The sequence below is a fragment of the Puma concolor genome, chromosome A1 (assembly GCF_028749965.1).
Source record: "Puma concolor isolate L17-30 chromosome A1, mPumCon1.1.hap2, whole genome shotgun sequence".
Taxonomy (NCBI): Eukaryota; Metazoa; Chordata; class Mammalia; order Carnivora; family Felidae; genus Puma; species Puma concolor.
Window position 1 is genome coordinate 88,522,642 of NC_141667.1, and position 273,994 is coordinate 88,796,635.

Below are 273,994 nucleotides of genomic sequence, written 5' to 3' on the forward strand. Positions count from 1 at the left end.
CTGTTCTTAGCTTCTTCAATTTTAAGTATGAATATAATAGGTTTGAATTTATGTGCAATCCCTTAATTCTATTGAAAGAGGAGTGTTTCATATATTTGAAACAATGCTGTGATGTGCTTTCATATTTAAACACATGTATATATCCTTATTCATTAAAAATTTCATGACTACAAGATAATGTCTCTATAACAGGAAACATATTTAAAAGTTTGGAGTTAGGTTAAATTATGTCAAAATACTTATTCCTATCTTGATTAAAAAAAAAACTAAACAGGTCTAGACAAGCTATATGTAAACAACAAATAAATATAAACATTTTAGTAAATGGAATTGAAGGCATGACAGTTATAACCTTCATAATAAATTTAAGATGAGGCTCAGATGAGAGCTGGAAGCAGCCAACATCCAATATGGCATTCTCCATCAGTCAGATAAATCAGTTAGTTAAATAGTTCTCAGATTCTCTTTAATTTGGGGGAAGATCATGAATAAATATAATGGATAATTATGTAGCAAAAACTGTAATGTGAGGATGCAGAGCTTGGGTCCTGAAGTCAGACTGCAGATCGATTAACCTCTCAGTGTCTCAGTTTCCTCCTCTATAAATAAGAATAATAGTAACACCTACTTCATGTGATTCTTCTGGACATGAAATTGAGTAATTCCTATGAGGTGATCAGGATACTGCCTGTCATATAAAAAGCAATCATGAATGTAAGCTCGAACTTTTATAGTCTATGAAGCAATCTGAATAAATTTTAGAAAGATTGATATTTTCATTGGCTGTAACACAGAAACTGGTTGTTATAATTTTAAAATTTTTAATATATATTGATTTACTCATTTAGCAAATATTAATCTACATAGCTGATGACAAGTACTTGATTGGATACTGGTAACAGAAAAGGTGGTCGCTGCATTCAAGGGGTCTGAGGACTGATGTTGGGAAGCGATTTTCTAACAAAACATTCAGTACAATATTGTAACTGGAATGATAGAATTAGGCATGGTATGAAATTGGAATACATGGGAAACAGTGATACCTTAGATCTCTCTAGCATGTGAATACCAGAAAGAATTCAGAGAGTAGTGGCCATGAACTGAGTCATTAAATCTTGCAGTGTGTTCACCCAGAAAAAAATGGCTGAGAAAGTGGCAGTCTACATGGTCAAACAGCACAGGCAAGAGATACTGTGGTGTTGAGGAATGAAAATAGTTTCTTTTTTTTTTTTACTTTATTTTTTTTTTTTGGTGTATTACAGTTTTATTTATTTTTTTGTTTTTGTTTTTTAATTTAATTTTTTATTTTTTTAAAATTTACATCCAAATTAGTTAGCATAAGGTAAGGGAAACAAAAATAATATAAAAACAGGGAGGGGGACAAAACAGAAGAGACTCATAAATACGGAGAACAAACTGAGGGAAAATAGTTTCTTAAAAATGAAACTTAACATGTCAAAAGATAAGGGATAAAGCTTGATATCTGAATAGGGAGTCAGTTCATCTGTAATCTTAAGTGCCATGCTATGAAATCTGAGCTTGGAGACAGTAGGTACCTGATATAATGATATTTATTTTAGAAAGTTAAATCCAGTAAAGGGGCAAGTGATAGATGAAAATTACAGGACCAGATAGCATTTTTCATCTCTTTACATGTATACAGTTTACTTCTTTATTATATTTATTTTTGTTTTCTCATTTTTCTTACCAATTGTAAACTCAAAAAAGACACAGATTTTCATCGGTATCTCTAGCATCAAGAGCAGTTCTGACACATGATAGGTATTTAATAAATATTCACTGAAAAAACTGAAACTTCAATAGTTTAGGTAAAAGAAAATTGAGAGTCTAAATGAAAGTAGTTTTATTAAAGTTGAAAAAAAGTTTAGGAGTACAACTCTCTGAATTTATTACTGATTAGATAATGGTGAGTGAACCAGAGATATTTAGCAAATATCCAGTATCTAAATTAAATGGTAAATCAGTTGCTGCAAATGTTGTATAATAGAAGAGTTTGGTGTGAGGAGGTAGGTGGTCAGGGTATATATAGTAATCTAGTTTTTGGCTTGTTGTTCTGAAGGGACATACTTGTGATGCCTACAGATGTCCAGGAAGTGTTTAGATATATGGTCCTGAAGTTCAGAGAATGGACACAAAATTAAAATGAATATATTTTAAAATATTTAACATATTATTGTGGTTATATTTAATTAATTTGTAAATATATTTAAATCCAACATCTGAATGTATATTCAGTGTCTCCCACCAGATATTAGTAATTGCTAGATGTTCAGTATCATGTTTTTTTGTTGTTGTTTTTTTCCCTATTTCTCTCACCCCTTTCATACTCCAAAACTTGCTCCACTCACTCTATTTGTGCTTTTTAAATACATACTCTGTCTTCTAATAGCATATTGCACTAGAGTACATGTATGTATACTGTTGGGAGACAGAGTGCCATGTTTAAGAGAATGAATATCAGGATCAGGAAGAACTTAGCTCAAATCTACTCAGATAGTATCTTGGAAGAAAACTTATTTAATCTCTCTAAATGTCAGATTTGTCATCCATAATATATGAATGACTGATTTCATAGGTAATTGTATCACTGTGTTCTGCACAGTGCTTGGACACAGCTTACTAGTTAATTAGCTCTAAACATAACTTTAATTATTGCTATACCAGGTATAATAACTGCATTGCATCCATCAGTAAATCAAAGATGTTAAAATTAAAGACTTTTAGACAAGTGACTATCATTCATTAACTTTTTCTGATGCAAATTTGAGGTGTTCTTTAAAATATTTTGTACTTTAAAGCATTCTGGTAGAGTATTCTTTCTATGAGTATTTTTTATTTGGCTCTGGCAGATTCTGAAAGATCAGTTTCATGGGACGTAGTTGAATTATCGCTTTCTGAATCTACATGTCTGCTATGATAAACACTATACTCTGTAAGAGAAGAGCTTGAATTTATATAGGAATTTTATTTTTTTTAATTTTTTAACTTTTTATTTATTTAGAGAGAGCAAGCAAGCAAGCATGAGTTGGGGAGGGGCAGGGAGAGAGAATCCCAAGTAGGTGCTCTCCTGTCAGCCTGGAACCCAATGTAAGGCTTGATCTCAGGAACTGTGAGATCCTGACTTGAACCAAAATCAAGAGTCAGATGCTCAACAGACTGAGCCACCCAGGCGCTCATACATAGGAATTTTAAATGCATGAGCATGACTCCTTGATCCTCCTAATCACCCTGTGAAACTTTGGACATCAGAGTTTATCATCTCTATGCCTATAACAGGAGGAATTTAGGCTCAGAGTGGTAGTAGCAGATTCACCCAGCAAACAATGGAAAAGCAGGTGTCTAAGCCAAGGACTATTGAATACGAACCTGCTGTCATTTCCTCTGTCCTTACTACCTTTTCATCCATCTCTGACCCAGAAGCACTGCCTAGGTGGTCATTAGGAATGAACTGTAACAGAGAGATTGCATCTGGACAATATTAGCATTGTTTGTAGATGTTGATAAACAATCACTAAAATTGGAGAAAAAAAAACAAAGCAGGACAAGATTAAATCTATGCTTTTATATTGTAAAATGCATCCCAGGATGATTTTCTCACATTCTATTCAGGAATTATTTCACAACATTAAGCTTACCGCATGATTAGCCTGACTTCAGAGATCAAATGGAAGCCGGAAGGTGCCCCCAACCAGGTTATCTGTACCCACATACATGTCATTCCTCCCCTAACATCTCACAGAAAACATTGTCTCTCTTCTAGTGGTGCTAATAACATCCCTTGTGGCCTGGATCCCATTGACTTACACCTACTCAGAGACTCTGTTCTTTTAGTTATTATTTTTTAAATATTTATTTATTTATTTTGAGAGAGAGTCAGCCTCAAACCTGACGTGGGGCTCGAACCCACAAAATGTGAGATCACGACCTGAGCCAAAAGCAAAAGTCAGACACTTAACCAACTGAGCCACCCAGGCGTCCCTGTTCTTTTAATTATAATCTCTTAACGCTATCCAATATTGAAAGAAACAAATAAGTAAACAAATAATCATGGCTAAAACTGGAAAACTGCTCTGTAAATCTTCTGTGCCTTATAAGCTTCTGAATTTCTTTCAAGCTCTAGCCAGGTCTATAAAAAGGAGTCTGTCCTTCACTTCCTAACCTCTCTATTTTCCAGGCCACTGACCACACGATTTTGTTTCAGTGCGGTTGACCAATAACCACCTAATTGCCAAGTCTCATAGACTTTTATTTTCAATACCTTTTTTTTTCTGTCCTCATCTTACCTGATTTTAATGTCACTTTTGACAGCAGCTGTATTCCCCTTAAAGTTCCCTTTTTTCACTTCTTTTTAAAAATGTTCTCTTTTCTTACATTTTTGATAATTCTTTAGATTGCTGCTTTTTCTTGGTCCTATCCTCCGCTCTCTTCTCATGGTTTCATCTTCTCTTATGACCTCACTTCATGTATATGATGAGGACTTCTGAGTCCCATCTGTCAGCTGGCACCACTGTTCTCAGTACCACACACACATTTCTCAATTTCTACTGGGCACTTCCACTTCTCTGTGACCCTGCACCTCAAATGTGACACACTTTAAATTAATTTTATGATTCCCAAGCACCCACCTCCTGTATACTTCTCCTGCATTCTCTGTCTTGTTGCATGGCACCACCATCAATTCCGTCTTCTAAGTCATGTGCTAGGTATTACCCTTAGCTCTACCAACACTTTCATCCCCTCTCTAGATGTACAAGTGTCTCAATTCTTTCTCTCCTGTTTCTTAAATATCTCTCAAATCCACTTAAGTCTCTCCAACTCACAAGCCATTGCTCTATTTTACATCTGCATTATCCCTCAAGTGAATTATTTTCAGTGATTCTTCCAACCCATTCTCCATACTGTAGTTAACAATCTTTCTAAAACTCAACTCTTTCATGCTATGTACCCAAGATAACCTTTGAGTGATTTTGTTCCCTTCAAATTATGGTTCTTAACTTTTTTTTTAAATTGAGTTCATATAACCTTTAGTTGCCCACATACTCCTCCAGCCATCAGTCTGTTGCTCCTTCATTGGCATTCTTAAAAATCTTAGGGGGTCTCTCATTTGGGCTGTCATACCTCCCTACACTTACATCTAACACTGTTTATCCCATATTGCAATCACTTCTTTATCTCTTTACTGGATTGTCAGCTCCTTTAAAAGCTTTTATTTTGCATGGCGACCCCAGAACCTGCCACGGCATTTGTGAGGTGAATGTGATAACCACTGTACTATGGAAGCAAGACAGGTTGCCATGGCATTTGAATACGTTGTGCACATAGAAAAGCTTGTGGAATGTCTTAATGTAATGCATATTTGGTGGGGGTATGATGTAGTATAAGCACTACTCTAGACATTGAGCATTGAGAATACAACTATGAAAAGCATAGCCAAAGCCCCTGCCCTTAGAGAGCTTACATTACCATGGGTGGAATAAATAAGTACTTGAATTCTAAATGGTTAAAAAAAAAAAGGATAGCTGTTTAGAAATTTGTAATCAGTTATTGTTTTATAAAGTCATAAAGATCGCTTTTCTTCAAATTGCAGATTTTACCAAAACTTCTGCATAAGTTGTAAGAATTATAGTAAACTAGAAGTGTTATCTGTAAATCTCGTATCAAACCTCAGAATGTCTCCACATGTGTATGATTTAATATAAGTGTGACGATCATCTGATAAAAGTCCCAGAAATGTTGCAAACAATTCCCATCACACTGACTTAAAACATTTCAAATCAAACATTGCATATAAGATGTATTTCAGAAATTTCAAACCATAAAGTATGCAAAGAAAATGGGCTATGAATGGATGAGAGTCTAAAAAAGTGTCTAATTTCTAATTCCAGCTGCAACGAAAGGAATGTCAACTATGTTAGACTGTGGCTGTGTCTGCATCCACAAACTGATTTTTAAAATGATTGAATTCATTTAAATGACCAGTTATTTTGAAAAACCCAACAACCAAATGTGGCCAAATCTAGTAAATACCTGGTTGTTTGCATTCAGCCTTCCTGCCCCCTCAAGTTGGCACTTATGTGTAGATAGTCTGTGTATCAAGAATTCAGGGTGGGCCACTAATGTCATTTTGTGAAAACATGTTACCAAATAAGAGTGTTTTCTGGCCATTTGCTCTTGGCCACCCACGTGTCTGAGAATGTAGTACACCAGTCTGAGTACCTTAGGGCCTCACATTCTTTCTCATCTTCTAAAGGTGTGGGGGGAAAATAGTTTGTTGGAAAATAGTCTACCTAGTGGTTGTGGAGACATAGTTACCATATGGCTTATTATCAACTCAAGGATCAACCAACAGGGGCTGCTACCTAAGAACCCAGCAACCGTCCCCTCATTAACCTGACTGGTGTGTTAGACAGCAATGTTTGCTCAAAAGCAGAGACTTGCATAACATTTTTTTTTTCAAGTGAAGCAACTTTGCTTTTGAATTGCGTTTGTTTCTGTAACAATTCCCCCGCTTTAGTTTCTGTCAAATAAAAGACCAACTAGTATTTTTCTAAATACAAACACCAACAAATATGCTTACTGCAATTACTATAGCTGCCTTTTTACTATTGTTAGGAGATATTGAAAGGCTTAATTGCTTGTATTTCTTGTAATGCTGATTAAAAATAAGTAAAATGCACACATACAATTCAGTGAGGTCTGTTAGAAAAACAATGTACGGCTGAAAATATACTCTGTTCCTGCTGATCCTTAGCCAGGATTATTACAATATTAGTGTTTAAAAGTACCATATTTATATTGAGGACACCAGATACTACCGTGTTAGTTTATTTTTAACAATGCTTATTCTTTACATTAGATTTATGTATCTTACTGATTTACTATGTCTAAAAGTAAGAATGTATGCTTGGAGCCTACTACACATTTGATCCTATCCTACCATCCTATCCTATCCTATCATTGTAAATTTAAGTTGCCCTGACTAGTAATTTCTTGTAGTTTAGAGATAGAGATAATAGAGATGGCAAAACTGGAAGAGGTGGTGCTAATTCACTCGCTCCTACTTAGCCATCTATGTTGGGAAAAAATGATTGGAGAACCAAACATTGATTACTTGTCAGGACACCTGAGTCAGCAAAATCACCTGCATATGGTCAAAAAAGGGGTCCCGCATAGAGTATATTTTGTGTTTGATTTTACAGAAAACTCGAAAGCCAGAATACAGTAGCTGTAGATGGCATTTATATTTAGTAAGAGTGCAATATACTCGTTTGAAGTTGGGAGATGAGTATTTATTGAAACAGCTGGCAAATCAGCAGGAAAATGCTGATTTTGAAAAAACTATTCTTCTTCTGTGGAATCAGACCTACTGTATTTAGCAACACTATTATAATTGAACACAAAAACTGCATTAAAATACCATTAAGAAGGAGACAGAAATCCAGAAAAATAAGAGAATTCTAAGTTAAAAGCTGTCACAGCATTACTGAGTCAGCTCTTTTAAGCATAAATGCACAAATGCACAAATGATCTTTCAAGTATGACATGAGATGAACCAACTGGACTCTGTTTCCCCATCATTCATGGCCACTTCGTGTCAACTGCACCCAAGATATTTTTCCATGCTGACCTCAACAGCTCATCTATTTATATACACCGGAGCACCAATTCCATCCTTTCATGGAACTAAAACAACTAGAACTTGGATGAGACTTTAATTTCAGCATGACACAAATACAGCCTAACATTTTTTTTTTTTTTTGAAAATAACCTATGTATCCGTAAAGGACACTCTGTAACTCCTACTGACCCTTGCGCCACCACTTAAAAACCCAGAACCATACTTCTGTACAGACATGAGGAAATCAGAGGATCCTCAGGGCATTTTTCTTTCAAATGAGCATACTGGGAATGACTTAACTTATGTGACTTGCTAAAGGTCACAAAACTGGTTTGTGGCTAAAACCAAATCTTGCAACTTTCAATCCAGTGTCCTTTGGACCATACTTCTTGCCCTCTCTAGTTTGTCAGTTATGGTTGCTGCTGTGTATAAAATAAAGATAGACTTTGTCCCAACCCTGACCCTTAAAAGCAGCTAGGAGGGCAGAAGTAGGTATAAACAGTAGGGCATTTTGTGAAGCACTTAACTGTTACTATTTTCTCCTTCTGCATTTAATAATGACGACAGTCAAGTCCTCCCCACATAGGCCAGGAAAGTACTGTGGCAGGCCACTTTGCAGTTTCCAGGGCAACAGGCCATTTATATGCCTTCTGCTACCCTGGAAAAATCAAGGAAATGTAGGCCATGCAGAAGGGCAAGGTGTAGATGTCTGAGAGCTCTTCTGCTATAGCTCAGCTCTGATCCCAGGTCCAGCTTAAAGGTAGAAGTCCATCTCACCCTTTCTAAGAAATATACTAAAGGTTTTTCTGATGAAAAACAGAGTCAGAAAGTCTGTGGAGATTAATTTGATCTTCACTTCTACTCACAGAGTATAAGATGAATGTAGTGTTGTCTTCAGTGGAACCAAGCATAAGTGTGGTGCAAAGTGTACCTGAGTCTAGCTTTTGATAACTTGCTGTAGAATCTCAACTATTGAGGACAGAGTTAGCTTTCCAGAATTCACCACTGTAAGTTCATGTGGCTTGGGAATGCATCTGAGCCTAGACCTTAATATCTGTCAGAACTCAGGAGATGTACAGGTGGTTATCACCGGGTTCCAAGAGACTATCTTTTTGTGTCCTGGTGTCTTCCTCAAGTGCAATCCTGTCCCTTCTTGTAGCCCCAAGATTAGAGATGGATTTGCCTAGAATATAGCTTCCCAGTCTTCACAAAATTCAGTCATTTCTCACCTTCACAGTGTCTTGAATTTATTGGTTAAGATTCTTGTCATGACCATGGGAAGTTTAGCAGGTGAGAAGCATAAAATTTGAGAACTTATTTCTCTGAGTTGAAAGCTCAGTGGATGTTCTTGTGGTTGAAATGTGAAACCTAACTTAAACCTTGGATTATTCGAGTTCATACCTTCTTGGCAAAGCATGGCCTCCCTTTCTTCATGGGGAGTGATTCTAAAAATGTCAAAAGGTAACTTTTTGAATCATTTTAGTTGCAAATGAATAAGAAACATAAGGATGAAATATCTCTGAAATTGCACATAGTTGCTAATACTAAAAGGGAAAAGAGTAAAACAGTTCCTTTTAGACTTAATTGAACCATAAATATCCAAAATATTATTTTGGAAATTTGGGGTGTAGGGGTGCATAAATATTGTATGATGCCTTATTTTTTAATTATGAAATAGAATCAAGAAGAAACTTGAATATTTGTCTTGAATATTTATAGTGACAACCTCGAATTTCACTTATTCTATTTCCAGAGGGGTTTTGCTTTGCTTTTCTATTTTGCTTCATGTTAACACGTTTTTATTCTTCTAACCAAATGTATTATCAAGTGAACCATTAATAGATCCTTATGGGAAACATGGCTTTGGTCTTAGAAAATCCTAGGGATGAGTCTGTGGTTTTTAACATGGATTATCTACAATCTTTGCTGGATCAAGTTTGTTACAAGTCTCAACAATCCTAAACAATTGCTATGTTACTTTTAATAGCTCCATATCAATGATATTGAACATTTCCACACTTTGATTTCAGGTAGATTGATTTACATGACAGGTTTGGTAAGATCTTCCCATCTGTCTTCCAGTAATTTTTGCCTACCTTTATTTGGTTGGATTTATTTTGGCGTTTCACTTTTCTCTAACAGTTTCTTTGTAGATTTGTTTAAAGGAACATTTTTAGCATGCTCTTGGCATTGGATGTAATGTTGCTTTTGCTAATTTTGTTGAGGAACAATAGACACTTTTTGAGTGCTTACTCTCCATACAAATATGCAAAAGCCTTATATCTTGAGCTCTTGCATGCAAGAACTTTTCACACAATTTTATTTTATTTTATTTTATTAATGTTTATTTATTTTGAGAGAGAGAGAGATAGCAGGAGTGAGGGGTGGGGGGGCAGAGGGGGAGCAGAAAGAGAGGGAGACATGGAATCTGAAACAGGCTCCAGGCTCTGTCTGAGCTGTTAGAACAGAGCCCGATGCAGGGTTCAAACTCTGAGAAGATCAGAGTTCAGGCGAGATCATGACCTGAACCAAAGTCAGATGCTTAATTGACTGAGACACCCAAGGTGCTCCTACACAATTTTAAATTCAATAATAATTTCTGTCCAAAGTCAAATGTTCTATACCTTTGCTTACATTATCCCTTTTCCCTAACATGCTCCACAAAATTAACTGCAAGTTATGCATTGCAGTTAAACACAACATGGGAGGCCAGGAATCGATGACTATATGAAACAGTACTATACTTCACCTGCTTATAAACTCAAACATTGTTACAGGTAAGGACATCCAGGACATAATTATTGATCCATATACCAGCTTGCTCTGTTCCTCTTGTATATGAGAGAATCATGAGACAAATTCTTATAAATGTATCCTAAAATCAGTATCTGAAAGATACACACTTGAAGGTTAAAGAAAGATCTACATATACTGCATATATGTGCATGCAATTATTTATTTTCATGAAATGATTTACTAGACAACTTTGGGGTGGGGCTCTGAGAAAGCCTGATTCCTCTGATTTTTTGGGCTAAAAAAAGTAGGTTAGGCATAAATTGTTGGTGTACCTCACTGATACAGAGTAAGTATTCACTGTCCCATCGCAAGTCTGTATTGCCCAACAGCCAGACCAAACCCATGAATGGGCAATGAAAAAATAAACAGATAAACAAATACATTTTGGATAAAAAATTGATACTGAAGAACTAACAGTCACCTGTGCCAGGAGCTAAGCTAAGCATGCTCCTGATTCTACACAGGATGGGTTTCCTCATTGCTGTCTGAGGGAGAACAGGGGCCAGCCCCAGAACATGACTTCCGATGTCACCCATGTCACTGCAGTTCTTTTCAGAAACATTGGATGATAAGCTGGAAAAGTCTGTGAAGATTATGGGTGTAGGGTAGTAGAAGAGTAGAAGGCCTACATCCTGGCATGATGCCCGTCTGGCATTTGTGAAAGGAGAAATGGAAGAAAGGAGAATTGGACAGGAAACACTTGAGATTCATTGCAATTATGAGAAATTTTCAGCCAGGCTGATTAAGAGTCCCCTAGCAATGGCTTCTCGCTAGAGTCTATCACTATGCATGGCTAACCCCATATGTGTAGTCATCAGCTGGGGTAGCATGGACTCAGCACCAATAACACACTGGATCTAGAGGTGCTATAGTTGAAGGCTGTCAGCTAAGTGTGCCTACAACCAGGTTCTGTCGGTCAGAGCTCAGTGGCATAATGTCCTTGCCACATACTCTGGAATATTGGTAAGGTCTGAGTCTTTTTCTTGGGGCTTGAAATTCACTAATGTGTCTTAAAATGAATCTTCATTGGAAAACTAGTTGTTTGGGAGTAAGTCAGCTCACAGAATTATATTAAACTAGATTCAGTCCCCTTCTCTGTGCAACTACCTTAGAGGTTTGGCTTCCCAAACTTACCTTGCCCTTAAACTTACTTCTCCTTCATAAAAATTTCTTGTTTTTATCTTCAATCCTTCTCCAAATCTCTTTTAAGAAAATTAAATTAACAGTAGCTGCAAAACATGTTCCTTTGTAACACCCTCCCCACAATAATGCTATTGCAGGATATCAGTTCTTCTTATGCTATATCTTTTTGTGGAATAATATCTCTAAGCCCCATCTCCTATTGCCTTTTCTCTTATGCTGCTGTGGTCGTTAAGAGCTATACAACTTTTGTTTGGGGCTAGGATACTATGGCCTCTGGAAGAAATGAAGTTAATTCCAAATAAAAGAACTTTGGGAAGGAATTTTCAATTATCTTTTTGCTCTCTGTATGTTGTTAGTCAAGGTAATTAATACTAGTTGCCACAACAGACAAAGTCCAAAATCTTTGTATCTTAACACAAAGAAGCATCCAACATTGCTTAGCAGAGAGTTCTTTTCCATTTGGTAACTCAAGGATTGCAGTTTCTTCCATTTTGTCATCTCCCCTTAATCATCATATAACTTCCAAGTTGGTTGTAGAAGGGGAAGAGAGTAGGAGACAAACTTGATCTTGAATGCTTTGTTGGAGGAGTGGCACATCACTTTCACTCATGTTCTCATTTGCCAGAACACACTTCTGTGTCCCCAACCCAAGTGCAAAGGAGGCTGGGAAATGTGAATGAGCACAGTGACTCTGGCTGAGCACTATTTGTTTTCTTATGCCATGCCAAATTTGCTCTGTCCTCACTCCAGGCTGGGGTAACTGATCTTGTGTCCTTTTATTTTTTTTTTCTGTCTCATAGCCTCTAAAGTATCTCCATATGCATATATTCTGTCTCTTGCCAAGAAAGGAAGATCCAACACCATCATACAAGCAAATAAGTGGAGTAATTACAAAGAAATAATTATATTCTGTCTCTTATAAAAGTTGAACATAATGGGTTAATTTTTGTCTCATCTTTAGAACAAAGTTTTTAACAAATTACCACAAATTGAATGGTTTAAAACAACAGAAATATATTCTCTTACAGTTCTGGAGGTTAATAGTCCAAAATGAGCCTTAAAGGGCTAAAGTCAAGGTATTGGCAGGGCTGGTTCTGTCTGGAGTCTCCAAGAAAAATAAAAATCACTTTTTTGCCTGTTCCAACTTGTAAAGACTTCCAGCGTTCTGTGGGTCATGGTATCATCTCACCAATCTTTGCTTCTACCTATACGTTACTTTTCCTGTCTTTGACCTTCCTACCTCCCTCTCATAAGGACCCTCACAATTACACAGGTCCACCCTCATAGTTGAGGATAATCTTCCTAGTTCCAACATCCTTATTGTTTTAAATTTATTTCTGAGAGAGCACATGCATGTGCATGCCAGTGGGGGAGTGACAGAGAGAGAGGAAGAATGAGGATCCTAAGTGGGCTTTGCTGAGAATGGAGGCCTGATGCAGAGCTCAGACTCACAAACCATGAGATCTTGACCTGACCTGAGGTTGGACACTTAGCCAGCTGAGCCACCCTGGTGCCCCTCAGCATCCTTAACTTAACCACATCTGCAAAGACCCTTTTACCATGTAACATAAAACATACTCATAGGTTCTAGGGATTAGGATGTGTACATCTTTGGGGGACCATTATTCAGTGTACTAAGTCATTTTTATTTTCCTTACATACTCTATATTCTTGTCAATAGCACATGCTTATCAATCAGCTAAAGATAGGGATAGAATCCATAGTCATATAATAGATTCATTTTCACGAAACTAAATATGACTGATGTGGTAGCAAAATCTTAAACATTGGCCAACTATGAATTGGTTTTTGAATATCCACTTAAAAGGCAGAATTGATCAGGGAGGAGTTGAGAAAATTTGCATTAGGTAAAGGAACCTTCTGGGAACAAAGAGATTAAGACCCCCCCCCCCACCCCTTCCCTCTTGGGGCTCAAAGTTCAATCTTCTTTAATGGATTGTGGCAACTAGACAACAGAGGTCCACAGGTAGGATTAAGTTCCCCAGGGGCACCATATTCTAGGTGGTAAAATGTTAGGAGCAATAAAAATAAATTACATCATAGGAGAGAGATTGAATTTTTAATTTAAATCATAATACCTCCATCCCTGAAGACAGATGGGATAAACTAGGGGTGAAGTTTTCATAAAATTACACAAACTCAGTAAGGTTAAGACTTTAATAGACCTGATTCTTTTCTGAACACTAATCTGATCTTTCCAAACATAGACCTGGTTTTTCCTTGTAAGTGTCATCTACTATGATATTTTCTATGACCTAATTGTTACCATTGTAGTAGTGTTGCTGTAGAACTACTCTGAAATCTTTTAACCAATGTAATGGAATTATAATGGCATTATAATGGGCTCCCCATAATTTCTTTTTACTATTGTAATGCTGTCATAATGGCATTGTAAGGGGTTCTCCGTAAACATACCCTGAAATCATTTTGCCACCATCATGACAGTGAAATGAGTCCCCATAGAGTTTATTTGAAATTGTTTTGCTCTTCTAATGGCATTATTAATGCAGCCTTCATAGACTTACAGGGAAATTGTTTGACCATTATAATGTGGTCTTTGTAGACTTACAATAAAATCGCTTACCAGTATAATGTGGTTTCCATTAACTTGCCCTGAAATCATTTTCCTACCATAATGGCATTATAATAGGGTATCCATGAACTTGGACTACCAAAGTTTGGTTCTCTTGATGGCATCATAGCAGCATTGCTACAAAGAGAGTTAAAGTAATGTTCATGTTCTGTTGTATCATAAGCAAAGACTGTAAGTAATGCACATCTACTTTTCACACTTAAGTATCATGTGGTTTTTCCTTTAAAAGTAATGTTCTGACCGCAGTATACTTTATAAACCAACAACAATCACTTCTCAAATAACTAGATGAGAGAACCCTAGATTCTTAGGGCATAATACCTCATCCCAGTCACTCATTTATAAATTCTAATGTTTTTTGTTAATTTGATGATTTTTTAATGTGATAAATCCTTCCTGGTCTTCAAAAAATAAAAATATTATTTTTATAAATTCTCTTTTATACTATAATTTATTTTTATAAGATTGGTACAAAGTACAATAATTACTTCCTAGTTTTTAGTATGAGTATTCTGAAGTGTACAATGTTTATATCAAGCTTTTCATTACCTTGGTCCCTTTTATGTAAAAGAAATAATACAGGGGCGCCTGGGTGGCTCAGTCCATTAAACATCTGATGTCAGCTCAGGTCATGATCTCATGGTTCATGGGTTCAAGTCCCGCGTAGGGCTCTGTGCTGACAGCTCAGACCCTGGGGCCTACTTTGGATTCTGTGTCTCTCTTTTTCTCTGCCCCTCCCCTGCTCACACTCTGTCTCTTAAAAATGAATAAAAACATTTAAAAAATTAAAAAAAAAAAGAAACAATACAAACATAGAGTACTTACTGGCAAAGAATGCATATAGTATCCTATAGTAAAGATAGATAAAAACATGTAATAGAGTGGATTAAATATTTACTGGAGGCACAGACCCAGTTTTAGGTACATTATTAGTATATGCAGGCATAGGAAAAGGTGTGATGTTGAGGGAGTTTTATGTTTGCATAGGGTGTGATTAGATTACCAGCTATGCAACTTCATAAGCAGCTTTTGGGGACCTATCTACTACAGACAGTTTTCCAGAGTGGAGAATTTTAATCACTCCTTCTCTGAATTAGCAGTAGCATAGTGAATACATGTATGATTTCAAAAGGCACAGTGTGTTATGCTTGGATTATTATGGATTTTACTTCTGTTGTCCTTAAAATTCTGTGCTTTCAGTCTCAGATCCTTCAGATATACACACAAGTTTTCCTATCAAAAAGCAAACTTTGTAATTAGGTATGAAATAAATGGAGACCACAGCTCATGATTTAGCTAGAACATTAATTATTTAAAAAAAAAAAAAACGAAAACAAGTAACTCTTCTAGAAGCGACAGGTCATGTCTTTATCTTGGTGTAAAGAGAAAATTGCCTTAGACAAATTCCTTCTTTGGCTTTAGAATGTTTCCTCTAAGGTTTACTCTGCAAGTATAAATATAAGGCAAGTATATATTATTGCCCTGGTAAAAGAGTATAGCAAGATATTCTTTTTGAGTGAGCAGTGTTCCTCTGATACCCAGTTAATTAGTAGTGTTGGTAACTGAGAAGGAAGTGGAAAATTTGTATAGGGGTCAGGGAACCTTTTGGGAACAAAGGGATCAAGACCTATACCACTTCTTTTTAAGATTCAATCCTACCATATTGTCTGTGATGAATTGAGATAGATAACAGAAGTCTACAGGTAACAGAGATTCCCCAGGGCACCTCAGTGCATTTATACCACGTAGGATGACTGGAGTGGTGACTGAGTTCACTGCCAAGACCTATATGGTCATGGGTTGGTGCACAAAGGTGGTGATGAGTTTGTCTCAAGCTGGTAGTCTCTCCCAATGCCGTGCTTTCAGATAGTGACTATTTAATAACAATAAAATAATATTACTGTAGCAAGGATATTTTCATGTGCCTCATATAAATCAACTCAAAACAACCTTATGATACACATTTTGCCCATAGGAAAGCTGGAAGGATAAATGACTTGACCAAGATCACACAGTTGATCCAGGGATGATCTTAGGCAGTTTGACTCTGTTTAATTTTGGTACTACAACATTTTGGGATCCCAAACATGGGGCACCCTTGTCCCTAGCACACTCACACAGTCGGATCATACTTTCAGGGTTGAAATCCAAGATGGTAGGAATAATTTCAGAACTGGGACTTAGGCTTATAGTGGTTAAAGAAACATTTGGAAATAAACTTCCTGCCCTTTAGACCCTAAGAAAGGATTGCCAGAATACCAGTGATATCAGAGAAGCAGATAAATTTAACATCCCAGTAAATGGGGATGTGTCCACATGTGTTCTACAATGACAAATATGGCTAAGAATAAAGTTATTGCAGCAGAAACAAGGAACTTTCTTCCATTGAATGGATCAGATTTTCTAGTTCTTTTCCCAAAATGTGAAGCCGAACTGATCCTTTTGAATGAGAAAGTCTCTAGAGTTCCTGAAATATGTAGGGAGTTGGACATGTCCCAAGAGAGATACTTGAGTTTCTGCTAATGGGCATGTAAAGGCTCTAGAGATTAATTTGAATACTAAAAATAGAAATGACCTCATTTATATCACAAGCTCATGAAACGGGTTATTTTGCATATTCTGTAACGACCTCTGGATTAACATATACCAGTCAGATTTCATAAAATAAAAATGCAACCAATGATTATCTCAGAATTACTTAATGAAAGCCACTGGCTTTTACTGCCAGAGTTCAGTTACAGACTTATGAATAAAATAGAAAAAATAAATCACAATGGTCAGAGTATGATAGCACAGTAATATTGGGATAAAGTTAAGAAAATAACCATGTCTAAATTACAATATGGATATCACATAACTAACGTTAGAAATGGCAAAAAAAACCCGCTTAGCATTCTTTCATTTGACTTTTGTTGAAAGATTAATATCAACACTAAGCATATAATCATTCGTCAAACATTAACAAGAGGTCTTGCAGGTCAGTGAAAAGGACATTCAAACAGGCTATCAGAGAATAGAATAGAACTTACCTCATAGATTTGTTGTCAGTATTTGTTGAGATAATTCACCTACAGCATTTAACATAGCATTTGACACATGGTGGGCATACAACAGATGTTAGCTCTTAGTTTTTACTGCTATGTTATTGTCATCATCTGCCAATGAAGCATATGGTTTCAGACAAGTCACTTAATTTTTCTAGGTCTTACGTGGCCTATCTTTAAGAGGAAAGAATGAAATTAGATAACTTGGATGTTGTCCTTAATATTCAACTTGTTTAAATATATAAATATACGCTGCTGGAATTTTGATTGGGTATTTTCTGGAAACTTTGTTAAGATGGTGCAAAGTTACTTAGTTACATGTAGTAAAGTATGAAATTTTGATGAACGTATAACTTTGAGTTATTTAGGCCAATTGCAAGAAAGGTACTTAAAGTAACCGCTGCACAGAGTCAAAGATGAGAACTCTGTGTTTAAAGGTTGTTAGAGACCTTAAAAAGAAAAAAACCTGGTGGTTAAATAGCAAGAATTACTGCTAAACACTGGGTAATCATGGAACAGGTTGCCTGGTAACCTCTCTAAGACCCTGGAGTAGCAGCATTATCAGTGGAATCCCCTTCAAATAAAAATATTTTTATGGTTAGTAATACCAGTTATATGATGAGCTGTGGGATGTCAGAAGTCTTTAAGAGGAAGTCTTTTGAGATATTTTGATATGAAGAGGAAATACTTTGTCAGTCAGTCAACATGATTTACTGAGTTTATTTGACCATAGAGCTGTCAAAGTGGTATAAAACAGCAAAATTTAATTCATTGGAAGAAGAAACATAGGGCCAACTACTTTTATGGCTCTTAAGAGCAGAACATGAGATAAAATAACATGTAGGAATAGTTAGTTCTTGGCCTTGAAACTGCCAAAACTTTCGGGCTTATTATTTTACAATTTTGGTGTAATCATATTCTGATAGGTAGAGCAAATGTTTGATGAAAGTAGGATGAAAAAAATTGACGTTTGGATTTTTGACAAAATTGAAACCTTAAGCTCTGTTCATAAACTGTATGAAGTGACCCTAAACCTGTGGAGATGTTCTTCTCCATGTAGAGGTCCCTAAGAAAATTAGGAAAAATGGCAAGGGGCATTAGTGAAAAAAAGTCTCCCATCTTAGCCCCTAAAATCCTTAGAGTTGTTCTGTCCTGTGTTTCCTTTTATTCTTTGAGCCATCTCACAGATGGCTTAAACTGTGACTCAAAACAGAAATGTACTGACAATACATCACCTGCCCATGCTGTCTTTCTTCTTAGTTCTTTGAGTCATCTGATCTTTTCCTTAATCACCTCTTCTTATTCATCTCAGTTGGTATTAGTCAAGTCAAAATTCACATTTTCTGAACAAAAGGAGCAATGATGAAAAAAATACAAAATGTTTTGAGGAATTACTTTATGGCCCTTTGATGGGTTATTATAACTCACAGTTTTAGTACTATGGACATCTTTTGCTTCTGTAGTATAAATAAATAACTATCCATTTAATATGTAATTAAGTAGCCCTAATTTTGTATTGTATTGAAAAGATTACTGTACCTTTATGTTCATTGAGAATATATACAATTAATATTTTTAGCTTGTTTTCAAGATAAGTATTTTAGACACAGACTTTTTAATGTTTGTTTATTTTTGAGAGAGTGAGAGCGCATGAGAGGGGGAGGGTCAGAGAAAGAGAGTGAGACACAGAATCCAAAGAAGGCTCCAGGCTCTTAGCTGTCTGCACATAGCCAGACACGGGGTTTGAGATCATGACCTGAGCTGAAGTCGGACACTTACCTGACTGAGCCACCCAAGCACCCCTAGATGCAGACTTTTAATTGAGGTTTAAATGTATACAATGAGGGGGGCGCCTGGGTGGCGCAGTCGGTTGAGCGTCCGACTTCAGCCAGGTCACGATCTCGCGGTCCGTGAGTTCGAGCCCCGCGTCGGGCTCTGGGCTGATAGCTCAGAGCCTGGAGCCTGTTTCCGATTCTGTGTCTCCCTCTCTCTCTGCCCCTCCCTCATTCATGCTCTGTCTCTCTCTGTCCCAAAAATAAATAAACGTTGAAAAAAAAAAAATTTAAAAAAAAAAAAAAAAAATAAATGTATACAATGAGGGAAAAATTATGTAAGCCTGAAGTATACAGCTCAATTGATAGCCACAGTATTGTATATATGTGTAAATATATGTAAATATATGTATATGTGTATATATGTGTATATATGTGTGTGTGTATATATACACGTGGGAGTGGTTAAATGGACACATACACATATGCCACGTAGGTAGGGGGTAGATAGGTAGATAGACACATGCATACATACCTACATGTAGTTAAATACTACCCAGATCAAGACATAAAACATTTCTATTACCCTGAAAGATTCCCTGTGTCTCTTCACAGCCAATACCAGCATTGAGCCACATCTCACCTCTCTGCCAAGAAATAACCATTGTTTTTATTTGTGTCATTGTTGATTATTTTTGCCTATTTTTGAACATCACATAAATGAAATCATATAGTAGTTGTTTCTTGTGTCTGTCTTTATTCATTCAATATTATTTCTGTAATAGCCACCCAAATTGTTGTATGAAGCAGCAATTTAGTTTTGTCATGGCTGTATAGTATTTCACTGGACGAATATAACAAAACATGTTGATTCAGTGCACTATTAATGGACATTTGGCTGTTTTGAGTTTCTTATCCTTATAAATAAAGTGGCTTAAGTATTCATGTGTAGATCTTTGTGCAAAGATGTTTTCATTTATCTTAGGTTTATGCCTTAAAGTGGAATTTCTGGGATTACAGAGTACTATATGTATAGCTTTAGTGGATACTGGCAAATACTCTTAGAAAGTGGTTGTGGCAGTTTACATTCCCACCAGTGTATAAGAATTCCAGTTACTGAAAGTCCTTCCCAACACTAGCTGTTGTATTTTTAATTTTAGCTATTCGGATAGATGTGTAGTGTTATATATTCTTAAGTGTGTTTGATGTGAATTTCCATGATTTATGATGGTGAATTCAAAAATTATAATTAAAATTTTGTGTTTATAGAACAGTTTACTAGCTTCTTTGGCAAATGTAATTATTTATAAAATGATACTAAATCTTTACCCCTTGAATTAATTGGGAGTTAAGAACTGGGTTTAAATTTTAGGTCTGCCAAACCATAAGAGACTCTTAAATACAGATAACAAACTGAGGGTTGCTGGAGAGGGGTTTGGGTGGTGGGATGGGTTAAATGGGTGATTAACATAAAGTAGGGCACAGTTTGGGATGAGCACTGGGTGTCATAAGTAAGAGATGAATCACTGGGTTCTACTCCCAAAGCCAAGACTACCCTGTATATTAACATGTTAACTAACTTGAATAAAAAGAAATTTTTTTAGGCCTGCCAGTAAGCAATAGAGTGATTTGGACATTTAATTTTTCCTATCTGGCACTTGAGTTCATTTGTATTGTTGTCTGTTTGCTTTTATTTCTAACATACATGGCTTAATAAATATTTTATTCTCTGTTGTAATCTGAGTCTTTGCCGGGCAAGTCCCGTAACTCTATATTCAATGGAGAAAAGATATACATAGTCAAAATCAGCATTGTGTTCTAGGTCATTTTTCATCCAGTTTTCAGATTTCTTTGGATTCATTTAGATTTTCAATGCTTTTCCTTAGCAGAATCTGAAAGGGCCTAGTGGTTGAAGTTACTGCTTATCCCTTGAAGGATTTCTTCCTGTATGATTCCCAGAGAAATTCCTTCTTAGTCCTCTTGGCAGAAGGATTTTGCTCTGGGGCCACTAGCTTTCTCTCCTTTGTGCTGACACAGCTCTCCTGTCAGATCTAAAACTTAAAAAGCATTATGCCCTCCCCAAAGTAAATGGCTTCCCATCTGCTTCAGGGAAGTTCCATAAACTCAGGAGTGTTGGATGGAGCACATCATGTGGTCACAATAACCAAAACAAATTCGTGTTACATGTAATGAGGGCAGTTGTGATCCAAATCAGTGTCTTTACTCTTAGCCATATTTGAACCAGACCTAAACAGCGAAACATTGTTTTTCTTCTTGGTCTAAACTCCACCCAGTGGTAATTGATAGCCTAAGCCATACATTTTGTTTTTATTTTAAGATTTCCTTAATTTTACATAAATAAATTATTCTATTGGAGACTGAACTTTGTAGTGCCAAAATTTTGCCAAATATAATGTTAGCCTCTTTTAAAAACAGGATTAACTCTTCAAAGCCATTAGATTTCTAGTAACTATAGCGAAGTCTTTATTTAAACGGAAATGAACCCAGTGCATCATTGATTTATAAACTTTGCAAACATTAAATTGTGCCAGGGACTATGGTATTCTTAAGAACACAGTAGTAAAACAAAGAAAAGTTCTCATTCTCTGCTCAGATGGGCTTAAAATCTTGTAGTGTCATTGGGCAAAGTTCTTAAATTTCTAGTCTTATGTATCTAAGAATCTGAACTAAGTGGATTCTGAACGTATCAAATTTTTAAAATTACTATACATTCAAAAGGACATTTTACCTACAGTTAGAAGAGTTAGTTCAAGCATTCCTTTACAAATATATGTATTTTTTTACTTCTTCTGATTTAACTGGCATTGTTCTAAGCCTTGAGATGTCAGGAGTGAATGAGATGGATGTGCCTATTGTCTGCTAGAGTTTCTGACCTGTTTGTTATCTTAGATTCTGCTAGAAAATTCTATACTTCATGGTTAAGAGCCTGTCACTACTAAATTATTGAAAATAGAGTTTTAATCTTCATATAAGTGCTCATGCTCTTATGTAGCCTCCTCTTAGGGAACACAGGACATGGTTGTTCTTTCCCTCCTCACACTACAAACATGGAGTATGTGTGTACATGCACACACACATGTATGTGTGTACTTGAGAATGTCTGGTTTGTTAAGAATGTACACAGCTTGGAGGGAAAAGAAATGAGAGAATAATTCAGACATCTTTAAATCTGCTTATCCAGTTTGCTCATTAGTTACAACCTGCTTTCCTTTATCCCATGCAAACCAGTAAAGGTTATGTTTAGACTATTAGATTTAGAATCTCGATCAAAGAAGACTCTGAATTTGGATTCCAGCTCTGCCATTCAATTCCTAAGTGACTTTGGTCAACTTATATCTTACCTCTGGGTTTCAATAATCTCATCTGTAAAATGGGAATAGTAATCCCATTGTCTGCTTAATCCCGTTATTTAAAAAATGGGTTACACAGAAGATTCAGGACAGTTCTTCAAATTATGTAACATGAGCCATTTTCTATATAATAAAAGGAGCTGGTACTAGAGTTACATCTCTCTGTCATGGCCATTGACAACTGGGAGGAGTGAGAAAGAAGGAGTGCTGCTTGCTCACAGCCCCTTGTATACCATAACCTTCTCTGTTCTTTGCCCATCATATTATGTTCAGAACACCATTTGCCAGGGATCAAATCATGATTTGAATAAAGGTATATCTGGATGGCTAGGCACATAGGCATTCAGAATACACCTTCTTTCGTAGAGGGAAGACTTCCACAAAGTTCTCTCAACCCATGCTTCACTCCACCATGAAATATTTTCTTTCCCTATGGGTCAGTTACCCAATTTCACTAATGAGGCATGGATAAACTAAATGATATCACTTAGACACAAATGATAATTAGATGGCACAGCCAGAATTAGAACCCATTAGACAGTTTTACTTCCAGGTCTATTCTCATGTCATTGAACAAGTCTTGTGCTCCCTTTCAGCTCAGATTTCTTATTTACAGTGATGTTTTGTTGCCTGAAATTTCACAGATTAGCGCTTTGACCCCTTAAAAACAGGTTTAAGTGATTGGAGCACTCTTGCCTCCATGCACTTTTATTTTTATTTAATCAAATCATCAAAACTTTCTATCGTTAGCAGGAAAAGGCAGAGACCAAGAACTTTCACAACAGCTCTGACCACTCAATTATTCATCAGAATTGGTAGTGTTTTATGGAAGCAAAATATACACAGCCAGAATTATACATGATTTAACAAGGAGCTGCTCTATATATGAGCATGAGAATAATATAACTGTTATTACAAAAGCAAACAAAAATTGAATCTAACTTTATAATTCTGGTCTTCCCACAAGAAATTTTATTTTCCACATGCACTGAGTCTGTATACATCTATGTTAATCAGTACTAAATTCATCTGCATACAACAGAAAGTCCAAAAATAGTAGTGATTAAACACAACAAAATCCATCCCCTCGAATAAATGAAGTCCACAATTAGGCAGTCATGTGTGATCATTGGAACCATGGAGTCACTAGAAAACCTTCCTTTTCCTTTTTCTCCTCCATCATCGTCAGTGTGTGGCTTCCATCCTCAGACTCACCGCATGGGTAAAGTGGCTGCTAGAATTTCTGTCCTCATGTCATTATTCCAGGCAGCAGGAAGGAGCGTGATGGGAAAGGCAGAAGGGTATGGTCAAGCTTCCTCTTTTCCTTTTAAAGGAGTTCTGCAGCCCTACATAACTTCTGCTCATGTCACTTTGGCTAGATCTTATTCTCATGACCACCCTTAGTGGTGTAGAGATAAAATCTTCTATTTTGTTTGGGTTTTGTTTTGTTTCATTCTGCTCCATTTTATTTTGTTGTTCTATTTTATTTTTAAGCTGGCTGTGTTGACTCAGCAACTGTTAGAAGATTTCATATAGTAAGGAAGAAGGCAAATGGTTATTGGATAGACAGTTAACAGTGTCTGTCACAGTGTTTAAACCATGCACAGAGTAAATATCAAATGTGAGAATTACTTAGGGACCAACGATGAATGAGCTTCCAAATAATCCACATAAAAGATTAGTCCATATACATTAAAAGTCCTCCACAATAACTGTAAGAAAGTCTTTGAGTGCTTTTTTACATTATTATTTTCTAATAAAGCGATGCATGATTGTTATAACAAAGAATGTAGAAGTCTGAAGAAAAATTTAAAGGTTTCCCCTGTTCCTCTGTGCCATTCTGTTTCCCTCCCCACTTCTCAGAAAACCCAAATTAGCAGTTATATGTATTTCCCCACATTTCCCTAGAATTATACAAATAAATGATACATACATGTGTTGTTAGTAATCAAAAATGAATCATACTATATAAATTATTCTGCAGCTTAATTTTAACCTAACGTAAGTTTATTTGATATCAAATCTCTTTTTAATAGCTGCTTAAAATTGGTGAGTGTAGGTATATCATAACTGTTTCGCAAAGAAAGCAACTTTTACTGATTAAAATGTCCACAAGGGCAGCAAAATCAGCCTATTGAAGTACTGAAGATGGCTAAAAATGCAAAGGCCTGAGTGACTGAGAGAAACTTAGAGGTTTCGGGGTGAGCACATTTAAGTGGGTTAGCATGGCTAGCTAGAACACTGAGCATGCTCAGAATGTGACTGCAGCGTTTTCAGGACAGAGGGGGCATTTTTTAGCATAGCTTCTTATGCCACAAAATTCCTAAAGATGCCATTTATGCCATCTGGCTTTGTTGTTCCTCTCAATCAGCATCTTTAGACATCTCTACTATTCATTTTTTTTCCCTTTTCAAAACATCTCTCCAATCAAATCACCATCTAATTTCTAAATTCTGAAAAAAATTTTTAATTAAAAACTTTGCCCTTAAAGCACTTTTTCTAGTTATTAGTCCACCTGTTGATAACATTTCTTTTTGTTTCGAATTTGCATTTATTTTTATTCTTTCTGTCGTGTACATTTTTCTTGTCTTTATTCTGCCCTCTTGTCCTTTTATCTTCTTTTCCTGTGATCAGCTGTCTCATCCTCTTAGGCTTATCAGATAATTACTTATTGAAACACAAACCAACATATATACTTTAATCTTGAATCGGCATAACTATTCAAAATTTTACATGAAAGGAGCTATGTTAGAATCTGAATCTCCAAGTTTGCTCTTCCTCCTTCCAGAATTTGAGCCTTATGCCATGAACTTCTCTCCTTCCCAATGTTGCACTATCCAGCTTATGAGACCTGACTGTACATTATGAATGTGATGGATAAGTAAGGAAAGTAAGCTGAAAAAGTGAAGGCAACTTCACTCCACTTTTCCTGGAACACAAACATGTAGCTATCTTGGCACGTAGGGCAGATATGATCCAGAAACTCACACCAGGGTACTCATGTTCTTCTGACTGATCCAAGCTTGAGGGATTTTCTGTCCCCTTGTTTTGCGGGATAGAACTGAGTAAATAGGGTCGCAGTGTAGATGTTCACTGGGAAGGGCTCACATACTCATCCATTCCTTCATCAGTTTCCTCATATCCTCATTTTACAGTGAGGTTAATTGGAGATGCCAGGAAATTGGGAAGCTGGTTCTGAAAGCATCTGACATCCTAACTGCATATTTCCCTTGGTCTTTTGTGTCACTTTTACTAAGGAACATGATCTGTATTCACACAATATTCAATGACCATATTAATAAGAACATAGATCTCAGAGTTTCTCCTATGTGGAAATCATTTGCATGTGAGGAATTCAAAGCAATAAAGTGATTTGCCCCAAGTTATGTTATCGTTGTCAAAGCCAGAACTGAGTGTTTGTCTGTTATACAGGCTTCTTTTGCTCTGCCCTTGGCCCAAGGCTGCTTCAGATAATGAACTGTTGGGTATAGTTAACCTTCCATTATTTCCGAGAAAAAGAAGTCACCTAACATTTTATGGAATGCTGATCACATACCTGACACCACCGTACAAGTTGTTTCATGCTTTCATTTACTCCATGGATATTTTCCCAAAACCATTTTTTGTCGGCATCTTTGTCGGCACTGTGGACGAACCAAAAAAGACCTCTGTCCTCATGGGGCTTACCTCTGGATGTGTGTATGAATGTGTGTTTGTGTGTGTTGGCAAAGGAAAAAGGTGGGAAGTGAAAGGGGAACAGTAAGTCAACATAGAAAATTACGTATATGATAGTGTTTTATGTTAAATGTACATCAGAGGTGGGATGAACTGTGCAGAACATGAGGGAAGAAAGCTACTTTATGTTATCTCCATTTAATCCCAATACTATTCTGTGAGCTAGGCATTCATGTTAGCCCTAATACACACATAAAGAAATTAAGGCTCAGAGTAGTTCCACAGCTTCTCCAGGTTCAGGCATCTTGGGTGGGAAAGAGCCGCCATTAAACCCAGGTCTGCCTCACGATCGAGTTGTGCTCTAGTCACTGTGCCCAGTCACTTCTAAATGAGAATGTCACAGCAAAAAAAAAAAAAAAAAATTGCTTGAAATTATATTCAATGTAGACATTGTTAAATGAGAAAATACAGTGGATAAGTGCTGATGATTAAGTATCTAAACAGTTGAGCTGAGTCATTTAATGAGGTTAAGGCTCATGGCATCAGAACTGGAGTTATTTAATCTTGAGAATGGCAGAAAAGAGGCCAAATAAAAATGCATTATTGGATTCATCTGGTTCCTGTTTTCAAGGATCAAAGAATCAGCTAATAGGTACACAATTCTTGAAGCCATGCTGTTCAAAGCAAGGTCAGCAGCTAATAAAGACATCTACTGTTTAATCATGGATCAGACCACTTGACTTTGCTTGTATCACTGATACCAACCATTATTGGCTGTGAACCAGTGGAGTACTCAGTACAGCATGAAATAAGAGAGGTTTGGGGATCTGTTAATTGCATCTTGTCTCAGCTGTAGGAGGTATACTACTCCAAAATCAGTCCCTTCCAATTATTCCAGGTTGCAGCTGGCATGGTGAACCCTGTGTTGTTTTCGCCCAATGAAAGAGTCTAATTTTATCACAGAATCACAGGACTGGCAAGACCTTGAGAGGTCAGCAGAGGCTTTCAGGCAAGACTGCACTGAGTGAATATATCTAATCCTATTTTAAACCATCTCCAGAGGGGAGATTCCATGATTTCTCTTGAAAGCCAATGCCAGTGTTAAGCAGCCTTTTCTGTAGCCAGTCTAATATCCCTAGTAATTTATTTTAAATTCACCTTTCACTGCATTCATAATGCTAGTTTATACTGCGTTCATTTTCTTAAAAAGTTTTCTCTGTTCATTTTTTTTTAAAGTATTGTTGAAAGCTACAATAACCTATTTTTGGATAAAAGGATTAATAGTTTGTAATTGTTGTCTAATGGGATATTATATTAGTTATTTAGCTTACTATGCCTGAATTGCATACCTATTCCGTAGTAACTTTAAAATTCCAAAGAAATAAAAATGAGGTAGCGGTACTTCCCAGCTAGTTCTCATTTTCCCCCGCTGGTTCCCCTGTTCCAGGCACACTGGCCATTTTATATCCTCAAATGTGCTGACTTTATTTATTTATTACTCAGGGCTTTTAAACTTGCCATTTGATCCCTTGCCTGTAACAGTCTTTACTAAATCTTCCTGTGGAGGGGCCCTCCTGCTAAGAAGCACCATCCCTCATCAACCTATTTAAAGTTTCCTCAGATCACATATCCATCTCTAAAATTATCTTATTTATTCCCTAGTTGGCACGTTTGCTCTTTGTTTCCTTCCGTGGGAGAATGTAAGAACTATGTGACAGGGGACCTCCCCTGCCTTTTTTTTTTTTTTCTTTTTTTTTAAACCATTGCAATCCCAGTGTCTAAACATTTGTGTGTTAGGGAATCAGTTAGTATTTGCTCAACAAATGAATGAAAGGATACTTGAGTAGCCATAGACTAGAATGTTCAGTTCTCTGTTTCCTCAGAGAGCTCACAGAGTGGTATGTTCTGAGAGGATGTACAGCATGCCTAAATGAACTTTACAGGTGGACGTGTGGCTTCAAGTCCCAGATCCAGCATTTACCGACTGTGAAGCCTTGGTCAAGTTCCTTAAATTCTAAGCTTTAGTTTATAATTTGTGACATGGTGACAATAAAACTTACCTCATTTGTCAGTTATTAGGACAAATGGGTTATTTTATAAAAATGGGAAATTTTATATGGTACATATTTAATTTATTTTTTAAAACAATGTGTATCAAGTACTGATCTAGGAGCCAAGGATACAGCAGTGACCGACCAATAAAAATTCTCTACCCACAAAGTTTACCTTTTGGTGCACATAAATACATGTTTTCTAATTATTTTAAGAATAAGAACAGGCTTCTGAATTTAACCTTCAATGAGATTAAATTTGAACTCTGGTTAATGTCTAGTGCTGGTTCTTTGTTCAATAGTCAACCTGTATTTACTGTGTGCCTCTTATCTAGTGTAAGTATCCAGTGAATAATGGTTTATTAAGAGGGTTCTTAGAGATGTCTACTCCTAAGAGGATGTGGCCAGTCTTGCCTACAAATGGATTGCTTGTGTTTGAAACCTATAAAAATTTTTTTTTCGATGTTTATTTATTTTTGGGACAGAGAGAGACAGAGCATGAACGGGGGAGGGGCAGAGAGAGAGGGAGACACAGAATCGGAAACAGGCTCCAGGCTCTGAGCCATCAGCCCAGAGCCCGACGCGGGGCTCGAACTCACGGACCGCAAGATCGTGACCTGGCTGAAGTCGGACGCTTAACCGACTGCGCCACCCAGGCGCCCCGTGAAACCTATAATTCATAAAAAGATCTATGAAGAGGTGCAAAAATATCTTTGTTTAATAGCTCTTGTATATATTTCAGAAAGACTATGAACCCCCAAACAAGTGCATGTTTCTTTGGACTCTTGATAAGTAAAGACTTTTTTTTTTCCTGGAAATATGGGTGTTTATTGCTTTTAACCAGGGAGCCATGTGCGTTGGTGAAAGAGTCAGGACCTTGACTTTTCTGAAAAAGCTATTTTTTTCTACCAGTAATCCATTCTCATTTTAGGGTGTTTAAAAGAAGAGATAATCAGCCAAGAGAAATTGTTACTAATATAATAATAGGTTTAGGTAAAAATGTAATTCACATGTTTTTAAATATAGTTCGTATTTCCAAAATTTACCTTTATATTTACCAGTATGTCATGACCATATTCTGTCAGCAGATCTAGATTCCCCATTATTTTTAATGGCAGTGCTAGGTCTGTGTATTAATGTATCATAATATATTTGTTCAACTCTTAGTTGTTGAACGTTTAAGATGCTTCCAGTTGTTTTCCTCTTCTAAACAATATCATGATAAACATACCTACAAAGCACTTTGTATAGTTGTTTAATTTCCTTGGGATATATTTGTAAAAAATTGCTATACCTACTAAAGAAGGTATATATCAATGGATTTGATTATATGAAACCTAATTTTTAACATATGTAATAATAAAATCGAAAATGTGAAGTTTGGGGAATACTTATAACACATACAAAGTATAAGAGCATGATTCCTCGAACCAGCCTGCCAGAGTTTGACTTCCTTACTTAACTAGCTTGATGAGCTGGCGAAAATACTCTCTCTGTGTACTCAGATTTCCTCATCTCTACAAACAGGATAATAACTGGACTCATCTCTAAAGATAATTGTGAGGACCAAGTATAAAACACCCCAAACCGTGACACTGAGGAATGGATAAGTAAAAGTTTGTTCAAAAACGTGTCAGTCATGCATAACATCCTAAATGTCTCGAGAGTTTATCAGTAAGATTAACACTAATACCTAAGTGATAAGCTAAGCAGTGTAACAGAGCATTCACATAAGAAGTAACACAAATAGCTAGTTAATAAATTAAAAGATGGTTGTTATATCTAAAATAAAAACATGGACATTAAATCCATAAAATACATTTTGGCCTATCTATATAATAACTATTAAATAAATACTAAGATCCCCTGAATTCTGATAGCAATGTAAATTTGATTATAATACACATGGAAAATAATTTGGACAAACATATTAAAAGCTTCAAAAAGTGTTCATGCCTTTGACTCTCTAATTCTACTCCTGAGGATATAGTTAAGGCTATTTTCCAAAAGTGCACAAAGCCATACCACAAAGATATGTATCAAGATGGCACATCTAATGTGGGTCCAAAAAAGCAAAGTGGTTAACAGGTGAGCTTAGGAGTCAAATCAAACCTGTCATTAAATCCTGCCTCCTCCATAAAGTAGCATTACTGAAATCTTTGATCTGAAATTGAAGACAATTCACCTAACATTATAGATTTGTTATGAAAGGACATGGTAACTGACATAGCAAAGTCTCAAGAAATGATGGCAAATTGCAACTATAAATAAAGCCCCAAATTTTAGATAACCTAAATAATTGTAGTTTTTCAGATGTTTTCAAGACATATATAGGTAGTGTCATTGAACATTCTAATGGATATAATATTTAGTTAAAAGTGAGATTCAATAGTGAATCTATTAGATAACCTTCACACTGTAAAAGTATACAAGGTAAATGATGTCAAATAGTAGTTATTTCCGATAGAGTGAAAATTTTATTATTTTATTCTTTCTCTACATATATAGTGCAAATTTTTATTATTTCTAAGTTTTCAGTCGTATGTATATGGTACAGAAAATTATTTGTACTAATAATAAAAATTAATTGCTATCTGAAATGTTTTTTTATAGTATACAAATGAGAACATAGTAAGTATAATTTCTTTGGTTAAGAATCTGGTTTTTCCTCTTATTCTAACACCTTCCCATCAAATATTAATCATCAAATATTTATTATATGTTCCCAGGCACTTAGCACTTGCTAGAGGCAAGCCTGAAAAAGTCCCTATCCTCAAGGTATTGACACACAAGAGATCATCTCACCAATAACATCCCCTTAGGTATAAAAAAATGTACACATGTTCACAGTGACTTTTGAATAAATTCAAAATGATGGTAAATATTTCAGAGTAGACTTTTATGCCCATTGGTATACGTAGATGAAATTCATTAAAAGTTTGACATTTAAAAATGATAACAGACCAGAAGCATTTTTTGCAAGAAAACAAAAAACTCAAAGTTTGAAGTTACTATAAAGTTTTTGTCATCAAGTTCAGAAGTGTATACAATGGGCAAAGTGAGAGGTTTTGTTTTGTTTTTAATTTTTTTGATGTTTATTAAACAGAGACAGAGACAGGGAGACAGATTGTGAGCACGGGAGGGGCAGAGAGAGAGGAAGACACAGAATCTGAAGCAAGCTCCAGACTCTGAGCTGTCAGCACAGAGCCCAGCGCGGGGCTCAAACCCATGAACCATGAGATCGTGACCTAAGCTGAAGTCTGGCACTTAACTGACTGAGCCACCAAGGTGCCCCAGAGTGAGAGGTTTTACTAGTTATCAATATGTAAATAATTAGCTGTTCATATTTTCCACAAAATGAGAAGAATCATCAACTCCACCTATATCTAAAAACTTCCTTTCTGCACTTGGCTTTGCTTGTGAAGTCAGCTGTAGTGTGCTAAGTAAAGCTTAAATCAGTTGATTACTTGAATTCTTACTATTTATTAACTAATATCTTCCCAGAAAATCAGTTATGACATTAAATTTAATATAACATGAAATTTTACCATCTTTAAATAATAATAAAATGTCAAGTGATCTGAATGATATTCTGGAACAAAGTTGGGTCCTCCGCTCCTGCCTATACCTCAGTCAGGTTAGGACCATTTTGCTCTTGCTCAATGCTCTAGTCCCTGTGTGCCTGGCACACACACCCTGTGCGTATTGCTTCAGAAAATACTAACACAAAGAATGAGGATGGCATTATAATGAGGCCCTCCTATGTAAATTAGTAATATTAGCCACATTAACTTCCCAATTCAATATTCATAACTGTGAAAGCATGTGGGAGCATACGTGGCCTGACCTTCCCTGCCACATTCAGAATTTGATAAAGATGATTTTGGAGGATTCGTTCAGTCATCCCTCCTCACTGTGTATGTAGCACACACATAGCCCTATGATTGTACAGTGAAAGAAGTGAGTTACTCTTGGGAAGTAAGGGGACAAGGCACACTTGTTATAGTAGTAGATTTTTATGAAAATAGAATTTTAGCATTTAAAACTCCTCCATATTAATATTTCAAATACATAAGTAAGACATACTCATTATAGAAAACTGGAAAATACAGAAATTCAAAGAGAAAATATGACATTTTCCAGCACCCACGTACAGACACTGGACAATTTGGTAAATTCCCTGTTTTTCAGCTACCTTCCCCCCAACATACACATCTATAACTTTACTTCGTATTAAATATATCTAAAGAAAGACCCACCTGTTTCCTTGCATTTCTGTTTCTTTGTTTCTGAATTCCTTGCATTATATTCAGAAGAGTTTGATACACTTACATTAATGCTCTGTTTTTTCCCCCACCACTCCTAATGAACATATAGGCCATGCCTCTCATTTGATTAACAGGAAGAAATTATATTTGACTCCTAAAGTGAAAGCAATCATAACGTACAGTATTCTTTCAGTGGTTCTGTCCCATTCTAGGTAAGGGTCATCTCTCATCTTTAACATAGGGAAAATAATAGCCAAAATTTTGTTATGAGAATTAAATAAATTGACGTACATGAAGGAATTTAGAATGATGACAAGCGTATAGTATCAGTGCAACAAATATTGACTGTTATTGGTATCATTGTATTATCTTTCACATGGTTTATAGAAAGGAATGGAGCAAAGAATGGAGAAAATATGGGGGCCACATCAATATTATCTGAAGTAAAGAGAGCAAAGTGAAAGAGCTGTGTTTTTTTTTTCTTCACTGTTTTTTTTATCACTGTGTTCAGGAAAAATACGTACATACATGCATCAAGAGACAAACCCTGTTTGTGAGTATGCATGGCAAGATTGGGCTCTAAGACTATAAAATATTTTTAAATGTTATGTAAATGCAATATAACAAATTATCATAATGATATTGTGAAACCTCTCAAGATAATTATTTCTTATGATCATTGTGTAACCAAAGCTAATATTTGCTATTCAACAGAAGAGTAAAATAAATAACTTCATGCAATTTGTAGTATCTTAATTAATCTAATTTCATCTATAAAATATGAGTCAACTTGGCGAGTATCAAATGCATTTTTATTTATCAATTTAAAATTTAAAAATCCTGTTGACTATTTTTAAATTGTATAAAAGTAAAAAGAAACAAAAAAGGAATTATTGCTTTCAAAGGCATCCTTTCTGCTTTTCCTACTCAAAAATGGCTCTGATTAAAATTTTTAGCTTTGGCAAGCAGTTATCCAAAAATATGATCAAATGATAAATGGATGAGAGATTCATGACTAAAACCCAGCTTTATGCTATGCTTTCTAAGTAATATTTTTCAACCAAATTTGAGTAATTATTTTTACAATTCAGACTGATGTGACTAATATTTGAGCAGTCTGTTAAAAACATAAAGTGGGAGAAATGCCCATATTAAAGGGATCAAATGGACAAAGATAAATTCACAATTCCTTAAAATTCTTTCTGCTTATCATACTGTCACAGGTTGGGTTTCTCAGAAAATAGACTCTGAGACAGCGGTGCAGGATATTTACTGAGAAGGGCCCTTAGGATCAACACCTGTGAAAAAGGGAGCAGAGGGAGAACTTCCAGCTGTATCACAGGCTCCATGTCAACCTTGGTTGACCCCACTGGAAGCTCTGGAGCTAAACTGGCCCTTCATTGTTGCCTCATGTGGATTCCACAATGGCCAACTCTTTGCACCCAAACATCTTGGGATGTTAGCCTCTCAGACAAGGTGTGGCCTTGGATGAGGCAGCTCTGTCCAGATGAGGTATTTCTTGAAGGTCCCCCCCCACAGCTAACGTTTATCTTCCAGTAGCATGCTCAGCATCTGGACAACAAACTCCTCCTCCAAGGATGAACGGGGCAAAACCTCCACCACATGCTCTGTGAAGTTTATTTAGCCACATAGTATAAGTTCAGAATAAACATTCAAGGGAAGTTTTGTGAATATGTTTTCCCAGTTCTCTCACTTACTTGATTTCATCAAGCTAATTCATAATTGTCCTTGAGACAAAACTTCTGCATCACCTCCTTCAGGAATCCTTTACCACCCAAAAAGATGTATGCATATTACTACTCCTAAGTTTTGATGTAGAAATGTCTCTTAATATGTCACTTTTCCTTAGGGAAGGAGAGTTTCTCTAAGGCAGGGATGGTGTCATCATCATCTTCATATCTTAACTGTCTACCATAGAATCTGTATTACAATAGTCACTCAGATGAGTATTTGTTGAATGAATGAACAGGTGAATGAACTTTTCTTGTCTCTATTGGCGCTATCATTTTAATCTCTCCTAATCTTTCTCACATAGCTTAATTTTTCCTTACCACAAGGAGTGGGTGAATGTTGACTTAATAGCTCTGGAGGTAACAATGATGTCTGTATACAAGGAACCACATGATTTGGAGATTCATTTTACTTAGTGTTGGAGGCTTCAATAAATTTTAGAAAAAATTAACATCAAAATTTTACTATTATTAAGTAAAAAATAAAGCATTTTATTACTTTAGAACATTCATCACAAATCATATCCTATAATACAGTTGTTGAGATTAATTTAGAAATGTCTTGATTCCTATTTCTATAGTCACAGACAATGCCTACACCCATAGAGGCCACAAACATTTTTGAGATCCTGAAAGTTGTTTGGTTTCATTGTAATATACCACTTAACCCTAGTAATTGTATAAAGTATGTATTATTTTCATTTTATAGATGGAATTATATTCATATTTTCATTTTTCAGATGAAAAAAATTGAGGCTCCAGGGGTTTTATAAAATTTCCCAATGTTCACATCTAATGAGTAGAAAAAATGGATTCAAACTGATCAGATTTTAAGAAAATACACTGTAATAACTACAACCAATCAGCAGTGCTTTGGAAATCTACAGATATTTATATATTTTTAATTATAATTTTTTATACTTACAGGCACATTTTTTTTAATTTTCAGAAATTGTGAAGAGTAAAACTGGCTTAAAAAATACAAGAACTGACTGTAATATGTTGTAAGAAAAACTTGTTGCACATTGTGTTTTCCAAAGATGGCTGCAACCATAGTGTCCTATCCCACATGCTCCTCTGCAGTGTGACCTCACCACCCCTCATCAAGTTTTAGAACGTTTTCCCTTATCTTTTGAATCTTGCCTGGCCTTAGTGACTCTTGAAACCAGCAAGATGTGGCAAGAAGGACACCACATGACAACTAGGCTGGAGTCAGAGGAGATTTGACACTTCTTGCTTGGTCTTTGGGACTACTCACTCTCTGGCTATTGCTTCTCAGATGCTCTCTTTTGGAACATGGTTCTCAGGCCTTCCAGCTCAGACTGAATTATACCACTGGCTGTCCTTGTTCTTGAGCTTTCACTGGGAAGATCAAGGCAATTCTTGGTTTCCAAAATCAGTGAGCCAATTGCTATAATAAACAAGCAAATGATCTCTTGGCTCTGTTTCTCTGAAGAACCTTGACGAATATAACATTCTGATAATGTCTTCTCATAATTTTTTCTTTGCTTTCTATATGATAGTTTTCCAGTCATATAGATGGCCCCTAAAACCAATCAAGTCATAAACAATGCAGCCTAAGTAGACACAGTTTAGAGTTTATAATTTCTAGATTCTTATTGTCATCCTTGACTTGAGTGAAATCTAGACAGGTTTTAGTCCCCTTTTTACCCAAACTGATTTAATAGAATACATGTATTGTGTACTGGGGAAAAGGCAAGAGGCTAAAACTTCTAGAAATAATTTTTACCATTTCAACTCTCTGTATATAATATTCCTTAAAATACATTTGGCTATAACTGTCTTCACCAGTGCTGTCAACATTTGAGGATCATGATTTGTTCTTGTTGTTGTTACATTTGATTAGCTCTTGTGTACCATCTGTCCATCCACATTCAGAATATGTTATATGCTTATATACATGTATGTGTATATATGTGTATACATATGTGTGTGGGTGTATGTGTATGTGCAAATATATATGAATAATTATGCAAACCATATAGTGCAGTAGGTAATTTATCTTTATGTCTCTTTCTAGAATTTCACAAAACACATTGAAATACATATTAGAAATTAGAACTGGGAGTTGTTAGCAAAAAACTAAGATTAAATTTCATTCTCATTCTTCTTTGTAAAGTGAATAGAACATTTGTTTTTATCAACTTTTTAAATTATTCAATAGCCTAGTACAAAGCAAAAGAATATCATTAAATATATATTTCTTCAAATGGTAAAACCAATATTAATTAAATGTCATTCACCTTTGCTTTTTATGGCTTCTCAGTTCTGAAAACAGAGGAAAATGGAATTTTTGATACATCTATTTCTATTTTTCTTTTACTACAAAGAAGTCAGATTAATAAGAGCCTTTAGCTAATGGGAAATAAGTGAAGCCTTGGATGTAGTTAACATTCAAATTAAAAGAACAATTTGGCAATTGATCTGCTGTTAGGGGGAAAAAATGGACAAACGAAAAACCCAGTGCCTGGAAACAAATTTGTCTTCTTTAAAAGCTCACTTTCAAGTGTGTCTGATTTCTAGCCCAGTTTGTATCAAAACGGATCAATTTTTCCCCCTTTTCCCTGTTCCACTTTTGCACTGGTATTGTCTGAATCCCAGAGTGAGCAGCAATACATCATCTTGCTTCAACATCTGCTAGAGCCCCCTCTCCTCCTAATCTGCCCAGATCCCCAAAGCCTTTTCCACCTGCTATAGCGCCAAATGCTCATTATAGCATACAGCTACGCCCTTCACTGTCCTTCCTCCCAGATCCTCAAGGTTAACGTGGAACAATGACTATTATTAAGTGGGGGCTCTAGGAATATAAAAGCAGACTGGGCAAGGAGAAAGGGGGAGGGGCAGTGGAAGCACTGGGTAGAATGCCAGGTTAGCTGGCAGGAAAGAGCTGCTAGAAAGCTGTGGCCAATTTTCCAGTCCAAACATGAGTCACTGAACAGAGATGCCCCAGAAATAAATAGCTTCCCTATTCATTGCCCAGTACAAGCAGAGACCACACCCTCCAATGGTTTTGTGTCAGAGTACTTTGGGGTATGGCTTTGAGCAGCTCATGGAGAAAGGAAGATAAAAATGGCCAGGGTAAGGAGGCTAGCAGGTCTATAAGTTATGTTTACTGCTTGGCCAACTGTAAATTGTAAGCAGTTGGAAGTTTTCTGGCTCCCCTTCTTTTTTCTTCAAACCACCAACCTATTCCTTCTTACATCGTCAGATCAACCACCAATGGAAAATTTGAGGTGCGCTGGATTAGACTGCTTAGAAAATAGAAAAATTCAGAAATCTCTCTGGTGCTCTGCATTCATCTTATATTATCATGGGACCTGAAAAAATATATAAAAAGGAATCTAATTGGGGGGATGGGGGGGGAGCAGCTTTAATTTAAATTTCCTGTCTTTAGCAGCTGTGTACCTCGCTCCCAGAAGCCATACTTGGTACGATTTCCTTTTAGTTTTGCACGAGATATTTTAAGAGTTTAAATGCTGCTTCCTCAGTGACAGTCATAGGGATGATCTTGATATACCACATGAATGCCTGCTGGCCTCTGGCAGAGTTGGGTGGTTCTTCCCTAGACAAACCCTCATGCTAACAGACCACTGGGCAAGGTCTTTAGCAAGATCAAGTCACTGCCTATTTCTCTTCAACTACTGGAAAAGTATAAAACCATAGATTCCCCCAAAGGCCACCTAGTAAAATTTTACTTGCCTCCACAACCCTGGGCCGCAGGAAATCTGCCAGGATCCTATAGTCACATGATGTGCTGATCTAAATAAGGCACAGGCCACCTAGCTCAAGCACTGCTTTAGCCAAGATAGGAGGTGGGGGTTGAATTATCTTTCATTATTAAAAACAACTAAGTGTAAAACTGCCTGGGCTAGATAGAGTAGGAGCTTCTTACTTGCTCTGTGAAATGACAGTGCATCTAAACTGTAGATTTACACTTAGAAGATTATTGTATTTCCCTTTTCTTTTTTAAAATCCAAGTTTGAAAGTTACAACTAATTGGGGATAGACAGCTTTTTAAAAACTTGCAATTAAGAAAGAAGAGACATTCTTAAGGTTAAGAGTTCTTCATTTTCACTTGGATTGACCAAGAAACTAGCTCTTTGCTGAACTTTTGTGTGGGTTAAAAAAATAAGTACAGTTTAATAAACAATGGACAGTTTGGAAAACAATTTTTAACAGACTTACTGGGTTATGGACATATACAAACTGTATATTTTAAGGCATACAACTTGATGTTTTGATAAATGTTTACCTTGTGAAATGATCACCCCAAACCAACCAATATATCTGTCACCACTTGTGTGAGCGTGGTGAGATTTAAGATCTATCTTCTTGGAAAATTTCAAGTACATCTGTAGTATTAACTACCATCACCATGCTTTATTAGATCTCCAGAACTTTCTCATCTTTTGTAACTGAAACTTTGTTTCCTTTCACCAATATCTCCCCATTTCTCTTTCCCGCTGCCCCGGGCAACCACCATCCTACTGTCTGCATGTATGAGTTTGACAATTTTTGATTCCACACATAAGTGAAGTCATACAGTATTTATATTTCTGTGTCTTGCTTAATTCATTTAGCATCGTGTCCTCCAGCTCCATCCATGTTGCAAATGACAGACTTTTCTTCTTTTTTAGGAACGAATAAAATTCCATTGTGTGGAGGGAGAGAGAGAGGGAGGGAGGAAAGGAGGTGGATAAGTAGATATCATATATATCCATTCATCTGTTGAAGGACATTTAAGTTGTTTCCATATGTTGGCTATTGTGAATAATGCTGCAATGAACATAGCTTTGAAAATGTAAAATCTAAACCTTGTCCTATACATTTCATGTTTGCATTAGTCTCTATCCCTGCTGCTTCACTATCTCCATTTTGAGACAGAAAGGTAGTAAGTAAATGTTAACATGGAATATTTTTTGTGAGTGTAGCTTGATATAAAAGTAAGAAAATTAGAATCATTTTTTATTGAAGTAAATCTTCAAAGCATATGGATAATGGAGAGGCATGATCCTAGCTCCTTTACTGGAATATGGGTAATATTGGGCAAGGTTTTTTTTTAGTTCCCTGGGCATTTTTTTTTTCCTTATGAAAGGTGGGTAGCTCTAGTGTTTTACCTACCTAAACAGATTCTTGTGAGGATTAAATGAGATAGCTAGAGAAGGCACTAGGAATGCAGTAAAAGATAGAATTCAGTAGTTACTGTTCTTAGCTATTCTACTTGAAGACATTTGCAAGATGTTTAAACATTTTCCAAATGACTATTTCTTTGCTCCTTCCTTTCTTCGTTTCTTCTTTCATTTTTTTTTGTTTTTCCATTACTAAATTTCTATTCAAACTTTGTGAAGAAGAGGATTCCATTTTGTTTCATAAAGTTCCATATTCTTAAATTAGACTGTAATTAAATATTATACTATAAATACCCCAAATTAGGGGTAAAAATCACTGTATCATAATTAATTCAGGCTGCCATAACAAAATGCCATAGACTGGGTAGCTTAAACAAGAAATTTATTTTCCCACATTTCTGGAGGCTAGAAATCTGAGATCTGGGTGCCAGCTTGATCAGTTTCAGGTGAGAGCTCTCTTCTTGACTCACACATGGTCACCTTCTCTCGGTGCCTTCTCATGGTGCAGAAGAGAGATTCAGACTCTGGTGTCTCTTCTTAGAAGGGCACTAATACCATAATGAAGGCACTACCCTTATGACCCTCAGGACCTAATTTAAACATAATTATCTAAATACCTCTCAGAGGCTCCATCTTCAAATGCCATCACTTTGGACTTAGGGCTTCAAAATATGAATGGGGGGGTGGGGAGTGATGGTACCCAGTTCGGTCCATAGCAGACTTGTTTGAAACTTTGAGACCTGATTTAATCAGCTTGTTGGAAAGGTTTTCAACAGAACGAATAAACATTGATCACCAAGATTCTACGCTATAAGACATTTTGACATTACAACTGTAGACTTGAGTTTGATTAGCTCTATACATTACATTAGTTTAATCAAAATCTCCTTTATTCCCAAAAGAAGTCCCTCCAGACTACTCCAATTAAGTGTTATGCACAATTAGCAGTCTGACACAAATTCTGACCTTTTCTCTCTACTGTTTTTTTTTTTTTTAATCTTTCTTTAGGCAACTTTAACCTCTCCTATCCACCCATCTCCTCCCCACCTAGTGCTCACCTTTCCCCATTTACCTTTAGTCAATATGGTCTCTGAGTCTCCTGTTTAGTAACTCTGAAAATCTTGCTTTGATTTAACCTTTTTGTGATATCATCTCTTTGGTTCCATCTCTTTTCCTCAGAAATCTCTGCATTAATCTCCCAGCAACATTTCAGATTTCTTGACCATTTCTCCTTTCTGCTTTCCAGGAAACTCAGCTTTCCCAACCCTTTCTCCCCAGATTCTCCTCCAGTGCCTTTTACTGGGCCTTCTCTCATTTTTTCCACTTCCTCTGCAAACCTAATTCTAAGCACTTCCCTTAAGACCATTTCCCTTTCCTCCCTATTCCCTCTGCTTTTAGTGACACCATCCACTTCCAAAAGTTTTATTTTCACCTTTGTGAATATGACATCCACTTATTTTTCTGTATTCTAATTTTGCAGCTCCAGACCTTAAGATTCAGGCCTGATCCTAGGAGAGGATCAGGCCTGAAAAGGGAGTATGTGAGTTTATGGGGCAGGGAGGAAGGAGGCATGAAGTTGCTGATTGGTAACTGAACAGTGAAATAACTAAAACAATTGTTTTTACAGCCCTCTAAGCTGATTCATGATCTGACCATTTCATTTCATTTCATTTAACACTTGAAACTACTTATTCAGTGTTTAAAAAAGTTCAGGCTTGACCTGCTATCCTGCATCATAATCACACTGATGCAGTTGACTTACTTTTCAAGTTACCATTTGGATATGTCCTAGACAGTGTGTGTGTAGCTGATTTCACCATTATTTGTCCTCTTTTGTAGCCATCCCCATATTTTGTGTTAGTAGTTTTATCTCTTAGCCAATACTCTAAACTCAAACCTCTTCACTGTCCCTCCATTCTCCCCAATTCATATGTACCTATTGGTCATCAACATTTCTGATTCTCTTGGAATTTCTCTTGCACTCAATACTTGCGTTTCATTTTTATTTTCATTATTTTGTTTAGACTCTTATTTTACATTGCCTTTCTGATCATCTTCTCTTGCTTATTCTGTCTTGTTGCCAAATTCATCACTGTAAGCCACTCCTTTTCTTTTTTACCTTTATTCTCATTAATGAGTCCTCATTACCTATCAAACCCTGAGGCATCATTACCTTGACTTTCAAGGCCTTCTACAAATTAGGCTATACCTCATTTTTATGATGCACTACCTAGAATTCCCCTTCAATCACCCTGCACTATTACAACTAAATCAAAATTGACCACTGTTGAATGAATTTGGTTAAAAACATCTTGGTGATGCTTTTACCTTCCTGTGGTCAAGAGGCTTCCCCACTTTTCCAACATGTTGACATGTTCTTTCCTTCAAGGGGCAACCCACATGTCAATCTCAGTTGAAATTTTCCCTGTTGCTACTTACCAAATGTCTCATAGTCACATGCATGCGTGCACATGTTTTTAAATGTAAATGCCTTACCAGATTCAATAGTAAGATTCAATAGGGCTATAGTAATTTCTACCCCCCCTTATCTCATCTGATATATTAACAATATGTTTGTGTCTAGAATCAGATCTTGTTTATATCTTTCTCCTTCTCACCACAAAATCAAATTGCATGGCTTCATAAATATCTGTACAAATAATGCAGACGAAGTCTTGATAAATATCTTTTGAATAAATACAAAATAGAATGATTACAGTACTAAGAAAAATTCTCATTTTTTATCACTAGGTGTTATTTTTTATGTGACCATTTAAAACAGTTACAATATTGTTAATGGTTACAGGAAGAAGCCTTTAGTTTTTTTAATACATTTGGTTGGTAGCATGACATGATATGGGCTGTTACATCCTTCTGTTTTTTAAAAACCTCCATGTTTGCATGTAAAATGGGTAACTGTAGTTTTGTTTGCATGTCTGTACGTACCTGCATCAGGAATAAAATTTTGAATAGAGAAATAGCTTTTAAAAATAGAATGTGGATAAAATTTGGTCATATTTAATCTGTAGTGGAATTATAGTCCAGTTACTAAATGTCATAATATATCCAAAGTGTATAGTTCATTCCATGAAAACAATACAAATTAAAAAGCCTATATTTAATAATTATTTTTGGTGAGAGATGAGATTATATTAATAGAATAAAAGCTTTCTGCTACTTTAAAAAATAATTTAATAAACTTTATATAAGGCCAGGTTTTTTTTTTTCTATTTGAAGATGGGGAATAACATCATTATGCTCAAAACTAATTTCCTTAATAGAGATTACAAAGTCTTTCTTTTCCATGAATTCCACTGAAGTTCAAGAAAGTTTAAGTACTGTAGAAAGCTTTTGGTTAAAAAATGCATTAAAACCTTGTAAAACAAGTCATCATTTGAAGATATATGGATGACGGATCCTCAGCAAAACACACATCATAGAAGTCTGTATTTAGTAAATTTTTTTAAAGAGATAAGAGAAGCTGGCTGATGTGACGGCACCTGTGGGTGGCCATGCTTGGGAGATTCCATAAAGGGCCTCGCTTGGCTGCAAAAGGTTTCAGTATGGGTGACAGGATATTTCCATGTGTGTTTCCTTTCAGTTGATACCTTCCGGTAAAGCTTCCTGTGTGCTGTGAGTGCTCACCTACACCACCCACGGCACATTTCTTGATTTGAATTAGGGTTTCATGAAGTGTGGGTTGTAGAAGTTTGATTCACTTACTAGACACCCGAAAATGTAGTGAAGCCCTGATTACAAAGATTCTCATCATTGCCAAAAACTGCTTTCACAAAGAGAAAATAAAAATTCACAGAACTTATATATTAAATAGTAAATACCTTTAAATTCTTTAGGGGTGAGGGATATTTATTCTAACTGTGATTTTGCATATGAGGAAACAGAGACTGAGAAAAGAAAAGTAAGTTGCTCAAGACAGAATTACAAGATGAATATAGGTTTCCTGGTTTCTTAAAAATTTTTTAATGTTCGTTTTTTAAATTTTTTTAATGTTTATTTTTGAGAGAGAGAGAGAAAAAGTGTGACTGGGGGAGGGCAGAGAGAGAGGGAGACAGAGAATCTGAAGCAGGCTCCGGGCTCTGAGCTGTCAGCACAGAGCCTGACAAGGTTCTTGAATTCATGAACCATGAGATCATGGCCTGAGGTGAAGTTGGAGACTTAACCAGCTGAGCCACCCAAGGGCCCCAGTGTTTGTTTGTTTGTTTATTTTTTGAGGGAGAGCATGAGCAAGGGCAGAGGGCAGAGAGAGAGGGAGACACAGAATCTGAAGCAGTCTCCAGTCTCCGAGCTGTCAGCCCAGAGCCTGACCTGGGGCTTGAACTCACGAACTGTGAGATCATGACCTGACCCCAAGTCTGACGCTCAACCAACTGAGCCATCCAGGCACCCCAGGGTTTCCTGACTTCTAGTCATTGGACCTCATAGGCTAACTTCTCTAAAGAAAATTATCACCTTAATATTAAGCAGCTGATTGTTGTATTTAATAGTGAAAATACCTTTTTCCCCTCACCGGTCCTTTTTAAAAGAGCAGATTAAAAGAGCAGGAAAATGTATGTCAGATTAAAATGGGCCATAATTATTTTGTTACATATGATTTAGTTCTTAGCATCCCCAAATTATTTATTATATAATGTATATATTATTTATTATATAATTTATATTTATATATTTTTACATAATTAAATTTATATGTGTGTGTGTGTGTGTGTGTGTGTACACACACACACACACACACACACACACACACACACACACACACACCATCTCTAAATGCTAAAATTATAAATGATGGAATGAGATGGAATATGTTTCAATTGCCTTTGGAAGTTAATGGGATAAGCTTCACACAACTATAAAATGTTCTCCAAAAACTGTAGTTTAAAAAAAATGTTTATTGGTTTATTTTTGAGAATGAGAGAGAGACAGAATCTGAAGCAGGCTCAGAGCTGTCAGTATAAAACCTGACTCGGGGCTCGAACCTCTGAACTGTGAAATCATGACCTGAGTTGGAGTCGGATGCTTAACTAAATGAACCACCCAGACACCCCTGCAATTTTTTTAAGATGCTATTTTCCCTTATGAGTTCATGCAGGATAAAAAAAAAGTTAGTGGAAATTATCTTTGTCATATGCTTGAAAAAGGCAGAGAGGCAAGTCAGAAAAAGATAGATTTAAATTATCTTTAAACCTATCTCCTATATGCCTCTGTTTAAACCTCCTCAGTCCAGCTGAGATGAATCATTAAATAAATTCCTATATTAATACAAGGAAGGTAAAGTGATTTTAAATTTCAGTGTTACTTTAATTTGTACATAAATTTCCTTGACTTAAAGGAAATTTAAAAAGAACAGTAGAGTCTGTAATTGAAATTCATTTTAATAAACAACTAAAAACAAAACTGAGGTGATCTTGCTAATAGTTTGTCCCATCAGTGATGAGCAGTTGCTAAATGGTGACCTTCTAGGTTATGATTATACCTGCTTACCCATAATGATTACCTATTTGGGATCTAAGCCTATGCTTAGGAAGACACACACACATACATATATGTGTGTGTGTGTGTATACATATATATGTGTGTGTGTATATATATATACACACATATGTATATGTATGTATATATGTATTTATATGTATGTATATGTATGTACATATATATGTATGTGTGTGTCAATATATATATATATGGCACAGGCCGAAGAAAAGAACCCAGAGTTGAAATAGAAGCACAAAAGACTCGCGAAGAGTTGTACTCAAACATATTAGCTAAATTAGCTGGAGTTCAGAGTTGTAGAAAAAATATCCAAGATGAACTGGAGTGGGCAAAAACTAGCAGGAGGGGAAATGTCATTATAAGAACACACAAAATTCTGAGGATTCAGCTAGTGGAAAAGAAGGAACAAAATATCATTGAAAGGAATGGTTAATAGAAGGTGAGGAGCAACATGAATGCTTAAAAACCTAGTAAGTATAGGCATACAAAATAGTAAAGGTGAAAGTCTTCATGGTTAAGCAGCCAGAAATGGTTATTTTATAGCATGGTCCTTGCAGAAGATTAGGGAATTCGATTTTCTCAGTATCATCGTCTACATGACCAAAATGGTATAAGGACAGTTCAGAGGTGTATAGTGTTCAAGTTCACAAGGTCTGGTTCAACTAATTCATGAAAGTCAGTAATCCTCACATAATTTGAGCTATTATTCTCTCATCCCAGTTAGACAAACACACACACACACACACATACACACACACACACACACACACACACACACACACACACACACCCTCCTGCCAGGAAGTTCATTGCAGGCATTCACAAGATTAAATTAAATAACCAGAGCTTTTCGACAATTTGAGACAACCAAAGTGTTCTCTAAGACATGTGAAATGACGCTGTGAAGCATTATAAACCTTAAATATTGAACTCAATTTGACCCCCAAATTGAGCATTTTACATCTAATCAATTATACCTCAGTAATCTTGATAGGTGGATAGGTAGATAGAAAGAAAATATTTCCTTAGAATGAATGCTTTTTGCTTAGCTAATACCCCTTTCTGAGTAAAGTCCTCTGTTTTCAGCAAGGCAAGCTTTTCACCCTACTTTCCTTTCAACCTAAGCAATATATGGGCTCATGAAAATATTTTTTTAAAGAAAAACAATTCTCCAAATACAGTATAATTGTAACATTTATTGTGCTTAGGGATTACATTTGTTAAATGCAGAAGAAGAGGGGCGCTTGGCACTTGCACATTATTGGAAATTCCCCAAACACAGACAACAAAAGCTCAGTCAGTTTAATCAAATTATCAGCTTTTCCTCAGTCTGTGTTTAGTCTGTGTTTGTCTAATGTCCGGGTGCATATTTTCTACTTAAGAAAATCAATAAATCTGCTGCTTTAAAAAAAGGCACATTTCAAATGCAGTATACAGCGTATTGCACTATCTGATCCAGCAATCTGTCTGCCTCTGCCCCACAGAAGGAATGAACAAGAAATATGCCTGACAAGCTTATGAGATGGTTTAGAAACTCATGTATGAAGGCAGAAAAATGATGCCATCGAGAAGTGCGCACCCTTCACTTCTGATGTAGAAGGATGGCATGACATGTGTGCCTGAAACTTCTTTATGCTCTTTTAAATGGTTTTACGTAAAATGGGCAGCACTACTATGATCTTAGCAATGAAGTATCTAAATCAGTTTTCTTAGGTAGAATATTTATTCGTGTACTATTCTTTCATCAACCTAATTGTTACTTCTCTGTATATCTGGAGATCTGACAGCACATCTTCCTTTATTATTTGCTTTTGTTCTGTAAATATTTGAATTGCCAATCTGACGTATGATACTCACTTTACCAACTATGAGAAGTGATAATTCTGCTCCAGGGATAGTTCTTCATGCCCACATGGCTCTTAGGTCGCCCATGGTTGTCTCTTTTTTTTGCAGGAATACTCTATACATATACAAACAAGCAGAAACAAGTTGTTTACACAGATCCTCTTAAGTGTTAATACTTTAGATAAATAAGTATTTTATAAATTTGATGTATAAAGATCATCTCACTAGTAAAATCAAAGTTCAGGCTTTTCTTAGATCCAGACAGAAAAATGTAGAATTTTGATGGTAAGAATTTGGCTCTTGCATTTCCATGGATTAATTTTGACTGTATTAGAATTAGTGTATGTTCTCACATGGATGGGTGGATCTAGGGTGAATAAAATTTGAAAAGATATAAAGAAGACAGACATTTGGAGAATAAGATAAATTTTCTTCTATTGATTGACACATTTAAACTTATTAGAAAATAGATGCTACTTTTCTTCATAACCATCAATACATGATAGAACACTAGACGTAGGTTACAATAGAGCTTTTTAACCTAAAGATTTGCTCACCATTAATCCTTACAAATGATGTGGTCTTGATAGGTCTTTAATCATAACTAGTTCTGATGCCTCTAAATAAGTTGGTTTAAGCAGTGACAGTACACTGAGTTTAGTTGCTAGAGAAATGTTATTTACTCTTTCTCCTTCTGTGTTTTTTTGGCAGTAAGGAGATGGGGGAAATTGTGAAATTCACATTCCAATGAATTTGTCAAATATTAATAATTGCCCAAGTAATTCATGACATTTTCAATGATGTGTGTGTTTGTGTTCATAGGGGACAATAAGTGCACAAGTACCAGGGAAGGCAAAGAAAAACCATTTAGAACAGTAACCTGAATTCATCCTCAAGGAAAGAGAAATTCTGATTAGCTAACTCCCCTTTCCCATCTACAACATCTTAGAACACATGTTTGCTTTGTTTATTATAAAAATGCAAAAGTCACCATTGTCAAATAAATTTATTATTTCTAATGATTCTGGGGGAATATTTTCTTTTTTGGTGTAAAACTCCCTGGATTTGGTTTGCTGTTTTCCCCACTGTTGTTTATGTGAAGAATTTCTAGTCAGGGTAAAAAAAGGTGTTGCTTGTGCAGAGAATCCGTTTAGTAGAGCAGGCTAATAGGCTGACCAGTCATTAACTAAAACACAGCTGGGAAGAGGCTATAATCCCCCAATTTCCTTCACAAATGCAGTAAATAAATATTCAAATGAAGCAGTGCACACATTTGCATATGTGTTAAACAAAAGCCCAGCTGAAGATCTGGTTTAAAAGCTCTGCTAATGTTTCTCCCTTTTCTACCTACAATTCCTCTACCTGAAGAGTTTGCATTTCACAAATGTCCCCATACTTTTCCCTTTTACCTCAAGGATTATCTTAGAAATCTTCTCTCTGGCTGCCCCCCATTAATTCCCTCATTGAACCCCATTTTTAAGAGGAACGAAATCCTCCTATCAGATTAAGTCTGTTTCTTCTTCTTTAGATGTTTTAAATTTCAGTACCCTTAATGTGTGAGATGCCATTGTTACTCTGTGTGTTCTGCTGGTTTGTGAATAAAATTCTATTTTTTTGGACCCTGGGGCATTAAATACTTGGGAAATAAAACTCGGAGGCTTGATCATTAGTACAACTAATTTGTTAACCTCGTGGCTTTAGGAAGCCAATTCAGATCAGTTTCCTAAATTCTTTAGTCTGTCCTCTGAGATTTCAAGCAAGTGATGTAACATAGGATGCTGTTCGGTTAATTATTCCTCAGAATGAGCCTCAATATCATTACAAATTCCCTATTCTGCCTCTTTTTTCCCCTCTCCTGCTCATATTCGTGATTGTAATTTCTAGAGTTAGATTCTAGGGCACACCTGACCTTAGGCTCTTCTGGGTTGCTTATCCTGAAGCAGTGTGAGTCCCTCCCAAGGTGAAGAAATATAATTAGAAGAAAAAGAGATCATTCAGTGAGGAGCTTAAGGTAGGACACAAGGGGTTACTTTCTAGGGGAAAAAATAGATTGCAAAAAAAATTTTTTAAGTGATTCTGAAAAGAAAAAGAGAAAAAAGAAAGCTCTGCAGTTAAAGAAAAAAAGCATATGAAAAATTAGCAAGGTAAAATTGACTTTCACTTGTTTTCAACACTGTTTGTGACTCCACCAGATTTGTCCCACCCCAGTGGAAAAAGAAAAATAAAAGTAGCCAAAACCCCACGGAGTTCCTAGGTTACAGTGAATTTGTGCTTTTTTCCTAGTTGTGAGAAGTGCACTATAATTATTGTCATATGTATAAAGACATCTACAATGAGAAAAGTATCGGCATTTATACACATATATTTGAATACTGTGTATAAATATGTCGGCATACATTTAGGAAATGTTATTGATTCACAGCAAAGTACAGTGCATAGGTAGGAAATAATGTGAATTTTATAAGGAAATGGGTTAGTAATAGAAATACTACATCAGACTTTGGGCCTTCAAAATTATATTTTTAAATAAATAATACAGGAATTATTTTTGCCAACCTGTACTTAAATGCACGCAAGGATCCTTATTAGTGCCTGTTAGTTGCTTGCTCTACAACATCCTGATGGGTTTTAATTCTTCTATACCTAGGAGCAAGTGTAGCTTAAACAGTAAAGGTTTTGAGAGCTGAGATAATAAAAGATTTTTTTCCATCTCATTCAATCACGTTTACAAAGCATACTTGTAGGGAGAAAGTCACTAGCATATAAACGATAATGCTTTGTATTTTTAACAAAACCATGCTGGTATGTTTTGTGTTACTCCTTTTTTACAAGTAAATTTTTTTTCTTGAAATAAGAAAATAAAAGCATTAATACTGGGAGGCTAGTTCAAATGTGTGCTCTAACTGATACTATCAAAGTAAAGAAGGCACTTTTAAGAATCAGGTTGTGTGAATTATGCTGGATATCTATGTGCATTATTTTGAAGAGGCTTCAAAGCTTTCAGAATGCATATAAAATATGGCAAAATAACAATAGAGATCGTTTTTTTTCCCCTAAGTTTTATCTTTTGCTTATTTCCTTAACAGGTCGTTAAACTAATTTTTTTTTTCTGTTCAAGCCACACTGAACAAGACGCTTAGTTACTTGGTCACACAAAGGCTGGACAAGATGAGGTGCCCAAAGAACACCTGTTGAATTTAGACCTGCTGTTACTTGCTTGCTGTTCCATTTGAACTTGTCATGAGAAGTGGCATATCCTCATTTGTTTTATTATCCTTCAAGCTGAAATCTTCCCTAAAAGATGGTAATGTAGTCCGAGATAGTACACCCTCATCCACAGCCACTTGAGTGTAGATCCACTGTGAAATCATTTCCCATTTTGTATAGGAGATAAACTACAATTTGCAGATAACATTCAAGTTAATTATCTCTTTTGATTTGCACATGTTACTTTTTGTTGCCCTTTACATATTGCTTTAAGCGCAAAAAGTTATTTTATAATTACTTTGGCCCCCTGTTTTTTTTTTCTTTTTTTAATTGTAAAAGCTCCAAGTTACATGAGATTGTAGTGTCATGCATTGGGTTAGAACTTCCTGATCAGGTATAAGTCAAAGATCCTGGAATTCATGCAAATATTCATAAGCTGTGACGTGACAAGAACTAGCAAGGAGAATGAGTATTTCAGTCACCAAGGCAGGGAGATTTTTATCAGCCATTCTGTCTGAGCAAACGTACTGTGTCCAGCAGTCCAGTCTGAGGTCATGGCTGCCCCAGAATTTGGGCGGTTGGGGATATTTTGGGATGCTTTCATTAGAAGGTACAGAGTACAGTTAAGAAACAGGCTTGGGGCGCCAGCATATGATTATGGCAAGACTGGCTGACCACTGGGAAATTGCTGAGCCAACAGGCCGAGAGTCTGGTTGACCTCCCCTGGGGCCAAGTCCACAGAGAGTCACCACCCAACACACCTTCTGAGGGGTAATCTGAAGCACTCAGTGTTCCAAATACTCATCTGAGCAACAGATGTTTTTGTAAGACAAAAGTATTGTACATTTTCAAAGCCTCTGTTTATGAATCTTCTTGCCTTTCTATTTTTAAAGGTGCCTGTATCCAAAAAAATATCCCTTATATTTACTTTAGAATGATCCAGCGTCTTCGCTGCCTGTTTCACTGATGGTTGTTGGGGGAGGGAGTGGGGGGGTGGGAGTTGTTGCAGAAAAGCTCTAACCACAATGCGAAAGTCACTCACTTAGCAGGCTGCAAGTTACCAAGAGCCTGTTCAGAGAACCATTATATAAAGCAGGTATTTTTTAGACTTCTTATGTTTAATGACATTTAATGCTTCTGGATAAAATCTTTCCAGTTTCAATTTGTGGTTAACAAAATATTTCTTTCCTTCTGTGTTTCATGCTTCTTATAGCACCCAAACTTGATGTTTCTTTTTTTTTTCTTCTTGATTTTCAAGCAGCCTGTTTATACAAAGCATGGAAAAGAGTTAAAGTGAGAGAGAATTTAGAGAAGGTGTCATTTGATAACCATGACAACTCAGAAGGCAATAAGAAATTTGGAATCTAATATTTGTTTTATGAGCATTAGCAAACCTGGCAATTGAAGCAGCAGCCCTCTGTTACCTGGCATAGTCAGAGCATGGTTGAACTAGAATAAATCTGAAGAAAATGGGAAAATGTTAATTTGATAGTTTGGAAAGAAAAAATACATAATAAAAATACACTAATGTCACTTTTTGATCATCTCACAACATTTTACATAGTTTATGTGGAAAAAAACAACAACGTTATCCACTGATGCCTCCATGCCCATCGATTCTCCATGCTCGCTTCCTCTCCCGTTCCCGGGACGCATGAACCAGCCCTTCATGAGGTTTGGATTCGGCAATAGTGTGTATATTTTCTTAAAATAACAGGAAAAAAATTAAATGTGAAGCAAGATAAATTAATTATGACAGACTCAAATTGTATTAAAGCATTGACTCTTAGGGTGTCAGGGATTTCAATTTAATTCAGTTTGATTTAAGTAAATCCCTTGAGCTTTTCTGAATCAAAATTTATATTTCAAGTTTGGATGCTATAAGAAGCAAAAGTGCAGTATGTATCAACTAAAACAGATGAAGCCCAAACCAGCAGTGGTTATGATTGTCAGGTTGCTCCTAAAAAGACAACAAATCAACAATAATGAAAATTAAAGTTTCTACAAAAAAAGCAAATCTATAAAAAATCAGGTCCTACTTACCACTTTATAGTTTGCCTTCATTTGTGTGCGTGTGCCTGTGTGTGTGTGTGTGTGTGTGTGTGTGTGTGTGTGTGTGTGTATGTGTGTGTATGCGGGTAGTTTTCCTGGCTACACATTTGCCTCTTCTCTAATTTATTTCCTCCCTTATTGTTTCTTTCCCTTTCCTCTTTTAAATATATCTTAAGGTCTTCTTCAGCAATTCCAGGCCATCTGTCCTCACCGTACTAAATAAGCATTCATGGACACATGGCTGCCTCCTCCAGACTGACAAAGGCTCTTTAGTATAGCTAAGAGAAATGACCCAACAGCAGTGGTAAAGAGGCCTAAAAATATTTAAAGTAAAAAAAAAAATAGCAAGACCCACCAACTTTCTCTTTACTTGACTCCCCCATTTTTCTTAAGTTTATTTTATGTTTTACCATTGGAATCTGCCCTAGCAGAATACATTTGCATAATTGCCTGCCAAATTGGATATAAGCTTATTTTTAAAGGTAAAGAATCCTTATATCAGAAAAACAAATTAATAAAAAAACACAATCTTTAACTTCCTTTTAAGCCATGGCTGCATATATCCTCGTGTAATATAATTGGCAAAAATTTAAAAGATGAAAGGTGATTATGTTTAGGAAGCACTCCTGAAATGATACGAAGAGGTTGGTCGATATATATTTTTTAGTAGTTTAATAAGAATGTACTCAGTAAGAAGATATGCTTTCAAATAACTTACATGAATTGTAAGGCATTAAGGACACACAGTTTTTTAAAAAGTATTCAGTGGATTAAATTTTTACATAAAAGACGCGGACTCTTATTTCTTTTTTTAGGTGACCAATCTTGAATTTTTTTTCATGCTCTGTAGAAAATTAACTTGTTTTATTTCCAATGAATACTATTTTCTTATATGTTTGTTAGTTTATTAAAGCATTTTATCTAATGAAAAATATTTTAATTGGATGTAAATTATCACTTTATTTTTTCACAACAGATGCTGTGTGAATTACATGAACTTATATGAATTTCTGAGCTACTCATAAGTATTCAGAAAACTGCTAAAACCTGTTAACTGAATAGAAAATAAGATATTTTCTATCCTCTTTATGGACTAAACCTTGCTTATGTAAAAATTGTTAGGCTTTTTTTCCCCCTGAAACTTACTAATGTATAAGCAAGTGTTTCCTCATTCGTACACCTATAGTATATATGCTTATACCTATGCTAAGTATAGCCCAAAGTGATATCTTCTTGAACTTACATTACAAAATGGCTGAACACTACCTGTCATGTATTTTATGTTAAAAGAAAAAAACCTTTGCTCAACACTGCTGTCACTGATAGACCATCATAAGTCTTTCCTTGGAGTATTTCTGGCTCAATTCCAGTTATTACTAGTTAATTTGCAGAAAAAAACAATACATTTCTTTGAAAACTCAACAGTAAAAATTTCAGCAAATCATATTTTTACAATTTCCAGAGAGAAGGGAATATTTTTAAAATAGTCCTTAAATTGGGATAGCACAAACAGCAAGTTGTCTAGTGTGGTGCCACAAAAATGGAACTCAGCAGACAAACTATCATCTCATCTATTTGAAACACAAACCAAGTTTCAGTTTTACACACCGTCTTTTCAAAATGTATGTTGTGGTGTATATGCCATTAAAATTGGTCTTATGAGGGCTTTTGTTTGTATGTAGAGAGAATAGAGGCAATGAGGTGGGGGAAGAAGGACCTGAATTTAGGTGAGGATGAATTTCATGAAGCAGTAGGTGTTCATCAGTGTGTGTCTTACAGTGTTCAGTGTTTTTTCATAGAATGTTTTCCCCCTCCAAAAAAAAAAAAAAATCTAGTGGGTGTTCAGTGGTTTCTTTTGTTGTTCAATCTGTTAATTAGAATTTTGCCACAAATCTTCATGAAGAACTAAGTATTATAGAAAGGACTTATTTTAAAATTTGGAAAATATGAATGCCAAAATCAAATAATTATAAACCTGAGTGAAAAACTATCAAAATACTTTACATGTTTGAAAATAAAAAGCACAGCACCATTTAATAACAGAAAGCTAGCATTAGGGACATGTCCAGGATCTGATTTGGGAAGGAAGCAGGATCAAAGCAGCAGAGCTCTGTATGGATAGTAGATAAAATGCCATATTTACATTTTCATTTTGACCTGCAGTGAGAGAGTAAATTACAGCTCTAACTCAGAGTTTTCCAAATCCAGGATAAATGGGTAGAGATCAAGGAACTGCTTCATCTCTAATATACTAAACCTAAATAAATAAATAAAACATAAATAAATAAATAAATAAATAAATAAATAAATAAATAAATAAATAGAAAAGAAAAGAAAAGAAAAGAAAGAAAAAGAAAAAAAGAAAGGAAGAAAAGAGATTAGAGGGAGAGACCAGGGAGTAAAAACAGTATCAATCCAACCCTTCCTAAATATGACTTAAGCTACAAGTGTAAGGCATTTCTTATACATTTTTTTTTTTTTGCTCTATGTTTTCTTTTGTAATTCTTTTCAGTTCGCTGTGTCAAAATCTTGATGAAGAATTATGAACAATACATCTTCTTTATATTTTAAATTAATTTCATAGGAGCCAAGTACTTACAGTCAGTGCATTTGAAAATAATCCCTAAGTTAGAGATGCAGCACATTGCACTCTGGGAAGCAACATAACATAATGGAATAATACAGATGCTAAAATCAAAAGACTTAATTTATAAATTCTTACTCCATTTCTTACCAGGTATATGGCCCTTTCAAATTACCTACCTCCCTGAGCCTCAGCCTCCTCCTCTGTAACAAGGAGATCATAATTGCTTCATCGTGGACTGATCATGAACATTAAACATGATAATATATGTAAAGCACCCAAAAGAGGTTTAGACCCATAGTGGGTGTTCGGAAAATTTGAAGTCCCGCATCCTTGCCTACCTCATCCCATAATCACTTTGATCACCAGAAAAATGATTGCTCAGAAATTTCCTGGAACAGTGAGAAATTCTTTGGGATATTTTTCATACTGAAGTCAACAGTCTTCTTAATAAAGACTGTGATCAATGCAAAGTGGATTTTCATATTTAAAAGATGTATGTGGGTAGCTCTGGTGGGGAGTTTTCTTTTTAAAAATCCCCTACTGAGAGCCTTAATTATCATGAGTTATGAGTATACTAAAAAGGTATCAAAATTATTATTTTGTTAACAGATCCCCTTAATTCATGTATATACAATCCCAATCCATGATTCACAGAACAACCTGATCATGGAACATGATTCATTCAAATAATACTTAGAGTTGTGTTATTGTCAGAGTCAAATAAATGTTATAAACTCATAGACTGTCTTGTGATACATATAGCATAGATGGAACTGACAACTAGTAAAACTTGTGCAAAACCACTACTTTACAGAAAAAATGATATTCTGCAAAGGGAAAAGCTTTTTGAAAAAATTTTACTGTACTATAATATTTCATTAACTTAATTATAATGCTTCAAAACTTAAAAAAAAATCTGTAGCCTAAGAAAAAGATTTTATTTCTGATCAGTAATATAAATAATATAATTTGTCTTTGCTTAGATTTTTGTGGAAGTCCTCATGGCCTTCTACCAAGTAAGTCCATAAGTGCGGAGTTTTATTGTAGTAAGTCTGGAGAAAGAGTATAAATGAAATATAATGGTGTCACTTGTCATAATTTAAAAATTAATGTCTATTTTTAACTGATTACAATGTCTTTTTTTACTTTATATGAGCATGTATACACAGACACACACACGTTGATTCTATGCATTTAACTAATAGCACAGAAATACCACCCAAGCTGTTGTCTTGGAGTAATCTCACAAATAAACAGAAATAGAGTAGGACTGCTTAAGAACTGCATGTGTTCTACTTTACCTATATTACAAAGGGCCCAAATATTTTTTGGAGTCTAGAAATACCTAATGGAACTGATATTACTTAGCAAAGATTCCATAATGCCAACATCTAACCTTGGTTTCCACGAAACAGTTTAAATTACTATGGAAACAAAAGCACAAATACTTTGCCAGAATCTGCTGTGTGAAGTAGCAATAATCACTTTCTCTTATTGTCAGACAAGAGAATATCATATAAGTAAAGGAGAGAGAAACAGACTATAGGGGGAAAAGTAGGGTGTGACGTGTACTACAAAAGGAAAAGGCTAATAAAAAGGAAAATGAATGAGGTCTGGCATTCATTCTTATGAATATTATTTCATAAAATTTTGGTTTGATTTACAAGAAAACAAGTTAAATCATTTCTGGCTAGTTCAGGCAATGAAACCGTTCATATGGATTGGTCCTAGTGAGCATTTATGTTTCTCTCTGAAGAACATAGCTTGACTCTAAATTCACGATTCTGCACTTTATCTCTAGCCAGAACAGGAACAGTCTATCTCATTCTGTGAAGAGATAAAGAATGATGTTCTTTTTTATTTTTTTAACATGTGTATTTATGTATTTATAATTGAAACTTAAATTTACCCGGTAGTGTATGTCCAATATATTTCAACAAAGGATGGTATTATTTAAATTTGTACAAATTACACTGTGAGCATAATCAGGATAGTCTACCTTAGCCTGGGATAGCATCTCTAAAATTGCAGTAGATTAGCACAACAGACATGTGCTTCTTGCTCATCCCAGAACACCTGGGAACTCTGTTCTACATCTTCTCACACCAGGCAGATGATGTTTCTATCATCTGGAAAGTTACTGGTTGCCCTGGCAGTAGAAGGGAACAGCAAATTGCACTCTTCTTTGAAAGGCTCCATCTTGAAATGACACCTGTCACTTCTTCTCACGTTTCATTAACCAAAGAAAGTCATAAGGACATAAATGTGTTTCATGCCATGAGGACAGGGAAATGCAATTTTACCATGTGACCAAAAGAAGAGATACTAGTGGCCAATCACATTTAGACTAACCAGTGGGAAGGCTGAGCAATCAATATTTTCTGTTTTCATTGTTGTTAATAACCCTCTCATCATGATTATGTGGAAACCCACGTTGATTAACGTGGTCAAAACTATTGAATAGTTTATCCTTTATAATTGTGTGTCAGACATACAAAAAAATAGTCCCCCACTTGCAAGGATCCTTTTCCCTGAAATGTTTTTTCCACAAAAGAACAGCCACCAGAAAATTTTGGGACTTGTAAAAACTTAATTATCACAATAAAGATCCTAGTGTCACAGTGTATAAGTCTCAGTATACTCGTTAAATCTGTGCTATGGATACCATCTTCTTCATTTCTTTTATATGCTTTTTTTGTTTCTGAATTGAAAGTCGGGGCTCCTGTTTTATCCAGAAATCTCTGGGTCAACGTTGCCATTATGGCTCCAGTTGTTATTGCTGTGCTGTTGCCAAGGCAGCCAAAATACAGACCTGGGTTCAAAGTAGTTGCTGGGTGTGTAAGAGAGTAGTCACTTCCACTTTCATGAATACAGCTGCTCTGAATGTGACAAATACCATTATCATCATGGGTCTTATTACCTCCAGCCACAAGGTGCTATCTGAACAAATGCTGGGTTTTCACTGCCAGACTCTTGAATATGTCACATTTTTCTTTGGATCTTTGGGTTATTGTAACAGCTGTTTGTAAACATTGTAAAGCCTACATTAGGTACAGAATGGGTAAGAATATTTTGACCCAAATGTCTGCCCTCTGAACTATTGTAAGGAATGCAGCATGTCTGCTGACACTTAAAGCAGTAGATTTAAATAGCAACTGGGATCAACTTCCAGCTGAATAAGTCAATAGGCATTTTCAGTTTCGGACTCCATCTGGGTCAGTTTTCTTTCATCAGCTGGCCTGAGAACATCCGAGGGTATTCAGACCATACTGAAAAAAAGAAAAGGAGGGGAATAGCAAGTAGGTATTTCCACCAAGATTTTGTCTGGGCAGTACTTTCCCTAAAAGTCTAATATATGCTCTTCCATAGTTTAGGTTACCAGTGCTTGGTGAAAAGCATTTCTTTTCTTTAGAAACAGGGACACGAACAGCTTTAGAATTTGTCATGCTCTGATCTCTTTCGTTCTGTAAATACCCCATGCTATTTTATGTAGTGGTAATGAGTTAGATATTTCTAGTGCTTGCCTGGTAAGCAGTCATGAGGGTTGTTGTAATAAATAAATAGTAAGAGCACATTGCTCTGATAATAGCAACTTTCATTGAAGGATGTGAATGTGCCTTGCAAAAGAGTGATACAGAATCCTTAGAAAGGCTTTTATTACAAGAAATGTAATACAACAATTTTTAAATGAAACAGGCAGAGTGGAGAGAGAATCTCTGACCTTGTGTTGCTAGTGTCAGTTGTCATTGTGGACACCTAGGCTCTCAAACCAAGCAGTTGAGAAGCTAAGAATCATTCTTGTAAGAAAATGCATTTATCACGCATTGAATATTATGAGAAACGTTGTCCTCGAGATTCCTCGATTTTATAGATACCATACATCTTCCCACAAATTATATTACATAGTCACCTTTGGAAGTAGCCAAGTGATGTATATCCGGTTGAAATTTGACTTAGGATTAAAAATAAGACTCTTAAAATAATAGTCTTATTCTTTTATCTGCTCTTCACAGGATAATCGGATATATCGCAGCCATGATCCTCAAAAATTAAAAAAGTTTTCCAACCATCTTGCTTAAATACAGGAAACTGCGGTGAGTATGTGTGTATATACATAAACAACGCTACCAGAGGTATAATTCATGTAGTTATCTCTAAAATAAGTACTTTGTTAAACAAAATTTATCTTATTTTAAAAATATTCGGTCATAGTTAAAGGTAGAATTAAATGCAGAACTACCAAGATAAGTAACTTAGTGCGTGTATGCTGGTGACAGGAAAAAGTTAGACAGACTGAGATTTAAAGTCACTATGGATAATCAAGAATTGACTAAACACGAGACAGCATTTCATGTAAAAGATGCAGGGGAGTCCTTTAATGCGTTCTTTTCCTGTGATGGTTGAACAAACTGAGGTTTGTTCTAGTCTCAACATACACAGAATCTCAAAATGAAACAGGCAAAGTTGTGTTCTGCTCTTTGATAGTGTGATGATGTTTGTGAGGCTTCTCACTTTGTTCACATGTTGCCTTGAAATAAAGAAGGCTCTTTCATTTGAACATGTGTCCTGAATTTCTTTATAAAATTAAAATTGAAAATGGAGACTAGGAATAGTGCCTGAGATCTCTTAGATCTGTTTTGTCATGGAAATTCTTTGTCGAGGCTGGCCCTATGTTAAGTGGTGGGAAAGAGTAAATTTGTGTTCTATTACCTTCTGCATCTCTCTCTTTTTTTTATTCTAGTATATATTCAAGTATATTTTCCTGGATTGTATTCCTACTCCAAAGCCCCTTGAAGCCCACAACTTAGTGCCCCTAAGAATGTAGGAATTTTAGAAAGTGTCCTATCTATATATATTTTGCTCATTCTCATCTATTGCTACAATTCTCTAGATTAGAGTTCTGAGTGCAGCGGACTATAATGTAATGATATCAACATATTGCACATATATTGCACAAACGTGTGATAAACTAAATTGCACATTCTGTATAAGCAAACATCTATTCTGTCAAGAGATTATGTTCAGAGAATTATCTATAGAAACAATGTCATAAATGGTTGCTGTGTTTCCAAATTCACAGAAAACAAAAAACAAAATCTTGAACTTACATTAAGTACCCCTGCTCCCCTCCTGGCTGCCCCTTCTCCTGGTCAGAAATGTCAGTCTCCTAGAATAGGTGATCTCACCTTCATTGGTAGAAAACAATCTGAGAGTACTAATTCCCACTCTTTCATGAAAGCGTGAATGACTTTTAATCCCTTAAACTCCCAAAGGTTGAGTGGTTAGAATAGTTGTTACCGAAATAAATCATGTATTTATAGAAACTTAATATAACAGGGAAACTACAGTGAAAAATGTTCAGATGATATGTAAGGACTTATTTTTTTAGCTGACACATGGACAAATCATACCAGCCCAGACTTTTGCCTCTGGACCTTTTAGTCTATAATGCTCATGATTTGGGGACCTTTTTCAACTTCTTGCACCATAGAATCTTTGAAAAGTCCCATTCATCTACATTGTGGTTCCCATTACAGCAGCTGCAAGGGACTAGTGTGTGGGAAAAGTGTGACAGGAAAGAAGGTATTGTGTGCATTGATTTGAGGTAAATCAGAAACCTTGGGTATTTGCATTCGACCAGGGACTTTCTGGGGATAGTGACTTAACTGGAACTCTGAGGCATTCAGGCTCCATGGAAGGCTGTTGAGAAAATATCGAAGTCCCTCATATCACACTATTTGTGTGGCCTTTTGTATTCTTTATTTGTAATTCACATACTCATTTTCGCTAATTTCTAAGTGAAATCGTAATTTATAAGTCATAAGCCTGGCTTGCAAGCCATGGTACCAGCGATGACTAACCCTGTGTTCTTAGGAAAATCACTTCATCTCTTTGAGTCTCTGTTCTCTCATGGGTCGAATGAGATTGTGATTCTAGCTGTCCCTTAAAAGGTGGTGGAGACACAGTGGACTATTAGATGCAAGCATGCTTAGACAAATTTAGGAGCATTATGTAAGTTTAACCTCCTTTAATTAAGTACTGTAAGATGGAACAAAATGCAACCTTAAAATATTTTTTCTCTTCCTCTATATTAGAACTAATTTAGCATAGAAACGAAGTTCATTATTTAGGGAAATTAAAATGTCACTATTTTCTTGAAACTGAAATTAACTGCAGTTTCAGATTTTATAAGGTAATTGTTGGAATACCTATATACAAATGCTTATTTCCTGACTTTTAGAATGCCAGGAAACTCATTATACTTCCAAGGATCCTTTAACACTCGAGACAACGTGGTTTTATCTCCCTTTTATGGTCTGTGCCTTTTTCTTTTATTCGTGGGGTACCAAGTTTTATTCTAGGTACGGATTCGAAGATATTTGAACATATGTGATAAACTAAAATTAAACTAAACTAAAATTAAACTAAAACTGAACTAAAATTAAAAATAGAGTTTTAATTTTATATCATACAAAGCATTTATTAGAGTGCATGATTTTATTTTGGAATCCAAGAAACAGCCTTTGGTAACTTAAAGATGTAATTGAGGAAATATTTCAGGGGATTGGGTCCTGTGTTTAACAGATTGAAATGGAGACAAGAAAGAGTAAAGCTTCCTATATTATTGTCACTGAGGTCCATTTATACCCACAGTGCATGAAGCATTAGAAAATATAAGTGAAAATGCAGTATAGTCAGCCAGACATTTCTACGTTACCCAAAAAGATGATCTAGGGCAAAACCAAACACTGTATGACTCATTTCCATAGCTTGCCATTGCACAGACAGGACTATGGCTTGTATCATAGTATATGCCTAATTGGTAGTTCCATTTGATTAAAATCGGAAATAATTGCAACCTATCAATACTAATAATCCAAAGTATTTTATAATTGACCTTATTCATTCCAGACTCGAAAACACCATACCATATACCAAATATAAAATATAAAACCAATTAGGAACAGGTTTTAAATATATCTTTATAATATATGTTTATTACATATTATATATATTGATGCATACATTTATAAATACATATAAGCATATGTATATATAATTAACAATCTTAAACATTCTCAGTATTATGCTATCACAAAGTCAGGTTTTTTTTTCCTGGATTTATGTTAATATTGTACTTTAAAATTATTCTTATCCTCTTTATCTGTGGAGGGCTCTGGTAATTCTATAAAATATCCACACACTTAACATAGTCTGATTTATTGAACAATAAAGTGTCTTGAGTGCCCAAACCAGGTACTTGGGAATTTAGCAGACTTAGGCCACCTGTGAATCAGTACATTGTTCACAGCTTCGGCAGAAAGCAAATTGGACCAGGTGGGCTCCATTATGTCCCTTGATAAATAACTTTGCCCAGGGAGTCAGAGAAGAGTATCTACTAACCTCTAAAGTAAGAATAATGAAGGTGAAAGGGTAAGTCAGAAATGTGGGTGTCAGCTTGACTCCTGACTCTCCCTTACCTCTAATCCACGCCAAGTCTATCTCTTAAACTTCAGTTATATTCCTGAGTTCCTTTACCACATCCTCTCCAGTCACCATCATTTATCCCCTGAATCATTGAAACAGTTTCCTAAGTGGTTTCTTATAGTTTAGCTCCCCTTACAGCATTAGTTTCCCATACTGCACTGAATATAATCATCCAAAAATTCAAATAATATCAACTCTCTCCCCTAATGAAAAGTCTTCTACCACTTTCCATAGTCTTAAGGACAAATGGATCGGTTTGTTCATGTTTCTCTTTTATATGGTTGGTTTTCCTTCACCTTTTCAAGATTTTTGGATGTGTAGTCACACTTACAAATGATGTACTATATTTAATAGTAAAAGTAACTGGTACATATTCTGTTTGCTCTCATTCAGGACTCTTTCCCCATGAGGCCTCTCACCTCAGTGAGAAGGCTGACTGAAGGTTCCGCATAAGTAGGGGAAGTCAGGGGAATGTTTTGACAGGCAGTCTCTTTGAAGTACCCCTGGGAAAAAAGCAGGTTACAGAACAGGAAGCTCCTCTAGGCCTAGTATACTCTGCTACAAAGAGGGAGTGCTTTCTGACTGGCACTTGAAACCTATTGTTTTCTGTACTGTGTGGAAGTCTAGAGGAGTGTTGAGGTCTACTTGACTTTTCTCTCATACAGCAGCATCTTCACAAGATAACTTTCTTTGGGACATTACCCACATGCCCCCTTGATTTGTAGAACAGCTCTTGGGCTTTTGCTGAAGACCTTTGCTATCAAACCATAGCTCTATTTACACCTGTATAGGGGGAAGAGTTCAACTTTCCAGGTTGTTTGGAAAGTACATTACTAAATAATGACCTAGGCTTGACCCTTGGCCTATCTCTGACTCCTGTTTTTGTTGATTCACTTTGGGGGTCTCTTGTCACTTTTGATAAATTTTATCTTTCATTTTTCTACCAGTCATATTTAATTTGTTGCTGTCTTCCCAAAATGTTTATAAAATTTTTATTCACTGATGATACACATTTATTGCCCATTCCTTTTAATTTATCATTTCTATCCAGAGAGACTTTGAGAGAAAGAAAATACAGACAAGTTTGAATTCAGTAGATCATTTTGAACTAGAAGATTAAGTTTACCTTTAATTTTTTTGGAAAAATAGTTTGGTTAAGTTAATAATTATATCTAGGAGAACTCACTGTTTTAAATACCTTTAAGAATTTCACAACGTATGGGTCCATTGATGGATAAAGGGATAAAGAAGTTGTGGTACACATATACAATGGATTGTTATTCAGCCATTTACAATAATGTGGATGGACCTTAAGGAAATTATGCTCAATGAAATAAGGTAGAGACCAATACTACATGATCTCACAGAGTATGTGGAATTTAAAAACAAAACAAAACAGAACAGCCTCAAAGAAAAAAGATCAGATTTGTGGTTACCAGAGGCTGGAGGATGGAAAGGGGGAATTGGATAAAGGTGGTAAAAGGTACAAACTTCCAGTTTTAAGATACATATGTACTAGGGATGTTACGTGGAATATGATGACTATGGTTAACACTGCTGTATGGTATATTGCAAACTGGTAACAGAGTAAATTCTAGGAGCTAATTATCATAAGGAAAACATTTTTTTTCTTTTTCTTTTCTTAAATACCTATATGAGATGATGGATGTTAACTAAACTTACTGTGGTAGTCATTTATGCTGTATAGCTTACACTTATCCAGTGCCGTATATCAGTTATATCTCAATGAAATTGTAACAAAACTCAAAAACATTTCTATTAATTTACAAACACTTATTCTTATTTGAAAAGACCTTTCAAGAATCAATTTATAAGACATATGACCATATCAAAATTAATAAAATTGTCCTTATAAAGATTCTATTTTCCACTTCAGACAGATAACATTTTAAGGAATTTTGATTGTTAATTATAAAATGTCAATAATCAATGATATGGAAATCAGTCAAACTGATGTTAGTGAATATACCATTTTGTTGCTAAAATGTAATAAATGATATTTAAGCCATTTTTAGTTATTTAAACAAAACCTTATTTATTATGCCAGTCTTCAGCCAATCTTCTTGATGATTCTTCCCATCACAGTATAATTTTCAATTATCACATTTTCTTAAAGTCAACTGAAATTACAGTAATTAATGGAGATTAACTAAATTATATACCTTTTTGAACTATCCTAACAACTAGAAGATTACTGACAAATGACTCAGTGAAGATTTGAAAACTATCATAATATACCCATTGGAACTGGTTATTTTGAGAGATACATGATGGTAAAAAAGGAGAAGCAGAAATAATCAAATACATGGGGTATTCTCAAAATCGCTACACACATTATTGATGGGCACCAAACATTAACCTTCACTGAAATCTAGTGTTAGAAATTAGTCTATGGGTTATACATATACTTCACAAAGAAATTCCATTAAGTCTGTCTGAGGAGATAACCCATGGGACCAGCAATAAATGGTTATGTGGTAGGGAATGACTTTTAACAAAAGGTTAAATAAAATTGTACTGATGTTATTTTAAACTGATTGCTCAAGACAGTGATTCCTTTGGAATGGTCCTTAGTTCAATTTGCTCTCTAATTCTGTTTTTGTTTGTTTGTTTGTTTGTTTGTTTGTCTTTATTTAATCTTCAGTACCCCTTTATTTCCCTGATGGTAGTATTTTCCTACCCATCTACTTCTTATGGTCTCCCAAATCAGATCCTTCTGTCCAGGATCTATCAATGGTTGTCTTATCCTTCACAGAGGTCTTCATACATGGGAAACTTCATTATTCTTTTACCCCTTCCTCCCATGATTATCCTTTGTTCCATCAGCAGTCAGTGTGAAAGGCAAGTATAAGCTTGGTTAGATGTTCCTATTATGTATCATAGCTTTCTACACTAAAATTTTGAATGGTGCATGACAAAACTGTGATGGTAGTTTAACCTTCTTAAGACTAAAATGGACTAAAGGTAATTATTATTTCTGTTACTGATCTGTCCAAAACATCTTGCAAATTATACATATCATTATAGTATATATCTTTTTCTTGCAGAGAAGTATTTTTGTCTCAAAACATTATAAACATGGTGCATAAATTCAACTCTATAAATGTTTTCTATCTACTCTATCTGTACAAATATCCATTTCAATTAAGCATACACCTAATAATGCCTTTGCACTAGAGTTATAATTAAAGTACACTTTGAAACTCCAGCCATGAATATACTGATACTCAACTTTTCTCTTTACTAGTACTAATAACATTGGTTCTCACGATTCTTATATTCCTAAAAGCCAAACTTGCTTCCCAAATTCCCACTATATTGTATTCTAGAAACTCATTTCAATAGTTAAGAAGTGTCTCTAACACACATACAAGTGTGTTTACATACAGAGGTTTAAATTCAGCAGTTGGTGAATTTTAACAAGGTGAGGCAAAATAGATTGAAAGGAAGCTTTTAGTTTTCATCTTTTCAAATGGAACTTAATCCAAGATCTAAGGGCACATGGTATATAAAAAATACCTGGCTCTAAATCACGTTTTTTCATGAGAAGTTGGCTATTAATGCTGACTGGATTTCTCTATAATTTGATCTCAGAGAGTTCACACAGCCCAACTATTTGGGATGCCTACGAACGAGAAAAATTAAAGATTACTCAAAGATATCAGATTACTGAAAAACAGAAATTTTGTTCAATATTAAAATAAAGACCTCATCGGGACTCCACTTTTAAAGAATTTTGAGAGTCTTAGCCACATATCCAACAGCTAATATTTGTGTATTTGTATTAAGTAAAGTATTGTATAGGATTCTGGAGAAAGCTACAGAGAAGCCAGGAGGAATTCTTCATTGGCGGAGATTAGAATGTAAAATGGAAGATAGAATGCCATAATATTCTTAATCAAAGAAAGGGGCAGATATAACTTCTGTGGTGTTAAGAATTGTTGATATGGTACAAGTTTGTTGTAAACTGTTCTACAAGACGGTTTCCACTTCTTTAACACTTATAACTCCACAATGAAAGTTAAGGGTTGTTTTCAAATCTTATATATAACCTAAATAAAACAGCTTTTTGCCGCCTACCTCAAGGTAAATTTCAATATAGAATCACATCAAAAAGAGCACATATCTGAGGAAAATGCTTTTTAAGATAAAATCATGTCCATCATCTTTTACAAAGGCAATGACGGCACAACACATTGCACCAACCCTGCACATCTTCTTTAGCTCCTTGTCCAGTGCTTTACCCAGGGTCTCCTACATCAAACAACTGTTCATATTTTTCTTTTCGAAAAAAATACCAGGTGCTTTTTCTCATTAACGTTTTCATTTTGGAATAATTTTAGATTTCAGCAGTATTGAAAGAGAATGTAGAGTTCCCCTATACTCCTCAGGAAGTTTTACCTGATGTTAACATCTTACATTGCCAGGGTCCGTTTGTGAAAACTAAGAAGTTCCACACTGGTACATTACTTTTAACTAAACTCAAGACTTAATTTAAATTTCACCAGTTTTTATATTAATGTTCTTTTCATTGTCCCCTCATTGATTTCAGAATACTATCTTGCACTGAGTCCTCGTGTCTACTTTAGTTTTCTCTGATCTGTGGAATCTTTTCTATCTTTCTTTGTTTTTAAAGTTTTAACAGTTTTGAGGATTACTGGTCAGGTATTTTTTAGAATGTCCTTTGATGTGGTCTTGTCTCATACTTTTCTCATGTTTAGTCTAGAGTTATAGGTTTTAGAGAATAATACATGGATGAATTTCCTTCCTCATCACATCATACTAAGGTGTATTTGTTATCAAATGACATATCCTTGGGATGTTAACCTGATCATTTTGTTAAGGCCATGTTTGCCAAATTTCTCCTCTGTAAATTACTATTGTTTTTGTTTACATACTGCATTTTTTGGATGAGTTACTAAATCTATCACATACTCAAGGTGTGTGTGTGTGTGTGTGTGTGTGTGTGTGTGTGTGTGTGGTGGTGGTGGTGTGATGTGATGTGATGTGATGTGATGGTGGTGGAGGGGTTTGGGGAAATAAGGTCCACCTCTTAGAGAGGAGTATCTACGTGTATTTTTGAAAGCCTTTTATAAGTAACACTTGCCTCTTCTCCCCCATTCACTTATTTTCTTTTATTTTTTTGTTTACCAAGTACATATTCATATATATCTGTTTTATACTTAAGGTTACAATTTTCTATCACTGTATTGGGTTGAGTAGTACCTCTCAAGTTTCATGCCCATCCAATTCTGTGAATGTGACTTTATTTGGCAATAGGGTCTCTGCATATTTAATCAAGTTACAGTGAGGTCATACTGAATTAGGGTATTAGGGTGGGCCCTAAATCCAGTATCAGTGGTGTCCTTATAAGAAGAGAGAAATTTGGCATACTTACAGGAGTAAACACCATGGCAGAGGTAGAGACTGGAATGATACGCCTTGTAAACCATAATGCCAAGGATTGCTGGCAACTGCTAGAAGCAGAAAAGAGGCTAGGGAAAATCCTCCCCTGGAGACTTCAGAGACAGCGTTGCTCTGTTAACACCTGTTTTTCAGATTTCTAAACTCCAGAACTGGTAAAGTAAATTCCTGTTGTTTTAAGCCGCTCGGTTTCTGGTAATTTGTTACAGCAGCCGTAGGAAGCCGATAAAATTATACTATTTATTTTGTTGCTCAATTTGTTCCAGGTTTGACCATTGAGAGATAGTTCAGGTTGGCTCTTACATCCCTTTGATATGCCCCATCCCCTGCTGCATTTTAAAATCACTTTTCTCTTCTCTCTTTTGTCAAGCTTCTCTGACTTCTTCACCGTGTGTGTGTGTGTGTGTGTGTGTGTGTGTGTGTGTGTGTGTGCAAATGTATTTCTTCCAGATATTACCTTCTCCTTAGTAGGTGGCTGAAGACTGAACATTCCCCCTAATCTCCCCATCATCCTCTCTACCTGTCACCCACAGATCTCTTAACTGATCAAATAAGTCAACTTCCTACCCAGAAGAGAATGAAAAGAGGGCAGTAAAAAGATGCTATAAGTGCAGTATCTTTTTTCTCTGTCACATAATCAGTAGGCCCCATATTGAACTGGTTCCCTTTCTGATTACTTAATATTTAACTAATATTTACTGACTTAGTTTTTTAATGTTTGATCAAAAATCCAGCCTTCTCACTCTTTCCAAAGTACCACAAATAAATATTAAATACTTGCGCAAGATTTGGTGCCTTACAGATTTTAAAATTAGTATACATCCTTAAAAAAAAATTAACAGAAACCCATGGGGGAGGGGAAGGAAAAAAAAGAGTTAGAGTGGGAGAGAGACAAAGCATAAGAGACTCTTAAAAACTGAGAACAAACTGACGGTTGATGGGGGGTGGGAGGGAGGGGAGGGTAGGTGATGGGTATTGAAGAGGGCATCTTTTGGGATGAGCACTGGGTGTTGTATGGAAACCAATTTGACAATAAATTTCATATATTAAAAAAATGTATCAATCAAACAACAAAGAGTAGCAAAATTGCTATAGGACACACATAGAATTAGCAAAGAGAAATGCAACAAAGTAAAACCTTCTCTTCCTACTTGACCATTATCTCATTCTAGAATTTCAATCAATGATTTATTATGAAATTTTATTAGTGCAATTATCCTGTAGCAAAATGGATAGACAAAATATTTACTTCTTTTTGTATTGCTGTCCAATTAACAACACAACAGACAGATTTCATTCAGTCTGTAGGAAATTAGCAAATTAAGCACCAGGGGAATAATCCACAAACTAGATAATTACATAAATTGATTAAAAAACACTCCATCCTGAGATTCTTCATGATAAATGGAAAAATAAACATCAAATTTCACCATCCTGATATAGGAAGTGAGTGTAACAATAGCAGTTTTACTCATATTTCATGTACATGTCATCACTATTGTATGACTTCTGGGAGACTCAGCATAGCAAAGATAAGAGGCTAAAAAAATGGGGGGAAATCTCATGGGAACAAAATTGCAAATTAGAGTAAAGAAAAGGTTGAATTTTTCATCATTCAGTGCAAGCCCTGTATTCAGCTATTATCCCTATTTTTTTTTTCTCCAATGACCTCACAGCAGGTCCTTATTCTAACTCACTCTTAGATATGTCTCATGTTTGGCTATACTTTTATAAGCTCAGAGAGTCCAATTTCTGTTTAATTTCTTATCTATAAATGGCTAAACTTGCAAGCAAAAATCAAATACCCAATAGAAACTCATGAAGACTTATTAAATTCTTCAGAATTTTTAGTTTCTTGGAATTCTGAATTGGTTATCCACCCTAAATCTCAAAGTCATGTACTTATTTTGAGACTTTATATGTGGTATAATAGCATTGTCTCTAATCTGTGTTCATAATATTATTGATAAATTAATATCTTTAAAGAATGTTTTTTATGGATGCTTGCATACAAATATGTGTAAAGTATGACATTCACCTAACCTGGAAGTACAGGGAACCTTCCTAAAATATTATATAAATCCAGTATGTTTGTAGTATGTGTTATGTCCACCCATTGTACCCAACGGCAACCATGCACACAGAGAAAAAGGGGTGGAAAACCATATGTGAAGGCACTTTAGTATCAGAAAATGAAGAAGCATGCATGAGAGAAGTTGCCAGGTGGTACTAAAAGAAAATGCCTTATGTATGGTATATACATGTCTGAAAAGTTCAGATTGTGATCCAATAACCCAAGATATATACAGAAATAATTATAAAAATAACTACTTGGTGCTTAAAAGTTGTAATTCATTCTATTATAGCTGATTATCTGATGTCCTATATAACCTGAGCCCATATGATACCAAATATTCACAGTACTCTAAGACAAGGCTGACCATACACAATATTTTTTGAAATGAGGAATTCCAAATGAGAAGTAGGGAAGAATCATAGGTATAGTATATTTGAGATCTATGCTATATTTTATTATTGTTCTCAGTTATCCACTCTTTCTTCTCTACCGGTATAATTCACCCCCAGTTACCATGCCTTTCTTAGGTAGACAGTTTCCTACCTCATTGTCAGAATCAGCCATGTGACTTGCTTTTTGCCAATGGATCTGACCCTATACCTTCTCCACTTAAGCTTTAAATGTGACTGCACGGTTTGGTTGGGCTCTTGCTTCTGTCCTCTGCCAGGAGAACAACATATCTAAGATATCTGTCTTCAACTTGGATTCTAGGATGAGAAGACGTGGAGTAAAGCAGAGCTAACCTACAAACCTGCAGGCAAAAAATAAATGTCTTTTGTTGTAAGTGACTATGATTTCAGAGTTGCTCATTAAAGCAACACAAGTTGACTAATAATACAAGGCAAGAGATAATTTTACACTCACTCTTAGTTTTCTAATCACCCAGGGACCTTCCATCAACCACCTGTTCCTCTGAGTAAATATAAATTTAATGAAGGTGACTGCTCAGACATTTAAGATGATTATACCTCCTGACGTTCACCATGGATTCACTAAAGGACTCCATTGCCTGGAGTTACTTTGGTTGTTGAACCATTTAAGAGTTTACACTTCTGTCGGACCATTCTGTATAAGATGTTTTGAGATGTGAGGTTTCTGGGCTGAAATGCTTTGTTTTTAGAGTTTTTGAGTCTGTCTTTATTTACAGACTATTCTGCAAGAGTAACATCACAACTGACATTTAAATGTGCTATACATCTGCTCCTGCTGGATGTAAAACCAGAATTCTCCTTGGACCTGTGTTTTTTTCTTATTAAAAGTACAAGAGGATCACTTAGACTATAGAGAAGAACATCTACTAAATCCAAGTTCGAGGTAGATTCCAAAAGCAGTTAGATCAAACTGAGGGGATCCATATGCAAAAGACAGTTGGTAAAGGTTTTACGGGAGGGAATTACATAATTATTTCTGGTTTTCAGATGGATAACTCTAGTATCAAAATGGCACAAAAAAGCAGTGTAGAAAAAAAATTGTGGCAGGAAAGTAGAAAGTTTTGTAAATCCTGTAGTTCAGGCAAGCAGAATTTTCTGAAGGCATGGGGTAAGACACTAGTATTCAAGATAGAAAGACAAACACAAATTTGGGACAGTTATAATGTAATATCACCAAATAGAACAAATTCAATGCAGTGGTGGTATTTTTGCTTTAACTAAATATATTGCACATTTGACATTGTAGCAAATGACAAGCGATTCAAGAGATACTCTATATGTGAGATGATGTTATTAATTAACCATGTAATAGTGTGTGTGAAGTGTATAGAGAGAGGAAGGACTAAATAACTCCGACAATTTAGAAAAAAAAAATACAAATAAGAAAACAAAAGGGCCTGAAAAGCGACTAAGGATGCTGAATAACACACAGGATATGACTGGATGCGCTCTCTGAGCTACCTTTGTTTCACAAACTGGAAATGACAGATTATGTTTCCTTCACTCATAAAAGAATTTACCTAATTTGGCTTATTTGTTTTTATCACTGTGAAATTTCACTTCATCCACATAAATCTCAGTGTGGCAGTTTGACAAAATAAAATTGTTATTGCCCACATATTATTACTGAATAGTTAAATATTATAAGTTAGTCCGGTAAGTCAGCCAACCGAGGTTAGTAGCATTTGGAAAAGAATGTTCTTACTTCTCTTTAGAGGCTCACAGGTCTAGAGGAAAGTGGGGTTGAAGTCTTTTAGGTCAGGGTCAGAGCCTTTGGATTCAACATTCATGACATGAATACTGGTAAAGATTAAGATCTTAAGGATGAGAAAATGGCAAGTCAGAATGGCAAGCAAGAGATTCCAAACTAATAATCACAGTCAGCAAAATCTAATAACATCCTGATTCTCTGCTTAAGGGAGATGATGACTCATTAATTATACAGAGCAACTCTGAATACAGTTTTCGCACATTTGTTTATTCCGGTCCATTTTGTCCCTACATGAGGAATGCACATAAAATGTGGAGCTAAAACTTTCTTAAAACAGAAAGGTAGGAAGGAAGGAAGGAAGGAAGGAAGGAAGGAAGGAAGGAAGGAAGGAAGGAGCAAAGGAAGGAGGGGGAAGGAGAGAGAGGAAGGAAAGGAGGGAGGGAGAAAACTTCTACTTACACAATTGCATTGTAAATATACTAGTCCCATCATTAAATAATAGTATTCTGAAGGTGGCCTGTTGATTACCTTATTAGTTGCAATTTTCTTTCCTTTTTTTCAAAATCAGAATGAAAAGCTCAAGTTTAATGAGGTAGGAATAAGATAACTAATTTTAGACAAAATGAGGATGATATTCAAAACTGTATTGTAGGCACTGTTTCCACTTAATTCTTTTTTTTTTTTTTTTTGATAATTCTGATGCATACCCTGGAGGTAAAATTTATCACAGAAAGACCTGTCTTGACTATGAAACCCTTGGTGTTCTTAGGGGCATACCACAGCCTACCTTGGGGCAGGACAAAGTCATTTTCTGGTTATGGCTGACTAGAAGGGGGACATTTTTACCAAACTAAGGTGGGGAATACAAAAGTAATATTGTAGCATTAGATATTCTGCATTTTTATGTAAAGGTAAAATAATAGTAGATGTATATTAAGAAATGAACAGCCTTTTATAAATAAATACAATGTTCGTCTTATACAAATATAAAAAAATCTCCCCTTTTCTTATTTCTCTCTAATATATCCATGAAATTGTCCAAAAGAGAAAAATAATCCTCAACTATTATTTAAAAGAATGACATGAATCAAATTCCCAAATCCTGTAAGAATTTCTACATTCTCTCACCTAATGGGTTAGGACCCAAGAACAGTATCTTCTGTTGGATCCCTAGGCATTCTCTCTGGAAAGGTGTGCTACCAGAGGTCAGGTGTTGCAAACAAGGGAGTTATGAACTGGAACAACTACATTAATGGCTTGGAGTCACAGAATCTTGGTCATTATGATCAATCTTCTGGGTGCAGTATAGGGAATATAATACTGAGGATGGCCTCAACATTTCAGTCCCTCATATGACCAATTATGTCAGACCTGGAAGAAGAAAACAGTAGATGCAAAAATTGGCTTGAGTGTGCATAGTTAACAGTACAGTTTTGTGTACTTCAAAGTTTGTGAAGAGGGTAAATCTCATGATAAGTGTTATTACCTAGAAAACAAAACAAATGGACATAAGGAAACTTGGAAGCAATGAATATCTTTATTACCTTGAATACATGTATAGTATCACAGGTGTATGCATATATCTAAACTCATCAATTATTTAAAATAAAAGTGTATAGTTTTTCTTATAAGTTATACTCCAATAAACCTGAAAGAAAAGGCCTAAACCCTAAGTCCAATTCTGAGAGTCTAAGAAAAAGGGCAGGAATGAAATGTTCATCTCCAGTTGACACACTTTTAATTTTCAAATACAGAAGACATACTCTGCTATTAAGAGCCAAACTCTACAGTGCAGAGTATGGGAAGGGGAATAAAACTTCTCTCCAAGATAGTGTGCTCTTCAATGCCAAGTCCATGTGACACATCATGATGATAATTTGGCAAAGAATATAAAGCCCACACACAAGAACAGAAGTTTTAGCATCAAAGAAATAAAATACAATCTTTTATTTGTCCCCCCACTAAGTCATTCATTGGGTTTATAGCTGGATCTTGGAGTTTTTCTTCTAGCAATGGCACTAGTGGGGAACTTGGGGGGCAAGGGAAGCTTGTTTCTCCTCTGTAAGTATGGGTTCTATTCACCAAACACTCCTGGCCTCTTTCCGTTTACCAGATCACACAAAAGCAGGAGCAGCTGAGGCAAAGATTTAATCGTCCAGAGGTGAGGAAGGTCACAGAGAGTAAGTTCCTTGAGTCTTAATGGCAATGGGGTGAAAACAATATTACTGCTTCTAAACTGACTAACAAATGTGTTTCGTGGACTAGTAAAATTCTAACATAAATCGTGAACCCCATCCCTAGACAGGAAGTTCTAGATCAGCTAACTCAAATCCACTTTACATTCAGTATTAGGAAAGAAAGAGGAGGGTGGTCTAAAATTAATGTAGCCTTTTGCATAAGGCTCAAGAATTAACTTTCGCTACATGATTACACATTTATTTTGAATTGGTTAATTACGTATGAGAACATAAACTTGCTTCACAAGTGTATTTATTATGCCTAGGCACTTCCATAAGATGCAGTGGAAACAGTCTCTTCCAGAGATCTGAAAATGCCTGCTCATAAAGAAACTGTGGTTTTTGTGGCTGGAGGGTCACTCAGTTCAATTCTGCAATGCAGAAAATATAGGACCAAAGGGAAACGGGAATTTAGATGCCCTGAATATACTGTGTAGGAAAGAAAGAGCTTTGTCAAAGACCTCACAGTGGGGATGTTCCCATACAAACATATGGAAGAATGTAATGATGGAACTCTGAGAGGAGGAATTATGAATAAGTGGATTACAGACCCCACCATATGCTAACTGTGTAATGCCCATTTTAACCTTTTGTTGGGAGAGTTTTCCCAACTGGGTTTCTTCACTTCAGTTTCTTTGAACTTTATCTCATAAGAGCAATGTAACTTAATGCATGCTTTCCTTCTTATTCCAGAACTTCTGAATGAGTGAGTATGCTTAATTCGGAGGTTCAGCATTAGGAAGCATACTAGACTACAGATAAAACCCAATTCTTCCTTGAATACTCGCTATTGAGATGTTATTTTGGTTGTCATCTCTGTCTTCTTATATTATTTCTCAGTTGACTTATGAATGTGGTAGGGAATGTGAAAATGCTAATTGTTGGTCTCCTCAAACACTAACCTTTGTGAAGAAAAAAGAAAGATAGTCTCATTTAAAATATATTTTCAAATAACTGACAACACCAAAATTAACTGTTCCTATAGAACCATTAAGAGCATTGTCCAGATATCTTTCAACAAATGTACTTTTAAAAGAGAATATTTCTATAGATACAAACCAGTAATTACTAGTGAAACCAATCAAAAAATCAAAAGTAAATAATAAAAAGAATCAGGGGGTGCTAAGTTTATAATAAACCTTTATTCATTAAACAAAAATTCATTGATAAAATGGCATGCTAGGCTGAGGGAAATACAATATTTAACAGACATAGGGACACATGCTCCCACAGAGTTTAAATTCTAGCTGAATAGAAGTACTAAAACAAAGCAAAAATATAAATGCCAAAGAGAAGACCATAGTCTTTTGTATATTTGAATTGAGAAACAAAAACAGTGTCAAACTATTTGGAACAAAAAGGATAATGTGTCGAAGGAATAGGGAGACGAACTGCTCTTTGTTTACTGAAGTTTACATGCGTAAGCTCTGGAAATTTCTGAAGAGGAATTTTGGGTTTTTTTCCCTTTTGTCTCTGGACTGTCCCCAATTCAATATGCATATGGTAGATAATGAATGCCCCAGCCTTGGTTCTTAGCCTCAGCATCCAACACAGATTAACTATTCTCTTTGAATCATAATTCCCGATTGACACATAAGAAAATCTGTTTTACGCAAAGTTTGGGGTCCACCACACAACAAATCAGCAGTGACTGGGGGGTTGAGTCCGGGGAGTCAGTGGAATCATGTAATACTGACATGGAAGTTAGTCCCCTTGGCAGACTTTGCTACTTGTCTAAGCAAGATCTTTTCTTTACATCTTTATTTTTATAATAGAGTCATGATTTTGTATGGGACAGTAACATATCCAGATAAATACAAAATTCCTTACCCTCTCTTGTGGATAAAAATAAGCATTTTAAAGGAAAAGACTTGGAAGGCACATACCTTCTGTCTTTGACTTTAATATTCTTCTTCCCCAAAACTCAGATAAATGCTAGTGGTGTCTAGCCATCTTACAAACTTGGAATGATAAGCCTAGTGGCGGAATATCATTCTAAACTTAGCTGGGTAGAAAGCCTACAGGAGACCAAGTCACTAATGTCATAAAAGCTGGCATAAGAGCCCTGGATTTCTCACCTTCAGAATATGGTGATGTGACAAAAATAAACTTTTGGTTTATTTAAGCCACTGCGAGTTGAGTTTTCAGCCACATGGAGCCAAGTGACTTAAGTAGTGCCCCTTTGTAATCAGTTTGTGATATGTAGCTGTATCAGAGAATTGGATTTTGACTGGTTAAGCAATCCAAATAAGACTTACTTTCAATAAAAGTAGGGATAGCAATAGTAATAAGAATACAAAAAGAAAAGAATGAATGTACAGATGTACAAATGAATAGATAAGATCAGTGAAAAATTAACAGAGCAGGTAAAGGGGTTGTACAAAAGCACAATATTATTTATGCTACATAAGAGTTTAGACCACTATAGATATAGTCACTATAATGTAAACATATTGTAAACATATAATGTAAACATATAATTAGTCAATATAATGTAAATATCAAAGCTGTGGTAGAAAAGCAAATATTAGTTATGCCCTAACTAATAAAATTATGCAGAAAAGAAGATGACAAACAGCAAACCTCATATAAAGGTTTCATATAAAGGTTTCATTCATATAAAGATGAATGGAAATAAAGTACAGATAATAAAATAAATAGATCAATAGAAAAAAATGCTAGCTGTATAGGTTATGGACTCAGAGCAAAAAGAATCCACATAGCTGAAATATTCACCAATATTTATTAATAAACTTTGTATAAATACATCACATGAGTGTTAGTATTATCAAACAAATTAGAATTTAATGCAAAAAAAAACACACCACTAATAAATAAAAATTTATTGTTTAGGTTTGAAAACACTATAAAGGTCAAACATTAGGAGTGCCTAATGAAGTGCCATTAGGATGGCTCACTGGGTTAGCATTTGACCCTTGATTTTGCCTCAGGTCATGATCTCATGATTTGTGAGATAGGCCCCACATTAGGCTCTGCACTGAAAGCACGGAGCCTGCTTGGGGTTCTCTCTCTCTCTCTCTCTCTGCACACAACCCCCTCAAAAATAAATAAACTTAAAAAAAATAAGGCCAAATGTTAACAAACATCCATGCGCCAAGCAATATAGCACCCAAAAGAACTAAGCAAAAATTTTAAGAAATACAGTGTTTGCAAAAATAAAGAAATATATAAACAGGAGAAAGTTTTATTCTCATAGTCTGTGGCAAATTATGCAAAAATCAAGAGAACCTCTAGAGGAAATTTAAAAGTTAGTTAGAAGAGAGATTATGGTGTGATACAAGTCTCATTTTGAATCCTGGACCCAGGTCAAATGCTCTGTAGTTCTGAAGCCTTGAAAAATTCTGTTTTTGAAATTAAGGAAGAGTAAGGAATAAGAGAAAGGGAAATGAGAGGAAGAGGAGCAGGTGGAGGAGGAAGGGTGGTGGTGAGGCAGGGAGAAGAAGGAGGAAGAGGAAGAGAAGAATGTAATTCAGGTCCTGTGTTATGGCCTTTATATTACATATATATATATATATATATATATATATATATATATATATATATAATTTCAACATATTCTCACATGTACATATCCCCATTTAACAGAAGAATGAACATACTTTCAGAAGTAACTAATTTTTCAAAGATCATACAGAGTGTTTGTCATATGGTTTTTTCTGATATTTGAAATTTATTTTGGAGGGCCTACACTAGTTAGAAAGATCAAAACAAGTACTTTCATACTTTGAGGAAAACAAAATATTAAGGTAATAAACTTCTTGACTAGAGAGACAAAATGGTATATTACCATTTGCTTAAAACTCGATATTAGCAGTTTGAATTTTAATAGCTATTCACTTAAACATGAGTGTTTTGAGAGAAACTATTTCTGGGATTATTTGCTTTTGTTTTCCAACCTCAGAAGCATGAAATACAGAGTGGGAAATAGCTTTAAATAAATAAAATGTTCGGTTTATACAGAAATTATATGATTCAGGCTAAAATATATTTGACATAGAAATCCTTTCACTTTCATAAAAGTAACTATTTGAAATCTTTTAAAGCATTATTCTCTTCAAACATTTTGAAACAAAAAATTTGCCTTTTGATAGGAACTATGTGTTTCATTATAAAGATGGAACATGATGTTCTGGCTTACATATTCTCTGCAGAAGGAGGTCCTTTTTTGTACTGAATTTTTAGCATATAGTAAAGATCCAGATTGTAAAAAATTAATTTCAGGCATGACAGACTGGAAGTATATATTGAACAGATCTGGGAACAGAAATGATGCAAATGCCTTTCTTCCAGCTTCTGAAAATTATGTAATGGACCAAAATTTCAGGATAGACTTCTGTTTGAGTGAAGCATGGACTCTTAATCAAAGGAGAGTACCAAAAATGACTTTTGGAAAGCAAAAGTATAAGGCACTTTTCCACAAACAGTAGTTCCATTGACATTGTCTCTGGAAATATCACTACAGCTAAGCATTAGGATAGTCACATATATTTTAATTATTAGTGATGGTAGCAGAACTATGATAGAAGAAAAATTTCCTGAATGAGCAAGAGTAGTAAAGGAAATTGACTCATGAAAGGAAGAAGACCAATGATGCATTAAGAGCTAGAAATAAAAATCAATGAAATTGTTTTAACTCTTCACTATGTTGCTATTGTGTTTTAAAGTATGATGCACTTGTTGGGTTACAATCAGGATGCTAACATTTGCATTGCCTATACAATTATTTATATATTATTTAGTGTTTCTACCTCAAAATAATAAGAATGTGGATAAATAAGGCTCATAGAAAGTACTTGAAAGATGTGTGCTTTCCTGTCATTAAACCATTTAAAATATGACAGCTGCTTAGAGTACAATGAATAGTGATAGATGCTTATTAGTATGAAAGTTTTACCATAATGTTGTTGATAAACAACAGATATATACCCAGAAAAAAATTAGTAATTTGAATACATGAAGGGATGAGCTTATTTATATCTGTATACATATAACTAGAATTAGGAAGATGCATGTAACTACTATCAATAGAACAGATAAGTGGACCTTGGAAAGGTACTGTTAAACAGCTTACAACTTGTCTACAAATTTAGTTCAATTCAGTGCAACTCAACACATGTTTAGCAAGATACTATTATGTGACAATTTTTCTCACAGAGTGTTTCTAGCAGCAAAGGAATACCTACCCATGGCCCCACCAAAAAAGACATGACAAGTCACATCATTCAAGACATATAAACAAAATGCTGTGGGAATTTGCAGGGATCTAAAATGTCTGGAAGCACCAGGAAAGACTTCCTGGCAGGGCTGGCATTTAAGATGCTACTATTAAAAAGGTTAAAAATTCAACGTGGAGACTTATGGGGCAGGGGCATAAGTCAAGAATGAAAACCAGTATAAGTCTACTGTCACAAAACTGCTTATAATAAAGCTCAATAAAGTCATTAGCTCACTTTGACTCAATAAGTAGACAGCAAATGATGTGTAAGAGAGAGGAAGTGATATTAACTTATCCACTTAGGAGACCCTAAGTAGCCAGAGCTCATGAATGAGGCAGCTGATGCAAAATGGATTTTCATTTCCATCTCTATCTCTAATCCATCTCCATCACCCTATTTTTTCTATCAATTCCTATTTTTCAACTATAATATATGTATAAAATAGCTCCTACCTAATTGTGTCTATGACAGAATAGAGAGTTATACAAATGTGTATGTGTGTATGTTTTACAGAAGTCTGCTGTTCTCAAAATACCACCCCCAGATGTCATGCCAAAGCATTTATAATCCTTCAAAGCTCAGTGTGTGAAATGCTTTCATAGATATTTTTCAGAGTGACCCTGCCTAAACTCGTGTCTTTAACATAATGTATAGGTGAAATTCTTCCAATTTAAATATAAATTCGCATCTCTCTAATCTGAAAGAAATCACCCCCAAAGATAAGATTTGTATTATGGGGAAAAAAAACATTAAAAGAAGAAAGATGAGTAAGCAGAAATCTGAGATATTAGTTTAAAAAGAGAGAGGGAGGGATCAGGGGAGTGTGTGTCATTGGTTTATTACTTCTAGGATCTGCTTACAACCAAAATATTTTCATATTTTAAATCACAGAAGTATATATTTTTCATTTTAAAATTATGGATGATGCCTTAAATTCCTATTTTTCCTCATCTTCACTAAACTTTGCTAAATAAATAATATGTCTTGCTCACTAATTACATTTTAATTTCTCTAGTGTATTTTAAGTGACCTAAGTTTTCATCTTTATTTCAAATATAAACAGCAATTAAAAAAAAAAAAAACACCATCTTAAAAAGTTAGGGAGGGAGCCAAACCATAAGAGACTCTTAAAAACTGAGAATAAACTGAGGGTTGATGGGGCGTAGGAGGTGGGGGAAAGTGGGTGATGGGCATGGAGGAGGGCACCTGTTGGGATGAGCACTGGGTGTTGTATGGAAACCAATTGGATGATAGATTTCATAATAAAAAATAATAATAATTAAAAAACACCATCTTTTGGTCTTACAATTTTTTTTCACATGGAATATAATAAAATGTCATGTACTACTTGGTGGTGGTAGACGTTTATACATATTCTTGAATGACTTTCTCCTTCTCTACTTACAATATACTCACATTACTTTTTTTTAATAGAACAACTCCTTTATATTCTCATCTCTTAATGCTTGCTTATATGCTGTCTCCTCGAAGAAGTGTCCCAAAAGAAAACAAAATAATAACAACTATAGCTCTCTTTTGCTTTCATATGGCAGACGCTGAGCTAAATACTTTGCATATCCTCTTTCTTTTAATACTTTAAAAAGTCCTCTGTGGGAAATACCGATAATCCCATTCATAGATTAAAAAATTGAGGTTCAACATCATTTAAGTAATATTCAAGTATGTCAGATTGCAAAGAGCAAGTTCTTTGTGTGATTTTTCACCTCTTCCTTTTACTTACGTGTACATGCAAGTATGTGCATGTGCACAAACACATACATATATGATTGTATAAATGTGTATGTGCATATATGTATGTATGTGTTCATATAGTTACGTGTGTGTGTGTGTGTGTGTGTGTGTGTGTGTGTGTGTGTGTATGTGTATGTGTATACACTCCTGCTGAATTTTGTTTGGGAGTAAAGCTAGTCTTTAGAACTGCCTGCAGATGGGATTATAAAGTGGGTAAGGGCAATGATAGAGTCTTATTTCATGGTCATTGCAGAGCCTTTGTGTTTCCTTTGTTAATACAGTATCTGGCACATAGTAGTTATTCAATAAATTATTGGTTGAATAAATAAAACATCACTAAATTTTTCTGGAGAAGTGTACTGAATACAGTTACAAACACCTTACAGCCTTATAATATTTTCATTCACCAGTGCCCTCATGGCTGCTTTTCACTAGGAATAATATTTTGTATTCATTCATTATCCTCTATATTTTTAAGTTTGTATAAAGGAAATTTGCCTATTACTAAGAATAATATGTTCTGAAAGTGTCAAATTTTATTTTGAGTAGCAAAAATGATTACAGATTAACAGTTTTATCACAAATCACCTTTTATATTAGGGAAAGTAAGAAAGAAATATCTTTAGAGATCTTCTTTTTCAGTTGATACTAATTAGATTTCTTTTAAACCAAGTTTAAGGCTCACAGTGTTCTGGCTTGATAGTGCCAAGTGATAATCCAATGTGACACACATTTCCTATAGCAATAACATTTTGGCAGATAAACTCCCCAATGAGAAACAACCATTTCTATGCTTAGATGAATTTTGTGATAAAACGCAAATGCAAAAAAAAAAAAAAAAAAGTAACAGAATTAAAAAAGAAATACTCCACAGTATAATGAATCTCTTTTCTGTGTTTACTAAAAATGCCTAAATCCATGGAGGGTAAAAACATTGAGTAAGTAATAGCCAATACATCATAGATACCTCATTGTCCATGGAAGGTTGATAAAATAACTGATGATTATTTACACAGAAATCCATTCCTAGAAATCTTGTAACCTTTCCCTTCATTATGCAATGCTGTCTTGGACCTGGGAGTCTAGAAATGTGGAAATTATAACACTTTGACATACCATGTAAATGAGGTATCGCTGTAACATGCTATTTAAATAAAGTTTGGAACAAACATTCAGTAGGGAAGTTTGGAAAACTTATAACGAGATTACCTCCTAACTTTTTTTATAAGAGTATTCTTGTATTCCCCCCCAGCCATCTTTTAATTCCAACAAGAACGCACAGTGTGCCAATTTAGCTCTCTAGCAGCAAAGCCACACATTGTCTTATTGTGGCAATTAGTCAGGAGCTGAGCTTGTCGTTTGAGCCTCTCCTTCTTTTCTTCATGTAGATAATACTTGACTTGGAGGATCTTTGTCTTTCTGATGGAAATACCTGAATTGGATATTATCAGTCTCAATAAACAGGATATTTCCCATCATCAGTTCTGAAACTGAAGCAAGTGTAGGATGGATAGTAAAACTTTGCATTTGTCTGTGTGCTTTTTTTTCCCTACAGGTTATTTCCACGATTAATTCCAAGACAGGGACAACTAGATTGTCTGTGGAAAGTTTTAGGATAAATCCAATTTAAAGGTTTCTTTTAAAAATGTAAGCTTATTTGAAAGGATCATGGCTGTTGCAGCACAAATACCTGGCCACAGTTAGGGATGTGGCCTGGGAAAAAAGAGAACAAAATGAGAATATCTCATCTTTAAAATTAAATCAATTATCTTCAGAACTATATTGTTCTTAGGATAATTTATTTGCTAATGAGATCAAGACAAAAACTATTTAAAAATAAATAAGATGTACGTTAAAAGTGTAATGAAAAATCCAGACTCCTTTGTTTTACAAATTCTGCCAGACAGGCCATATCTCACCCAAGATACATATTTATTAAAATATGTGTTCATCTTTCTACAATCCAGCAGCTGTCAGAAGGTGTCATAGACACCTTCTCTAGCATCCATCTCAGTGTCCTTTTGGCGGCACCCTAGACTCTATATTTTCTTCACTTTCTGAACTTTTTTAATTCAAATCGTCTCTCTCCATCCCTTCTCCTCAGTTTTTCCCTTTTGCTTCTTTTTCCAAATTTCTTACTACAAATGAGTAATTAATGTGAAATCTCTTTCTCTAAAAATATGAGTTACATAAATCTAATGGAACAAATAAATTTGCACCAGGCTAAAGACCAGAGAGAGCAAAGAACTATCCACAGAAGAATCTGGCAAGGGAGGCCCAGACAGTCCCTCCCTCAAGAAAAGCCAATGCATCTCCTCAGAAACTATTTCAGTCACCATGTGTTCTCTAAATAGCCTTCTAAAGAATTTCCCAAGGAGATTTCTTCCCAGGGCACTTGGGAAAGGTTCCTTGCATTAGGGTGGGCTTTGGGGAAGGAGTGGATAAAAGAGACCATTAGGTCAGGTTACTAAAGATAGCCTGCCATACACTTTAATCTTGAAAGAAAAAAAAAATCATAATGAAACAGTGGAAAGCTTTCTGAATAACAGTAGGAAGTTTTCAAATTCAAGTCTGGCTATCCCATTGCCAGAGCATATTTACATCAGATTATATGAAGTTATAAATAGCCTACCTTCTAATGTTTTCATTCCTGAAACTATTTCCCAAAATAGTGCCCTCTTTTGAAATTTGTAACCTTTCTTATTACATGAATCGAGGAGTAAAAAGCAAATTATTATCATTTTCGTAGCTCTTAGGTATATTCAGTGTAGAAAGCCATTTGTCAGTTTCATTTGCCCAAGTATTTTAAATTGATGAGTCGTTTTTAGAGGAAAGCAATAGAATCTAAGTTTAGTCTCCATTTGTGCTCTTTGCCAGTTTCCAGCAGAGCTGGCTGAGAGAAAGCTGAAGGGCACTGATTTAAAATCAGAGTGAGAATGTGCAAGGAAGATGGCGGCGTAGGAGGACGCTGGGCTCACCGCGCGTCCTGCTGATCACTTAGATTCCACCTACACCTGCCTAAATAACCCAGAAAACCACCAGAGGATTAGCAGAACGGAGTCGCCGGAACCAAGCGCAGACGAGAGGCCCACGGAAGAGGGTAGGAAGGGCGGCGAGGCGGTGCGCACTCCACGGACTGGCGGGAGGGAGCCGGGGCGGAGGGGCGGCTCGCCGGCCAAGCAGAGCCCCCGAGTCTGGCTTGCAAAAGCGGAGGGGCCTGACGGACTGTGTTCCGACAGCAAGCGCGACTTAGCGTCTGGGAGGTCATAAGTTAACAGCTCTGCTCAGAAAGCGGGAAGGCTGGAGGACAAAGGGAAGGAGAGCTGCTGAGCCCCCGGACGACAGAGCTCAGTTTGGTGGGGAACAAAGGCGCTCGCCAGCGCCATCTTCCCCGCCCATCCCCCAGCCAAAATCCCAAAGAGAACCAGTTCCTGCCAGGGAACTTGCTCGCTCCGCGCAAACACCCAACTCTGCGCTTCTGCGGAGCCAAACCTCTGGCAGCGGATCTGACTCCCTCCTGCTGCCACAGGGCCCCTCCTGAAGAGGATCACCTAAGGAGAAGCAAGCTAAGCCTGCCCCTCCTGCCCCTGTGCACCTTGCCTACCCACCCCAGCTAAGACGCCAGATCCCCAGCATCACAAGCCTGGCAGTGTGCAAGTAGCCCAGACAGGCCACCCCACCCCACAGTGAATCCTGCCCATAGGAGAGGGGAAGAGAAGGCACGCACCAGTCTGACTGTGGACACAGCGGTGGGCTGGGGGCAGACATCAGGTCCGACTGCGGCTCCGCCCACCAACTCCAGTTATACACCACAGCACAGGGGAAGTGCCCTGCAGGTCCTCACCACACCAGGGACTATCCAAAATGACCAAGCGGAAGAATTCCCCTCAGAAGAATCTCCAGGAAATAACAACAGCTAATGAGCTGATCAAAAAGGATTTAAATAATATAACAGAAAGTGAATTTAGAATAATAGTCATAAAATTAATCGCTGGGCTTGAAAACAGTATAGCGGACAGCAGAGACTCTCTTGCTACAGAGATCAAGGGACTAAGGAACAGTCATGAGGAGCTGAAAAACGCTTTAAACGAAATGCATAACAAAATGGAAACCACCACGGCTAGGATTGAAGAGGCAGAGGAGAGAATAGGTGAACTAGAAGATAAAGTTATGGAAAAAGAGGAAGCTGAGAAAAAGAGAGATAAAAAAATCCAGGAGTATGAGGGGAAAATTAGAGAACTAAGTGATACACTAAAAAGAAATAATATACGCATCATTGGTATCCCAGAGGAGGAAGAGAGAGGGAAAGGTGCTGAAGGGGTACTTGAAGAAATAATAGCTGAGAACTTCCCTGAAGTGGGGAAGGAAAAAGGCATTGAAATCCAAGAGGCACAGAGAACTCCCTTCAGACGTAACTTGAATCGATCTTCTGCACGACATATCATAGTGAAACTGGCAAAATACAAGGATAAAGAGAAAATTCTGAAAGCAGCAAGGGGTAAACGTGCCCTCACATATAAAGGGAGACCTATAAGACTCGTGACTGATCTCTCTTTTGAAACTTGGCAGGCCAGAAAGAATTGGCACGAAATTTTCAGTGTGCTAGACAGAAAAAATATGCAGCCGAGAATCCTTTATCCAGCAAGTCTGTCATTTAGAATAGAAGGAGAGATAAAGGTCTTCCCAAACAAACAAAAACTGAAGGAATTTGTCACCACTAAACCAGCCCTCCAAGAGATCCTAAGGGGGACCCTGTGAGACAAAGTACCAGAGACATCACTACAAGCATAAAACATACAGACATCACAATGACTCTAAACCCATACCTTTCTATAATAACACTGAATGTAAATGGATTAAATGCGCCAACCAAAAGACATAGGGTATCAGAATGGATAAAAAAACAAGACCCATCTATTTGCTGTCTACAAGAGACTCATTTTAGACCTGAGGACACCTTTAGATTGAGAGTGAGGGGATGGAGAACTATTTATCATGCTACTGGAAGCCAAAAGAAAGCTGGAGTAGCCATCCTTATATCAGACAAACTAGACTTTAAATTAAAGGCTGTAACAAGAGATGAAGAAGGACATTATATAATAGTGACAGGGTCTATCCATCAGGAAGAGCTAACAATTATAAATGTCTATGCGCCGAATACCGGAGCGCCCAAATATATAAAACAATTACTCATAAACACAAGCAACCTTATTGATAAGAATGTGGTCATTGCAGGGGACTTTAACACCCCACTTACAGAAATGGATAGATCATATAAACACACGGTCAATAAAGAAACAAGGGCCCTGAATGAGACATTGGATCAGATGGACTTGACAGATATATTTAGAACGCTGCATCCCAAAGCAACAGAATATACTTTCTTCTCGAGTGCACATGGCACATTCTCCAAGATAGATCATATACTGGGTCACAAAACAGCCCTTCATAAGTTTACAAGAATTGAAATCATACCATGCATACTTTCAGACCACAATGCTATGAAGCTTGAAATCAACCACAGAAAAAAGTCTGGAAAACCTCCAAAAGCATGGAGGTTAAAGAACACCCTACTAACGAATGAGTGGGTCAACCAGGCAATTAGAGAAGAAATTAAAAAATATATGGAAACAAACGAAAATGAAAATACAACAATCCAAACGCTTTGGGACGCAGCAAAGGCAGTCCTGAGAGGAAAATACATTGCAATCCAGGCCTATCTCAAGAAACAAGAAAAATCCCAAATACAAAATCTAACAGCACACCTAAAGGAAATAGAAGCAGAACAGCAAAGGCAGCCTAAACCCAGCAGAAGAAGAGAAATAATAAAGATCAGAGCAGAAATAAACAATATAGAATCTAAAAAAACTGTAGAGCAGATCAACGAAACCAAGAGTTGGTTTTTTGAAAAAATAAACAAAATTGACAAACCTCTAGCCAGGCTTCTCAAAAAGAAAAGGGAGATGACCCAAATAGATAAAATCATGAATGAAAATGGAATGATTACAACCAATCCCTCAGAGATACAAACAATTATCAGGGAATACTATGAAAAATTATATGCCAACAAATTGGACAACCTGGAAGAAATGGACAAATTCCTGAACACCCACACTCTTCCAAAACTCAATCAGGAGGAAATAGAAAGCTTGAACAGACCCATCACCAGCGAAGAAATTGAATCGGTTATCAAAAATCTCCCAACAAATAAGAGTCCAGGACCAGATGGCTTCCCAGGGGAGTTCTACCAGACGTTTAAAGCAGAGATAATACCTATCCTTCTCAAGCTATTCCAAGAAATAGAAAGGGAAGGAAAACTTCCAGACTCATTCTATGAAGCCAGTATTACTTTGATTCCTAAACCAGACAGAGACCCAGTAAAAAAAGAGAACTACAGGCCAATATCCCTGATGAATATGGATGCAAAAATTCTCAATAAGATACTAGCAAATCGAATTCAACGGCATATAAAAAGAATTATTCACCATGATCAAGTGGGATTCATTCCTGGGATGCAGGGCTGGTTCAACATTCGCAAATCAATCAACGTGATACATCACATTAACAAAAAAAAAGAGAAAAACCATATGATCCTGTCAATCGATGCAGAAAAGGCCTTTGACAAAATCCAGCACCCTTTCTTAATAAAAACTCTTGAGAAAGTCGGGATAGAAGGAACATACTTAAAGATCATAAAAGCCATTTATGAAAAGCCCACAGCTAACATCATCCTCAACGGGGAAAAACTGAGAGCTTTTTCCCTGAGATCAGGAACACGACAGGGATGCCCACTCTCACCGCTGTTGTTTAACATAGTGCTGGAAGTTCTAGCAACAGCAATCAGACAACAAAAGGAAATCAAAGGCGTCAAAATTGGCAAAGATGAAGTCAAGCTTTCGCTCTTTGCAGATGACATGATATTATACATGGAAAATCCGATAGACTCCACCAAAAGTCTGCTAGAACTGATACATGAATTCAGCAAAGTTGCAGGATACAAAATCAATGTACAGAAATCAGTTGCATTCTTATACACTAACAATGAAGCAACAGAAAGACAAATAAAGAAACTGATCCCATTCACAATTGCACCAAGAAGCATAAAATACCTAGGAATAAATCTAACCAAAGATGTAAAGGATCTGTATGCTGAAAACTATAGAAAGCTTATGAAGGTAATTGAAGAAGATTTAAAGAAATGGAAAGACATTCCCTGCTCATGGATTGGAAGAATAAATATTGTCAAAATGTCAATACTACCCAAAGCTATCTACACATTCAATGCAATCCCAATCAAAATTGCACCAGCATTCTTCTCGAAACTAGAACAAGCAATCCTAAAATTCATATGGAACCACAAAAGGCCCCGAATAGCCAAAGTAATTTTGAAGAAGAAGACCAAAGCAGGAGGCATCACAATCCCAGACCTTAGCCTCTACTACAAAGCTGTCATCATCAAGACAGCATGGTATTGGCAGAAAAACAGACACATAGACCAATGGAATAGAATAGAAACCCCAGAACTAGACCCACAAACGTATGGCCAACTAATCTTTGACAAAGCAGGAAAGAACATCCAATGGAAAAAAGACAGTCTCTTTAACAAATGGTGCTGGGAGAACTGGACAGCAACATGCAGAAGGTTGAAACTAGACCACTTTCTCACACCATTCACAAAAATAAACTCCAAATGGATAAAGGACCTGAATGTGAGACAGGAAACCATCAAAACCTTAGAGGAGAAAGCAGGAAAAGACCTCTCTGACCTCAGCCGTAGCAATCTCTTACTCGACACATCCCCAAAGGCAAGGGAATTAAAAGCAAAAGTGAATTACTGGGACCTTATGAAGATAAAAAGCTTCTGCACAGCAAAGGAAACAACCAACAAAACTAAAAGGCAACCAACAGAATGGGAAAAGATATTTGCAAATGACATATCGGACAAAGGGCTAGTATCCAAAATCTATAAAGAGCTCACCAAACTCCACACCCGAAAAGCAAATAACCCAGTGAAGAAATGGGCAGAAAACATGAATAGACACTTCTCTAAAGAAGACATCCGGATGGCCAACAGGCACATGAAAAGATGTTCAGCGTCACTCCTTATCAGGGAAATACAAATCAAAACCACACTCAGGTATCACCTCACGCCAGTCAGAGTGGCCAAAATGAACAAATCAGGAGACTATAGATGCTGGAGAGGGTGTGGAGAAACGGGAACCCTCTTGCACTGTTGGTGGGAATGCAAATTGGTGCAGCCGCTCTGGAAAGCAGTGTGGAGGTTCCTCAGAAAATTAAAAATAGACCTACCCTATGACCCAGCAATAGCACTGCTAGGAATTTATCCAAGGGACACAGGAGTACTGATGCATAGGGGCACTTGTACCCCAATGTTCATAGCAGCACTCTCAACAATAGCCAAATTATGGAAAGAGCCTAAATGTCCATCAACTGATGAATGGATAAAGAAATTGTGGTTTATATACACAATGGAGTACTACGTGGCAATGAGAAAAAATGAAATATGGCCTTTTGTAGCAACGTGGATGGAACTGGAGAGTGTGATGCTAAGTGAAATAAGCCATACAGAGAAAGACAGATACCATATGGTTTCACTCTTATGTGGATCCTGAGAAACTTAAGAGAAACCCATGGGGGAGGGGAACAAAAAAAAAAAAAAGAGGTTAGAGTGGGAGAGAGCCAAAGCATAAGAGACTGTTGAGAACTGAGAACAAACTAAGGGTTGATGGGGGGTGGGAGGGAGGAGAGGGTGGGTGATGGGTATTGAGGAGGGCACGTTTTGGGATGAGCACTGGGTGTTGTATGGAAACCAATTTGACAATAAATTTCATATATAAAAAAAAAAAAAAAAAAAAAAAAAAAGAAAATGTGCAAAAGTATATAATGGAATAGTATTCAGCCATGAAAAAGGATATCCTGTCATTTGTGACAACATTCATGGACTCTGAGGTATTATGCTAAGTGAAATATGTCAGACACAGAAGACAAATGCAGTATGATCTCACTTATATGTGGAATCTAAAAAACTCTATAAACTTATCAATATATGAAAACAGAATGATGGTTGCCCAAGATGGAGGGTGATTATGTGAGTTTGGTGAAATAACTGAAGGAGGTCAAAAGGTACAAACTTCCAATTATAAGATAAATAAGTCCTGGGAATATAATGTGCAACATGGTGACTATAGTTAATAAAACTGTATTGTGTATTTGAAAGTTGCCAAGAGACTAGATCTTAAAGGTTCTCACCATAAGAAAAAAAAATGTAACTGTGTGTGGTGATAGATGCTAATTAAACTCATCATGGTGATCATTTTACAATACATATTAAATCCTTATGCTGTACACCTAAAATTAAAATAATCTTAGGAGCAAAAAAAAAAAAAAAAAAAAAAAAAAAAAAAAAAAAAAAAAAAATAAAATAAAATCAGAGTGAATAGGTTAAGTGATTGCACTTTCTTAACAGAGTGTTCACCAAAAACACACTTTTAATTTCTTATATTTATCATTTCCTTAACAAATATAGACTTAATTGTGCCTGGTTGTTTACTTTATTGAAATGTATTTAAAGTTCACATTTTTAAATGAAATATTTCTGTGTGGTAATATCAGTTAAACCTAATTTCTAGACAATTTCATCCTTTAATTTTTATTTTGCTTTTATTGTATCTCTGGTCACAGAGATACCATTAGACACTGCAGTTTTTTATTGTTTTGTGTGCATATGTTCAAAAATGTTAAATACTTTTATATTAGGTAATTGCTATCTTCGTATCTGTCTGCTGATTTCTGAACATACATAAACATAGCTTCTTCCCATTGAACACACTTTCCAATGAAATATTTTAAGATTATAATTTATTCCTTTACTCCAACAAATGGTCATATTATTATATGTTTTCTGGAGGCAAGGGGAAATCATGTCTTTCTCCACACATGTCCACAACAACGTCATGACTGGCTCATTTTTGCTTCTCTTTTATGGTAGTTTGCATCTAAGGAAAATTTAAGGGAAGATGAATCCTAGATTTTTACCCATTGATTAGATGTTACTGAGAAAATTTTGTCTGGTATTTTAAAATAAAGTTTTATATTCTTAAGTCATGGTCCAAAATACAATTCCTTTTTATAATCTCTTGCCTGTATATGCTAGGAAGCCATTTTAGTATACCTTACATCTATTTGATTAAATTCATTTTTGTGTTTCATGAAAATATCATAGCTTTAAACAATGTTGAATGATTTGTAACACCTTTATACTAAGATAAGGGAAGTCTACCACTGAAAATCATATATTTTACTCCTTTCCTTTTAGTAGCTCAGAAAAAATGTGTTCTCTTGATATTACTTAACATTTGATGAATATTAGTGTATCTCTGGAATTTGTTTATTTGATAAATTTTAATTACTGATACCACTATCATTTCAGCCTCCACCATAAACTAATATTGTAAAAAGAGAGAATTGATCAAGATGTAAAACCTAAAGAGATCTTAAGTTTTGCAAATTCCACGTTAAGATAATCAGATAATACAGATTTTTAATAGCTGCTAGCAACCTATATCTATTGCAATTTATTCCAAGATCAGAAATCATGACTCAGAAAGTGTTAATAATTACTACCTTAAGGCATTGCCATTATACTAAGTACATAAATGAAAGTCATGGAACTTTAATACTAATTCTATACAATTCTATATCAAATGAATGTAATCAGGTGAAAATCAATTTAAAAACAAATATAATTAAAATGACTACATGGGAGGATATGTACGACAAATATGACAAACAAAGAGTTAAAATCCTATGATACAAAGAACTCATTGATTAATATGAAAAATACACTCTGGAAAAACAGGCAATTCATACTAATTGTGTGTACACGTGTGTTGTGTGCGAACACATAAAAGTAGAAAAACATAAATGAGAATCTGCAGAATACTCCCTAGGGAGAGAGAAAGAGAAAAAGAAGAATAGAAGATATTTCAAACATACCTATCATGATCTATTTCAAAAATAAATTGATAAATGAATTAATATTGTCAAATTGATAACATTTGTCAAACTTTGCTGATGGGTTCAGGGGAGCTTATTTTCCGTATCTTCTTTATGCTCCTTATCTTTAAAATAATTTATAATTTGAAAATAACCATCATATAATTCACACAATAAATTATTAAAAAGTCAAATAATTAGTCAAATAATCATTAATGTTTTTTTCAACATGATAAATAATTAAAAATGCAATTAAAGGAATGATAAAAAGGCAAAAAGTTATCAGAGATTTTAAAATGTAGGGTAGTCAATGTTAACATGGGAAGAATGACAGAGTCAAATTCATACAATGCTGTGGGAGTGTAAATTGGTGTAACCTTTATGAAAATCCATTTGGCAGTAGGTATAAAGAGCATGAAAATGTTCAGCTCATTTTGATCCAGTAATACCATTTCTGGGAATCTAGCCTAAAGACAAAAGACAAATGTGAAAATATATATAGGCACAAATATGTTGATCATTTCTTCATTTATCTATTTAATGAATATTTATAGAGCCCCTACTAAGTGTATTAGCTGCTGAGTCTATAATAGGCATCAAGACAGACAAGGTCTCCGTTCAATTTTTCCATTGAAGCATTTTTCTAACAACAAGAAATTGAATACAATTTAACTTTCCAGCAACAGGGGAGTTATTTTATATACATAGATATAGATATAGATATAGATATAGATATAGATATAGATATAGATATAGATATCAATGTAAAATTATAATTTTTGATAGTAAATAATCACATTTATTGAGTAGTTGCCATGTGCTAAGACCTATTTTAATTATTGTTACATACATGTATCATTTCATTTAATCCTCACAAAGCTCCCATGATGTAGTATATTTATTTCATATTGCTATAACTACCATAACTTTTAGTGGTTTAAAGCAACACAAGTTTCTTTTCTTAACAGTTCTGGAGGTGAGAAGTCAAAATGGGTCTCACTCAGCTAAACTCAAGGTATTGGCAGGGCTATGTCCTTCTGGTGGCTTTACAGGATAATTTATTTTCTTCCCTTTTCTGGATTATTTCTAGCCTCAGATTGTGGCACTTTCTCTGCCTTCAAAGCCAGAAAGGTCAGGCTGAATCCTTCTCACATGGCCACATCTCCAAGCTTTCTCATGCCTTTTCCACTTGTAAAAATTCTTGTGCTTACATTGGGTACACCTGCATAATTCAGGATAACCCCACTCCGATTTCATACTCTGCTAGGTGACTGCCAAACTTAATTCCATCTTCAGTCTAAATGCCTCTTTTCCATGAAACCTAACATAGTCACAGGTTCTAGGGATTAGGACACAGACCTTATTGGAAGGCTGTACTACAGATAGGTTCTATTTTTTATCCTTCTTTTTAGGTAAAATAGAGGAAAGAGATGCTCATTATTTAGTCCAAAGGTCATACACTTAAAAGTGAGAAGTCTGGTATTCAAACCTGGCTAAGCAAACCAAAACCTGGTCCTTCATCAGTATGCTATATTTCGTAATCACCATGTTCCCAATGTTAAATCCTCTATAATAAAATGAAGTGTTTCAGAGTAAAGATCTGTTAAATGTTAATAGCATTTACCTCTCAGTTTTGAACATATGCATAATTTTTATTCTTCTTTATATGTTTTTGTCATTTTCACATTTTCTTTGATGACTATAGTTATGTACTATTACATTATCAACTTGATTAAGCTGAGAACTATGTTTTCCAGAAGCCCCTTCCCTGGGTGGTCTGTGTTATTAGCCACAGGCAATTGGAGACAGATCTAGAGCTGCAGGTGGTTTCCCATTTTTCCTTTCTCTTCCCATCCCTGAGGCCAGCTCTCCTTCCTGGCTGACACATCTATTGGCACTAGGCTCGCCACCAGGTATTTTACTGTGCACTCACAGAGACAATAGTCATGAACAGCCAATAACCTTGCATGGGTTTCTACACCGGCCTCCTTTTGTGACTCCATTTCTGCAGCTGATAGGCATAGCGTCTAGATTTCCATGTAAGAGCCAACTCATTGACCTCTCCGAGGGATGGCTAGTTAGTTTTCTCTGGAATTACGACTCCTTTTTTTGTTTGCTTGTTTTTACATTTCTAGCTTCTCTCCCAATTGTGGGAGTCCTAACTCCTGTAATACATTTCTTTTTCCTACTACATACACATAGTGCTTCTGCATCTCTGAGTGAATACTGACTGATAAAACTATTGGATCCAGAATTTAGTTGATTTTCATAAAAGAACCAAAATGTGAGGCATTCACCTTGGTGGAAAGAGGCTGCAAGGGCATGTGAGTGGTCAGTGAAGACGTAAAGGACAACCCAGAAATTATCACTGGAGGCTGGAGGAAAGGGAGCTCAGGTTACCTACTGACAGAAATATGGGCCTTACCTGTGGTAACATGTAAATGAGAAAGGTTATCTAAGAAACTCATTGATGTGGCTAAGGAGAAGGTTGAAAGTGCTCGCTGGCTGCTTCTGACTACATGTGGCAAAATATGAGAAAAGAGATGAACTTACGGACGAAGTGTTTACTTTTTAAGCAGATTTTAGAGGGACTCTAGAGTTAGGTTAGATAAAGGAAAGTTGACCCATCTAGAATAAGGTTCACAAAGTAAGAAATGGCCTCAGGGTAATGATCAATCCAGCCACCTGCTAATAAAATACCGTCTCAGTTTAAAGATGGAGTCAGGAGGGCAGCTTGAACCCTTTATTGAGACTGGAAATCAATTTAGTGATATTCCTCATGGACTCTCTCCACTAGACAAAAACAAAAACAACAAAGCTGTAAGCTCACGTCTTAGACCCTTTTTCCTAGAGGGTTTTTATGGATTTTAAGGGGTATTCTACCACAGCACTCTGGCTCTCAGCCTAAGACAAAGAGCCACCTGTTTCAAAGAGGTTTGTGATGTGCTTTTGTCTAATAAGCATAAATAATATTCCTGAGAAAGCCACAGTGTTTTTAGGACAATTATATTTGTGGAAGCACTGAAATCTATATTAAATGAAAGAGGGTCAGTTCAAAAGTAAAATAGAGTCCCAATCTTTGTACAGGCAGAAAGCAGGCTGAAAAAGTTAAACAGCTGCCAACCCATTTCCTATGGAAAAGGAAGGATCCTTAAGAGTGTGGAGCCAATAAGCTGGGCGGTGGAGTTTAAAACCATAGAAAACAGCTCCAAGAAAGCATGACTGGACTCCAGTTAGGAAACTGGCAATGCTGTCCTGGCTGGATTTCAGAAGCTTTGGACTAGTGACTACTACTTTCCCCTCTTCCCCCCTTTTGAATGGGAATGCCCACTGAAGTTCTCTTGCTACCATACATCCCCTCAGACCATCTTGCTATGAGTACATTCAAGTTAGCTACATAGGCTGAGTGGAAAGAAAGTGGACCGGTGAGCCCCCTAGCCATGCCAGGCATCGCAACCAGAACCTTCAAGAACCATGTAGAGAAGAACCAAAGAATCCTTCTAAGACAGGCAGAACAGAGGCCCCTGGCAAGCCATCCTAGCCACCCCTGTTGAGACACCCCGGTTGAGACACAGATATCACGTAGAAAAGATAAGCCATCTTTGCTATGCCCTCCTTGGATTCATGACTGACCAAATCATGAATACAATAAAATTGTTGTTGTTTTATACTGTTAAGTTTTGGGATGGAATAAACATGTGATTATATGGTACATAATTGAAACAAATATGCACTAATCTTCTAATTCATATAAATAAATAAAACAAATATTGTGAATGTCCCTTTTTTTCCCTTTGGAGAATTTAGTATTTTTTTTAAATTTTGTAATGTTTATTTATTTTTGAAAGAGAGACAGTGTGTGAGTGGGGGAGAGGCAGAGAGAGAGGGAGACACAGAATCCAAAGCAGGCTCCAGGCTCTGAGCTGTCAGCACAGAGCCCAACATGGGACTCGAACCCACGAACCACAAGATCATGACCTGAGCCAAAGTCAGACACTTAATCAACTGAGCCACCCAGTCGCCCCTAATTTAGTAATTTAAACTTAAAAACTTAGAGAATTATACATCTTAATGTTACTAATCAAAGGGTGTCAGTTGGTCTTTAATTCAAAGGCTGCCTCTCCCTAAACATTTCTAAGTGGCCTGAAGTTGGAAGTTGCCTTCGCCTCTTCTTTTTCCCCATAACTCTTCACTGTTTGTGCCATTCATCTGGCATTCCCTCTAAACTGCCTTGTGAGATGGGTATAAGAGATTTCATTACAAAGGATAAGGTACTAAGGCATGTATTTTAGCAGATACAAAGGTATATAAGGTGGTGTTCTTACCCTCAAAGAACTCAGTCTTACAAGCTACTCACATGATTTGTATAAGGGAATATATGACTTTGATATAGGAATGACAAAACTTTGTTCCATAGAGAAATTCAGAATATTATGAGGGATTAAAGGGGAGAGCCCATCTACTAGAAGATATAGATAAGTGTAAATTTAGGGGATATAGTGGAGCTAAAAATGAGATCATGGAGGCTTCTGGCCTATTCATCTGTGGATTCCTCAAGGACCTGTTAGAATTTTGAATTTATAGAAGCTCAATAATTGTTGAATTCATTATTGGGCAAATTCTATAATGTTAGAAAAGAATCATTTGAGGGGTTCTTGGGTGGTTCAGTCAATGAAGTGTCTGACTCTTCATTTTGGCTCAGATCATGATCCCAGGGTCATGTGATCGATCCCCACATCAGGCTCCACACTGGGCATGGAGTCTGCTTAAGATCATCTCTCTCTCCCTCTGCTCCTCTCCCCTGCTCGCTGTCTCTCTCACTGTCTCGCTTGCTCTGTAAAATAAAAAAAAAGAAAAGAATCATTTGATTATCTTGTGTTCTAGGATAATAATTTTGACAGTAGGAGTTTTTGGGTTTTTGCTTTTTGTGAAGTTTTTTGCTACTGATTTCTATGAGATGCAGAGAAGTTTACATACAAAGCCCTTGTGACGGTTTTAGATAAAGTCACTGTAAAAGTGTAAGTCATTAGATAAAAGAGGGTAGAATTTACTGATATTTCCCATGCAACAATATTTTTGCCATGTACCTAGAGTAACAAGGTTAGATGACTTCAACATGAAAATCCATGCAGTTTGTTCAAGATATTTTGAAAAGTTCTCCATTTTCTCATCATGTTATAAATTGTAATGTTTATAACCATCAGGTAAATGAAAACAGAAGAGAAAGAAAATCTAATTCAGAATAGAGCTATAAAAACAAAAGAATAGAATAAGGTCCTTTATGTCACTGAGATAAATTGTTACATCCTCTTATGTTCTACATCATGGACTTCTAACACGTTCACAACTTGTATGTGTCATATGGGCATAAGCTATTTCTCATCCTCCTACTCAGACTTCCTTCCTAATAGCAAGTTGTTCCAAAATATCTTGTCAGCAAGACTTTGCTGCTGCTTGAAGACAAACTTGATTCTGAAACCCTTTGCTCTTTGCAAAAGAAAGAAAAATAATGTTGTTTTATTTCCAGTGTCAGAATATAAATCAGTATCATAGATAATTTCAGCATTTTATGAGTGCTTAAATTAAATGCATGTAAAACACAATGGCCTATTCTTGATAATATTTGAATTGTAAAATGGATTCTGCATAGATATGAAACATTCCTCAAATTCTTGATTTTCTTTACTGTTTTTAGATTCTTTTCCTTTTTTACAATCTGTATGTTTCTAGTTAAGCAAAACTATTGATAATTATGATGCCTTTGACACAATGTAGAGAAAAAACTCAAGGTACCTTAATATAATTACATAAATCATAGATTGTTTAAAAAAATAATTCATCAACCCTAGCCCCAATTCATGTGAAAATTGCAAAAGGCTGTGATAAAACCTCAGCCCAGAAATTGAACATGGCTTATCCTGGCCATTGCTTAGGCTTCAGAGATCTCCATAACCCTACCCTCAAACTTCTTGAGTGGAGACAATGTCCCCACCAAGTCAGCCCTCACTGCCTACAGTTTAGTGTTGGACCCCAGTATCTAGCTCAGAAACATGAGCAAGGAGTAAAGTTTGGGACCAAAAAACCATTCACTCGGTGCTGACTGATGCCCACATTCAACAGTTGCAGTGCTGGAGCTGGAATTTCCACTGAAAGGACGTCAACTAGCTGGGAATAGGACACACTTTTGTGGTGGTCATAAAATATCCCTAGCCCATAAAGAAATGGTCATCAAGGGACAGTAAACATATTCATTGATTTATTCATTTATTCATTTGTCTAATCATTCATATACACACATATCTGTTTTTTTAGTACTTTTAGGTACTTTTATGTTGGTGAATCAAAAAGAAGTCAGTGGAGGGGCACCTGGGTGGCCCAGTCAGTTAAGCATCTGACTCTTGTTTCAGCTCAGGTCATGATCTCACAGTTAGTGAGATAGAGCCCAGCGTCGGGCTCTGTGCTGACAGCATGGAGACTGCTTGGAATTCTCTCTCCCTCTCTCTCTGCTCCTCCCCCACTTGTCCTCTGTCTCACTCCCTGTCCCTCAAAATAAATAAATACACATTGTTTTCAAAAGTCAGTGGAAATGTTATTGAAGATGAAGGTCAATTGAGCAAGGTTCTGGAATTGGTGCTAAGTGTGCAAGTAAAGGTGTAATATTGGAAAGGGTGAGACTATCTCTTGCCTGAGGTAACAGAGAAGAAGATCTAGATGAGTTTAAAAGAAATTCTGGAGTAGAGAGAGTAAAGTTGAAGGAACTCTGATCAGAAGCCAACTCTGATCTCAATAAAGAGGTGATTCTGATTGTAGTACAAAAGGAAGGAAGAGCATGCCTTTGGGGCTTGAGGAGATTGGAAAGCACTGAAACATTAGAAATACTAGGATATTGACAGGGTGACAAGAAGGATTCATATGAAGTCAAATCACGGGTTTTATGAGCTATAGGTTCTGCTGAAATGGGTCAGGATAGATAGGTATATCATAAACATAGTCAATTTTAGATTCATGACAGTCTTGAAAGTCAAGCTTGAGAGTCAAGTTGGAGCTTGAAAGTCAAGTTGGAGAAAATGGTCAGTAGAATTATGTTCAAGACCAAGGAGGTAGAAATGTTAGCATGGTATAAGATAATGGGAAATATCTAAAGTACAAAAGATTGAGGAGACCATTTTAAGATTCGGGGCATTTCATGATCAGAAACAAACAATAAACTTTCATAGTTTATAATTTTTTTCAGATTTGTCTTCCAGAATTTTTTCATCACTGAGCCTCAGCTCCTCTCTGATATAAACTCCTTATGTGATCTCCATCAAATGCGTAAGCTTCAAGCTAGTCCTGACCTAAACTTTGATCTATGCCCTGTCCCTGCAATTCAATTCTTAGGCCTTTATCTCATTCCTGACATACGACTGAGTCCACTTGTAACTGATCACTACCTAAATCAGGTCTCACCTAAGTAGAAGGTGAATGATAGGGACAGAATGAGCTGTAGGCTTAGAGATTAAACATGATTATCAGTAACGAGATGATAGAAATGAAGTAAGGCATTAGACTGGATTAAAAAAAGATGTAGATTACCTGTTACACATACTGTTATTAAAGAAAATCCTGATAGGGGCGCCTGGGTGGCGCAGTCGGTTAAGCGTCCGACTTCAGCCAGGTCACGATCTCGCGGTCCGTGAGTTCGAGCCCCGCGTCGGGCTCTGGGCTGATGGCTCAGAGCCTGGAGCCTGTTTCGGATTCTGTGTCTCCCTCTCTCTCTGCCCCTCCCCCGTTCATGCTCTGTGTCTCTCTCTGTCCCAAAAATAAATAAATGTTGAAAAAAAAAAATTAAAAAAAAAAATAAATAAAAAATAAAGAAAATCCTGATAATACTGTAAGTTCAATTTATTTTAGAAAAAAATGGAACACATATAGACATTAAAAATTTGTGTATTGGGGCGCCTGGGTGGCTCAGTCGGTTGGGCAGCCGACTTCGGCTCAGGTCATGATCTCGCAGTCTGTGAGTTGGAGCCCCGCGTCGGGCTCTGTGCTGACAGCTCTGAGCCTAGAGCCTGTTTCAGATTCTGTGTCTCCCTCTCTCTGACCCTCCCCCGTTCATGCTCTCTCTCTGTCTCAAAAATAAATAAACGTTAAAAAAATTTTTTTTTAAATAAATAAAAATTTGTATATTAAAATAGTCAAGTAAATATATATCTGGGAATCTAGCAAGTTATTGATAGCATGACATGTGATTGGGTCTTGAGTGCAATAGGATGACAACTGAAACTATAAGACAAATGATGGACAAAATAAGAGGCTCAGAAATGATTTCGAATAGTAGTATAGAATTTGAAAGATTTGTTGAAAAAGATTTGCAACTCCCTAGGAATTGTTTAGTGAGGGGTTATTAAGAAAATGATCACATCAAAGGTAAAGCCAAGTGTCTATAAAAAGAAGAATATAGGAATGTGTTTGATGGTGTAGAAAAATGAATTGACAAGATTGGGAAAAGATGAGAGTAAAGGAACAGTTGAGGTTGAAGGTCAAAGGAATAGGGTGTGACTTAGATGGGAATCTACATATCATTTGGTAAAGCAGAGAATGTTTGACTTTCACCTTTGGTGATCATTGGGAATAAGGAACTGACAGATATTGGATTTGGGGAATAAACTAGAAGGTCATAGTAAAAAAGAAAAACAGGATATGTAATCTTTGCTGTTGGCAGAATTTGTAGTTTTTAAAACCACAGAGGCCTGACTGGGGACTAGGATGCTGGTGTGATCTTGAAAACTTGCTTCCTCTGCTTGGTTCTGTTGCTGATAACAGCTTCATGTTGGAAGAGCAGTTGTTGGAGGACTGCCCCTCAGCACATTTGCCTCCTACATGCTGAGCTCTGATATGAAGAGAGAGGATGTTACATGCAAGAGATCTAGGCCACCTTGCTCAGGAATTATGTTGAGATGAATCAGCTATGTGAAGTTAAATAGATTGGCACTTTATTGGTGAAGTAAAGATTTGCAAACTATAGCGTTATATCAAGTTGTAGAAATCAGGGCCTGAAATAGTCAGGACAGTATTGCACAATTGCTGACTCAAGAGGGCCTCAATTATTTCCTTCCACTAAACAGCAAAAGCAGCAACTAGTTTTCATCCTTAAACCAAAACATGCATTAGAGGAATGCCTTTCATACTGATCAGTCTACTCTTCTTTTACAGTATCACTTTATGGTATAATTTGAAGAGCTCTAGATAAGAGGATAAGAGTGTTCATGCCCTTAAGTTACTAAATTATTTTTCCATATCATAGTGATGTCAGAAGTGGGAAGATCCCCATAACTCTGTGAGGATCGACATGATCATATTTCCATGTTATAAAGATGGTTTTGACACTAAAATGGAGGGTAGATTGGTAGAGGTTCCAGGAAGAACATATTGGAAATAAATCAAGAAACTGCTGTTAAAATCTGGTGAGAACTGATGATCTATTGACAAACAGAATATGACTAATTAGATATGAAGCGAAGGATGAAGTACAGAGAGAAAAGTAACTAGGATGAAAGCAAGATCTCTGGTTTGTGTGGAGATGCCCTTTGTGAGATAGGGAACATAAATAAGGTTAGCATGTGTGGAAGCAAAGATCCAAATTCAGTTTTAGGCATGTTGACTTCATATATTCAATTTTAGATATGTTGGAGACATCCAGCAGGCAGCAAGATAAATAGTTCAATAGGTAGGTAGTTAGGTAGACAAATAGATACGTAGATACTGAATATTGAAAATATATATTGAAATATATATTGAAATATATTCAGTATTCAGTATCCACCTACCTATGTCTACATATCTGTCTGAATATTGAATATATTTCAATATATTTATATATTGAATATATATTGACATTTATTTATAAATATATATTCAATATATAAATAATATTCAGTATAAATATCAATATATAAATATCAATACAAATATTTCAGTATTCAATATCTACCTACCACTGTCTACATATCTATTATCTATCTATGTATCCATCTATCTATGAGCTCAGAGTATACAGAGTTGGTGAAGTCGTGGGTCACCCAGCGAGCAAATAGAGAAATATTCCAGACAACATATTTTAATTTTAACATGTTTGAAATTTGAAGGTATAATTGAACAAAGAGCAGTAGACCAAGGACTATCTTAACAAAAGCTCAGTTGAAAAGGAAATTATTGTATGCAAACTCTTGGAACTTAATTGATTAGTTTCCTCATAGTTGTTTGTGCATTTAATGCTTACCACGGAAAAAGGAGCAGTGTATCCCTGTGTGTATAGTGTGTACATGTGTACATGCAAATGAGAGTGTGGAACAAAAAGTACCATGTGTATATATGAATAGATACTTTGTATATAGGTATCCATAACATTCTTGTGAATAAATATGTATGAGGAAATACTAAAATTTTGTTCTTTAGGGGTAGGAGGAACACTAGTTTTTGGATGATGAGGAAGGAAATGTTTGTTATGTGGGTATGATTACTTTGCTTATAGTTCTGCTTCTACTGTGGTATAAAGTTAAACTTAAAGCCACTCAAGGAAGTTCACGAATATTCTATTCAATAATTTAAAGGTTAGAAAGCATGCTTTTCCAGGGAAAGACCTTCTCCACCGCAAAAAAACTCTTAAAGAGTCAACTGTAAATTCTTGTGTTTGTGTGTGTGTGTGTGTGTGTGTGTGTGTGCGCGCGCGCGCACACACGCTCACATGTACACCACACACACACAGGCACACAGAATTTTTTAACCCATGGAAGGAAAAAAATTTTTGAGCATGATGATCATAGTGAAGCACTTAAACCAAAAGAACTATAAGCAAAAACTAAAATAAATCAGTTATGACTGAATAATTAACTTAAAACTTAGTAGTGTTTCTCCTACAGTAATACAGATTTGAACATTTTGATCAATTCTGCATAAGCTTAATGTGTCAGTTCTTAATACACTGGATAACTTAGTGTTGAAAATTATGTTGAAAATGACTATCATTTCTTGTTCTCCTTATTTGTATCTATGATTCTTATTATTCTTGACATTTACACTAAACTCACATTTTTATAGATCTATCATCTTCTTCGTAAGCCCACACCATTTAATGAATTTTGTGCTTGAAGTTGCCTAAAAACTATTCAGAATTCTTCTATAAAGAAATAGACTTCCCTAATGTCCCTACATTGAATATATAAATAATAGAAGAATTTTGGGGTAGAGGTTCAATATATGAGACTCATATTTGTCTCTTTCTTCTCAGTTTGTAATTCCTTGAGAACTGACAAATGGAGCACAAAATGCTAATTTTATTATGGATAAAGTTTATCAGAGAGAATTTTGATCTGTGACCAAATGAGTTGGCTAAATTAATTTATCAGATTTGAATGGATAAGAACAGATGCCCCCAGAGGGATAGAGGCTGCTCTTAAGAGCTTAACTGTAGTGTAGAAAGTAGAAACAAATGCATGTGTCAGAAGGGTATGGCTCTGCAAAAGTACAAAAAGTACATTCAACTTTTCTTTTAAACTCATCCCTCATGTAAGTGACTCCAGTCAGTGAAGGAAGGAAAAAGAAGGAGGGAGAAAAATTAAAAGCGTTCCTCTTACACTTTTCCTTTCTGGGAAAGTGGAGAAGAAATTTGCTTTCCTCTGTGAAAACATGGGCAGTTTAAAATGCATCTCTATTTCACAGGTAATAAACAACAAGGACACATCTATTACTCAATGCATATAAAGTTCCTTTTATTAAGCCAGATGATAGAAATCAGTGTAATGGTAGGGAGACTCAAGTCAGTTCTATACTTTGATGTTCCATTGCAGTTTCTTTTCATTGTTTTAGGTAGTTTAAATTAGTGATTCTCATCTCATTTTTTAAAATGTTTTAAGTATTTTTATGTGCCCATTATAATCTTAATAAGTATTTAAATTTTTTTTTAACATTTATTCATTTTTGAGAGAGACAGAGCACCAGGAGGAGAGGGGCAGAGAGAGAGGGAAAGACAGAATCGGAAGCAGGCTCCAGGCTCTGAGCTGTCAGCACAGAGACCAATAAAGGGCTCGAACTCATGAAACGTGAGATCATAACCTGAGCCAAAGTCAGATGCTTAACCGACTGAGACACCCAGGCACTCCGATAATCTTAATAAGTATTTTAATGGACACTTAATCAAATTTCATTGTTTATATATTTATATTATTTAATGCAATTACAAAATGTTCTGCTTTTAACCTATCTGCCCTTGCTTTACTCTGTTTTAGAGAGTCACTACAGATAGCTTTAAATGCATTTTTAGGGAAAATTAATTGATATATAACATTATCTCAGTTTTGGTTGTACAATATAATAGTTTAATATATAATATATATTATATAACATGATATATATGTTGTATAGTATATGTCAATTATATATTTATATGTAATATATATTATGAAATGAGTACCACAATAAGTTTCATTAACATCCATCATGACATATTTATAATTTTTTTTCTGTAATGAGAATCTTTAAGATTTACTATCCTAGCATCATTAAAGTATATTATTAACTGCAGTGACCATGCTGTATATTACATCCCCAGGACCTCTTTACCTTATAACTGGAAGTTTGTACCTTTGACCACCTTCACACACTGTGCCCACCCCTTCACCCCCTGTCTCTGGCGGTGACCATTCTGTTCTACCTGTCTTTCTGTCTCAATTTCACATGGCATAATGCCCTTGAGATCCATTCATGTTATTATAAACGGCAGGATTTCCTTCTTTTTTATGGCAGAATCTTATTTATATAAATATATTCACCCATTCATCTGTTGATGGACACTTAGGTTGTTACTATGTCTTGGCTATTATAAATACTCCTGCAGAAAACATGGGGGTACAAATATCTTTTTCAGTTAGTGATACCATTTTCTTCAGATAAATACCCAGAAATGGAATTGCTGGATCAAATGGTAATTCATTTTTCATTTTTTGAAGAACCTCCATACTATTTTCCATAGTGACTACACCAATTTACGTTCCCATCAACAGTGAAAACGGATTCCCCTTTCTATACATCCTTGCCAACATCTTTTTTGTCTTTTTTAATAATAGTCATTCTAACAGGTATGAGGTGATATCTCATTGTGGTTTTGATTTATATTTCCCTGATGATTAGTGATGTTAAACACCTTTTCATGTACCTGTTGGCCATTTGTGTACCCTTTGGAAGTGTCTATTCAGATCATTTTCCCATTTTCAAATTGGATTGTTTGAGCTTTTTTCAACAATCTGTTTAAGTTGTATGAATTCTTTATATATTTTGGATATTAATCCCTTTATGATTTGCAAATATTTTTTCCCATTCAATAGGTAGCCTTTCCAATTTGCTGATGGTCCTTTGCTGTACAGAAGATTTTTAGTTTGATATAGTCACAGTTTTATTTTTTCCTTTTGTTGACTATGTTTTTGTGGTTAAATAAAAAAATTGCCAAAACCAGCGTTAAGGAGCTTATCCTATATGTTTTTTTCTAGGAGTATTATGGATTCAGGTTTTATATTTACATCTTTAGTCCATTTTGAGTTAATTTTTGTATATGGTGTAAGATAGTGATCCAGTTTCATTGTTGTGCATGTGGCTGTCCAATTTTCCCAACACCATTTGTTGAAGAGACTCCTTTCCTCCTTGCATGTTCTTGGTGCCTGTGTCAAATGTATTTTTATAAGATTTTTATCAAAGAGAGTTGACACTCGATTAATGATCACCAGAATGGTAACTTTTTTTGTAGGGATGAAAGATAAATATTAACAGGGTAGTATTTGAAAGGAAGAGACAAAAGAATTGCATAGGAAGATGGTTAACTTTGAAGTAGATGATTAAAAACTCTTTCTTGTAGGGGCGCCTCAGTGGCTCAGTAAATTAAGCGTCAGGTTCTTAATTTTGGCTCAGGTCATGACCTCATGGGTTTGTGAGATTGAGCTCCACACTGACAATGCAGAGCCTGCTTGGGATTCTTGCCCCCTCTCTCTCTGCTCCTCCCCTGCTCATGCTTTCTCTGTTTCAAATAAATAGATAAACTTAAAAAAAAAAAAAAAAAAAAACCTAAAACCCTCTTTCTTGTGAAAAAAATCTGTATATTTAAAGACATAAAAATAAGCAATGTAATCATATTTATCTCAGTTTCTAATCAGAGGCGCCTGGGCGGCTTAGTTGGTTAAGCATCTGACTTCACCTCAGGTCACCATCTCAGGGTTCATGGCTTCAAGCCCCACGATGGGCTCTGTGCTGACAGTGCAGAGCGTGGAGCTTGCTTCAGATTCTGTGTCTCCCTCTCTCTCTGCCCCTCCCCCACTTGTACTCTGTGTCTCTGTCTCTCTCTCTGTCTCTCAAAAATAAATAAACATTAAAAAAATTAAAGAAATTCTAGTCAGTAAATTAAAAGTAGAAATTGTATTATGTAAAATATCTAACAGCTCATTCCTTCTGTTAATGTTACTAGATTTAATATTACTACAATTACGTGAAACTTGAAACTACCCCAAAGGGGAAAAAATGCCATGAAAATCTTAGTTTTATGACTGAATCACACAATTAACATATAAATTTATGATGTTAAAAGGTAGTATTCTTATGGATCAGTGATTTGGCCTTATTAACATTTCTATTGAAATTAAAAACTTTCATAAATTTGCTTTAGTTTTTCTATCACTACAATTTGCATAGAAATTTAGGTGAATCTAGTGATGATCACAGATTTCATGAAAGGCCTTCAGGTTTCATGAAAGTAGAGATGACATCTGATCACTTTTGTTTACCAACTGTATTCTTTATGCTGAACACACAGTAAGAAAAGTTTTGTTGAATACATGAATAGATTAAGAAACCGGAGGTAGCTGAGAACATAGAAAATAGCCTCAATCTTCTTGGAAGGTCTTGTTAATTTGTAATGGGGCTGAATATTTCTATCTTTTTTTTAATGGAAATACACAAGTCTCTTTAATAAATGTATTATGTCTAAAGAAGACACATTTTTACGATCCATTTGAAAGCAACTTTATTCCTAAATAGCAGAAATTTGGCTTTAACATATGAAATGGTGTCTTAGAAAGTTTTCTCATTCATTATTCCTAGAGGATATTTTAAATAGATTAAGGAGTGTGGTGATAACAGTTATTAAGCTTGGAACAAATGAACTGTTGACCCGCTTTTGTGGGGAACAGAAATTTTCATATGTACTTTAATTTGTCTAGATTGTCAGTGAACAATAAAAGAAAAAGAACAAGAAAAGCAATACTGTCTTCTCCCAGCTCTGAGTCTGGGAACAGATAAAATAATTATTTAATATAAATTGGGGGATTTCCTACCTTTTAAGGTAGAAAAGATGTTGGAAGTGTAAGCATAATGACCACTGGGTAATTTGCAGTTTAAAGCATTTCAGAAAGTGAGACAAATTCTGTGCCAAAATAGAAATAAGATTCAAATCTCAGTTTATTTGCTTTTTAGCAATGTAGTTTTACAGTCTCTCTGTATCTTAGTTATATCATTTATAAAATGAGGATGAGAATAGTCCTATTTCATGAGGGCTATTGTGGGGATTAAGTAAATAAATCATTTAAATAAAATCCTTTAAATAAGTGACTAGTGCTATGCCTGGCATGGGGTAGATACCCAATAAGTATTGACACCTCTTTCCCCTCTGAAATGTGGGGAAATTTTGGAAGAAACCAGCTTAAATTATCCCACTAAAAACATGAAGCCAAGCAATCTTAGAAAAGTTTTATAGTATTTAGCATCTTTTAGTAAGATGCTAAAGCAGTTGTATGAAAGTTTTTAATTTAAATAAACATGTTAATAAGGCCAATGTACTGATTCATGATAATATTGCCTTTTTAGCATCTACTGAGATATGTTTGAAAAAAGAGAGAGATCCAGAATTTCCTACAGATAACTTTGTCTACCCAAGCCTCATAGTAAGGATTTGGTGTGGACTGGATAGGGAAAAAACCATCACTGAAAACCTCTGCCAAGAGACCCTCTGAGCATAGGGGCCAGATCCTTGTTCTAACAAGGTCCCTAGGTGATCGTTATGTATACTAAGGTTTGAGATACACTGGTCCCCAGAATAATAATTTTCCTGAGCCCTGAAATAGCTTTTTTTAAATTTATTTTTATTTTTATTTTTTATGACAGCTACTTAGCAGGTTGAGCTTAATCACTGAAAAAGCAGCATACTCTTCTCTCTTTTTTTTCCTTAGGGCAAATGGTATGATTATACATAACAGACAAGTGGAAAGAGTTGTTTTCAGTGCTTGGATCATTGTAAACCTCATCCTACCTTTTTTTTTTTTTTTTTTCCTCATCTACCCAGAGTGGTCGGTCCCCTTATGCAGCTGAGCGGTAAGGTTTAGGGAGAAATGAGCTGAATCCCAACATGGATTCTCAGCATAAGCTGGAAACTCACTCTAGGCTGGGTTTACATCAAAATGAACTAGAGTTAAAGACAGAGTCGTCGAGATTAATATGAGCTGAGGATTTTTGCCTCGTCTTCATTCCTAATAAGAAGGTACCTTTCTTACATAATTGATAGATAGGCTTCATGACTTGCAGACTTCTATTTTTTAACTGTTGGTTTAGCTGTTACTATTTTACCAATTCCCAGATCCATTCTCATGCCATTAATAATGCCAGAGAGCAGCTGTGTTAAAGCTGAGGCTGTCTCCTGACTTTACTAGCCTTTGAGGTCACCAACTATAAGTAGTTCAAAGGGATTCTGCTCCCTTCAAGGTCTGATGTTTCTCCCACCTGTTATACTCTTAGGGCAGCTCCCAACTTCATTTACTAATATAATCCTTCTGCATTTATTCCTCTGGTTGTTCTTCTATTTTTCCAATGAATATTGTCATTCTCTTATCTTTGTAATATTCATCTATCTTAACCTCTATTACTAAAATGTCTTTCCAGGATCACATCGCACACTCCTAATTTTTAGGATTCTCATGTAATGGTTCAACCAATAAGCTGCTCCTGCCTTGTAAAAATCAGCTTTGGAGGCTTCCTCTTGAGTTTATCTGTTCCTTCTTCAGCCGTTCTGGTATATTTCAGCCTATTGATAAGTTCTCCATTGGCAATATGTTAAGATTTTCAAGTTATGTCCCTTATGAGAGAAGACATAAAAAGAAAGCTAGGAACCGTATGAACACACAAGTACAAACAAGTAAGTGCTTTTGATATTGCATCAAATATGGTACCAAATGCCCCGATCTGGTGTTCATGAGTTTGATATCAATTCTGACATTTTGATGTTCTAAATCAAAGATGTGGCTAAGATCACAGTTACTATGGAGACCTCAAAAAGAATGGCTGACCTTTAATGAGTTCTTTGTATCATCAATGAAAGATACATGAAAAAGAAAGGTATTTAAGATGCCCAATATTTCATTGAGAATTTCTTTTTACTAAGATTTTGTGAGATCCAGGTTTATATTCTTTTGTGCCTGATATGAATAGTTCCTTATTATTAATATTAAATACCATTTAGTATTAAAGAATTCCTAATATAACTTTTGTTTGTTTCCCAAGCTTTCCAGGGTTTTATTATTTGGTTATGCATTTGAAACAATTTGTAAAAGTAATCATCAGTCATTGATGTCAGAGGCATAGAAAAACAGCTATTTTTGTTTACCTAACCAGCCCAACTTAGGCTTTGTAGCATTTTAAACTAGGGAGAAATGTTACTCACTGTAAGTTGGGCTTCAACCAGGAGAGCACTGCCATTAGCTACTGCCTCTTACAAGCTATGAATGCCTGTCTTAGAAGAGAGACACATAAGTTAGGAGCACAGACTCAAAAGGATCAAATGGAAAGCTCAGAGAATAAGTGGTACAATCTGTAAGTAAAATTCCAGCACTCCTCCTTTGCTCATTCAGAAATGGATGTTTCTGACTCATTCACCTTATCTGAATGGGGACTTCCTACTTTAATATATACAATCTTTGATGAGAAAGATGGTTCTTCCTAACCATTAAGCTTTCAGGAAAAAAAAAATCTTCGTACAGAAATATACCTGCCATCTTTTTCTTTTTCTTTTCCCCACTGTGCCCAGAGGCCTTGATAAATATATGCAATACACACACACAATAGTATGAATGCTTTTTTATTTTTATTTTATTTTATTTTTTAAAAATTTTTTTTCAACGTTTATTTATTTTTGGGACAGAGAGAGACAGAGCATGAACGGGGGAGGGGCAGAGAGAGAGGGAGACACAGAATCGGAAACAGGCTCCAGGCTCCGAGCCATCAGCCCAGAGCCCGACGCGGGGCTCGAACTCACGGACTGCGAGATCGTGACCTGGCTGAAGTCGGACGCTTAACCGACTGCGCCACCCAGGCGCCCCTAGTATGAATGCTTTTTTAAATGTTTATTTATTTATTTGTTTTGAGAGAGAGAGACACATACACACAGCATGAGCAGGGGAGGGGCAGAGAGAGAAGGAGAGAGAATCCCAAGCAGGCCTCTTGCTGTCATTGCAGATAGCACTGATGCAGACTCTTCCCATGAACTGTGAGATCATGACCTGAGCTGAAATCAAGAGTTGTATGCTCAATTAACTGAGCCACTCAGGCACCCTTATATTTGTTTTCTGTTGATGTATAACAAATTACTACAAACCTAGCACCTTAAACAGTACATATTTATCATCTCACAGTTTCTGTGGGACAGGATTTTGGACATGGATTAGTTTGCTTTTCTTCTCTGGCTCTCATTGGACTTCACTTCAGATGTCAGCAGGGCTGGGTTCTCATCTGGAAGGTCGTCTTGGGATGAATCTACTTCCAAGCTCATTCAAGCTTAGACAGAATTCATTTTGTTGTGGCTATATGACCAAGGCCTGTAGGTCCTGTAGGCTCTCTCAACTTTTTCCTACCTGGGCCTCTCCATAAATGGCTCACACTGTCACAGTTTGCTTCATTTAGGCAGACAGAAGAGTGAGAGTGGAACATTTTGGAATTCTCTAGGCTCTGGTGTTAAAAAAAATGAGAGCTGGTCTTTTGCTAACAGGCCACATCAAGGAGCAAGAGCTTTATTTGGGGTTTTGCTACAGCCAGTCTAAAACCACGAATTGTAAAGATTCCTCTGCAGTACATTTCTCTGCACCAGTCGCCTATGTATTCTGGAACTCACAGAAGAATTGGCATAATTAATCATACATCAATTTCAGTTCATGGGCTTATATCTATTAATCCTTTACTTCCTAAACTTCCTGATATTTCCAACTTGTGACATCTGTAAAGATACATACCAGCCCTCTTCTCTATTCCTCTACTACTTAACTTCCATCCTCACCCCCCAGGTAATTTCATTCATTTCTGTGACCTCAGAGCCAATCTATTATGCCAGTGATTCCTAAAACCATCTATGTAAAGCCCAGACTTCTCTTTCCATATAAAGTCCTACATCAAAATTGACCTCCAACATTTTACTAAGATGTACTGCAGGTAGCTGAATCTAAATAGTCCAAAACTTAATTCATCACATTCTTTCCCCTCTCTCACTCACACCTACCAGTTCTGATCCTCTTCCTCTCACTAAAAAACAATACCATCCACTCAGTGGCTCACTTCACCAGCATGGGACTCCTTTGCTCTTTTCTCTTCCTTACCGTTTTCAAATTAACAAATACTGGCATTTCAACCTGAGCCTCATTTAAAGTGTCAATGATGAATGTTGCATATTTTCAGCACAGATACATAAAGTATAATCATAAAATTAAACCCATAAACCCATCACCCAAATTAAATAATAAAGTCACTGTTAGTTTGTGTTGAATTTCACTTTGTGTTTGTCTGTAGAGCATCCTAGTTCTCCCCCAGAGTTAGTTACTATTCTAAAGGCTGTGTTCATCATTGTCTTCTTCTATGTATCCCCCAACAACGTGTTTAACAATGCCTGGTTTTGAATTCTATAAAAATGGTCTTCTAATGTATGCTTTCAACAACTTGCTTTTTTCACTTAACACTATGACTTGAGATTTGTCCATCTTACCGCGTGTAGAAGTAGTTAACTTGAAATTTGTGAAGTATAACAGTATAACATTTTATAAATATATAACAGCTTAATAGTGGTCATTTGTGTTTTAATTTGTCCTTTATTATAATGCTCCTATGAAATTGTACATACTCTCCATTCACATGACATGAACAAGTGTCTTAATTTATGGATTGTAGTACATGCATATTTCCAACTTTACAAGTTAATGCTAAGTTATTTTCCAGGGTATAGATTAAAAATTTAAACTCCTGCTTGCGGTGTTTAGAGTTCTTATTGTACATATCCTGACCAACATTTGCTTTTTTAAGACATTTATTTTTATTAATATGGTAGGTGTGCTGTGGTTTAATTTTAATTTCTCTGAAATTTAGTGTAGGTGGATATATTTTTATTTATTGTTGGCAATTTGTTTTCTGTGAAATAAATGTGTCCATATTTTTGTCCATTTTTCTTTCTTTTTTTAAGTTTATTTATTTTGAGTGAGAGAGAGCGAGCAAGCGGGGGAGGGCCAGAGAGGGAGGGAGAGAGAATCCCAAGCATCCGATGTAAGGCTCAATCTCATAAACTGTGAGATCATGACCAGAGCCAAAATCAAGAGTAGGACACTTAACCAACTGAACTACCCGGGTGTCTCTGTCCATTTTGCCATTAGGTTGTTTGCCATTTCTTAGTGAATGTTATAGTGAAGTCCCATATATATGTGGATTAACATTATTTTCCAGTTATGAATGTGCAAATCTTATTCCACCAAATAGTGGCTCTTTCTTACATATTTGTAATCAACAGAAGAGTTCTTTCTTTTGATCAGTTGTTAATTTTAATGTAAATTAGGTAGTCCTTATTTTTTTTATATTAAGTGATTTTGTGTCTCATTTAAGAAATTAATTTACACCCCCAAAATCAGAGATATCCTATAATTTGTTGTAAAATTTTAAAATATTTCTTCAACGTTTAAGATTTTAACCCATCTGGGATTGAATTTTGTGTATGGTGTGATGTAAGAGGCAATTTTTTTTTTTACAATTAGAAAGTGATTATTCAGTTATCATTGATTGCACAATGTGTCAGTTTCCCCATTTTGAGTCATGTTTTTATAATACATTGGTGGGTCTACTCCTTGGCTGTCTTTTGCTGGTATATTTTCTAAGCTTGCGCCAAAATCATACCATGAAATCTGTGGCTTTAGTGTAAGTCTGGATACCCAAATAGAGCAAGTCCACCATTCTTGCTTTGCTTCAAGAATGTCCTGTTTTTTTCTGTTTCCTGTATGTATGTATATGTAAATGTATGTGTGTGTATATATATATATATATATATATATTTTAATTGTCATACCCTATCAAAAATCATGTTGAGTTTTCATTAAATTTGTGTTGTAAGTATAAATATGTTTGTATAGAATGGACAATTTCACATTATTGCATCTCCATACTGAACATGGAATACTTATATATAATAAGTTGCTAAACTCTTTAATTCTAATAATTGGCCTTTTGAGCTTTTCATGTGGATAATCATGTCATTTGCTATTTATGACAGTTTTGTTTCTTCCTTTCTAATACCTAACACTTATTTTTCTTGCTTTACAGACAGCTTCAGGACATCTAAGATAAGGTAAGAGGAAGTAGTGATAATTTACCTCTATCTTACATTTTTTCTTACAGTTTAACTTACAGCTTTGTTAATACAGTCACTTAATTTATGTTTCATTAATTTCTGATACTTCCTTTTTGTACTTTTCAGTTTTGTAAGCATTTTCTAACTTCTTAAGTTGAATAAGTAATTAATTTTCAAAGTTTTAAATTCTGAGATCAATATAAAAGGCTATAGATTTCCTTTTGACAGTTTTTTTGGTTGCATCCCATAAGATTTGCAAGATTAGTAATAATACTAATTAGGTCTAAATATTTTCTAATTTCTGTTAAAAAATTTGCTTTGACCCATGAGTTGTTTATGCAATGTATGATTTAAAAATTTTTAACATATTTTTGGGTTTGATTTACAAATGTACTAAATTTTAGCAATTTAGACATGAAATAATTTAGAATTAAGCAGTTTTTATCAATGTATATTGACTGTATTTTTCAAGACTTTATGAAGCAACATGTTCAATGTATTCTTTAAATGGTAAGTTTATTACAGAAGTTGGGTACACAGTTCTTAACATTTGTTTTACACATACGTGTTATTTGTTAAACAAAACCTAGTTTAATAGTGTTGTTAAAAGCTTTTATACCATTACTGATTATTTCATCTTGGTATAATAGTTGTAAACAGTGTTGAAATATCTCATTTTGATGTCAGATTTTCACTTCATGTATTTTGAAGCTATATTATTATTTAGAAGTTTAAAATTATTGCATCTTCCTGACGAATTGAAGAATTTATTATTATATTATTACCTTTTTCATTTCTAGCAATGGGGTTTTTGCCTTAAAAATCCATCTATGATAATAATATTGCACAGTATTTTTTCTAGATTATCCTTTTTCTTGAAGTAGCTCTTTATGAATCCAAGTTCCACGTGGAGGTTGGTGAGGGGTGGATATATAGAGCAAGGCTTTGTCTTTTGTCTCCCACATGTGTCAGCAATTAAAATCTAAGCTCTAGGTTACTCAAGATCAGTAGACACACCCGGGGCAGCATTTAACCTTCACTGCTTACTAACTTCAATGGATTCATGTCCATACTTCATTTCTGATCCCAGAGCATTTGCATTTTCCTTTCCTACTGGAAAACTAATTTAATAAATATTAAAGAAAAATATATACATACACACACACACACTGTATACCTACAGAAACACATATACAATTATTGAGGTATGTTGATTAAGAGTTTTAGCCATCATCTGTCATACTGCCAGAAATGGATGTCCTGCATTTCAGTATCTTTTAAATACATTCAATTCTCACCATCTATGCAGCCACAAATCTCATTTAGGTGCCCACTTGTTTTTATGCCTTTTTTCCCTTCCAATAATTTCTCCTACAGCCTGAGTATATTTTCTGAAACACACATACGTTGGTGTCCCTCCCTCTTGTTCTTAGCATTAAGGACTGGATTATTTAGTATGGCCATATGCTCTTGATGACTTAAACTGCTTATATCTCCATATTCCTGCCTCACATGAATGGCCACCCAACTCCAAAATATCTGATTCTGCTACAGAAATTACTATCTGCCTTTGTGGAGCAATTTTTTGCTCTATAAACATTATCTTAGCTGATTCTTACAAAAATATTATTATCCCCATTTTACAGGGAGAAATAGAAATGGCAAGTGACTTAACCAAAGTTACTATTAATTGGAGGAATTGAGATTTCAACTTATATCTGGCTGAGTTCAAAGTTGCTTATACTAATTTCTGATCCTCCTATAGTTCCTTTTCTATTTTGGGGCCTTTGTTCCTCTTCCTGGAACACATCTTGTGCTTCCTTCACCATCATGCCTTTTTTAATCCTTCAGGTCTTCCTTGATCAAGTGCCCTTTTTAATGTGCCTTTTTATTCTGTCATAACATCTCAGTTTCTTTCCTTTCTGCATTTCCCTTTAGACTCCAGGCTGTGTGACAGCAGAGACTAAATCTACCTTCTCCCATTGACATCTTTAGGACCTTGACATATATTTTCTAAAAAATTTCTCATATACTAGTTCAAAAAACTTTGATGTAAATTAAGAAAAGGGATTTTGTTTTGTGATAAATCAAAATGGGAATTTTTTTCTTCTTTTTTTCTTTCTTTTTTTTTGATCACGTTAACTTTTAATACAACCTTTCACTTTCTTTTGTTTAAAAATAACCATATTTTTATGTAGTTATTAGTAATCTGTCCTCAGACATTCTGCCAAAGTGGTAAAGCATTATAATCAAATATAGCAATTAAGATATTTCTTTTTTTTTTTTAATTCAGGAGAACCATTCACTAGTTCCCAGGTCAAAGAAAATACCATTTTTATTTACTGTTTTTAGTGTAAAGCTGCTTCCCCTGCTTGAGATTTTATAAATATAAAAGTGGAAGCTACATATTAAGAGCCCAAATGATATATAAGCCCATACAGTGGTTGTTTAATTGCATGTTGGACAATATTTTCAATATTTGTAATATTTTAAGAGAATGAATTTCATAAAATGAAATTCTAAGCATTATATTCTATTTCTGTTACACTGTTGCTTGACTAACAATTCAGATAAATGTGGTTAGTACATTCTTGCCACTTTTATGAGAAAAACATGTATTTTCATCAGAAAAAAGTAAAAATATTTGTGAGTCTCCTTTAGGCATTAATACTTCATTTGCCTTTTATTTTTGAAATTTTTGTCAGACTAAACATTTCTTTCCATATGAAATATGTACTACTAGATGGAATTTACCTTTAGAATTCAAGAAATTATTTTTTTAAGTAGAGCCAGTTAAAACTGGTATGACCAATTGGTAAATTTATTTTTTATTTTCATTGTTTTTCTTCTTAGTGAAGTTAAGGATATATATTTTTTCAGACCCACCAATTCACTTCTAATTATATACCATAGAAAAGGCATGATTAGCTATATTAGGATATCTATGCACAAATGCTATAGCATCTTTATTTATAATAGCCAAAACTGTAAATACTCAAAATGTGCATCATCAATAGAATAGAAAAATAAAAGTATATTCATACATTGGATTATTAACAGCAATTAAAATGAATGAAAGATATACTTAACAACAAAGAAATCTTAAAAGCCTAACACTGAATGAAAGAAGTCACACCCAATAAATATATATTTATGATTCCATTTATATAAAGTTCACAACAGGCAAAACTGAATTAAATTATTTAGTGATACATTTTTAGGTGGTAAAACTATAAAAAAAAGGCAAAGAAAGTGTTACCATGAACACCCAGACAGAGTGGGAGGGAAGGTGTTGTAATTGGGTAGGCTGTTGGCAAACTTCTATTTTGTAACCTGGTGGTGCTTACAGAGTAGTTTGTTATAATTAGTTAGTTTAATAATTAGTTTATTATAATTCATTAAATTATGCACTTCAATTTTCTATACTATCCTTTGTATTTGCACATTTCACAATAAAGTTTGGATGAGACTGAAGTAAATTTTAATTTCTTTTTGCTCTAAGTCTACAGCATTACTTAAAGTTGAACTGAACTTAGCAATTTCTATCAACATTTAGTACATGCTTACTGCTCAGGGAGGAAATTACTTTATTGAGGAATAAAAAGATAAAGTTTGTTTTGGCTAAAGGAGAGCCTGCTTTCTTTATTAGCAGATGTATAGAATACCAGTTTTCCATTGATGTGAGAGGCTGGGTTGAGATAGTAAAAAAAAAAGTTTCCCTATGGACAGTGGTCAGTTTTGCAAACGAAGGCCGTAGAATAGAGGTTTGTTTTTATACAAAGTTAATTTGGCTAGTCATTTTAATGCCTGATATTCCTTTATTACTGTCATGTTCTAAGGAAATCTGTATTTCTATCAGACATAAATAGGAACAACTTTGACATCCTTATTTTACCAGCCATTCAGTATATGGAATAAATTACAGAAGAGCCGTAACAGTGTGAGAATGATTTGGTGACAATCCTGTACTGCTTCTTACTTTTCTGCAAGATAGAAAAACAAACCTATTAATTTATTAAGTAAATTGATCAACTATTTTGTGGTTCACCGTGCTTAGAGCTAAGAATATAAACATAAAACTGAAATGCTTTCTGTCTTTAACTTGCTTAAAATACTTATTTCTTATCACTTGGGCTTTTGAAATTTAGCATTTTAGCTGTTGTGCTTTCAACTGTTGCAATTTAAAGAAGTATATTGTTGGCTCCATTTAATTTTAATTGTTTCCTATACCTACCTGAATTATAACTTTCATACTCAATAGTAAATATCTTAAGTGACTGGGTCACTTTGTTTACCTTAGCCTGAATGGGAAAATTGTGTTCTGAAAATAAAAAAAAAGTTCATGGTTTTTGAGAAATATTTATGAAATTTGGGTGGAAGTAGGAGGGAAGAAGATGGTACATTCAGTTTTGGACATGTACTTTCAGATAGTTGTGGGACATTCAAGCAAAGAAGACGAGTGGTTAGTTAAAAAAATAGTATTGACTGAAGCTCATTAGAAAGACAGTAGTTGAAGATTTATCCCTTGGATTAGATTCTTCCACGTGGAGGTGGTAAGTGAAGCTACAAGCAAATAGATAGCAGTTGAACCTACAAATTATATCCCTCAGTAGAAGGTATAGAATGATAAGAGCCAAGGGCATAAGAGATAGCCCTGCAGACCTTAATATGTAGGGAAATGGCAGTGAGAGAGGAGTCTACAAAGACAATGACAGAATGTTGTATTGTTGAACCAAGAAAATTGTTTTCAAAGAGAGGAATTAGAAATATCAAGTTTTACAAGTAAAATAAGGTAAGAGTAGATTTAGAAATGAGACATTCATTCATGACTTTAACAAGAACAGTTTCAGGAAATTCTTTGGGGTGGTTTCCAGACTGCAGTGGATTGAGGAATGCTTAGAAAGTCAGGGAAGAGTAAAACAGTGACTCTAAGCCACTTTTTCAAAAAGTTTGCCTATAGAAGGAAGAGATAGGAAAGAATTTAAACGGTGACTTGAGGATGAGGGTGTGGCTTATTTTTAAAATTGGAAAGTTAATAATATTGAAACAATATTATTTGAGAAAGATCCAGTTAAAAATATAAGAATCTGAAATAGAGAAGAGAGACAGGATTTTCAAGGTACTATGACCCTTGAAAACCCAAGATGGGTGAGCATGGGGGAGGGAGGGAGAATCCAGAGCACTGATGAAAGGATTGGCCTCATGCACAACGAGTAACACTTCTACACTTGGTATGAAAGAGTTAGAAGCAGTGGGTGCTCATGTTACATTTATTTGTACTACTTGGATTATGGCTTCTGTTTTCCTTGTGAAGAGATAGGAAGATGAAGATGAAAAGGTAGCCAGCATAAAGGAGAATAGAGACAATAACTGTTTCTTGAATAATGGGAAAGAGAGCTAGGGCACATGGAAGAATTGATCCAGTCTTGTGGTTTTTCCGCGAAGGTTATGATACGGAAGGAACATGTGGGAAGGAATTTGAGGTGAAAAAAGAGATGGAAGTGAGGACCAGGGAGTCAAAGTCAGTCAGAAATTAGATAGATCAGGGCTAATGGAGATGCACAATTTTCAGAACTAACGGATTAAAGGTCTTGATCAGTTTGGATAATGGGGATGACTGAATGAAACCTAGAAGGCTAAGAAACTGTCACTAGAGAGAGAAATTTAAAATTTTAGAGATGTAGTAGTTCTAGGGACAACAAGTTTCAAGTTTGTACACAGCAACTGATAGTAAAAAATGGAAAATGAACGATTCTACCTTATTTGCCTGTGCATCCCTTAATCTGCCATATTGGTTTTACACATCTTTATCTCCAAGTATTTGTTGGTGTCTTTTGCCTTCACCTACAATATCCAATTATTTCCTTATCTTGCTATTCAAAATCTGTCCAAACTTCACGAGTCAAGGGCAACAACATTCAAGCCTTTTCTCATTACCTCAGCCCACTGGGATTACTTGGTATGATGAATGTGTGATGTTCAATGTGTTTCCCTGGGCAGCCTAAATGAGTTATCAGGATGTGCTCCAAAAGGTGCATTTCCCACTATCCCTGTTGTTCAGACCAGTATACCTTTGTTCATGCCTGTGCCTGTCTGAGAAGCCTGTCACCTTTTCCTCTCTGTCTAGCTTCATCAGCTTTCTGAGTTAGGTACCTTCTCTGTTCTCATCATTCCACATGCATACATCTATTTCAGCACTTACTACATTATACTCACATTAAATTTTTATATCTGATTCTTGATAAGCCTGCACACTTCCTCAAACTGGTTTTCAATTTTATTTATTCCAGTGCCAAATACTATGCCTGATACAACACAGATGTTCCATATATGTTTATGGAGGTAAACGGAAGTAAAGCCTTATTCAGTCACTTAGTGGCTATGTGACCCAGATAACTTACATCCATTTTCCCAGCCCCTGTATTCTCTGGAAAGTCAGAGGACATCTCCCAGGGTTCAGGAGTTAGGTGAGATACCTAATGGAAAGGAAGCTTCCAGTCTACTATCTAGCAGATAGAAGACTGCAGTGAAGTTTTTCAACTGAATTTTAGTCTACTTTGTGCCACCCAGTGTTTTTTAACAGATATTTAATATATTTTTTGCTATTTGAAATTTTTGTAAGAATGTCTTAACTCATCAACTAGTTAGTTTCTCAAGGATAGAGACCATGTAGTAAATAAATTATATATTTACCTTACATATTACAAATATGAATACTTATAAACAATGAATATTAAACATTACCAAGCAAATGAACCACTTTCACAGATTCTGTTTGATGTCCTAGCTCTGATACAAATGAGGCAGGACGATTAGTGTTTTTCCTTTAAAGACAGAGTTACATATCAATATAATTGTATTCAATGACACAATGAAACCATAACTAACCACTAACTGAATGGGGATTGAAAGCATGAATTGAAATTTGTATACCATAAGCAGAATGCTTTTTTCATTCAATGACTACAGGCCGAACTGCATATAGTCTAGTCTGTATCATTTGTGGTTCAGTAAAATTCTAATCTGGGCTACTCACCGCATAACCAGACAAGAACAGCCATAAGAATTGAATGACAGAAGATATGCGGATGCTTATATAACACCTGAATCATTAAATCTCTTTTCTTCATGTTCATGGGAGTGTTCTGGCATTATACAGACATAGCATTCAGCTGAACATTATGTTGAAAATGAAAATAAACAAAAGCCCTGATATAGATGACATACATCAAACGATGCTGTATATCATTTTCATTAAAAAAACTGTGTTCTCAAATCTTTAATGATTTCTTAGTGAAGATAACAAAGCCTGTTTCATAACTGTATAGTAGATTTATAAATATCTTATTATGCGGAAAAAAAGCTGAAGCAAGTAAAGAATGTCACAGAATAACTTAACAACAAATGTATAGAAATACACTTGTTCCTCACTTCTAGCCGTTCGGAAAGAAGGCAGGTGCTACCTTAACCCATTAAGTCCATCCCTTTATTCTGGCGATTTAATACAGTACTGATCGGGAAGTTTTGAATAATATGCATGTCACAACCTCAGAGTGGAGAGCTGATTTGACTTGTCTATTTGTTTGTACATATTTTGAATTTTTTAAAATGACACAATACAACTTGAAAAAGAAACATTTGATTGCAGGAGTTCATATGTACTCTTTAGATGTTTTCATAAACCTTCTTCATCTATATTTTCGGCAATTTTTCTTGGACGTCTAACAAATACTGAAATCAGTTTGCCTCTCCACTTACCCTTTCATAATGTTCGTGACACAAGCCTGTGTAATTTGACACCTTGGAACTTTAAACAGACTCAGAATCTTTTGGACCTTCTAGCCATCATCAATTCACATAGTGTGCAGTAAATCCAGCTCAAAATAAACAACACAGATGGAATCGAAGCTTATAGTACAATGTCAGCAGTATCCACAGATTGACAGAGCTAGTTAGGCTGCCAGATGCACAGAATGTTGTTCTATCTACTTGTTCTTTATAACTGGACTTGATGGAGTACATCAGTGTCAAACTCCTTGCTGGTTTCCACACGCACACGCACAGAAACGCACCCGCATAAACACGCACATTCCTGCGCTCTATATCAACGGCACCATCTGCTCTCAGCTTTACATGTGGTAGCTAACTAACTATCCTACTGTGCCTGGGTCTCACCGACTGCTTTCCCTGGAAACAAATGACAACAGTTTTTATCTTGTGCCCTCCTTGGCATTATAAAATAAGGCTCTTAACATTTCCATACGCATATATTTTACATGCATTTTTTAAAATTCTGTTCTCCGTTTTATTTACTGAGTCCCTAGAGAATGGCAATCTCTTTTTATATCTCCCCCAAATTGAGATTTTCCTATGGAACTTCGCATACAAGATTGTTTCTTCTAAGATTTACATAAAAGCAATGTATGTAAAAGCCATGGGCCCTTGGATCATTTTGTTCTTTCCACACTATTTTGTAGGGTGCCACATACTACTTATAAAATGGGGGTGTTAAAATGTGGGTGTTCAAAAGAGAAAAGACATTCATTTCTTTCTATTATTCTTCTATAAAATTACACTGGCAATAATGACCATGCCGGGAATGTTAAGATGAGAGAGTTGTACAAACATGAAATATTTTCATACACAAGTATCTTGCCTGCAGCAGAAAGCTCATGTGTTATTCTGTTACCAAATGTAGAGTTTCTGCCGTGACCTCTTTGCCATCTCATGTGAAATCTAGATGTGCAGTAAGATATAAAAAGAGATAATCACTTTTTTTTCTGACAAAATTCAATTGTAATGTCTTTTCAAAACAATATATCCATATTAACTGGGAGTATGAAATGTCCTAAGAGGGATGTATGGAATGAAATAACAGGAAGATGACCCAGGTTTTGGCCGCACCAAATATCTTTTCCTGACCCATTTCTACGTCTGACACCTGTCTTTATGACAATCTTTCCAGAACATCTACGGAAATTATACTTACCTTCTGGTAACTAGGTAACATAATCTCCTGGAGGCTAGCTAATTGCAGCCCACGATAACCTCACATACAGTAACTGTTAAATTTTTCATTTCTTTCAAATTATTATGGATCAGTGGAGAGGGTATTGATTTGATTCATTAACGGATTCCCAGTATGTTCCAAGGTTAATGATTACATGTATCTCAATTACATCCTTAACAGGTTATACTGTATGATTTGTTTTAACTGCTTTGTACATTGTGTATCTTCCTCAGCTGAAAGGCTTCTTAGCACTTCATGATTTAACAAATCTTTCTCCTCCACTTCCTAAAACAATGAACTTGCTTTGAAGGAACATGTCAAAGCAGGGCAAAAATAAATGATAGAAGCTTTTTGCAGAATTCTCTAAGAACCATAGCATACCAGTTTATCTTAGGTAAATAGTCTGCAATTCATTCATGTTTAAGATACTTATAAGTCGTATGGAACAGAGGGTCCAAGCCTTTCTCTTGCTACTCTTATGTAGGAGGCACTTTTCTTTAACTTTCATCTCTGGAATATACCCATAATGCAATTTATCTTGAAGAGGTAAGAGCAAAATATCCATTGTTAAATCACCTATAATCCTTTCAGCAGATTCCAGACACATTTTAACAGCTTTAAAGAAGCAAAAATCATTTTAAAATTTAGAATATTCATGTGATACTCTTTACAGTGACAGTAAGTCACGTGACTTGTAGGTATGCTTTCCACCCTGGCTATGGATGATCAGGCAGGACAGAGGGACACACTGTAGGGAATCCAGGGCAGAGAACACATCTCTCGATCAGAGGACAACAGCGATTTTTACGAGAGGGAAGACAAGGATTTATTCTAGTCCTCCTATTTCCTTTTCATCCCTTTGCTACTGCCTGCAACCCTCCTTGCCTCTGTATATTTAAGCCAAGCACACTTCTATGTTGCAAATTAGAATTTTTGAATCTAAGGACAGTCTAATCTTGCTCACTTTTGAGGAGAAAGCACTGTTTCTTACACATAGTACTGTAGAGTCCACGGTGGGAATTACATTTTAAAGAATCTTAGTACTTTTACTTTCCACTTGTATTCTGCAAAAGCAAAGCACCAGACTCCCCTCCTTTCTGGAACCCCCAAGATTCTGACAGAGTTTGGGGACTCAGAAGCCAAATGGGAATCATCAGGAGGAGAGACTTCAGTTACACAATCCATTAAATAAAACAATAGAGCCTGCAGCTGAGCTATTAAAAAGAGTAGAGCAATTTTTATTTCAATGGCTACATTTTATTTCCTCTTCTGAGTGACTGTTAACAAAGGGCCGCTGAAAGGACTGGATAAAAAGCAGGCGTCAGATGCAGGATCCATGAGTTAAACAACATTATTAGATACAATTTCATAAAATCTAGTTGCTTTTTTGCTACTAGAAATCATGTCCTTTTGTCAACTTGTGGTCACATCAGCACTTCTCTGATATAATTTGCTCCAGCTGCAGAGCATAGCTGGCCTGCAAATCAAGAACCAGAATGAGGACAGGCAGGAATAACTCAATGGCTTGGATAATGTGCAAATCACTACACTTCTCGCTATTAGTCTACTTTTTTTTCAGAATATTTGGAAGAGGAAAAATTTATCTTTAGCAAAGCAGCCAATCAGCCACCCTCTTAAGAACTGGTTTGTCTGGTTATCTTCTGAAGCCTAACCCTCTTTGCAGTGATGCTCTGTAATCATGATATTATGAATTAAAAAAAAAAAAATCACTAAACTTTCTTTGTTTACCATAAACTGGCAGTCTGAACACCTAATGTCAAATAGCTCCTCGTTTTCTTCATCTCCCCTAAAAAACATTCCTTAGATTTAAAAAAAACTCCTGGGTACTTCTGCTCCTCATTTTTGCATTTTAAGTGCTTCTATCTGGCCTGGATATACAGGTTTACAAAATAATACACATAATTCCAATATCAGCAAACTGCTATATATGCCTCAATTCCGGACACAAAAAGGTCCAGTTAAAAATGAAATAAAATACTACTTACTGATTAAAACCTGAGTAAAAATGGTAGAGGTTTAACAGTCATTCAGCATTGAACTTAATACAGATCTCTACTTGGTTAGAAACTCTATTGACTTTCATTGAAATCAGTTAGAATTGGATCCCAACCATTTCACATTCAGCTATAATTGAATACTCAACAATCACTCACGTACGAAAGAAAAACAGTTTCTAAATAAAAGCAAAGTCCAAGTAATCTTGCATATCTGAGGAAATGATTATATGTGGTGAGCAAGTAAGAATGAACAAAAGCATATACAGCTGGAACAGTTGAATCAGTGTCCTTAATAACAAGAGCAGCTTATCAAGTGTGCAAAGGCAGCACTAGCCAGTTGTTCACCAGTGCAAGTGAGCTGATATTCTCTTTGCATGGCATGGCAACCTTCCCGGGCCAGGTGCAATCCTAACTGCATACCCATTATGTAACCTGTCACCTTCTAGAATTCATTGCTGTAGCAAGAACCCACATCCAAAGCTATGGTTGGAATATCCACTTTTCTTTGTAAACTGACCTGGGAAATTTTATGACTACTGAACATGCTTTTAGATGCCATAGTTCTAGAAAGAATAAAGAGAAGTAATGTGGCACCTATGGCACCGACTCTGTCTTCCTTTTGGCAAAATTACACAGTGAGAGGAGGATCAGTCCCATGCCTTTTATCACATTGCAGAGGCAAATTTGTCAAAACCCAGAGCTCTGTTTACTCTTAGATTAGAATGGAAACAGTAATATTCTCTGAAATATGTGTGGGTGATCTCCTCCCATCCTAAAAGTTTTAGAAGTCTGCTCCACCTAGATGCAGGTCAGTGAAGTTCATAGGCTGTAGCCTATAGAAGCAAATATTAATTTCTGATTGGAGTCTGTGAAAGCTGATCCTTCGCATTTTTCGGAGGTATGATACACACACTTTTATTGTTGCTCACTTCTGGGAGAGTGGCAAAATTATGGTTTATTTAAAATGGAATCCTATTTTGGGGAGCCTGGGTGGCTTAGTCGGTTAAGCGTCCGACTTCGTCTCGGGTCATGATCTCACAGTCCGTGAGTTCGAGCCCCGCGTCGGGCTCTGTGCTGACAGCTCGGAGCCTGGAGCCTGTTTCGGATTCTGTGTCTCCTTCTCTCTCTGCCCCTCCCCAACTTATGCTCTGTCTCTCTCTGTCTCAAAAATAAATAAAGGTTAAAAAAATTTTTAAATGGAATCCTGTTTTATTATGATATTGACTAGCAAACATGCACTGCTTAAATATTACACCCAGTGATTCTATTCAAATAAAAGAAACAAAGGGAATGACTTTTTACCCCTTTGGGAAAATAAAAACACCTGTTGATGAAGAAAAGTGTTTTTCAAAATGAATTTTGGCATCTCTAATCACATTCTTTGAATTCTGGCCTTACCTGGCATCCTTATAGGTGGGGCTGGGTACCAAAGACAGGGCAAAGGAGAGGAGCCTGACATCTGTGAGGTGACTCTTTAAGGAGGATCAGTTCTTTTATGGTTGTATATTTATTCCTAGCCCAAAACAAGCCCTTATTTTATCGTCAATCAGAAACTAGTTGCAGTAGTGAGCAAAATGTGCAGAGAACTTATATAATGACACTATATACAGACATGCTAAAGGCCATCAAATTGCTGCTGCTCTGTCAGATCTCAGATGCTCATCTGGTATCCTGCATTCATGTCTAGACAGGGAAGAGCAACAAAAAATAAACAATAGAAAAGTGCTTCTAACTTTTTCTTTTATTTTTCAAAAAGGAAAGCATAATTTACTCTGCCCACATTAAAGCTAGAAGCTGTTCTTTCTAAAACTTGTCTTCCTATGTCCTCTGTATTGCTTGTTCTGTAGCAGTCACAAATCAAACAGGAATATATGTAACAGTGAAAGTCTGTAATAATCTAATAATCTGCTTAACAATACAGTTTCAAAAGTCCTCTACATGGAAGCTGCATCATCCCACAAAGGTACAAAGAATATTTGTGATCACTGAATATACTGTTATTCAGGTCTGCTTCATGAGGTGCTAACCAGCATGGGGATGATAAGGTATTTCCATCCCATCAGATTTAAAGAATCATAGTTCAAATATTAATATCCAACACCTTACCAGCTGTGTGGTATTTGGCCAGTTGCTTTTGCTGGCAGTTACCCTCCCTTATAAAAGATAAAGATTTCTACAAAAACAAAATCTCTGCATAAATTTTAATTTTATTGTACTTTCTTCCCAGTCCCTGTATGCTACATTCTGATTATGTCTATGGGCACCAGATGATGACGGGTGGGGGAAGACCACATATTCTGAGGGTGACAGTTAATCTTATGTATCACAAAATTGTTGAGGCAAGTTTAATTGCAGAAGTAAATCTAAATGGACAAAAACCAAAGAATTTTTTAAAAAAAGGAAGAAGAAGGAAAAAGAAAAAAAGAACAAACCAGGGAGAGAGAAGGGAAAACATAAAACCTTGGAACAATTTCTGTTGCTTTATCTAATGTTTTGTCTGCTTTAAACAGATTAGTGAGTCACTGTCTTTTCGTTTTGTTTTATAGGAAATTCTGTTGACTTAAAACACTACTGCCAACATAGACAGCGATACCACAAGTATAGTTTTATGACAGAAATATTTAAAGCAAAAAAAAAATTATTTCAGAGTCATTCATGTTATTGTGGATGCCTGAATTTTCACAAAACATTCCCAAGGACTCAGTGAGGGTCCAGAGGCCAGTTGTTTCTCCATGAGTTTCAGATAGCCCCAGGCAGCCCTATTGTGAGATGTGCCGTATGCAGGCTTGATTTAGAAAGTTGGCTAATGAAACCGCTGATTGTGATCACTTTCAAATATTTCTTACCTGAGTTTTCTTCATAAAATGTGTACTTGTAAAGTTATAGAAAATTCACACACGTGTGATTTATGAGTACTATGTTGTGCTGTCATTTCATCAACCATGAGTTTAACAATCCTATATAATGTTGTACTTGTTTTGTTGTTGTTGTTGTTGTTGTTGTTGTTCATGGTATTTGTTTTCAAGTTTGGATGTAAACCTCGTAAAATGGGGAATAGCTAAATTAATATTTAACTTATTTGGGATACTGTATATGTTCTATGAAGCAAGTATTTATGGAAAACTCTTGTTTCCCTGCTGGATTGTAAGGCTGACTAAATCACAGATTGTGTCCTGCTTAGATATGCATGTCCTGGTGAACAGCAGAGTTCCTTGCACATAGCAGAATGAGTGAACATTTGCAGAGTTAAAGCGAAATCCAATTGAATTATAATGGTAGTAAGACAGCAGTCATTTGACAATTTTCTAACACAGATACAGCTGATAAGTGGACAGTTTCTAGCATCAAATGGATTAAAGAAAGATGAGCTTATAGCTTTGTTAAAAGATTCAAAAATTTTTTTTTCATCTTGGATGTCAAATACTGATCATGGCTTTTCTGTTAACAGTAAAAATTGTCCCCTACTGGGTGTCAGCCCCATTCTAAGCATGTTGGTAAATGTTTTAGACACATAAGCTTACTACTTGTTACACTAACCCCTTGACATAGTCATATTTGGTCCCATTTTTTTCAGTGAGGAATCTAAAATTCTCAGAGATATTCAATGACTGTTCATAGTGTGTGGCAGACTGAAAAATGGCCCCTCAGAAGTTACATGATATAATATCTGGAATCTGTGAATGTTCCCTTATATTGCAAAAGAAAAGAACCTTTGCAGGGGTGCTTGGGTGGCTCAGTCAGTTGAGTGTCCAACTTCAGCTCAGGTCATGATCTCGTGGTTTGTGGGTTCAAGCCCCACGTCAGGCTCTGTGCTGACACCTCAGAGCCTAGAACCTGCTTCAGATTTTGTGTCTCCCTCTCTCTCTGCCCCTCCCCCACTCACGCTCTCTGTCAAAAATAAACATTAAAAAATTTTTTTTAAAAAGAAAAGAATCTTTGCAGATATGATGTGATTAAGGATCTTGAAATGGGGAAATTATTCTGGATCATCCAGAAAATCCCCAAGTACAGTGACACATATTCTTATAAAAGGAAGGTAGGAGGAGATTTTACACACACGCACGCGCACGCACACACACACACACACACACAGGAGGTGGGTAATGGGGAGAAGGAAACAGAGGCAACGTGAAGACAGAGGCAGAGAGTGAAGTGATGCAACCACAAGCCAGGAAATTCCAATAGCCACCAGAATATGTAAGATGTAAGAGATGGATTCTCCTAGGCCCCCAGAGGGAGCACAGTCCTACTGTCATCTTGATTTTGGCCCCATGATTCTGATTTCAGACTTCAGGCCCCTGAACCTATGAGAAATAAAATTTCTGTTGCTTTTAAGTCACCACGTGTGTGGTACTTTGTTACTGCAGCCTTGGGGAAAAGAATACACAATGACGGCACTTTGGCAGTGATAATGTTAGAATTTGAACATAATGTATTAGTAAACTACTGCATTACAAGTTATATCACAAATTTATGTGCTTAAAACAATATTCATTTATTCTCTCACCGTTCTGTAGGTCACATGTACAAGCTGGGCTCAACTGCAATTTTTTGCTTAGGGTCTCATCAGGTTGAAATCAGCACATTAGCCATACTGGAATCTTACCTAGAGGCTCAGAGAGGAATCACCTCAGTAGCTTTGAACCACCTGAAAAATCTCCCCATCTTGAGGTCACCCCATTAGTAGTCTTATTTATATCTGCAAAATCCCTTTTGTCATTTAACAGTATCGCCAGGGAATAACACTGGGGCAGAGGTCATCAGTGCCAATGTTGTCTTCATAATTCTGAAGCCTGTGCTCTTTTATGTGGCATGCCATACTGCCTTCTAAAGCACTTTGGTCTTCAAGGTCTTTAGAAAAGACCCAGAACACCTCATTAATGAACATAATGTTGGTGTGAAGAACTTGTTCTTGGAGCCCAAATTCCTTTGCACCTGTTTTCATTTATATTAGTTATGGTAACTTGCAGCACTGGTTCATGTCTTAATCCATGAAGTCTTTCCCATTTCCTTACCTAAAAGTCCACACAAGCAATAGGGTGATTCTCTGATGAACAGCCGGGAGGAGAGATGTAGAAGTGGGAGACAGATCATAGGACACAGATGAGCATTTGCCCAGAAACCTACATAAGTAAGTTAGATATTAGTCCCCCTGGCTTGGTACCCTGGCTAGATCCCTCAATTCCCTTCAACCGTGATGTGTGCTCTACCTCTCATAGATTTCATTCTAACATCTCTCAAAGGATTGCACTGGGTTACTGGAGCTACTTTCTCTTGTAGGTAGCTAGCTGGAAATGCCTGGGAGTTTATGTCTTTCTGGGGTGACTCATGGACTGTCTGGTAAAAAGATACAGAGCCCGGCCCTTTGCCTTGAGACATCACAAACTGACTTGGTATCTATGCTCCACAGCTTTTTCTGGAATCTGGCTAAGCCTGGAACTGCACCTGATAGTGCCCCTTTTCTTGGTTCCTCTTCCTCCCTATTCTGAACTCTATTACCAGTTTCTCCTGGGAGCACTGCCCTAATAAATAACTTGCCCTTGAAATCTAGGCTCAGGTTTTTCCTTCTGGGATGACCTGACTTAGGATATGGAATACACTTTGGGCACTTTTTGGAGCCAGGAGCAGTAGGGGCTGGCCACTGTAAAACTCTCTACCTGTCAGGATTGGAAACTGTCCAGGCTGTTTTGTGTGGGTAGTGAATACAGCCTGGTTATTACCTGGAAGCCAGATTCTCTGCTGTCAAACAGATGTCTCTCCTGAAAACGAGAATGTGTGCTCGACACAGAGGCTATTTAGCCTCTCATAGCAAGTGTTAATGAAGGTCTTCCCTTGAATAGTAGAACCCAAAGCCTTTTCCAGCATCTCTGGAAAAAAACCTTTCTCCTTGACTAGCCACAATTTGAAACTCGTTGCCTAAACTGCAAATGGCTTTCTTCTGGCTCAGACTTGCTATTTCCCAGTGTGTATACATGTAGTGAATGATTAATTTTAAGTGCCTGTAGAAAGTACAATGGTGAGTACATAAATTCAAGACTGAATGAGTTTGCTAAGAGTGTTTTAAACATTATTCTAGTTATTTCAAATCTGCAGTTGATTTGTGATATGAGTAAAGAATACAAAATGATGATTCACAGATGGATCCACTGAGTACTCTTAACTGCATATTCAGGTGCATGTGAATGATGCTACAAAGAGAATCAGGATTCAAGATGAGAGCTAGCGTAAAAGGAGAGAGCAGCATGTGAAAAATTGTGCCAGAGTTGCTCATTAGAAACTACCAAGAACTTGCAGTTGCCCAAGAATGGGGCAGGGCTCACCTGCTCTATTTGGTGAGGGTTCCAAGAGTTTCACCATGGTACCCTAATGCCTCTTAAATTCATTAATTCAGCAAGTATATAATGATAACTTAGTCTGGTCAACACAATGATTAATTAGAGAAAATATCACTCTTCAGGAATGAAATTATTCCATGGAAATGAGCTAATCACAAACAGCCTTAGAAGTTTTAGACCAGCTTCCTTGTGCTTAAGAATGACTATATGACAATAGTTCCCAGTCAGACAGGCTCTAGATATCTAAAACGTTTTAAAAGGGATATGATTAAGTTAGTTCCACTAGGGTAATCTCCCTAATTTAAGGTCAACTGATTAATAACCTTATGATTATGTAGTCAGACAGAAGGAGTTTCTTCTTCTCAGCAGGGTCTAGTTAGGCCTTCTATGGAATAGGAAAAGTACACCACATTAGAGAGAGCAATCTGCATTATTCAGTTTACTGATTCAAATATTAATCTTATCCCAAAATACCTTCATGTACACATCCAAAATAATGTTCGATCAAATATCTGAGTAGGTGATGGGCCAACAAAGTTGACACATAAATGACCAAACTGTAATAAATTTTTTTTGAATCTGCTCTATTCTCTGTATTTTAATTGATTTATATAAACCATTTACATTGATTGTAGTTCTATATGTGGGTTCAGGTTACCATTTTATGTTTTTCTGTTTGTTCCTTGTGTTGTTGGGTTTTTTTAATCTACTTCTTTTCCCTTTCCTGTTCTTTGGACTGTTAGATCTCTCTTTTCTCTTCCCCCTCCTGTAGTATTCCATTGTTATGTATCTATTGTTTTTGGACTACATATCTTTTATGAATTTTTTAGTAATTGTTCTAGAGGTTATAGTACACAGACTTAACTTTTAAAAGTCTACTTAGAATTAACTTTTTACTATTCCAAGTGGAATGTAGAAAACTTACCAATTTAGATGTCCCTTTACCTTTGCTTCTTTATGTTATGAGTGGTTTCTATATTATATCTACATACATTAAAAACACCTTCAGAAAATATTATAATTTTTTTCTTTCAACTGTGAAAAATATTTAAAGAAATGAAGAGAAGTGTATTCTATTTACTCAGATAACATTTCTATTTCTTGTCCTTTCTTCTAAATGTTTCAGATCTACTTCTGACAAAAATTCCCCTTCTTTGTGAATAATTTCCTGTCAATTATTTTAGAGCAGGTCTTCAGACAATGAATTCTTCTAGTTTCCTACACCTTAGAATGTATTTACTTCACCTTTATTCTTGAAGGGTATTTTCACTGGATAAGAATGCTAAGTTGACATTTGTTTTTAGCATTTTTAAAATGTTGCATTTTTTTTTCTGGCCACCATTGTTTTGGAGATATGTCCACAATCATTCAAATTACTGTTCTATTATATATAGCACATAATTTTTGTCCAGCTGATATCAAGAAATATTTCTTCAGTCTTCAGCAGTTTGATTATGATATGTTTGGACCTGAATTTCTCTATCTTTATCCTATTTAGGGTTTACTGAGTTTATTAAAACACATACATACACACACATACACATATACATATATATATACACACACATAAATTTATATATACTTGAGAAATATACATACTTGAGAAATATATATACTTGAGAAATATATATATGTATGTATGTGTGTGCGTGTGTGTGCGTGCGTATATACGCACGCACACACACGCACACACATACATACATACATACATACATACATACATACTTGAGAAGTTTAAGCCATTATTTACTTGAATTTTCTTTTCTTACCAGATATTTTTCTTCTCCTGGGACCATAAATGGGACCATATACCATAAATGTTAAAACTTTGGGTATTGTTCCACAAGTCCCTGGGATTCTGTCCATTTATTTTCCGGTATATTTTCTCTTTACATTTTGAATGAATAATTTCTAATCTTCTGTCTTCCAGTTTACTGACTCATTCTTTTGTCATCCCTTTTCTGCCGTTGAACCCATCTAATGAGTTTTGTTATTTTTAATATTTTAATTTTTAGTTCCAAAATTCTATTTGGTTCTTCTTTTGATTTTCTATTGCTTTTCTGATAATTTTAACTTTATATTCATTTCTAGAGTGTTTGCTCTTATTTCTTGCATCATTATGAAATTTATGATAGCTGCTTAAAATCCTTGTCAGATTATCTGGCTTCTGTATCATTTGGGTATTGGAGTCTCCTATTACAGTTAAAATTTTCCTGGTTCTTCCTATGGTGACAAATTTTGAATTGTATTCTGAAAATTTAAATATTATGGTATGATAGTCTAGGTCTTGGTTAAATCCTTAGGAGTATGTTGACATTTGGTTTAGAAGGCAATCAAGTAATTTGGATTCAGGCCACAAGTTCTAACTAGCCTTTTGAGGGTTGTGGTTTTAGTGTCAGTTCCATTTTCAAAGCCTTTGAAATGCTATTTACATCTGTCCTATGTTTGCCACACCCAGTTGCCAGTCTAAGATTGGTGGTAGTCCATGTCTTATTTCAGTTCCCAGAGCTTTTAGTGTAATGTATAGGGTCAAGTCCATGTATACAAAGCTCAGGAGTAAGCCTAAGAGCTTATAAACAACTTGAATGGTCATCTCTTTTGATTTCTCCCTTTCCATTGATATCCCCAGTACTTTCTGGCCAGAAAGCTGGAGACTGAGTTGTGCTTCTGTCTTGTGCACTTTATATTATTACACTCTCATCCAGGGTCAAGAAGCAGGAGACCAGAGAGAGGAAAAGGACACAGGGGTTTGTCCAACCTACATGTGACCACAGATTCTGACGGGAAAGTTGTCCTTCCTCAGAGTTGTAGAGTTGTGGGTCCCCCGCTGCAACACTAATATTAATAGGACACACCTTTCTACCTCTAAACTAGAGAGTTTCTTTTAGAGCTTCATCTAACCATGCTGATGTCCACGTCCAAATTTCAGGATCAGTTGAGTCTAGGCCTGGAGTTGCTAGAGGAAACAAAAAGATAAATTCACTATCAGTTTGGTTTTAGGTCAAATTCTGATCTCCAATTGCTCTGCTTTTTGCTCTTCATAGTTCTCAGATAGTTGCTCAGTGCATTCTCTCCAAGATTTATAGCTGCATTCGGTAACAAAGAAAGGATAAGGTGTGTTTAATTTGTCTTATCCAGCATAAAAAACCCATGGTTAATTTCTGAACAAACTTTATGACCATGTCATAAATAATAAAATAATAATACATAAATAAAATGTGCCATACTGTAATTCTACTTAAGCCAAGGCATTTAGTTCTTTGTTTTAATATAGGATCCTTAATATAAGATCCTTTAATATAACTATAAGACACTTATAAAAATATAAATTTAACCCCGTTCCAACTCATGCATTCAATACAAGAAATATTTATTGAACCACTACTTCAACAAGGCAGTTTACTAGGCACTACAAGGTATAATTCTATTTCACATGGTGTCAGAGGCAAACCAGTGTGTGGCAGCATAAAAGCCAAGGTACAATAGATTTTCTATTGTTATTATGACAATCGCTTTACTTGCAAGACCCAACCATATTGCTCATCTAATTTTAGCCTTGTATTCTTAACTCAGCAGGCAGTCATGTTTACAACATTTAGAAAAAGTTACTATTTTGACAGATTGATAAGCTATTTCTTCAAAACTGAGTAAGGCCTATTTTTTCATCAAATTGTTGAAAAGTATCCACATTTTACCTCTCTGATCTATGACTTTATTTTTGGTATCCAGGTATACAATTCATCTACTTTCTTTAGGAGTAGGTGGGTAAGTCACTCTTTTGCCATATCTCTAAAGATTATTTTCCTGAACTGTTATGAATGTTACTAGCTTGTTTGTTTACTATTTTTGTGTGAAACATTAACAAATTCAACATGTGAGCAGGCTTTCTTAAGCAAGCCTGCAAAAACCAGACTGTAGATAGACAAATACCTTAAGAGGACTTTTTATTGGATGCTTCAAAGATTTTATTTCTTATCAGCATGATGAAGGATTAGGATTACGTTTTGGTTACTGAATGAAAAGTGTTCGTATTATCAGATTATAAATAGAAAGTAACTGATGAATTGTTGACCGATAGTAATATTCAATGGCCTGGTGTTATTGCTAAGTTTGGCATCATTAAAGAAAAGTTCTGCCTAGAGGAGGTGTATCAGAGTATGTAAAAATAAAAGCCTTCATGTGCTTTAGAAATAAAATATATATGTCTGTAACTAAGAAGTCCATTAAAGCAGCAAATTTTACTCACTGTAAAATGTAAAGGTAAAACTTCCCGCAACTCTGCTTCTCAGGAGCAAAGAAAAAGACTCTGAAATAAGATGGATTCAGGATAAAATTCTGGCTCTAACTCATTCTGTTTTTGAATCCTAAGCAAGTTACTTAGCTTCTCTAAATTTTGGTGTATTCATCTATAAAACAGGATTACAGTGTAACTTACTTCATATAGTTCCTATAAGGATAAAATAATATAAGGATACTTAATGCCTGGCACATAGTACTTAGTAAATGGCTGCTATTATTATCACTAAAGGAGTTATTCAGTAGAGTCCAGTATTTTATCAGAAAGAGCAAGTTTGTGGGTTCTAGCCCTGCATCAAGTTCTGTGCTGACAGCTCAGAGCCTGGAGCCTGCTTCCAATTCTGTGTCTCCCTATCTCTCTGCTCCTCCCCTGTTCACGCTCGCGCTCTCTCTCTCAAATAAACATAAAAAAAATTTTTTTTAAAAAGCAATAAAAAATACATCTTTAAGTGACCAAGATATCTCTAGTGGTTATATCCCAGCCACTTATCTGGCAATGTGACTTTTTCCTGTTTTTGTTTTGTTTTTGTTTTCTTATCCTTGTGGAATATGTGTGACTCTGAGGCTTCCATAATTCTCTCAATTAGAAGTAATACCAATCCAGTGAAGTTTGTTTCTATCCATTCTACTATTCTCTACAACGCCTGTTAATTCACTTTTTTCCTCACTCATTTATTTAATTGACATTAATTGAGCCTACCAAATGCCAGGCACCATGCTAGACACTGTGAATAAAAAGATAATTAAGACTCAGTCCCTGTCTTTGAAGAGCACCCAGTCTTTAACAGAAAGATAAACACTGACATCAAAATTTCAGTGGTGTGTTGGAGTCATCTTGTATCTGCTCATGAGAACCAACTGCTGCAATTCTAGGAATTGTGCAATTTGTTAAAAAACGCTGTTACTAAAAAAAATAATAAATTGCATAAATGTATTATTAAATAAAATATATTAAACTGCAAGTAATACTAAAAACTCATCACTTTATCGTTTTACTACATTTTACCATTATCTGTGAATTGGAGTTTATTTACATCTATTATTTCTGCATGCTGGAAATCTTACATAATGTGGAACTGTACATCTTTTCCAAATTCCACGCTTTGTGATTACCATGATGGCTGTTTGAAATCTGTCCTGGTATAGTATTTACACCATGGGCATTGACAAACGTTACAAATTAAGACTTTTTTTTCCCTAGAGCTACTTTTATTAAATAGTGCCAGCATAATAATTCTCCTAATTATAACACACTGTGATATGTATCATCAGAGAGATATGTATAAGATGCTATAAGAATACAAATGAATTGATCAATGAACCACTGACTAGAGAAATTAAAGAACCATGTGTGAAGAAGGAATATTTGCATTGATTAAATTTAAAAGGATTTGGCTTTTTAATAACCCTGAGAACTAGAGAAGGTCTTTTGAAAACTGTGACAGGCCACATTATTGCTCCCAACTATTCATTCCATCTCCCTGTTTTATATCACTACTCATTGCTTTTGGACTTGGCCTTGTGAATTGATTTAGTCAGTGGCATGTCAATGGACACAAAGTAAGGTACTTTGATCAAAAGTTTTAAGAACCCTTGCATGTGCTTGCCCGCCCTCTTGTTCTTAACCTTTGCCTGGAGAATGTAATGATTCATATGAGTGCAGATCCTTCATCCTGGATGCTTGTATGAGAAAACATGTAAAGTAGGGATAGACAACTCAAACTAATTTCAGCTGACTATAAATGGCATCAGCTGGCATGTTAACATGAATAAGAAGTTAAGTCATTGTTGTTATAAGTTTTGATATTAGAGAGTCATTTGTTATCACAGCATAATATATTGAAACCTGTTACTTATAAGGTGGAATTTAACATTAGCAACTTCATGCTTCCTTGTCACTGCCAGGGAATCTCTCTTGTAAGCAAAACGAATCTGTGATATACCCACAATGCGTTCAGAACATGGTTCCATACCACTTCCACAAAACCTCTCCTGCTGGCACAAAGTACCGGGTAGACTTTGGTCTGGTCACCTTGGAAAGCAGGAAACTACAGAAAATAGATGGCAAGGATTCTAAAGCCACACTACCTATATAATGGTTTTTACTCAAAGCCAACACTGCATAAAACTCAAGTGTGCAAATACCAGCAGAGTTAAAACAAGAAGGAACCTATGTAATCACATCATGCAGCTCCTTCATTTCACAATCAGTGAATCCAAGGCTCAAGGAAGTTGAATTTTTTTTTTAAGAAGTGAGCTAACAGACTGGGATACAGCTCAGGTTCCCTAATTTCCAGTGTAGTTTTCTGTCTTCTACTTAATAATAGCAATAATAATAATAATAACAACAACAACAAATAACACTTATTACATATTTGCTATAAATAACACTGATTTAATTGCTTTATACATATAAATTCATTTAACCAATTTGTTTAATAAAAATGAAAAAAACAACTATGAGGTAAGCATTATTATAATTTTAACTAACAAAAACCTTAAGTTAAATAATTCACCCATGATCATACAGCTTTAAAGGAACATTAATATTCATAGCCTTACACTTTATCATTGGGGCCATTTTGCCTCCCTCATACTACTCCATGAAGTCCTAAGACACCTGAACTATCAACAGGACATTCTTTTCTTTCTAAGAGCCAGCATGTCATTTTTTCTTACAAAGATTGCAATGTTGCTTTAATCTGAATAAAGTTGTATTTTATTTTGAGAGATGCATCATTTCTCAAATTACTACCTGCTCTATCAAAACTACCTACTCAAAAGACAGCTGCTTTTGTAGGGAGGGGTGTTTTCTTTGTTTTGTGGCTTTGACTTAAAATGTTCTCTTCAAAAATACTAGAAAGTAATGACTGTTAACTTGGTAAAGGTCCATTATATAATTATATTATGTATTAGAGAAGGAATCCATTTTTGAGTTACCACCTTCAAGCCCATGGCAGCAAAGAAATGCATAAATGTGCCCAACAGATAAAAATGTTTATCTTCCCATTTTATTTGTTAAGTCAACAAAATTTATCTCCTTTATCATTCAGAATTTTTAAAAAATGTCAGGATAAGTTTACAATAACTTTTGACGTTAACTAGGTATGAGCTGAGAATATTTTGACATTGGAGAACATGCATGAAATTAGCCCAGGGCTTATGTTTTTCTTTTGCTTTCAGAAGAAGCTTCCTAAGAGCAGAGAGAAAATTGTCTTCTAGTTCTTTTGGTTTCTTGATTGCTTTCTTTTTCCAATTCACTTTGCATTTGAAGACACGGTTTTATGAAAGAATTGAGAAGCTAATCTGTATGTTTACTGAATTATCTGATGGAATTATTCTCCATGTTGCCTGCGTTCCCCCAGTCTTCCCTAAAGCTTTCCACCTTTGGGACAAAACTGCCAAGGATGTGCAATGGCATTGGGCATACTGAGCAGAAGTCTAGGAACTTGTCCAAAAGGTGTCCTGGTACATCCCATCTATTTCAAAGTGTTCTCAAGTATATCAAACCATATTGTCATCAAAATACAGATATTTCTGTAAGAAAATATTGAACCCACTATTGTTTTTTATCAGTCATCAGGAACACTGGAGCACAGAGAATATAGGGGAATTGCTCCAAGACATCCAAAAAATATGACTGACAGAAGTATTAGAACCTAATGTACATTTCTTATCAAGAGACTAAATCCTGTCATTAACTAATCTTTTCACTTTGGTTTACTTTTCTCAGCGTTTCCTTTGCTGCCTCACCCAGAAAACATTCTAATCCCCCATATTACCTACATTTATGTAGGGTAAAATCTGATTATTTGGTGTTCCATGAAGTGAAGAAGGAAAAAGAACAATTTTGCCTGGTGGCTCAGTCGATTAAGCAACCAACTTTTTTTTTTTTGATATACACTTTTTATTTTCTATTTTCTTTAACTTTTTTAACTTTTTAAATTTAATTTTAGTTAACATACAGTGCAATATTGGTTTCAGGAGTAGAATTCAGTGATTTATCACTTAGATACAATACCTAGTAGTCATCACAGCAACTACCCTTCTTAATACCCATCACCCATCTACCCCATCTCCCACCCCTGCTCCTTCCATCAACCCTCAGTTTGTTCTCTATCACTAAGAGTCTTTTATGGTTTGTTTTCCTCTCATTTTTTTCCCTCCCTTCCCATATGTTCACCTGTTTTATTTCCTAAATTCCACATATAAGTGAAATCATATGGCATTTGTCTTTCTCTGATTGACTTATTTCACTTAGCATTATACATTCTAGTTCCATCCAATCATATCGAATGGCAAGATTTCATTGTTTTTGATGGATATTATATGTATATATATATATATATATATATATATATATATATATATATGCGCATGTGCACACACACACACACACCACTTCTTTATCCATTCATCAGTTGATGGGTATTTGTGCTCTCTCCATAGATTGGCTATTGTTGATAATGCTGCTATAAACATTGGGGTGCATGTACCCCTTTGAATTTGTATTTTTGTATCCTGTAGGTAAATGCCTAATACTGCTAGATTGTAGGGTAGTTCTATTTTTAGTTTCTTCAGGAAACTACTGTTCTCCAGAGTGGCCATACCAGTTTGCATTCCCACCAACAGAAGGGTGTATCCTTTCTCTGTATCCTCACCAATGCCTACTGTTTGCTGTTTTGTTAATTTTAGCCATTCTGACATGTATGGGGTAGTATCTCATTATGGTTTGGATTTGTATTTCCCTGACAATGCATGGAAAACGCGATCGGAAAAGATGAGTATCTTTTCTTGTGTCTGTTAGCCATTTGGATGTCTTCTTTGGAAAATCATGTCATCTTAACCCATTTCTTAACTGGGTTATTTGTTTTTTGGGTGTCGAGTTTGGTATGTTCTTTATAGATTTTGCATACTAACCTTTTATCAGATACGTTGTTTGCAAATATCTTCTCCCATTCCGTAGGCTGCTTTTAGTTTTGTTAGTTGTTTCCTTCACTGTGCAGAAGTTTCTTATCTTGATGAAGTCGCAATAGCTCATGTTTGCTTTAGTTTCCCATGCTTTCATTGACAGCGAGGTCAAAGAGGTTGCTGCCTACATTCTCTTCTAGGATTTTTATAGTTTCCTGTATCATATTTAGGTCTTTCATCCATTTTTAATTTATGTTTGTGTATAGTGTACAAAAATGGTCCAGTTTCATTCTTCTGCATGTCACCATCCAGTTTTCCCAACACCATTTGTTGAAGAATCTTTCTTTTTCCTTTGGATATTCTTTCCTGCTTTGTCAAAGATTAGTTGACCATTTGTTGGAGGCCCATACCTGGGTTTTCTATTCTGTTCCATTGATCTGTGTGTCAGCTTTTGTGCCAGTACCATACTGTCTTGATGACTACAGCTTTGTAGTATTGCTTGAAATCCAGAATAGTGATGCTTCCAGTTTTGTTTTTCTTTTTCAGCATTGCTTTGGCTATTCGAGGCCTTTTGTGGTTCCATAAAAATTTTAGGATTGTTTGTTCTAGCTCTGTGAAAAATACTGATGGTATTTTGATAGGGATAACATTAAATGTGTAGATTGATTGCTTTGGGTAGTATGGACATTTTAACAATGGCTGTTCTTCCAATCCATGAACATGAAATGCTTTTCCGTTTCTTTGAGTCCTCTTCAATTTCTTTTATAAGTGTTCTATGGTTTTCAGAATATAGATCTTTTACCTCTTTAGTTAGGTTTATTCCTAGGTATCTTATTTTATTTTATTTTTTTTTTAGCTCAGGTCATGATATCACGATTCGTGAGATTGAGCCCTGTGTTGGGCTGACAGCACAGAGCCTGCTTGGGTTCTCTCTCTTCCTCTCTCTCTGCCCTTCCCTGCTCACATTCTCTCTCTCCGTCAAAATAAATACAAATAAGCTTTAAAAAGAAAAGAATTTCACTGAGGCTTCCTGAACTACTTTTACTTTTCTTTCTTCTTTTTTAATGTTTGTTTATTTAGAGAGAGAGCAAAAGCAGGGGAGGGGCAGGGAGAGAGAGAATCTCAAGCAGGCTCTGCACTGTTAGCACAGAGCTGATACAGGGCTTGATCTCACGAAACATGAGATCATGACCTGAGCCCGAATCAAGAGTCAGATGCTTAACCAACTGCGCGAGCCAGGTGCCCCTAAACTGCTTTTACTTTGACATCAAAATCTTTTTAATATAGAAATTCTCTCTATCTTTGAGATTTGGCACCTGATATTGAATAGAAGTTAGTTAAGGGTTTACTTATATTAATACTAGAATTTACTCATTGAGCTTTCTTTAATACAAAAAAAAGCATAGAATTACAAATTATACTAAAGAAAGAGGATGTCATAAATGGTGGAGCAACTTGTTTTGATGATTAAATTTAATTCTAGGCCTTTGGTTTAGAAAACTGCTTTTAATATCTCTGCTTTAGAAATCAGCCTAGTAGAATATGCTAGTTTTTTTTCTTTATAAGCTTACATCTTTCTCAATCATGTGTGTATGTGTGTGTGTGCATGCGTGTGTGTGTGTGTGTGTATATATATACACACACACACACACACACACACACAACTTTATTTTTTATTCAATTGTTACTTTAGCAGTGTCTGCAATTAAGAACCAGCTCACTAAATGAACTGTAATTATTGCAAATTGTGGTAAGCACCAGTAATTAAAATGTTGCAGTAATGCTAGCCAGCTTTCCTAGATGCCCTTTGAGAGTAGCATAAAATGATATTATGTCTTTAACTGGTATTTGTATTACAGATGAGAAAACCTGGAAATTCAGGCCTTCAGAATCCTTTGGCTGCCTTTAGAGCACAATGTAAAGTGAGGATTAGCAGTTGTCTAGTGAATTCAAACTGGGAAGATAGTCAATTTGGTTAATTCCACAGTGAAAGTGGCTTTTTCTTTAAAATGTGCAATCTTTGGGGCATAAACATACATGGCTTCCCCATGAGGGGAAAATGAACAATAAACTCTAATCTCTTCTTTGTGTTTGCAAGATGCTAATAGTGAGCCTTCTGGGTACAAAAGCAAGACGGAACTCCTTCAATACCCACCCATCTTTTGAGGATCCTCACCCAGCTGCTACCCCCAATGAACTCTCCAGCTGTGCAGTCATTTGGCAGAGTGCACTGTTATGCATAACTTAAGCTATGTGTGTGTGACTCCAATACAACTGGTGAATATAGACTGTCCACAGGGAAACCCCTTAACTTATTGCAAATAAAAAACAATGGATTCATTGGGTTTGTGGTCATGAAAATGACCTAAATTTCAGTTTTAGCATTGACTGAATCCATTCATCAATATATTTGGTTATTTGCTTGTTTTCCACCTTTGCTCAAGATGATCCGAAAAATGCCCTCTGATAAACCAAAGCTTATGAATTACTGAAAGACAAAGTAATACAGGTAAAGGTAAAGGTAAAGAACTATATAACTTTGTAAAAACAGTGCTTCATAAGTGTTTCATAAGGTTTAAGTGCAGTAAATCTCCATAAGGTCCTCAGAGACTATAGAGATGTAGAGTTGGGGATAATGTTGTTATGTTACAAAGTGGAAGACTGGCATTTTATGATCCTGAAAATAATCTGGTGTACAAAAACATTCTAGTTACAAAATCTATGCAAAGGTCTTCTCATCCTGGCCATGGTAGGTTATTGGATATTAGAATAATTCTCTTACCATAAACAATTGTGAATCTAGGGAAAAAGTGAAAATGAGATATTGCAGTTTGTACAACAGACAGTACAGCAAGTTTGATCTTTGATAAAAGGTAAACATACAAGTTAGTTTTGCATTCACCCCAGCATGCTGCCTGGGATCATTTCTCAAATTGCAGCATAGGGAACTAGAGTCCAAACAGAGAACACTAGACTCTCCAGGCAGAGGAAAGACAAACCATATTTATGGCTGCTGAGGCGGCCAGAATTTGAAAAAAAAAAAAAAAAAAAAAAAGGATATTAGAAAACAGGGAGCAAAATAAAGATGTCCCAGATATCTGCATAGAGGGACCCTTCCATCTTTGGCCAAATGATAAGCTGGGCATACATAGGGTAACACTCCTTGAGACCTGGAAAACCATAGTTACTCAGGTGCTATGAAATGAATGGAGATTGTAGAGTGGACTCAGTGCTGGAACACTTTGGAATTCCAACCAGCCTAAGTGGGAATATATCTTGGAAAAACCCACTCATTCAGTTGAAACCGTAGAAAGGCCCTAACATAAGAGTATGACAAACCTAGCCCTAAAGTAAGGGTTACTCCAGAGTCATTTTAACAAAGCATAACACTAAGCCTCAACAAAATCAAACTGCACTATTAGCAAATTAACCGACTGCTAGAAAAAAATCTCAACATTTTTTAAAGGCAGCATAATTTAGACTAAGTAATATATTATTCATAATGCCCAAAACAAAATAAAAAATTACTGGATATACAGGGAAAACTTTCAAAATACGACACAGAGCCAGGAGAATTACAGTGGACAGAAACAATCCCACATGTGAAACAGATGTTGGAATTAGCATGCAGTGACTTTAAAATAATTATTATAGGGGCGCCTGGGTGGCTCAGTCGGTTGAGCGTCTGACTTCAGCTCAGGTCATGATCTCACAGTTTGTGAGTTCGAGACCCGCATCAGGCTCTGTGTTCACCGCTTGCTCAGAGCCTGGAGCCTGCTTCAGATTCTGTGTCTCCTTCTCTCTCTGCCCCTCCCCCGCTCATGCTTTGTCTCACTCTGTTTCTCAAAAATAAGTCAGTGTAAAAAAAATTTTTAAAAATAATAAAATAAAATTATTATTATAAATATACTGATGGGTTTAATAAAAAGGTAATATGTGGAAAGATAGAAATATGTTTTCAACAGTGAAATATGAACAAAAAGAAAAAATGGAAATTTTAAATCTGAAAAAACAATATAATTGAAATGAACATTCCAAATGCATGTTTATTTTTAATTTTTTAAGATTTTTTTATTTTTTTTAAATATGAAATTTATTGTCAAATTGGTTTCCATACAACACCCAGTGCTCATCCCAAAAGGTGCCCTCCTCAATACCCATCACCCACCCTCCCCTCCCTCCCACCCCCCCATCAACCCTCAGTTTGTTCTCAGTTTTTAAGAGTCTCTTACGCTTTGGCTCCCTCCCTCGCTAACCTCTTTTTTTTTCTTCCCCTCCCCCATGGTCTTCTGTTAAGTTTCTCAGGATCCACATAAGAGTGAAAACATATGGTATCTGTCTTTCTCTGTATGACTTATTTCACTTAGCATCACACTCTCCAATTCCATCCACGTTGCTACAAAAGGCCATATTTCGTTCTTTCGCATTGCCATGTAGTACTCCATTGTGTATATAAACCACAATTTCTTTATCCATTCTTCAGTTGATGGACATTTAGGCTCCTTCCATAATTTGGCTATTGTTGAAAGTGCTGCTATAAACATTGGGATACAAGTGCCCCTATGCATCAGCACTCCTGTATCCCTTGGGTAAATTCCTAGCAGTGCTATTGCTGGGTCATAGGGTAGATCTATTTTTAATTTTTTGAGGAACCTCCACACTGTTTTCCAGAGCGGCTGTATCAGTTTGCATTCCCACCAACACTGCAAGAGGGTTCCCGTTTCTCCACATCCTCTCCAGCATCTATAGTCTCCTGATTTGTTCATTTTAGCCACTCTGACTGGTGTGAGGTGGCATCTGAGTGTGGTTTTGATTTGTATTTCCCTGATGAGGAGCGACATTGAGCATTTTTTCATGTGCTTTTTGGCCATCCGGATGTTTTCTTTAGAGAAGTGTCTATTCATGTTTTCTGCCCATTTCTTCACTGGATTATTTGTTTTTCGGGTGTGGATTTTGGTGACCTCTTTACAGATTTTGGATACTAGCCCTTTGTCCGATATGTCATTTGCAAATATCTTTCCCCATTCCGTTGGTTGCCTTTTAGTTATGTTGATTGTTTCCTTTGCATTGCAAAAGCTTTTTATCTTGATGAGGTCCCAATAGTTCATTTTTGCTTTCAATTCCCTTGCCTTTGGGGATGTGTCAAGTAAGAAATTGCTGTGGCTGAGGTCAGAGAGGTTTTTTCCTGCTGTCTCCTCTAGGGTTTTGATGGTCCTTTACCCATTTTGAGTTTCTTTTTGTGAATGGTTTAAGAAAGTGGTCTAGTTTCATCCTTCTGCATGTTGTTGTCCAGTTCTCCCAGCACCATTTATTAAAAAGACTGTCTTTTTTCCATTGGATATTCTTTCTTGCTTTGTCAAAGATTAGTTGGCCATACTTTTGTGGGTCTAATTCTGGGGTTTCTACTCTATTCCCTTGGTCTATGTGTCTGTTTTTGTGCCAATACCATGCTGTCTTAATGATTACAGCTTTGTAGTAGAGGCTAAAGTCTGGGATTGTGATGCCTCCTGCTTTGGTCTTCTTCAAAATTACTTTGGCTATTCAGGGCCTTTTGTGGTTCCATACAAATTTTAGGAGTGCTTGTTCTAGCTTTGAGAAGAATGCTGGTGCAATTTTGATTGGGATTGCATTGAATGTGTAGATAGCTTTGGATAGTATTGACATTTTAACAATATTTATTCTTCCAATCCATGAGCATGGAATGTTTTTCCATTTCTTTAAATCTTCTTCAGTTTCCTCCATAAGTTTTCTATAGTTTTCAGCATACAGATCTTGTACATCTTTGGTTAGATTTATTCCTAGGTAGTTTATGCTTCTTTGTCCAATTGTGAATGGGATCAGTTTCCTTATTTGTCCTTCTGTTGCTTCATTATTAGTGTATAAGAATGCAACTGATTTCTGTACATTGATTTTGTATCCTGCAACTTTGCTGAATTCATGTATCAGTTCTAGCAGACTTTTGGTGGAGTCTATCGGGTTTTCCACGTATAATATCATGTCATCTGCAAAAACTGAAAGCTTGACTTCATCATTGCCAATTTTGATGCCTTTGATTTCCTTTTGTTGTCTGCTTGCTGATGCTAGCACTTCCAACACTATGTTAAACAACAGTGGTGAGAGCGGACATCCCTGTCGTGTTCCTGATCTCAGGGAGAAAACTCTCAGAGTTTCCCCATTGAGGATGATATTAGGTGTGGGCTTTTCATAAATGGCTTTTATCATCTTTACGTATGTTCCTTCTATCCCGACTTTCCCGAGGGTTTTTATAAGGAAAGGATGCTGAATTTTGTCAAATACTTTTTCTGCATCAATTGACAGGATCATAGGGTTCTTTTGTTTTATTAATGTGATGTATCACATTGATTGATTTGCAAATGTTGAACCAGCCCTGCAGCCCAGGAATGAATCCCACTTGATCATGGTGTATGATTCTTTTTATATGCTGTTGAATTAGATTTGCTAGTATCTTATTGAGAATTTTTGCATCTATATTCATCAGGGATATTGGCCTGTAGTTCTCTTTTTTTGCTGGGTCTCTGTCTGGTTTAGGAATCAAAGTAATGCTGGCTTCAGAGAATGAGTCTGGGAGTTTTCCTTCCCTTTCTATTTTTTGGAACAGCTTGAAAAGGGTAGGTATTATCTCTGCTTTAAATGTCTGGTAGAATTCCCCTGGGAAGCCATCTGGTCCTGGACTCTTATTTGTTGGGAGATTTTTGATAACTGATTCAATTTCTTCACTGGTTATGGGTCTGTTCAAGTTTTCTATTTCTTCCTGTTTGAGTTTTGGAAGGGTGTGGGTGCTAAGGAATTTGTCCATTTCTTCCAGGTTGTCCAGTTTGTTGGCATATAATTTTTCATAGTATTCCCTGATAATTATTTGTATTTCTGAGAGATTGGTAGTAATAACTCCATTTTCATTCATGATTTTATCTGTTTGGGTCATCTCCCTTTTCTTTTTGAGAAGCCTGGCCAGAGGTTTATCAATTTTGTTTATTTTTTCAAAAAACCAACTCTTGGTTTCATTGATCTGCTCTACAGTTTTTTTAGATTCTATATTGTTTATTTCTGCTCTGATCTTTATTATTTCTCTTCTTCTGCTGGGTTTGGGGTGTCTTTGCTGTTCTGCTTCTATTTCCTTTAGGTGTGCTATTAGATTTTGTATTTGGGATTTTTCCTGTTTCTTGAGACAGGCCTGTATTGCAATGTATCTTCCTATCAGGACTGCCTTTGCTGCATCCCAAAGTGTTTGGTTGTTGTATTTTCATTTTCATTTGTTTCCATATATTTTTTAATTTCTTCTCTAATTGCCTGGTTGACCCATTCTTTAGTAGGGTGTTCTTTAACCTCCATGCTTTTGGAGGTTTTCCAGACTTTTTCCTGTGGTTGATTTCAAGCTTCATAGCATTGTGGTCTGAAAGTATGCATGGTATGATCTCAATTTTTTATACTTATGAAGGGCTGTTATGTGACCCACTATGTGATCTGTCTTGGAAAATGTTCCATGTGCACTCGAGAAGAAAGTATATTCTGTTGCTTTGAGATGCAGAGTTCTAAATATATCTGTCAAGTCCATCTGATCCAATGTATCATTCAGGGCCCTTGTTTCTTTATTGATCCTGTGTCTAGATGATCTATCCATTGTTGTAAGTGGATTAGTAAAGTCCCCTGAAATTACCACATTCTTATCAATAAGGTTGCTTATGTTTGTGATTGTTTTATATATTTAGGGGCTTCCGTATTTGGCACATAGACATTTATAATTGTTAGCTCTTCCTGATGGATAGACTCTGTAATTATTATATGATACCCTTCTTCATTTCTTGTTACAGCCTTTAATTTAAAGTCTAGTTCATCTGATATGAGTATGGCTACTCCAGCTTTCTTTTGACTTCCAGTAGCATGAAAGATAGTTCTCCATCCCCTCGCTTTCAATCTGAAAGTGTCCTCAGGTCTAAAATGAATCTATTGTAGATAGCAAATAGATGGGTCTTGTTTTTTATCCATTCTGATACCCTGTGTCTTTTGGTTGGAGCATTTAGTCCATTTACATTCAGTGTTATTATAGAAAGATATGGGTTTAGAGTCATTGTGATGTCTGTAGGTTTCATGCTTGTAGTGATGTCTCTGATACCTTGTGGTCCTTGCAACATTTCACTCACAGAATCCCCCTTAGAATCTCTTGTAGGGCTGGTTTAGTGGTGATGAATTCCTTCAGTTTTGTTTGTTTGGGAAGACCTTTATCTCTCCTTCTATTCTGAATGACAGACTTGCTGGATAAAGGATTCTCGGCTGCATATTTTTTCTGTTTATCACATTGAAGATTTCCTGCCATTCCCTTCTGGCCTGCCAAGTTTCAGTAGATAGATCTGCCACTAGTGTTATCAGTCTCCCTTTATATGTTACAGCATGTTTATGCCTAGCTTCTTTCAGAATTTTCTCTTTATCCTTGTATTTTACCAGTTTCACTATGATATGTCATGCAGAAGATCGATTCAAGTTACATCTGAAGGGAGTTCTCTGTGCCTCTTGGATTTCAATGCCTTTTTCCTTCCCCACATCAGGGAAGTTCTCAGCTATGATTTGTTCAAGTACACCTTCAGCCCCTTTCTCTCTCTCTTCCTCTTCTTGAATTCCTATTATATGGAATTTGTTCCATTTCATTGCATCAGTTACTTCTCTAATTCTCCCCTCATACTCCTGGATTTTTTTATCTCTTTTTTTCTCAGCTTCCTCTTTTTCCATAATTTTATCTTCTACTTCACCTATTCTCTCCTCTGCCTCTTCAATCCAAGCTGTGGTCACCTCCATTTTATTTTGTATCTCATTTATAGCATTTTTTAGCTCCTCATGTTTCTTAGTCCCTTGATCTCTGTAGCAATAGATTCTCTGCTATCCTGTATACTTTTTTCAAGCCCCACAATTAATTTTATGACTATTATTCTAAATTCTTGTTCCGTTATATTGCTTAAATCGTTTTTGATCAATTCGTTAGCTGTTGCTACTTCCTGGAGTTTCTTTTGAGGGAATTCTTCCGTTTCCTCATTTTGGATAGTCCCTGGAGTGGCATGGAACTGCAGGGCACTTCCCCTGTGCTGTCTGGAGTAACTTGTATTGGTAGGCAGAGCCACAGTCAGACCTGATGTCTGTCCCCAGCCCACCACTGGGGCCACAGTCAGAATGGTGTGTACCTTATCTTTCCCTCTCCCAGGGGCAGGACTCACTGTGGAGTGGTGTGGCCCCTGTCTAGGCTACTTGCACACTGCCAGCCTTGTGATGCTGCTTTGATAGGATCTGGCATATTAGCCGGGGTGGATCCAGAAGGTGCACAGGGGCAGGAGGGGCAGACTCAGCTCACTTTGCCTTTGGTGGTCCACTTCGGGAGGGGCCCTGCAGCACCAGGAGGGAAGCAGACCCACCAGAGGGATGGATCCACAGAAGCACAGCGTTGGGTGTTTGTGTGGTGCAGGCAAGTCCCATGATGGGAACTGGTTCCCTTTGGGATTTCAGCTGGGAGATGGGAGAGGGAGATGGCACTGATGAGCGCCTTTGTTCCCTGCCAAGCTGAGCTCTGTCCAACAGGGCTCAACACCTCTCCCTCCTGGTGTCCTCTCACCCTCCCACATCTCCAGATGTTAAGTCCCGCTGGCTGTCAGAACACACTCCATCCGGCCCCTCTGCTTTTGCAAGCCAGACTCGGGGGCTCTGCCTTGCCGGGTGGGCTGGCTGCCCCTCCACTGCCCTGCCTCCCTCCCACCAGTCTGTGTAGCGTGCACCGCCTCTCTGCCCTTCCTACCCTCTTCCGTGGGCCTCTTGTCTACGCTTGGCTCCAGAGAGTCCGTTCTGCTAGTCTGCTGGTGGTTTTCTGGGTTATTTAGGCAGATGTGGGTGGAATCTGAGTGATCAGCAGGATGCAGTGAGCCCAGCGTCCTCCTATGCTGCCATCTTCTCTTCCACATGCATAAGTTTAATAGCTAATTAGACACTTAAGATTAGGTAATAAAAACTATCCAAATTGAAGCACAAAGAGAAAATCATTGACTTGTGACAGAGGATCAAATGGCCTTATATGGGGGCACCTGGGTGGCTCAGTCAGTTGAACATCCAGCTTCGGCTCAGGTCATGATCTTGCGGTTTGTTTCTGGGTTCGAGCCCTGAATCGGGTTCTGTGCTGTCATCTCAGAGCCTAAAGCCTGCATTAGATTCTGTGTCTCCCTCTCTCTCTGCCCCTTTCCTGGTCATGCTGTCTCTCAAATATAAATATTAAAAAAAATTCACATGGCCTTATATGCATGTGATAATTCAAGAGAAGAAATGGCAAAAGAAATCTATGGTGAAAAAAATCTCAGCAGTGGTCTCTTCTTTGTGGGAGCAAGTGACTGGGAAAAGACAGGAGGGAACTTTTGGGGAAGGTGGAAATGTCCTGTATTTTGATAAGGGTGTGAATCAAAGAGTCGTATTTTTCAAATCTTATTGAGCTATATTCTTAGGGTCTGTTCACTGTTTATAAATTGTACTTCAGTAAAAAGTGGGAAAGTCCACTGGACAATGACCGGCTCGTGTCAACCAGATCCAAGCACTAAAATATTGGCAATAATGTTATCATCACTGAAATCTTGTCTCCCTTTAACTCTCAGTGTGACAAACTGTTAGTGTCATCCCCTCTCTACTTTTTCATGGACTGTTTCAGTGTTCCTTTTCTTAACCCCACCATTAAATAATGTTTATAACTATATCTCCTCAGCCTTCTCTGATTCCCACTTTATACATTCTTTTGGGACCTAAGATATGGTTAGTATGGTGCAGGTATTCATTGCTTGATAGACAGATGGATAGATGAATGGATGCACAGTAGGATGGATGGATGGATGGATGGATGGATGCATGGATAACCAAATAAATAATGAGTCCTCTCCCATTTACTTTCATTCAATTTATGTGTCAGACACTTTTCCAGGTGCTGAAGGTATAGTTGTGAACAAAGCAGAAAAAAAGGTTCTATTTTCTAGGATTCACATTCTATTTATAGTAAAGACTTAGTTCAACTTCCAAGTTCAGTCTCACATCATTTCCAAATGGGAGCACACCTACCCCCAATTTATACCTTGTAAGTCACTGCCAGAGTAAAATTATTAAGATCTATATCTGATTTTTACTCCAATATATATTTTTATATTTAATGTCCATACATTTATATGTATTTTTGTCATGTTCAACCATGTCTCTACCTTAATATCCTATAATCTAGTCATATAAAATTATTTTCTGTTCAACTCTTTCACTGTGTGACTGTACATAAGGAATTCCTTCAGTCTAGAATATCCTTCCTCTTCTCAATCTTCACCCTCAGTGTCTCCTTTCAAAATTCTCCTTATTCATTCTTCAGAGATGCTTAAGAGACATTATCTTGACTTCCCAGAGGTAAAGTTTTTTTTTTTTTTAATGTTCCCCCTAGTTGTATATAGGTTTGTATCTGTAACCTGGGTGTACAGGTTACTCAACCATAAGCAGATCATGCCGTGGACATACAAAAAGGATATAGTAGAAGAATTTGAGGTGTAATACCAAATAAAGCACTCATGGTCCAAAAGATTCTATTTAGGAGGGAGCAGAGGGAAAATTAAGGGAAAATTAATTAAGGGAAAATTAAAAAAAAAAACATTAACTAGAACCCAGGATTCAGGAGTAAAAATTGCCAGGGACATTAGCCAGCTACCAAGTACAACAGACTGCACTTCATCTACACACAAATCCCAGAGGCACATGTATCTCTTAGGAGGTAGGTATGAAAAGGGCTATAAACCAACAACTGGCTTATTCAAATTTATACAAAGAGAGTTAGTGGCCAAGACCACTAGATGTGGGGAGAACTTTTGCCCCAAACACAAAAGAAATATGACAAATTTTGAGTTCTATTTAATCCACAGTAAACTAGAATAATAGTGTTGCCATTTAATTGGCTACTTGATACAGTCAACTGATATGAGGTAGTCTGGGAACATTGTCTGATACCTTCTCCAAAAAGGAGTTTGTTATACTTGTTAGACTCATACCCTTTTGAGACAATAAGGCCCTTGAAGGTTATACTAAGTTTCTCTCTATATCTACTATTATGTGTGGCCCATTGTAGGCACTGAAAGTTCTCTTTTAATAAGAAATTAACAGTTTTCACTGAGTAGAGAAGTATTCACACAAAGCCTTCATTAGTCCTTGGACATGCATTCTTTGGGATTGTGATGGGTTTTGTTGCCATGAGAACATTTTGCCATGAGAACATTGTCAAGGAAGTAATCTAAAGATGTAACATCCAAATATCAAATAAATCAGTTCAAAATCCGTTAATAAGCTTTATATTATACAGATAAAGTATACTACTTTAGTCTATATTTTTCATTTCATAACTGATCATCTTAATATCATTTATAATTATCCTAGTATATGAAGCTATTCTCTTCCTTTGATAAGAATGGACTTCCTAGATATTTCAAAGCATTTCATCCATATTCTGTGGAACATGGATTCAAGAGATGTTAACAGATGCACTATGTGAAATAGAGATTTTTCAAAGTGCAGCTATCCTGATCTCTATCTAGAAGATTCACAATTCACATTAATATACTAAAGGCTCCAAGAAGTCCTGGGAGTGGGGGAGGTGATTTTTAACACATAGATACCCAAAGAGTTTATCACAAAACACTTTCTTTGTGACAGATTAATAGCATCTGGAGCAGTGCTTCCTGAGAGGAACAGTTTAAGAGACTTCTTCTAAAGAATAATAATTATCTTCTTTTGAAAGACACAGAATCAAATATAATGAAATTATGACAAGATTTGGAGCTAGAAGTCATAGGTTTCAATCACCTAAACCAGTTACAACTCTTGTCATCTGGGAAAGTTCTTTAACTTCTTTGAAGATTATAAAGATGATCCTGCAGGTGTAAGATGCTAAACAAATACTGGTTTTATTTTTCTTACTTTATAATCCCCTCCCACATTCTGATGATTGACCAAGTACTAGACTGTGGGTCCAGGTGGAGTTGACTATCCCTTACACAAGGGAGGGGCCTCGCTGGTAGCATTTGTGCTTCTGGAGAGCCAGGTGGGGTACAGTGATATTGAGACTAAGCAGGAGATAAGTGGGGAAGTGGTTAGTCCACCCACACATTCTCACATGTTACAAAATGCAGCTGGTGATTATTGTCTCAAGAGAAGGCTACTAGCCTGCATACCAATGAAAATAAGCCCTCAGGTCTTGTTTGGCACGTGCACCTTAATTACTAACCCCTACTTTTAGGGAGGTCAACAAGGAACTTCTCTCCTTTCTTGTGAAACAATCAAAATCAGCCAGAAGAGTTAATGTCAATACTTTTCACACATAATACCTGGAAGTTTCTTTAGGCTTTAAGGACAACATCATCTGTAAGCTTTTTCTGTATTAAATTATCCAATGCTAGTTACAAATCAAAATGTTGACTGAGTACTAAAACTTTAAATATGGTTTTCCACAGATTTTAAACAGATGCAGTTTTAACCAAAGAGTCTTTTGTATTGGGGCACCTGGGTGACTCACTTCAACTTCGGGTCAGGTCCTGATCACAATGTTCAAGAGTTCGAGCCTCACATCCATCTCTGTGCCGACAGCTCAAAGCCTGGAGCCTGCTTCAGATTCTGTGTCTCCCTCTCTCTCTGCCCTTCCCCCTCTTGCACTTTCTCTTTCTCTCTCTCTCTCTCTCTCTCTCTCTCTCAAAACTAAACATTAAAAAAATTTTTTTTTAGTCTTTTGTATCAGTTCCCTCATTCTGTTTGTCCTAAGAAATGGCTAGCATGGACAAACATTTTGGTGAAAGGCATGTCCTTACTAAAACGGAGTTTAGTCTCTCTGAGACTACCAGCTCGCTGTACCCTCTCACCCCATCCCATCCCACCTCCCAGGCCCTATCACCAGTCCATGGCAAAATGTGAGCCAAAGCAAATGCCATGTAGGCTGTATCTTCTTTAGAAAAAGTCCCCTTTGTCAATTTTCCTCACATTTCATACATACCTTCATAAGGATCATGGCAAATAAAGGCTAAAAGCTGCAAAAGACTGAAAAATAAATGTTAAAAAAGTAAAACTGTGTTTTTCTCTTGAAAATCTGGAGTAATGACATGGGATCCAGAATTTACATATTTCTAGGGAATAATTCTGTAGTCTAACCCAATGTCAAATAAATCATGACATCAGGTGTCAAATAAATCATGACATGGATGACTGGGTAGGCATACAGCAAGTCCTGCAAAAGAAGACAGCCCAGAACAAATATTGTTACTTATCCTTTTTCTCTCTTTCTCTCCATTTTCCTTCTTTTCTCTCTCTCTCTCTCTTTTTTTTTTTTTTTTTTTTTTTTTTTTTTTTTTTTTTTGGTAATGAGCATATGAAGTAGTTCCAGATGGTGAGCAAGTGGCCAGACTCAAACAAGTTGCTAAGCTTGCTGGCATAAGAGAACCTGCTTAGTGGTGACATACAAGTACAGAATCCCCACAGTCCTGCTTCCTGGTGAAAACTGGAGAGAACAAACCAACAATAGAGAAATGAGTACTGTAATTTATCTTGGAGGCCATTTAGGTTGTTTATCCCAAACTACATTTTGATTCCAGTTACAGTTTAATTATGAGTATTTGTTCTCTAACAGAGACTAAACAAAGGGTAACTATTTTCTTTTATCTTTTTCTTTGTTATGAAAATTTCAGTTTCATGTTTGCCTCTCCTCCCTCCTTAAAGAGTGTCTCATGCTAAGTGAACGCATTCAGCTCAATTTCTTCCCCTTCGGATGATGTCTCTAAAACTAACAAAAAGAGCAGAAGTTTTTACATAGAAGAAATGTGTGATTTAATAATTCCTTATGTATTTCTTTAAGCTTTTATTGCATGTATTTGACAAATCTCTTCAGTTGTAAAGGAGACACCATCAAGACTCTGGGCATCAAACTCTTGACAGACTTTTACAATAGAGGAAACTCACTGAGTCTAAATACCACTCTCCAGCTGTAACTGGCAAGGTGTTTTTGTTTCTGATCATGAAATGGGAAGTTATATAAAGATAGAGAAGGAATGTGGGTTATGCACATTCTCTTTTGTATGTCTGTCTCTCACAGCCTCTGTTCCACGTTAGCAGTGATAGACCTGCTTTGTTTCAAGGACCATAGTCTACTTGCAAAACATATTCTGTATCTGGCTTTGCAGCTGTTCAAAGGTTTCAGCACGTAATTTTTATCAAATATACTGCTGAGGAGATTTTTCTTCTGTCTAAAACACCCTGCACATTGTTTGCTATTATTTTCTGTGATGAGAATCACATTTTCTCCTCTGTATGCCATAGATGGGCCCCCTAAGACTTGCTCAGCCATCTCTGGGTTCCGCCTAAAATTGTAGTAATGAAGAGTATTTGATAACCAATCCTTCTTTGGTAGAAAGTGGCACTACCAGTTTGAGTTGAAACTGAAATAAAATTCTAAATTGTTTGAAAAATAATAATTAAAATTTTAAAAATATATAAACCATTGTGTCTAAAAACTTAAGAAGAATTTCTTTACTATAGAGATCCCATAAGTCTTAGTATTTAACTAATTCACTCTACCACAAGAGTAATATATTTTAATTGTTTTCCTCTATCACTTGCATTATTGATCAGGTTTTTTTTTTTTTAATAAACCTTCCTTTATCTATTTTTGGGTTAATTCCTTTTTTTCCACCATTCTCCTAAAAACCCTATTTCTACTGTCCTCTGTGTTTTGCATGGCCTTGCCTTTTATTTTGTCATGAAAGGTTTTCATATTTCAGTTCAGATTAGCTAGGACTGTCACATGGTTTCAGCAAAACTATCAATAATAGTTGATACAAATTTATTGAACAAAAAAGAAATGGACAGTTTTAGCTTATCAACAATAATCTGCATTATTTCATTCTATATGTAACAGTAAAGGTATGCATTGTATTAAGTTGGTTTTATTTTCAACAATTCAGTTCATCTTTGGTCTTTGAACAATGACAGGAAAGGTTTTTGTTTTTTTGTTTTTTTTTTAATTTTTTTTTCAACGTTTATTTATTTTTGGGACAGAGAGAGACAGAGCATGAACGGGGGAGGGGCAGAGAGAGAGGGAGACACAGAATCGGAAACAGGCTCCAGGCTCCGAGCCATCAGCCCAGAGCCCGACGCGGGGCTCGAACTCACGGACCGCGAGATCGTGACCTGGCTGAAGTCGGACGCTTAACCGACTGCGCCACCCAGGCGCCCCAGGAAAGGTATTTTTAATACATGCATATTCAACGCTGAATTCTTAATGATGCAGACTCAAACTCCTCTGTCCATAGCCCATACACTCCACATGACACCACAGGTTATCAGGTTGGGGATTGAAGGCATTCACTTTGGATTTGCAAATTTCAATTTATTCACAGACTTACTGCCTGTCAGATGTTCAAGTCACTTAAATTTCTGAGTCTCACTTTTCCAACCCTAAAATAGACATAATATCTACTTCATAGGTTTGTCATGAGGATTATAAAATATAAATGTATAAACATATATAACTTATAAATTAGACATACTCAGAAACTGTAAGGTATGATAACTGTGGTTATTATTAATACTGTTCTTTCCATATAGAAATTGAAAAAACTATTCAATTAATTTGAATATTTGAAACAGCATTTCTACTGAAATGGACTTATAATTTACCAAAAGGTGTTATTCTACCAAGAAAGTGAACATCATACTTAAGCACTGACTTCTTGAAAACTGTATTTAAAGGAAGGGTTTTTGTTCCATTGTGACAGCTATAAAATTTTAATATAATCATTAAAGAAAGAACTTAGGATTTCTCAAATTGAAAAATTTAAGGCACCATAGCACAAAACTTTGAAAGGGAGTAACTAATAGGTATCTGAGGGCTCTTGCATCCACATTTAGGACTTCATACATATCACATGAAAACAAGTTGATTCCTTCTGTTAAGTAATATAACTTTTAATGTGAAATAGAACTATTTTTTCTCAAGAAATTTCAGGACAAAAAAAGATTAGGAGTGCACTTGAACATTATAAGAAGGGTAAATAATAGATACTGAATAGCTTTCTGAAAGTATATTTTTTAATAAATTACTCTGTATTTACTTGGTGTAGGTAGGTACATGCCCCCCCCCCCCACATAGTCATGAACTCATATCTACATTCAGAACTCTGCCATTTGACTGGCAGTGAGATACTCACAGGGGCACCCTCACTGATGCACCAGCAAGATCCCCACTCTTGCTGTAAGATAATACAGAAAGTTAAACTGCAGACATAGCATTGGAGAGACAATCTTAAAATATGGTTATAATATAGCTTACTTAAATATACTATAGTTATTTGTTGGAAATACATTTTGGGGGGAAAGAGGTCATGATCTGCACTATATGGTTCAAAAGTGAGTATTAGATGACTCTAATTGCAACATACATTTATCAAGTGCCAACCAAGAACTGGGAAAGGCACAGGGGAAGCAACATTGAGAAGAATACAGATTCTTTTCCTTAAGGATATCACTGTGTCTGGAGGTAGATGCATAACAAATATTTGGAACATGTGTATGATCCATCGAGACAGTGATGAATGCATCTTAGACTCTCCTAGAGTCTATGGGAGGTGAATCAGTCAGAAGGGATAGATGGATGGTGAAGGGACATGGACACAGCGTGATAACTGAAGGATCAAGATAATGCTTCAGTCATGATTTTCTCTTTAGTTTCCATAAGAAACAGGGAACAATATCTAAGAAACATTGGCTTGAACATGGTAGGTAATCAACAGAGCCTATTTGGGCTTGAAAAAAAATGGAAAGGAAAATGTCAAGTGGAAGCTAGCTTACCTTTTGTTTCCAGAGTGTACTTTTGCTGCTGTCCTACCACTGGTTTGAAACCTATTTTTAAAGCAATGTCTTAATATATGTAGAAACACTCTTCTTTCTTTTTAAATGTAATGAATGAAATATATTTTTCATTTATAAATGAAACTATTCCTGACAGGCTTTAAGTATTTTTAAAATCTATTTTAATGGGGGAGAGGGGGCATCTAGAAATATATTCCTACCCTCCCAAAGATCTATAATTGTAGTAATTTGGCTACATGCAGATTTCATTTTATATTGCTAAGCCCTTGCAACCTCCTCAAATTGTCAACAGGAAGTGGGAGTTCCTTGACCACAAAACATTTGGAATTGTTAGTATTTTGAGAATACAATGAATGGGATTCCCTAATGTCTCTTTCTCAGATTTTGGCAACGGGGGTGGTGACCAGAGAATTCTTGATGCTGAGCCCTCAGGCCTGGATCATGTTTCCTGTTCATTGTATTGTGGTCTGATGTTGGTAGTTTTTAATCTCCAATACAAGAAACAGCTGTTTGAAACATTTTTTTTTAGAACTGACAGGAATTTCTCATTGACTATTAGCTTTATTGATAAGATCATGTTAATTTCTGCCATTCTTTAGATCATATCTCTTATTTGCTTAGGGTATTCAGAGCTGTTTTTGAATGAAAAATAATAAATGCAAGGTATTGCATAGCATTGACCATATGCCTCAATAAATAGACCACTGTAATTATAAACAACTAAGTAGGTACATAAAAACTGTATTAGTTTGTGTCTCCTATAAGCAGATATGAAGAGAGAATAGAACTGCAAGTGATTCATTGGGAGGAATGTCTGCAAAAGATAAAGGGGAGAGTGAGCAGGAAGGCAGGGAAGGCTCTCAGATTGTGACAAGACCTGATACCTGTGAAAGAAGAGGGAAAGAAATAAGAGGTAGACTAAAAAGAGCCTCCTCAGACTACCGTATAGCTCTTGGAAAGTCTTAGCCAGGCCAATGTGTCGCCCCAGAGCACAAATTGACCATTAGTGTAGAGCTGCATTAGGTAAGCGAGGCTGGAATCTAGTTTCCCTACAGTGTACTGTCAGGGACTGATAAAACGTTCAGCTAGAATATGACCTCAGCATGAATGCTGAGATGGATCCTAAATATGTGTTCTCTCTTAAGGTAGATCCTAAATAGTGCACATCCTTGGCTGCCACACTGGTCTTTCTCAGTATTTTGCTTCCTATCATGGAAATCTCACTTACCAAAGAAAAAATACATAGGGAAGATTTCAAAAACCATTACAGTATAATTAATTATAACAGTATTTTTAGTTATTTTGACAAAATACTTAAAGCCTATTGAAAAAAAAATGAACTTTAAAGCCCTACTTAAAGAAAATCCTGCTAGAAGAGTTAATTATTTAAAATTGGTATTTTTGACCTTAAAATGTCTTAGAGCCATTTAATTTTTTCAACACTGATAGAAGTTTGCAAAGATAAAGACAGATTTTGTTTGAACACAATTTAGGATTTTATTTCAAGACTGTATTAGAAAGGAGAGTAATACAAGACTGTATTAGAAAGGAGAGCCATTTGGGACAACATCGATGGACCTTGAAGGCATTATGTTAACTGAAATAAATCAAAGAGAGAAAGACCAACAGCATGTCATCTCACATATGTATGGAATCTAAACACAACAAACAAAAAATGAATTCATAGATACAGAGAACAAACAGGTGGTGGTTACATATGGGAGCTTGGGGATAGGTGAAAAGGAAGAAGGTGGTCAAAAGGTGTAAACTTCTTATAATAAAATAAATAAGTCATAAGGATGTAATTTGCAGCATGATGACTACAGTTACGATACAGCATTATATATTTAAAAGTTGCTAAGAGAGCAAATCTTAGAAGTTCTATCATAAGAACTTCTTATGGCGGTGCTTGGGTGGCTCAGATGGTTAAGTATCTGACTCTTGATTTCGTCTCAGGTCATGATTTCATAGTACTGAGCTTGGGCTACGCCATCCATGATGTGTGTGGAGTCTGCTTAAGATTTTCTCTCTCCCTCTGCCCGTCTCCTATGCTCACTTGCTCTAAAAAACAAAACATTGTGACTGTGTGGTAATGGATGTTAACTGGACTTATTGTAGTGATTATTTCACAATATATACAAGCACTGAATCATTACATTGTATACCTGAAACTACTATACATATATATATGTACACACACACACACACACACACACACATATGAAAGAGAGAGAGAGGAATTGTATCTCAATAAAAACGAAGAAGAATAGAGTATCATAATTATGAAAAAAATGTTTAAATAATATTGAATAATTTGTGTTAGGTAGTATAGGAATTATATAAAGGGAAACTAAACATGGAGTTTTCTAAAACCTATCCTTCTTTGAGTGTTCAGTTGTACCTAGTCGTCTTAGAACATCCTGACACAGAGGAAAAGAGAAAAACACAAGACTCATCATACACATTATACAAAGTATATAACAAAACATGCATTAGGAACACATTTAATAAGAGGAGAAAATAGTCAAGACTATTATTTTTTTTAATTTTTTTAATGTTTATTTATTTTTGAGACAGACAGAGACAGAGCATGAACAGGGGAGGGTCAGAGAGAGAGGGAGACACAGAATCTGAAGCAGTTCCAGGCTCTGAGCTGTCAGCACAAAGCCCGACACAGGGCTCAAACTCTCGGACCGTGAGATCATGACCTGAGCTGAAGTCGGATGCTTAACCTACTGAGCCACCCACGCGCCCCGTCAAGACTATTATTAAGTGGAATAAAATAGTGAAGACCAGTTTGAAAAGGCCCTCCTATTGCCAAATTTATACAATAGCATTTTAACAACATTTGTTCCAGGGTATTAGGATTATATTCCTGTTACCTTAGGTTTTATATTTATACATGTTCTAAAATAAAAATGTATTACTCTTGTAATTCTGAACAACAAAATCTATAAATTTTTAGAGTTACAAGTAATTACTAGCTCGCAAGTTTACACACACACAAATAACATGCACAATCACTAATACTTGCAACATAGCATCAGCAACAAGTCAACAGGAGAAAGACCTGTTTTGTACTGAAGTATAATTAACACACAGTGTTACATTAGTTTCAGATGTACAATGATTCATTAATTCTATACATTACTCAGTGCTCATCAAGATAAATGTACTCTTAATATCTTTTATCAATCTCACCCTCCTCACGACCCACAATCCTTCTAGCAATAACCACTTTGTTCTCTGTCTTCAAGAGTCTGGGGTTTGTTTGTTTTTTTTGTCTCTTATTTCCTTTGTTCATTTTTTTCCTCTTAAATTTTAATCATACAGTATTTGTCTTTCTCTGTTTTTTTCACTTAGCATCATACCCTCTAGGTCTATCCTCATTGTTGCAAATGTCAAGATCTCACTCTTTTTTTATGGCTGGGTAATATTCTATTGTATATACATATATTTTCTCTCTCTCTCTCTCTCTATATATATATATATATATATATACATATATATATATGTGTGTGTGTATATACACATACATATACATATATAAAAATATAGATATAGATACAGATATAGATATAGATATTCTTTTTTATTCATTCATCTATGAATGTACACTTGGGTTGCTTCTGTATCTTGGCTATTGTAAACAATGCTGTAATAAACATGGGGGTGCATAAATTCTTTTCAAATTAGTATTTTGATTTTATTTGGGTACTTATTAGTGGAATTAATGGATCCTATAATAATCCTATTTTTTATTTTTTGAGAAAACCATACAGTTTTTCACAGTGGTTGCATCTATTTGCATTTGCACCAATGGTGTGCAAAGTTTCCTTTTCCTCCACATCCTCACCAACACACTTGTTATTTCTTATGTTTTGATGCTAGTCATTATGACAGGTGTTTGGGGATGGTTTGATTCTGCAACACTGTGGTTTTGATTTGCATTTTCCTGATGATTAGTGACATCTTTTCATATGTCTGTTGGCTATTTGTATGCCTTCTTTGGAAAAATATCTATTCAGGTCCTTTGCCCAGTTTTTAAATTTTTTTTTTAATTTGTTTATTTTGAGAGAGAAACAGAGCACATGAGCAAGGGAGGGGCAGAGAGAGAGAGAGGGAGAGAGATAGCCCAAGCAGGCTCTGCACTGCCAGCACAGAGCCCATTGTGAGGCTCGAACTCACAAACTGTGAGATCATGACCTGAGCTGAGGTCAAGAGCCAGACGTTTAACTGACTGAGTCACCCAGGTGCCCCATTCTGCCCATTTTTAATCAGTTATTTGGGATATCTTTTTGATATTGAGAAGTATATGTTCTTTATACTTTTTGGATGTTAACCCCTTATTGGATATATCATTTGCAAGTATTTTCTTCCATCCACTAGGTTGCCTTTTGGTTTGTTGATGGTTTCCTTAGCTATGCAAAAGCCTTTTATTTCATGTACTCCCATTAGTTTAATTTTCTTTTGTTTCCCTTTCCTGAGGAGATACATCTAGAAGAATAGTGCTATGGCTGATGCCAAAGAAATGAATGCCTATATTTTCTTTCAGGAGTTTTATGGTTTCAGGCCTGACATTTAGGTCTTTAGTTCATTTTGAGTTTGTTTTTGTGTATAGTATGAGGAAGTACTCCAGTTTCATACAAGAGAAACCTCATAAGGCCATCAGATGATTTTTCACCAATAAATTTGTAGTCTAGAAAGGAGTGGCATGTACATTCAAAATGCTGAAATGAAAGAATCTGCAGTAAAGAATATTCTGCCTGGCAAGGTTATCATTCCAAACAGAAGGAGAGATAAAGAGTATCCCAAACAAACAAAACTTAAAGGAGTTCATCACCACTACATCAGCCTTATAAGACATTTAAAAGGGAATGCTTTGAGTAGAAAGGAAAGCTCATAATCATGAATAAGAAAATTATGAATGGAAAAAATTTCACAGGTAAGTACAAACATAGTAAGTAGTAGATAAGTCACTTATAAAACCGTATGGAGGTTAAAGCACAAAAGCAGTAAAATCAATTATATCTACAAAAATATCAGTCACCAGATTCACAAAATAAAAGAATGTAAAGTATGACATCATATACATAAAACGATGTGGGGGGTGATAAAAATTTAGTGCTTTTACAATATGTTCAAACTTAAGCAGCCATCAACTTAATATAGACTGCTGTATATATAACATGTTATATATGAACCTAATTGTGACCACAAATCAAAAGCCTATAATAGATACACAAAAAATAAAGAGAAAGGAATCCAAGACTAACACTAAAGAAAGTAAAGAAAGCCATCAAACCACAAGGGAAGAGAGCAAGAAAAGAATGGAAAAGAGGAGAACTACAAAACAAACGTAAAACAACAAAATAGCAATAAGACATACCCATCAATGATTATTTTACATATGAATGGATGAAAGCCTCCAACCAAAAGATGTAGGGTGACTGAATGGATAAAAAAGCAAGACCCAGCTATTATATGTTGCCTACAGGAGACTCATTTCAGATCTAAAGACACATGAAGATCAAAAGTGAAGGATAGAAAAGCATTTACGATGCCAATAGAATCAAAAAGAAAGCTAGGGTAGCAATACTTATACTGGACAAAATAAACTTTAAAATAAAGACTATAACAAGACAAAGGAGGAGACTACATAGTGATAAAGGGAAAAATCCAGCAAGAGGATACAGTAAGTGTAAATATATGTGTCCAACAGGTGACACCTAAATACATAAAGAAACTAGTAACAGATATAACAGAAGAAACTGACAATAATACAATAATAGTAGGGGACTTTAACACGTCACATTAATGGATAGATCATCCAGACAGAAAATCAACAAATAGCGGCTGTGAGATATTAGACTAGATGGACCTAACAGGTATATTCAGAACATCCCATCCAAAAACAGCAAATTGCACATTTTCAAGTGCACATTGAATATTCTCCAGAATAGATCATGTTAGGCCACAAACTGAATTTTAATAAATTCAAAAAGACTTGGGATGCCTGGGTGGCTCAGTTGGTTAAGTGTCTGACTTCGGCTCAGGTCATGATCTCATGGGTGGGTTTGAGCCCTGCATCCGGCTCTGTACTGACAGCTCAGAGCCTGGAGCCTGTTTAGGATTCTGTGCCTAACCTCTCTCTGCACCCCCCCCCCCATTCATGCTTTGTCTCTTTCCAATAATAAGGAATTAAAAAATTAATTTAAAAAATATATTCAAAGAGACTGGAATCATTTCCTGTATCATTTTCAAGCATAAAGGAATGAAACTATGGGGCGCCAAGCATCCAACTTGGGCTCAGGTCATGATCTCGCAGTTCATGAGTTTGAGCCCCACGTCAGGCTCTGTGCTGACAGCTTGAAGCTGGAGCCTGCTTTGGATTCTGTCCCTTCTCTGCTAAATCTCTGTCTCCCTCAAAATATAAACATTAAAAAAATTTTTTTAAATAAAAATTTAAAAAAAGGAATGAAACTAGAAATCAATCATAAGAAAAAATCAATCATAAGAAAAATACATGGAAGCTACATAATATGCTACTAAACAATGAATGGGTCAACTCAAAATCAAAAAGGAAATAAAATACATGGAGACAAATGAAAGTGAAAGCACAGTGATCCAAAAATCTTTGGGATGCAGCAAAACTTGTTCTGAGAGAGAAGTATAAACAGTACCGGTCTACCTCAAGAAAAAAGAAAAATGTCAAACAACCTAACCTTACACATAAAGGAGCTAGAAAAAAGAACAAAGCCCAAAGATAGTAGAAGGAAGGCAATAATAAAGATTAGAGCAGAAACAAATCAAATAGAGACAAAAACAAAAACAAAAGATAAACCAGGAGCTGGTTGTTTAAAGACAACAGAATTGAAAAGAAAAGATAAATGAAACCAGGAGCTGGTTGTTTAAAGACAACAGAATTGATACACCTTTAGTCAGACTCATCAAGAAAAACACAGAACTCAAATAAGTAAAATCAAAATGAAGGAGGAAAAATAACAACCTATACCACAGAAATACAAAGGATTATAAGAAAATATTATAGGGGTGCCTGAGTGGCTTGGTTGGTTAAGTGCCCAACTCTTGATTTTGGATCAGGTCATGATCTCACTGTTCATGAGATCATTCCCTTCATTGGGCTTCATGCTGACAATGCTTGGGATTCTCTCTCTCTCTCTCTCTCTTTCTCTCTTTCTCTCCCTCTCCCTCTCTCCTTCTCTCTCTCCCCCTGCCCCTCTAAATAAATTAATTAATTAAAAAATTAAATATTTAATAAAAATATTATAAAAAACAATATTCCAACAATTTGGGCAACCTAGAAGAAATGGATATATCCCTAGAAACATATTACCTTCCAAACTGAATGAGGAAGAAATAAAAAATTTGAAAGACTAATTACTACCAATGAAAATGAATCAGTAATCAAAAAACTCACAAACAAAACCCAGGACCAAATGGCTTCAAGGTAAATTCTATCAAATATTTAAAGAACTGATACCTATTATTCTCAAACTATTACAAAAATAAAAGAGAAGGAAAGCTTCCAGATTTATTCTACAAGTTCAGCATTACCCTGATACCAAAACCAGATAAAGACACAACAACAAAAAAGTAAAGTACAACCTAATGTCTCTGATAAACAAAGATGCAAAAATCCTCAACAAAATATTAGAAAACTGAATTCAACAGTATATTAAAAAAATCATTCACCACCATTAAGTGGGATTTATTCCTGGGTTACAAGGGTGGTTCAAAATTTGCAAATCAATCAACAAAGTAGATGACAATAAAGAGAAAGGATAAAAACCACATGACCATCTCAGTAGTTGCAGTAAAAGCATTTGACAAAATACATCCATTCATGATAAAAACTCTCAACAAAGCAGGTTTAGAGGGAACATACCCAAACATAATAAAGGCCATATATGAGAAACCCACAGCTAACATTATACTCGGTGGGGAAAAACTGAGAGCTTTTCCTCTAAGATCAAGAACAAGACAAGGATGTCCATTCTCACCACTTTTATTCACTATAATACTAGAAGTCCCAGCTGCATCAATTGGACAAGAAAAATAAAAGGCATCCAAATTGGGAAGGAAGAAGTAAAACTGTCACTATTTGCAGATGACATGATACTATATATAGACAACCATAAAGACTCTTCCAAAGAAACTACTAGAACTGATAAATGAATTCAGTGAAGTCACAGGATAAAAAATTCACATATGGAAATCTGTTGCATTTCTGTACACTAATAATGAAATAGAGAAGTTAAGACAACAATCCCATTTACAACTGCACCAAAAAGAATAAAATACCTAGGAATAAACTTAACCAAAGAGGTGAAAGACCTGTACTCTGAAAACTATAAAACGCTGATGAAAAAAATTGAAAGTGACACAAACAAATGAAAAGATAATTCCATGCTCATGGATTGCCAGAATAAATACTGTTAAAATGCCCATACTACCCAAAGCAATCTACATATTTAATGTAATCCTTCTCAAAGGCCAACATTTTTCACAGAACAAAAAAATCCTAAAATTTGTGTGGAACCACCAAAGTCCTCAAATAGCCAAAGCCAACTTGAGAAAGAAGAACAAAGCTGGAGGTTACACAATCTCAGATTTCAAGATATACTACAAAGCTGTAGTCATCAAAACAGCTGGCATAAAAACAGACACATAGTTCACTAGAACAGAATAGAGACCATGGAAATAAATCCATGCTTATATGGTCAATTAATCTTTGACAAAGGATGCAAGAATACACAGTAAGGAAAAGTCCCTCTCTTCAATGGACTGTGTTGACAAAATTGGACAGCTACATGCAAAAGGAGAAATACACTTTCCTTACATCATCTAATTACATTATGTAGTCAAAACTAACAGGTGGAAATAAGTCTGTGTATCCAGTTTTACTTTGGTGAAGCTTCCAACTAAAATTGTAAAAATCCTCATACTTCTAAACTATGACCCAGAACAAAAATACCAAACTCCACCCAGTTCCACCCAATGGCAGTGACTTTTGTTTGGGGTCATGTAGTCTCTTCCATCACTTTTTCTTAAATCTACATTGTATTTCCTTTGTGCTTATTTCTGATTTGAAATTTATCCCATATGTTCAATATGTATAAAGAAATAAGGTTGAAAATGCTAGCAGAGGACATATAGGATCTATGATTACAATGAAAAAAATGCAATAATCTTTTTAAATTTTTTTTTAACGTTTATTTATTTTTTTGGGACAGAGAGAGACAGAGCATGAACGGGGGAGGGGCAGAGAGAGAGGGAGACACAGAATCAGAAACAGGGTCCAGGCTCTGAGCCATCAGCCCAGAGCCCGACGCGGGGCTCGAACTCACAGACCGCGAGATCGTGACCTGGCTGAAGTCGGACGCTTAACCGACTGCGCCACCCAGGCGCCCCGCAATAATCTTTTTAATTGGTAGTAGATAGAAGACTATAAATCTGTATAGGATATATTGTTCAAGAGAAGTTATGATTATAAAGGATGAAAAATAAAGTGCTGTGCCTTTATGATTTACTATTACCATAAACAAAGAAGAAAAAGTGATCTATGAAATTATATAGAGTTTGGATAATCAACATCTCATCTGGATACTCTTAAGATGAAGTCAGGGATTTAGTAGGGATTATAATAATATATTTAAGAATATAAAGGTAAAGCCTGGTGAATACATCCACTGATAACACTTTGAATGGAACTAGAATTTGTAGGTGATTTAGAATCTGAGAATCAAATTAAGTATCTGGGTGTGAAGTAAGGGACCCATGTGATGTTTTTGTTGAGATCACCCAGGAGTGGAAGTACATGCCTCAACAGATTTTCAAAGCAGGTGAAAGACATAGGTATATTCTGAAAAATGATATTCAATAGCATTTATGTCACCAATAAGAAAAGGAATATACCTATTAGAAAATGCATCCACAGAGCACTAGCTTGTACTCCTGCCTGTCACCATTGACTTAAGAACAAATGAAGTTATGGAAAGACTCTTCTCTTTAGTAGAAAAAAGTTTTCTGTGTAAGAGATAGTATTTCCCCACATTTGATTGGATATAAGCTCCTTAAGAGCCAAAAGTAACAGAAAGCTTAGAAATGTATTCATGTATCAGCTCTAGCAGTTTTTTTGGTGGAGTCTTTCGGGTTTTCCATGTAGAGTATCATCTGCAAAGAGTGAAAGTTTGACTTCTTTGCCAATTTGGATGCCTTTTATTTTGTTTTGTTGTCTGACTGCTGAGCTAGGACTTCCAACACCATGTTCAACAACAGAGGTGAGAGTAGACATTCCTGTTGTGTTCCTGATCATAGGGGGAAAACTCTCAGTTTTTCCCCATTGAGGATAATAGTACCTGTGGGCCTTTCATATATGGCTTTTATGATGTTAAGGTATAGTCCTTCTATCCTGACTTTCTTGAGGGTTTTTATCAAGAAAGGATGGTATATTTTGTCAAATGCTTTTTCTGCAACTATTGACAGGATCATATGGTTCTTATCCTTTCTTCCATTAATGTGGTGTATCACATTGATTGATTTGCAAAAACCAGTTCTGCAGCCCAGGAATGAATCCCACTTAATCATGGTGAATAATTCTTTTAATATACTGTTGAACTTGATTTGCTAGTATCTAGCTGAAAATTTTTGCACCCAGGTTCATCAGGGATATTGGCCTGTAATTATCCTTTTTTACTGGGGTCTTTGGTTTTGGAATCAAGGTAATGCTGGATTCATAGAAAAGATGTTTAACATCACTCATCATCAGGGAAATATAAATCAAAAGCACAATGAGATACCACCTCACACTAGTTAGAATGGCTAAAATTAATAACTCAGGAAACAACTGATTTTGGAGAGGATGCGGGGAAAGAGGAGCCCTTTTGCACTGTTGGTGGCAATGCAAACTGGTGCAGCCACTATGGAAAACAGCATGGGGATTCTTCAAAAAATTAAAGATAGAACTACCCTACCACCCAGCAATTGCACTACTAGGTATTTATCCAAAGGATACAAAAATGCTTATTTGAAAGGGCACATGCACCCCAATGTTTATAGCAGTACTATTGACAATAGCCAAATTATGGAAAAAGCCCAAATGTCCATCAACTGATGAATGGATTAAGATGTGGTATGTACATACAAGGGAATACCACTCAGCGATGAAAAAGAATGAAATAGTTCCATCAGCAACAACATGGATGGAAATGGAGGGCATTATTGATAAGTGAAATAAGTCAGAGAAAGACAGGTATAGTATGATTTCAGTCATATGTGGAATTTGAGAACCAAAACAGATGAACATAGGGGAAGGGAAGGAAATAGAAGATAAAAACAGAGAGGGAAGCAAACTATAAGAGTCTCTTAAATACAGAGAACAAACTAAGGGTTGCTGGAGGGAGGGTGTGTGTGTTAGGGGAGTGGCTTAAATGGGTGATGGGCATTAAGGAGGGCACTTTTTGGGATGAGCACTGGGTGTCATATATAAAAAATGAATCACTGGGTTCTACTCCCAAAGCCAAGACTACACTGTATGTTAACTAACTTGAATTAAAAAAAAAAGTTAAGAAATGTAATAGTATCTATAAGTTCCATTTGCCTTGTCTTTTGCTATAAGACAGATCCCTTTTATTAATGCAAATACACCAGAAGCAGTATATTAACAGCAATTAAACTGAAGTATTCTACATGGATAAATATCTCAAAGTAGATTATTAAAGTGATTTTTCCTTAAAGTGAGCTTTCCTAAACCAAACAGTAGCATAAAATATTATTTTCATAAAAATACAAAAAAATATAAATTTTATAAATGTGAAGTATCTTGAATTCTTTACTCCATTGGAAACTTTCTTTTTTTCCTTCCCACCCCCACCCCCAAAGTTGTTTCTTTTTTTTTTTTTTTTTTTTTTTTTTTTTTTACTTTAAATTCAAGTTAGTTAACATAGTGTAGTATTGGTTTCAGGAGTAGAATTTAGTGATTTATCACTTATGTATAACACCCAGTGCTCATCCCAGAAAGTGCACCTCTTAATGTCCATCATCCATTTAGCCCACCTTCCCACCTACCTCCCCTCCAGTAACCCTCAGTTTGTTCTCTGGATTTAAGAGTCTCTTATGGTTTGCCTCCCTCTGTTTTATCTTATTTTTCCTTCCCTTCACCTATTCTCATCTGTTTTGGTTCTCAAGTTCCACATGAGTGAAATCATATATTTGTCTTTCTCTGACTGATTTCAGTTAGCATAATACACTCCAGCTCTATCCACATTTTTGCAAATGGCAAGATTTCATTCTTTTTGGCCGCTGAGTAATATTCCATTGTGTATGTGTATGTGTATGTATGTGTATGTGCATGTATGTGTATGTGCATGTATATCTATATATACACACACACCATATTTGCTTTATCCATTTGGGCTCTTTCCATTATTTGGCTATTGTCAATAGCACTGCTAGAAACATTGGGGTGCATGTGCCCCTTCAAATCAGCATCTTTGTATCCTTTGAATAAATACCTCGTAGTGCAATTGTTGGGTCATAGGGTAGTTCTATCTTTAATTTTTTGAAGAACCTCCATACTGTTTTCCACAGTGGCTGCACCAGTTTGCATTGCCACCAACAGTGCAAAACGGCTCCTCTTTCCCCACATCCTCTCCAACATCTGTTGTTTCCTGAGTTAGCCACTCTAACTAGTGTGAGGTGGTATCTCATTGTGGTTTTGAGAAAGACCTTGGGTATCCAAAGTAATTTTGAAAAGGAAAACCATATCTGGAGGCATCACAATTCCAGACTTCAAGCTGTATTACAAAGCTATAATCATCAAGACAGTATGGTACTGGCACAAAAACAGACACATAGATCAATGAAACAGAATAAAAACCCCAAGATGGACACACAAATGTGACCAACTAATCTTTGGCAAAGCAGGAAAGAATATCCAATGGAAAACAGTCTCTTCAGCAAATGGTGTTGGGAAAACTGTACAGAGACACGCATGTGGAAGAATGAAGCTGGACCAATTTCCTACACCATACACAAAAATAAATTCAAAATGAATGAAAGACCTAAATGTTATACAAGAAACTATCAAAATCCTAGAGAAGAATATAGGCAGCAACCTCTTAGACCTCAGCTGCAGGAACTTACTAGATATGTCGCTAGCAGCAAGGGAAACAAAAGCAAAAATGAATTATTGAGACCTCATTAAGATAAAAAGCTTTTGCACAGTGAAGGAAACAACAAAACTAAAAGGCAACCAACAATGTAAGACGGTAACTGTAAATGACATATCAGAAAAAGGGTTAGTATCCAAAATGTATAAAGAGCTTATAAAACTCAAAACCTAGAAAAGTAATAATCCAGTGAAGAAATGGGCAGAAGACATCCACACTCTTCCAAAGATGTCCAGATGGCAAACAGACACATAAAAAGATGCTCAACATCACTCATCATCAGGGAAATATAAATCCAATAGAAATTTTCTAACTAAAAGTAGCTGCTTTAATCATCTCAGTTTTAAAGCTAAATTAGAGACACAGAAAATCTCAAGAATACTTAGTAGGTGCTTCATTTGGTTCCGTTTGAAGCTTTCATTGTGTAGTATCACAAAATGTTAGATTTGGGATTCAAAAATCTTGATAACAAATGTCTCATCTAAGGAATCTTTTGTACAAAGTTCCTAGATCAGTGGATAGGTTAAAATCTTTTATTCTTCTTTGTGCTGCCTGAGGCTCTCAGTCCTTCATTTACGGGAGAAATCCTGAACCTTACAGGATCTTATCAAAGAGTTTTATCACCTTTTTGTCCCTCCACAGTTTGTCTAAGATTTTACCAACTTCTCAGATTTTTCATGCATTGAATAGTTCAATCTCTCTTTTTCTGCATTTATCTTTATCACAATTCCTGTTATTGTCAGGGTAATTTCTGGGTTCATCTGGACATAGGAACTGATACACCAGTTCTTTTTTGTTAACCTCCACAAGTTTAACTCCCTTCATCAGCTAGCAGTTCAACCATCCATTACCACAGCCACACCTTTGACATAATCATCTTCAAAACTGCTGTACTTTTAAAATACTCAATTTTTATCTGTCATTTTCTCAGGATGGTCTTCAGAATTCAGAAATAAAAAAGGCTTATGGAGAAATCAGATTCATATATGTCTTAACAATCTTAAAAGCTATGAGAAAGAATAAATTACTTACAAAGAAATGACAATTAAACTGACAGCATCAATAGACACCAGAAACAAATGGAATAGTGTTTTCAAAGTGCTAAGGGAAAATGATTGTCAAATTAAACTTCCATGTTCAGAATTAATGAGTGAAGGTGAAATAATGATACTTTTAGACACATACAGTCTGAGAGTTATTCTGCTCATAGACCCCTACTAAATGAACTACCATATTTCACTGGATTTAAAATGTCATCAATTGTTTAATGTATCAGTAAAAGAAAAAAAATGCTGTTAATTAAACTACGATATGCCCTCAATTGCAAAGTGCACCCTAATTACAGAGATGTTAAAAATATGAAAAAGTTGTATGTTAGAATGAATTAAATAAAAATGAATACAGGAAATACTTCATCAAGAAGGAATGAACCCAGAAGATAGGAATAAGATGCAAGAAACAACACTAAGCAAAGAAACTGGTAAACATATTTGCAAATGCAAGTAAGACCTGACAATAGCTAGTAATAACTACTAACTGTGTGATCTAAAAACAAGATTGGGCTAACATGACAGTCAACAGTAACATGGAAGAGAGGAAAGAGATCACGTAAATGATAGTCTATGGTCCTTACATTATTTGGAGGAAAGGTTAGCAATCAGTACTCTTGGGCATTGTTAAATATATTAAACATTTTATTTTTTTTAATTTTTTTAATGTTTATTTATTTTTGAGAGAGACAGAGACAGAATGTGAGTGGGTTAGGGGCAGAGAGAGAGAGGGAGACACAGAATACAAAGCAGGCTCCAGGCTCCAAACTGTCAGCACAGAGCCCGACACGGAGCTTGAACTCACGAGTCGTGAGATCATGACCTGAGCCGAAGTCGGACGCTCAACCAACCGAGCCACCCAGGTGCCACTAAATATTTTAATGGTCACTTGGAGAAAAGGAAAAAAAAATTCCACATTCAAACAAGTAAAATAAAAATAAATTTTTATTCATATAACAAAATTCAATAGAGAATTGCAAATGAATGATTTAGACCTATTTCTGTAGGTATAAATCTCAAAAAATAATGATAAATGAAAAAAACAAGCTGTAGTAGAACAATGAGAACAAAAATCCCTCAATTATGGTAACTAGAAAAACAGCTACTATTTACCAATTGCTGAATATTACTCAGGCCCTGGCCCTGTGCTAGATGATTTGCCTAGATATCTTTATTTAATCTACAAAACAACTGTCAGGAAAAAAAAAAACAAACAAACATATTTTCCATGTCAGAACATAAATGCTCAAGGTTAGGTATATATTAAGAATGTTACTCCACTCTCTCTCGTTCTCTCTGAGTCAATAAATAAACTTATAAAAAGCGGGGGGAGGGGAGACCTGGGTGGTTCAGCCCGTTAAGCATCTGACTCTTGATTTTGACTCAAGTCATGATCTTACGATTTGTGGGATCAAGCCCCGGGTTAGGCTCTGCACTGATTATCTCTCTCTCCCTTTCTCTCTGCCTCTCCCCTACTTGTGCACTGTCACTCACTTTCCCTCTCGCTCTCTCAAAATAAATAAACTTAAAAAAAAAGAATGTTACTCAACTCTCTTTGCATAATACAGCTACTAAGTGATGGAGCTCAGCTTCAACTCCAGGTGTTCTAAACGCAAGAAGAATATCTTGAGTTCTCAAACCTTGGGCAATAGCAACTCCTATACAGGCAGTCAATGAATATATTTTTAAAGGAAGGAAATAAGGGAGATGGAAAGAGATAAAGGCTGAGGAGGACAGAGAAGGGTACTGGGAGGTAGGAAAGAGAGAGGAACGAAAGATGTTGAGTTACAATGCCAACTCAAGACATTACTATCAAAATACCTTTATAACTAGTAGTGCAGTTGCAATAGGCTAGGAACTTCTGCTGGATGCATTTCCTTAATCAAGTAAATGGAGCAAAATTATGATAAAGGTCAGTGTAAGTGTGTAAAGAGTTGGGGAATGTATCATCCTTGTGCTCTTGAAAAAAAATATACTGAGAAGGTATTTGTCATCTCTAATCAGTTTGATGAATGTAGTTTGTATAATTCTGGCATGAAGATATCTGGATAGATATTCTGTATTTTCACCTGCCAGGAATGTTGAGGTTTCCTAAGGGGTTTCATTCTAATAAAAATGAACAAAGTATATGAGTAATAAGGGAAGACAGTAGGCTGATCACTTAGGTAAAATTATGAAAATCCAAATATGAATTTCTAGTGGTTTCCCATTATGGAAACATCAATTCCATTGAAATAACAGTCAATGAATTTTCCTAGAACATTATAAATGCCTTATTTGACTGGTGTGGTTCTTCTTATATGTGGGTTCTATTTGCTAAGTCAGGCAATAAAATATTGTTTTTTAAGTATTTTTAAGATTGGATAATTAGTGACAAATTCAAAATGCACAGTAGCTTATTGTGTCAGTGGAATATCTTCGTATTTGACTTCAAAGAACAATACATGGCTCACGCTCTCTTTGCGAATAATCTAACAGAGCAGTCACTTGGGAATGGAAAAGAAAATAGATCTCATCCTAACTTTCCACTTTCATTTCTTTGGCATAGCAAGGATTTCTCTTTCTTTGACTTCGGCTTTTAAATAGAAGTGGCATGACACCTGGACAAAAGAGTAAGTAGGGAAACCTCCAGGAGGAAATTAGATATAATTAATATTGAGATTTTTCTTACCTCTATTACCTAAGTGAGAGCCATGATATTTCTGAGTGGTGATAAGAACTCAAATTTGGATATTTTCCATTTATATACCACTGACCACTTAAGGACTTCCTTGTGAGAGGAGGAGCTATGTGGTCTAAATATGTATCAGCACAGCAACTGCGAATACCAACACAAGCAAATTTTCATATTTTCCCCTATATATGTGTATTGTTTCAAAAATAACTAAATTAATTATTTTCATATGCAAAAAGATGTATCAGTAAATACAGTAATAATTTTGTTTTAATGCCTGTCTGGTGGAATTAATTCTCCCATTCTACTTCACAGGGCTAACACCTAAACTGTAATTCTTTTATATATCAGTAAATGAAATGTGTATCTTATTTGAGGGTCCATGGGGATTTTCATAGAGACGAACTCTTGAGTGTTTCCTAAATTTTGGATGTTTACCAATGGTGATCCAGGGAATGATTTGTTGTGGTACAGGGACATGAAAAAAATATGGGTCACATTATTAAAAATGTAATCTTTTAAAATTACCTTTCAATCCTTTTTGTTTTTCTTTTTGAACAAAAAGAAAGAAGACAAGGCCCAGTGCCATGTCAGACAGTAGTACCTTGCTATAATTAAATAGTGTTATTTTGTTTTAGGAGTATTTGCTTTTATTTTCCTCCTTTTTATATCACTGATTCTAGTTTTTAAATGCAGAGTAATTACAACCATTTTCTTTTTTTTTTTTTCATTTTATTTTAATGTTTATTTTTGAGAGAGGGAGACAGAGTGAGAGCGGGGCAAGGGTGGGCAGAGAGAGATGGAAACACAGAATCTGAAGCAGGCTCCAGGCTCTGAGCTGTCAGCACAAAAGCCCCACGTGCGGCTCCAACCCACAAACTACAAGATTGTGACCTGAGCCGAGGTAGGACACATAACCGACTGAGCCACCAGGCACCCCACAACAATTTTCTTATAAATAAGGTCATGTAAGTGAAAAAGGCAAGTCAACTTAAGGAAGAAATACTGGATAGTTGTACATATTCTATTTTGGGTAAGGCAAAAGTCCCACGTTTGGTAGAAGAACTCTGAAATCTGGTACAATATTGTAGTGAGTATTAAGTGACATAGCATTGATTGGCAGAGTAAATTCTTTTTATATTACCAAAAGGTAGTAAAGATTTGAGAATTATCCTACAAACAACACCCTATTACAGTCAATAGCCTATGTAATTTTGTGCAGGCGTGTGTGTGTGTGTGTGTGTGTGTGTGTGTGTGTGTGTGTGTGTTTGCATGCGTGTGCGAGCTGCTGGCACTGGGCACTTTTCTCAATCTTCTGGTTCTTTTGTGACCTACAGTGCTCTCAGCCTTCCAGTCACTGAGACGTAGAAAGTGTATGCTAATACATCTTACCAGGAAGATGAATGTAACACCTTCAAAGTATACATGTGCAAACCCATGGGAAAATTCAGAGTATAAATAAAGAACATAAAGGCAAAGAATCCTCTCTTTTCCTATTTGAAAATGGAGTCTGGTACAGAGTTCTTTCATTGCTTGCTGATTCCATTTAAATAGCCCATATGTTTTTGGAACTTAGAATAAGGCCAAATGACACGCTGTATTTAGGGTGCTTGTCTTTAGGAAGGGAAAAGGATTTGTGTAAATTTTGAAAAGCATTATGAATGATGAAGGAGTCGCAAGCCCATTAAGTTGGTTGTTACTATAACCTTTGGACTGAACAATTCATAACAGCCCCAGTTCAGAAGCATAGCAAAATTCAGAATTATTCAAGCTTTCTACATAACAGGAACTTAGCTTGTTCCAATGATAAACAGACACACATGAAGGAAAATTCCACTGACCTTCTCTTCACCTCTGCTTCAGAGGCCTAATTGCCTTAAGAAGTAGTGTCAAAACAGAACACATACCTTCAGTCTCTGCAGTTTGGATGAGCAGGGAGGTGAATATTTTGCTTTTAAGTAAACCAGAATATGTTTAAAATTAAATTGTTGCATAATGATAAGCCAAATAATGTAATGGTTTAAAAATATCAATTAACATCTTTCTAAGTGCAGAAAAATTAAACATAAGTCTTGGTGGGGCAATAAGTGTAGCTGTCTTTTGACAAAAGTTTATTTTGAATGATCAAAATAACTGCTTCAGTAGTAGTGAGATATACTGATGTGTGTCTATATGTGTGTGTATGAATAGAGAGATTTTATTGGTGGGAGTGTAGAAAAACAAACTCTTATTCACTTTATTGTTTAGAAAATTTAGCAATAACTGGCAAAATTTAAATTGCAGATACTAACCTAGTTCCAATAATTTACTTTATACCTAATCAAATGTAGAAGAATATATGTACACAATGTAAATTAGAGCATTGTTTATAACAACAACAAAAAAAAAAAACTGGGAAAGTTTTTTTTCTTTAAAAAACTTTTTAAAAACAACTTTTTAAAAAAAAAACTATGGAAAGGTCTGTACAAGAGTTAAGTTTGAGAAGGTATGTTTACCCATAGGACATTCAAACATTCAGACTAATACTAGTAACATCAATAACGTACTGGACAAACAAGCTATGGTATAGTCATTCCTTGAACACTATGCATGTGTAAGAACTAGCAAACAAAACAAAAAATAGTAAGGTAAATATATATATGTAAGCACAGAAAAATTTCATGATCTATTATATCAATAAACAAATTACAAATGTGTTTCAAAATAAGCAAACCAAAATATACACATATACATAGGCATATATATATATGGCATTATTTCTATGTACTGCTTAATATTTGACAAATACTAAATCATCTGGAATATTCTTCACCAAATAGCATCAATGAAGGGCTCCTATCATGACTTCATGAGAAGTAAAGTTCATGGAAGAGTGATAGCAGAGCAGAAGAACATGACAGAATAGTTTGTAGCTCTTGGGAGATACTTTTGTGAACTCCTAGACATAACTAGGTAAGACTTTGACAGAGTTTGGAAATCCTTTATCAGCAAAGTAGGGAGCAAATACCCATTATTTGAGAGTTGTTTCAATGTGACTACATGCATTGTCTAAATCCTAGAAAATGTGAGTTATAATTCTGTTTTTTAAAGTTGTCATTTAGCTGTTTGATATCAAGTAACAGATGTAAGAATTATATGAAAAGGTCTGCACAAGAGCCAATTTTAAGGAGGTATGTTCACCCTCCTTAGTGTTATGCCAAGTTAGAAACATCAATTATTAGTGGAAAATTTATGGAAAAGAAAGAAGAGATATATATTTAATAATTTTGACTTTGTAATAAATTGAAATGAGTTAACCAAATTGTTCTGTACTATGGGTCAAGATCAGGAAGGAAAATTTTAGTCATACATTAAGATTTAAAACAAACAGTAAATAAATGAATGTCAGTTTTGTGACACAAATATAATTCTGAAAAATACAAAGCATGGTGACACAAAAGTCTTCTGATGAAAATTATAATTTTTTTCAACTATCTATAAGCCAGAATTTATATTACTTGAAGAATAAAAACAAGTACCATTCCAAATGTAAACCAAGATTTTTCTGGATTAGTGGTTGTAACAGTACTTTATAGACATGTGGCCTTCATTTTGAAAAATGGTATATGCAGATCTAGTAAAGTGTTTAAATTAATTTTCATGTATGAATCAGATATCTCAAAAGAGAAGATGTGATAAAGGAGGAAATAGAAGGAAAGAGGAAGAGGAAAATAGGTGGGAGGTTGTTTTTAACAATATCAAAGAACCATTTCAATATCTATTGTAAATGTTTATTTCAAACTGAAAGTGGTATAGAGAGGAAGTTTATAGAGAATTCAGGGGAAAGAATTGATTCAACCCAAGAGTTTCCTTAGTCTACCAAATAGAATTCTTTTCTTCTTCTTCTTCCTTTTTTTTTTCTTTGCATACAATGTTATTTTAGGAATTCTATTTCCTTTTTTAAAAACAGGAGTTAAAAGCAATAAGATTTAGAAACTACTGACTTCTTAAGTTTCTCCTAATCCATAGAAATTCTCTTTAGGGGAAAGGACTCTATAACTAGTATCCGTTCAATATTTGTTTCTTAAGGAAAAGAGGAGTAATAACAACAAAAGTAAAACTGATTGTCAATTTTACTAGAATGCTTCCAGCAAAATGAGCTTTGTCCCTATCTAGGTAACATCAAATCAACTGACAATTTAAGTAAATTCTAGTAACAAAACAAAGTAGTTGTTCCACTAAATAGCCAGAATTGAAGAAAGAAAATAATTAAATTAGTAGAAATTTCACTCAACCTAATTGATTGAATAGTTTTATTTAGATGACCTGGTAGTCTTGGTTAACCCTAATAACACATTTACTCTAGGCAGAATTAAAGAGTGAAAAGGTAAAAAAAAAAAAATCCTCAGAAGCAAAAATAGTTCAAACTGGGAAAATCTTATTATAGTGAATTTCTGGAGGGTGTGTAAGTTATTTTGTAGAGTAGGAGTGAAACTATGTATTAAACATGTTTCCAAATAGGACCTTAGTGTTTAGATAGTTTTTCTCAATAGAAAATATGCGATAATTTCCTATAAAAAAACCTTTGATCAAGATGTCTAATTTCATGATTAGATAATGTGTTGCTAATGTGGCTTTTTCCAGATGTAAACACAGAGAATGAAGGAAGCCCTTACAGTCACCCACACTGATATTTAGTTGACTCACTTACTACATGATTCAAAACCCAGTTACAATGCCATCTAGGAATTTGTGCCAATGGAATAAGTTTTGTTCTGATCTCATTCAAATTCTTCAGCATCTTTCATCTTTCATTTCATTACAGAGTAAAAATAGGATATTTTTATTCCTGTCATTTTTTGGTGTTTTTTTTTCTTTTTAGTTTCATATAAAATAAGGAATTATTCAAATAGGTATATATGGTGGCTGGTTTGTAAAGTAAATGTTCAACTTTTCTGGGGCTCCTTGGAACTCAAAACTCTCTAGTGTATCATACACTAGCTGATATCACTAGTTAATGAAGAAAACATTTAATAGATTTGTCTAAATCTGGGCACAATGTTTGCAAAGCTTAAAAATATCACAACACTTTTCTATCCTCATTATATCAACTAGTTACTTGGACAACCCATCAAAGAGTACCTCTTATCTTTTATAAACATTCTAGATGCAAGGAAAATAGACATGAAAGATAGTCTATGGTCTCAAGGAACACTCAGATTATAGAAGACTGATGTGTATTGTATCATGTAATATGGAGTGATGCCATATGATATGTAGCACAAGAGAGATATTAACAGGACATAATTGGTGCTTGGGGGAGTATTTAACCCTGGTATTGGACATAGAAAATTATCCAAAGAAAGTTTGTTTGTTAATGAACTCTAAACTAAGTTTGAATATTAAGTTGAAGAAAGTATGGTAGACAAGGTAGAGGTATTACTCAAGGCCTAGAGATGTAAAACTGTAGGATACATCCAGGGAACAAAAAATAAATTTATTTTTTTGGAGGGAAAGCATTTAGAAGCTGCTGCAAATAAGACTAAATAGATGGCAGAAGCCAGATTATGAAGGGCCATCTCTGCTGAGATAAAAACATTTTATTCTGAAAACTCTAGAGAGCCTTCATATGGCTTTAGGGGGGTGATATGAGCAGACATGCATTTGGGAGAATATGCTATGTGGTGAATGCAGAGCATGGCAGGAAGGAAGAGTTGGGAACAGAAGTGTATGATGAGTATCAAACAAATTAGCAATCTAATCTAATTAGAAGTCTAAATCTTTTCAATGATTTAGATTTGCAATAGACTAGTGACATTGAGAGAAGAACCAGAGATAGATCTGAAATGTTTAAGCAGGTTGTGTGCCACAGCTTAATAATGAATTAGAGACTGAAGTAAAGCTAGAGGAAGAAAGATTACACCAGGTTTCTTGTTTGAGAGACTGGATGTGAGTGCTATTGTTTTGCATTGCTTAACGTCATTGCTTCTTGTCTTTAAATCTGTTCTTCTTGATTCCTTTCATATCACACCCCTCCTTGCCCTCATCAAAGATGAACTAGAAGGATAAAGTTCCATGAACTATTCTACTCCATTCCACTTAGCTACATACTTTTCACTAACACTTAACTATTATTTTGAAGGAATTTTGTTTACCTATAATTCTTAAATACAGTAAAGAGTTTCTACTGATAGAAAACCAAACAGTGAAAAATTATATTAAATGGATCCATCACAGTGGAAAACTTACTAAGACATAATCATTGATATGTAGAACACTGAAATATTAAAATATGTTGTGTAAATTTTCTGGAAATTCCAAATAAACAGACTAAACTTTTCCTTCTTCATCTAGGAAACTAGAAATTGAGGACTCATGTTCACAAAGGATTAGAAATGTATCTCTATATACTTGACAAATTTTCACTATTTCACACATAATTTTAGTTCTCTAGGGCTGTGTACCAAGAATAATTATTATGCCTAGTACTAATATGAGACAACAATATTTTCTCAATACGACTTCACCTCATTTTTTGTTAAATTATTTTGCCTAATAGTGTCCTATAGTACATCTGTATTATGCAATTATATGTATTACATATTATATTTAATGTTTTAGTTCAGTTGGCTAGAATATGGTTATTGTAGTAGAGGTTGCTAATGTCCCATATTATCCATTCTTTTGTTCTTCCCTTTTGTGATAGATCTTCCCTGAATGGTCACCCAGCTCTATTTTTTATTACCTAGCCCTTCCAGCTTCTTTCATAACTAAGTTGTTTCCAGTGGGATATGAGTAGAAATTTGTATAACTTCCAGGTCTTGTCCTTAATAATAATTTGCCTTCGTCAAGTTTTTTTTTTCCTCTTTGTCTTTTCCTATTGGTTGTTCTTGCAAGAGGCAAGAACAGGAAATTTTCTTGGGTCCCAGATCGAAGCCACATATAAAGCAGTGTCAACTTGCCAGCTTGGGTCCCAGATTAGCATCTCAAAGCTTCTCATTAACCATTTTCTCCTGCACAATTATATGAGAGAGAGAAAGACACATCTGCCTTCTTCAGTCACTATATTTTCTGTTTCTCTGTTATAGAAGCTTCTGCTGTATCCAGACTCATACTGGCAATCATGACAAGGTTTGCAGCTCCAGTGTAACACAGCCAGTAGTTTTCACATAGGAACAAATGTCTCAAACACATGTCATAAAAGAAACAAGTTTCTCAAAGAAACTGGGTAGGGTTGAGGGCAGATGGATGAAGAATGTGCATGTAGATTATAGTTAAATCATCACCAGGAATGGAAAAATAGTGATGAACTACATGGATTGTGTTGTTCCCACTTTTCCCCCACCTCCCACTCCCAAACTTTCATTAAGTCCAAGCTCAACACATAGATAGTGAATATGTGGAAGGCAGGCCTCAAAATTGAACAGTAACTAGAATGTGAGACTGGTTCATGACTTTTAGTTATAGTGATGATGGCCTATAGGGTATAGGGTAGACCCTATAACTGATGAAACACTTAGTGTGTATGTATCAAAAAACACTTAACTGACATGCTTTTCTTGCACTGTGAGTAAAAACTACAAACAGGGTCATAGCTGGTCAGCAACGTGGTCATTTGGACTTTCCATTCTGAAAAAAAAAATCCTTACGCATTTTCACTTCTTGCCTCCTACAAACTACATTTGGATTTTACAATTTAGACTATGACATCTCACTTCTAAAAACTAAATTGTAAAGGTTTGGGCGGTATTATTCATCAGCTTGCTTAAAAATGCATTTGAGTTCTTATTTATAGCATCATGCAAATATAAATATCATGAAGCAAGAATAAACACCGTGCCTTAAAGTGTTTCATTCCAGGAGTGTGTGGAAACCTTTAGAAGTGGGCAATGGAAAAGTCACACTGCCTGATTTTATTTATCATCTACCCATCGAGGAGTGGGCAGACTAGAAAATTTGAGCATTTCTTCAGAAGTCAGCTTCATCTGGAAATAGGACAAGGTGTGAAACTGAGAGTAAAGTCTCAAAGTAACGTGGTTGACAGTGGAATGTGAATTAGTGTAATGTAGATTATTTTTCCCTTACTTCACAGAACCTTCAGCACTACCAAAAACCTCATAATAGAATTACCTCCAAAAATAAAGTTGATCTTCAATTCATGACATTTCAGAGTTGATGACCATGATACCAAAATGGTATATGGGTTACAAATGCCAACATGAGTCTTCAACAAACTATGGACCCAGTAGAGGTCGAACTGATAGCCTAAGAATTTGGGCCCTGATACGTTTTTCAGCATTTCTACAAAACTTGAATCGAAGTGTGGGCTTTAACAGATTAATGTTGACTTTAACTATATCAAAGAAACTGTATTTGAATATAATTAAGAAAAGCATGCAAAGTCAATTATACTGCTTAAGAAACAGAGTGAGTTCATGTATCTGGATACTTTATCACAGGTTTTACTGAGAATAAAAAACTGTCTGATAAAGAATATGACTATTTTCATAGTAAAAGAAAGAAGTACTTGTTAGCAACTCTTTAAAGATACTTCTCTATCAATTTCAAAGAAACACACTTATCAGAAAAAAGAAAACACCCTGGTACTACTTAATAAGATTTACTTGAAATTTCTCTGGTTTCTCCATCAGTATTTTCATTATCACATACTGAAATAACTTAAAAAATTGTGGGGTGATTTACTTAAAATTCAGAATTTTACTGAAGTTAGAATTTTAAAATTTAGTTTTCATTTTTTAATTTTTCTTTTTTAGTGTAAGTGAGGTGGTGGAATAATAGAAATATAGAGTGCTACTATATTTAGAAATTATCTTTTGAAAATGTACTTTTTCAGAACATTCTTTATTAAATTTTTTTTAGTGTTTGTTTATTTTTGAGAGAGAGAGACAGTGTGAGCAGGGGAAGGGGAAGACACGGAATCTGAAGTAGCCTCCAGGCTCTGGGCTGTCAGCACAGAGTCCAATGTGGGACTCACACTCACGAACTGTGTGATCATGATCTGAGCTGAAGTTGGACGACTAACTGACTGAGCCACCCAGGCGCCCCCAAACATTCTTATTAAAGGGTCACCCACCACGTGAACTGTAAGGGAGGACTTGTAAAGCAAAACATAAAAGTTAGTAGTAGGTGTAATTTTATTGTTTTGAGAAACAAATTACTTTCACATGGTTTGAACAGAGTATCAGGGATGATAAACAAATAAGCCTATTGGGCTGGGAGGACAGATAGCAAAATAAATTAACATACCCAGAGACTAAATGATAGAAACACTTCTCCCTTGATAGTACATTTTTCTGAAGAATTTAAGAATGTTTATAATGACTATCTTTACTTGGAAACCCCTTTATCTAGATGGCAGGAACCTACACATGTATAAATATCAAATGATAGAATAAAATATTCTTGAAACTTATCGAAGGACATATAAGTCATTCAGTCCAGTAAACTAGGGATGAAAAATATTAGGGCAAGCCCGTGTTTTTACCCTAATAAGTAACAATTTTAACCTGGCTCTAGGATCTTTTCTGCCTGATAAATAAGCACAGGTATTTCAATAACTACAAAATCTTAAGACTGGAGACATTTACTGTATACATTATATCTAACCACATATTCCAGTTCCCATTTCACCAACTGATAATGGACTATTCAACTCATATATTCAAACCACCTAAATCTGAACTCCTTCCCTACAGAAACAGCTTCTACTCTTGTGCCATTTCACTATTACCACCTCTCTCCTATTGTTCTGGACTAGAATTATCCAACTCCTATCTGATTCCAAATTCTTTTCATTCACCTTTCTCATCCACATGGCAATTTACAAAAGTCTGTAAAACTTTCTTTGCATGCTCTGTAGTATTGGTTTCCTCCTTTCCATTTCAACTTTCATTTAGTTTAATTTTTTTTAATGTTTATTTTTGAGAGAGAGAGTGTGTGTGTGTGTGTGAGCAGGCTAGAGGAAGAAAGAGAGGGAGACACAGAATCTGAAGCAGGCTCCAGGCTCTGTGCTGTCAGCACAGAACCTGACACAGGGCTCAAACCCATGAACCACGAGATCATGACCTGAGCCGAAGTTGGATGTTTGACGGACTGAGTCACCCAGGCGCCCCCTCTCAACTTCCATTTAGTTTAGAATCCTAAAATCTCACCCTTAAAGTCATACCAATACTTTCCAAACTTGTATTTTCCTCTAATATTTTTATCTTTAAAGATACTCGGTACATTGTTGCCAAATTAATTTTCCTTAAGTATTGTTTTCATCATACCAATTTGTGTGTTTGATAATGTGGAATCCTTGTAGCCCTGAATCTTAGGCTTCCTAACTCTATGACAGTGGATGTGTAGTGTCACTCTCTGGCCCCAGTTTCAAGTGTGAAAATGAAGGTGTGGGACAAATCATTCTCAGAGTTTACTATGTGTATTATGTGATCCTTTGAGCTCCCTGGTCCCCCCACTATCTACAGCAGCAACTCTCAAACTTAGCTATAGAGTCACCTGTATTGTTATTTTCTATTTGCCCCCTCCCATACTTTCTTCATCCTTCTCAACCCTGTCCTATGCCCCAGGAGGATAACCTCCACAGAGCACATCATCTGGGCTACCTTGCCCAGTAGTTTCTCTCAGGATTTCACCAATGGAAGCATTGACAGAAGACCGGGGGACAGGAGGAGAGTGTCAAATTATGTTTTCCTTAGTTGTTTGTTTGTTTGTTTGTTTGTTTTGTTTTGTTTTTGGTGTCAGGGGAATCACAACTGTGTCAGCAGTTTTGTCCCTCTGTGATTACAGTTCCTACCAGGAGGCCAAATGGACTCCAGACATTACTAATTTCTGGCCACCTTCTCCTTAATACTGAATTTGTTGGATTAACCTTGCTCATACTTTTGCAACTTGTCCCTTCATTATAGTCTCTTCATTTAAATCATTTTTCTTGGATCCTGATCAGTAGATGTGAAGATATTTTTTTTAATACCAATGCTCAGACCTCACTCTAGATCAGTAAATCAGAAACTTGGGTGCAGGACCCAGGTAGAAGTAATCTACAATAACTCCTCCTGGTAGATTATAGATAAAGTTCAAACATTTTATATCTCATCCAAGGCTATGTGTAATCTGTTGTCAACTAGTCTTTTTCAATCTTTTCCATCTTTTGCAGAGATTATAGGAAGCTAATTTAAAGAAACATCAATAAGTATAAATAAACATAACATACACTGGACCCACTGCTTACATGCTAAAAAAAAATGCTCCCCAAATGGATCAATAACCAGAGTCAGGGGAAATTACTGGCATGAAAACTTCTGGAAGAAGTGACTTTAGAGTTAATGAAATATATTAAGAAGGGCAGACCTTTCAGGGTATTATATCCTTATTAGTTATCTCATTCTTGTGAAATGCAAAGCCTCAAATCATCATTTACACAGTTTTCTAGTCAGGTGTGTTCCTCTTTTCATTTGATCAGTTATTAAGAAGTCTCACATTTAACTTTCATATTCTCTCACTTGCCTTTATTACCATTGGTTTACATGTTAGCAAGCAAAGAAATGATCAAGTAAGTTGGTGGGGTCTTCAATTACACAGGAACCGGTGATACCTGGAGTGAACACATGGTGGTTAGTGACTTTAGTTATTTACAGATCTAGGATTCTAGGATGCTTTCAAGTCTTGATTGTTTGACAGGTAACTTTTTACCTTGTGCCTGTCATAAAGGACTATTTCTACTCCTCTGATCTCAGCTGGGTGGCCACTGTTGACTGTTATTGGGAAGTGGTTTCAAATCAGTAAGTTAACCCAATATTTTAAGGATAGAGCCATTTATTCAATAGATGCCAACCACAACCAACCAGAGCAGCATAAATTTAATGTCTGGAGCTGGTCATTAAAACAAGGTTTTACCGGATGTGGTCTTTAGTTGAGCTAGTAATAACACTGGTAAAATGAAATGATAAATGTGACACTTGTATTATTTATTCCAGATCCATATACAGAATAGTGGCTTGAGGATTTAAAGTTTGATTGCAGTTTGTTCTGGCACCATTATCTCTATATGTTTTTGGTTTGGGGTAGGGCAGAGCAAACAGTGGTGATGACCACAATATGTACTTTACCTGAATCACAGCAATTAATATCACTGTTGTTCTTTTATTGTTCACAAATAGAACAGATCGTGGCTAGAGAGCTCTGTTACATTAATTCCAGTGCCTAAAAGAAGAGGCAAATGGATGTCAGTTTTCATTAGAGTATTTTGCCAGCGGAACTGAATTATTCCAGTTAGGGAGATATGTTCTAGGGAGGTTAGCCCTTGAGTAAAGGAGAATAAGATCGTAATGTTTGATCAGTTAGGCCTTAAATATTTATCCTTGGACAGTTTGGTGAGGTGTCAAAATGTGAGACACTTCTTAGGAAGACAATTACTTTGATTCATAAAGAATCTTTCCTCCAACATGAACTCTGTGGTTTTTTACTTACTAGGGTATACTGAGTTGTTATCAGTATCCAGTGGTGACACCAGCCAGTGACTTTGAGGTCTCTAAAACATTGTTTGATGACTTCAATTCCTCTGGCTACAGCCAGATGTGGGGGGAAAAAAACTGTATTTTCTCTCCAACCAGTTCCAAGTTCCAAACTTCAGTGTTTAAGTGAGGTTGTGCCCTGTGGAAAGATACTTCTTCATGCTAGACTTACTGTTTAATACACAGGAAGATTATAAAACCATGTAAATGAACAGTGGGAGAAAAAAGCCTTTCTCAGTCAATCAGGATGTATGTTTATACTACAATCAAGACACTTGAGCTGCCTTAGAATGAAACAAGATCTCGGCAGGTATTGTGGATGTTGGAAGGGACTGCATGACTATGTCATTAGGAAACCATATTTTTTTTTTCACTCTTTGAATGCTTTAACCAGAAAAAAAAAAAAAAAAGAAAGAAAGACTTTGGCAGAGAGAAGAATAGTATGTCTTCTAAACACTAAAAAATTCTCTCAGAGGCCTTTCCAAGATGTTTTGGATGGCTCTCTGCCTCTCACTCTCTGGCAGCCCCCTCTTCCGTCAGTGTTTGCAGAAGGTCAATAAACCCTGTGCAGGCGGGTGCTGTGGAGTGCATATGTGAGAAAACCTGCTGTTGTTGCGGTAAATGCAGTGTCCACAAATTCATTAGGAATGCATTTGTTCCTGGAAGTGCTAGCTATTCCAGTAACTGGCTGCCGCCAATGTTTTTAACCATATTCTCCACTTCTATGCAGACGTTATAGGGCAGAAAACCAGGCTTCTGTTCTCACTGCCTGCATCAATTTGTAGTTTGTTACTTGATCAGCTCGTTTTACCTTTCGTCTAGTGTAAAGGGCAGTCTGGGACACTGTAGTTATGTCTGGGGCCTTCTTATTAGACTTTATGATGAAAAGGGGCTCTCTAGGGTAACGAAAACTATGAATCTACTTATTTGGCTCTAAAGAAAATACCAGGCGAAAGGAAGAGCTGAAAAATTGTAGGCAGTGTGAAAATTGGAGGAAAATGACTTCTACCTTCCAGATTTTCTCATACACAATAGAAATACATATATATATATATATATATATATATATATATATATATATATAGTGATTGCATTAACATTTTTTTTTAGTTTTTTAAAAAATTTATTCACCTATTTTTAGGGAGAGATAGCATGTGCATGTGCACATGCAGCATAGGGAGGGGCAGGGAGAGAGGGAGAGAGAAAATCCCAAGCAGGTTCCCTTGTCAGCACGGAGCCCAAAGTGGGGCTCAATTCCTTTATTAAGGATTCTTTTTTCTCTCTGAGAAAATAGGAAATATCTCCATTCTTTATAAGGTAGCTTTCTCAATGTAATACTAATACTACTTGTGACCTGTTAGGAAAAATTTGAAAAAGGCAAAATGAATTGTGTGCTAAACTGACCAGGATTGAATGGGCATAAAACCCAAATCAAAAATTGCTATTTTTGACCTGACCTGACTCCAAGATGACAGGAGAAAACACCAAATAAAAATGGGACCACTGCCTTTTTCTCAGTAAACAACTCTGGTCTGGCTTTCTTGAACTAATGTCACCTTAAGGGGGTGACAACATTGAGCTTCCTGTGATAACAGTATCTGACACAACATGGGTTCAAGCATAGTTGTAACTGGCATGTTAGGACTCATGAGAAGTGTGAGGCCCTTCCATCACGAATGAAACACATCTGTCCAGGAAATATACTTCATTGCGCCAAAATGCTTTTAGTGTATCTGCCCCCTGAGTGCCCTCTCAAGCTACAATTCCCTGTCAGCAAGTACCTTGTAATTCCTTTCCTTTTATGTTGATGAAAGTCTTGATCTATTATGCCAATATTGCATACTTTCCAGTCTCCCAGAAACTATTACTCAGTAATGTGCATAGGAGATCATGCTCTGTTACTTAGACAACCAGTCTCAGCTAAGAGCATGAGCCTTTGAAGAAAAGCAGTTGCTAGATGGTCAGACTTTTTAATATGGCTCAGGTTCCACTTTGGGAAAGTGGGAAAAAAAAAAAAGAAAAAAGGCCAATGACGAGATTAGACACTAGAGAACATGATGCACTGCTTTTCAAGGGAGCCAAGACAAAATGAGTCAAGAAGGGATTTGACTTGCTTCATTCTCCAACCTAGTGAGTTCTGACTGTATCCAGTGAGTTCAAGATAGGATGAGTCAGAGCTGGAAGTCCCCCTAGGGTTCCTCCTATATTAGCTGTAGCAACAGAGCCTCAGAATAGGCCTGGGTGACCCCCACCCCCATTCTTGAGAAAATCATAGAAGCCCAGGTGTCTCTATGTTTTAATTTACTCAGGCATTCAGAAGCACATTGTATTCACAGTCACTCTCAAGAGATAACTGAGTTCTTAAATTTTTTAAAATGTTTTTATTTATTTTTGAGACAGAGAGACACAGCATGATCAGGGGAGGGGCAGAGAGAGAGGGAGACACAGAATCTGAAGCAGTCTCTAGGCTCTGAGCCATCAGCACAGAGCCTGACATGGGGCTCAAACCCACGGACCGTGAGTTCGTGACCTGCGCCGAAGTTGGACGCTTAACCGACTGAGCCACCCAGGCGCCCCATGAGATAACTAAATTCTTAAGTTTAAGAGTTTTGGGGTTATTACAATTAGAGAAGATTCACTGGAAGGGATCCAGGTCAGAGCAATTCTAAGCTGCACTAGACCTAGACCACAGAATCAGAAGCGTGAACTAGATTCAAGAGTGTCCTAAAGTGAAAATGATTTAATCTACCACAGTTGATTACTAGATGAATCAGGTGTCATCAACCGTTGAGAACTTATGCTTACCCCCAGGTACTAGCCACCATGTTTGGTACTGAGGTCACACAGCAAGTCAAAACTAGCACAGCTGATACTGCTGACTTCACACAAGGCAATGTTCTAAGCACTTGAAAAGTAATACCTCATTCAGTCTTCACAATGGCCTTCAGAGGCAGGTATTACTATTATACCAATTTTACAGGTAAGGAAACTGATGCGCAGAGGTCGAATAACCTGCTCTGGGTTACAGAACTCTTAGGTGGGAAAGCAGTGCTTCCAACTAGGCAGCCTGGCTGCGTTTCCATGCTCCACTGGGCCCTCACATCCCACGATCATTAAATACAAACAGAAACACCGTCGGTTAGATGACCACTCCAGTCACAGTACACTGATGATAAAATCAGGAAGACAGCCCATCCCCTTCTGAGTCCCTGACCACTTGTGGTGAGGCCTCTGAAACACAGCCAAAGGAGAGCTGAGAAATGCCTATCAGCTCCTCCACAGCCCAAGCTTTGCTGGACAAAATCCAGCCCTTAGAACGTGGCTTTTTTTTTTTTCAGGTTAATTATTTAGTCTTTTGTTCTTGAACTATTCAATGAAAACAAAATGAAGTCTCACATTCCAAATTCAGTATCTCAGATCCTGTATTTATATCCAAAACCCACTCAGAAGAAAGAGGGTAGCAGCACTAAAATTTCATCAGCATTTTTTCTTTTCTGATATGATGGCATAAGGAAGAAACCTGCCTCATTACAGAAGTCCTCAGCAGTTGCAAAAAGTTTCAAGCCATAGTCCTCGGTGGATGTTTCTCAATGAATAATACAGGATTTGCAATAGACCTTTTAGCCTCCATGTCCCAGGCACTGTGAGAGGAGCATAATAAATCCCATGGCATAGATATAATTCAGATTTGCAACTCCATATTCATATGATTGTTTAATATTTATTGACAAGCACTATTTGTTGGAGGCCCACATTGGCCAAACATTTAAAGTAATTTCCCTCAGTAGAAACTCCAGTTTATAAAAATAACTTGGCAAATAATTTGTAAGTGATGTTCTTAAGTGATCAGCATGCTATCTAAGGAAATGCTGAAGTCTGTATACTATTTTAAAGAAAGCACACAAAAGTTTCCAATATAATTTATTATGAGACAAAGTCGTAGGTGGATAAGATCATTAATATTAATTATTTTTGGTGGATATAACAGACAGAAAAGCACTCCATTTAAAACATGTCACTGCCGGAGTGACTTAATTATTCATTTTGGCTTCTGAATTATGTGTTCAAGCTTCGTAACCTTTTGGTTAAAAAAACCTGCCATTTACATTATAGTTTGGGAGCTGTTTTTAACAGTTATTAAAAGGAAGCAAAATGAAGAATTAAGTCACCACCTCTTTCATAAAATAAGATGTGGCCCATTTTCTTTTTGATGCAGCTCTAAATTTTTATCTATTTAATTCAAGTATGTACAAATACCTATATAACTAGATGTGTAGTCATGTAATCTGTAGCTATACAAATCATTTACTGTCCAGGGTACTATTCCAAGCACTGCAGGTTGAATAAGGCACAGCCCACACTTTAAGAAATTTACACCTCAGTAGAAAAAATAAGAGTTGTCTAAGAGTCACTCTCATAAGTCTGTGATAATTAGGTTGATAATATCAACTGTGTATTTGAAGAATTCAAAAGAAGGAGCAGCCTATTTGAGGCATCAAAATGCATCCGAGAAGGGCTTCCAGCAAGAGGACTGGACAGAGGTCCCTGGAAAGAGGAAAACAGGCAAGTATCGAGAAAGAAACAACCCAAAAGCAAAATTTAAGCATGGCATCAATAAGAAAAACAGTGGAGAGATAAATTTAATAGGAGCATAGAAGTTAGCTTAAGGAGAGAAAAGTGGGTTAAACACTGAAATGAAACTTTTAGCTTGGATTTCATCTAATATGGCAAAGATCTTTTGAAAAGTCATTGAGTAACTGTAGTTACCCTTTATGAAAGTGTGTCAGATAGTGATTTGCAAGATGGCTAAACTAGAATAAAAACTAGAGATAGCAAATCCCAATTGGGAGAGAGTGAAGAGGGAGAGAGGAACTGGGGTAATATGATGAACTCACAGGACCTAAAAGGGCAACAGAAGGAATGGAGCAAGAGAGAGGATTTGTGATTCACTGTTGAGAAAGAATTTCTCAACTCTGTCATCAGATTAGATTAAACCTGGGTTAAGAACTTTGAATTTTTACAACCCTTTTTACACCTTGATGGGTAGGAGAAACATCCCAAAGAGAAGTATTGGTGCAAAAAAGATAAGCCTAACAGTTAGCATCTATTTATCAGAGGCTGTAGGCAGTTGAATACATGTAAGGCTGTTAAGAGAACCTCTCAAAACCACACAACATATTCACCAAAGTAGATTTGCTGCTTCAAATGACCAAAGCAGATGCATTTTCTATGACCAGGACTATTACTAAAAATATCCTCCAGGTATTTTTCTTTTTTTTTTTTTTTTGTTCCAGATGAAAGTGCTACTTAGATGAATTTGAGCTTTCAAGTTGAAGGTGCTACTATTGTTACTTAGATATGTTCTTCTTTTTGAGAGTGTTACTTCCTGTGGTGTGACGGTCTCCACGATAACAGTAACTCATTCTTTGGCCCCTCGCAGAGATTGGAGGGGAAGAGGCTTATAGCCAGGACTGACAGGGCTTGTGGCTTTCTGAGTTAAGGTCATACAGAGTGCGGCATTTTGTTATACCACTCTTTCCAGTAGTCTCAATGGAGAAGACCACCACTTCTGAGTGATTGACAGCTCAGTTCTATGTTCCGATTCCAGTTTAGCACAGTCCAAGTGCAGATTTTGTATCCCACACACTTGGACTCTAATTCATTTTAGTCTTGTTGTTTACAAACTCATTTAATCTAAGGTGGAGAAATTTCTACTTTAGAAATCCAGGCATCATCAAGTCTAGCATACGTTATTTGGTTGTATAAATTTAAACTCTACTTTTGGCAACTAACAAAGTTGATATTCAGAAATAGAGCTACATCTTAATCTCTCTTCTCTCTTGCTATCCATGCTACTTCTTAATAACAGTTGATTTCACATATCATATTGGTAATAGATTTGATGATTCCAATGATTCAAAATGTACTTGGATACCTGTTGCATACCAAGCATGTAGCCAGCTCTGAGGACTCACAAGAAATATAAAGAACAGTTTTATCCTAAGTGGTTTATTATCAAGGCAAAGAAATACAAAAACATAGCTTTTCTGAGAATCTTTGTCCACAACCTTGAGAAAATATCTATTAAGTGTTCACTGAAGCCTTAAGACACTATAGGTTACTTTGTAACATAAACTCATGGATGAACTTGCTCACTATTTATTTGAGCATTTTGGATAGCCATTAGCCAGACTTCTTTCCAATGCTTCATTTATTTGCTCTTGGAAATCCCCCCAAAATTGAAACATCAGTTCCTGGATAGTTGATTCTGGGTTTTCATGTTCCCATTGAAATTATAAGGTAATAAATGGTAATAGAAGGAAGAAGCAAATCTTATCAGATACTAAGTGTCCAAAGAAGATATTCTGCTTTGGGCATCAAGTGAGTTAATATGATGGTCACAATCTCTTATTATTTTATTAGAATGCAAATATAGAGCTCCTTCTTAAGGAGTAAAAATTCCTATTCACAACTGAAATTGTTATGACAAGAACTCAAGGTCACTCAGGCAAAAGAATGGTCATTATGAGATCAAAAATAAAATGTAGGTAGACCTCTGTCGTAATAGTTTTCTTTCTGGACCTTGTTCTGGAATTTTTGTCCACACCTAGGAACTCTAAAGTTATAGCACTCAAAGGTCATATTTTTATCATTATTTACCTGGAATTGAGTATCTTCTAATTAATGGGTTCAAGTAATTATAAAATATTTCCCCCTTTTTTACACAGAATTAGAGCTGAAGATATTAAATGATTTTTGAATCAGAAAGTGACTTTATTGTTCTCCAGACATTGCCTTTTAATGTACCATGATAAGTCTACTTTCTGTGCTTCTTGATTATAATTTGGGCATAACTTAGATTTCTGATCACTTTCAGTTATAAGCCACATGATGATGATGATGATGATAAGATAGAGGACAGCTAGTTAGCTATCTAATATTGGACTTATGAAAGTACAACCTCTACAAAAGAAAAGCATCAATCTCATATGCCATTCATGCCTCTTTTCCTCACTCCCATAAGTACTAGATTTCCTGCAAAGATAATGAAGGCTAAGCTTTAGGGCCCTGAACTTTCAGGGTACATTTACAAGCCCTGTACCTAATATTGTGTTTGTAATTCTGGGTTCTCCTTTTTGGAAAGGCTCCCCCTAATTGTGCAAAGTTCCAACAAAACTTGTATTCCCCTATCCCAGGAATTTAGGTCTAGGGACATATGGCCTGAAGGATGGATAAGAAGGAGTGAGGGAGCTAATCTACCCTTGGGTTCCCTTCTTCACTCTCACATGTTTCTACCCCTCACTCCTCCAGAGTTAGAACAGAAGAGAGGGGATTAGAAGAAAGAAGCACTTAATACCAACTGTTGGTCGTTCCCTTTTAGCTATGGATACCCTCTCTGAGACAAGCATGGAAACGGTGGCCCTTTTTGGGGGCAGACTTAACTGACATGGGCAGTGCTTTCTCTACACGACCTCACATGACTTCCTATAAACCACCTCTCCCTTGGGTCCTGGCCCTGCACTCCACACCACATCCTCTTCTCACTTTTGTCTGGCCAGCCTCCTAGATAGAGGACCTTTAGAGAACTCAAGGTTGATCGCCGATTATGGCATCCACCTGGCTCACACACAGCCTCCACAGCCTTGCCTAACAGCGGTGGTAGAGGAGGTGCACCTGATTCCCTCCCTTTCTCTGTCATCTCTCCAACCATCTTCTCCACCTACTCAGATAATATCAAGGGGAAATTAGCCAGTCTTCTTCATAGGCAAATATCCAGCCAATAAGTGACATGCCAGTCTCTCTTTCTGGAAAACACTCCCCAAATCTTTAAGAGTGATTTCTTCAGAGCCCCTTTCATTTTGTTGAGTGAGGAGAAGGTATATAAATTCTCCCAAGATAAAGATTTCTCCTTTCACAAGTTATACTACTTCAACCACTCTTTGTGAATTTTTAGTCTCACCTTTATACAAAGCCTGGTTGGAGTAATGGAAATGAATGTGAAGGACAGATCTGACAGAGATGGTATTTGGTCGTTTAATTTTAGACTACACTGTTATTTATCAAATATCAGCTTTGAGGTCTTAACTAAAATGCTGAGAGAATGGGAGGAGTCTTACTCAAATGATAATTATAAAAGCTTTTTTTTTAAGTTTATTTATTTATTATGAGAGAGCGCACAGGAGCAAGCAGAGGAGGGGCAGCAAGGGAAGGGTAGAGAGAATCCCAAGCAGGCTGTGCACTGTCAGCACTGAGCCTGATGTGGGGCTCAATCTCACAAACTGTGAGATCATGACCTGAGCCAAAACCAAGAGTCAGATGGGTAACAGACTGAGCCTCCAGGCGCCCCTAAAAGCTTGTTGAAAATAAAACTTTTATTAAAAGGTTTATAAACCTTTACAAAACACATGGCAGTGTGGGGCTCAGTTGGCAGCAGGCATGAGGGCTCATGCAACCACTCCCATCACAGACACCAATGAGTGCCTGCACTGTACCAGACACTCTAAGCACATTTCCTGCCTACATGGACCATCCCACCTCCTGCTGTTTCTGGTTTCATCTCCTGCCACTGGACTATTAAGTCCAGAAGGAAGGACTCTGTTAAATGAAACACTGTGCTTTGCTGCCTGAAATGCTGTAAATGATGGCAGTAACTGAAATTAGATATACAGAAAAAAGGAGTAAGTTGTGGGTGAAGGTGGAAAAATATTACTTGTAGCAGGGATAATGATAATGACCAGCACATTCTTATATAAAAAGATGAACAAAAAGAATGATTCAGTCATTGAAAAATATAGTTTATTGGGCACTTTCTCTGTACCAGGTTCTAAGCTAGATATTACTTTCATATTATCCCTCATTAGAATCTAAAACATTATTTGTGGTTAACACACACACACACTTCTTTCAACATACAACATACAACATACATCACACTTCATATATTATCACTTGTGGACATAAGCAAAACTGGACAAGTCTGTATCTGTATCATTCGGGATTTTACAAAGTATAGCATTAAAAAATTTGAACACAGTGAGTCCCAAATATTTTAGACAAGTCATTCTCTGTGATAATTGTGATTAGAGATTTATCTAATGTTCATCTATTGCCAAATAATTTTTCAAGAAATTCTGTTGAGAACATACTCAGTGAATTAGATATCACTTCTTGAATATTGTAATTTTGTTCACTTAAATGTATTGAGTGCTATCTATTTTGCTTACCACTCTCTCTTCAGGTTTAGTGTTTGTAGCCCCATAGTAGGTGCTCAGTAAATATTTGCAGATGGGGTGAATAAGTGCATGAATGAATGAACAAATGATTTCCCCCAGCCTATTCATTGATCCAGAGTAAACTTGGAAATTTTTTTTTTGTTTTTTGGTTGTTGTTTTTTTTTTTGTTTTTTTTTTTTTTTTTTTTTTGTAAAGCAAGCATAGTGGGGCCTGAGCATAATTTGCCAATTATACTTTTTGTTTCTTGGCATGCTTGCTACTATGAACAAGGATTACATCTGTATTTCATGATTCTCAACTTCCTCTAAGGTTTGTCACTCTCTATGTCTATGTGGCAACCAAGTTTATCTTCTCTCCAAATGGACTAGTAACATTTCTAGAATGTGGGGGGTGGAGGCCAGAGGAAATACTTTCTCCTAACTCCTAAGGAATGAGTCCCTTTCAAACATGAAATTATATTAATTCATTAATTAATTATGTTTTCTATTCTTCTGTTATATGGCTTGTTCCAGCACAGGTAAATTAACAAGACTTAATTAAAAATCCAAAAATTGGAATAGCTGTAATGTGCTCATGAAATCAGCTCAGGACTTGAACTTAGATTTTGAATTTCACTTAGGAATTAATAATCCATTTGTTTAGAAAAATTAAGCAATATTTTTAATGGTTTTCTTGGATAATGTAGTGATGCAAGACAGAAAATTTTCATTAGGTTGAAATCTTAAATACTGCAACATTTCCTAGATATTTTTGTATCTTGTTCTTATTTTTTAGTGTATTATGAAAATCATTCTTCTTTTATTTTTTTATGTTATTTATTTTTTGGTCATCCACATTATTTATGTACTTTTTTAATGTAAGTTAGTGTCAAGTTGGCTAACATACGGTGGGTGTATACAGTATGCTCTCGGTTTTGGGGGTCGATTCCTGTGATACATCACTTACATACAACACCCAGTGCTCATCCTAACAAGTTAAATAGAATTTTTCAAAACATATTTCTAGTATCATATATAATACTTATGATGCTTTATATTTTTAAGTGATTTTATGATATTATCACCAATATATACATATAATGGGGAAGAGATAAGACAATGAATAGCTTTCTCTTGAGGACCATGAAACTTGCCCTTTGGTATTAGAGGTGAAACCCCTTAAATCTTTTATAGATTTTCTTTTCTCCTCATGAATTGGTGAATTTGCCTAAAATGAGTCACAGTATTACCTTGGTGTTTCTATGGCAATGACTTTCCACAGTTACCATTCAGGCCTTATTACCTAAAGTGATGATATGAATCTCTATGTTATTTTCCTCCTTCCATGACAACTTCATGGAGCTAATCTTTACCACTCCATAGAGCTGCAGAGTAGGATCCCTGGCCATTCACATATACAATAACATTGTCTTTAGTTTCTGAAATAGCTTGTCTAGTGGCAACTTCCTCTAAAATGCTAGTAACCAGAAATAACAGATTACCACTTTTTTTGTCCTTTCATTTCATTGGGGCTACAATTAAGCTATTGTTCACTTAATTCACATATAAAAACAAAACCCTCTGAATATTCAAGGTGAAAGTCTGTATGTAGTGTGTTTTAGGATTTGTTAACCTCAAATTGCTGACTGTATTAATTTGCCTTTTCGTTTAGTATTTGCTAACCTATGGAGGAAGGCGGTATTTCAAGACAATTTTATAGTGATAAGGGCAAGAATATATTGACAAGGAGAGATGCTACATGTGATGAAATTTGCTAACCTCAATGAATACAGTGATAACACCTTAGGCCTAAAATATTAAAAAAAAAAAAAAACAGCTACTGAGTAATATACTTTTCTGTAAATACACAAGAATGATGTAAATTGTATTACCAATAAGATATTTTTAGATTGTGCTTTTAAGGGTTTCCACATTTGGACTGACACAAGTAGTCTGTCAGAAAATAATGTCCCTAATAATCACTCTCTAACCAAACATGTTAAGCTGACTTTCTAATGGCATAAACAGGATTTCCCTCCTCATGACAAGTATGGTTTTGAAACCAAGAAACTAGTTTGCCCTTCAAGAAAAGTGATTTATAGGAGTTGGTGTGAGGAAAGAAAAAAAAAAAAGGAACCCTACTTTACCCAAAAAGGAGACGAGAACCTTGCCGGAGGCAGCATTGTGACATTGCCAATGTGAGAGGGTTGTGAAATCCTGAGTGTATGTTTTTGTGGTGATGTCTGAAAGTACTGGTTACTGTACTGATGTCTCGCTATCATGCATCTCTATTTCCGGATCTACTTCCTTATAATTGCTAATGAAAACAGGGCAATGAGCAGAGCAGTGTATAGGGCTCCGCTTCACTTCTTCTGTTGTTTTCATTGATGGATGGCTTCTTTTGAAAGCTTCGAAATAATTCTCTTCTACTGTTAGGAGAGAAAATATATTCTTTTTCTAATTAAATAAATATAACTATACATGTTAAGGTTTAGACTCTTGTCCTATAAGCTATCAATTTCTTTATTCCTCTAACCCCAGGCATCCATTAAAACCATTCTCTATTAATGTGCATTTTGCAAATAATCAAGAGACTAAATCACAGTAACTGAGGGAAATCAGGGCAAGCCTAATAGTAGCCACGCTCTAAATAGGACTATAAAATAAAAATAGAACATGTGACTCACAATACAGTACTAGTTCTTCATCTTGCGGATGTTCCCAGCCATCAGAATCAGTGTGGGCTATGACACTGGTAAGTGTGGGCTAGATGGGTAAAAATTTGAAGAGAGTGATGGGCTTTTTTTTCTCAGACTCTTTTCCTATTACCTCATTTACTTTATGTTTATAGAATGTACAGAAAGCTTTGTCTATTCATTTCTTATTTGCCTTAATAGCAAGCTTCAGTGAGCCTTAATTTAGTAACAGAATGGCCTCCCTCTTCTAATGGCATTTTAGGTTTACAAAACACATCTTAGGAAACAAGTGTCTGGCTTTAGTTACTTGCTAGCTAAGTGTTGTCACCTCATGAAACAAAATTCACCAATAATTTCTGTCATGACACACCAAGCATAGGACCAACCAGACAGAAAAGACAGCATCTCTGACCATGGAAGGGACACAACGGAAAGGCTGTCATGATATTTATATCCCACCTACTCAGAAGACCAATTGAGGAACTCCATATGGACTCCAGTTTGCCACTAGCCCACAGAATTGAAATTTCTTAACTGGCTTAAATTAAGAATTTGGGGATAAGTATAAAACTTTGCAGATATTTATTTTCATAATTCTAGGCAGTTTATTTTCATATAATTCTTCTCATCCTACCCGATTCTCTTTAGTTGACACATTAAGTAAAGGAAATGCGTTCTTAGAAAGCTTATAGAATAGAGGGCAAAGTATAATCAGAAAACATAAAAGAATACTGTCAAATAGCTCCTAAGGTGCATTAATGAGAGAAAGGGAGTCTATAAAGTCCAAGACAAGGAAAAGAAGCTAACCTACATGGAGAAGATTGGCTGATTTGAATTATCTTAGGGGACTGAAACCCCTTCCTCTCACTTCTCAACACTGCCTATACAGCAGGTGGTACAAGTCCAGTTCCCCAGTAAGTTCCTGTAAACAAAACTACTTATTTATAGACAGCTTCTCGGTACTGTTTTCAGGAGTTCAGTCAGACTGCAACTCAGAGTCACCTATCAACTGCAAAGAAAAATAAAGGCATAAAATCCTGTCTGCAAAAATTTGCTTCACAACTGAAACCAGAGAGGCATTCTATATATCTGGAAGACCCTTAGAATCATGATTAAGAATTGGTATAAAGAAAGAGAAAGGAGCTCATGAGCCTCTGCTTTGGAACAAAAAGAAAATTGGGCTGACATCATGGAAATCTGCCAGCAGACCTAAGCAGAATTTGATGTCTGTACTTCTCCTTTCTATTCTTTTTTCTTTTTGTTGGGCATTCATAGGAACCAGCCTTGATGGAGGAATCATTGGGCCTTGCTTTATAAAGTGGAGAACTAAGATTATTGAAATATTGAAAGCTTCCAAAAAGCACTTTGCTGTATTTATTTATATTAGTCAAATTAAAATAACAATTTCAATGATAATGCCTTCTTTTTAAATATACACATATTTCAACATACTTGCATTTATTCTCATTATCCTCCTTATGAGATGTACAAGTAGGTATAGATTAACTCAGCATATATTTCATAAGGTAAATTCCTCCATTGATTTAATCTACACTAGTGTTACATATAGAAAATAGTGTGAAGAAGTATGACTACTTAGGATGAATTAACACAATGGCAGTTTTTAATGTAATGGCTAACTGATACCGCTTCATACATTCACCAATTTTTATTCATCACCTTTCAAATTCAAGGCATCTTGTTTGTTCTGAAGTAGATAGAATTGCAAACGTACATAAATATTACCTTACTCTTCAGGAACTAAATTCCACCAAAGAAATAAGTGAGCTCTATTAAAGCAGAGAGATATTTGCTCATTACTGGCACACAATAGGCACTAATTACATATATACTGAATGAGTGTATAAAACATAAATAATTCCAATATAATTCAGGATATAAGTCCCAAACATGATTAAATATTATAGAGTTTCAGATGAAAGAGTAATCACTTTTAGCTGGATGATCAATGAAGAATTCATGGAGTTGTATGAGCTGATAAGGATTTAACTTAGGGAATGGTTCAAAATGGGGAATTATTTGGTAGGCAAAATAAGAGAATAGACGGAACAACAACAACAAAAACAAGACTATATGAGGATGGGTAGAACGTAGCATGCAAATAACTGGCATCTAAGAGATCTGTTCAGTTTGAGTACGTGGGGAAGCAATGGAAGAAAATAGATTGGAGTGAGATGACAAGGGTTGTTGTACTGAGGACCTCAGACCAGTTTTCTGGACCAGTGGACTCTAGGTCTCCCAAAGTGCTAATTTTTTTTTTTTTTTGAGCATTCACCACAGTATGTGTACAGTTATACATTAGAATTTATAAATTAAACATATTATCTACTTAAATATCTAAACAAATGTATATATAAACACATATTACATGTTGAAAATTCTAAGTGTCCTATAGCTACTATACTTTTTAACAACACATTACAAATGTAATTATTTTGTACATGTTTGCTTAATATATGCCACCTGTGTCCCCTATCAAATTGTAATCTCCATGAGAGCAGAAAACTTGGCATGGTTGTTTTCTCTATATCACAAGAGCCTTGTGAAGTATTTGGCACAGAGTAGATGCTTATCAATTATTTGATGAAGGAATACATTGAGCACTTGGTTGATTAAATTTATTTTGAAGTGAAAATACTTCAGATTAGAATACTAATCTGGAATCATCAAACACCCTTCACATTTCCCACTAGAGACTGACCATCTAGCCACCATTTTCTTATAAACATAAATCTTCAGTCTTGGAATTATCAATGACAGGTTTTGTATTTGAAGGAAAGATGGAAGAAACAAGACTGCCTCATCTTGAAGTATAACACTGAAACTTTATTAACATATTCCACATTTCTTCAAACTGAAGAAACAGCCAGTCTAGATATTTTTCCCACAGAAAATGGATGTAAAAAGAATATAGAATTCAATTTGTAATTTCTTTTTATAAAACAAAGTTTCACAGAGGGTGCTCTTTTGAGCCCAAGTGTTCCCAGTGTGATCTTTAGTGGCTTTCATGGTATGAGGGTTAGAAGGGGAAGTTGGAGTAGGGGTACTCCACAGTGTTACTTCAACCAGCCACCTTTAATATTTTCTATTAATATGGGCACTTTTTATAAGATGCCATTTGAAAAAAAAAGGATTCGGGCAATTAAAATAATACTTAATTTTTTTAATCTTTATTTATTTTTGAGAGAGAGACAGCATGTGAGCAGGGGAGGAGCAGAGAGAGAGGGAGACACAGAATCTGAAGCAGGCTCCAGGCTCCGAGCTGTCAGCACAGAGCCCCATGTGGGGCTCGAACTCACAAACCGTGAGATCATGACCTGAGCCGAAGTCAGACGCTCAACCGACTGAGCCACCCAGGCGCCCCTTAAAATAATACTTTAAAAAACAACAACACTGATTTAAAGTTGTTTACATCCCAGAGAATTCAATGGATCCAATTAGTAACTTTGTAAAACCTGAGTCTTAATAGTTTTGTTATACTGGCTTGTACATATTACAGCACACCTACTCTTTCATATTGCTGCTGAATCTAGAGTAAAATTAATAAGTAAAACTAATATTTTCATCAGAGTAGTTTTATCCTTATAAATATTTGATGGTTTTCCTGTTTGCCTTCCCAAGTGTATCTCATCCCTTCTATTTTCTGTCCCCTGGACTTCCTTGTTGTTGGCTTCTGGTAGGGAGTCAACTGATGAGAGACAATGGAGGAAAATGAGGGTGGGGGAGGAGAAACAGGTGATGGCTTATTGTCCACTCCCTCTCTGCATTGACCCTGTATGTCTGGCAGTAGCTGCATCCCTCCATGGCTCCCATGGCCAGATCCTTCTCCATAGCTCTGGTTCTCACAGAGCTCTAGTAACACTGCTTCTGTCTCTTCAGCCTCTCAGGGTAACAACTTCCCACCCTCGCTGCTCTCTGGGCCTTCACCAGCCTTTGTTGATTCCCTTACTCCTCTCACATCTTTAATCCCTTGTCTCTCTTTTTTCTTGAGCCATGTGGTGAATTATATTCCGTACCATGACCCGGATTGATACAAAGCTTAAGCCTCTTACAATATTAGTAAGACCTAAAATATAGAAAATAAAACAAATATAAAAAATAAATATAAAAACTAAAATTTTTCAAAAAATGTTTCAATATTCCTGCCAAAAACAATGAGGAAATGAGAACTATAGAAAAGTGAATTTAATGCTATGTCCATGAAACACCCAGAAAAATTCTTACTTCATTAAAAATGTAGGTTCAAAACTTCCCATATCCACCTGCTTGCAAGCCACTGGGTGACAAGGTCACATAACTCACTTCACAAAGCCAGGGAAGACTCAGGAAATGTCCCTGAAAACATTCAAAGAGTAACATTTATGCCTGTGCATATGTGTACATTTTCTACACAAAAGCAGAATATGTAATGATTAGAGGCCTAAGATATGAGTAAATGACTAGTATCAAAATATTTTTGTCCAGGTACAAGTATCAGATACTGCCTATATTTCAGTGAAAAGTACAGTTGGTGAGCACTTTGATAACCATAACTAGCATTTAACTCTAAAAAGTGTTGTCTCTGGAAACCTTGCAAACAAAATGACATGAATATGAAGAAATTTTAGCAACACTAAATAAATAAAGAACATTACTGTATGTTTTGAACATATTCTTGAAAAGAAATCATAGAGAGAAAGTTTCCATAGAGCTTTTTTGAAAACATTGACTAGTTATTTTTATATAGCTGTAAAAAAATTAGCATGCCTCTTTACAAAGGAATAAAGAGAAAATTCTTGTGATTAGTTTTTAAGAAAATCTTGTTTTGAGAGAAACGTTCAACAATCTGCTCTATTACTTTAGGGACCATAAAAGAAAATCTACAAAAAGAAAATAGATATTAAAAAACAAAGGTAATACTGGAATATATAATACGATTTAAATAATTATAATGCAACCATGTCTAAAAATAGGAAGAAGGTCTCATCTAGATCAACTGTTAGTGAAAATGCAGGACATCTTCTCTGGTCAAAAGCTGAAGACAACTAGATTATTGGCTTCTGTCTGCCTTGAATTACTAAATCTAGAGCAAAAAAGACAAAACAAAACAAAAGAGACCTGCCATGTAGTTTAGGACAAATTTTGCCTTTGTCAAGTAGATTCACAGTACTGCAATACCAGAATGTCCCTGTGGTTTCTTCAGTGATACACATGAAAGATGGCTACGGTTACAAGAAACTTATGAGACATAGCAGTATCCTGCCCACAGTCTACCCACAACAAAGAGACTGAGCTTGGGTCAGAGGTGAGCTTGCCTCCCCTGACTTTGTAGGGCAGAATGACTGAGACCATTTTGACTGTATGGGTGCATCAGATGGGAGACTGCGTATCTCACAAACACTAAATTCAGAGAAGCAGCATTGGGTGAGCAAATTACATTATAAGTCATATTTGCAATCTTGGGTGCTGAGAAGACCGATCAGTGGGAGAAGGAGAGTTCCTTACGTGAAGAAGAAAATATTTCTTAAAATTACATTCAGAAACAAATCTCATGAGATATTAAAACCAAAGAGCCATTTTGCAGTTTGAAACATCAGTGTTCTTCTAATCCTGCAGTAATATTTTTTCTTCATATATATGATAAACTCATTAAACCCATCCCTTTATGCTGATTTCTAATTATGACATGATCCCTAGGTACTTCCAATCCAACTTCCACTATCAGCAATCAATTGAAAATCTTCAGAAAAGCCTCTCAACTTTCTGTGCAATATTCAACATGAGTTATCACCACTTTCATCTTACGATTTTTCCTCCATTGAAACTGATAATGCATAGCCTTGGTTTTCCTTCTATCTCCCCAACCATGCTTTCTCTGACGACATTCCCCTTCTTATCCCCCAGGTGTCAATATGCCTATAGAACGGACTATTCTTCTCCCGATTTTAGAGAGACAGCATGTGAAAGCTGATGGGGAGGGGCAGAGAAGGAGAATCTTAAGCAGGCTCCATATTCAGTGTGGGGAGCCCAAAACGGGGCTCTATCCCACAACCCTGGGATCATAACCTGAGCTGAATTTAAGAGTCAGATGTTTAATCCACTGAGCTACCCAGGCATCCTCAGAACAGACTTTTCTAATTAGAGAGTCAACTGTGTGTTTGCAGTCTGGAGATACGAGAGAAAGCAGTTTGCTTTACATACACAGAATCCTATCATCAACCAGTTCCTCAAATTATTATTGGGATGGTTCTTAGGTTTTCTAAGATCAGGCAAAATAAAACAATGCTAGTAATACTCTCACTCAAGAGCAGTTTTGTTTTGTTGTGGAGTGTGTGTACACTTTGTGTGTGTGTGTGTGTGTGTGTGTGTGTGTGTGTGTGCGCGCACGCACACACGCAAAAACAGTCATGGACAGACTCTTAGGCACACAACACCAGAACTTTTCAATTCAGAATACATCTATAATGCATTGTAAAATTATGTATTAAGCACCAACATAGAAATGTGTTAGATACGATAGGAATACTATTTACTTTCTAAGAGTTTTCAGTTTCTTACCTAAGAAATTGGCGGGGGCGCCTGGGTGGCGCAGTCGGTTAAGCGTCCGACTTCAGCCAGGTCACGATCTCGCGCTCCGTGAGTTCGAGCCCCGCGTCGGGCTCTGGGCTGATGGCTCGGAGCCTGGAGCCTGTTTCCGATTCTGTGTCTCCCTCTCTCTCTGCCCCTCCCCCGTTCATGCTCCCTCTCTCTCTGCCCCTCCCCCGTTCATGCTCCCTCTCTCTCTGCCCCTCCCCCGTTCATGCTCTGTCTCTCTCTGTCCCAAAAATAAATAAACGTTGAAAAAAAAAATTTTTAATAAAAAAAAAAAAAAGAAATAGGCAAGGTTTACAAAAGATTATGATTATTAGAAGAAAGTTAACTTAGTACAGCAAATAAATTATCATCAATAAGAAATCATTCTCAGCACATAAGCTTATCTTGCAAAATCAGGTAGGGTAGTTTTCATGGGAAAACTTGCTATTGGTTTGTGTAGTTTTCTTTTTTACACTTATAGGGAACACAAAATACTGTCCTAAATTACTTTTTATACCAAGTTATAGCTGTGATCAGCTACACATTTGCTTATATGCTTTGAAAGTTACTATGAACACTGGTTCTGCTTCCCCTTCTCTTCACCTTGTAAGATCCCTGTCAGCCTTCCTATTTCCTTGGCCTCCACTGAGTTCTAATTCCTGAGTGACCCCTCTGAGTAGGTGCTATTTTATGAAATTCTCTTTTATAATCAGAAGGAACCAATTGATCATAAAGACATGAGTCCTTGAAAGGTTCACAGATTTGCTCAGCTCAAGGAGAGAGAGAACTGACTGAAACATTGCCTCTTCACGGACATCAGAAATAGAGCACCTCAGCCTCGTGAAGTATTAAACTAAAAAATACCTAGCACTGAAGCTTTATGCTAAATCACATAGTATTTGTACTTTACTCCTATATGGATAAGGAGTAACAGCAATCAATATTTTAATAAAAATTATCAAAGAAAGCATTGAATTGGGAAAAATATCTACTTTTTCCAGTGAAGTAGGAAAATATTAGCTTTATCAGTTGAACACATTAGTACAGCTCAAAGAAGACTTTCTGGAAAGGAGCTTGCAAACTTCTTTACTGGATCTCAGAGTAATAAAGCCATAGACTATAAGAGATGGAACATGGCTTATACATTATTTATTCTAACCCTTTAATTTTTCACATGTGAAAAATGAGGCTCAGATAATTTGGGCGAATTTCCCATATTATATAACTAGATAGAACAGAACCAGGATTCAAAAACATGGGTATTCTGATTCCTCACTCAGCACAATTTTCCTTAACAGTCTCTTTGGCCTTCTGCTTACATGGAATTTTTTTCTTCTGAAAACATCCAAAAAGTATGAAAGAGTTTTCAGATTGTGTGATAAAAATGTTGAAGTTCCGAATGACCACTAACAGATACTTGATTTACCATCTTTTTTCCCCTGGCCCTTAGCCAGTTATCCCAATAAAATTTTAATGAAAGAAAACAAAAACCATTGCTCAGTAATGATCTTTAAAATTCAGTGGCTTGAAATACATTAGGATTTTACTAAAAATTACTTAAACAAAATTCTTTTAATAGCCTTCAAAATCAACACTTGAACAAACAATTCATTGAGCTATTATATGACCTACATGCTAACAGGTAAATATTTGGTATTCGAGGGGCAATAATTTAAGCTGGAATTATAAATGTATTTTAGAAAATCTGATTTCTTGAAATCTTGGTATCCATTAATTTTCGCCATTTTTGTGTATTTCAAATACCCCAGAGTTTAATGGTAGTATTCACAAACTTATTTACTTGCAGTTTTGCCTTTCCTTGAGGCATTTCTAAGTGCCCAAAACTATTAATAAGGATGAATAAATAGACACAAATGAGCTTCTTTTCAGTCATTTACAATTTAGTCTACTATGTGCTAATCCTGTGTCCTCCGTTAATCAACCCCAAAACACAAGTCTTCCATTGTGCTCAATAGAGATGAGGCATATGTGGTGGAATTCAGTCAAAATATTAATTTAGACATTTGGGAACCATCACCTTCTTGAGAAAACTATCAGGTAAAATACACTCATTTTCAGCCAAGCTAAATTCCCACGTCCATGAATTGCACAACCCTGTTAAAGTCAGTAAGTGTCAAAGTCTTGAGCTATGGACTAGACAACGTTGCCCAATAACCACAATTAGGGTTTCCAGCATCTGCTGTTCCTCTTTTACAAATCTGAATTCTTCTTCCTATGCTATCTCTTACATACATTATTCATGCTGATGTTGAAATACTGACAATTTATGAGGAAAGTTTAGGAGTTTTGTGTAGCACTGGAAATCACTGCCCAAGTAACAGAAGGAAAACTTACCCCAGGAAATCATCTCCTAAAACATTTTTAAAACTCCATTTTATTATGGTGTGCTCTTAAAAAAAATTACAGAATAGTATTTTGTTAAATCTTTGGTTTGCCCTGAACTCTAAAACCAGATTTTAACCCTCAGTTCCAGGTTCCTTCACTGACTTGCCCTGATTTTGCTTTTCTTTTTTTCCTCCACTTCACATCTCTCCTTTAACCAGCTTCAGTCTATGTGCATCATAGTCATCTCTCCTAGTCTTGGCCTCCATTCTCACTTATACATGAAATATTTTCGTAGCATTCAGAATTATCTTTCCCTCCTAATTCACAGAGCCATCAACATACAACAGTTCAATGTAATTGGTATTTAAATGCAGTAATTATTTCTACTAATTCACGGTGTATTCCTTAGAAATTTAGTTGATTTGCCCCTTTGCTCTTTATAACACCAAGGGGGAAAAGAAGACATGAAAGCTCAAACAAAATGTAAATCAGCCATAAAAATAGATAATAGCCCTCAGGCTCTTAGCCTAAAAGAAATAAAAGACCTAGTGAGAATCAAAAAGTGGAAGTGAAACAAAAATTATAATACATTTCTCTTTATTAAAAACATTCGTTTGGTTTTTATGAAAATATGAGTTTTTATGAAACTGTAAATACCATTATTTTGTGCAAAACTATGTCTTCTCTAATTCAGGAAATCTATCAAATTTTTGGATTACCAAGAAGAAAGTTAGATGTGGGAAAGACCATTTTCTGCCAGGAAAATTGAAATTTGGGGCAAAATATATTTTTAAAAACTAAAACTATGTGACATAATTGTTTATATCATTTATTCAATTAACTTTTAGAAATATGCAAAACTCTTTATAGAGGAGATAGGTATGGTACACATGATCATTTCTCGGTTAAGTACTACATACACATCTTTCCATTGTTCTTAATAAATGATGGAATGCCCTGTGGGCAGCCCAACATCTATGGCTGATCCAAAAGAATAACCATAATGCATTTTCTTTAGGCTTGTAATAAATGAACTGTCTTGAGGGAGAAGTTGACTTGTTGATTCACGAATTTATTACTAAAGTTAATTCCTAGGGAATTTTAAAAATATTTTAACATAAAGTTAGCAAAGTTTAAAAAGCATTCTAAAATTTTCATCTACTGCTACCATGCAGACCACATTTGTCTTCTGTGTAATCCTTTTCCCCTCCTAACAACAGCTGTAGCACTGTATGTGCATTAGTCTAATGTTATTAACTAAAATTACTAACTTGCCTCTAAGAGATGCACTAGAGGGGGCCCAAGAGCAGCTCAGTGTGGGGTGTTCCATTGGCCTGCCCAACATCTTACCCATTCAAGTGTGTACTAAAATACACGTACTTAAAGTAATCAATCAGATGATCAACTAACCTAAAAGCTCATTGATAATTTACTATATATAAGGCATTGTAATAGGCAATTTTTTGAGAATACAAAGAAACCTGTTACTGACCTAGGATTTAATATTGCTACTTGAGTACCGCCAAGCAAGAGTCAAGAGTTCATGACATGTAACAATTTGTAATTTTGCTGAGGCATGAAATTGAATTACATGTGGGAGAGGCAGGACTCTAGCAGGAATCATTTAGCTAGAGTGTGCTTAGATGACTGGCCCACATATCTTCTCACAGTGGTTTAGATATTCTCTACTTGTGGTCAAGTTACTATGTAGTAATTCTCATGACATGATGAAAAACTATTTTCTTTGTGAATACTTTCCCTGAAAATAAAGTCAGCTGCTCGTTCTGTTGATGAAAGTAAAGTGGAAGCAAAACTATCCAAGAAAGTGATGGTTCTAATCCAGAAAATAGAAGTTTTATGGAGACAATTATATGCTGAACTGATATTCATGAATCTGGGACTGTGGTATCCCTCATGAATACTGTAGGTCTGCAATATAAAATGAAGTCTTTATCTTCAAGGAACATTTAGAAAAATGTGAAATTCTGTCATAGTTACCTTCCTTCAACCCAAATTGTCTTTAGATCATTGCAGACATGAATGCCTTATTACTCTTATTACATCAGGACATCCATTCTATTTATATCTTGCTAAATATTGTGCTCAAAATCACCATAGTATCTACTCTTCCACCACACAAGATGTGAGAGACGGACCAAAACTTAAGTTGTTTTTGGGGGAGTTTGAGGTTTGTCTAATTTGTAGTTTTAGGTACCAGCTAATATAGGTTGGGTTGAAATAGAGCAAAGAATAAGAAATACCTATTCCAATCAATTGTGGCAACATATAATATACGCCTGGGCTGAAACAACTCCATAGGGAAGTCAGATTTGATCAATTTTCTCAAGTTGGCTTAAACATTTTTTTCTAAGCTATTAAAATAAGCCTGGAAACAGTTTTTGAAGCCCAGAACATGATGACAATATACATGATGTTGCACAATGGGAAGTATATGGCAAGCATATCTTGGCCACCTGTCCCTTATGAAGATCAAGGCTCATCACTTCAGCTTATGGCAGCTGTTATTTTCCATCCTTCTTTCTTCCTCCTGTTGGTTGTATATCCAGCCATCCAGGGTCTCCTAAACCTTAGGCTGCTACTGTTTGTGGTTCTTGCCCTTGCTATTTTCACTTTATATAGGCTGTTTTGGTCCTTTATCAAACTTGTAAAAATAGTGCTCCTAATAAGGATTGAAAATCCAATGCTTGACTTCTTAAATATAAAGCTTCCTCTTTCCCTGGACTGGCACACAACAGAATAGGGGGGTGGGGGGAGGAATAAAGGAAGTAGGAAAGAAACAATTCATTTATCTCTTAAAGTTTGCAAAGTACTTTTTGAAAATGAGAATTCTTTGTATTTTTAAAATCCTCTCCACCCATTAGCCTCAACACTACATTGCTGCTATACTTACACCTCGCTCGTTATGTATTTACTTTTTATATAACTAAGCAGCACCCTGTCATAAATGAAATATTCATGCAAAAAAACTGCTCAAAATGAATTTATAAAAAGAACATATAAAAACTACCATCTGCTCCCAGTCCTAGCAAGCCCCTAGATACCCAAGTGTAAGCCCTCTGATTCCACAGAGAGGTAAAGCAATGTGTCCGTGATGTATTCCTGAAAGCCAAAAACTTCAGACTTTGTATTTAGATGGATCTATGAGCTCTGGCCATCGAAATGCTTAGATCAACATTGATGGACTTAGATATTGCACATAATGAATTCACGTGCTAGCATATTGTAATGGGTAGTCATACCCGGTCATGTTATGCTGAAATGAGCTGAAACTCTTCTGGGAAGTTGTGAAAGCATTTTGTAGTCAATTGATACCATGGTGCTTTATAATATGCCTTCCTTTAAAAAAAAAAAAGTTGTCCAGACATTCCAGGACTCCAAGCTGAAGTGTGGGCACTTGGATACTTTTTATTGTTTTAATTCAACTAGGGATACTTCTGATATACTTAGGGCATTTTATTGCTCACACTTGGAGTATCACCATTGCTATACATAATAAGATACATGAATTTTCTCAATAGTTTAGTTTCTCCCAAATGCTAAGTTGCACCTTTATAAATTCTATGAACACTTGAAAGAAATTCTTCCCTTTCTGTAGCCTAACTTTCCCATCTAACACATTCCCACTTTCCTCAATGTTCACTGCTACCCACTCTGAACTCTGTGTATGGAATTTTCATGTGTTCTTCCCCTGAGTCATTAAGAATTGAGTTTGCCGGCAAGTGACCAAAAAGAAAAATAACAGTTCCATAAATAAGTAAAGAGTTTATTTTTCTCCCATAGGACAGATACCCAGAGATATGCAGTCTAGAACTAACATAGTGGTTCCCGGATCATCAGGAAAACAGGCCCATTTTTCTTGCTTGCCCACCACCTTCAGTGTGTTAACTAACGGTTGAAGATTATTTCTCCAGTTCTAGTCATTCCATTGCACTCCAGAAAGCAAGAAGAAAGTTCTGCCATCTCCTTTCTTAATAAGACTTCCAGGAAATACCACATATTGTGAATATACTTTGTGGACCATAACTTAATCACCATGCCATTTTTTTCTGCAAATTACTCTGGGGAACATAGTCTTTTAGCTTGACACTTTGCCACCCAAAATAAATTGAGTTGAGATAGTAAGGAGGAAAGGGAGAATAGATGTTGGAATAGGACATTCATAGCCTGTGTTTCACTTCACTAGATCATATCGTAACTTACTGTTACATATATTTGTTCAGGTTTAGATTTTGAATTATTCTAATAGTTTAATAATCCAGCTATCCATCATTCCACAACCAAATTATAAATAAAATAAAGATAACAGAGAAAAGTTCTGGGGTACTTCAATAAAGCCCTTGGTTCACTGTTACACTTGGTCTTTGTTTAAAGGAAGTTCTGAGAATGCCTTCAAATGACTGACCACACTTAATTACCTAAATGAATGTAGAATCAGGTGTATAATTCTGTGGCCAAGACTCTCAGTGCTTTGCTCACCATAATAATCATATGTTTTATAAACGAAACCAGAAGCACTTTTGAGAGTGCAAATGAGGAGGTTATTAATAATTATATTGAAACAAGGGTAAATCAGGGATGTCCAAAGCAAACCAGGGTGTATGGTCACCCAACTCATCCTCCTTACTGGATTTTTCCACATTGCAGACTTCATAAAGATGTCAGTTTACTATTATTAATTTACCAATCATTTCTCACTGGAAATGTGGTAGGACATGAAGAAAGCATGGCAGATATGGACTATTACCCTACAAACCATGTCTCTCAATTGGATATACAAGTGAAGAAACTCTAGTTAAAGTGTCTGGATTAACTGAAAAGTAATGTTAATGAACTATTTCTAGCCATTTGTGCTACAATAAAGCCAAAATTGTTCCAGGAAATGGGTATAAGTGATAGACATCTACTCCAGGTGCTGAGAATTTAGTTATAAGGAATTCTTAGGATCTCGGAGTTTATAGTATTTTTATCCATCATTCTAGATAGTTTTTCACTTTAATCTGTAACATGTGACATTTGACAGCTGTCACTTGGAAGGATTTGCTCTGGCTAAAGGCCAACCATAAAGAATAAGGCTGAGTGAGATCCCGAGCTGACCAACTATTCTGGCTTTCTTCATGGGGCACTAACATATTATTATTTTTGAGAATCACCTTTGCCTATGACAGAATCTAACACAGGATCCTGTCTTTTTCATCATTCCCATATATTTTTGAATAATATTTTATGAAGCATATTTCTATCTGGAAAAGATTACTATCTATTATATTGTACCGTATTGATCAGAAACTTCCGAAGATGCTTAATGCTCAGCTAAGGAGAACAAAGGCACTAAAAGAATTTGGATCAGTAAGAGTTATTAGAAGTATTCCTAAACATCCACAATCTACATTATACATTCTTTGTTGCCTTATGAAGTCTTCTTTCCTTAAGTGACTTTACAAGAAGCAGTGTAGCATGTCAGTTCCAAACATGGATTTTTGAATCAGACTTCCTAAGTTAAAATCCCCGCTCTGTCACTTCCTAACTGAGTTACTCTGAGTATATCAACTCTCTGTAAAATGAGGATAATATTAGTAATTACCTCATGGTTGCTTGAATATTTATTGAGTTAATATGTTTAAAGTGCTTAGAGTAGTGCCTGGCATACAGTAAGAGCTTTTTAAGTGTTTGCTATTTACAACCTAAAGATGGACACAAGATATAAAACTTGTCTCTGTATATACAGCCAGTCAAAATCAAGGAGCTCAAAACCAAACTCTTCTTCTATAAAAAGTTGTGCCTTTTCATGGCATCCCAATGTTTGTTAAGCATATCACTTTTCTTCTGTGCACCTGGACTTTAAATATTAGCCATATTCTTTGTCCCTTTCTCTCCTCCCTCACATTGAGAAATATTCAAGTCTTCTTCCAAAATTCATTCCCTTCTTTCTCTTCCCACTGCCACTAGCCTAATTCAGGCTCTCTTTACTCCTTGCCCAAACAATTCCAGTACTTTTCCTAATTTGTTTTTGTACCTTCAGGCTAGTCCATTCCAAATCATTTTTGTCTGGTTAACAGAACATTCATGTTAAAATCCTGCTGTGGATCCTCCTTGCCCTAACCTACCCATCACGGCATTTAACAATTTTATAAGGTTCCAGTCTGTCTGCCCATTCTCATCTCCTCCACCCTCATGCCCCAGATTAACCAGATAAGTAGCTGTGCATTTTGGCACCTGAATATTTTTTCCCACACCTTTCCAACGAAATGGAATGTTTTTGGGATCTCCACTTTGTGAATATCAAAGTTTACCTTATATTTTGAAGCCCCAGCAGAGATGCAAATTTCTACATATAATTTTTTCTGAATTATAAGTACTCTTTTCCTCCTTGGAGGCTCTTGACTTGTACATTTGTAATAGGTCATTACATTGCCCCCTAAGTTATAGTTTCTTATTAATACTTCAGTGTCTTAATCTATGTGTCCTTCATATCTGTACTTCCTAGTAAAGTCCCTCCTCTTTACTACACTTTCCTACACTTTACCACACACTGGGCACTCCTGGATCATTGAATATGATTGTGAACTTTCTGCAGTACTTTAAAGCATGGGTCTATGAAAGCTAAAATCTAGCTGACCTCTGCCTGTCAAGCCATGTGACACTGTGTTACCATAAAGAGGAGAGTTTGTTCTCACTCTACCTAGAGCTGATCAGAAGTGGCTGCCTCATTCTTTCACTCCGTCCAGTAGGCAAGCTATGTACCCTCTAGGAGTACCTGCATACACAGGTACAGTTTAGGGTAAGACAGGCTACCGTAGCAAAAAGATTCAAGACTATATAATGGCTCAAATACGAATGAAGTTTATCTCTTACATAATATTTCAGTGAAGGTGTTCTTGGTTGGCAGGCAGCTCTCATGGTGATTCAGAGATGAATTTGCAATGTGGCTAAGAGAGGATGTGTTCTATAGAGGCATGAGGAACCATACAGGTTTAGAGAAGTGCAAACAGTTTTGTCTGGCTAGTGCACTGGAAACATGAGGCAGTATGGCAGAAGATGAGGCTAGCAAGATAGGCAGGGCTCATAATGTGAATTTATCTGAAAGTCCTGTGAAGAATCAGACTTGGTCCTTCAAGTGATAAGAAGCCCCTGGAGTTTGTTTCTGGATTTATTGTAAGTGTCTTTATTGTTTTGGGGGGGTGGTTAATATTTGATAGGAATGTTAGAAAATCAGCACTGCCAGCAGTATGCAAGTTGATCTGGATAGCTGTGAACAGAAAGTCAGGATCACCAACAAGGCAAATGTAACATTCCAGAAAAAATGTTGAAAGCTCAAAGTAGGGCAGTGGCAGTGGTGATGGGGAGGAAGGGAGAAGAAAAAGAGCAATTTAGGAAGCAGGTCAGAGGAGGCTTGGTGATTATTTAAATTCAAGGGATTAGAGAGAAAAAGTTGAGGATGCCCCACCTTTCTGGCTTGAAGTGAGGTCTGTGTCTGTGCCTACAAAAATCAAGTTATGCATTTCTCTTTAACACCTAATTTATTTTATTCTGATCACTAGTGAACAAACTGAATGACAATAAATGCCCTTTCTACTAATCTTTTGAAGGCCATGCAATAAGACCTTTCAAGGTAGAATATAAGAATCCATCATATTGTCATAATAAAGTCTCCAGGATCCTTATTGGTTAAATAGAAACATAACTTGCAAAAACTGACTGTAACTTTTCAACGATGGTTGCCTGGCCCAAACATCACCAAAGAATACCTACTGGTGGCTCAAAGTAGAATTAGCTTCGCCTGTTCTGAAGTTGCTATTCATTATTCATTGTCTTTGTTTTAAAAAGAATTGGAGGGGCGCCTGGGTGGCGCAGTCGGTTAAGCATCCGACTTCAGCCAGGTCACGATCTCGCGGTCCGTGAGTTCGAGCCCCGGTCCGTGAGTTCGAGCCCCGCGTCAGGCTCTGGGCTGATGGCTCAGAGCCTGGAGCCTGTTTCCGATTCTGTGTCTCCCTCTCTCTCTGCCCCTCCCCCGTTCATGCTCTGTCTCTCTCTGTCCCAAAAATAAATAAACGTTGAAAAAAAAAAATTAAAAAAAAAAAAAAAAAAAGAATTGGAATGTGAAAATTTGCAGTCCTCAATAAAAATCAGCATATATTAGAAGATACTCGCTCCTTATGGCTGCTGAATATTATAAAGTTAGAAGCAATCACAGGGAGTTGTGCTTGCTGCTGTATTTTCCCCGCAATATGGAAAAGGCACATTGGCCCCTTAGATCCATTCCCTAAGAATTAAAGGACTGGAAATGGTTTGACTCTTCACTGAGTCTTCACTGCCATATGAGCCTGGCTGAAGATGGCACTCTGAGTTGAACTGGCACAGCTCTGCAGCATTGGAATGGTATTTCTTGACAGGGTTGGATGGCATATGTAGTTTTGTATATTGTTCTGGTGCTTCTTAAATCAAGTTGCCCAATTTAAGTCAAACAAATGTTCTATTCTCCACCATCCCTTCAAATCAACCAATCCTTTGCTTGGTCAAATCATACCCCACTGACTGCTCTGCAAATTTTCCATGGTGCTGAAAAAAGACTTTAATTATAATAGACATTTACAAAATAATACATTCAAGTATGATTTTAATATTTGTATTTATATTATTCCTATAGTAAATAATTTTTTAGTGAGTAAATAAGTAAACTTTAAAATCTGTATAAAATAAGTGACTATAATTGAAAACAAAAATGGTTCTCAGACCTCAAGTCAGTTTCCATATTGCTTTATATCCTGAAAAAAATCTACCTGCATTTGTTTAATTTATTCAAAGAATATTTAAGTCATCACTAATTTTTGTGCAAGAGAAGACACTAACTTGATACACTGAGTGTTGGGCATTTCCTCTAGCATTATGAGTAGGCAAGTCTTCAAACTACTTGCCTTTGATTTGTTCTTTACTACAGTAAGATTTGGCAAATTTAAGGGAAATTTTGAATAAATTTGTCTTAAAATTTTAATCTTGCATTTGACCTCATAAGGGTGCCTCCACCATTATCATTATTGATCTAGATCATTTCTAAGATTTTCCACAATCACTCAAATGCAAGACCATAGTCATGCCCTATTTCTCCTGCATTCTTGGATCTTATCCCCCAAAGCCTGCCAGGCAGATTTTTGGCAAAATTGGACTCATAACTGATAATTCCTAGTGTGTGGCACCACAAGGAAAATACCTCCATTTTGAGAATGGCATGGAGTAAAATGTGTAAGTTATTAGTATCTCACAAATCATACCAGTTGGGTGGCATCTAAGGTTACCTGAAGCCATGCAGGAAGACAAGTCACATGATATATAGAATATCTGGGCCTATAAAAAGTTCTAAATGATGATTTAAATGTCTTTAGAGTTTCTAGGTGGGAAAGGGAAAAGTTCTGATCAAAGGATTAAAATTTAATGAAGTGGTTAAAGTTGGTGTTATGTGTTTACTGAATGTGGCCACCTCCACATATTCATATATTGAAATCATAACCCCAAATGTGATGGTATCAGGAAGTGGAGCCTTTGGGGGGTGATGAGGTCATGGGGTAGAGCCCCCATGAACGGGATTAGTGCCCCTATGAAAGAGAACCCAAAGAACCTTCTCACTGCTTCTTCCATGTGCAGACACAGTGAGAAGATAGTCATCTATGAAGTAGGAAGAAGGCCCTCATCTAACAGCACATGTGCCCATGCCTTAGACTTCTGAGTCTCCAGAACTGTGAATAATAAATTTTGTTAAGTCACTGGCCTATGGTATTTTTGTTATAGAAGTCCAAAAAGATTGACAATTGGTGTCAAAGCAGAGTACCCATAGGGAAAACACTATCTGGATTCCCATGTTCCCATTTCCATTTACCTTCCCTCAACATTTTGTGAGGTTTATATTATAAAGTGGACACCCCAGACTTCAAGGCCTTTCCCTACTTTTTATTTCCTGGTGGGGAACCACCCCAGCTGTACCATCATACCACTGCATGTTCAGAACCTCTCCTTTGGCAAGTGCTCAGCAGATCTCTGCCCAGTAAGAGGATAGAACATGCCTATGGGCCATTTACACTAGCAGAGCTCTCTATTCTTTTACCTTGAGGCTTGTTGCTGCTTTGTGGTCTCCAGCAGTTTGTTTCAGGTATTTCTTGATGTCACTTAATTTTTTAAGGTTTCTCTTTGAGCTCTGACCTGTGCACTCATTGGAGAACATTAGAATTGTCCCATCCTGTTTTAATAGGATCACTCTTTCTAGCCTCTTAGATAACTAGGAGAAGTGGAGGAATATATCCTCCAGGTTTGGTCGTTTTGGAAACATGAAAATTCTTTAGTCATTGGATCATCCTATTTTGCCTCAGATAAATCTTCTTGGATCTGATAAATAAGACTTTTACTCATTTTTTAATGTTTAGAGTTTTTTCCCCCCTGTGGTCAGTATTATTTAGATTCATTTTCTTCTTCTTCTTTTCTTTGCTTTTATTTCTTCCCTCTAGCTCTGCTGCCAGCTCCTGCCAAGTTTCTTTATCATCTATCTCTACAGCCAACTTAACTTTCTGAGCCAATGGTGTCAAAGCAGAATGCATATGGATGCTGTCAATCTCACGTGGTGTAACTTGGAATTAATTTCTGATGCCTACCAGATATTTAAACCATGATCAGAGTAAAACTTGGGGGGACCTACAGTCTCTAAATTAAAGTGCTCTCTCCTTAACTCTCTATTCTCCCTCCTGCTCTTTTAGATCAGATGGAAAGCCTGAGTCTGCCTATAACGCAGTACATCTTCTGCTTTTTCCTCAGCTTCTTACCTACCTGTTTTCTAGGACTTAGGCCCACCCCCACATTCCAGCCCCACTTGTTCATGGTACCCCCACATTCCAGCCCCACTTGTTCATGATCTAACACCTTAGCACTTGCTAATCCCTTGCTTCCTATCCCTTCAAATCACTGCCTGCTCTGGTCCTGCACAGAGGAGAGGCTATCTTCAAACCCAAAAGCAGCTATGTCAGAAAACTCTCTAGCATTCGCTGTGTACACTAAGACCAACCCTCACATTTGCTGGGGCCCAACATGAGCTTGGACAATATTCTCCGGCTATTGCCTTCACTCTAGCCAGACAGACACTTGAACTAACTTGGCCAGTGCCCTTTGTCTTAGTAAATGAGCCTCTGTATGGTTCAAGCTCACTGTCCACCCACCCTAGATTTCCCTATATTAATGCCTCAAACCAAAGCTCATGTGGTATCATCACACCCAATCTAGATCCTGTGCATTCTCTCTGAATTCACTTTTCATTAGATACTAGCTGACAACCTGCTTATTTCTTTAGTCTTTTTTTTAATATGAAAGTTATTGTCAAATTGGTTGACAGTACTCATCTCAACAGGTGCCCTCCTCAATGCCCATCACCCACTTTCCCCTCCTTCCCATCCCCCCCTCAACCCTCAGTTTATTCTCAGTTTTTAAGAGTCTCTTATGGTTTGGGTCCCTCCCTAACTTTTTGTTTAGTCTTATCCTCTCTTTTAAATGAACCCTCCCCAACTCCCCTACCACACAACACACCAGCTCAATAGAGAACATATTAAAGAAACCTCAATTTCATTATTGTTGAATAACTAGTTAATGAGCTCTTTAACAGAATACACGTGCATCACTAAGGCTTTAGAAGTTTTCCCCCCTTTATCTTGTTTACTCAGAACTCAAAGTAAAGTAGCATTAATATTTATTAACAATTCACTATTTGCTAGTCACTGGGCTCATAATTCAGTAGTTATTCAACCTTCACAATGTCCACATGAGGAAGATACCATTTTAACCCCACTTTCTCTGGAAGAGCATTAGACTTGGAAAAAGTAAGTAATATGCCTATGGTCGTCAAGATAATAAGTGATAGGGTCAAGATGTGAACACTGAGTTCTTGCTCTTATCCTCAATTACACTCAGTATCGCATGCCCTAAAAGAAATGTTCCTTATCCTTTACAGCCTTTTAAGTCCCACTTAGGTATTAGTTTCCCAGGAGATATTTAACTCATTCATCAAAGATTTTCTGAGCACTTAGTAAGTGCCAATGACTGTATTAAGCCCAGGGGATACATCAGTTAACTAAAGAGGTAGGATCTACTCAGTTGGACTCAGGTATAGACATCTCTCTTCTGACTTAAGGAAAACATCTGCCCCAAAAGGAGGTGATCAGTGTCTTGGGGAAAGTTAGGCTCCTCCACAGCAGGATCCAAGCACAGATGGCCATATTATGTCCCCTGTGGCTGGGGCTTTTACCCTAACTTCTACATTTGGTCATAAATGGGGCATTTTAAGTTAATCTACTGAGACTCTGGAATGTCATAACCAAAAAGGACAATTGAGGTCATCTGGTTTAACTGCCTTACTTTAGAAATGAAAATAAATAAACAACGTGCTGAGAAGTTAACTTTTCAAGATGACATAAATGTGTACTGAAAAAAATCACTTTTTAAATAGTTTTCCTAACTCCCCATCGAGTGCTTTCACTCATACATCACACAGTGTCCTAAGGAAAAAATGGGGTACATGTTGAAGCCAGAATCTCCATGGCTGTAGGCAAAAATCTCCTGACCATGGATAAGCTTCTCAAAACTAAGCTCTTTATTTTAAGCCATTGCCCATGAAGCACTTCCAGAGTTTTTCAAAGTGGTATCTAATAATTAGGCAATGGGACATATGTAGATTTGTAGAACCAGCACATAATATGACTGGTTGTAGCCGAAGGTGTACAGACTTAGTACCCATCTCCTGTTTGAAGTGGGCAAAGAACGAGAAAACTTAGAGAACCCTATCTTGGCTATCAAGCCTTCTTATTAATCAGTGTCATCTCAGATTTCTCTTTTCCAGACCCTCTCATTCATACTCACCTAGGCAGCATTGTTGGGTCTCACTATTGAGGATATTAGGTTAGCATGAACTCAGTTCTGAATATCCACTACATTCCCCTCATACCAGTTTACCACTTTTGCAGTTTATCCTGGTGTTTAGGTGTATAATCTCTTTGCCTCCCCCATCCCACCCCTTGCCGTGTAGTTTTTTTTTTTTTTTCCTTCTGACATACTTGCTTTGTGCTATATTTAACTCCTGTACATTAGCATTAATATCCAGCCACACAAGTGAAGGTGCCGCTGTGCATTACTTCCACCAGGTACAGTAGGGGTTTATTTGGCTAATTCTCTTTGGGGATAGGGAAACAGATGCAAACACAATAAGAGAAGGGCTGAAACTTTTCTCCACAGTATACCGAATACAAATCTTTATAAGATTGTTATGTGCATGATTTTCTTCTTTTGCTTTTTACCTACCTTTTGCCTTTGGTTTTGGCTGGCACACAGAGCAACTTACAAAAAGGAAGGCTCACAATAAATAAATGTTCCCCTGAAAAGAACATGCTCTTAACATAAAAAGAAACACAAAAGATCAAGAACATAAATTGTTCTTATAAGATTTCCAATGGCCTAGAACAGTGTCTGGTATATAGTGTGTACTCAAAAAATCGTTTAATGAATAAAACCAGATGTGATTTCTTCCCTTCTGGCTAGTCTCCCTTTGGCTGGATAGGAACTCCACCTATGCTGAGAAGGTCAAGACCATGAACCAAAGAGAGGGTATATAGTCATTACAGGCTATTTATTGATCCAATTTCTTCTGTCTTTCCTTTTTAACTTGTGATTTCTGAAATCTTCTCCTCTTCCATATTCTCCTTCCCCTCCCCCTTTTCCTTTTTAGTACAAGTCTCTCATTTGCCTTTTTTATTTACTTAAGCACTCAGACCACAGTGCTTTTTTATTTTTAGATACAGTAAATCATTGCTTTATTAGAACAAAAAACTGATGTATTCAAGGTTTTTTATCCAAGGCAACTTTTTTGTTTTGATTTGGCTTACCTTTGTTTTTGTGAGAAAGAAAATCACAAAATGCAATATTTATTTGATCCTTAGGTGGTAAAAATTTTATTTAATGGACCTGCTAAATATATAAGATTATAATTCTTTTCAGTTAAGGAAATGGAGATGGTCTGTGGGAGAGGAAGAAGATGGCAGTATATGGGAAAAAGCACTAGGAGGGGCAAAAACACTCCTAAGTAACCGAAAGAGGTGAGAAAGACAAGTAGACTGGGAGGAAAGTGGCTAGAGACTGAAAAATCCATAGAAGGAAAAAGGTTCAAAAGGAGGGGAGTTCCACATGGACTCTCAAAGGTCTTTCTGCAGAACTTTTGTGGGGAAAACAGGGGAAGTGTAGAGGGCGATGCTCCTCTCTGCTTCACATCCACAAGAAACACAGAGGCTGTTCTCTTTTTAAAGCCCCAGATCCCATCTATGAATCTTACTCCCATCCTCTTGGTCCTTCAGCTGCTTCAGAGAGGACACCAGCTGGAGCAAGAGGATGCTTCTAGGATGATATCCAAAGTCAGAGAACTCTACACAGACGCTGTTCTGCCTGTTATAAATGAGAGCAACTCAACTGAGGGGATTCTCAGCTAATAAAAACCTACCCACTAAAAAAAGTCTAGCCAGAGTTGATAGCGCACATATCGAGTGACACCCAGCCTGTGTCCACTCTGACTGGTCAATGCTGATGCTTTATTTATAAATAGTTTAAGTATTACTAACTACCTTCAGATAGCTAGGAAATGAAGTCATTATTTTAGATCACATGTACCTCTAATTCTTTTAAATATATTAGTATAAGCAAGTTAGTTTCATTCACTCATTCACCCAACAAATGTTTACTGAGGATTTATTATTGCCAGACAATGTGCTAAACAATGGGAAATAAAGTTTAAGATAGAATTGATGACCTGATCTCAGGGTACTTTATAGAACATTCTTAAAAAATTATATTTTGTTCTGCTTTTAGTAGGGAGCCAATGAAAAGTTTTAAACAGGGGAGCAGTCCAGTCAGACTTCTACTCAGATACATCACTTTGATATCCAGATATAATTATGGACTAGATCAAATGGCTGTTGCAATAGTATAGGTAAGAGTGATAATCAGTTTGACCAAACCTGGAACAAAGAAACATGAGAGAGGCTTAAAACTAGAAACAGTAGGACATGGGGACACCTTAACTGTTGAGTGTTAGAGGAGTAAAGGGGGCAGGATGGTTCTCAGGTTCCTGAATGAAATGTGTGGAATGTATGGATTGCTTCAGAAGGAGGGATCCAGTCAGGGGTAGAGATGGGTGGAAAGGAAGATAGGAAGGGGGAGAAGAGCAGAGTGCTGCAGGTAGAAATGAGAACCAGGTAGCACTGAGACAAAGGCTGGGGAAGGTAACAGAGAGACTAAGAAATTATGAGCACAGTTAGAAAGAGAATCTGGGCAGTGCAGTGAAGTTCTGAGTGATTCAAAGCGGAGACTAAGAGTGTAGTTTTTTTTTTTTTTTTAAAGACACTGAAATAGGAGACAGAATGATATAGTGGGAAGTGGGTAGGGTTTGGAGTCCAACTGATATGAAATTAAAACAGCTGTCACTTACTTGCTACAAGATCTTACACAAGTTACTCAACAATTCCCAGATTTTTTTCAAAACTTATAAAATGGAGACAATATCTTGTACATAGGATTGTTCTGAGTATTAAAGGTTATACTATGCTTAGTGTTTAGCACTATTCTAGAAGGTTCCTTTCCTGATTTTCTCTAGTTTTACCCTCCTCCAGGCCATCAACTTCTGAGTTCATTTTCAAAAAAGAGGTTAGATGAGACTAGTGCCCTGCTTATCATCCCTCATGGAAATCCTTTACCTACAGTATAGAAGCCACAAGTGGTCCTTTGTGGTCTAATCTCTGCTTATACTTTTAGCCCATTTCTCATCACTTTGGTACCTCACTCCAGCTACACCACATTTAAAGCATCATCTTTCATATCTTCAAGTCTTAGAATAAACTGCTTCCTCTTCTTAGTGTCTTCATCTAGTTCTCTGATTATATAACCCTTTATCAACTTTTGAAGACTTAAGTTCAAGACACAGATATCTATGTATATGTCTTAGCCTGATCCCTAGTCTGCACTAACCTCCACCATCCACACATCAAAATATAGATTCTACCAGTCGTTCTTAAGCAATATTTAATTATTCGTTCATGTGTTTAATTTTCTCCCACCCAACAGACTGATACATCCATAAAAGCAAGATGATTTCTTGTTGCATCCTCAGTAATTTTACAATTAGTTGTCCAATAAATGTCTGTTTAATTAATGCCTGATTTTAGTGTAAAGCCATGGGTTCCACAGGTTAAGTAGGCACTGCTTAAACATTTTAAAACCACATAAACAAAGGATAATTTAGGATAGTACTTTCTTGGGAGTCTTGTGGTCAGTTGCCTCCCCTGAGATTAGATTTGAGGTTCAGATCATTACTGTAAGGGCAAGATCCAGGCCCTAAAATCCTATTACCCTAAAGGTATATTCCCAGCCCCAATTTCTGGTCCAGAATGGAAGTCAGAGAGAGGAGGCACAGTGTGGTAGTTAAGAGCACTGGATGCTGGAGTGGTGAAATCCCTTTCACTGGCCATTACTAACTACAGGACCATGGACTACTTATTTAACCTCTCCATTGCTCAGCTTCTTTATTTATAAAATGGTGATGATAATAACAGGACATACCCCCTAGAGATGTTAGGAGGATTGGGTGAGTTAATACAAATGAGAAGATTAGAACAACTGTCACATAATAATAAGACTTAGTATACTGACTTGTGACTCCTTTTAAGGATATTAGCTGAAGTTGTGTATATGTATATACACATATATATATGTATATATATACACACATGTATATATATATATACAATATATACTATATATACACACACACACATATGTGTGTGTGCGTGTGTGTATACCACTTTGTGCATATATAGTTAGTAGGATATAAACCATAGGCCAATAGAATTTCATGAAAGTCCCAAGGGAGATCCAGATCCTATATTGACTCTGAAATCAACATGGGCTCCCTATCATCTTTTTGTCTGAGCTTCTGCGCTCCTTCTCCAGTGATGCCAGTCAACAAATATTCTAAAATTACCTACTATGGTTGAGGCACTGTTCTATGTACAAGGAGTCAAATCCCTTCTATTCAGAGCTATTTAAAAGACCTTTAAAATCAGGGAGATTTTCCATGATTTTTGGCCTTAAAAGATCCTTACAACTAGGACAAGGAATAATCTGTTTTTTTTTTTCCTCCCTGCCTTATCTATCTTTCTTTTTTCTTTTCTTCCTCTCTTCCTTTCTAAAATAGCATTCTTAACAACACATGTAGGTACTATGGTGATAGCTCCCATATAAATATGGAAGAGAGAACAAGAGAGGAGAAGGAGGTAATTAACTCAATTGTACAAGGCTTTCTTTAAGAAGAAGAAAGGAATGAAATTATGGAGAACCTATTTCCAAAGAGGCAGAAAGGGTGCTGTGAAAGACATGCTTACAGTCAGACCTAGAACACAATGCTGACACCAAAACACAGTCCACTCAATTCTTACACCTGATTATGCAAAGCAGCCCACTTTCCCTCCTGCTTTTCCCTCTCTATGTAAATAATTTCTTTATAAATGGGAAAAATGGAGAACAAGCCTTTTAAACAGTTGTCATAAATTAGAATAAATTGCATTAATTCAAAATGTAAAACTAGGAGAGCCAGGAGAACATGCAACATATTTTCCCCAAATAACACTGTGAACAAGCACAAGTGTATACTGTGGGCATATGTATATCTTTCCTCTGACTGACAGCCTGAAGGAGATAGTCCATGTGATTTTTATGTTGCTGAGGTGGAAACAATCTTTATTTGGATTGAATAGCAGAGTAAACAGGAATGAATAAGAGACACAAAAGTTTACAGTACAGATGGTTTCCGATTCTTTTTTAAAAATCGCATGCGTTTTCAATTAAAAGCGCATTTGCCTTTTGTTCTAGTCGACTGTCCTAAAGACTTTTCATTGTTGTACACCACAAAAAATTAGAGGTGATCAGTAAATCGTGTTCTGCGTTTAATAATGTTACACACGCTAAATGCAGGCAGAAGTTTATCTTCTCTACTTTTCAATCTGAAAAGATTAAAGTTTATCTTATAGTTCTGTAAGTCATTAAGGAACTAAAAAACTTTGTGATAACAAGCTTAGGTAAAAAAAAATAATAAACTAAGGAGGATATTCATATACACACACAATGTGTGTGTGTGTGTGTGTGTGTGTGTGTGTGTACATGTATACCCATGTTTTTGGAGAGAATGGGTATAAGATTTTAATGATTCAAGGAAAATAGTAAAAAAGTGTGCCAAAAGTGGCTTCCAGAGACACAGAATAATTTGCTTAAACTATAATGACACCCACCTATAAGCGGCATACACCTGTGCCCCTAAAAGCCTTCTTCCTAGAACTGGAAGAGTGTTTTGCTTCCCAGAGTCATCTGGCTCTGTCATCGAATGAACTGCCTTGGGTGACACAAGGAAAGGGTAACATAACGATCCATCTTCAGTCGACAAATCTGCCTTACCTGTGGTGAGAAGCAAAAGGCTATTCTGATTGAATTATCTACAACTCTTTTATAGTAATGTCAAAATGTAAAATAAAACAGCACTACCTCAATACTTATTAAGCATTTTTTTAACTTGCATAATTATGGCAGTGAATCACGGCTTATCTTTTAACCTATGTTAAACATTGCCTTTACCCCCAATATTTTTTGACCACAGACTCTAGGGCAGTCAAATGCTCTAATTCAGGGGCATTTGAGAGAAAAGAGGACAAACACACACGTCTGACTTTGAGGCTCATCCTTGTTTCTGCAGGCTCTTCTGTCTGCCTTGAAAAGGCAAGTTATGGCTCTCAAGGGTGCTCTAATCTGGAACAATTCCCACAAAACAATCAATGGCAAATCATTATTTCTTTCCTTTCCCCAAAGAACAGGATGCACAGAAAATAATGCACATGTAGTAAAGAGTTGAAAGCCTAATGCACATAGGAAACTCGCCGCCCCTCCAAATCAGCACATCAGGCCACCAGATACCAGTCTCAGGCAGGAGTTAGTCATCATTTTCTTACATGAGCCATGCTCTCCTCCCTGGATTGATGCATCTTCTTCTCCTCTACATAAAGAATTAGCTGAATAAAGTAAAAATAAGAGGACTCTGGGGCCGCAGATGGCTGACCAGCTGTTTCTGAGTGACTCCCCATGCATGAATCAGTGCCTCATCTGAGCTTTAGTGCTTCCATGTTTGGGGGGCAAAATATTCTGCATTTTGGAAAAGTAGTTCATGGAAAATAATACAGCAAACTAACATTTATAGAAAACCACAGTCATCTTGTAACAAATGTCCTAAATTATGGACTCAGAAGCAGATCCAGTTTTACCCAAGGTTCTCTGTCTACAGTGCCTGTAGGTTTTTGTTGTTGTTTGTAACTGTGGCTCCTCCCAACCCCCACCCCGAGTGCCTCTTTTTTAATGATATACCACTTTATATAATATACCACACAGAAGACAAAATTTCAGCCTGGAGAAGAGGCAAGCGGTGAGGGTGGAGGATTTAAAGGGCTTCACTTTTCTGTCCCCTTTGGAGATTCATCTTATATATTTTCATTTAGTTTGATGGTAAGATTAATGCTGCTTCTGAAAGCCTCCTGGTTCCCTTTTAAACAACATTCATTTCCCAGTGCTTAAGTGCAATGTTGGGGGTATTGACAAAATAAAAGTAGAACGGAACTTTATATTCCACCCTCTTCCACTCTCTTTCAATGCGGAAGTTTCTGGCAAGGCAAGAGCTTCACTGAAGCCTTTTCCTGGTTGTTCTCTTTAATTTTAGATGATTGTTTGATGTGAATGTCTCTAAGAGAGTTTATTTTAATACGCAGAGGAGCAGAGATAGCTCCAAATGCCTATTATCAGGAAAAAGGCATTATATGTGATGGGAGAGTAAGAAACCTTCTGTGATCATTTTTATTCAATGAAAGCCATTCCTTTGGGTGGGAGAGTCAAATGCTAGTACCCACACATGCTGCATGCATACCAGCACGAGCCGGAGGAATGCAGATTTCTGTATCTGAGAGCAGCTGCTAAGTGAAATGGAACGTCCAACAGATGGCTGCATTGTCATTGTTGGGGGAGGAGGAAGGGGAGCTATTTTGGTTTTTCTGTTGAGGGTGTGTGTGTGTGTGTGTGTTTAATAGGATGCATTCTCCTCTACCTGGATCTTTCCGGTATTTTCAAGGGCTTTTTTTCACTTTGAATCTTAAAAGTGGAATAAGCACTAGAGATCTTCTGGTCATTTGACATGTAATGGGAAAGGAGAGAGATCAAGGGCACATAGCTTGTTAGAGCCAAAACCAGAACTCTTTCATTAAGCCATACCACAGAGAAGTCATGCATTCTACTTTCTTGAGTACTGGTATTTAACATCAATACCAAAGCTCAAGAGAAGGAAACACTCTATCATCTGTAGTTTCATAGTCTGAAAAGTACATGTATATTATTTGCTTTTAAAATTTTATGATGAAATTGCCTTGTAATTCTCAAATTGGAAGAAAGAATAAGATGCTTCCTAAGCAAAGTTCTATCAAGTCTATATTACATATTTTATTAGATGTTTGGGACAATAGGACCAAATATAAACAACATGCTATAGAATTTTACAATTCTATAGTAGTTTCATATTCCATAGTATAAGCAGTTAAACTTGTAAGTCAAAGCTTGCAAAGGCCATGCTTAAAAGGCAAACAGAAAAGTGTTGAGCTCCCATCATGACCTGTCTGCAAAAGGCCTCTATCTCCCTTATGATGAGAGCTTTGGGTAAGTTGTAAAGTCACATGGCTCACCCATTGGTTCATGTTTTTTCCAGAAATAGAATCAATAGAGAACAGACAAACCCACAGTTGCCAGTTTGTACAGTCTTGTGGTTTCTGTCCGGGCCTACAGACTCGAGCAGGTCTACCAGATAATGAAGGCAAACTATTTCAGTTCCTGTGGGTCCAGAGCGCCTCAGCATAGTTCTGGTTTCAAACAAATGAATAACAAATTAAAAGGTACAGTAAAATAAGGGGGTGGTTAAAATATATTAACTAAAATCAATGGAGGAGAAACGTAGTTAAAATCCCTGCATTCTCAGCAATAGTCTGTGATGTATTTTGTTAATCTCTTAAAATTTATGTTAAAAGCCTTTTAGCAGAAAGTCAATATATTTGGGTAGTTGAGCAAGTACATCATCCTGTACTGATGGCTGCATTAAACATGATGCAGAGGCTCCATTGTCTTTAGGAAAAGAACAGGGGGTCCATCCAACGGAAGTCCCACCTCAAAGAGACCAGACGCTTTTCCCAAAACAGCCTGTGGAGCCAAGCCCAGTATTATGCTCTCCTCCTCTGCCTTAGGTTCCCTGCTGACGTCAACTGGAGTCCTGGAAATGAAGCAGTATCCGAATACCAGAAGCATAGCCTAATAATAGAGCAAAAATGGAGAGCAGATGGAAAATAAAGCTTCTCGATAAAGTGAGACCTAATGTTATAAATTTGTTCAGGGAAAGAAAACAACAGCAACAAAGCGAAAAGGCCTGTAAACAGACTTATTGGTGCTAAAATTCTAGAATATGGCTGACTAGAAAAGCACCTAGATACTTAGAAATCGCCCAGAAAAAGAATGAAAAATAAACAGGAAAACAAGCAAAATCAAGTTTTGGATTAGTTTGAAACACAGCTACTAAATGTGCCCAGGGTTGAAAATGATACCAAACCCAAACTAGAAAACTAAAATAGATGATTAGCAGCTTCCTTTACCTATGATTTGTACATAACTGCACCATTGTATTTGCATCTCACCTTGAACAGTCAGCTTATGCCCATGGATAAATTTTGCTGGGACAACACAGGTGTAAATTCTGAACATGGCAGTGAAATGGTTTGGATCAAAAGTAAAAGTTGTTGTTGTTGTTGTTGTTTTTCCAAAGGTGCCCTGTTATACCCAGAACTCCTAGAAATGTTCTTACAAGTTACTTACCCCTGCATCCCCGTTGTGTGTGTGTCTCTCTCTTTGTATGCAGTCAAAGCCATCAAAGTCTACTACTTTATCTCTTGGCATGGCTTTGACATATTCAAACACTCCATTTAATTTTCTGGGATGAGCAGCAAACTCTTGAAACAAACCTCCTCTTAATTTTTCCTGTGTATACATTTCTGTAGACAGAAATTTTTAGATCTTAATAATCTTAATAATTGGACTTGTAAACATGTTACTTTTTTATATAGACAAAGAAGGCTCAAAGACATTAAGATTGAGCTGTAATTTCAGACTGTAAATACATGTTCTATCAGGAGACCATGAAGGAACATCAAATATGTTCTATTTGAGAAACATTCTCCATTTTCTTATAAGAATGACCTTCTGGTTGGAAAAGTGATGAGGTAAAGTTTTAACACAGAGATACATTTCTCTTATTTTCACTATTTAACCACTGACAGGATTAAGGGGGGGAAGCCAATTTTAAAAAAATATTTCACATTTTTGTCCTTTTACTCTAATGGTTTCTGAACTCTGTTTCTAGCATGCATAAAAAGAAATCTTGTTTCTTCAGGGAGCCTTCTTGGTTCTGCCTCTTCAACCGCTTTACTCTGCCTAGCCAACATTTTTCTTTGAGTCTCATTTCCTTGAGCTTTGCTTGATCTTGTGAACCTGACGTTTCAGACCCCACCTCACTCCTAGGGAGAGTTCCCTTGCCTTGGGCTTCAACTTCAGTCTCTATTCCTCACCTTGAGACTCAGCACGAGCCCAGTCCATTCCTTGCCAGGCTCCTAGATGCCCAGTCCAACAGAGCCCCAGGCCTCCTGCCAACTTCAAGAGAAGATATTGGACACCCATCTCTGTTTGGAAGGTCCTCAACCAGATAGATCACAGGGAACTATTCTAAAGTAATGAACCACTGATACAGTGTAAAAGTATGGACGTACAGACATAAGAATCACAGATGACTTTTGAGTTAGAAGACACCTAGAGGTCATTTATTTAATAAGAGAGGAAAGTGTTACTTAAACCCAGTTGATAATCTAGAATTTCTGTAAGAAGAGAGTGATATAATGTATATAAAGTGTTTTATAAACTCTATAGCACTATACTTGTATGCATAGTCAGTGTTTGTCTTCTAGGTAGTATGTTTGAGAGTTATTCCAGAGATGCTGCCATTACTCAAAATGTTTTAAATCTCTTCCTTAAAATTGTCATCTGAGGCAGTTAAGATTGTCACTGTACAGTCACATCTTGTTCTTATCAGTAAAGGTATTATCCAGGGCTCAGACATTCATCTCAGATTTAATCTTAAATGTCTTCAAAGGCAGAAACCATGTCTGTCTTGCTCCTTGCTCCTGGTATACTGCCTGCCACTTAGTAAGTACCTAATAATTATTTGTTCAAGGAGTTTTTTTTTTTAAAGATCTAACCCACCCTCAGAGAATGATGATTTGCTATGATTGATAGGCAAAGTCTCTGAAGACATTTCAAAAGAGAATTTCCCAAATAAAAATTATTTTTGAGCCATAACACTGTTGTTGGAATAAGTTCAAGGTTATTCATTTGAATGGGACAACATTCATTGTATTTACACATCTGTGTTCTGGCTGACCCCTTTATAGTGTTATATTTATTTATATCTCACCTTTTTTTTTTTAAAGGCATTTTGAAAAACAGCAAAAAAAGAAACCCATAACAATAACGTTAATAAAATAAAATAATGTCATTATATCTCAGATATGAATGGCAAAAAGCAGCCCACAGGGTGGGTCCCTTCTGGGTAGTTAGCTAAGGAGTGACAGTAAGTAACAAGAAACAGAGAACAAATGAGGCTCACACCGTCTCAAGCACATGTCTGCATGCCATCTGGCCCTTGTTCCCTGTTGAGTAAAAGAGTTACTTACAGCCAGTAAGAATGCAGTCATAAGGAAACATTCGAGGGTGACTGGGGTGACGAGATTCCCAGATTGATACGGAGTGCCCAGGAAGAAGGGCATCTGCGTGTCATGGTAACCAATCATCACTGTTTTTTGAGGAATCCGTGTGACACATAAAAGTGAGAACAGTCCCTCTCCAGTAGGCTGATGTTTTGTTTGAAAAGGAAAAAATGAGCACAATACTGAGTGGGGAAGGCATATTAATCACAAGACAAGGTTGTCCACCTTTCTCACATGTGAGTTGCTCTCAGGAGAGTCTAACAGTAGTGATTTTACAACTGTTTTAAAACTCATTAGGCACAAAGGAAAAGCCCAGTTCACAGCACAAAAACATGAACTTTCTCCCATATTTCAACTAGTTCCAGTCTACAGCATCCTGGCCAGGCTAGGATGAGGTTATATATTTTATGAATCCTGTTGGGCTTAGGGCTTGCATTAGTGATTTCTCAGTGAACATGTTTACTTGTTCTTTTTACTGCTCTCTGAAACACTGGATTAAGAACATTAAAACAGGTCCAGCTAAAAGCATAGCAAAATGTGGTACCTCATAAAAATGAAACCAAGGAGTGTTCAGAAGAAGAAATAGAGAATGCTGAATTTCTCACCAGACCACCAGCTTATTCATTTTGGAGCTACTCTGGTTTTGATGAGGACCAGAGCATGGGTGTCATTCGTGATGTGTGGTATCCACAAGAACAATAAGTCATTTCTTTTCTAGAAATAAGTTATTCCAGGGCCATAATAAAAAGAAGGAAGTATTACTTGAATTCTGAATGGTTGAAAATTTGAGTTCTGTCCTTCAGCTAAGGAGAAAATATCAAAGGCAGCTTCATGCCTGCTTTTCTGTAATCTTTCCTAGAGAATTTTTGAACTAGCATCACTCCCTTAAATCCTATCCCAAGACTGGGTTCTAGTACAATCTCCACAGTGCCTCGAGAGTAAATTTCTAAACTGCAAATATGATTCTATAACTACAGAAGTTAAAATTATTTTATGTCATCCATGTTACAGACTGAAGTCTGATTTCTAAGCTTAACATACGAAGATTTGTAAAAAACTGGCTCTTTCTTATCTTTCCGACCTCACCTTCTATAGCTCAAGCATGTACATTCTAAGCTCTAGCCATAGTGAATGAATCCATGATTCCACTGTGTTCACTTATACCTCTCTTCTCTCAGAGGAAGACATAGTTTCATTCACCCTATTTTCTAGAAAACTATTCATTCTTCAGGACACAGACTCTCATTTTCTCTCTGAAGACTTTTGCCATCATTCTCACTTTCACCCCTAACCATGCAGACTTAAATACTGCCGTATACACTTCTAAACAGTACAAAATGTTTTGAACCATTTTGATGCCATTTTGACTTTGAGGGCATTTTGGGCCTGCTGGTATAATAACATTAACCTTCACTTCCAAAGTGACAAAGCACATGAGCATATATCCAATTCCGCTCTGTCTCTATGGCTGTTCTCTATCCACACCCCACAGGGTAATGACCTGCTTGAAAAAGATTTGGCTTTAATTACTGTATTTGTCTGCTCCGACTGCCATAACATAGTGTCATGGACTGAGTGCTTAAATGACAGAATCTTATTTTCTCACAATTCTGGAGGCTAGAAGTCCATGTTCAAGGTGTCAGGTGATTTGGTTTCTGGAGAGACTCTCTTCCTGGCTTATAGATGGCTGCCTTCTTGCTATATCCTCACTTGGCCTTTCCTCAGGACATGTGACATGTAAGGGAGAGAGAGAGGGAGAGGAGAAACAACAAGAAAGAGACAGAGAGGGAGGGAGAGGACAAGGAGGGAGGGAAAGAGCTTGTTCACTGGTTTCTTTTTTTATAAAAACACTAATCCTATCAGGTCAGGGTTCCACCTGACCTGACATTTTTATAATGTCACTCAATCTTAATGACTTCCTTACAGGCCTCATCTCCAAATAGAGTCATACAGGGGGTTAGGGCCTTAGTGTATGAATTTGGGGGGACATAACAATTCAATCTAAAACAATCACCTAATGTTCTCAATATCCAACAGAAGTCCCTCCAATGCCTGTAAACATTTGTGCTTTGATTAAATGCCATAACACATAAACAGAGAATGAGGAAAACTGTTCAACTCATTAATCAATCTAAAGTATATACTCATTTATGTATACCATGTACAAATCCCTATTATAAACATGCCACTGTTCTTAAGGAATTCATAATCAAGTAATCTAATTGAGAATTTAAATAGAAGTAAGTGCCAAATAAGTAGTTCAAATCATAAGCAACTACAGGGTAAAGGAAAGGGTTTGGACTCAGAAAACAAATGTGAGTTCAAAATCTAGCCCTGCCACTTACCATCTACATGACCTTAAAGTAAGCTGCTTAATTTCTCCAAGCTTCAGTGCCCTTGCCTTTAATAACATGGCGACATAATGAAGCAAGTGAGACAGAGTTCATAAATTCACTTTTGGAAATGCTAACACCACATACACAAAGAGAGGTGTGGCTATGCCCTTAGAGAAAGCTCCTTTGACAGGATCATTGATACCTCCTTTCTTCCTAAGTGGGGAGGGCAGCTTTTTTGCAGGGCGTCGCCTCCCTATAAGGCAGGCCCTGCTGCATTAGCCACATTTGCACATGCCTTTAACCATCACTCTCAAAACAGCGTTTTATGCTAGTGCCCAACCAGGGAAAGAAGAGCTCTTGCTCATGTTCTACGTTTGCTTTCTTGCATGGAAGAGAATCAGCATACTTCAGTTCTGAATCAGAGAAAGTGTGGCAAAAGCAGAATGAAAAATCCTTCACAAACAAATACCACATGGGTTACTTCAAGGCTCCACGCACTCTCGTGGAAACACTCAAGCACTAAAAGTGTTAAACCTAACACTGAAATGACTAAGTGATTTAAACATGGAGGACACCATACAGTGAAAATCCTTATTAAAGACCTATTAAATATGTCATCATGTGCTATAAGCAGAGAATTATCTGTCAGTGATGGAACATTCACTCTGTGGTCAGTAGAAAAAGGGAAAGTTGACCTTGCCCAATTGGTAACTATGGCTTCACCTTACATTCAACAACTATCAGATGATATTCCCAAATCTTAAATAAGTGTGTGGTATTTGCAGAGTTCATGGCAGCAAATTAAGTCCAGGTGGAGCTGCACAGGAAAAACAGGAAAAATGGCTCCTCACCAGAAATAAGAGAGGAGCATGGGAGGACAGATTCTGACACCCCAGGCTCCCAAACCCCCTGTTGAGAAGAAATAGACTCGTGTGTGTGTGTGTGTGTGTGTGTGTGTGTGTGTGTGTGTCACACCCCACAACCCCCCCCACATACACACATGCACGCCACACACAAGCACACGTTATTTATTTATTTACAAACAGCCTCACTTCTACTGACACTGGCAATGCTCTCCATTTTCATTACATGTTGAAGACAAGAATTAAGGGGTAGAAAGAAAAGAACTGTGCATTCAAAGCTCAGCTCCAGAATTGGCTTTGTATTTATTATTGCATGTATATCAAAAGCAACAAAAGACCACAGGGAAAGAAATAGACTGGGAAAACCTAAATTGAAAATGTAACTGAAGCATCATGAACTGACAAATACAGCTTTTAATACGTTAATTTATTTTCTTTCTGCTCCTTAACAAATGTAAAGGTGTCAATGCATATAAAAAATATCACTTGAGCTGCTAGCAAAATACTAAAGCTAAAGCATGAGGTGACACTCCCAGCTGCAGGAAATGTAAGTCGCTTGTCCAAATCACTGAGTGGTCAGGGCATGCTTTACAAATCTCTTAAATATCTGCCTCCAAGCTCCTCACAAGGGAGTTCACACAGGCAGAGACATATTTTTTCTTCTTAATCACGTACCTTTTAAGATTCATAATTTGGGATGAGCAAAAGGCTCGGCAGGAGGTGGGGATGAATTAAAAACCATAAAATTGATGCTATCACTCTGATTGACACACCAGTAGTGCAGCATACATTTCCTGTTTGTCAGGAATGAAAGGTGTTCACATTCTGTAATAATACCTAATAATGTTTTGGAAAGACAAACTGCTGTCTGACTACATTTTAGCAAGATGGATTTTTTTTTCCCTTTCTGGCAGCACTGAAATCAGAAGCTAGAGTATATATTACAACCCTTTATAAAAGATGACCTAGATATTTAATAGCTGCAGCTATTCCAGTCCACTACCTGGACCTCCCCAGGTCTCTGATGCTATATTCTAGTATGCCTGAAATCACCATTACACCTTAAGACTAATTCAAGAGAGTGTCCAGGGAGCTAGCTGTCCAGCACTGCCATAATAAACTTAAGGGAACAAGTATCCTTTGCTACCTATAGCCGTCTCATCACGAAATTGGCCAGCCCTCTACGTATCATTTGTCTAATCTGACAATTACTATTCTGTGCAGGGTAATAAAGAGAATCTTGTACATGTGGATCAGGAGACCTGAATCCCTCTAGCTGCCATGTCTCTGACTAGGTAAACATGAACAAGCCACTTAACCTGTCCACATTTCATACTCATTATTTTAAAGAGATGCTTCCACACGCCTTGACTACCTGATGGATTGGTGAAAACACAAAAGCAAAATGACAGTTTTGTAACTTCATCATTTAGATCCTAAATATGAATTTATGTTTGTTAAACAAAGGATCTGGGGGATTTTGAAAGTCATCTATTTCTGGGGTGATAATTAAGCCAAAGGAAGAGGAAAGACACAGTACAACACTAGATCTTATATGACAGGACTATATCAGAAAAAAATCAAATATAATTATAGCCATTCAAGAATTACTCCTATGGTGAACTTTGAGCCAAAGATGTAGTCCTCAACTTACTGCCCTATTATTATCAGTTGTGTTCCTATTGAGTATTGATTGTAGGCACTCACTACCTAAGGTCTCAAAATATTAAAAGCAGTATTTTGGGGAAAGGAGAATAAAGGGAAAACATGAAATAATTCTGAAAATTTCAGGAGGAAAATGGAACAGGAATGTTTGTGTTAAATATTTTAATGACACATTTTTGCATTTTAATCCCTGGGATTCTGCTGGTTCCAAGGAAGATGTCAAGAAAATAAAAATGTAAAATCAGTGTAATAATAAATGTCTAATAATACCAATTTACAAGTATTGGGCACTAACTAGAGTCTGAATAATCCTTTGTCTCCAGAATTATAAACACAGATTCTGATACTTTGGAAAGCCTAAGGAAAACTGACCTAAACGAAAAAGGGAGGATATTACGTAGATCCTGCTCTTGGTAAGAATACTGTTGCAAAAGGATCAAAAGTACTTTTGAATACAATTTATTGCTGTTGTTTTTGCTAAATCAAATAAAGGCTTTAAGCAAAAACAGGTTTCAAGCCTTCTGCTTATAATTGCACTTCATGTGACTTGACAATGCTGATTTCTGTGTAATTTTTTAAATCCATGTTTGGTAAAAAAAAAAAAAGAAAGAGCTTTTCTACCAGTTCTTCAAAGTTCTAATAAAATCAGCTTGCTGGTGAACATGCTTACAGACACAGTGCAAATTTAGTCATAGAGAAGCTCAGCAGTCACTCTGCTACACCCAGTTGGTCCATGCTAAACCTGCAAGAGTTATGGTGCACCTCTTTCAGGATTCGAATGTATTTCAGTCATGGCCTGAATTAAATTATATGCACTAACACTGAAGTTAAAAAGAGAATGCATGGATCACCGTCCTCATAACCTTCAAGAGGCACTCCATAGACTGCTGGCTGTTTCTTGAGTTAGATTGACAGAAACTGGAAGGAAAGCATGAGCAAAAGGGATCTTGAGTGCCATCAGCTGAAATTTACCTAAACCCCCACAGCAAAATATAATCTGGAAGAAATAAGAGGTTCACCTTTTGGTTCTAGTTAATGATAACTTGAAGGTTGGCTTAAGTAATATCCATCCCTCTACTTGCTAAGTTCCCTAAATGTGGTTCTAAAAAATAATGTTAAGTATTCAGGCCAGAGATATTTATCAGAAGGATGTGATTTAAATGGCTATGTACCTCATGGCAAGCCTTACAGAAAAATATAGGTACAAATATGCATAAGTCATATTTATATACTTTCTATAAAATTAGACTGGCATTAATTAAATGGCAGAAAAGGCAATGAGAGCATTGTTTGGAAGGTAGCTTGTTCCAAGTTCTGATTATAACTTGCTTCCCAAAGAAGGAGCCGCCCACAGCTTAGAAGACAGATGAGAAGATCATCATCACAGATTTGCTGTGAACAGCTCTGCTCAGCTCTGTCCCTGCCAGACTTGGGGCCACACATACCCTTCTAAGAGGGCTAAAGAAGATTCACAAAGAGCACTGCTTCTTGCTCCAGCTTTGGCAAGAGCAGAGGATGATTTTGTCTTTCGGTAACTTGAAACCTTCCTGTAGTGCTGAGAACTGCTCTCAATAGCAAAGTTGTTATCATCATCATTACACCTAACATTTACTGAGCATTTACTACGTGCCAGGCACCAATTGCTTTGCATCTCATCTCATCTTCACAGTAATCCCATGAGTGAGTAATATAATTACCCAAATTTCATGGAAGAAGAAACCGAGGCCAAAATTTGCCCATGGTTACAAAAAAATGGTGAGTGCCAGCGCTGGGACTTGAATTCAGACAACCTCATTCTTTGAGAATCGTCACTTTTTGTAACCACATTTTAGAGTAGTTTAATCAGCTGCAGACAACCCATGGATCAGGCATTTTTAAATGCCACCCCACTTACAAATCTCTTCCTATTTATTCATTAATTGTTTGAAGAATTAAGAGTGCCAGGAACTGTCTTAAGCACTGGGAATTCAGCATTGATCAAGGCAAACTCTCTACCTGTGTCAAGCTTACATTCTATATTCTGCACACATAGCCTCCTTTATTCCTTAAAATAACCGTGTAAGTCTGAGCCCCTTAGTATCACCCACTTTTTAGACAAGGAGCCCGAGCTCAGAGAAGTAAAACAACTTACCCAAGGCCACACAACTGGTAAATGGGACGACTGGGGTTTACCGCTTAACCTTCAGACTGTTGATCCTTCATTCTGCCATGCTTCTGTTACCCAATTACTATGGTTCCAAAATGGCTTTCATTAGTTGGGTAGAATGTTAGTACTGCAGGGAAAGAAAATAAGACCAAGTTGGCCCTTTTCCTCCTAATTTATTCTCTTTTTCCCCCATTTCTTGGTCCTTACCTCTGTCATGCTTCAGGTACCCACTGTCTTCTGGTTGCCCACAATTTCCCACTTCTGTACCTTCCACACCCACCCCACAAGCCTGTTCTCTGCCCTCCTCCTGCTTTATATATTCCCCCTCTGTTCCTCACTCATCCCACATCTATACCTTAGGGTTAATCTTAGCTCTCACTCTTCACTTTAGATAGCAGCCCTGACATGTTGTAGAAAGTGACCTAAAAGGAGTCCCTTCTATCATTATACCAGGAAAGACTTGTCCCTAGTAAGTCACATATGTTATTATCTCAGAATTTCTTGAGTGAATTTTCCCATAAAAAGTCTCCCATGTGGTATTTATATTCTATAGTATTTACTGCATATATATATATATATATATATATATATATATGGGCTAAATATGTTCCTGGATGCTGGCTAGCAAAATTTAACAGTGGGTAATATGCTTTGAATTCCAATCAACAAAACTACAAGTGACCTCTGGCAAAGATTTCCTCAGTAACACATTCCTGTCATCACTATTATTCACAATAAAGAGTGGGAAGCAGGAAAATTAAAAAAAAAATAAATTTAAAAAATAAACATGTTATTCGTTAATATTGGAGAAATAGGGACCAATGTAATAAGCACAGTGTAGAAAAAGATAATTTTTTTAAAGAAAGAAAGAATTTAAACTTACAGGTGGCAGCAGTAGGGGCTGTAGGAGACAAAGATAAACATTTCTGACTTGAGAGATTTTCAGGTCTACAGAGAAACCCTGAATCCACATGACATTCAGGAACCTCCTCAGTTGGGCCCTAATTTTTTCACTTGGGGTAAGCCCCATAAGAATAAAGAACACATCTGATTTTGCTCAACATTATATGAGCAGCTTTAGCACAGGGCCTGAGACATAGTAGGCACTTAAAAATGATTACTGAATGAAAGAATGTCATTCTCGACTTCTCTTCAGCCACCCTCACGATCTCTTTCCCAATCAGCAGAGCCCTCTGTTGACCAGTATTCCTTAAGCCTGGGTTTCCACACTGTGCTTTTCTTTCAGGCAGTAACCTTTGTCTGTATCACCTTTTCCTCCCTTCCAGCCCTGGTGAAATGAGATTCTTTAGGCCAATGTGAAAATTGTTTCTTATGATTCTCCTTGGCTGGGATTTTGGCTTGAATACAGAGAGGCCAGCCCTTGCCCACAACATCTCAAGTTGGGACAGTAGGTGACCCACCCTTCCCCTTGCTGGCAGGGCCCTGGGCTGTTTGGCCAGGTTTGGGAGAGGGCTTCTTGCCCACCTCAGATACAAAGTATATATCACCATAGAGGTTGTGTCCCTTGGAGGGTGCCCATTCATTTGTGCAAAGGGGAAACTGCCTTCCTCACCCTCCTGGCCCCCACATTATCATTGTACAGTGGGGACTCTGAATGTTATGTAGCCAGTGCTAGATCTGAGAATAAAACAATTGTGTCTTCCTTTAAGCAAACACTGCAACTTGTCCCTATAAGTTGTTGAAGAATTCCCTAAGAGTAAAAGGGCCTTCACTAGTCATCTCAGCCTCTGGTTTTGCACACAGACTTGTTAACTGACTTCAGAAAGGAAAAATACCATTTTATTTCACACAAAAATGTAGGCAATCCCAAATCCAAATTTACTTCCACAGATCAGAAAATGGACTAAATAACACTGATTCCTTTTCTTTTTTTCTAGAATTATCATTCATCTTTTTCAAGAGGAGAATATTATAAATTTACTATGCTACTCATAAATGCCTTTCTGCCGGATTAATAGAAAACCTTTAGAAGCTGGACTTGTAACTTATTCTGGGATATGGTCTTCCACAAACAATTGGGTACTGTTCAAATATAATGATTATACTATTCATTCATAACTATCATCTCCCAACTATTTACTGTGTGCAAAATACAATAGCAGGTACCGTTAGAAGCTGATCCCTTAGTTTAGGCTTTAACTTGGCCCTGCGCAAGACCACTGTAGGCAGTTGCCCACCTAAAAGGGGAAATGGGAACTAAATGCAGACTTTACTCTATTTGCCAAACCACATAACCTGGCATGGGGTTGGCTGCGTCCACCCAAGGGAAGCTGCACCTTCTTCCTAATTTTCACAAAGTACCCTCTTGACCCTGCCCCTCCTTCTGCACAAAACTCTTAAGCTGCATTTGGCCCATTTGTGATTTCTTTTCTCTCTCCAGAGTCATCAGTGTTCAGTGGAACATCCTTTCAGTTGCATGAAGATGCCAAACTAGAGGAAAGAGGACACACCATGTGATTTCCCAAGGGCCATCATTTCCCAAGGGATGGTTGTGACTGAGGGGACACAAAAACAAACAGTCTAAAACCAACAGATATTCCTGTCTAAAGTATCTTTTTATAGCACAGCATAGCTGTATTCAATATAAAACAAGGAGAGTGATAACTGAATGTGAATTACAAAGCAGAATTTTAATCATGATACATGAGTTAATAATACACATGAGTTAAACTCATGATACATGAATTAAAGAAAATAACTGGAACCCCTTTTCATATTTTATTGTCAAAAGTTTTACCAAATAGGTGGTTTATTTGGAAAAGTAGCACCTCTTTGAAATTAACTCTTGATTTGTAAAAGTTCAGATTGTTCCTATCTACTTGGTCAACTAAAAGTGATTATTTTTATTGCTATAAGCCATGCATGTTGGTCTTTGAGAAATATGCCATTAATCATGGTTAAATTGTATAGGCTCAAAAATCTCTAAGACCTGCAAGAAAAAAAAACAAAATCCAAAAATGTTGTAAAATTATTTATTAGTCTATAAAAAGTTGTGTGGACTTTCTACAAAACCAGCAATTGGAAAATGACAAAATTGTTATTTTATCCCTAGAGAATCTTTACACATTTACCTCAAAGGGAGGAATAGAGTCAATTACTTCTATTTCAAATAGATACTACCTTTGACAAGTATGCAAATCATACTGGAACTATACATCTGAGCTTTTTAATTGTGACAACTCTGAGATACTACTTGGTAAAGAAGATTGTGCTATTACCTCTCCAGTCTGTTCTCAAAGGGAATAACACTCATGTTTCCGAGGCAGAGAGAGCACCAAGAGGTGAGGTTCTGTCCACTCCTGCTGTGGACTGAATTGTGTTCCTCCCTCCACCCACCAATTTATATGTTGAAGCCCTAATCACCAATGTGAGTATATCTGGAGATGGAGCCTTTAAGAAGGTGATTAAAATTAAAAGAGGTCATAAGGGTCGAGCCCTAATCCAGTAGAACTCTTGCTCTTTTAAGAAGAGGAAGAGACATCAGAGCTGTTTCTCTGCTATTTAAGGACATTTTGAGAAGGCAGTCATCTGCAAACCAGGAAAACAGCCGTCACCAGAGTCCAACCATGCTGGCAACCTGATCTTGGGCATCCAGCCTCCAGAACTGTGAGAAATACATTTCTGCTGTGTAAGTCACCCAGTCTATAGTATTTTGATATGGCAGCCCAAGCTAACATAACCCCTTAAGTAACCTAGCCAAAAATTATTATTTTTTCAGCAAATAAGGAGAAAGAAAAAATGTTTTATAAGATTTTAATTTTTGTAGGGTTGCCTGGGTGGCTCAGGCAGTTGAGCATCCAAATCTTGATCTCAGCTCAGGTCTTGATCTCAGGGCCCTGAGTTCAAGCTCTGAGTTGAGCTGCATGCTGGGCATGGAATCTACTATTTTAAAAAAACAATTGCAATTTTTATAAGAAAAAATGTGAATAAAACCATCTTTGAAAATTGAGTTCTCTTTATTTTTTGTAATACACAGCCTAAGAAAATTTGGTGTTCTTGCTATTCAAACACAGCTTCAAAAGAAATAGCATTGCTTCTGCCAATCTTACATAACTTGATACCAAAATAACAATCCAATTAAAAAATGGGCAGAGGACATGAATAGACATTTTTTCAAAGTAGACATACAGATGTCCAATAAACATATTAAAATATGTTAAACATCATTCATCATTAGGGAAATGCAAATCCAAAACACAGTGAGATTTCCCCTTATTATCTATCAGAATGGCTAAAATCAAAAGATAAGAAATAACAAGTGTTGGTAAGGATGTGGAGAATAAGGAACCTTTGTGCTCTGTTGGTGGGAATGTAAACTGGTACAGCCACTGTGGAAAACAGTATGGAGTTTCCTCAAAAAATTAAAAATACCATATGATCCAATAATTTTACAATTTTTACCCAAAGAAAATAAAAACACTAATTTGAAAAGATTTATGCACCCTTATATTTACTGAAACATTATTTGCAATAGCCAAGATATGGAAGCAACCCAAGTGTCCATTGATACATGAATAAATAAAGATGTAGTATGCACTCACACACACATGCACGTGCACACACATACACATACACACACACACACACACACACACAACACAGATGAATATTACAAAGCCACAGAAAAGATGAGCATTTTGGGCGCCTGGGTGGCTCAGTCAGTTGAGCATCCGACTTTGGCTCAGGTCATGATCTCACAGCTTGTGAGTTCGAGCCCCGCATCAGGATCTGTGCTGACAGCTCAGAGCCTGGAGCCTGCTTCTGATTCACTGTCTCCCTCTCTCTCTGCCCCTCCCCCACTCATGCTCGCTCTCTCTCTCTCTCTCAAAAATAAACATTTAAAATTTTTTTTTAAAAAAGAATGAGCATTTTATAATTTGTAACAACACAGATGGGCCTACAGGACCTTATGTGTCAACAAGGATGGACCTAGAGGGTAGTATACTAAAATAAATAAGTCAGACCAAGAAATACAAATACCGCATGATTCCACTCATGTGGAATCTAAAATACAAAACAAATGATGAAACAAACAAGGCATAACCAGACCTATAAATACAAAGAACAAACTGATGCTTGTCAGAGCATAGAAGCATGGGGGAATGGGCAGAATGGGTAAAGGGGAATGGGAGATAAGGCTTCCAATTATGGGATGAACAAGGTACAGGAATAAAAAGCACAGCACAGAGAATACAGTCAATGATACAGTAATAGCGATGTAATGGGACAGATGGTAGCTACTCTTATTGTAAGCATAGCATAACATATAGAAGTTGAATCACTATGTTGTGCACCTGAAACTAATGTAACATTGTGTCAACTATACTCAAACAAAAGTTTTATAATTTCTCTTATTCAGAAATTCCAGAGCCACCAATAGTCAAATCCCAACACAAAATGCTTTTCACATTCCCCACTCTATCCTTCCTTTTTGCACCACCACGGTACTTAATATTAAACTGTTTACGTCATTTATCACGCTCCACCTTATAATTTCCATGACATGCACATATGCCTGTCTCCTTCTCCACTAGAAGACACAGATCCTGAGAACAGGGTTCAGGCTATTTTTTGGTTTCCCCAATGTTTACCACAGTGTTTTACCATAGTAAGTATGTATTTGGTGAATGTATGAAAGAATGAATTAACTAGTGAATGAATGGATGAATGGATACATGAATGAAAAAGTGGATTAAAATTTATTAATGATAAATGAGTGAATAAATTTACCATTTTGCCTCTTCAGTTTTCCACAGCATCCAGAATAATTATCTTTGCACCATGATGCCTCCCCTTGATGTCACATTTTTGAAAGAGAATAAAAAGGGGAAATGGAATAACCCTTAGTTGCAGTGTCTCCTATTTGTTAGGCATAGTACCCTTGTTAACTTTTTTAATCCTTACTGCCTTGAGAGTTAAGTTTCACTACCCCCATTTTCCTAACAAGAAAACAGAGGCTCTGTGAGTTGAAGTAATGAATCCATACTCACACAACTGCTAAAAAGCAAAACTACAATTTAAGGGCAACACTGAAATCCAAGTTCAATCCCATTGTCTTTCTTTCTCAATGGTCTGCACTTGACATTTTGCTTCAGCTTTCTGGTCAAAAGAGAGGCAATTAAAGATATTTTCTGAGGCCATTGGACAGGGCCATCTTACTGCGCCCAATTTGGAGAATGAGGTGAGGGCGTTCCCTCTCTCCCAGTGTTTTTCACTCTCCCACCAGTATGAGCCAATATCAACCTCAGGATTTCTTCTATAAGCATTACCCTGAAATACCTTAGCTATAGTAGCAAATCTGAGTAACAAATCTTATAGTAACATATCTACCTGTAACAAATCTTTGATGCTAGAGAGTTTCTGATATCTCAGAGGGCTTCAGGAGTGCAAAGCACAGGAGTCATTTCCCTCCCAAGCTGATCTCATCGCTATTGCCGTGCCCCGAAGTATAAAATTTAGGGGGAGATTATAACTTGAGATTCAGGAAAATTTGAGTTACATTCAAGTTATTTCATTTATTAGCTATGTATATTTAAATATTCTATCTCAGTTTCTGCATTACATAATGTTCATAAACTCAGACATATCTGAACACATGGCAAAAGCTGAGAAGACAGACCCCATTAAGGAATAATTTGCTTTAGAGAAGAAAAAGCCCCTTGATCACTGTAGCAGACTGCCCAAAAGCTCACAAATCACAATTCTTCATCCTGTGTACTTAGAAAAAATAAATTTTCCAGCATCCCCTGCAATTAGACTGGTGCCATGTCCTGGAAGTAATGTTCACCACTTCCAGTCATGGACATCAAATGCCTCATGTGATATTCCTCACTCTTTGCTGGTCAGGCACCTAAATACAGACAATACAGCAGTGGACTCTGAAGATGCCCTAGAAGGTGATCCCACCACAAGATAGAAGAATTGGGATTCCAGAATCATGGGACGGGAAGCTGCCTGCCAACAGACTGTGATATTAGCCAGAAGAAAACCCTTTATTGGGTAAAGTCTCTAAGATTCTATGGTTGTTTGTCATAGCACCTGGCACTAATTACCCTAATACAGTTTCTTGGGAGTTAGAGAATCCAAGTCTAGGGCAAAATAATGGGTCATCAAAAAAGAAAAGGTATGATCTGTGTTATTCTAGGACTGAAGAGTATTCATGGAGTATTCTTTGGAATACCTCCCTCCCTTCCCCATCCCAACTCTCCCATACCCAGTTGCTACTAAGACCACAACTGTCAAAAGGAGGCTATCATGGAGACCCTTCTCATTAAAGTCTCCACAGGACACTGACCATGCAAAGCAGTGTTACTGTGTGGTCTGCACAACAGAAAGGAAGATGGAGAATACTTCCCCACTTTGACAAGAAATGGCTAGAGAGCAGAATGGAGGAGCAATAAACTGTAAGAAGCAGGGAATGTCACAGTAGTTGCCAGGCTGTGAGCAGCCCGGTCAGAAGTGAGAGGAGACCACAGCAAACTGAAACTTTGAGAGGTTCAGTCCCCCAGACACCCCCATAGTTAGGGCAGAAGTAAGCTGAAAGAGGCAGGTTTTAAACTCCTTTTCTTCCCTTCCTCATTTCCCTTTTATGTTCAACTTCCCTCATTAAAAGCATCCCAACTTTCTGACTAATGTCTTTGAGTAACACAATGATTTTACACTTCCCTGTAAAGGAGAATATTGGAATCACACGTTGAGTGAGGGACATGCTGAGAGTTGCTGTCCATCCTCCAGTGAACCGCATGATAATCCTGTTAACCTTCCTATCAGGAGGTCATTAAACAATTTTGAAAGCTGTTTCTTCTCACATCAGAACTGCATGTGGAATCAGATCTAGTATTTTTAATATAAATTCGGCTGCACAGACTTAAATAACAGTCTCTCACATGTTTTAGATGGTCTTTTATTATTCTTCCCCTAACTACTAAGTGCCTTTGCAGCCTTTCTGTCACTTTGGGTGTTGTCCTATGTTGTTTTTTTTTTTTTTCTTTTTTCTTGATTTTAACATCTAACACATTTTCTCCCAGCAATACAGCACCACCCTTCTCTACTTCCTCTTGATGCTTTATCATTTGTGCCAACCTATGTTTCATTCATTTCAATATATCACCTGCCTGTGCATCAGTCTTTTTGATTTGTTGTACTTGGTGTTTTGTTCTTATTTCTGCATAGCTGTTTTCATGAAACTACCCATTTCTGTTAAACCTAATTTATTTCTATATTTCTCTCATAATCTCTTTTTAACTCCAAAGACATTTTAACATCCAGTTTTCTTCCTTCCTTCCTTTCTTTCCTCCCTCCCTCCCTCCTTCCTTCCTTTTATTTCTGAAGTATGCTAACAGTCAGATGATGTCAGAACTTGTGCCTGAATACATTTTCAAGAAAAAAAACAAGTTTTCCATTTTTATCTTCTTGATCATATAATCCCCCTTCATTCAGCTCAAAACTTGATTTCCTTTTGGACTCCAAGAACCACTAATTTTTTACCTCCACAACAGAAAGAACTTACATTTTTAACCACATTTAAGAAATTGGGCAAAATTGAAATGTGCTTCTGGGCTTAAATAACACAAAATGGATTCCTAGTCTCTGGGGAAGACTCCATAATAAGACCCTATCATTGAATTAGCAATTCAAACATCAAAAAAAGTCAGTTTTCAGGAGTGTCAGTTTAGGGACTTGACATTTTTAAGAAATGTCTTTGCAAAACAGGGGCCTAGTTATCACTGGATGAAGGACACTGATTTAATCTCCAGGGGTGACTGAACCCAGTATCTGGGGTTCTTCCAAACATTTAAAGTCATTTCCAAATGTTTTTGATGCAGCACAACCCAAAAAGGATTTTGGCAAGTATGTTTTCCCTTCATTTTAAAACCCATGCGTATTTCAAGGGAAATGCAATCCATATGTCTTTGATTCATTTACACTTAAATCATCTAAATGCCATTGTGTAAGAGCTATTTGATGTACAAGAAGCCTGTGAGCCTGTTTTATAAGCCTTTTTAAGCCTTATTTCTTTGAATCAGAAAGTCATGTTTTGCCGGCCCTAAACAGATCTTGAACTGGGAAAGGCTCAAGTTCACTTCTAAACTGAAAACCCGCAAAGTTTTGCGTGGCTTCTGTACTTAGCAATATGTTTCCCCCTGCCTAAAGCTCAAAAACACCCAGCATTTCTCTTCTCTGTCTCACATGTAGTGAGAACAGGGTAAATCAATTTTTGAATCACATTTTACTTGTAAAATTCACATTTTGAACCTCAGTTATCTCCCAGGCACTGCCAGAAGTTAAAATAGCAACACTTGAAAATTAGGCTTTTGCTCTAAAAGGGCAAAACAGTCTATAAAGTACATAAATTACTGCTTCTGTACATTTATTTGTTTGACAGGTTTAAGATATAAGTGTGGCTTACATATGGATTTTCAGGATGCCAGATTGGATGCTCCACGAGCTACAGTCACAAATGTAACCTCTTTTTTTAAGACTTATGTTTGGGAGAATAGAATTGGAACAATCTTGCTGTTCTGCACAAATCTAATTGCTGTGTCAAAACAGCAATGGAATATGACGAACATTTGCATTTTTCTCATTTACTGGCCTTTTCTATGGCTCTAATCATACTTGCATTAGTGGTCAAGAAGAAAGTATGTTAGGCTGTTTGTGCACTTGCTCCTTGACACTAAAAATTTCTGATGAATTTCAAACTGATACTTTTAGAGGTAAAATGGGAACGTCTGATCAAGTGTTTGGAGATACCCAAATGATTAACACTGATTGCAGTGGACACAGAAACATATCTTGAGAATGGGTAAATCTTTCTCAAGCAAAAGCACTAATTATCTATCTTCAGATGTGTGATTTCTTTGTTTTTATTTAGATGCATTTTAGACACTGCATTTTAGTGAGAAGGAAGAAATAATGATTCTGTGATTGTTTGAAATGAAGCAATATTTTAAATTTGTATTTGAAGTTTAGGGGCATGGTGATAAAGTTAAAGAAAGAAATCCAAGGGGAACCTAATTATTCCTTATGCACTCTGTCTAGTTCACATATATGATAGACTATCATGTTTGTGTAATCAAAAGGATTATGAAATTTAAGTTTAGAAAAAAATGATTTGGGTGCTAAATCTAGCAAACAGTTAATTATGCTGAGATAATTAGATAGGAAAAAGTGTTGGATTTAGTTTTGTTTTTTTTTTTCATAGTTAGTTTTCATTAACTACCAAGTGTTCATGATCCTCTACAGGCAGAGATTATTAGTATTCTATTCTTAGGAAGAATGGTACATTGACAAAGAATTAAACTTTCAAAAAGTGTGACAGAAGCCTTTACATTGACCTACCTATTTTCTTTAAAAATACATATTTTTTCTATTTAAAATTTTGATATTGTAAAGTTTTAAAATCTAAGTTCAGGAAATACATTAAGAAATTATCATAACACAGATAACATCATAACAGCAGACAATCATAACACAAGCATATTTTCAAGTATCAATTTAAAACACAAAGCAAAGAACTTGCGTTTTTATGACTTAGCTGCTATTTCACAAAAATGAACTAAAGAGTACTGGTTAGGATTATGCAGTAAATTAATAACTGTGATTTTGGTGAAAACAACTATTATTATATTGTTGAATTTCAGGATTTATGAGATTTAATTTGCCTTCAGATGGACATTTAAAAACTTAAAGAAGCAATATGGTTTCACTCTTATGTGGATCCTGAGAAACTTGACAGAAACCCATGGGGGAGGGGAAGGAAAAAAAAAAAAAAGAGGTTAGAGTGGGAGAGAGTCAAAGCATAAGAGACTCTTAAAAACTGAGAACAAACTGAGGGTTGATGGTGGGTGGGAGGGAGGGGAGGGTGGGTGATGGGTATTGGGGAGGGCACCTTTTGGGATGAGCACTGGGTGTTGTATGGAAACCATTTTGACAATAAATTTCATATATTGAAAAAAAAAAAAAAAACCAAAAAACTTAAAGAAGCAAAGCTCAGGAGTACTTCCTGCCCCTGACTTGCTGCTATCCAAACTTATCCCTTCTTGCTCTAGCTAAATTCACCTCCATTTGGTAAACACAAAAGCTCTGTCAGCCCTCATGTGTCATCTCAGAATGATCTATCTGGAGAACCCAGTTGATGCAAGGAATTATTTACCTCACCTATGGGTCATATTAACCAGCTCTCTGTCAATGCAAGTTTCAGGCCCAAAGGAAACACAGCCAGGAGAGATTGGAATAGAACTGGAACCCTTGCAGTTACAAGAGGACACTACTCAGGCTGTAAAACTTGTGCATATTAACTCCAGCACTGAGAACTCCAGTTCTTAATTATTTTAAATGGATTGGGAAGTATCTTTATAATGCCCCCTTGGCACACCTATTTGTCACCACAAACACACACTCACACATTTATATAAATATAACACACACACAAACATACACGTATATACACATGCAAACACACACTTTAACCGATATTCTTTGATAAGCATGATTTTATTTCTAAATGACGTTTTGAGTTCCAAATACACCCAACTATGTATCTTCAGAGTTTGGGGGGAAATTCCTTTCAAGGAGAACCATAAGAATTTAAGAAACATTTTGTACAAAGGATCACATTGTTTCTTATTTTATCTAAATCCACTTACTCACCCCTTATTTAAACAGCCATACAATCTGGTACTGAGTTTCAATTGTATAATATGGGGCAGATAATCCTGAGAAGTGTTTTGAGATTCAAATAATAATCATTATAAAATCTTAAAGTGAAACTTTAAAAAAAATTTTTTTTTTAATGCTTATTTTATTTTTGAGAGACAGACAGAATGTGAGCAGGGGAGAGGCAGAGAGAGAGGGAGACACAGAATCCGAAGCAGGCTCCGGGCTCTGAGCTGTCAGCACAAAGCCCAATGTGGGACTTGAACCCATGAACTGTGAGATCATGACCTGAGCCACAGTCGGACTCCCAACCAACCGAGCCATCCAGGTGCCCCTTAAAGTCAAACTTTTTAAAAAATACTTATTTTGAGAGAGTGAGAGAGACCACGAGTGGGGGAGAGGCAAAGAGTGAGGGAGACAGAGAATCCCAAACAAACTCCATGCTATCACTGTCAGCGATGAACCCAACATGGGAACTCGATCCCACACACCATGAGATCATGACCTGAGCCAAGAGCTGAAACCAAGAGTCCAATGCTGAACCGACTGAGCCACCCAGGCTCCCCTTAAAAGTAAAACTTTAATGCTCACTCTTCTTTCAAAGATTTCGTTATAAAAAAAATTAAAAACTTTAAGTTACTAATAATTACATTTATCCCAAAGGACTTTGATCTCCAAAATGGGCATTAGAATAATGCTCCCCACCCCAAAGATGTTTACATCCTATTCCCTGAAACCTATGAATATGTTAATTTACAAGGCAAAAGGAGTTTTGCAAATGTTATTAAGGATCTTGAGAAAGGGAGATTATTCCAATTATGTGGTAAGCTCAGTGTAAACTGAAGGATTCTTATATGAAGGAGGCAGAGGGTCACAGTCACAGAGAAGAGATGTGAGAATGGAAGCAGAGGCTGGAGTGATACACTTTGAAGGGGCCCTGAACCAAAGGTGCAGAGGGCTTCAAGAAGCTAGAAAAGACAAGGAAGTCTGTTTGCCCCTGGAGCATGCAGAAGGAACATAGTTCTGTCGATACTTTAATGTTAGCCTCTATGACCCATTTTAGACTTTAAGAGAATGGATCAGTTTTTAAGCCACTGTTTGTGGTAATTTATTACAGCAGCAATAGGAAACTACTACAAATACTAAGTTCTATTTTGAATGTACTTTTACAATCACTGTATTAGCATTTGATAACCATGTATTAATTCAAAACTTCCCTATGTGCCTTCCTTTAAATACACAAGCTTCATTTTGCAAAAGGATACCTTATAGGATTCTCAAAACTGCAGTTTCCCCCAATGTGTATAAAAATCTATATAAATTGGTTATTCATAAAACATGTATTGCAATATGTAAATTTTCAGGGACATTTTTAGGAACACATCAATTTAATTGGAGCATATAGTATTAATTACAATCTTTCCCCCCATAATTAGCATTAATTTCTCTAAAAATTAGAGGTTAAGACATCCCTATTTGTCAGTTAGTATTATATTTTCCTTGGTTAAATTGATTTTGTGTTCATATTTTATAACACCTAGTACCAGAAAGAAGCCCCTGTAGATTTCTAATCATATTGTGCCCCTAAAGGTCTAGCATCAGAGTAATTATGCCCTAAAGTTTGAAAGCTTAGGGTCAGTCAATCACATCCATGTTACCCATCCCTATAATTGACTACCATCAGTAAGGCTCTTTGCTTTGTCCTCTCTGCTGTGAAAATTTCAAGCAGTTGTAATAGATCAAGAGGTAGGACCATGAGAGGTCGTAACATGCAAGAAGGTTGGGTGGTACTAGGACAGATTTGTCTAAAGAAGAAGTCTCCCATCAAAAGACCTAGAGTCAGTGACACAAGTCCACCATCCAGAGGGACCTAGGGCAAAGGACATCCTTAAAGAGAAGGAGAAACCAAAGAAGGGTTTTGTATGTCAAGGTGATGCCACAAGTAACAAAGTGAGGAGTCTCTGGGTCAGAGAGCTCCAAATGGCAGCTGCAGTATGAAGTCCTTAATAGCTACAGTTTATCTATGGCTAGGAGACTTTGGGTGCAGTTTCAAAGGCTGTGTAAAGTAGGCAGATCCTAAATAACTAAACATATGCCTATTTGGTCTGTCTTTAAAGCAATTAGATGTATATGAATTTGAGTTTGGTGCTAGCAGGCTTTGGGCCAATGCTCCTAACCTACTGTAAAGAAATAAACAACATGGGAGCCACAGGGGCTATCTTGGGCCATTTATATGGTATCTGCTCTGTTCTTTCTTCTACCTTCCCAATTCTTTTTCTTTCTGAATCCCAGAATATAAATATTATACCTTCAATCTCTTTACAGAACACAAAATGTTCCCTCTCAATTCCAATTTGGCTTTTCCCCAAAGGCAATACTTTTCTTACAGCACACTTAAATAAAGATCTTTCATTATTACACTGCAGTATCATGCAACTGGAAGAGTGATGAACTGCCCCCTTCCCCCTCCTCATTTTGACCTTTCTGTTTAAAAAAGTTTAGGTTTCTCCTGAGACCTTTTTATTCTTACACTCTAGTCCAAAAGATAAAATCCTCCTGCACTGAAGATCAGTTTACTTGTTCATAAACATACCCTCCTTGTATATGGGATCTGTTGGCCTCCAGGCTGGAGCTACAATATTCATGGGAGTTGTCACCTGGATCACAGCTTCCTTATGCCTGAATAGTTGTTATTATGCTGAACATTGCAATATCCATATGGAAGAACTCTCCAATACCCTTTCACACTCAACAATAATCTCCTATTCCAGAGAGCTTGACCTCCACTTTTTTCCTACCTTTTTTTTTATGTCTCCTCCTGGGCCTTCTCAAAAACTAAAACTTCACTTTAGAAATCAGAAATTCTGCTCTCCTGGTCTTTAAGCACATGTTCTCTTTCTATCTCCCTTCTGGAACCACTTTCTTTTTACTTCTCTTTTACTTTGTAGAGTCCTTAGAACTCCTCATATCCCATGGTATTCCATAACTGCCTCATTTCCTTTCCTACTCCTTGCAGTGACATCCTTTTGTCACATCTCTCCACCCTGGATCAATAATACAAACTGTCCACCTTGGTACCCTGAGGCTGGGTTTGGTTAAACATAATAATACAGCTCTGGGGGCACATGGGTGGCTTATTCAGTTTAACAACCGACTCTTGATTTCAGCTCGGGTCATGATCCCAGGGTCACGAGGTTGAGCCCTGTATATGGCTACTGCTGAGCATGGAGCCTGCTTGAGATTCTCTCTTATCCTCCAACTGTCCCACTTCCCAGCTCATGCATGCACACACTCTCTCTCTAAAAATAAAAAATTTAAAAAATAATCATAATCATAATCATAGTAATATAGCTCTGTTGACTGGGGCCACGGCATGTTTCCATCCTTAATTCCAGCTTGCTCTCCCCACTGCTCATAAAAGTTTTACTTGTCTTAGCTCCCCACTTTCATTTCCCTCACTAGTGATTCAAAACATGTGTCACTCCACTTAAAACCCTAACCAGCTCCTTTTTATTCTCCACGGTAAATGTGCATCCTTCCTTCAGAGAGAAAGTTGGGGTTCCCCATTTAACTAATTTAACTTCAAAACCTACTTTCCCTCCAGTCTTGTCTCTCTCAATTTGTGGTCTTCACCCATTCAGTCTTCCTGGTCAGAAAAGTAAATAACATGTTCATTGTCTTCTCCCTTGACTACTATAAGCAAGCTATCACCACATATTTTCTCTTTTTTTTCCTCCTAAATATCTGTCCTTTATTTTTTCACCTAACCTTCTATTTTCCTCTTCTGTATATCCTTCCATGTTATTTCCAAAGTAACCCCATGTCACTTTAAAATCTAATCATCTCTTTCTTAAGCTTTGGAAATGTCTTCTAATAGTTCTGCATTCAATATCACTTGCCTCAAGTTCATTCTCTGCATTTAAGCAAAAGTGATATTTCTAAAAAGTAAATCTGATCCTGTAACTGCAAATCCTTTAGAAGTTTCCCACAAGTATGGCACATACGTCCTTCAGAATTGGGTTCCTACACACTTGCCAACCTCTTTTTACATAACATTTTTTTTTTATATAATTTAAGCTCCAGTGAAACTAATATACTCATAGATTCCTGTGTTCAATAAATCATTTGGCCCCTTTGGATGAGCATAATTGCCTTCATTTTTGCTTTTTCTTTTTTTCTCCTCCTATTCATTCTTCAGGCATTTTTCAATCATCTCTGTAAAACCTTCTCTCAGGTTTTCCTTCAAAAATAATTAATCACTCCATCCACAGTACTATTAAAGTGCTAGATCAAACTTGAGAAATGAAGGAAGGCTTCTCATAGGACAAAACATCTAAGCTGAGATTTAAAATGTGGGTGGACACTGGCCAGGCATACAGTTGGGGAATAGTGATTTCCACGTAAGTTACTAGAGGAAGGTTCTATGTGTCATTCCTCTTTCTGGAATTTAAGATCTCCCCAAGCTAGGGTCTGTAACTAATACAACATTGTACCTTTTTATAATACGAGACACAAAACAAGTATCCAATAAATGTTTTGGTAAAGGAAAGAGGAAGGAAGGCCAGAAGGACAGGATTTCACTACTGTGTCTTTCTTCTTGTCAGTTTTCTTTTATGAACATCCTTTAAAATATTTCACTTACAAAATATCTCTAGACTGGCTATCTCACTGCTACCAAAGGGCAATGGTCAAATACACCATTTATCAAAACAGAGGAGTAAAAAGAGTTATAATAGCAGTGCCAGCAATTTCAGAGTGAGAAGAGTGAGAATAAGGCAGATTCATAATTAATGTACTCTATATTTATACCATAGTAGCTAGGATCTGCTAACTATATGTATATATACATAAGATATATAAATATACATATATCATACATATATACATATACATATACATATGTATACATATAAATATACATATATATATATATATATATATATATATATATATATATATATATATATATATAACCTTACACATAATACAAGGAATAAAACATCTCCTCCATAAATAGGCAATAAAAGAAGGCAGCCAAAAAAAAAAACGTATCTCCAAGTGATTAGAATATACTCTGATTAGATTTATGTGTTAAATGAAAAGAATCTTGTGTTCAGGGTGAATAAAACATGCATCCTGACCTCTAGGATCTAAATACACAACAAAAGAAAACAATGATTTTCTCAAAATAAAATCTATGGGAAATTAGAAAAGAGGTGGGAATATATCTATCTTCAAAACTGGGAAACAATTTGTTGAAGAGATGATAGCTGCACTGAAAAATTAAGAATCAGCATGATCTGAATAGGGGAGAAAACAAAAAAATATTTTAAATCCCATGAGTGAAGACCCATAGCAGGGAAATGATGGAAATGGCTTTTGAGACCTGCAGTGGTCATTTGTCCTATTCGCCAAAAGCTAGTTTCCTTCTCCTTGTTCCACATGGTAGGCTTGCATTTCCTACCTTCTCCTATGGTTAGTTAGGCCCAAATTACTAATTTTGGCCAGTGGATTGTGAACTGAAGTGACATTTGTCACTTCTGTGCCATAAAACTTAAAATCTTGCTTGAAACCCTGCAAAGTTTTTTCCACTCTTCCCCATGATATGGTGGCCAGCAACATTTAAAATGGTGGATACTCCCTTAGATTAGGTCTCTGAGTGACTGCAATGAAGAGAGAACACACTTGCTGACCTAAAATGACTACATAACATGTGTGAGAAATAAATTTTTGTTATTTTAAGACACTGAGATTTTGAAGTAGTTTGTTACCACACTTTAAGTTACACCATATAGACAAGTACAGAAACGGTGAAAGGTTCCATCTGATAGACATGTAGCCTATTAACTGGAGAAGTGATAAACAAGTTTGGAGAGGTAAACAAGTCAATTTTCAGAGAAGCATGAATTCCAGATTATAGTTTAGGCTTTATATTATAGGCAATGTATAGCTGCTAAAAGCTTTCAAACAGGGAAATATTATGAAAAGAATTGTGCTTTAGGAAAATTAATCAAGCAGGATAGAGGATGCTTAGGAAGCAAAAAGACACTTAGGAGCAGGCAAACAAGTTTTGCTATTGTGAGAAGCCTAGGAGTCATGGGGTTGAAACTAGGGTAGTGGCAGTGAGAACCAATTTGGCAGAATGAATGGAACAGTAATTTGCAGGTCCTGGCAACTGATGAGGCCCAAGGGCCTTATAAATCATTCTAAGATTTTGAGCCTGAATGATTGTTAAGATGGTGCCACCACCACTTAAATATTAAGTGGAGAAGGAGGAACAAATAGGAGAGGAAAAAGTGCAAATTTAGGCCAAGCATGACACCCAGCTGGCAATGTCCAGCAGACAACTGAAAACAAACTGAATATAGACCTTTGTGGAACACCTACATTTAGACAACAAAAGGGGGAAGAAACAAAGATTTAAAGAAAGGTATGTTTTCACAAAGTCAAGATGAGGGAATTTCAAGGAAACTGGGGTAATTAACAGTACCAAGTGTAGGATGAATTAAAAATAGTGAATTAAAAAAACCTATTAGATTTGATGACTTTTAAGGAAGCAGTTTGAAGTGATACCTACAGTTACTAGGTGATAACTACAGGAGGAAGCCAATACTCAAAAGACTGAGAAGTGAGTAGTGCAGCAGAGAAATATTTAGCAGTTAAATGAAGGAACTAAATTATTACATAAGACAAGATACAACTCAAAAAATATTGAGTGAAAAAGCAAACTACAAAACCATACATATTATATTACACTATTAAACATACTAATAATGCAGGAATATATTGTTTATGAATAAATATTTGTCATTCGTGTAACAAATGTAAACACATCAAATTAAAGACAGTAGTCACTTCTGGGAAGGAAGAGAAGATGAGAAAGATTTAGCAGTATCTATACATTGTTTCTTTTAAAAAGATAGAAGTAAAATAAAAAAAGAGATGGAGAAATAAAATGTAGCCTGTTCTGTAAAGATGTTAAATGGTGCAAGAAAAGAAACAGGTAGTAGCTTGAGAGAAAAGGAAACATAATACAAATGTATATATTTGTCTTTTCAAGATGCCAGAAGACTAAAGAATGAGTATTTGTAGGATGGAGTAAGACAAGTAAGTAAAGACAGACACTGGAACTAGGAAGAAGAAAGCAAAATAATAGAATCCAGAAAGGGAATGGATGCTGTGTAAAGGTTAGGCTTAAAGAAGAGGAGAGGAACACTTTCTAGTATAACTTCATTTGCCCTTATTTTCCTCTACAGACTCTATGCTTTAGTCAATTTGGGCTTCTCACTGTTCCCCTTAGCCTACTTTTGTCATCTCTTTGCCTTCTCATGCCCATCTTTCAATAGTCTACTCTAAGGTCAACTATGCCAAATACTGCATTAATACCAATTATCTTGTCACAGTCTGCACTTCTATAACATTATATTTTTCTACTGACTCATGCTATATAACTAGTTATTATTGTTTTTTTTTTTCTAACTCTGTACATGTCTTACTTCCCTGAATTTGCCAGGGTTCTGATGTACAAGCATCAAAAAGCATTTTATCTAACTTGAATGGAAAATGAATTTATTGAAGGATATCAGATGGCTCACAGGATCAACAGGAAATTTGAGAACCCATCTCAAAAAGGGGCCAGGGACCAAGGGAAGGTAGCCAACTGCAATTACAGCCAAGGTTGAAAGATGAAAGCAATCTGGATACAAGTCCACAAGTGTCACTGCTGCCTCTGCATTCTTAATGCCAATGCATCTTCTTTGGTAATTTCTCAACTACTCCTTGATTGTTACATCTTATCTTCAGTATCCTAATTCTGGGAGCCAGAGCCTTCACTATATCCTGGAGCTCCAACAGCCCAAGGAGTAGGAGGAAAGGAAGCCTCTTAAGCTCTGGTAATCAAAGGCAAAACACAGATTCCTACCAGGATTTAATGCAGTGGAGGATTTTCTCCCCCCAAAAAGAGATGTTCAGAATTCAGACAGCAAGTAATACAATAGTTATACACTTAAGTTTCATATTAGGTATTTTTATTTATTTATTTTTAATTTTTTAAATTTAGTACTGAGAGACAGAGAGACACAGAGCGTGAACAGGGGAGGGGTAGAGAGAGGGGAGACACAGAATCTGAAGCAGGCTCCAGGCTCTGAGCTGTCAGCACAGAGCCCAACGCGGGGCTCGAACTCAACTGTGAGATCAGGACCTGAGCCGAAGTCAGTCGCCTAACCAACTGAGCCACCAGGCACCCCTCATATTAGGTATTTTTAAATATTTATTATTATTATTATTATTATTATTATTATTATTATTATTAGAGTGAGAGAGAGATCAGGGGAGGGGGTGGGGGGGGAGAGAGAAAGAGATAGAGATACAGAGAGAGAGAGAGAGAGAGAGAGAGAGAGAGAGAGAGAATGAATATGAATGAATCTTAAGCAGGCTTCACATTCAGTGCAGAGCCCAATTTAGGGCTTAATCCCACAACCCTGGGACTATGACCTGAGCCGAAATCGAGAGTTGGATGCTCAACGGACTGAACCACCCAGATGCCTCTAGATGGGATCATTTTTATTTTTTGATTTCCTAACATATTGTGAGAATTTGATATAAATTTATGGAATGAATGATATAACTAATGAACTAGGCATATATTTAATTTACATCCAATTCCAAAAGAAAACAATTCCTATAAATAAACATTTTAAGATATGGTGTCACAGATAGATTTCTGACTTTGGAGCTATATAAATTTATTCTGTGACTTGGAGGAAATTATTATCACCATAGCTTTAGTTTTCTATCTGTAGAAGGAAAGATAATAATTCCTACCTCCAAGAGATTTTGTTAGGGCTAGAAATAACATAAGTTACTCACTGAAAACAGTTCCTGGCACATAGAAAGCACTCAATAAATAGAAGTTATTCTTTTCACCTTCCCCATTAGAAATGAAGAAGAAAAAGATTATGTCATATTGTCCTTCCTGCAAACATGAACCAGACAGGAAGAGCAATACTGTTTTCAAATGCAAAAAAAAAAAACGGAGCCAGACTTCCTGGATTCAAATCATAGCTGTGATACAAATCAGCAAATTAGCTGGGTGATCTTTGGCAACTTACTTAACCTTGTTCTGCCTCCATTTATCCATCTATAAAATGAAGATGATGGGGGCACCTGGGTAGCTCAGTCAGTTAAGCGTCAGGCTTCAGCTCAGGTCATGATCTGGCGGTCCGTGAATTCGAGCCCCTTGTTGGGCTCTGTGCTGACAGCTCAGAGCCTGGAGCTTGCTTCAGATTCTGTGTCTCCCTCTCTCTCTCCCCCACTCATGCTCTGTCTTTCTCTCTCTCGCTCTCAAAATTAAATAAATGTTAAAAAAAATTAAAAAAATAAAATGGAGGTGATGAAGTTGATAGTGATCATAATTGATGATGATACCAACAGTGAATATGATTATGATAACAGAATATCCCTCAGGATTGTTCTTAAATTTTAGTTAATACACATAAACTACTTTTAACAGTGTTGTTGTATACTAAGGTATTTATATATATTTTAGACTACATAAGTATGTTAGCTATTATCATTAATATCTTTTTTATTATTATTATTATTGTACAGGTTTTCTCCCCTGGGTGGGCTCAGTCCTTCTCATGACAAACCACAGATGCGTCACTCGATTGCCTGGAGGATAGTTCAGGATAGACTCTGTTGTCATGCAGTAGCTCAAATTATACTTGTCCAGACAAGGAATTATTCCAAAGCTGTCCACATTAGCACACCTGTAAAATTAAAATATCATTTATATTCCCTCATGCATTAAACACTAAGTGAAACTATTAAGTACTTACTGTATGTACCAGACACTGTTCAAGGCCTTTGTGACATAACAATGAACCAATCTGGCCGTGTCTTAGCTCTCATAGAGCTTACGTACCTAGCATACTTCTAAAGCAAAAAATTATATGCTAAATTTTGTCTTAAACATTTCAGACTGTGCTCCCCATAAATAGGACTTAGATACAAAATAAAAACCAACATTGTTTTGAAACTGAGTACACTTCCTTAAGCTAAATTACTTTTAAGCCCTTTCCAATTCTAAGATGCAATGATCCTACTAAGTCTGCTAATAGAGAGCAGCAATGGGGTTCCCCAATGATTATAAACAATCTAAAATATTTTAGTATTTCCTGGATGCTTGGCACTCTGTCAACTGCTTTAGATATATCTAATTCTCATAATAACTGTATATATTAAGCCCTATTTTGAGCTCCCACTTTATACATGAGGAAACAGAGGCTAATGTTATCCAGGGAGTAAGTGGCAGAGGCTGCAAATGAACAAGAAGGTGTTGCCAACTGCCATGACATATGAGCATCTCAGCAGGATTTAAAGAATATCCACCAAGCTCCGTGTACTTTCCCATCTATGATGCTCCCCACCACCATTATGAATTTCATGACTATCCTGGATTTAAGTTACGTTTCCAATGCTCTGTGGCTCTTGGTTAGAACAAGCGTTCCCTTGGCCTATACATGGTCCTCAAATGAATTTATGAGAGACCTTGGTGGTTTACTAAGTTCATGTTCTTGACATACACCAGAACTGTTAGCCACTGTTCTCATCCCCACCACATCACTACCAGCCTCACCACTACAGGGACGCTAAAAGATGAATCCCCAAGAAGATGCTATGGTTAAAAGTGATACCTACCTCCCCCTAAGAGACCATATGAACCAATTTTATCATGGCTTACATCTCTGTCTACCTCAGTCATTAATAAAAACTCAATCCTCCTAGATCATTCAGCAGCAGCCAGACTCTTTTCTATACGTTTCTGAATCTAAACCAGTCTTCCCAAACACATACTGAAATTCACACTCTCTTAAAATGCCCTCTGAAAGTCATGGCCTGTCATCAGCAGAGCCTCCTATATTCTGAGCACAAATTTCCCAACATTCCATTTATCATCTTACTATAACCCAAAGCTAGCTTTCCCATGAGGGTTTTGCTTCACCTGTGTCTCTCTCAAGTGGTGACCATCTACTTCCCATGTGCCATAAAACACAGGGTCTGAAAGTGAAATATGTATTCCCTTTGCTCTTGCTGCTTCCAGAAAATTTCTACTCTCTCTCCCTCAAAAATATGAACTCTGTTCAGCTAAGGCCACCAAATATGTAACATTTCCTTGTAGTTGTCTACCAATGTTTTGCCCATTCCTTCTATTTAATTGATTCATTTATATAAATGCATGATTAGAATAGATTCAAGAGAGAAACAGAAGAGAGTAATTGAAAATCCTGAATATAGATAAATATTTTGAGGAATTTTGCTGTAAGGGACAAGAAAGAAATGAGAAAGTACCTAAAAAGGGCTATGAAGTCAAAAGATTTCCTTTGTTGTTTCCTCATTTTGTTCTGCTTTTCATTATGGGGAAAATAATAGCATGTTTGTATGCTGGTAAGAATTTTCTGTAGAATGGAAGTAGGAGACAGAAGGAAAACTTTATAGAGCCACATTCTTGAGTAGATAAAGAGGAGGGATCTAGCACCTAAGTAAAATAACTGGCCTTAACATCTGGCTCACTTTCTCTACTCTTATGATCAATCTTAGTTGTTTTAACATCCATACTGATGATCCGTTCAAAACCCTGGCCCACAAACCTTCACATATTCCTACTTTCTATTTCAGACACCAACCCTCATGGTCCCATACTACATATTGTAATAAAATCGTAACTATATTACTTCCAGTGTATCAACCTCAAGTATCCCCACTCCAAAATTTCTTTGACCTCATTGAAACCCAAAATCCCTGTAATTTTCTTGTCTATAAAAGCCATCATGACTTCACTTCCCTCCTAACTCAGTTTAGAGTTCATCATTTCAAAGAGTCCTACCATTGTAATTACTTCTTTCCCTATAAAGCTCCTACCCCCTCTGTTGTACTATCTTGGCAAACTTTCAAACCTGGTTAAGTCTATTACACAAATGGATTTTGTGTGTAAAAAAAAATTACAAACACAAAGCTACAGTAAATGGTTTTACATAAACATATGACTACAAATAACAAGTAGACCTCAGCAAGCTGGGCATTCTGATTTTATTTTTCTAGTTAGTTCATTTTCCCATTCTCTCACATTATTTCACACCTGATTTCCTTAGCTTCCAACACCTCTTTCGTTCACTCAGTTTTAGCTGATGATTCTACCTCTAATGTTAATGGGCTTTAATTTCAATGAACTATAATTTTAAGAATCTACCAACTTTCCTTCAAATACTGTAATGTACATTTAACTTATCTCCTGATAAAACGAATGAAATGTCCTCACTTCTGGCTAAGTCTAACTTCTCTAACTCCAACTTCTCTAAACTGTGTCTAGGTTACATTCTCATTTACCTCCCTCTTTCCCATATCACCAATGTCTCCCTCTCTACTGGATCATTTTCATTAGCATTCAATGATGTTTTCTCTCCCCCCACCCCCAGTGTGTGTGTATGTGTGTGTGTGCATATATGTGTGTATGTGCGAGTGTGTGCGCTGTGTATAATTAAATATACACACATAATTGTGTATGTTTAATTAGGTATCTATTAAATTTAAGTATTTGTTAAATTCCAATTGATACCTCCTTTGTTAAGGTTATCAGTACCCTCTACAGTATTGCCAAGATAGTAATTAATGAATTATTTTCATCTTTCATCACTTCATTGTAGAACTCAGAAGGTGATCACATCTCCCTTCTTGAAACAGTTTTTCACTTGAATTCATGAAATTACTATACTACTAACAGTCTAATCTGTTTCTGGCTTGTATTCAGTCTTTAAATGTTGACATATCCCAGGCTTACTCTGTTCCTTTTCTCTATTTACAATCACTTGCTAATTTTTCTCATCCTCCTAGTGACTCTTAAATTTATATTTCCAGTCTCAATCTCCTTCCTGAAATCCACAGTGTTTTCTTCAAATGCCTACTCAGTATTGCCACTGGATATCTCTTAGGTTCTTAATTGTAATGTAACTAAAGCAGAACTCCTCTTCCTTCACAATTTGTTCTTACCACTGTCTCTCAGCTCTGTAAATGACACCATGATTTGTCTAGTTGCATAAAACAAAACCCTAGGTGTCATCCTTGAAAATTTGCTTTCCTGCTTTTCCTTTTCCAGTTCTCCTTTCAAAATATAATCTGAACCTCATCATATCTTACCAACTCCGCTGCTGCCACTCTTCCAAATCACCTTTATCTCCCTTCCAAAGTACTACAACAGCCTCATAACTTAACTCATAGCTTTCACTCATTCACCCACACAGTAGCTAGAGGGAAATTTACAATCTCCATCATATCACATTTTATTACTAAACTATCTAAACTCTTCTCATGGCTTTCCAACATACTCAGGATGAAATAAAAATTCCTAATACTTGCCTTCATCACCCAGCTCTTACATACTTTTCCAAACTCATTTTCCATTATGTTCCTTCTTACACACTACAATTTATCCACAGTGCCCTTCTTACACTTCCATGAATACATCAAGGCTTATTCCTACCTCAGTACTTTAATGCTTGCTGTTCTCTTCGTCTGGAATAAACCCTTGATCTTCCAATAGCTTGCTTCTTCATTTTATTCATGTCTGTGTTCAAAGATCATGAACTTAGAAATGCTTTTTCTGACCAACCTGTCTTTGATAACTCCCCTTTCATTTTTAATTCCTTTACACTAATCTATTTTTTTTAATTTACAACTACTACAAATTAATTTGTTAACTTGGTTTTTATTCCTGTCTCTGTCACTGGTAATAAGCTCCATCCAGGCCATAAGTCAATGCCTAAAACATTTCTAACAGTTAGTTGGTAGGCATTCAATAGATTATGTTAAATTAGTAAGTAAATGAATGGCTTCAATCACACAAAAAAATGCTTTTTTATCTGGACATTTCAGATTTGAGGTTTTATTCCCCTTTGGGTTAACTGTTACCTGAAAAATATTTTGATTTGTTCATTTTATATGGCAATACGATGAACATAGTTAAAATATTTTGTATGTAAGTCCAATGATTTCTGTTTTAGAAACTTAAAGGTCATAAATAAACACTAAGGATCAAAGATAGTGAGTACATAAATTAAAGCATCTAAGTAGATGTTTTCACTTTATTAAAGTCCTTACAAAGTAAAAAATCAGCCTGGCTATTCAGTCTTAACAAAATACTATTTAGAATTGCTGTTAAGGGTTAAATATAATTTCACTGAATTCAGCAAGCGAGAAGAAATCTGAATAGCCCTGATGTCACACAGTCAACAGACTTTCAAGAATAACTCTCATAGAAGAGATGAAATAAAGTTCTTTACAAACAGAGTTTATAATATAGTTGCTGCTACAAAGCTCATGCACATGAATAATCCGTAGAAAAATGTCCAAACCACATACAAATGAGAACATACTTATAAAGAACTACTGATGTACGTTAGGAGATGTGAGGGATAAACCCGAAAAATTATTTTAAAAGAGGAGCCCATTTAATCATAGAGATAAACTGCTGTATGTTTTAAGTTGTCAAATGAATGCTGCAGTGAAGTAAGTGGATACAGCAGAGATAAGTGTGATTTATCCAAAAGAGACAATGGTGAAGTCATGTGGAAACAAATAATCTGATCATTTAACTTAAAGAAAACTCAGAAAATGTGCTGGTTAGATGGGGAAAAGGAATTTTGGAAAGGCCTTGATACAGAAAAAGGAGTTCATATTTAAGCCAATTTTCACTCAATTTTCAAAATCAGCAAGAAGTCCAAAGTCAGATACAGTAAATCAAATCTGAATACCTATGTAGGTTCTCTATGGTTACAAGAATTCCCAGTGAATAGAGCTAGGTCTAGTCCCCATAATGGAAAACTAAGGAACCCATACTCTCCCACACTAATGGCAACTAGAAAAGCTGGACAAAATTATTTTTTTTAATTTGAAAAGAAAACTGTGCTTGAGGCCTACAAATCTAAGTCAGTAGTGCACAATTCGAAGGCCAGAATCCCAGAGAGGACAGAGGCCTGGAGATGAGTCCTGCATTCAAGGTTGATTTACCCGCTGAAGATGGCTGCTGTTCTTGAAAAGGGCCACTGAGAGACTAAGGAACACTTTTAGTCCCTCGTCTACACTAAGATGTATCAAGTGCATTAACCTAAACTCAACAATTTAAATAACTATATACACCTATGTAGCCACTGTTCAGATTAAGACACAGTATTTCCTCACCACTTTTCTTTTTCACATCCCTTTTCTTTCCCATGTAACTGCTACTGTGTCTTCTATCATAGTTAGTTTTGCTTTCTCGTGACAATCATAAAAATGGAATCTTTACGTGGATAATACAGTTAAAATGAGGTCTTTAGGGTGGCCTCTAATCTGAGTACTTCTCTCATTAAAAAAGGAAAATTTGGAAATAGAGACAGCCACACATGGACAAGATGGCCACCTTACTGGAGTGATGGATCTTCAAGCCATGGAAATTGAAGGATTGCCAACAAACACGAGAAGCTAGATGCCTGAAAGGACTCTCCCCTACATCCACCAAAGAGAATATGACCTAGATTACTCCTTGATTTTGGACTTTGTACCTTCAAAAGTGTAAGATAAATACATTCCTGTTGTTTTAAACCACCCAGGTTTTGGCACTTTGTTATCAAAGCTGTAGGAAACTACTACAATACATAACAATACTTTGAAGGCATTCAAAATCATCCCACATAAGTGAAATTTTAGATATTCCTATCCTGAAAAGAAAACAGGCACTTCAGGTAAGTTTCTGGCTTTTCCACTGAAAGCACTTTTCAGTTTGATAACACAGGGTAAGTAGCAAGGCTCAAGCAGGAAACAGGATTCTTAGCTAATTGGTGAAAGATTTAAGAGCTGGAATTTTGGACTGGAAGAGTAATTATATGCTGAAGGAAAATCCAAATTAGAGGGAATTACACAGGAGGAAGCTGCAAAATATCCACACAAATATCCATCAAGCATTAGCTCACTTCAAAATGGCACACACACTCCAGAAGCAACACCTAACGATCGAAAGAGCTGAGCAACAAGATTTCAACAGCTGCCTGATACTAGGGAGAAAAACTTTAGAATCCAAGTTTGGTCAATATAGAAAGGCTTGGTAAACAAGTCAGATTTTCATTAAAATGCCAAACGAGCTACCCCCTTCATACTAGGAGCCATACTAAATTAGCTCTGTCTTTACAAAAAACCCTCTATAGATCCAAATAATCCACTGCTACTCTATCTGCCTCTCCTCCCTCCACCAAAAACTACATTCTGTGTAGGAAAATAGCTTCAAGATCCTTTAAAATTTGTCATTCACAAAGTCTAGCATCCAATCAAAATTTATGACACATACTAAAAATATGATTAATTGATTGTAAATCAGTGAAACAGAAGAGAGAAAAATAGACATACAGATGGTTCATAAACTTAAATCAGAAAATAAAAGGGACTTTAACAGACCCCTCACTATTTATTAAAGAAAATATGGAGAAAATGGTTGTAATAGAAGAAAATATGGAGAATTTCAATAAAGAATTGAGATCTAATGGGGCGCATGGGTGGCTCTGTTGGTTAAACATCCAGTTCTTGATTTTGGCTCAGGTCATGATCTCATGGTTTGTGAGATCAAACCCCATGTTGGGCTCTGCAATTACAACAGAGAGCCTGCTTGGAATTCTCTCTCTGCCCCTCCCTCACTCATGTGCACGTGTTTTTTTTTTTTTTTTTTTTTCCTCTCTCTCAAAATAAATAAACAAACTTTAGAAAAATAAATGCATTTTAAAAAGAATTGAGATCTATTTTAAAAACCCAATGGACACTTTAGAAATGAAAAATATTCAAATTAATAACTCATTGATGGATATAACAGTAGTGGACATAGCACAAGAAGAAAATGAGAACTCAGAGGTCAAATGAAAATCTAAACTCAAATACACAGAGCAAAAAAATAACAACAGACATAGATATACCAACATATATGTAATTGGAGTCATCAGGAGAGTGAAGAGACAGAATATGGAGCACAAGAAATATTTTAAAAGACAATGGCCAGGAATTTCCCAAAACTGATTAAAAATCGATTTGGGAAGCCTGATGAACCCAAAAACAGGGGTCACTAGGGAAAAGAGTTCTCTGCCAGCCATGCTGATTCAGTCATTTAAAAACCCTATGCTAAGTGCTTACTCTGACCAGGTACCAAAGATACATCACTGATTATATAGTGCCTCTATTCTTCACGGAGCCTGCAGTCTAATAAGAAAGACAAATATTAAAGACTCTCATATTCAGCTATTGATTAGTTGTGTGCAATGAAGAAGAATGAAGAATCAAAGATAAATTCAATTTGAGAGGAGAGACTGAAGACTAATATAGCAGTTCAGGCCTGAGCTACACAAATACAGAGAAAGGAATGTATGTGAAAGGCACTTAAATTACTTGAAAACAACCTCTTCAGATAAACAGAAATGTACAGTTAAACAATGGTTAAACAAAGACTCATGATAAAGTTAAACAATTATTTCTTTCTCTCTTCTACCACTAAAGTATCTTACTTCACAAAGACCTTTTTTCTTGAAAATTTTGGGCAACTGACCCTCACATCCATACTCATCTTCCCTAAATCAACCAATTTCAGCCTTGCAGAAATGTAAAATTCTTTATGCCTGGAAGATTTAACACATCCTTGGATGATAAATATTAAGAGAATCAAAATGAATATTTTTATTATATTTTATCAAGTACATCTGCAATATTACTAAGCCAACATAATTTTTGTTGGGTAATAGTTGTAAATATTGTACCTACCATATTACTGACAAGCCAACAACTTGTCTACTAAGCTACTGAGCTACCTAGTTAGATTCAAACTGTTTGACCTAGGAAAGAAAAGGAAGAGAGGGAGGGGGAGAACGAGTCACCTTCATGACAAGAATGAATTATATTCCTCTCTTCCTAACTAACAAAGGCACCAAGTTTGAGTTATTTTCTTCAATTACCCTCTCCCAGAAAGATTTCAATCACCTTTTAAAATAAACTTTATTTTTCTATCTCTTCCAACAATAGGAAGTCAACAATGAAATTCCAGAAAATAAAGAATTGTTTAATTAAGAAAACAAAATCACCCATAATTCCACACACAGATGACTACTGTTAGCCTTTCTGTGTATTTTCTGCTGCCCTTTAACAATTATTCATACTAATTCATTAGACAATGCTTGGCTTACTTTTTGTTCTTTACATGAGTTTTATACTTTAAAAAGCATTTTCTAATGTTTCTAATGGTATAAATCTCACTATAATGAATAATATTGCATTATATAGACATTCCATAATTTATTTACCATTTTTTCTAGTTTTGTTCCAAATTTTTAACTTTTGCATTAATTGGAACTAGAATTAAGTAAAATTACTTACTTGGGATCCAAAAATGTAATAGTTTGTGTTTTCCTTTGCACTACTCTTGAAGATAAGTTAAATGATAAAGTTGTTTCTGCCTCAAGCTTTATGTTTAAACAATCTATTAAAGTTGGTTTTTATTTTAGAAGCCTTATTTCTTCTTTTATTAACACAAAAGTTAGCATATAGACACACTATATAGTGTGCAATATACTTTTCACACAATATATGCCCATTGAAATATTTCCATTTCAGTATATAGAAATTTTCTCCTCTCCCCTTCTCCCCTACAAATGTATATGATTGCACTGTATGGATGTACCATAATGTATTTAGCTTGTGTCTTATTAACGAAAATTGTTTTCTGGTCTTTTGCTATAGCAGTCAATGCTACAATAAATAGCCTTGTAAACTTTCATGTTAACATACACAAATATGTCTGTAGGACAGATTCCTAGAAATTTAATTGCTCAGTAAAAGTATAATTACATTTCTAATAAGTATTCACATAGTAAATTTGTGTTAAAACACACACACCTGGTTATATGCACAAAAAAAAAGCAATGCAATTGATTCACCTTTGTGGAGAAAGGACATGGGCTAGATGGATGGGAAATAGCACAGGGTTGAAATTTTGCATATGTTATATTTTTATAATTTTTATTGTGTCCATGTATGCCACCTATTCAGAGTAAATTTTAAATGCCTACCTGTCAATATCACTCAATAGCCTCAACTCCTTATTCTAGCAGGACAGATGTCTAAAGACTATTACAAAACCTATACTGGGACACATGTGCAATCCTTGTGCTCAAATTCCCTGAGTTTTGTGACATTTAGATATGTAAAAAGCCATCACCACAGGCTGTTGAAATGGGAAGACTGAACTACAGAACACTAATTCCAAGGCTTAGCCCCCAAAGAGCCACCTGGATATTCACAAGTCCCTGATTGTTACAACAAAATTCTAAAAAGAAATCACCACTGAGAACATTTTTTCTAATAGTGCCTATCACTGTTTAACAATTTAATGTGGGAACTGGTTCCCCACCCCCCACCCCCAGCTACCACCCTTCCAAGGATAAGAAATAAACATTTTAAAACTGCTCTTCATTTTACAGTTTAGGACACTCTAGGCAGAATGTCACATGTTTCCACAGTGAAGACAGTGAGCTTTCTAGAAGAATGTCCTCTACACAATGATCCCCCTCCATTAACATTAGATTTTTTTTTCTGGCTCAAATTTAAAAAACAAGGGTGAGGGGTATGATTTTGTATGTCCCAGAGTGAAGCTTCTTTCTCCAACTCCGTTTATCCTCAGCTCAGCTCAGATATAGAATTAGAGGAAACACATGAGAAAACCATCATTTAACTGTGAGCATAACAACCTAATGAATTCTAAATCTGTTTCTTTTTTCTTTCCTATCTTTTTTCCTGTCCTGAACCACGTGAGATCTAGCAGGAGTGGAAGAAAACTGCACATTGACTTAAGAAAAATCTCTAGGAAAAAAATATTCTTTAAGTTTGTTTGTCTGTTTGTTTGTTTAGAGAGAGAGAGAGAGAGCGTGCACTAGAACTAGTGGGGAAGGGGCAAAGAGAGAGGGAGAAAGAGAATCCCAAGCAGGCTCTGTGCTGTCAGTGCATAGCCTGACTCTGGGCTCAATCTCACAAATTGCAAGATCATGATCTGAGCCAGAATTAAGAGCCAGACACTTAACCAACTGAGCCACCTAGGTTCCCTAGAAGGAAAAAAAACAAAACGAAAAAAACCCAAAACTTTAAAAATTATGATACAAAATGTGTAAAAAATTACTATTAGAGTTAAAAAATAAACCTTGTCCAAATATGTATCTTTAAAGAGATAAATGACATCTGCCAAAGACAAGAGTCCCTGAGTGATGACTCAAAAGGCTTGCAGAATTCTGAGGAAAAACAAGATTCCAGTTCATTGTTCCAAAGCACTATCTCACCAAATCAGTACTCACAGAGAGAGCTAAAAGGTGAAGCCATTGTCATGTTGCTATATCCACTTTTAGAAAATGGTGACTCTAGGAGCTCCTGAGTGGCTCGGTTCATTAAGTGTCCAACTTTGGCTCAGGTCATGATCTCCCGGTTGGTGAGTTCGAGGGTTCATGAATCAAGCCCCTCATCAGGCTCTGTGCTAACAAATCAGAGCCTAGAACCTGATTCAGATTCTTTGTCTCCCTCTCTCTGCCCCTCCCCTGCTTGCTCACTCTGTCTCTCTCTTTCAAAAATAAATTTAAAAAAAAAGGAAATGGAGACTCTACATTGACAAAATGAGGTTCATGCTACATTAGGAAAACTAGGTTGTAATTTGACAGCTCAGTAAAGTTGTTGATTTCACATAGCTGACTAGTTTTTTTGTGTTATGGAAAGTCCTTTTCCTTACTGCATATCTGAGTAATTATCACCTGTACTGCTAGAGAACTGGTCAAATGTAGCCCAGTCTTCATGGTTTCTTATATACCCTCTGTGGCATGCTGGTAAAAGTTTAACTATATGTGTAAACTATGTACACAAGTTTTAAATAAATTTCACCAATGTAAAGGTTATGTAGTACACAAATAATAAGATGAGAGTGATACAATTAAGACATAAATCAGAAGGTCACTTACTTGTCATTGACATATGTAATTTCTTTGCTAAATCAAATAATAGTTATCAGACAATGCAAAAGGAGTTCTTCGATTTTTGTGCTACTCATCATGTAATGAATACATACAAGGCACTTAAAATTAATATGCATTAACATTTTCCCCATCACTTTTTTAAACATGTACAATCAACAAAACAATAATTCAATCCCTGATCATTAGCATTTGGTGACTTCCATGGTGCAAACACTCCTACCATGGTCAATTTCAATCTACCAATGTGACATCAATAAACAGGGAGGTGGGGAAAAATGCCCAGTAACACACCACTGTAGAGTATTTCTACTATACAAATAACCTCAAGAACATAGACAGTAGTACAACGTAGTCAATTAATTAGGAAATAGTGTATTTGTATTTATTATCCTTTATTTTATTATAATTTATATAATTGCAAGCTGCATATTTTCATTTCTAACAATGGCCTATTAAACAGCCAGCTTGTCAAATTAACGAAAATTTAACAATTGGCTCTTAAGAGCTGATAAAAGTTGGCTCTAGTATATCTTTGAATATTCCTATAGGCTATTCCCAACAAAGGTTTATTTTCTAAAATGTTTATTCTGACTTGCGTGCTTGGACCTCCTAACCACTTTACCTATGAAAATAATACTATTGATCATGGTTAGTTAGAAACAGGCCCTAAATTAGAATCTACATTTGTAATAATAATGCTAAATAATAACAACAAAAAGAAAGAGGGGTGCTATTTTAGTACACAAAACATTTGAACACGAAGTCCATTCAAATAGAAAAGAATAAAAGTGAAGGCAGAAGTTTGTGGTGATTCCAAAGGTGACTTCTGAGCACATCCCAAAGCTTTGAAGTTAATACCACTGTTGCTTTATTAAATCTAATGAATTAAATTACACTGAAGGAATGGATATGAGATAGGAAAAGGCTGTGTATCAGAAGATACATGCAAATCATCTCAATCTGGAGAAGTACATTTAATATTTGCTCAGTTGTCAATATCTCCCTTAAGTCTATCCACATCCATAGGGTCTTCCTTCACTGAATGAGTCCTGAAAGCAGAAATGCTTTCATATTAATCTGTTATACGCACATTGACAAGCGATTTTTTATATCCATGCTTATTCACCACCCTAGAGTAAACAGGACCATTTTGTGTACAAGGGTAAGAATTTTAGTATTCTTTACTAAATAGATTTTTTAATAGTAATGTCCAGCTAAATCAGAAGATAAATAATGTGAAATAGCCTTTAATGCTTATCTAAGTCGAGTCTTTAATCATAAAGTGAGTTTTTAGTGTACACTGAAGGAGAAAGGAAGGTTTTAGTTTTTGCAGCATATATATTTCTAGTACTCCTTTCTGATTTTATGGCCAATTCTGTCTTCATGCTTCCTTAGTCCTGAAGCTCTTTCAAAGGCAACATACTGTGCCAAATGTACAGTGATTATGTAATGTGGACAAAAATCCAGTGGGAAATGTGTAGAGCAGATCAAAATCATTCCACTTAAGACCTTTTACAGTCATTTGATCTAATGATGTTCACTAGGGTTTGATGTACTAAAAGGCAGCCACTGTGCGAACATAAGGTTTGCATCAACATGTGACTTTTCAGTGAAACTGGGATCACTGTGGTCTTCTGAAGACTGTTTTACATGCAAAATAATAATATCTATACAAAAGCAAATCCCATGACAAACTTTCTGAATCACCAAATTTTATGCCACTTCCTATGAAAATGAAAAATCTCTTTCTCTTGTCAAATTGACATCAAAGCAGTACCTCACATGAATGAGAAGTGAAATAGAGAAATCCACTGATAACCCACATTGGACATATAGCTCATCTGAAATTTTGGAGAAAGCAAATTTTCATCTAGTCTGCTACTTCCATTTATACTTGCAGCCACAGATCAAATTATTACATGGACTTTCACAATTAAGCAAGAAAATATTTCCTCATGTGCTTTCATGTTCTATTCTTTGGCTACTTTTTTCAAGGTTCAACAATATTGTATATTTCAGGATTCAAA

The 273,994-nt window shown here is 36.3% G+C and overlaps 1 long non-coding RNA gene across 4 annotated transcripts; it reads left to right on the plus strand.

The window, feature by feature from the left end:
* The first annotated feature begins 57,374 nt into the window (after positions 1-57,374).
* Positions 57,375-243,190, plus strand: LOC147584288 (uncharacterized). Of its 4 annotated transcripts, XR_015248097.1 has the most exons (9): positions 57,375-57,775; positions 58,490-58,570; positions 99,105-99,184; positions 113,498-113,522; positions 237,398-237,487; positions 238,413-238,605; positions 238,744-238,829; positions 241,119-241,260; positions 241,622-243,190. It is a non-coding gene; the product is annotated as an uncharacterized LOC147584288 (long non-coding RNA). The 4 variants fall into 4 exon arrangements; XR_015248096.1 differs by lacking the exon at positions 99,105-99,184 and having other exon boundaries at positions 57,379-57,775; XR_015248102.1 differs by lacking the exons at positions 99,105-99,184; positions 238,413-238,605 and having other exon boundaries at positions 57,380-57,775.
* The last annotated feature ends 30,804 nt before the right edge of the window (positions 243,191-273,994 follow it).